Source organism: Nomascus leucogenys, chromosome 4 (assembly GCF_006542625.1).
Source record: "Nomascus leucogenys isolate Asia chromosome 4, Asia_NLE_v1, whole genome shotgun sequence".
In the NCBI taxonomy this organism is placed as follows: domain Eukaryota; kingdom Metazoa; phylum Chordata; class Mammalia; order Primates; family Hylobatidae; genus Nomascus; species Nomascus leucogenys.
The window spans coordinates 141,605,815-141,894,172 of NC_044384.1; the positions used below are offsets into that span (position 1 = coordinate 141,605,815).

General features: G+C 38.3%; 1 protein-coding gene across 4 annotated transcripts; it reads right to left on the bottom strand.

The window, feature by feature from the left end:
- Positions 1–16,640: 16,640 nt before the first annotated feature.
- On the bottom strand, positions 16,641–237,887 carry TNKS (tankyrase). Of its 4 annotated transcripts, none has more exons than XM_030812401.1 (28): positions 236,611–237,887; positions 214,436–214,660; positions 179,434–179,529; positions 118,906–118,942; positions 118,099–118,174; positions 94,198–94,292; positions 92,702–92,768; positions 91,956–92,142; positions 90,387–90,508; positions 88,835–88,926; positions 88,661–88,739; positions 78,184–78,355; positions 71,964–72,043; positions 67,651–67,796; positions 65,218–65,383; positions 63,572–63,791; positions 63,170–63,279; positions 54,068–54,256; positions 50,433–50,670; positions 49,653–49,735; positions 40,657–40,777; positions 39,075–39,172; positions 37,487–37,561; positions 36,488–36,593; positions 35,860–36,046; positions 32,037–32,193; positions 26,475–26,529; positions 16,641–22,366 (listed from the first exon to the last, which is right to left on the bottom strand). In XM_030812401.1, exons 1-27 carry the CDS (start codon positions 237,281–237,283, stop codon positions 26,509–26,511), a joined length of 3,918 nt encoding a protein of 1,305 aa, XP_030668261.1. In that variant the 5' UTR covers positions 237,284–237,887; the 3' UTR covers positions 16,641–22,366; positions 26,475–26,508. The 4 variants fall into 4 exon arrangements, with proteins under 4 accessions (XP_030668261.1, XP_030668260.1, XP_030668259.1 ...); XM_030812400.1 differs by having other exon boundaries at positions 16,641–26,369; XM_030812399.1 differs by having other exon boundaries at positions 16,641–26,529.
- Positions 237,888–288,358: the final 50,471 nt, after the last annotated feature.

Consider the following 288,358-nt stretch of genomic DNA (forward strand, 5'->3'; position numbering starts at 1 on the left):
CAGGGCCCTGGTGGGGTAGGCACTGGAGGGAATCTACTGGTTTGCAGGTTGCAAAGACCATGGGACAAGCGCAGTATCTGTGCTGGAGTTCCTCAGGCTCAGTCCCTCACGGCTTCTCTTGGGTAGGGGAGAAAATTCCCCGACCCCTTGCACTTCCCAGGTGAGTCAGCATCCCAGGCTGCTTCAACTTGCCCTCCATAGACTGCACCCACTGTCCAAGTGGTCCCAGTAAGATGAACCAGGTACCTCAGTTGGAAATGCAGAAATCACGCACCTTCTGCGTCAGTCTCGCTGGGATCTGCAGACCTGAGCTGTTCCTATTTGACCATCTTGCCAGCAATTCTCATCAAAAATATCTTTTTAAGTATAAAATAAGAAGAGTTTTTTTCTCTGTCAAACTCTCCCTGGTATATCTTTCTAGAAAACACCATTTATGTGTGCCAGTTTATTTACATGTACTGTTTTTTGTATTTGCATAAAATATTATACACACTATTCTGTACCACCTTAGAGCTTTTTGTTAATTTGTGGGGTTTTTTGCTTTGTTTTTAACTCAAAAGAGAAAAAAAATGTAGCAAGAGAAGAACATGAACAATTAAGGCAGGAAAAGGGCAGAGTTCATGAATTCAAATGCTGTTCATAGGATTCCACCAAACTTTTATTTTAACACAAATTTTTTATCAAAACATCCCTTGAGCAATTAAAAGTGTCAGCACCTACAGCTGGGACAGAGGATGGTGTGGACAAAGCTCACCAGCAGCTTCAAATTTCTCACAAACACGTTAGATATGAACATAATGTCAGCAGGCTCAAGCGTCTCACCCATCACACGGGATGAGAAAAGAAAAACCACCCACGAACTGTGTTTAAATGGCCTCTTGCCAGCATTCCCACTCTTCTTGTGACTAAAGGAGAGAAGAAACACCATTGAAATACTATTTGACAGGGTGTGGTGCCTCACACCTGTAATCCCAGCACTTTGGGAGGCCAAGGCAGGAGGACTGCTTGACCCCAGGGGTTGGAGACCAGCCTGGGCAACATGGCAAAACTCCGTCTCTACAAAAAATACAAGAATCAACCAGGCATGGTGGCTCGCATCTGTGGTCCTAGCTACTTAGGAGGCTGAAGTGGGAGAATTGTTTGACCCCAGGACGCTGAGGTTGCAGTGAGCCAAGATCATGCCACTGCATTCCAGCCTGGGTGACACAGGTAGCCCCTGTCTTGAAAGAAGAAAGAGAAAAGGAAAAGAGGAAGGAGAGGAGAGGAGAGGGGAGAGGAGAGGAGATGGGAGGGGAGAGGAGGGGAGGGGCGTCTGTATTGCTAGTGTTTACAGAAGAACGTTGTCGAGCATGCTCTGACCTTCTGCCTCTTTGGACAGCCGTGCGGGGAGAAGCGCAGATTCAACATGGCCTTCGTGGGGTTGTTCATGTCTTCCTAGCTTTTCACAGTAACTTTGTGAACATAAAAGTCCTCTTGCACTGGGAATGGAAGTACTTATAAAAGAAAATCCTCTAGAAAATGTGCAGTCACGGTTGCCAGGCATTTGCCTAAAGCACATCTCGAAGTTCTCTATATTGGGACTGCCGCTGCACGTGAAGGTATTAAATATACTGTATTTGTTTTTCAAGATTCCCCACAACCTTGAATTTCAGGAGAAATTCTGCTCAATCCTTGTCAAAAGTATATAATTCTATGTTTCTTCCTAGTTTTTTTTTTTTTTTTTTTTTTTGGGATAGAGTCTCACTCTGTTGCCCAGGCTGGAGTGCATTGGTGCGATCTTGGCTCACTGCAACCTTTGTCTCCCGGGTTCAAGAGATTCTCCTGCCTCAGCCTCCCAAGTAGCTGGGATTATAGGCAGATGTCACCACACCTGGCTAATTTTTGTATTTTTAGAAGAGGAGGGATTTTCACCATGTTGGCCCAGGCTGGTCTCAAATTTGTGACCTCAGGTGATCTCCCTGCCTTGGCCTCCCAAAGTGCTGGGATTACACGTGTGAGCCACAGTGCCTGTAATCCCAGCCCAGCCATAGTTTTTATTTTTATTTTTCCCTTGAGACAGGGTTTCACTCTGTTGTCCAGGTCAGAGTGCAGTGGTGCAATCTTGGCTCACTGCACCCTCAAACTTCTGGCCTCAAGCAGTGCTTCCACTCAGCCTCCCAAGTAGCCGGGACCACAGACACACGCCACCATGCCCAGTTAATTTTTTTGAGTTTTTGTAGAGATGGAGACTCACTGTGTTGCCCAGGCTGGTCTCAAACTCCTGGACTCATACGATTCTCCCTCCTTGGCTTCCCAAAGTGCTGAAATTACAGGTTTGAGCCACTGCACACAGCCAGTTTTTTTTTTAAATTATTATTTTCCTTTTTGTTTTTTAAAATAGAGATGGGGCAGGGCACAATGGCCCACGCCTGTAATACCACCACTTTGGGAGGCCGAGGTGGGTGGATTGCTTGAGACCAGGAGTTTGAAACCAGCCTGGCCAACATGTTGAAACCCCGTTTCCACTAAAATACAAAAATTAGCCAGGTGTGTTGGTGTCAAATGCCTGTAATCCCAGCTACTCAGGAGGCAGGAGAATTGCTTGAGCCTGGGAGGTGGAAGTCACAGTGAGGCAAGATTGTACCACTGCACTCGAGCCTGGGCAACAGGGCGAGACTCTGTCTCAAAAAAAAAAAAAAAAAAATTACAAATAACATCACAGGGTGTACACCCACTGTGGTGTTAGGAGTAATCTCTCCTGTAAATATTTTCAATAATATCACAGTGTGTACAGCCACTGTGATATTAGGGTTAATATTCTCCTTAGATACTATGAATAATTTAGTAGGGTGTATACCCAGTGTGATATTAGGAGTAATATCTCCCTTAGACATCATCAGGAATAATATCACAGGGTGTACACCCACTTTGATATCAGGAGTAATATCTCCCTCAGATATTAGGAATTATATTACAAGGCGTACACACAGTGTGTACACCCTCTGTGATATTGGGAGCAGTGTCTGTTGGTAGATATTATGAATAATATTACAGGGTATACACACAGGGTGTACACCCACTCTGTTATTAGGAGTAATGTCTTTCTTTAGATTTTATGAATAATATCACAGGGTGTTCACCCACTGTGATATTAGAAGTAATATCTTCCCATAGATACTACAATTAATGTCACAGCCTGTAAACCCACTCTGATACAGAAGTAACGTCTTCTTCTAGATATTAAAAATAGTATCACAGGATGTACACCCACTATGATATTAGGAGCGATGTTTTCCCTTAGATATTACTAATAATATTACTGGGTTTACACCCAATGTGATATTAGTAATAATATCTTCCCTTAAATATTATGAATAATATCACAGGGCATACGCCCACTGTGATATTAGGAGTAATATCTTTCCTTAGATATTACGAATAATATCAACTGTTTACACCCACTATGATATTAAGAGTAATTTCTTTCCTTAGATGTTATGAATAATATCACAGGGTGTACACCCACTGTGATATTAGAAGTAACATCTTCCCTTAGATATTGCAAATAATATCACAGTGTGTATCTAATATCAGAATATCTTACCAAAAATGTATTATATCTTTGATATTACTGCTAATATCACAGTGGTTGTACACCCTGAGTGCACACCATATGGTATTATTAATAATATCTTCAGTATTACTGCTTATATCACAGTGGGTGTACACCCTGTGATATTATGGATAATATCTTTCATGTTACAGCTAATACCTTCGTGGGTGTACACCCTGTGATATTATTGCTAACATCACAGTGGGTGTATATCCTGGGTGTTCCCCCTGTGATATTATTTATAGTATCTTTGATATTACTGCTAATATCACAATGGTTGTATGCCCTAGGGGTACATCCTGTGATATTATTCATAATATGTTTGATATTACTGCTAATATCATAGTGGGTGTACACCCTGTGATATTTTTCTAAGTGTCTCTGATATTACTGCCCTATTTTAAAGTCTATTTAGACAAAAGAAAGCTGCCCCTATCGTAGCTTGAGCCCCTTTCTGCGGATATCTGACCCACAGACCTGACCCAGCAACAGATGAGAGATGTACGCTAACACAGATATTCCGCCTGTCAGTCGGGCTAAGCGGGGCTCTGCTCTGAGTCTGGGGCATGCCGCTGATAAGCCAGCGCAGTTCGCATTTATTTAGTACAGATTAAATGATAAAGGCTTTGAGTCAACACATCTGTGGGTAATTGACCTGGTTGCCGACCCCTGATAGAGAGCAATTATGCACCCGCGGTTCATCAAAGGTTGGTCTTAGGACCACGTGAGTAAACAAGCTATTTAGATAAACTTCCCCACATTTCCTTGTTATTTGCTTTTTTGCTATCAACTAAAGGTAAAGAGGATTAGACTGCCTTCAGCCAAATCTTTTACTGAAGCTATGCAAACCTTCTGGCTTTCCAAGGTTTGTGTCTATATCCTATAACTTCATCTTACAATTTTTCCGGCCACACTGACTGATCCCCTACACCTTTCTTCTGAAAAAAAGTCTTCAGATTGGCTTCTTTAACTTAGTAATAAGCGCTTAAATTTCCTCTATGTCTTTTCATGGCTTGATAGCTCATTTCTTTTTAGCACTGAATAAAATTTCATTGTTTGGATGGACCAGAGTTTGTTTATCCTTTCTGCTGCTATAGGACATCTTGGTGGCTTCCTAGTTTTGACAATTATGTGTGCAGGTTCATGTGGACATAAGTTTTCAACTCATTTGGATAAATACTAAGAAACGAATGACAGTTCCTGTTGTTCCACATTCTTGTCAGCATTTGGTGTTGTCAATGTTTGGGATTTGGGCCACAGGAATAGGTGTGTAGTAGTATCTCATTGTTTTAATTTGCATTTCCCTGATGATTTATGAAGTTGACCATCTTTTTACATTCTTATTTGCCGTTTGTATAGCTCCTTGCCCATTTTTTACTCAAGTTGTTAATTTTCTAATTGTTGAATTTTACAAGTTCTCTGTGTGTTTTGGCTAACAGTGCTTTTTCAGTTATATCTTTTGCAAACCTTTTCTTCCACTCTATGAGTTGGCTTTTCATTCTCTTGACAGTGTCTTTCATAGAGTAGAAGTTTTTAATGAAATGTACGTTTAATGAAATGTAGCTAATCAGTTATTTCTTTGGTGGATCATGTCTTTGGTGTATCTAAAACAGTGATTGACCAACTCAGGGCATCGAGATTTTCTCCTGTGTTGTCTTCTAAGGGTTTCAATTTTGAGTTTTACACTCAAGAGTATCATCCGTGTTGAGTTAATTTTTGTGAAGTGTGTAAAGTCTGCATCTAGGTTCATTTTTTTTAATTTGCATGTTGGATGTCCACTTGTTGAAAAAACTCTTTTCTCCATTGTATTGCATTTGTTCTTTTGTGAAAGATCAGTTGATCATATTCATGTGGATCTGTTTCTGGGCTCTCTATTCTGTCCCATTGATCTATTGCCTGCCTCCCTCCTTTCCTTTCCTTTCCCTTCCCTCCCTTTCCCTTTTCCTTTTCCTTTTCCCTTCCCTTCCCTTCATTTCCCTTCTCTTCCTTTCCCTTCCCTTTCCCTTTCTCTTTCCCCTTCCCTTTCTCTTTCTCTTTCCCTGTCCTTTTCCCTTTCTCTTTCCCCTTCCTTCCTTCCCTCCTTCCCTTCCCTTCCCTTCCCTTCCTTTCCCTTTCTCTTTCTCTTTCCCCTTCCCTTTCCCCTTTCCTTCCCTTCCTTTCCTTTCATTTTTTTAATTTTTTGTTGAGATGGAATCTCACTGTCACCCAACCTGGAGTGCAGTGGTATGATCTTGGCTCACTGCAACCTCTGCCTCCCCAGCTCAGGGAAACCTCCTGCCTCAGCCTCCCTCAGCTGGAACCGTAGGCATGCACCACGATGCCTGGCTGATATTTTGTATTTTTGGCAGAGATGGGGTTTCGCCATGTTGCGCAGGCTGGTCTTGAACTTCTGAGCTCAAGCAATCCTCCCACCTCGGCCTCCCAGAGTGCTGGGATTACAGGTGTGAGCTGCTGTGCTCAGCCATCGATTCACTATCCTTTCACCAATTCCACGCTGTCTTGATTACTGTAACATTATAGTAAGTCTTGAAGTCAGGTAGTGTCAGTCCTCCACTCCTCCAACTGTGTTCTTCTCTGGGTCTTCTGCCTCTCCATATAAACTCTGGAATCCGTTTGTTGAGATCTACAACATAGCTTCCCAAAATACATCAATAGCAGAACCTTTTCCTTGAACAGCCCACCTAGCTCAAAGCTGTCACGCCCCATGCACACATTTAGAGCTTTCAATCAACTGTTTAGTTTGTGAACCCAAAATAACTAAGACAGATCTCAACCTATTTATTGATTTATTCATTTATGTAAGATGGAGTCTCATTCTGTCACCCAGGCTGGAGTGCAGTGGTGTGATCTCGGCTCACTGCGACCCTGCCTCCCTGGTTCAAGTGATTCACCTGCCTCAGGCTCCCGAGTAGCTGGGATTATAGGCATGTGCCACCACACCTGGCTAATTTTTGTATTTTTAGTAGAGGCAGGGTTTCAGTCATGTTGGCCAGGCTGGGCTCGAATTCCTGGCCTCAGGTGATCCTCCCTCCTCGGCCTCCCAAAGTGCTGGGATTACAGCATGAGCCACTGCACCTGGCCAGGTCTCAACCAATTCAGAAGGTTTATTTTACCAAGGTTAAGGACTCTCCTGTGGCACAATCTCAGGAGGCCTGATGACGTGTGCCCCAGGTGGTCAAGGCACAGCTTGCTTTGATGCATTTTAGGGAGACATGAGACAACAATCAATATGTGTAAGTTGGACGTTGGTTATGTCCAGAAAGGTGGGACAACTACAGGTGGGGGAGGGGACTTCCAGGTCATAGGTAGATAAGGGACAACCTTCTGAGTTTCTAATTAACCTTTCACTGAATACACGATTTATATGTGAGACAAGGGTAGAGGAATAGTCCCTTATGCCTTGGTCTGGCTCAGTGAAACAATAGGGCAGAGGAAGCAACCAGATATGCATGAGCCTCAGGGATGACTTTGAGTTCTGTCTGTCCTTTGTCCACAAGGAATGTGCTTATGAGTGAATTGTGAAGGAGGTATGTAGCTTTTTTTTCTTTTTATCTTTGTAGCTTTTTTTTTTTTTTTTTTTTTTTTTTTTTTTTTTTTTTTAGAGATGGAGTCTTGCTCTGTTGTGCAGGCAAGAGTGCAGTGGTATGATCTTGGCTTACTGCAACCTCAGCCTCCCAGGTTCAAGCAATTCTCCTGCTTCAGCCTCTGGAGTAGCCCAGACTACAGGCGGCCGCCACTAGCCTGACTAATTTTTGTGTTTTTAGTAGAAACAGGGTTTCACCATGCTGGCCAGGCTGATCTCAAACTCCCAACCTCAGGTGATCCACACTCCTTAGCCTCCCAAAGTGCTGGGATTACAGGCGTGAGCCACTGTGCTTGCTGTAGCCATCTTATTTAGGAATAAGATGGGAGGCAGGTTTGCCTAGTGTAGTTCCCAGCTTGACTTTTCCCTTGGCTTAGTGATTTACGGGGTCGCAAGATTTGTTTTCCTTTCACAGGTTCCGTACCCTTTCTTCAGTTTTTAAACATTGAGGTACAACTTAAAAGTACACAAATTATAAGCATAGAGCTCAGCCAGGCGGAGTGGCTCATGCCTGTATTCCCAACACTTTGGGAGGCTGAGGCGGGCAGATCAACTGAGGCCAAGAGTTCCAGACCAGCCTGGCCAACATGGTGAAACCCCATCTCTACTAAAAATATAGAAATTAGCTGGATGTGGTGGCACACACCTGTAATCCCAGGTACTTCGGAGGCCGAGGCTGGAGAATCACTTGAACCTGGGAGGTGGAGGTTGCAGTGAGTCAAGATTGCACCACTGCACTCCAGCCTGGGTGACAGAGTGAGATTCAATCTCAAAAAAAAAAACAAGCGTAGAGCTCAGTGAATTATATGTGTTTATACACCTATGTTGTGTGTCTCTCACCCAGAACAAGATGTGGATTTTTTTTGCCCTTTCCTAGGCCATGTTGTCCCCATCTCTATGGATACTCCACTCACTCCTCTTGTTCAGCTTCTTTTTCTTATGTTCTTGAATTTCAGTTGCAAATGTTCACATTGCACCTCTTCTAATTTATTAAGTTTTAAATAGTGACTGTGGCAACTGTCAAAACTGCATTATCAACACTGACGGTGGATTGTGTTCCTGTTCACAATACCCAGTAGCCCTCCATGAGGGAGAATCAGACTTCTTTCTCCTCCCTGTTGAACTTAGACATGGCCATGTGACTTGTCTTACCAATAAAATGTGAACAGAAGTGGTGTGTGTTGGTTCCAGGAAGAACCTTGAAGAGCATGTGTGTGCTTGGTCATACTTTTTCCCTCTCTGCCAGTTACCAGAATATTCCAAGTAGTGGCTGCTTTCCCTGCTTGGATCCTACATATGAGCTGCATCATGTGAACAGAGTACCCAGACACCTGTGATAGACATGTTGTGTGAGATACACACCTTCATTTTTATTTTTTCTTAATTGAATTAACTTCTGGGCTCAAGCAGGCTTCCTGTCGCAGACTCCTGAGTAGATGGGTGTGCACCACCATGCCTGGCTATTTAAAAAAATTTTTTGTAGAGATGGAGTCTTGCTCTGTTGCCCAGGCTGGAGTGCAGTGGCATGATCATAGTCTCACTGCAGTCTCAAACTCCTGACCTCAAGCGATCCTCCTGCCTTGGCCTCCCAAAGGCTGGGATTATAGGCATGAGCCACTACACCCAGCCAAAAAAAATTTTTTTTCTGAGACAGAGTGTCAGTCTGTCACCCAGGCTGGAGTGCAGTGGTAAAAACATGGCTCACTGCAGACGTGACCTCTTGGGCTCAGGTGATCTTTCCACCTCAGCCTCCCGAGTAGCTGGGACCACAGCTGTGCAGCATCACACTCAGCTAGTTTTTAAATTTTATGTAGAGGTGGAATTTTGCCATATTGCCCAGACTGCCTCGGCCTCTCATAGTGCTGGGATTACAGGTGTGAGCCACTGTGCCTGGCCCAGAAAATTTTAATGATGAGAAAGTTCACATAAAATTTACCATCTTGCCATCTGAACCATTTTGTAATTTTGTTTATTTATTTTTTTATTACACCTTAAGTTCTAGGATACATGTGCACAACGTGCGGATTTGTTACATATGTATCCATGTGCCACGTTGGTGTGCTGCACCCATTCACTCATCATTTACATTAGGTGTATCTCCTAATGCTGTCCCTCCCCCCTCACCCCACCCCACAACAGGCCCCAGTGTGTCATGTTCCCCTTCCTGTGTCCATGTGTTCTCATTGTTCAGTTCCCACCTATGAGTGACAACATGCGGTGTTTCCTTTTTTGTCCTTGTGATAGTTTGCTCAGAATGATGGTTTCCAGCTTCATCCATGTCCCTACAAAGGACTTGAACTCATCCTTTTTATGGCTGCATAGTATTCCTTGGTGTATATGTGCCACATTTTCTTAATCCAGTCTATCATTGATGGACATTTGGGTTGCATCTGAACTATTTTTTTAATCATACAGTTCAGTAGCTTTTAAAACATTTAAATTGTGCAACCAATCTCCAAAACCCTTTTCATCTTGCAAAACTAAAACTCTATATTCATTAAATAATAACTCCACATTTCCCCCTTTCCTAGCCCCTGGCAACCACTCTTCTACTTTGTATCTGAATTTGCCCATTCTAGGTATCTCATACAACTGGAATCACATGGTATTTGTCTTGTGACTGGCGTTTTTTCACTTAGCATAATGTCCTCCAGGCTCATCTATGTCACATTATGAATCAGAATGTCATTCCTTTTTAAGGGTGAATAAACATTCCATTGTGTGTACATATATAAGTACGCACACACAAGGTGTGTGTGTGTATGTGTAAGTACGCACACACAGGGTGTGTGTGTGTGTATGTGTAAGTATGCACACACAGGGTGTGTGTGTGTGTGTGTGTGTGTGTGTATATACCACATTTTGTGTATCCTTTTATTCATCAATGGATACTTGGGCTGCGTCTACCTTTCGGCTGTTGTGAATGACACTGCAAGGAACATTGGTGTGAAAGTATCTGTTTAAGCCTCTGCTTTCAATTCTTTGGGCTATATATATATACCCAGAAGCAGAACTGTTAGATCATATCGTAATTCTATGTTTAATTTTTTGAGAAACGTCCATCCTGTTTTCCATAGTGACTGCATTATGCAACTTTTCCACCAACAGCGCGTAAGGATTCTAATTTCTCCATACCTTTGCCTTTAAAAAAAAAAAAAAGATGTCATCTTAATGGGTATGAGGTGCTATCTCATGGTAGTTTTATTTGCATTTCCCTAGTGACTAGTGTTGCTGAGTGTCTTTTAATGTGCTTGTTGACCATTTGTATATCTTCTTTTCTTTCCTTTTTTTTTTTTTTTTGTGGCTGGAGTGCAGTGGTGCGATGTCGGCTCACTACAATCTCCACCTCCTGGGTTCAAGAGATTCTCCTGCCTCAGCCTCCTGAGTAGCTGGGATTATAGGCGCCTGCCACCATGCCCGGCTAATTTTTGTATTTTTAGTAGTGACGTGGTTTCACCATGTTGGCCAGGCTGGTCCTGACCTCCTGACCTCAGGTAACACATTTGCCTTGGCCTCCCAAAGTGTTGGGATTACAGATGTGAGCCACTGTGCCAGCCTACGTGGTAGAGTTAAAAGCTCCAAGAAGAACATATGGAACCCTCCCTGCTTCTGGCCCTGCCCCCCTCTGTCGGCCTCTTCACCTCTCCACTGTCGTCTCACCCAACGCTCAGCCATGGCCAACTGCTTCCAGCTTCTTTAACATGATTTGTTCTCTCTTTCTGTCATTCCTTTGTATATGCCTTTCTTTCACCTGGACGACTCTCTCTTTGCCTGGCTAACTTCTTTTTATTCCCAAAGCTTCAGTCCAATTCTCTTCTTCCTTTGAGAAAATTTTCTTGATTCTATTCTTTTGCCAGCCAAGATCAGATGCCTCCATAATCTGAAGTACGAGATGCTTATTTCATATTTCTTTCATAGTTCAGTTCGATTTAAAGATGAGTACTTGGCTGGGTACTAGGAAGACCATGACAATGACACATGGCTCAGGTTCAAGTGGCTCACTGTGGTGGTAAAGGAAACATACAATTACATGGATGGTGGTGTAGTTTAATGGAGTACCTATTGGGCACAGATTTGACTCAAAGGGCTGAGTGGTCACATGGCACCAGGTAGGCAACGAATGGCTTTTCTTGAAAGATATTTGAGCTGGGACTTGAAGGATTCTCTGAGTGAGAAGAGTTATCTCAATTATTTTGCATTAACTTTGCATCCATTGCCTCCTTCCCCATTACTTGGGAGGTGCTTAATTACCATGAAGTCACACACTCTGGTCCTTGAAACTGTACTATCTGCAAGAGGGCTGATGTGACAGAGGAAGAAGAGGAGTGATTGAGGGGGAAGAAACGTGAACATTGTATATCTCAAGATTCAGGTAGTGTAGTCTCTTGTACCCTATTCTAAGGATGCTAACTCTTTTCTTCTGGGTGTGTGGTTTAATTCAATAAACTAAATGATTTATTACAATAAGTAATAAAAAGTATTTGAGCTTTTTCATTTGGTTTGGACTTTTCTGCTCTAGGAATTCTGGGACAGTCTGCCTGGTAGTGTCTGTGGAGGCTACCATTGAATCAAGGTAACTTCCCACATAACATAGTTCTCTAATCAGAACTGTGCTTTTAGAAGGTTTTGGTAGTGGGGGTGAGCAACTGCTAGTCCAGGCATGATCTCAAGGAATGAGTGAGATATTCGATGGCTGAAATATTTCTACAGGACTTAGTAGCTATTTGTAGAAGGTTAGAAGAAAGAGGAAAGAGTGCGAAGAATTAAAGATGGTCATTTTAAGAATTAGTGTCATTGGGTGGGAATGCTCTTTATAAGTCCAAATGGAAGCAAGAAGTTTGGATTCTGGTGTCTGCCCTGCCTCATTGTAGCTATGGGGCCTTCTACAAATTCTTCATTAAAAAAATAACGCAGCTGGACCAGGTGATCTGTAAAGACCCATTCCGGTTCTCAGAGTCTACGAAAAGCTATTTTGCACTCCTATCCTCATCCTTTAGCTTAGTGGTCCGCTTAGGGTATTTGAAGGTGTTTTAACAAGATCTAGCTACACTCCGTTTATTAAAGGACAGGCTGCCAGTGTGACAGCCTGTTCAAATGCTGCTTGAAAATAGAATCCGTGCTCAGGGCACTATGGCAGGTGGTATTGGGGATCCCATGGTTCCTGCCACGAAAAAAATGAGCCATCTAATCAGAGACAAGTGCAAAGCACATAGATAGCCAAGCACCTATAATCAGGGACAATAAAAGTGTAATTCATCAGAGTAATGGATTTGGAACAGATTTAAATGAATAAAAAGTATTGGATAAACCTTTGCCTTTCTCTCACTCCTGGCTGTGACCATGAGAAATGCTACTAGATGGTGATGATGAAATCAGGCTTAAGTCAACTTGAGTGGCAACCAAGATTTTTGCTCTCCTGCTATGAGAAAACCTCAGACCTCTCTTTTTTCCTTCTTGTCCTTTAAGCCTCCTACTCAAATTTTAGAAAATGTCCAATGGGCCAAGTCTTTCCCATTACCAAAGATGTGCTTACTTTGATCACACTTCGGATAGTTTCCTTCCTGAACTCCTAGATATGCTTATTGAATGGGAGGCCCTCCCCTGAACTCCTCCCCAACCCCCCACGAACATTTGCCTTGAGTCCATGGCAGCCTTCTAGAGTCTAACCCTAATACAGTAATAGTTTTAGGCTTTTCTTTCTGGGGATTTGGATGACTTCTGGGGAACTTTGCTATACTATGCTCATCAACGTCAACACTGATGAAGATGCAGTTGTATATACCTTGCTGTGAAATAATGTGTTCTTGTTACTGCTTCAGTAAGAAGCAACCCCAGAAGATCTGGCAAGAGCTCTGAGCCAGTACAGTAGTTTGGTGACAAAAATGTTAGGGCTGATAGGGGACATCTGGTTCCACTCTGCAGCACTCTGGGCTTCAGTTAGGCAGAAAATTCCTTTTTGTTTTCTTTTCTTTTTTTAGACGGAGTCTCCCTCTGTTGCCCAGGCTGGAGTGCAGTTGTGTGATCTTGGCTCACTGCAAGCTCCGCCTCCCGGGTTCACGCCATTCTCCTGCCTCGGCCTTCTGAGTAGCTGGGACTACAGGCGCACACCACCACGCCTGGCTAATTTTTTGTGCTTTTTTGGTAGAGACGGGGTTTCACCATGTTAGCCAGGATGGTCTCGATCTCCTGAACTTGTGATCCGCCTGCCTCAGCCTCCCAAAGTGCTGGGATTACAGGCATGAGCCACCGCACCTGGCTGGTAGATTCGTTAAGGGGTCTGAGTCAGTCATGGATATGCTTTTTTCCAATCTGCCATTCTAGACAATCAAGTACTTTTTCTTTGGGGGCAGAATGGAAAGCCAGTTTTCAGATTAAAAAAAAAAAAGAACATACTGTGCAAGTTAACTCATTTAATTCTCACAGCAACTCTATGAAATAGTAGTAGTAGTAGTAGTATACTCATTTTTAATGATGAGGAAAGTGAGGCCCAAGAAGAATAAGGAACTTCTCAAGGTCACATGGCTAGTAAGTGGTAAAACCAAGCTATGAACTTAGGCCTTCCGATTGCAGAGTTGGAGGTTTTAATCCTACAGTCTTTCAGCTAACTAGTTATGAAATTGACCCAACAGTCCCATACACAGTTGTTTTTGGATAAACATAGAAATGGACCCTTCTGCTCTTAAAGCTCAAAACTTACATTTGTTTTATCTTAGTTCCTTTCTCAGGAAAGGATCCCTCAGTCCTCTCAAAACGTATCAAAGAACTGAAACTCACCAGATCAGCACATCCAGACAGTGAGATACCCAACCCCTCAATCATCAAGATTGCTTCCTTGCCTCTCCCTAGTTCCTTTTTTCTTATGCATTTCTTCCCTGCTATATACACTGCTAGTTTTAGTTAGGGAGATGGATTTGAGACTGAATTCCCATCTCCTTGGCTGCAGCACCCTATTAAAGCCTCCTTCCTTGGCAATACTCTTCATCTCAGTCATTGGCTTTCTGTGCGGCAAGCGGCAGGACCTAGATCAAAACCCAGGTGTTTTGGTAACAGTCACACTAACAGACTAGACACCTAGAATTCTCATTTTTCTACTTGCATCTTCTCCTCAGACCCCAAAAGCATTCAATTTGTATCACCTTGTACATCTTTTAAGTAGTCCTAAATTAAATAACTATATGGCAGCCAGCACTGTCTGGATGTGCTGATCTGGTGAGTACTCCTACTTGACAGATGAAAGGTAGAGACATGGCCTTCATAGAATTGCCTTGGAGTTATGAAGCAATTCTGCACTGTAGGGCAAGCACTGGTTTCCTGACTTCGGCCTCTACATACTCCCAATGACTCATAACCACGGTTACCTTATACTTTATACTTTGTGTTACATACTACTGATTTGTAGGCAGAGTTATGAAAGTACAGGTGAATAGACTTATTTTACAAATGGGTCCTTGGGCAGGAACAGTATGTCAATAATCATATTAACAAACTTAACATCTTTCATATTGTCTAATGCAAAGTTGTTTTATTAGTACTGTATGGTAGATGGTAGTTGGTAGAAATGAAGATGTACACACCACCTCCCCTTTCCACTCTGTTTTTTGTATATCCAAGTGTTCAGAGCTGATGCCAACCAGAAGACCTGCCAGTTAGGTTCCAACTTAATGGGAATAGATGACCTAACTTTCATTATTTCCAATATACTGTCAGGTGCTCTTCCAGCTTGGAGGCCTATTGTACAGTCTTACAAGATAATGAAGAAAAGTGAACCTAGCCAAATGATAGAGGTTGACAGGTGCTATAAATAGGACACACTCCCTCTAATGTGAGAAACTAGGTCACAGCATCCAAACACTCAACGTTGACAACATAATCCAAAAACACTTCTTCAAAACTGGCTACCCAAGAAGCACCCATCCCTTTGATTAATAAGACCAAGTTTTCCAGCAAGTAATTTCCTTCAGAAAATAAACCCAATCCAGCAAGTGATTTACAGCTGCCCCGTCCCACTTCCCCCAATCTCCTACCCACAGTGGCTGATGCTATAAAAGCAGGCCCTTGGAACACGTCTATGTCATAAACTATCCCAGGGTGTTGAAATTCTAAGTTGCTGTTTTATATTCCACTTGCTTTTAGTGCACAATTCAGATAATTTCTATTTCTATAACCCTTTTTATAAGCCCTTATTCTCAAAGTTGTCCCCTCTATAATTTCCCTTTCTATAACCAAAAGGGAACACCTGAGTCTCATGGCATTTAGAATCTGATTGTCATGTGAGACACTGACATAAAATCATGTGGTAGAGTCAAGTCTGTGTTTTTATTGCTGCTTAAACACTGAAACGCCATCTATGATTGGTGATTGGTACATAGCAACTGGTACTTAATCTTTTTTTTTTTTTGAGATGGAGTCTCACGCTGTTGCCCAGCCTGGAGTGCAGTGGCACGATCTTGGCTCACTGCAAGCTCCGCCTCCCGGGTTCACACCATTCTCCTGCCTCAGCCTCCCAAGTAGCTGGGACTACAGGCACCCACCACCACACCCGGCCAATTTTTGTATTTTTTAGTAGAGATGGGGTTTCACCGTGTTAGTCAGGATGGTCTCTTGTCTCCTGACCTCGTGATCCGCCCGCCTTGGCCTCCCAAAGTGCTGGGATTACAGGCATGAGCCACTGCGCCTGGCCATCTGGTACTTAGTCTTATAGTGGAAGGCATTCTGGGATATAACATAACTAATTTAACCACTTCCAGCTTCACTTCCTCATCTGTAAACAGAATTAAAAGGCCAGATTTGCAAAATTTTGGGGGTTACTAATGAACATGTATCTATACAAAGTACTTGGTTCATGTAGGGGCTCAATGATGGCTACTGTTATTTGCAGGATTACTAGAACACTTCCATTTATTTATGTCTCTTTGTTGCTCTGACAATCCCTCTGGCAAAAAAGTTACTGTACAGATAAAATTCTAGGTTCAAATTTGCTATGTAATGGATCCCTAGGCATGGAGAAAAAAGAGGGGAAGAATGGAAGGATTTTCTTAGTCCTCTGCGCCAGGCACTGCGTTAAGTATTTAATACTTACTGTTGCATGAAGTGGGTGGTCTTCCCCTTCTCCCCCAGGAGTTGGAGAGGGTGAGTCTCTGAGCAATCATGTGCAAGGCCTCTGGGCTGCCTTTGGATCTGGTAGGAGGTCTGACTCTAAAGTGTCAGCCTGTTTGTTTAAGGGATATTTCTGAAAGGAACCCATTTTGCTCTTGCTATTGCAGAAGTTATTGAGTAACTCCCATGTGGGCTGAGAGGTGAGGATAAGTCATTTAAAACCCAGGTCTCACTGGAAGATGGAGAGGGAGGGTTGCTATTTGTATCCTGACAGTTTTTCAGGTCAGTTGTGTTAAGGTTGGTCAGGCAGAAATGAAGAAGCAGGGCAAAATGAAAATACTTAAGAGCTAACTGCTACCCACACAAGTGTACTTTAAAAATGGTTTTATTGAATATTAATCAATTACAAGTACAGTGAGCTAGATGTTAAGCCAAAGCACAATTGCAGGTTAAATATAATCACAAAGATGTCTTAAATAGAAACCCACCAGGCAGGCAGGTTAAGTTCCTTGATGCCCTCCTTTGGAAAGAAGTGGAGGGTGAGGGAAAAAGGACTTCCATTTCAGGTGACAAGACGATGACGACTAGAGGACTTTAACATGCTGTAGGTGATTTCCCATGACCAAATCTGTAGGATTGCCAGATTTGGAAAAACCAAACAATGAGAAAAACCAGCATGCTCAGTTAAATTTGAATTTCAGACAAATAATGAATGCTTTTACTGTAAATATATGCCAAATATTGCATGAAACATTCTTAAGCGAAATTGTTTCTCTGAAATGCAAACTTAACTGGGCATCTTGTACTTGATCTGACAATCCTATAAATAGATAAATGCAAAAAAGAAAGGAGAGGGGGTTGGAACCCCTGCCACTGGTGGGTCACACAGATACTAAAAATAAAAACAACACCAATAATGAACCAAAGAGTCACTCCACTGGTTACTCACACAGACTAACATCACAATGAGAAAACACAATTACTACTCCGAGTGCTGTTGCCGGGCAACACTCTACATTTCCTCAAAGCTGGTTTTGTAAATGTTTTGAGAAACCTTGATAAAAGTACCTTTTTAGTTTGTAGGTATCAAAGACAAATATTACTACTACAAAGATAAGATGAACTTGAAACAATGGGAGCAGAAGCAGGTGTTATACGCACAGGAAGAGTTTCAGTGTTTTGTGTCATGGAGACAGTGTTTACACACTCAAGGTCATCTTCTAGGTCTAGGCTTTTGGCCTCAAAGATCTGTGTTCTTTCCCAACTTTGACTGGGTTTTCTAGCCTTTCATCCTGAACTTTGGGAGGGGTGCACGGGTGTGTGAGGGACACCCCACTACCAGGGTTCAACTGCATTTCTCTGCAAACACTCTGAATCAACACAAGGGCTTTCAGGGCTGCCTGCAGAAATGGGTAGACTGATGAAAAAGAAATCACAGAACAACCTGAATTCTGGAACATGAGAGAAACCTCTTTGAAAGGATGGGTGGTAGGGCAGGTGCGACGACGTGAAGTGTAAAGCAAAAAAGAATGTGAAAGAAGGAAAAGCCGAAATGCAATCTCCAGTGAAAATGTTATTTCAGAGGAGGCAGAACTCTCTGGCAATGTATAAAAGTGGTCATACTACCACCATATTTGGTCATACAAAGTATATAAAATCTTTAGCTTCCTCTAGGTTTTCACTTTAGTATAACCAAAGTTTACATTTTAAAACAATTAACAAACACAGCTTGCATATCACTCATATTCTACAAGGTATCACAGTTGCTGTCGTATCCCCACATACACAATTGAATAGGCTTTGAAATCTTTCCAGCACTTCTCCAAACCAGAAATCTGGTAGCTTAGGAATTTCCGATATGGAGAAATTGAAATGGATTAATTTTAATCAGCTCCATTGCATGTAAGGGAATATTCCTTAGGAAATATACCATCATAAAATAAGATGAACAGGTCTGGAACACATGGAGACATGGCCGACTCACTGACACACCTTTCAAACACTAAGAAATGGGACTATAATATTTTATTTATTAAAATATAAAAGGTTAAAAAGTTTCTGCCATAGTTAAGGCTTTGTAGAGGAGAAAAATTTAATTTATGAATAGCAGAATGCACACTTTGCTGAAGAAGCCTCATGTTTTAGAGTAGTATTTTTCGAGTGCATTTCCTTTCCATATGCTAGATGTGTACAATAGCTCAGACATCACTTTTGCGATTACTTTTTCACTTCTTTGTCACTGATCTGACATTAAACAAATTTAACTTTACTCTTTAAATACATTTCTGACATGAAATCCTATCCTAATGTCAGTTTTGAACACCTGCCAAATTAGTAAGATTTATAGCTTTACGTGAGATAATTAATCCAACAGAAAACACAAGAAGAAGGCTATTTGTCACAGATATCACACAAGTGGGATTCGGATACAACGGGGGAAAGGTGATTGAAAATACACACCACTTCTGTTTGCAAGGCCATAGACAGGAATCCAGATAGTGCACATGTTAAAAAGGCGGGGGTGGGGGCAATGCCCAATAACCCTTCGTGCGATTGGGCGAGACACTGAAACAGAAAAACCTAGACAACTTATTGCATTCTAATGCTGTTCTCCAGCATAAATCAAAATTTTATTTTTTGTAAAATGGATACAATAATAGAATGTTAATCTACATTATTTGCTTGCCATATTCAGGCATTTCTCTGTATATTTCAATGCACTTTGCTATTTTGAGAGCAAAGGGAAATCAGTCTAGCCACTAACATCAAGCTCAAAGGAGTATAAGGATGCTATTTCATGAAAACATCCTAATGTTGATTCTACTTATGCTGCTTGAAAAGCTAGAAATTCCAAACTCCAAGAAGGAAAAGGAAAACAAGAATCCTGGTTGCACTGCTGTTATTTTGCATAGAATCAAAACTCTGGGTTACATGCTGTCATTTGTTAACAAAGCGGCAGAGTGTTCGGAGCAAAGCGCCTGAGGCCTAATACCCATTCCTGGTTGTGATACAAAAACTAAGAGGTATCTGGTCTCCTTTTTTAAGACCCAAGATGAGGAGAAAATGAAGGGAGTCAAAGGTCATTGTTGGAGCTAATTTTAATTCTAGACTAGTAATTTAGGAAAGAGGGAAGGAGGTCAAATACAGGGAAGGAGGTCAAATACAAGGAGAAAATTTCGGGACCAGGGCACTTAATTTATGCCTGAGTTAAGCATCCAGTAGACCAACAGCAGGTAAACTGGAACCATCAGGTCTGGAGAAGCCCTTTAGTTTTGGAACTCGCGTAAAGCTGGTGGAGACGTTCAGATTCTTTCTTCCATGTGGTTAGGGAAACAGAGGGGCCATTTCGGGGTAGGCCATATTGGATGAGCCTAACTTGCTAGTATTTCTATATAGTACATACACAAAAAATGAAAGACATCAGCCTAATTTAATGCCATGCTTTTATATTGGAAAGGGTTCTTCATACGGCTACAGATGAAAATCCGAAATGTAATAAACTTTCGCTAACTTTTGAGTGTACTCACGTGACCTTTGGTTTTCAAGTTCTGAAAAAAATGTATTTGGCTCCTGTGATATATCCATTAACCCACTGTCTTAAGCAGATGCGTAATATATGCACACTCTTTCAAGAACTACTATATACTTGAATCATTATAAGACAAGAAGCACCGCAAATGTCTTCCTTACACAGTACCTTCACTTGGCACACAGAACATGAGACATATAACACTGGCAGTTTAAATATTGAACCACAGTTTAACTTCTCAAGTGTAAGGACCAAGATGAAAACTGGCGCATCCATTAATCTAGTTAGTACGATGGAAACAACATACAACCACAGTTAGGTAGTGGTTTATCTTTTTAATGAAGCTATAAAGCTTTCCATATCTATATCATATTAACTCTTTTACTTAACTAAAAATCACAGCTGTGTTTACCATTTTAAACTACGTCTGGGGTAAGGTAAGTAATACACACTTGACAGCTACTGAAAACTGCACAGACGGCAATTTCTTCAACCCTTTGTTACAGCAAAAGAGATGGAAAGAAGGGGAAAAAAAGCCCTCTTAATGAATATGAACTCATCAAAGCTTCACATGGAAATCTAGTGCTATTAAACAAGTAGCCAAGACACAAACACCCAGCTTGGGTCACTGAAACTTCAAAAGAAGCAACAACTGAGGCTAATTCTTGATTTAATTTTGAGGACCCATGCAAAATTCAGCTACAAACATTCAAACTAGTCTGGATGCCTAGTTCCAGCACTGGGTTGAAGCCAAAATCAAAGCAAAATGTGTCTATTTTAAGAGTCTATTTCTAGAAGTTTTGCATGTAACCATTTTATTTTGCTTCAGGAGATTAAAGGAGGTCACAGCTTAATCACCTTGCATTAAACCCATCGTTTTCAGGGCTTTGAATTGCAATGGCAAGTTTGTGTCACACTGTCTTTCCTATTCCTCCTCGTGTTTTTATTTCTTTCGCTTCAAAGCAGAGTAGATGCACAGTATATCAAGTAAATAAGTTAGTGCACTCAATTCATATTCAGTTAAGGTGAAAAGGGCAAGTGTAAGAACTATAAGGGATAATTTTTTTATAAATGTCAATGGCACTTGGTAAATGTTGATGAAAATAAACAGTAATTTCACAAAGAAAATTGTACGGTATTTCTTTCTCACCTTCATTTAAAAAAATAACGGAAAGGGCTTTGGTTTCAATTTTTGTTCTCCTTGTCTAAATACACTACGAAGTTTGAAGAAACGGTTCAAAAATTTAATGCAAGGGTCTTTATGAACTATTTGAAGCATGCCACTCAAAATAAACCCCAAATCTGGAGTGAACAAAAAAGTCCTTGCATTTGTGTGTATCTATCCACTATTCGGGTCTGAATCCCAGCTTTCTCAACTACAGAAACAATAAAGTGGTATTTTTGTGACCCTAATGAAGTACAGTAATTTCACTGACTTTTGAAATAAGGCAGCTAATTTGGAGGAGGGTAACAATCCCAACAGTACAGATTAAGGGAAGGGAAGCATTTATTTTTTGGAGGCATCCCCTGGATCCATTGGGGCTGCAATGATACAGAACCATACGCTCCTCACCCTCCTTAATGCAGCTCTTCCTTCACAGCCTCCCCAGTTTTTTCACCTTGGAACTCAAGCCTGTGTCAACCTGCATCTCCAGTACTGTCCCGAAGACTTCTGTGGCAGGCTTGTGTTGGAAAGAGCAAGTGGCCTTCGCCGGCTTGGACTTCTCTGAATTTAGGAGTTCCTAAGTCAGGTTGGTGTTTGTGCCCTTCCCTTCCTTGTAAGGTAGGCCGATTCATAAAAGGATACTAAAACTTGATGTTTTTTCCTTTTCATCTCAATTTATGGTAATGAGAAGTGCAGCTACAGAGCAAAAAAATTTTAAAAAGTGGAAACTGAATCTTGCTCAGCCAGAAGCTTGGGTTGCACTGCGAATGATTTTGTCAGCGTGACTTTGTGCAAAATATCCTCAAGAAGGCTCTGGCTCATTTTCAAAGTAACCAAAAAAAACACAAAAACCAAAAAACAAACAAACAATAGCCAATGATGCACGTCTGGCAAATCAAAAACAAGCTTGTCGCCTGTCATATGTGTATATTTGTTATATACACGTGTCATGCATAACAAAACAAATGTAGTGTGTGAATCGTGAACATTTGAAAAAGCATTGGTTTTCTTATTTTCCATTTCCAATTCTAGATCGAAGCAATCTTGTTTTAGAAATGGATAATTGCAGTGAAAATGAGCCTGAGATATGTTAAAAGGCCGCCCCTGTAAACATTTCCTCAAAGGGAACAGTAGCAGTTGAGTATGTATCAGTTACTCATACTATTCATCACTATAGCAATGCTTTATAAAAGACAAACAGCTTATTTCTAGGCTGTCAGGGACTTGTAGAATATTGATGTTGTTGTTAGAAACAATCCTCTGTAATCCAGTCCCAGGGTGAAATCTGATCTGGCCTTCACCAGCAGGCATTCACTAGGTCTTCTGCTCTGCGGCTGTTGCGGTCTGGGAAGGGGCTTCTGGCTTCATGATCTGGTAAGTGATGAGATACTCTGGGTATGCCTGGGAAGGACAAGAAGAAAAACAAATCACCCTTCTAGTAGGCACAATATTAAAGCCTTACTGAATGTGGAAGCCTCAAAGGCTGTTAATCGTGACCAATATTCTATATAGACTCAGTTTAATAGGCGCCCGAACAATCTGAGGTTCACTTACTTAACTGTAAATAAATGTCTATAAACCCTACAATCTAGAAAACTGAATGTTATTTCTACTTTGAATACTGTAAATTAAACTCCATTCATCCCTATTAGAGAGCCATGTGTCATAAGCAGGGAAACTAAGGCCCGAGATAGCACTAATATCTTTCTTTTTCACCTCACAGAGCATTAGTGCTGTCACACAGCGTGTGTTCAATAAAAGTTTGCTAAATGAAAGAAAAATTTTGTTGAATCCAGTCCAAATTGATCATAGAAGATGATGTAACCCACTGAGCTAGAAGGAGTAAGGGTGAGATGCACTGAGTCACCAATAACCCAGAAACAACAGTTGGGGAACAATTTTTAAAAACTGACTACTCAAAGGCATCATTTACAGGGAAAAGAAGGGTTCCGATTTAGACTGGCCTCCTTCATATTCTCTTTCTCTTTTTTCTTGCAATCAGTAAAACACAAGGCTGTGTCTGGAATGGGAAGAGTACTTCTTGGTGGGAGCAGGAAAAAGAAGGCTCATCAGAGGAAGCTGCTGAAAACCTCAACCAGAAATTGCAACGAAGGCAGCAATTTGGAAGGAGAGGTAGGACGCCCCTTAGTGAGTAGACTACATAGGAATTCTTCAGCCGTAACTATAACGTGACAATGAAACTAGACTCAGTAGTTCAGAGTGGTCTGTGACTAAAAGAAGACTCTTGGGTGAGCAAAGTGTTTTGGGGACCAAAAATAGTTTGTTCAACGCTGACCAACAAATTACTTGCATATAGATACAGGATAAGATAATAAAAGGAAAGAACGATAAGTAAAAACTGAATAGTAATATTAGGATTTTTGTGAGAACTAAATGCAAAAGTCTTAGAATAGGTCTGGCATAGTAAGGATCTATTATTGTTATTATGTTTATTAGTATTACTCATTAGAGAGTACTCCCTCCTAAAAGGTCTCAGCAAGGACTTTAAAAATAACAAAAAAACTTAAATATGTTAAGTTCTGTCTATATATATATATATATATATGGAACCATTCATAATATTCTTTTCCATAATTCCAGTCGGCTCTGATTTTAGTTAAAAACAACAACAGTTTCTATTTTAGTACATTTAGTGGGAAGAAACGAAGATTGAAAATCTCTCCTGACTTTCCAATCTGAAGTCTCAGTAGCAAGTCTGTACTTTTATTTTTGGGAGAATATTACAGTTTCTCACAAAAGAAACTATCTGTAGTTTTATCTTAAGACGTACACTTAATTTTTGAAGTGGTTTACTAAAACAATCTAGGTCAAATGCCTATTGCTAATTCTAGAGTTGGGTATAAAAAATCTAGCAAAGCTCAAATACTGGTAAAAACTGAAAATACTAATTAATCGACCAGGTGGTTTAATGGTCAAGAAAACTATTTATCACCAGCATCCATGTATTGAGCATCTACCACATAAGAACACTCTGGTGTGAGCTGTGGACCCTGCTGTGAAGGAGCTTACCATGCAGACAGACAAAAACAGGATAAATGTAAAAAGAACACGGCTGGCATATGCTGAGTGTCAAAAATGAGTGGACGCCCACTCCTACTTCCTTTTGTCCGAGTGAAGTTTAATATCTATAATACTTTCTATGACATTTTACTTGCGTTAAAGCTGTTGAAGCAAAGGAGTCAATAGTGCCAGTGTCTGCATTTAGATAGCTCATGATTTAAGGGGATCCCTGACACACGTCCATCTTAGGCGCATTCTATGATTCTAATGGCATGGGTTACTTAAAGGTCCTTATCTAAATGCTCCCGGTTCCTAATGATTAGGCTACTGAATTGTTTCTCTGTACCCTTTAAGATACTAATTAATCAATCACAGTCTAGAGGGATTAAAGGTAAGGGAATTACTAAACTGCAGAAGCAGAAGGGCCTAAGGGACCAAAAACCATCATTTTCAGTCAGGTCACTTTAAATCCATGCTGGTTATACCAGCATAGGATGTACATTATGTATTTATTTACTTATTTTTTAAATACACAACCACTTCTGCTAACTCATTTTCTGAATTTTCTTCTTAGTCCAAATCCCTAACACTAAAATTTGAATTCAAATGCTCTCAGTTTATGTCTCATAGAGGTGAGGAAGGGACCGTCATGCTCTCTTGAATGATTCTGTATGTTTGGAAATCATTCTGTTCTATAGTCTTTTCTTCTCCAGGTTAAGTAATTCTGCATTGTTCACATCAGTTCAGTAAAGTAGCTGAAATCTCTGGAGCAACCAATGAGCAGAGAAAACCTCTCCTTCATGTCTAATGCGAAGTTTAAAGTACAACATATACAAATACCACTGACATCTTAGGTCCAATCATATGTTATAATCAGAGCCATTTTTCTTTCCAAGTACAGTTCAGTTAATCTTCAATATATCTTTTCAATCTTCAAGAAAGAAACAATCCCACCAATAACAAATACTACTACTCATATCCATCCTCAATCAGAAACACATAAAACATGTGTGTTTTTGAAAGTTAAACATTAATAGTGAAAGATGATTTAGAGTATGACTAAGGAGAATGAAATAAAAGTTAGCAAAGGAAAACTTCCCTATAAAATCAGCAAAAACTGCTCATGAGAAAGTACTCAATTAGCAGACACTAGAGTTAACATGATCCACTGTACAAGTATACCTGAATATGGAAGAGAAATTATCCTCCCCTGAAATAAGATAAATGCTGAGTGCATTTCTTTATTCAGGCATTTTTTTCTTTCAAATAAGTTTTGTATTAATCACTCTCCAACATTATTTCATGAGAGACTCTGACTAAATTATCAAGTCAAATTTTACCTGGGAGATGGTTAATTAGTAAATTTCAGAAAAGTAAACTTTTACTTATCTTCTAAGTATTCCTTATTATTTCTTTGTACCCAATTATGAAATAAATATTTACCACTATAGATAACTTATATTTAAAATATATGGTAAAGAGAACTGAAACCACTCATTATCACCATATTCTTATGTTGTGGGTGAATAAATCACTCATTAATACTTGGTGATAACCATATTCTTATGTTGTGGGTGAATCTATGTTTGGTATATATTATGTAAATGTTAAAAAATACCAGACATACGAATATATTAAAATTTATTTAACAATTCTACTTTTGCTGAAATTTTGTTTAAATTTTGTTTAAATTTTTTATTATGATAATCAAGACAGTGATGACTATCCATATATTCATATATATAGTGTGTGTGTGTGACTATCACTGATTATTCCAATACAAATTTCTAGAAGTATAATTACTGAATAAAAGTAAAAAAAAAAGCTTCTTTTCTGGAAGTTTAAGGTTTATGATTTAAACAGAAAAACATGACAAATTTATTCCTTCCTTTTTAAAAACTTTTTATTTGGAAACAGCTGCCAACTTAGAAGTAAGTTGCAAAAATTAAAATGGTACCAAAAAAAGCTACATAACCTTACCCAGATCTACCTTTGGGCAGGTTTTATTTATCTTATTTGCTTTATCATTTGCCCCTTCCCCATCTCTGTATACTTGATATACCCACACCCACATATACACACTCCTGCATACACACACACACACACACACACACGCATTTTCTCCAAAATGTTTACAAGTTATATACATCATCATGGTCCTTCATCCCTAAATATGCCAGCATATATTTTCTAAGCATAGAGACATTGCCTTACGTAAGTACAGAATCAACCTTATAATTTTACATTTATATAATCCTTTTATTTAATGTCCATATTCCAATTCTGTCAGTTGATCTAATGATGTACTTTCTCTTGCAATACTGGATGCAGTTTGGGCGCAGAAGGCTAACTTAGTTTTCATGTCTCTTGGGCCTCATGTAATCTGGAAAGTTAGCACAGCCTGTCTTTTATAATATTAACTTTTTTGAAGAATACAATCTTTCAACATTAAAAAAAGTAAAACATTCCTCATTTTGATTAGACTTACATGATGCATTTTTGGCTGGAATGCCGCAGAGATGTCATGCCTTTAGAGTATCCACCTAGAGAGACAATATGAGCCTATCTATCTGTCCCTCACTGGTGATGTGGATTTTCATGATCTGGTCAAGGCACTGTCCCCTTTCTCCAATATCTAATTACTACTTCCCCCAGCCCCCTTTGAAAGTAAGTCTGTAATAAGAAAACCATGCAAATATTCTTCTCCTCAGTGAAACAATGCCCATATTTAGCATCCATTAATAATTCCTGCCTGGTCTAATAATGGGTACATGATGAATCCCATGTCATCCCTCCCTCCCTCCACCCCTCTTTCCCTGTTTCTCCCTCCCCCTCCTCCCTCCCTCCCTCCACCCCTCCTTCCCTCCCTCCACCCCTCCTTCCCTCCCTCCACCCCTCCTTCCTGTTTCTCCTCCTGCCTCTTTCTCCCTCCCTCCTCTTTCTCTCACCCCTTCTTCCCCATCCATCCCTCCCTACCTCCGTCTCCTCTCCCTCCCTCCCCTGTCCCTCTATCCCTTCTTTCCTCCTCCCTTTCTCCCTCTCACTCCCTTCCTCTCTCTCCCTCCCTCCCTCTCTCTCCCCTTCTCTCCCTCTCTCTCCCTTCTCTCCCTCTGCCTCCCTATACCTCTCTCTCCCTCACTCCATCCTCCTCACTCCCTCTTCCTCCCTCTCTCACTCTCCCCCTCTCACTCTCCCCCCTCCGTCCTCTCTCTCTCCTGTCCTTCCCTCTCTTCCTCTTCCCCTCTGCCTCCCTCTCTCACTGTCCTCCTCTGCCTCCCTCTCTCCCTCCCTCTCTCACTGTCCCCCTCTGCCTCCCTCTCTCCCTCCCTCTCTCACTGTCCCCCTCTCTCCCTCTCCCCGACTCCCTCTCACTCTCTCCGTTTCCCTCCTCCTCTCCCTCCCTTTGCCTCCCTTTCACTGTCTCCCTCTCCCTCCCTCTCCCCCCCACTCTCTCCCCCCGACTCTCTACCCCCCTCCCTCTGCCTCCCTACACCTCTGTTTCCCTCACTCCATCCTCCTCACTCATTCCCTTGTCCCTCCCTCCCTCTCTCTCGCTCTCCCTCCCTCCCACCCTCTCCATTCTCTCCCTCTCTCCGTCTCCCTTCCTCCATCTCTCCCTACATTCCTCCCTCCCCCCTGCCCTTCCATCCTCACTCTCCCTCCCTTCCTTCGGCTCTCTCTCCTCCTCTCCCTTCCTTCCTCCCCCGCTTCCTCTCTCCCTTGCTTCCTTCCTCTCACTCTTTCCCTCTGCCTCCCTCTCTCACTCCCTCTCACTCTCTCCCTCTGCCTCCTACACCTCTCTTTCCCTCACTCCATCCTCCTCACTCATTGCCTTGTCCCTCCCTCCCTCTCTCTTCCTCTGCCTCCCTCCCACCCTCTCCTTCTCTCTCCCTCCCTCTCTCTTTACCTCTGTCCGTCTCCCTTCCTTCCTCCCTCTCTCCCTCCTGCCCTGCCATCCTCACTCTCCCCCTCCTGCCCTGCCATCCTCACTCCTCCCTCCATCCTCACTCTCCCTCCCTTCCATCCTCACTCTCCCTGCCTTCCATCCTCACTCTCCCTCCCTTCGGCTCTCTCTCTCCGTCTCTCCCTTCCTTCCTCTCTTTCTCCCTTCCTTCCTCCCTCCCTCCCTTCCTCCCTCTCTCACTCTCTACCTCTGCCTCCCTCTCTCAGTCTCTCCCTCTGCCTCCCTCTCTCACTCTCTCCCCTGCCTCCCTCTCTCACTCTCTCCCTCTGCCTCCCTCTCTCAGTCTCTCCCTCTGCCTCCCTCTCTCACTCTCTCCCCCTGCCTCCCTCTCTCACTCTCTCCCTATGCCTCCCTACACCTCTTTCCCTCACTCCATCCTCCTCACTCATTCCCTTGTCCCTCCCTCCCTCTCCATTCTCTCTCTCCCTCTGTCCGTCTCCCTTCCTTCCTCCATCTCTCCCTCCTGCCCTTCTCTCTCTCTCCCTCCCTTCCTTCAGCTCTCTCTCTCCTTCTCTCCTTTCCTCTTTCTCCCTTCCTTCCTCCCTCCCTCCCTTCCTCTCTCCCTTGCTTCCTCCCTCTCTCATTCTCTCCCTCTGCCTCTCTCTCACTCTCTCCCTCTGCCTCTTTCTCTCTCTCCCTCCCTACACCTCTTTCCCTCATCCCTCCCTCCCTTTCTCCCATCCTCTCCATTCTCTCTCCCTCCCTCCATCTCACTTCCTTCCTCCATCTCTCCCTCCCTTCCGTCAGCTCTCTCCCTCCCTTCCTTCCTCTTTCTCCCTTCCTCCCTCCCTTCCTTCCTCTCTCTCGCTTCCTCCCTCTCTCCCTCGCTTCCTCCCTCCCTTCTTTCTCTCTCTCCCCTTTCGTTCCTTCCTCTCTCTCTCTCCCTCCTTTCCTTCCTTCTTCTCTTTCCCTTCCTTCCTTTCTCTCCCACTCTCATCCTTCCTTCCTCTCTCTAGCTCTCCTTCATTTCCTGTCTCCCTCACTCTCTTCCTCTATCTCTCTCCCTTCTTCTCTCAATCCCTTCCTCCTCCTCTTTCTCCCTCCATTCCTCCTTCCCTCCCTCTTTTCTGTCTTCCTCTCTCCCTCCCTTTCTTCCTCTCTCCCTGCCTTATCTCTCTCTCCCCATCTCTCCCTCCCTCATTCTCCCTTCCTCCCCCGCCATTCCCTCCCTTCTTCTCCCTTCCTCCCTGCCTTCCTCTCTCTCCCTCCCCCCTTCCTTCCTGTCTCCCTCCCTTCCTCCCCACCTTCCTTTCTCTCTCCTTCCTCCATTCCTCCTCTTTCTCCCTCCATTCCTCCCTCTTCCTCTCACTCTCTCCTTTTCTTCGTCTCTCCCTCCCTTCTTCTCTCTTCCTCCCTCCCTTCTTCTCTCTCCCTCCCTTCATTCTCCCTTCTCCTTCTCCCTTCCTTCCTCTTTCTCTCCTTCCCTTCCTTCCTCCCCCTCTCCCTCCTTTCCTGCCCCCTCTACTTCCCTTCTCGTTTCTCTCTCTTCCTACCTTTTCTCTCTCCCTCCCCCTTCTTTCCTCTCTCCCACTCTCTCCCTCCCTTCCTCCCTCTCTCCCTTCCTCTCACTTTCTCCCTTCCTTGTTCTCTCCTTCCTTCTTCTCCTTCCTTCCTGTCTCCCTCCCTTCCTTCCTCTCGCTCTTTCTCCCTTCCTTCCTGTCTCCCTCCCTCCCCTCTTTCCCTTCCTCCCTTCCTCTCATTCCCTCCCTCCTTAGCTTCCTCTCTCTCCCTCCCTTCCTTCTTTTCTGTCTCTCCTGCTCTCCCTTCTTTCTTTCATATCTCTTTTGCTCCCTCCCTTCCTTCCTCTCTCTCTCCTCCCTCCCTTCCTGCCTCTCTCCCTCCCTTTCCATCTCTCTCCCCCTCTTCCTCTCTTCCATCATCTTCTCTTTCCTCCCTCCCTCTGATTCCTTCCCTCCCTCCCTTCTTCTATCTCTCCCTCCCTTCCTCCCTCTCTCCCTTTCCTTCCTCTCTCACTCCTTCCCTCCTCTCTCTCCTTCCCTTCTATCTTTCCCTCCCTTCCTTCGTCTGTCTCCCTCCCTTCCTCTCTCTCTCCCTCCCTTCCTTCATCTCTCTCCCTCCCTTCCTCCCTCTCTGCCTCCCTCCCTATCTTCCTGTCTCCCTCCCTCCCTTCCTCCCATTCTCCCTCACTACCTTCCTGTCTCCCTCCCTCCCTTCCTCCCATTCTCCCTCACTTCCTCTCTCCCTCCCTCCCTTCCTTCTTCTCTCCCTCACTCTCTCTTCCTTTCTTCCTCCCTCCCATCCTTCCTCTCTCTAGCCCTCGCTCCCTCCCTCTCCTTCCCTTCCTCCCTTTCTCCCTCTATTCCTCCTTCTGTTCCTCCTTTCCTTCCTCTCTCCCTCCCTTTCCCTCTCAATCCCTTTCTCCCTTTCTCCCTCCATTCCTCCCTCTTTCTCTGTCCCTCCTTCCCTCCCTTTTCTCTCCCTTCCTTCCTTCTGCTCTTCCTCACTCTCTCCCTTCCCCTCTCTAGCTCTCTCCTTCCCTTCCTTCCTCTCTCCCTCCCTTCCTCCCCCATCCCTCCCTCTCTCTCCCCCCTTCTCCCTACCCCCCTTCTCCTCTCTCTTCCTACCTTCCTTTTTTCTCTCTCCCTACCTTCCTTTTTTTCTCTCTCTACCTTACTTTTTTTCTCTCTCCTTCCTCCAATCCTTCGTCTCTTGCCCTCCCTTCCTCTCTCTCCTTCCCTCCGTTCCTTCCTCTCTTGCTTTCTCCCTTCCTTCCTCTCTCCCTCCCTCCCTTCCTGCCTCTCCCACTCCATTCATCCCTCTCTTTCCCTCCCTCTTTCCTTCCTCTCTTCCTCCCTTCCTTCTTTCCTCTCTCCCTTTCTCCCTTCCTCTCTCGCTTTCTCCCTTGCTTCCTCGCTCACTCTTTCTCCCTCCCTTCCTTCCTCTCTCTCCCCTTCTTTCCTTCCCTCTCTTTCCCTCCCTCCCTCCTTCCTCTCTCTCCTTCCTCTTGCTCCCTCCCTTCTTCTCTCCCTCCCTTCCTCTTTTTCTCCCTTGCTCTCTTCCTCCCTTCCTTCCTCTCTCCTCCCTCCTTTCTCCCTCCCTCCCTTTCTCTCTCCCTCCCTTCTTTCCTCACTCTCTCCCTCCCTTCCTTCTTCTCTCTCTCTTCCTCCCTCTCTCTCTTCCTCCCTCACTTCCTTCCTTCCTCTCTCTTCTCTCCCTCCTTTCCTTCCTGTCTCTCTCTCTCTCCCTCCCTCCCTTCCTTGGTTTCTCTCTCTCATATACACACACATGCTTATATTAATACTTACCCATAAATTTACATGGTTCTACACACACACACACGTTAGAAACCATGAGATCATAGTAATACTTCCAATTTTAGTCCACCCTTAGAGTCTTTCTTACCTTCTCCATTCCATATTTGTATGTCCCTTCTTCTACCATGAGAACTTTGGCTCCTCAAATCAATACATCAACATATCCACTCATGTGCTCAATCCTATAACATACCTAAGAGTTTCACTGTTTTGCCCACAGTATCACCATCAACAGATTTACTAAAAGGAGTTCAGGATTTCTTTGTCAGTCTTCCCCCAACAGCATTCCCTACCCTGCCCATGACTGAAGGCATAGTGTAAAATACTGTTTTCATAGGTTATATGTATTTAGTTATTTCCTTCTTTATTTGTCTCTTTTAGTGTAGTTATGGTGTTCATTTGAAAATCAGTTACATTCAGACAAATTGTTTTTGTTTTTGGACAAATCCTGTGGCATGTACATCCGTGAAGACCCACTAACAGCAGCTGCCCTGGCATGCTGTGCATGAAGTGGCACAAGGCATTAGTTCAGAGCCGCAGGCCTCAAAATGGCATGAGGGCCCAAGCCTTTGTTTCTCAGATGCCCTCTTGTCCACAGTGTGTTATGTGGCTGACAGCTACTAATGGATTTTATGTAAAAAGTTGATGTCCAAGAATTATTTTGATACCTTTATTTTGTATCTGAAGTAATTAATACTAGCACACTGTGTGGTGGATATTTCATTGAAAAGTTTCCTCAAGTCTTACACGGTCTCTGTGCTCTGTTGACATGTTTGTGAACTTGGGTGTGCTTGTTTGGTGAGTAACATACCTGCTCTCCTCTGTAGATGACATATTCAGCATACGCTAGCCCATTGACGCTCGGTCTGCCAATGACTGAGTGGTGCCCCGGAGGCGCGTGGGCCATTTTCATGGTGCTAAACTGCAGAAAGGATTTCCCAAGGGTCACTCTACAGAAGAGCATTTGTCTAAGGAAAAAGAAAAAAAACAATATTTTGAAGGAAGCTTTAAATCTTACAATAATATAACTGCTAGGTCTATTAATTTTTTAAAAATTTAACATAAGGCAAGCTAATTTAAATGTCATTTTCAGATTTATGACTAGGAATGGGATGGAATTTGATATAATGATTTACTATAAACAGTTACCAGACTCAATAGTTACACTTAAAGTTTAAAGCAGTTTTAGTATGGCTTAGGAATCGGCCATAGAAAATGCCTGCTAGGGAGATCAAGACCATCCTGGCTAACACGGTAAAAACCCCATCTCTATTAAAAATACAAAAAATTAGCCGGGCGTGGTGGCAGGCGCCTGTAGTCCCAGCTACTCGGGAGGCTGAGGCAGGAGAATGGCGTGATCCCGAGAGGCAGAGCTTGCAGTGAGCCGAGATTGCGCCACTGCACTTCAGCCTGGGTGACAGAGGGAGACTCCGTCTCAAAAAAACAAATAAAAAAGAAAATGCCCGTCAGTAAGTTTTGCCTGGTGGAAAAAGGGAAAAAACCAGAGAAAAAGTGAGCTCTTGCATGGATGGGTAGGTAGAAAGTGAAGAAAATAAGCTGATGGAAACAACACCTAAATTAAGATTGGGTTTATTCATTATGGGGGAAAAAAGTAGAAACTAGGATGAGGTAAACAGTAATAATAAAAGTGGATCATGAACAAAAGTACTTAGCTTAAATGTATGGCTGAAAATCGTAATAGTCTGGGTGAAACATGAATTAGAGCAGATGTTAAGTATTATAGAGTAAGAAAGATAGACTGGGAAGAAAGTCTATTATATACACTGGGGTGAGCAAGCTATAGCCCACGGCTCAATCCAGCCTGCAATCTGGTTTTGTAAATACAATTTTATTGGTACACAGCCATGCATTCATTTATGTATAGTCTGTGGTTGCTTTTGCACTACAAGGGCAGAATTGAGTTACTGTGACAGGGATTGTATGACCTGCAAAACCTGAAATAATTATTATATATCCCTTAAAGAAAATGTCTGCTAATCTCTAATATAAGCAATAAACATTTTTACAAATTAGTACAACTGATCACACTGTTAAATGTAAACAGTTATAATTCAATCAAATCGTTTTTAGTAATGGAGTATAATCTTTGTGTTATAAGTAACCAGAGATTTTATTTCGAGTCAACTAAAATTTGCGCTGGATCCAGGACAACTGGGTCTTATCTGGACTGGCTTTTTGAGTTGGATGCTACTGATGATCCTCTGGGATGCTGGCTTGGTCTACCATATTCTCCTGCAGGTCCCAGAGAAAAGGGCTTTGCTCTCCATCAGAAGGAGTCTTTTCGAGCTCCATCTCTACATTTGTGGCAGTGCTATGTTGTCGTTAGATTCTCCTAGTCTCTTACGTCACACAAAGGTGAACTTGACAGGCCCTGGTCTTCTGCTTCCTGCCCCAGGGTTCCCCTGTTGCTGCTGAGGCAGGAGATGCTCAGCCATTGGTGAGCTGCAGCTGCAGATGGGCAAATAGACAGCTGGCTCAAGTCCGCTCACTGGCTTGCCTGGTGCATTATGGTGCATTCTGCAGATGCAGCAGCCTAAATGGTAGGAGTACCAATTAGCCCTGGGGGCGAATTTTGACAAATGCAAGACAGGAGCCAGCAGACAAATTCGTCTCTTTCTCTCACTGATATACTACTGTTGTGAGATGCCGTAGTTCATACGGCCTCTCCGGAGATGCCTCATGGTCTGAGCAATCAACTGCACTCACTATGAGACTGTGGCCAGCTCATTAACGCACCTCACTGCGATCGCTCTGCTGTCCTCTCCACCTCAATTCCTTTTGGGCCCTCATTCCTGCTTCCCTGGGGCTGCACTGGCCAATCAAATACTAGTCACATGCTTTGGCTTGAGGCTCTGTTTTCTAGAAATCCTGGCTAAGACTTAAACTTGTGTGTCTAATTTTAATAAGCGATTGTTAATTTTCATTGAGGTTCACTTTTATTGCTTATTTAGGTTCATTTTTGTCTCCAGAGTAATTAGGTTTGAAGCAAAAAAACAAAAAAAACCAAAAAAATTTTACATGCTATATATTCTTGAAAATTTCTCTGCTTTTTTTTTTTTTTTTTTTTTTTTTTTTTTTAAGATGGAGTCTCTCTCTGTTACCCAGGCTGGGGTGCAGTGGCGCAATCTCCGCTCACTGCAACCTCCGCCTCCTGGGTCCTCGCCATTCTCCTGCCTCAGCCTCCCGAGTAGCTTGGACTACAAGCGCCCGCCACCACGCCCGGCTAATTTTTTGTATTTTTAGTAGGGACGGGGTTTCACCATGTTGGCCAGGATGGTCTCGATCTCCTGACCACATGATCTGCCCGCCTCGGCCTCCCAAAGTGCTGGGATTATAGGCATAAGCCACCAGGCCCAGCCGAAAATTTCTCTGTATTCCTAATCGCAGAGGTCTTAATGGAAGGAAGTTTCATTCTGGATATATGACATCCAACTCAGAATGGCTGATGGCAATAATTTTGTTCAAAACACAACGGAGAGATAAGTTTTAAGGTCAATAATCACAATTTCAAGGTTATTGGGGCTTCTTTCCCTCAGAGATCCTTGTTCTGAAATTATTTGGGTCTTTTTAAGGTCTTAACCAAATTACAAAATATGTTATTAACCTGGCTTGATAAAAAGAATGCATTTGGTAAGTTTACGGAGAAATGTAATAAATCCCAATCTTTGTACAGTGTAATTCTTTTGTATTTTTTCATTGCCAAGGAAAGGGTCAGTACTTTTTTCGCCACTGACATCGGAGAGAGTATACCATTGTTCTCTCCAATTTTTGAGTTTTAAAAGTCTATTAACAAGGCCAATATTCACTTGTTTGCTATTAATTCCAAAGTTGATATTTTAAGTTGCCAAGGCTAATTATATAACCTGCCTTAAAACAACAACATCACCAGCAACATCAGAAGTAAATTAAAGAGTCTATGTTTTTTATAGAAGTGTGTCTTCATTCAAATGTGACTGGAGCTAGCAGTTCTTTGTTCTATAGAAATCATCCTTAGCCTTGCCATATTCTGATTACAAAGCAAGAAAAGTGAAGCCCAGGGAGAAAGCCAAGATGCAGGGAGTTTTAATATAACCCGTGACTGGAGGACAGGTACCTGGTTTTTACCCCTGGTTATCTGCTCTGTTGTTATTGCTCCTGTCAGAAGAGGCTGATTAGCTGTTCCCACCCATTCCCAGAACCAACGGGATTTACTGGGATGCAAGACTGAGGATAACCTGTGACTTCTGCAGAGCCTGATAAACCAATCTGGGGCTGGGCATGGTGCCTCATGCCTCTAATCCCAGCATTTCGGGAGGCCAAGGCGGGTGGATCATGAGGTCAGGAGTTCGAGACCAGCCTGGCCAACATGGCAAAACCCCATCTCTACTAAAAATACAAAAATTAGCTGGGCCTGGTGGCGGGTGCCTGTAATCCCGGCTAATGAGGAGGCTGAGGCAGAAGAATTGCTTGAACCTGGGAGGTGGAGGTTGCAATGAGCCAGGATCGTGCCACTGCACTCCAGCCTGGGAGACAAGAGCAAGACTTCATCTCAAAAAAAAAAAAAAAAAAAAAAAAAACCAATTTGGTTCATGACCTAGGGGTGGGAAACGTTACACTAATGGCAAGACGCTTACCTGTGACATATGTAGCATGACCTGTCCTTGTGTGTAGGGCAGCCTGTTCCTCCTCCAATTCCATAAACATATTGGTTGCTTTTTGAGGAGTTTTCAGCAAAATAAATCCCGGCCCCAAACATTCCTCCTATGTATGCATGTCGCTCATCAAACCCTTTATGAATAATGGCATTAATGAAAGGAGAACCTAGAAATAAGAAGACAGAAAGATTTGTTTTTGAACACTTTTCTAGAAGGTCAATTACCTGCACACTATTTGCACCGGGCAGGTTAATATTAAGAAATGAATGGTGTATAAATGAAAAGTATTTTCTAAGAAGGCCTATTATACATAATAATGTACTAGTACAAAATTACAACAAAAATAATTCACTAGATGGCTCAATTTGCAATTTAAGTTCTAAAATAATTTTAGATAAAGTATTTTCATTGTATATGCACTGGAAAGTCTGTACTAATGTGTGATACATTAGAAAGCTGGTACGAATAAGTAATTATTTGAACAAAATAATCAAAACAAGCCATTTTTAACACACCCATATTATAGTCAATTTCACATGGGTTTTTCACTTTACTGACTCCTGCAAAGGCCCAGGGAGCCGTCCACCGTCCCCGCCATGCTGCTCACCATGAAACAACATGCGCTCATTGTGATGGTTGTGATTCTCCTCAGACACTTCCTTCTGTCGGTGGCAGAACCGTTCCCTCAACTTCTTGTTGACAACTTTTTGAATCTTGAAGGATGAAGAAGAAAGAAACATTATCAGTGAAATGGGCATTTATGATTTAAAATGAAAAGTATGTTTTCCTTTTAGGAACATTCAATTTTTATTTTGCTTAAGACATAATTTAAAAGTGATAAAGCCACTATGTCAGTGTAATTCAGAAAATACTCTAGCTGTTAGTGACATAATTTTTAGTTACAGCTTTTGTTATTCTATACCAGACCTGGCTGTTACCTCTAAATCACCTCAGGATTAAAAAAAAAATAGGTAGAAAGGTTATGTTTAGGCATCTCCCCAGACTTAATAAATTTTAGGAGATGGGGATCTGTAAATCTGTATTTTTTTTTTTAAAGTTCCCTGGGTTATTCTGATGTGTACCAGTGTAACTTTTACAGGTCTGTTAACTCAAAATGAAATCTCTACAGATTTTATTCATCTTTATGATACCCCTTTGTAAAAAGCTTGAGTCATCTGTTCCATATTATAAATTAAGATACTGAGATTAAGAAATATATATATTCTGGGGTAATTACTGGTTCAATTAGATTGAAGATCCAGGACTTTGATGCAACTTTCGAATGATAAAAAACATTATTGTCAGCTATGGCCTGTATTTGTGGATGAGCAGGGAGACCAATATCCATGTGAGTATCACTAGTACAAGCTGATTTAGCCTCCTGTTTGTAGCTTTGGCGCTTTCAGAATGTCTCTATTTTTAGTGACGTATTGTCTTGGGGAGTTAGAGATATTGTAGTGAGAAGAGTGCTGTGTGACTTCAGATAAGTGATGAATTATCTTTCACAGTTTGAAAATATGACTAAATAAACTCTTTTCATTGGCTAGATTTAATTTTTAGGCAAGTCTTGCAATCCAGTTTTCACCATGAAACTTTAAAAACTTACTCGAATGACATTGTATCTGTTGAAGATGCCGCCAGCATTACCACCATCTCTATGTTCTCGAATTGTACTTTGCATCTATAGAACAAAATAACTAATTTTATAAAAACATCCCAGTGTGTAATTCTGACATTTCTTCCATTGTTTTCAATATTTCAATTTTATTATTTCATTAATGAGTCTAAAATTCAGTATTAATAAATAAATAGGAGTTCACTATAAATTGATGAGCAAGTTTAGTGGATAAGTATTTTTGGTGAGAAAATGATTTCAAGCATAAATATTAAATTTATGCACTTTCTATTTACTTTTAAATAAAGGTTCTGAGAGAGTTTTCTGTAAACACAATGGGGAAACATAAAAAAAAACACATTAAGTCATCTATTATTACTATCTTATCTTATTGAGAAGAAGAACTAATATTCTGATTAAGTCAAACAAAAACTCCTTACATTCAATTAATGCCCGTTGGACAAATGCTAAAAATAAATAATTTTTAAAAAATAAGTATTTGTTCTGTAGGTGAAATATTCCATATTATCTCAATAGTCTTCAGGTTGGGATCTCTAAGTATATTTACACAGACCAGGGGACGCTGACTATAATGTACTACTAAAGGGGAATAACTGTCTTCTGACTACTCTCTAAATTAAAAATAATTATGGAAAAGAAAAATGTTTTAAAGATCTAAGTTTCTCGGAGAATTAACTCAATAGAATGAATTCTTTACTGCTCCACTTGTGAAGAGTCATTACATTTTTGACATGATTATCAAAATGTACTAACTGCTAGGAGAAGAATTAGGTAGTAAGACACTGGACCCCATGATGCCTCCCTGATGTGCTAAGTATGAGCTGAAATACAGCCCTGGGGTCATGGTCCTGAGTTCCCTATGAAACTTCCTAGCCTGGGAATGAAAATCAAATGAGCACTAATTAAAAAAAAAACAAGAATTAGGCATACCTTTTTCTGCCTAGGTATTTGCATAACACAATTGGGTAGCTTACTTATAACAGTGGCATTAGGCTGTTTGTTTATGCATAAGCCGTCAGTGGAGCAGGAGTCTCACTGGCATCTGATCACCAGGAGGGTCACACAAACAGCCTTCATAGGGGCTCAGAAGAACTGTGACTAGAGAAATGTTATGCAGAATAATGAGGCAGACCCAGAAGCATATGTGGCGATTAGGCATATTATTTTATAGTCACATTTATATCTGCATAAAAACAAGGATGAGAACATATTTGCTCTCTATGAGGCAAGAATTTTCATTCTATGTCATTCTTAGGTGGCACTGTAACAATATAATAGTTCTAATAATAGGCTCCTTATTTTGCATGAATTTTAAGAAAATCTCCAGAATCAAAAGACAGATGGACCCCATGCATTAGAAAACCTAGGCTTATGATGTGAAAACCATGTGGCGCCATAATATTTTAATTTTGGCAATATTCTACCACAGTGGCTAAGAGAGACTGCTTAAAAGGCATGTGACCGCAAGGCAATAATGTAAGACGAGGCTACTTCCAGAAAAACAGGTTTATCCACAGCCTTCAAGAAAAGCAAATGAAAGATTTCTGATGTATATTACCTCTTCTTCCACTGACTGATATTCTTTATCTTCTGGAGCAAGATCCAGCAAAATCGTTCCCTGATTAACACAGTGAAAAGTCAAATAAGGATTGGTGCCTGTCAGAGAGAAAAATTAACATATAAAACAAAAGTCTGCACTACTCAGGCTCTATTTTATTAAAAAAAAATTCATAATAAGTAATTGACATTTTGGAACAAACCTAAACTATTTGCAATTTGAACCTGATAAATTCGGTTATTTTAAACAAATAATATACTCAAAGACAAGAGAAAAAAATGAAGATGTTTAGGGATCAATTTTATCTGTCCTTTTTTTTTTTTTTTTTTTGTGATGGAGCCTCGCTCTGTCACCCAGGCTGGAGTGCAGTGGCGTGATCTTGGCTCACTGCAAGCTCCGCCTCCCGGGTTCATGCCATTCTCCTGCCTCAGCCTCCCTAGTAGCTGGGACTACAGGCGACCACCACCACAACCGGCTAATTTTTTGTATTTTGTTTAGTAGAGACAGAGTTTCACCGTGTTAGCCAGGATGGTCTCAATTTCCTGACCTCATGATCTGCCTGCTTCATCCTCCCAAAGTGCTGGGATTACAGGTGTAAGCCACCGTGCCTGGCCCAATTTTATCTGTTGTTATAGAGCTTCTTGTATACACTGCAGGGTTCAACAAATATTTGTTGAATTAAACTCTATCATGAACATACATGAAGCTATGTCTGACACAAAAGAAAAACATGCACTGACATCACAATATAGTCAGATCTAAAATATAAAAATTATCTTCTAAAAACTCTTGTAAGATGGCTTGAAATAGCCACTTATAATTGCTTTAAAATACATTATCTTTGTTAGTTTCATGGATGAACTAAAATACAGATAAATAAGCAAGACTCAAGCACAAAATCTTCCAGTTTGAATTTCACATCAGTCTTATAATTTGATTAGCTCTGTAGATTCTCCTTCCTTGCTTTCCTATAGTGAAAGTGCTGCTAACAAATGAAGAAATGGGTAAAAACAGAGGGGAAAGAGGCTTGTAACGGCAAAGTACAATGGAAAAAGACAAAACTGACAGTCATGTGGCGGGGAGGAAAGTTCAAGTTAGGAAAGGTTAGATTGTGAAAAGCCATGTTAGGAATGTTTGATTCTATCCTAAAAGAAACAGGATTCTATTACAGGAGTTTAAGCAATGGAGTGATATGATAATATAATCATTTTGAAAAGATTGTGTTCACATTGCAGAGAAGGTACTGGAAGGAAGCAAATGTAAAGGCTGGAGATAAACCAGGTGGTTGGGATAGTCCAGGAGAGAGAATGGTGGCTTGGATCAAGTGACAGTCACGGGAAAGGACAGAAGTACAGAGATTCCAGAGAAATTGAGGATACAAAGCATTGGCACAGAGGGAAGACTGACTCAGATTTTTCCAGCTAGAGGGAGCATGAGGCCAATAACTGAGACGGGGAAGGGACAGGAGGTCCAGTAGTTCAGTGTATGGTTCTGGGATCAAACTGCCTGAGTTCAACTGTCAGCCACAACACTTACCTTGTACCATTGATTTCTGAAATTTGTTTTTTTCTGAATAGCTTACCTTGTTGTCCACCTAAAAGTCTTTCTACTCCTTTGATTAATTTGTGGCGGTGCCCATATGCATTGATGCCTATTTCTTTCAACTCCTCATGACCCATATCAGCCAACACATCTAGTGTAATCTGAAAAATGAAACAAAATCAGCTGTGATATCTTTAACAGTTCTTAAGAGGACAAAAGCTTTTCCAATTGTCTACAATGCTATGAGTGCCATTCAGATTAAGAAAATTCTTTTGTTCCCTTTATAAACGTGAGCTTACAATTTTTTTAAAGTTGTTTTGATAGTCTCATCAGCTTTTCTGCTTACTTGAAGTACTCCTTGATTTGCTTTTTGTCCATGAGAATTAAAAAGGGAGAAACAATACTATAGAAATACAAAATGATCATCACTATATTTCCTTTAGATTATTTTGTTCTATCATCTACTGCTTGCCTCAAGATAGAGGAGGAATCAGTAGCTTGAAAATGGGAAAACACCAGATCCCAATATCCAGCAGGGAGTAGAAATGAACAGTGGGGGAAAGGGAGAGGCGTTCAGCACAAGCAAACAGCGCGGGAAAAGGAGAAAGCAATTTTTAGACGAAGATAAGGAAGAACTTCTCAGTGCTAAGAAATACTCAAGCCTGGGACAGCCTGCCTTAAAAAGCAGTGAGATTGACATCTCAAGTATTTATCCTGTTTTAAAGAGAGGCTACATTTTAAAATTCCAATTTGGATAAGAAAAGAGTAGATGCTTTTTAAGCTCTCTCATAAATTCTCAGACTTAATCCCTTCTCCTTAAAATACATTCTGTTTTATACAACATAGTGTTTTTTAATTTTTGTTTAGTTTTTAACTTTTGGTTATTCATCCTCGTAAAATGGAGATGATTAGTTGGCTCAAAATAACCTAATTCCTTTATGGACTAAAGTAGCTGGGACTCTACTACCACCCAGTGGCTATGTTCTGAACACATAGGATGAACTTCAAGAAATGTGGCTGAACATGCAATTTCTTGAAGGCTAAACATGCAATTTTCCAGCTGTGACGAAGCTGGCCTTGTGACAATCCAAATACTAGTCTACAGGATTAGTCTTTGATTTTCCCCTTCCTTGGAAAACCAAGAAATCCTTTTATAGACACTCACTTTCCAACTCAAACAAGATCGTTTTTTTCCACTTTTAACTTGCAAGTAACATTTAAAAACCTGACAAATTAGGCCTGGACTTCTGCTGATTTTTTTGTCAGAATAAAATATGAGTTTGATCTTTCTAGTGAAATGAGCATATATAACTCGTTCTTTGGAAATAATTTTCTATATTGCTTCTAAGTGGCCATTTAAGCAATAATTGCTTCATCGCACAAAGCGGGCAATTCACTTCCAGTCACCCAAAAGAAAGGTTTCAGCAGAGCTGTAAAAACAAAGCAAAACAAAGCAAAACAAAACAAAAACCCAGTTCTGAAATACACATCTCTGAGATGGAATAGTTCACAAAATAATAGGAGCCTTTACATTCTTAGCTACATGATTTTAATATAATCTGGAAACTATGTTATTGATGTCCCATTTTTTTCTTCTAAATATTCAAAACTAACTTCAGTTTAAAACCAAGGGTCTCATATCTATGTTGTAACTTCAACTCAGAGAACCCTCAGACTTTTCTTTTCTTTTTGTTTTTTTTGTGTTTTTTTTGAGACAGAGTCTCACTCTGTTGCCCAGGCTGGAGTGCAGTGGCGCGATCTCAGCGGCTCACTGCAACCTCCGCCTCCTGGGTTCACGCCATTCTCTTGCCTCAGCCTCCTGAGTCGCTGGGACTACAGGCGCTCACCACCACGCCCGGCTAATTTTTTTGTATTTTTAGTAGAGACGGGGTTTCACCATGTTAGCCAGGATGGTCTCGATCTCCTGACCTCGTGATCCGCCCACCTTGGCCTCCCAAAGTGCTGGGATTACAGATGTGAGCCACCGCGCCCAGCCCTCCTCAGAATTTTGTGGATTGATACATATAGCACACATCTGGAGGAAGCAGACACCAGGCCAGCAAAACACAATATTCTCTACAATGTTCTAGAGGAGTAATGCAGAATATTTACTATATTTATTCATTTTATAGCTCTAATCATAAAATGAATACAAAAAAACCAAACCAAACCAACAAAACAACCTGAAGAGACTGATAGCAAGTCACCTAGTTTAGAAGGCGAGGCTGAGAGGAGCTCTCACCCCTAATGTGGAAAGTGGTCTCCTACCTCCTGGCATTTGTGTCTTCACTGTAATCCCTTCCCCGTGTGAGACAGACTTATGAACTCACTTCTAACAAATATAATACAGCAGAAGTGATGGGAAATTACTTTTTACGTTAGGTAATAAAGAGACTGTGGCTTCCATCTTGGGCGCTCACTCTTTGGACTGCTCACCCTAGAAGAACTGGCTGCCACGCTATGGCAGACAGACTCAATGATTCCCACCTCCTTACATCACATCCTGTATGCTCCCCTCCCCTGGAGCGCAGGCTTGCCTAGTGACTTGCTTCTAATCAAGCAAATACAGCAATGGTGATGAGAAGTGACTAGCAGATCTTCTTTGTCTTGCTGGCTTTGATAGAGCAAGAAACCATGTTATAGAGGCTCACACGGCAAGGAACTGAGGGCTTCAGTCCAACAGACTGCAAGGGACTGAATCCTGCCAATAAGCATGTGAGAGTGTGGAAGGGGATCCTTCTCCAGTAGAGTCTTTAGATGAGATACTGGCCCTGGCTAATGCTCTGTAGCCTTGTGAGAGATCATGAAGCAAAGGACACGACTAAGCTGTGCATAGACTCCTGACTCACAAAATGTGTGCTGTTTCGAGCTGCTGAGTTTGCGGTAATTTATCGAGCAGCAACAGGTAAGTAACACTCCATAAGGTCACTCTGTGGAGAGGCTCACAGGTGAGGAATCAAGGCCAGTCAACCAACACTGTGAGCGAGCTTGAAGCGGGTCCCCGCCTTTGCCAGGTGAGTCCCCAGGTGAGACTGCAGACCTGTCAGACAGTTTACTGCAGCTTCAGGACAGACCTTGAGCCAGAGGCACCCAACTAAGCCATGCTTAGATTCTTGACATACAGAAACTGTGGAATAATACATGTTTGTTATTTTAAGCCATTAAGTTTTGGGTAATTTGTTACACAGCAGTAGACAAGTGAGCTATCTATGCTATCTTGGCATTTATCCAATTAGATACTTACAGTCACACAAAAGGAATGCATATGAAAATAAGTAACTAAAGAAAAAAAAGAAAATGTTTATTAGGCTATCCTGAAGGATAGAAGAGATGAAAAGCTATTAACCTGTGGAATCTAAAAAAAACAAAAAGGGAATGGGACAACTTTCTATACTTGCAACTGAATATAAATATACATTATTCTTGCAATTCCATCCAACCATTCATCATCCAACCACCATCCACACAATATTTGTTGTGTACTCGCTATATAACAAGCACAGTTCCAAGCACTTTATTTACATTACCTAATTTAATCCTTACGATGGCGGATAATGAAGTACATTATTAATGTATTTATGAGGTCACTGGTACTTAGAGAAGTCATAAAAATAGTACACAGAAGAGCTGAGATGTATAGCTGTATCTGTCTTTTCCCTGTTTATATTCTTTAAAAGGATGACTAGAAGGTGAAAATGATTAAACGTTAACTTTAGTTGCACTGAGTTACATGGTGTCCAATTTGTCCACATATTTACCAGGCAGTGGCCACTGAAAAACCTTAAATGAAAAGCTAAGAAATTTAGATTTATGTTAGCTCATTCACACATAAAATGTTTAATGAGTACCTTTTTTATGCTATATATTTCTTTAAAAAGTAACTGAATATTTCATTTAATTCTAAAACAACCCCTTACAGTTGCAAAGTTACATAGTTGGTCCAAATAACCGATAGTAAAAGAGTGGGGCCATGAAACAGAGTGCTAACCAAAGTTCATGCTATTTACTTGAGGTAACAAAGAACCATAAAATGGATCAATGTCTTGGAGAATCCCTAAGAGAACTCTTGTGAAGGTGACCTGCTTGGTCAGGGCTGCAAGGAGGCCTGGGAAGCAAGGAGCAGGAAAGAGATGAGGAAAGGTTCTCAGAAGAAGGTCATAATTCAGCTAAGCAGCAGGAGCTAATCAGGCAGGGGAAGGAGGGAAGTGTGCTTAAGACAGAGGGAATAGCATGTGCAAAGGGAAAATCAGTTAAAAGAATACAGAGTATTTGAGGGACCTTAAGTACTGTAGTTCAAAATGGTTACAGGAGAATATGTATCAAGGATTAAAAGGAGCAGAGCAGAGCAGCAGGCACAGAGAGGATCTTAAAGGGCCTTATCTATCAAACTAACAGGCTTAGAAGTATACCAAAGGCTGGCCAGGTGTGGTGGCTCATGCCTGTAATCCCAGCACTTTGGGAGGCCGAGAAGGGCAGATCATGGGGTCAGCAGTTTGAGACCAGCGTGACCAACATGGTGAAACCCCATCTCTACTAAAAATACAAAAATTAGCCAGGCATGGTGGCCCATGCCTGTAATCCCAGCTACTCAGGAGGCTGAGGCAGGAAAATCGCATGAACCTGGGAGGTGGAGGTTGCAGTGAGCCAAGATCACACCACTGCACTCCAGCCTGGGCAACAGAGCTAGACTCCACCTTAAAAAAAAAAAAAAAAAAAAAAAAGTATACCAAAGGCCCTGGGAAGTCTTTTCAGCAGAGTAATGTGATCAAAGTTGTATTTTAGGAGGATGAGACTGTTGGCATTATGTAGGGCAGATTTGGAAGGGAAGGCAACTGGGAACAAGATGAAGATAAAATGACATGGAAGGGATGAATCTGAAAGCAACTGGAGAACTGTATTTATAGGGCCTGGTAAATAGAAATGGTTAAAATAAAAGGAATGAAAGTAAGATTATTCCAAAATTCTGCAGCTGGGTAACTATGAGACTTGTATCAACAAAAGAAATAGAAATATCTGGATGGAAAGCAGGTTAGTTGGATTTTAGACATGTTGCTTCAAGATTCAGGAATTTTATATATACCCCTATCAGCTGTTAGACATTTTTTTCTGAAAATCATATTTAAATTAACTTGCTCCTTTTTTAAAACCTTGACTTAGTTATTATACCAAGGAAATCACAAGCTTGTTGGGCTAGTTATGTCTATCTAGTATAAATTAAAATAAAATTATAATATTAAGAATAAAGATTATCCACGTGTCAGTTAAAGTCATCTTGCACATAAAGCAAAGGTCATTGCAAAAAGAGCTACCTCTAGCTTCTGAGAGTATTTTACTTTGGGTGGGGAGAGAAAACTAGTTTTAATGAAAAAGACCTTTCTCTTGCTTGGGCTTAAAAGGTTGTACGGTATAGCAGTAGTAATAAGAACTAACTTTATAATCAAGTTCACAATGAATTACTGGAGGCCATGCTTTTGTCTTCAAGAACTTGAATTCAAAATTTATCTGGTCTCTTTCCATGAAAATACACAGGTTAACCATAAAAATGTCCACAGGCAGTCTTCCAAGTGATAGCATTTATGTTCTAGGAATTGCAGTGTAAATAAAATCTGTCTTTCCCACAGAAAAAGTGTTCCTACCGACGTTGTTAGGTAGAAAGCTATGTTATTAAAGGAAGAGCCAAAGTCACATGGGTACTATATTTCATTAACTAGAAAGGATACTATATTATTTAACATAGAACTTGGCAAAGTATCTATGGGAAACAGGACAATTTAGAGACTTCCGAGAGAGTAACTGTGAAGATAGAAGGTGAGGCTATGATGTGTAGAAGGTTTTTTTCTGGGACCAGAAATAAAATAACTACATTCCACACCGCACTGGCATCCATGAGTAGGAACACAGGCAATGAGACATACAAGCAGGTCAAAGCACATCAGAAAACAATGGCTCCCCTGGCAGAAGCCAAACAGATATGAATTAAATGAGTTCAATGCATGCGCTCTCACTCCTCCCCGACTATACAAATATGTTGACCATCATCACGTATTACTGATATAGAATGTTGATGGGAGAAAATGCTAAGGGTTAAAGTTATGGAAAAGGTTATCAAATTTATTTCTAATGGAAGGCTAGATAAATAACATTTGCAATTAAAATAAAAATAAATTTGATTGCCTGATGATTGGGCCAGACACAGTTCAATACAAAGAAAGGTAGTATCACTTGTCTGGAGGGAAAGAACTGTGCTTGGTAACATACATTAAATGCAATTGTCTATGTATTGATCAAGAAAAGGCTATAGAAATTATTCTGGCTAAAAGAAAATCAATGGACTCATTTACTCAGAATGAAACTGCAGTAAAAAAAGAACAACGAAACTGATGAAACCAGGACAAGCTGTCAGAAGGAGTGACTCGGAGACTAAACTATTAAACTATTCAAATCAATAAAACGTGATAAATAAGCCACAGGAAGTCAGTTACTGACAATGAGAATACACAATATAAAGTAAAAAGGAAATAACACAAAAAATTATAATGCAAACCGACTAAAAGAAGAAAAAACATTCTTCAGAAAACTTTTATCAGTAAATTGGAATTATTTGTTTGAGTTAAGGTCTTTGGTTTATTTAGCAAAGATGTGTTTGAAATTTTACAATTATTGTGGAAATGATTTGGGAAGAACAGCTATAGCTGTAATATGGAAACAGCAGAGTATAATGGTTTTAAAACAGCTTTCACACCTTCAGTTAGGGAATAAGGATAAAGCATTCTTACTGTTTAGGATATTCTCCTAAGAAAGCTCCAAACCAGAGGATGAATAAATGTTTGGAAAAGAAAATGATTTTATAGACAGCAGTCCATCAAGTCCTAACCATCAGACCAAAGGCACCTGTGATGCATCATTGTATTAAAAGCTGACACAGCAGCACAGTATTACTGAGCATTTTAACTCTCTGAACATTTGTAAGCATTAGGTTTTACAGGTAAAGGAAGTGATAGGATAAATGTCTTTCAGCCCAATTTTACACAGCTAGTAAGAGGGTAAAAATAATTAGAATTAAGGTCTTCTTTTAGTCCAGTGCTATCCCTACTCAGCTTTTCTTATCATTAAGAGCATTAAAGATGAACTATAATGAAAAAATGTAGCTTAAAAAAAAAAGAGAGAAAGCAGAAGAAAAATCTTAACAGCATAACTGATAAAAAAAGAAAAAAGACGCGGTTTTTAAGTTAACTCCAAAGTGACTATAAGCCTAGAAGGGAACCATAATGGGCCAAAGGTGCCAGTGAAATACTGGAAAATTATGTCATATAAAGAATAATTGAAAAAAACAGATTTATTCTGAAATAGGGGAAGATGTGTAGAGGTGGGTGATTGAAAGGGTGACACCTCTGATAAGTTGACTAGGTCTTAAAAAGATACATAGGGCCATATTATGTTGTAGTGGGCTGAATGGTAGCCCTCAAAATGATAAGTCTATGTTCTAATCCCCAGAACCTGTGAGTGTCATCTTCTTTGGAAGAAAAGTGTCTGCAGATGAAATTATGTTAAGGGTCTAGAGATGAGGAGATCACCCAGGATTATACTGGTGGCCTCAAATTCAATGCAAATGTCCTTAGAAGAGATACAGAGGACAGGAAGGCAATGTGAAGATGGAAGCAGAGACTGGAGTAGCATGGCCACATGCCAAGGAAGCTGCCAACCATCAGAAGGAAGAAGAGGCATGGAATAGATTCTCCCCTACAGCCTCTGTAGGGAGTATAGTCCTCTGAAACTGAATACATATGTAGACTGGAGATTAGATCTCTGTGCAAAACAGGGTAAGTGTAAGCGTAAGCCCAAAACAAACGAATTATACCTACAGGCAGATTTTGGCACACTTTAAGTTACAAGCATTCTATTACACCTGTCCCAAATTGTAACAAGATATCTTCCTTGGCTGGAGGACTAACATGGCTGTTATTATACAAGGGTGATCCCTACACCTGGGAGAATAATTTAATTTTCTCTAAACACCTTTCCCATTCTTAAATTTCATGTAAATCAATAGTCCATTTAAATTCAGGACTTACCATCATTCAATATTTAAACCTGATCATAATAATGAAAGCATACAATATTACAACTCCTTATCCTGTATGAAAACAGTAAAACGAACAGAAGAATCCTAATTCATAAATGCCCTAATGATGACTCCATCCTCAGACCTTCACAGACATTTAAGATGGATCCCAAAATAGGGTGGGTCTATTGGAATGCATGGCCAACTTTTGGTTTAAGATTATTTAAGACTCTAAGCGGACAACAGAAACTTCATAAAGGGGCAATTTTTTAAAAGTGTACTTGTCTAAGTACTACTGTGCTTTCCAAATTAACGGGCAACTGCTTCAGGAGCCCAGTCAGATGAATAATGAAATGAGATGACAAACACTGACATTTTTCGGAAACAAACAACCAAGGACAATTATGAAAACATTCTTTTGAGGTAGTTGCATGGTCTAAGTTTTGACATGTAACAAAATGCATAGTGCTAGACTGCTTATAAAGACTCATTTGTTAGACAATTTTGGGGAGAAGTATAAAATACTGGGCTCCTCTGGCTTCTTATAGAAATGTGTTGTGGGTTTAAGAACAGCTCGTAAGAAGCAAAAGAGGAAGAGGTGGGTGGCAATTAATAATTCTTTCTTTTTTTTTTTTCGAGATAGGGTTTTGCTTTGTCGCCAAAGCTAGAATGCAGTGGCACAATCACAGCTCACTGCAGTTTCAAACTCCTGGGCTCATGTGATCTTCCTGCTTCTACCTCCTAGCAGCTAGGACTACAGGCGCCCAGTAAGTCACCATGCTCAGCTAACTTAAAAACTTTTTTTTTTTTTTTGTAGAGATGGGGGTCTCGCTTTGTTGCCTGGGCTGGTCTCAAACTCCTGGGCTCAAGCAATCCTGCCTAAGCATTGCAAAGTGTTGGGATTAAGGTGTGAGCCACTGCATCCAGCCTAATCTTAGTATTTAAATGACTCAAATATATACAAGAATATTTACCTGTTCTGTTTCAAAGATATCCCGAAGGTGTTCAAGGCCAAGGCTTTTTAGAAATTGGCTGATATTCATGTCAAGACCAGCAACTAAAACAGAAACATATTAAAGATTCTCAGAAAGAATTCTCTAAATATAAAGAAAATTTCAGTATCCATTTAGACATGACTCTGACAACCTTGGCTGTCAGATGATTTTACATGGCATAAAATAATACAGAATACATAGATTTAATTCAGACACTTTATTTCTGAAGTTGACTGAGAACTAAAAGCAGAGTGTTTTATCTTTATCAAATTAGTATTTGTATTCTAATATTATGGCTAGAATATAGAATTATAACTTATTGTAATTTATAAAAATATATACAATATAATACTAATTTTAACATTATAGTATAATTTTTATACTACAGAATGCTACTTATATAGAAAAATCTAAAGCTTTCAATGAATTAAAAAATCTAAATGTATCAGCTATCATTTTAGTTTTCATTCCTGAAATGACCTCTCAGTTGTGTTCTGACACAATTTCAGTATAAGTGGTTCAATAAGATGCTATGGTTGTAAACAGATGCTCTAGAATATACAGAAATAAGAACAATGACAATGCCAAGAAACGTGGCAGCCTTCTATGAAGAAATATTTCTTATAAGATGTTATGTGTATGAAAATTTACAGACAGGACGTCTCTAATTGAGGCATTCAATAATTATCAATAGAAAAAAGTAATTCTGCTCCACTAACAAAAGGTATAAATAAATAAGCATTCACAAGGTCTACTCACCTTCTCCTTCCTTCCTTTCTGTTCCCGCGGCGCCATCCCCTGCATTGGAGGCTCCTCCTACGGCCAACTCTGCTAAAGGGCCAGTGAGGTTGTCTATGCTGCTGGCAGCAGAGAGGCAGGAGGGGGTGGATGCTGGTGAGATCAGAGAGGCACTCACTACAGTAGCCTGAGGTTTAAAACAGGTAGGTAAGGCCTCTGGGGGCATGGCATCTATCAGCAAAGCTCTGATATCGTCAGCCTAAAAAAATGATTAAAAACAAGAACCATGAAAATAATATATATTAAAATGGTAAGTTTTTCACTAACAACCAAATGCTTTGTGGATTTTTTCCTTAATGAATGCCTCATTATCACCTACTGGTTTTTGATCATTCCTTCTCCTATCCACAGCTCCAAAGAGTTTCAATAGTTTCAGTAGACAGAATTGGAGAAACTATGTAATTTTTAAAAATGTTTCTTCTTTCATTAAAAAAAGCACTTTCAGTGTTAACTGTCACCCTTCTTTAGAAAAAATTTCCATATTTACTATATTTTGTTTATGTTTTAACAGCCATAATCTGGTTATTTACTTCACACTTAATAATTTCATGTACAATTAACATCTGGTGAAATTTCAAAGGGATGACACTTTAATTTAGTTCATTTATTCACAAACTTTTCAGTTTTTAAGTATCAGATGTAACTGCTTTTCAAGCATGCAGGAGATAGTCTCCAAAGACAGCCACCCGTCGATTCCTTCCACCTGTCATGTATGCCTCCCCTTGAATTTCTACCCCCCCTCCCCAAATGTGGTCTGTGGTTGCCCTGTGAGTTGTCTTGACCAATAGAATGCAGAAGAAGTGACGTTCTGAGACTTTTGAGCCAGGCTTGAAGTGGATTGGCAGTGTCTACTTTCACTCTCTTAGAAGCCATCTGCCATGTTGTACAGAAGTTTGGGCTGCACTACTGAGTGATGAGATCCTATGCAGGGAGAGCCCTGCAGGATGAAAGGCCATCTTCGAAGCTCCAGCCTCTGCTGAGTTCCCAGGGGCAGGTAACTACAAAACCAGCAGAACTGCCCCGGCTGAGCCCAGTCAACTCCCAGACGAGTGAGAAATAATAAATCGTCATGTTAAACCCTCAGTGGGTTTGGGGGTGGCTTAGTGGGCAGCAGTAGATAAATGAAATGCACACCAGTACCTGGAAGTGGGGTGCTGGTGGACATGGGCTTTGGTTGGAGGCGTGAAGGGTGGCCTGGTTATTGCTGAGGGAGGCTGTGAATGGAAGATAGGCAAGTGCTACTGAAGGCGAGAGAAAGGGGACTGATGCTGTGTAGCACAAAGTCTGGCAACACTGGCACATGAGGTCTTATGGAAGGTAGAATGTAAACCTAAATAAATTTGTAAATTTGGCTAAGGAAATTTCCAGAACAAATTCTGCCTCATCAACTGGACTGGTGTGTTTATCTGCCCATGATAATGTACAGGAAGAGAGAAAGGAACTGTTCAGTTCTCTTTAAGGAAATGTATTCACTTAACATTTACTAGATTAGAAAATAAAATTATTCACCATTCCCAGCCTCTCCATCAGCAAAAGTTTCTTCAAGTAAGGCACGACCTCAGGGCAAAGGTCAAATCCAGGGTGCTGACAGGAAAACATGGCCTCAGAATAAAAACCAACTAGAGGTATAGATATATTACCTCAAAATCTTTAAAAAAACTCTAAGGTGGTACCTTGTGAATTCCCTTGGCTAGATGAAAGAACTTCAAAGGATCTTATGGGCATTGTCCCACTGCACCTTGACTTGGATTCCATGTTAGAGAGGGACCTGTCTTGAAAAGATTTGTGGGCGGGGCTTTTGGCTGATGGAGTGGTGTGTAATTTGTTGGGAAATCCAAAAGTTTATAAAGGAAGAGTTGTACTAGTTTGGACTAAAAGGGACAGGTAGATTAAAATGATAAAAGGCTCAGGGTCCCCAAAATTTCTAGGAGCAGGGAACAGGTTGAGAAAGCCATTTGGCTATAAATATAATCCATTTCTTATGAAAAGAGAAGGATAATTCAGAGGGCATGGCCAAGAGCTAAAGAGGCTGGGTACAGTGGCTCACACCTGTAATCTCAGAACTTTGGGAGGCTGAGGAAGGAGGCTGAGGGAGGAGCCCAGACGTTCAAGACTAACCTGGGCAACATAGCAAGACCCTGTCTCTACAAAAAGTAAAAAAAAAAAAAAAAAAAAAAAAAATAGCCAGGCATAGTGGCATGTGCCTGTAGTCCCAGCTACTTAGGAGATTGAGGTGGGAGGATGGCTTGAATCTGGGAGGTTGGGGTTGTGGTGAGCCATGATCATGCCACTGCACTCCAGCCTGGGTGACACAGCCAGACTGTGTCTCAAGAAGGGGGGAAAAAAAAGAAAGGAAAAAAAAAGACAGCCACAGTTAACCACTCCCTGGGAGCAGAACTGGGCCCCAATCAGGGATCATTCCCTAACTCCTGAGTAGATGGCCCTGATAACATGTGCCTGGCTGAATTTTAGAATTGCTAAGGACCCAGTGATGACTATCTGCCCCCTGTTGGTGGGGGGAGCACATGGCAAGTGAGTGTAATTTGAATGTGGGAAAAATAGATTTAATTTGTATTTACAGGGTAGACTGTGGCTGATTAAAGATGGCCAAGAAATTTTTGCTTCTCCTTTCAAAGGAAGTGGAATCTATTTTCCTATTCCTTGAACCTGAGCTGACTTCATGACTTGCTTTGCACAACAGAATGTGGCGGAAGTGACAGCATGTCAATTCCAGGATTAGCCTTAAAGAACAATGGCAGCCTCTGCTTTCTCCCTCTTGAGATAAAATTATTCTGTGAAGAAATTCTAACAAGACCACTTAATGATGAGATGCCACATGGGACTAGAGAGGCCCCAGCCTTCTAGTTGTATTTGTCAAGGCTCCAGGTATATGAGTGAAGCTGTCTTTATGTTTCTGTCCCAGCCACCAGCTATATGCAGTTGCACAAGTGACCCCAGGTAAGACCAGAAGAATCTCCTAGCCAACATACAGAATCATAAGAAATAATAAGTTATTATTATTTTAAGCCACTGAGTGTTTTGAAACAGATTGTTATTCAGCAGTCAATAAATGAAACAGAACATAACTTGAAAAAACATTTCTGGCTTAAAAATGAGAAATTATTGTGAGTACAAAGTAACTCCCTGGTTTTCAGAAAGTTTACGGAAGATGATGCAGTGCTTAACTTTGCAGTTAAATAATACTGCCCAGAGTTAATTTTTCTTTGACTATCTCATAGACTTAGGTAAATTATCATGAACATTAGTTGCTCTACAATAATATGCCAAATATAGAAGGTACAAGATATTTTACTAAATGTAATTCTTTGAGGGTACACTCTAAAAATGTGTTTCTTATGATTCATGTTTTCCCGGCAGGCTAAGAAGGGCAAAAAAATTAACTTACTGTTTAGTTTGTCTTAAGAGTTTTAAAAGTGTATTTTCATAGAAAAAGTGTGAACTTCAAAAATTTTCAGAAGAAGATCTCCGTTCTAAGTGAAATAAACACGACTAAAAGTAAGTTGGTGAACCTGAGAATCTAATGTCATCTCTGAAAGTTTAAGGAACAATACTAAGTATCTGAAATGAGGACTTACTGTTGCCAGATCCAGAGGTGTCTGGCCTTCCTGGTTCTTCATGGTGGGGTCTGCACCATGCGCTAGGAGGAGGGCACACAGCTGCGTCCTTCCCTTCTGGGCTGCTTCATGGAGAGGAGTAAATGCCCACTTATCTGTTGCATTTACACATGTGTTGTATTTAATCAATAAAGCCGCTATGTCAACATGCTGAAGAAAAAGAAAAGGATACAAAGAGTTAAGAATGAGATCATCTGGTAAAGCACCATTGTGTATTCTTGTTTTTATTTAACAATTCACTCCTCTGTATCTCCATTTTCATCCTTAACTCCTTAACAGAAGTTTCTTCTAAAAAAAAAAAGTATTTTAGTCTTCTACCTACACTTTGGACTCCATCTTTTCTTGCCTCCTTCAAAATCTCAATTACACAATTATACTATTACTCTGTAACTGTTCATGGGCTTTTTTTCAAAAAATGCATCCTTCTAATATATTCAGCTGTATTTTAAAAACAAATACTATGTAAGGTGTTTCGTTTTGTAAAGTGAAACTAGTACCTAATTCAAATCTTCTATTAATGGTCTAATCTATCTGCCAAACTTTTCAAATACGCATTCTTTTCACATTGATTCTCTTATCTTCCCATTTCTTTTCTAACCTACTGCAATCAGATTTACTGAAGTACTCATCTCAAAGATTCTCAATGTTTTCTCTTCAGCCTTTGAAAAAGCAACATAACATTTTATGAAAATTGGTCTGTTATGTCTATATGATTGAGGGGTGGAGGAAATGTTAGCAGCAGACATGCTAATAACCTGGGCGTGAGGTCATGAGACCCTGAATCGTTGACAGTTACAGAAAAACGGAAAAGAAGGGCTAAATCTGAGAAATTTTGAAAGAAAAAAATATTGGGTTTAGAAAGCCAAATTCACAACAGAAGACAGATAGAAAAGTCAAAGATGACTACATTTTTTTGGGGGGGTGGGAAGGAAGGGGGAATCTAGAAGTTTAGAAAATAAGGTAGAACTATTAACAGAAATTGAGTTGTAAAAGTTTAAGTGGGGGCTGGGTGCGGTGGCTCACGCCTGTAATCCCAGCACTTTGGGAGGGTGAGGTGGGCAGATCACCTGAGGTCAGGAGTTCAAGACCAGCCTGGCCAACATAGTGAAACCCCGTCCCAACTAAAAATACAAAAATTAGCTGGGCATGGTGGTGCATGCCTGTAATCCCAGTTACTCGGGAGGCTGAGGCAAGAGAATCACTTGAACCCAAAAGGCGGAGGTTGCAGTGAGCTGAGATTGCACCACTGCACTCCAGCCTGGGTACCAGAGCAAGGCTCCATCTCAAAAAAAAAAAAAAAAGTTTAAGTAGGTATGAAACTCTCAGATAAGGCTCATTGAGGTAGGCACCTCTTGAGGTAAAACATCAAAGTAAAGACATTCTGTAGACGGTTTATCAGAAAAAGCTGGAGCACAGTCAAGGGGGCTTCATTCACTTACTCACTCTCCTACCACTCACCCACCAACCAGTATTTGCTCAATACCTATGGAGGGGCGAGGACTGGGGCTGGGGGCTCCAGGGATATTATGAAATGGAATAGTGGATTAATAGTTGCAGCTACTTGATAAATGAGCTCATTAAGGAAAGGAATAAAGATAATTACAAGGTGGATAAAACCTTGAAAACAACAATATTTTGGAAAAGGAGAGTGGAAGAAAAATCCTCAGAGGAGACAAAAGGAAAAATGGAAGCTGGAGAAGAACTATAAAGGAGCAGGACTATAAAAGCCAATGTAGGAGCAACTTCCATGGAGACCAGGTTCACTCAAGTAAGAGCTCCATATAGCAAAAGGCTTCAGCTTCTTCCCAAAAATCCTTATAAAATAAGCTAACACAATCAATTACACAATAGGCACTCCTGATTCAACAAATAGGCTTTTTAAGAATATTAAAAATAACTTGTGTGTTTTTATAAATACATTTAGGAAGTTAGGCTGGTTACCACTTAAGTATTTCTGAGATCCATTTCAACTCCAATATACCCTAATTTGGTGCAACTGGCACATTTTTGTCCCTTACAGACACATTTCTGGGCATAACTTGGTCAGTTTGGATAATTAACTCAAAAGCACATTATCTGTTGAGAATAAATTTCTAACTCATGCTGCTGCTCACCTACCATACATTGAGGTTTTTAAGGAAGACAGTTATGAGCATGGGAAAAGACAGGGAAGGCCAAGAAAGAAAGATCCCAAGGTGTGACTTAATGCATGTCACTTTCTATCTTCCTTAAGATATCGTCTTCCCTGCACTCTTGAAGACACTCACTTCAAAAAGAACAAGCACTTTTTCTGAGGTAGTATTTAACTTTATGTAATATAAATATCTGTATTTCTTAATTTTAGAAACAGTAGTTTCTGAAAACAAAGTGAAGAACATTTATCTAAAAAGAAAAGCACAGATCAGCCAACTACTAAGGAAAGCTTCCACATTTGCTCTAATAATACAAAGCAAAAAACCCCCCCAAAACAAAAAATAGGCCAGGTGTGGTGGTTCATGCCTGTAATCCCACCACTTTGGGAGGCTGAGGCCAGCAGATCATTTGAGGTCAGGAGTTTGAGACCAGCCTGGCCAACATAGTGAAACCCCATCTCTGCTAAATATACAAAAATTAGCTGGGTGTGGCACCACACACCTGTAATCCCAGCTACTTGCGAGGCTGAGGCAGGAGAATCGCTTGAATCCGGGAGACGGAGATTGCAGTGAGTCAAGATTGCACCACTGCATTCCAGCCTAGGTGAAGAGTAAGATTCCATCTCAGAACAAAACAAAAAACCCCCTAAACAAAAAATAAAATAATAAGCAGCATAATCAGATTGTCCTCTCAGAACAGGATATGTTTTGTGATTCTTCTGGGATTATAGTATCACTACAAAATTAATTCTATAGCTTAATTATTTTTAAATTTTCTAACACAAAAGATGAAAACAGAGGTACCACTTGTGGTATTATCAAAATCACCTAAAACAAAACCAAACCTAGTAATTTATCTCCCTTATTCAGAGGCTGTATGTTGAAAAAAGACAGCAAATTTTGTCCAAAAGCATGGAATAATTTCAAGCTTCTCCCCAGTGAGGTTACAAGCTATTTAAACTGTGTTTCTGATGATTACTTTTATTGAACTCCCATGTTTATAGGCAGAATAATATACTTTGGCAGACTAATTTACGCAGGCTTCCAAAATTACAAAAAGTCCAAGGAAAATTATGTGTTTGTGTATGTGTGTATAAAATGAATTGTATATCTGGTATGAATTATTAAGCTTTCTTTATATTGAAGTTATAGTTTATGCTTGGACAAACCAATTACATGCTTGTGAAATTTTCTGACAAATGTCTGAAAGAACAATGAACAGGAAGGAGTATATTACTACCCAAGTAGACTAAAAATACAGTTCTTAAGCTGTTTAATTCTTTTAAATAGCTATACCACTGAGGCAAAAATAGTAACTGGAATTTAAGGCTGACAAATTCAATAAATAGCAGTTCAGTTCTATTCACCACAGTATATAAAAGTGAAGTATTGAACTAGAAGGTCCAGAAAAGAAACTGATCTCTGTTGGAATGTTTCCAGGAGAAACAGACAATTTAACCTGGTTTCAGAATCCAGCTGCAATACAAAATGCTTTAAATTAAATGACAAATACAACCTAAAAAGACTGGGAAGCTTTTAATGTTAAAAAGGTAGGAAGTAGGGGAAAGAGAAATGTGCTTGGCTTCAGTTAAAGCCATTTAATTGTACAGAGGCTTTATTACAATTACGTCATGAAATTCCCCAAATATTATCCATTTTAGAGAAAGCATTGGAAAATAAAAACAGTTGAGAGAAAATGAATCAGTCAATTGATTTACTCTTATAAGATATAAATTTACATGCTTTGTGGTAATAAGTATCAATGCCATTTACTGACTAGCAGAAAAATTAACTGTCTTGTATAAACATGCATTCAAATATAACACAAGGCATTATTATATAAAGAACACCAACACAGTAAGGCATACTACCACTAATATCAGCTCTCATGTAACTTGTAATTTTTATTGATGCTTCTTAAATAAATATGTATTTTTTTCTCTATTTGGAAAAACTGAGGTTCTTTTTATACAAAAAAGGCTTAAAGACACACAGAGAGCAGACTGAGCTCTCTAGGGGAAAAAAGGTAAATATGTATGAAGGAATAATGATCAATAAATAACTACATAAGTAAATAACGATGTAATTTCACAGCTACCTCAGATTATTATTTCATCCTCAGGCTAGTCAATTAATCTGTGTTTATTTAATACAGCACTGAGCCAGTCAAATATATAGATTATTCCTAAGGCTGTGAGATGTAGGAGTGACATGCAGCCCTTATTCTGACTGGCTCAGTAAAGGAGCTGTGGGAAGCGAGGAATTTACTAATTTTTAATATCTATATATCTATAGATACAGCTATAGATAGGTATTTTTTGGTAGAAATGGGATCTCACTATGTTGCCTAGGCTGGTCTTGAACTCTTGGGCTTGAAAGATCCTCCCGCCTCAGCCTCCCAAAGTACTGGGGTTATAGGCATGAGCCATTGCACCCGGCCATGAAGCAAGTTATTTTATAATAACAGTATTACCTTGTATTTTTATAATGCCTTACATTAGTTAATGCAATTTCCACATGCACGGTCTCATTTAATCATTACAACAACCTGGAAAGGAGGTCTTGGAACCCAACTTTTACTACTGAGAAAACTGAAGATGAGAAAAAGTTAGACACTTGCTGAAGACTACTGGGTTATAAAACAGAAGAGGAAAGACTAGATTCCAGATATTCAGACCCTAAGTTCAGGTTTTTCCATTAAACCACAGATGCCTGCAGAGTTTGCTAGACTAAAACACAAGAGCCATTTTCCTTCCAAGCTGAAAATGGGAAAGAGAATAATATTAGGAAGAAGAAATGATTTAAGTAGAGATCACCGGGTAACACTATACCTACAATTGCTCTGTAAATTGCTTAATTTTCAGAATAGAAGTTGTATTCCAGATGATATGCCACAGAAAATCTACTCCACAAAATGATGATATGTGGCCAGGCTAGTTCAAGCATCATCAAATTCATGGGATGAATACAACATAATCAGTGTTTTGCCATCCTAAATAGAAATGTAGACTGGAGTCCCATGATTTCATTAAAATATCCAGCCAAGGCAGGACAGAATGAATAAAAAGGAACTTTTGAAAGATATACAGATGTATCAATCTACAAATAATAGAAGCATAGTTGTATCTACTCTTAAGGGGAGACAAAGTAGCTTTTTAAACTTTTTATATTGTGTTACTATTAGTACTCCTTAAATATATATGTATCAGTACTCCTTATATATATATAAGGATACACATGTATATCCTTAAATATATATACTTATATATTTAAGGAGTACTAATAAATATTTCTTAATTTAATTCATTATATTTTAAATATTTATTTATAAATATTTATTAAATTTTATTTATAACATTTATTTATAAATAATTATGTAGAGATAGGGTCTCACTATGTTGCCCAGGCTGGTCTCAAAATCCTGGCCTTAAACCATATTGCTGTCTCAGCCTCCCAATGTGCTAACATTACAGAAGTGAGCCACCATGCCTAGCCTTACTTTAAGTCTATTAATTGAGATTAAGAGAAATACTACTTAATATGGTTACTGATTGGTTACTAATAATAGATTATAGGTTTTACAAATGGCATTAAATAAAATTATTTTGCAGAGCAGAGATTGTGAATGGGGAAAATGCCAACTGAGAGTCACTGTATATCATGCGAGATTGCTGAAGGAAGTGGGTTGTCCATGTTAACAAACAAAAAAAAGGTATTATCACACTCATGTATCTGATCAAAAAAAAAAAAGATAATTCAAAAAAAGGTCTAGAAATCACCAAAGTGAAAGTTTGTCAAAAAAAAAAGTAACAGTCATCAACACACGGATGCCTGATTTTTAAATTTATGAGTTTAATACCTGAAAAAATTTTCTGAGTGACTCAATCCACCCTCACAATGAGGTAAAAATACCTGCTATAAACACATTATGTAGCCCATTTGCATTCTTCCATACAAGAATGAGATGAACCAGGTTGATCAAAACCTCTATCAAATGCCCTTTACAAGGCCTGGAGAATTTTTTGATCATTTTCACCTCAGTAAGTTACCTTCATTTACAAAGAGCTAAGCAGTAGGGATTTAACAAACATAAAAAGAGGATAACATAAAAAGAGATAGTGAAAAAAAGTGTTCATTATTTTTTCTCACTTGGAGTTAGAAAAGGAGAAGGGGAGTTATGGGTGATGGTGAATAAAGTTTATGAAAATGAAAGAGTGGACTTCCGGTTGGGAGACCGATTGCATTACATCTCTCTTCAGCTGACAGCAAGTCAGCCTCAAGGGAACGTGAAGTTAGACAATGTCGACCAGCACTCTACATTACGCTTGAGCCACAAGACAACCACTGTACATTTTACTATCTTCACGGTGGTCATCAAGTGACACACATGTACAGTAAGTAACATCTTAACTGATAGGGATCAAAAGGTAAAATACTTAGTTTATAAATTAACTTTTCTTTATCCTCTGTGACAGCTATAAAGACTGTGCAAGGTGAAGACTAATGGAGTAGAACACATCTTAACGCTATCCCATGAGAACAATGAGGATCAAAAGGTAAAATACTTTATAAATTAATTTTTCTTTTCCTTATCCTCCGTGACTGCTATAAAGACTGTGAAAGGTGAAGGCTAATGGAGTAGAACTTCCCTACATCCACAATGTATGAGATCTACTGCAGTCTACACAGTTGACAGTGTAACATAAGCTTTACTAGACCAGTTCATTATAATAATTCTACGGCCACCATCTGTCCTTACTCATAGTACGTTTACAGAGACGATAAAAGATCTAATTTCAGTTCTACTGATCCCATTGGCTTTACAAACTCTTAACTGAAGCTTAGCAAAAGGATTAGTAGAATACCATATGAAGAGAACAATTATGCTAAGAAGTGCTGAAAATTAGTCTCCAAATGATATACATGTATAAGTTATAACTTAATGATCAAGAATTACATGTAGGCCGGGCGTGGTGGCTCACGCATGTAATCCCAGCACTTTGGGAGGCTGAGGTGGGCGGATCATGAGGTCAGGAGATAGAGATCATTCCTGGCTTACACAGTGAAACCCCATCTCTACTAAAAATACAAAAAATTAGCGGGCATGGTGGCGGGCGCCTGTAGTCCCAGCTACTCGGGAGGCTGAGGCAGGAGAATGGCGTGAACCCGGGAGGCGGAGCTTGCAGTGAGCCAAGATAGCGCCACTGCAGTCCGGCCTGTTCTCAAAAAAAAAAAAAAACAAAAAAAAAAAACAAGAATTACATGTAAATGTATATGTAGTATGTTAGCAGCAAATATTTAGCATGCTAAGTCTTTGGTAGAAGTATTTGTTGTTCAGAGAAATTGAGAAACTTAGGTGAAGGAAAGTTAAAATTTCTACAAATTTTAATAAAAGACTACTCATCTTTAGAAAGGTAACTTTAAATACTGTAGTTTCAAGAGGATTTCAGTACTAATACTCATTAAATGATACTTTCAATTAATTTATATCATACTTGGAAGCATAATTTTCTTTCAAAAAACGGGATTGTTGCTTTCCTTCAAAGTATCCTCCCTCACTCAGATTTGTCCTCTCTGAAATACAGGTCTTTGTAGAATGGGCCTGAGAGATGACAGTCTCATTACGAAGGGCCAGGGAGAAGGCAGTAGGAGGAAGAATATGGTAGTCAAGGTGGTTGGCTTGGTTGGGTTTTTATTTATAGTTCGTCAGGCTTTTGTAATCAGTAGTGACTCCAACTGTGAGAACACCTGGTGCGTATGAACTGGCATCTGTGGGTTTTTACAGTCAGGAAGGGATTAAGTGGATGAACTCTCAAGCACATGAGTATTCATCCTATTTCTGCCGTGAGCCATCAGGCTTGAGTGGGCCTTACTTAGTTACTTCCAGTCAGTCAGTTCTGACATACGGCATCAAGGCACTGCAATCCATTTCTCTTCCTCTTACAACCGATGACAGTGTTTGAAAGGGTAACTCTGGACTTTCGCCTGGAGGTTTTAGCTAGTAATTCCTACTCTATGAAACCATATATATCAACTGCTCAACCATTTAGTTTTTTTTTTTTTTTTAGATGAGGTCTCACTATGTTGACCAGGGTGGCCTTGAACTCCTGGGCTCAAGCGATCTTCCCACCTCAGCCTCCTGAATGGCTGGGATGACAGGCGCGTGCCACTGTGCCTGGCTACTCGAATATTTTTAAGGTGCTGATGATAAATGTAAGCCACCATAATTTCCATGCCTGTATAACAACTGCACAGCTTTTATAGTTTTAAAAATCTACTTGAGGTAGAATTAAGAAATTGATATCTATATTATTTTATATTATATATATTTATTATATTATATTATTGATAAATATAAACGGAGCACCCATTACATGCCTATTATTGTGCTTGATAATGTGCTGAGGCCAAAAAGTAATAAAAAGCATGACTGTTGGCCAAAAGGTAGTTAAGCTTAGCAGGGAAGATATGCCAAAACTCTGAACAAAAGATTAAATTATGCTAAATCATGCTATTAGTTAGATAACTACTTACTTAATGCATAGTATGCATTTAATAAAGTCGTAAATGTCAGGGAAGTTTTCTAGATTTTATTTTATTTACTTATTTATTTATTTTGAGACAGAGTCTTGCTCTGTTCCCCAGGCTGGAATGCAGTGGCGCGATCTCGACTCACTGCAAGCTCCGCCTCCCGAGTTCACGCCATTCTCCTGCCTCAACCTCCCGAGTAGCTGGGACTACAGGCGCCCGCCACCATGCCCAGCTAATTTTTTGTATTTTTAGTAGAGACGGGGTTTCAGCGTGTTAGCCAGGATTGTCTCGATCTCCCCACCTCGTGATCTACCTGCCTCAGCCTCCCAAAGTGCTGGGATTACAGGTGTGAGCCACTGTGCCCGGTCAGTTTTCTAGATTTTAATGTTAGTATGCTTACCCCATAAGATGCCGCATTATGAAGAGGAATTAAACCACCCTTGTCCTGGGCATTAACATCAGCTCCATGCTCTAGAAGATACTCAGCTACTTCCAGGTTATTGTAGCCTGCTATTTAGAGTAAAAAAAATACAGAAAACATGTCAGCTTAAAAGAAAAAAAATACATACATATGTAATAAGGACCAGCAAATGTTAAGGTTTTAATACTTTTTGCTTCAAAAGCTAATACTATTATCACATAATGGAGGGACTTCACAATAAGAAATTATACAAAACTATGTCAGTCAAGAGCATTTTACTAAGTAGTCCCATTTATGTTCAGCATGGCTTTCGTCTTTTAGTAAACTGTATTAGGTGTCCGAGAAAGGAAAAGGAGGCTTGGAGGCACTGGGGGTGCTTACCTGCCAGGTGCAGAGGGGTTGAGTTTCTGCCCTGGGTGTCTCTGCAGTTGATATTCTCTGGGGTACAGAGCTTCTGCACTCTTGCCAGGCAGCCCTTCTTGGCAGCATCCAACAAGGCAGCATCCCCTCTCAGTAAGTCCTGAATATCTGTGTCTCCTTCCTTTACCAAATCCAAAGGTGTATTTCCATCTCTGTTCTTTTTAGTTGGATCTGCTCCATGCTACAAAGAAGAAAAATCAAATGGGGTTTGTATTTTCTGTAGTAAGTAGGTAGGTAGGTAGGTGCTTAATTTACTCTACCTTTGTTCCTCTGGGGAAGATATCTACTCTATACGCATTTTGAAAAAGACTTTGCAAAATTCCTACTTAGCAATATAATGGATCAGCTTTCTAACTATTAACACTACACAGTCAAAGCTTCAGGATCAATGGTGATGATAAAGTAGAGAGTGTTAAGTATCTTTGAGACAACTTGTATAATACACTTTTTCTCAGACTCCAAGTTGTCTTTGGAAACCTATTTTACTTTGAAGAATAGCATGGATGTTAATTTTGACCAGATTCAATTACATAAAGATACTCAGTAGGTATGAAAAAGAAGAGAGTAGAGTAAGACACACTGGTAAAAAAGGACTTAATTCTAAAGGCCATCAGTAAGAATAAAGTTTGGTAATATTTTTAATATTTTTATCCTAAGTCTTAACATCTATCATGAAATTAGATATAAATGTATTAAAAATTATAGATTTTAAAAGTTTAATTACCAATACCTATTAAATAAAGTAAATAGAAGTCAATAATTTTTATTATGGTTCGGCCACAGACTGTCATGGGCTCACTGCGGAAATTAGTTGTAAGTCAAGTTGGACAATGGATTCACAATGATTTGGAAGTTATTTCTTACCAACCGGTGATGATAAAAATGAGTATCAGATATTGTGTTTTTCTCAAGATTCATAAGAATGTATTTGATATCATAAAAATGAAGGGAGAAGAATTTTATTTAAACACATCAATTTTTTTTTCTGCGGTTAAAAAAAAGCAAAAGAAAATATCATAAATACACATCTGGTCGTTTTTAAAAAATATAGTCTAACTTAAAGTGAGCATAAATTATAGTTAGTTTCATATAACTACTAGTTTTCACTCTTTTACATGTATCTCAAATCTATATGAACAACTTTAGAAATTATCTTATATTTTAATAAAAATCTGATATTACAGTAAGTTCTTAAAAGATACAATGTTTAATGTTTACTAATGAAGAAGGAGTTAGTTAACAATAATGAAATAGCCAACTAGGAAAAAAAAGCCAACTTGATTGAAAAGCTTGCTTCTTCTGTACAGTTTTTTCTGATATTCATACTATAAGTACTAGATAAGCAATGCAAACTACTTCAGCTCTTTCTAAAACCTACTTTGATGAATTTTTATGACATGGACTTAAACCATTTCAGATATTCATTTTAGGCACTACGCAAAGCTATGTATCATAGCACATAAACAGTCTTCTGGGAAATAGAAAATGAGAGCAGTTTCTACAGCAGTATTGTTCTTAATAGAATAACATACCCCAACTTACTTTCAAGTAATAACCAAAATATAAATAAAATTAGTTTATATTTCATAATTTTTTAAACTACATACTTTTAAAAGGAGCTTGCAGATTTCATACTTTCCTTTAGCTGCTGCTTCATGGAGAGGGGTAAATTTCCATAAATCCGCCACATTGACAGAAGCCCCATGCCTTACTAAAAGCTCAGCCACCTCATAGTGTCCATATGAACAGGCATTATGAAGGGGCACCAAGCCACTAAACAAAAGAAAATTATTTTAAAGTCATAAAACAAACCTTTGAGTTAAAATGATTCTTATAATAAAAATCCTACCATTCTTCTATGGTACTGACTATACTGAACACTGCTCAAAAAGAAATACACCCACCTCTATTCTTTAAGATATAGTTATCCGTTTCTAAATAAGGAGTAATAATTTCAAAAATGTTCTTTCAATGTAAAGACTTTTTCCTAAGTTTCTTGGGGATGGATATATACTCACAGCAATCCTTATCTTTATGAGTTTTGCTAATAAAAATTGTATGCTTACTTATGAAGAATATAATGCAATTAACTTATTTAGGCAAGTGCTACCTTGGTAAAAAGTTGTGTAAATCATAGTGGTGATTTATTCATAGTAGTTTAATCATAGTGGTGATTCAGTGGTGATTTCCATGCACAGCTTTAAATACTGAGGTGCCAAATAATGAAAACTCACAATCCAGGTAATTCAGAGCAGTATTCAGTAAGAAAAATGACGATGTCAACTATAAGTTCTACTCAGATAAGAAATGGGCAAACTATTCTGAGAGGAGTCTAAGCTCTGAGTAGTAAGCAGCTGACATTCTAAAAGGACAAAAAGATGCTCCCACAAAAGAGTGCACCAAAAGAATAAAATGTTGAACTTAACACATGGCAGAAGCAAAGTATTAAGTGCATTTTTTTTTTTTTTTTTTAGTTTTGGGATGAAATATGCTAAGTGTTAAAATGAGCAATAGAAGCAAACGCTGATTGCTCTCCAATGCACTATAACACTTTGAAAGCACTAGTGATATTGTTAGTGAATATTAATGTCTGATGGGTCCCTTTTAAAAGATAAATAAATACATAATGGTTCGATGAGGCCTAAATCGTGCAGTTTAATTCTACTGTGCGCTTCTATGTAATTACACAGAAAGCTACTGGCTTATTTTGAGATGATGTGAAATTAACTCAGAACACGGGAATTCATATCAGTTAAAATACCTTTCTCACATTTCTAAGTAGCTGTCTTAAACTTTGCCTAGACAAATTAAAATAATTCAGCAAACTAATATAAAATATAGAGTATCTGAATTAGTAAAAATAAAACTATGCTTCTAGGAATACTGATGTCTTTGGGATGGATGACTTCTTTTTAGAAGAGATTGTACATTTTTAATAGCAAAAAAGAAGAATAAACAATAACTTACAGACTATATAAAAACATTCATATAGGGCTGGGCGTAGTGGCTCACGCCTTTAATCCCAGCACTTTGGGAGGCCGAGGCGGGTGGATCACGAGGTCAGGAGATCGAGACCATCCTGGCTAACACAGTGAAACCCCGTCTCTACTAAAAATACAAAAGATTAGCTGGGCGTAGTGGCGGGCCCTTGTAGTCCCAGCTACTCGGGAGGCTGAGGCAGGAGAATGGCGTGAACCCGGGAGGCAGAGCTTGCAGTGAGCCGAGATTGTGCCACTGCACTCCAGCCTGGGTGACAGAGCGAGACTCCGTCTCAAAAACAAAACAAAATAAAATTCATAAAATGTAATAAAATACTATATACAAGCATTAAAAGAATGAGACTATTAAGTACTGATATGGGAAGACTATTCAAGATATACTACTGGGTGGAAAAAAGTAAACTGCAAAGCAGACCGTATAGGATGGCACCACCATTTGTATTAAAAATCACCACTACCACCACCATCACAGCACATACACAAGTCTATGCATTTACAGTATCTGGAGGAATATAGTCAACATTTTAATGCTGTATCTCTAAGCAGGAGGTGGGCTGACAGGAAATTTTCACTTTCTATACTGTACATTTCTATGTGTTTTTTTTTTTTTTTTTTGAGACAGAATTTTGCTCTTGTTGCCCAGGCTGGAGTGCAATGGTGTGATCTCAGCTCACTGCAACCTCCACCTCCCGGGTTCAAGCGATTTTCCTGCCTCAGCCTCCCGAGTAGCTGGGATTACAGGCATGTGCCACCATACCTGGCTAATTTTGTATTTTTAATAGAGACAGAGTTTCACCATGTTGGTCAGGCTGGTCTCAAACTCCTCATCTCAAATGATCCGCCCACCTTGGCCTCCCAAAGTGCTGGGATTACAGGCGTGAGCCACCGCGCCCGGCACATTTCTATGTTTTAATTTACATTTTAAACAAAAAATAAGGACTACTTTTTTAATACAGAAAAAATCTAAGACTTCAAAAATATTTAAAATTTTTTTTCAGCATGAAGAGAATGACTCGCAAACAGCTAACTTCTAACACGTACCCCTTGTCTTTGGCGTGGACGTCGGCACCATGGTGTAGCAGGTACTCTACAACAGACACGCGGTTGTAGCCTGCCGCGAAGTGTAAGGGCGTGGAATGCCGGCCCTCTAAGTCTCTACAATTCACATTTTGAGGGCTGCAAAGTTGCTTTCGTGGTGCACACACAGAGACAAACACAAAACGAACATTACTATTTATTCACAGGTTTTGCCCCAGAATAGTTCAACATCTTGGATAAAATAAATTAGAATTTTCTAATGAATATTTATTTCCAAAGATTAGACAATACAAATGTTTAGAAATCAGCACTATGCTTTACAGTGACTACAGATATTTTTTATTATGTACACAGCAAATTAATATTTTTCAACATTTCCTGACCAAAATTGGAATCAAACAGAAAAACCCAAAATAAAGCAAGCATTTCCAATGCAAATAGTGCCTTGCTGTTTTATCTTTGTCTTTCCTCCCTGAGATATGCTCTACTGTTTGTCATAGCGTATCTGCTTGTCCTAACACCAACCTCAGTTGACTACGTAACTAGAGAGCTCTTGCTGTCTCTAATGTGAGTCAAGCAAGCAAAAAGGCTCTGGAAAATTATTTTTCTGTCTGGGCCACTCCCTGGGTCTTTTGATTGACTATAGCCAAGCTATGTAGTCAACAGTGCTTTACTTGACTTTTGGGGCAATGTTTGCTTACCTTTACAAGTTAAACTGGTTTTTTAATCATACCCTAGTTTTTGGGCTTTACTTCCATCTCCTACAGAGATGTCCTCCAAATCTCTTCTCTGTCTCCTTATTTCTCTCTGATTGCTTCAATTTCAGCACAATCTACATTGTAAGCTCAGTTTGTTTACAAAGCAGCAGGACGCCATGGAAGGAATGAAAGACTGTATCACTGGTGGTAATAGGTGAGTAATGATAATATCTGAATAATAATTTACACTTTATAAAGAATATCAGCCGGGCATGATGGCTCACGCCTGCAATCCCAGCACTTTGGGAGGCCAAGGCGGGCAGATCAGGAGGTCAAGAGATCGAGACAATCCCGGCCAACACAGTGAAACCTCGTCTCTACTAAAAATACAAAAATTAGCTGGGCACGGTGGCGCATGCCTGCAGTCCCAGCTACTCGGGAGGCTGAGGCAGAAGAATCACTGGAACCCGGGAGGCAGAGGTTGCAGTGAGCCGAAATTGCGCTACTGCACTTCAGCCTGGTGACAGAGTGAGACCCCATCTCAAAAAAAAAAAAAAAAAAAAAAAAAAAAAAAAGAATATCATATTCTTTCAGTGAGGAAACTATTTTCTGTCTATGAAGCTGATAGGTAACAAACCAGGGATGGAGGTTAATTTATAAATTAACTTTACAGATAAATAAATCAGGGATGAAGGTTAAGTGACTTATCCTTTTCAAACAGTTGGTAAGGGGTAGAATAAAGACTCAAACCCTGCTTTACTGATTTTTAACCTCTTGGTCTTTGTGCTACATCATGTATCATTGCTTACCTTCCTAATTATCCACCTTGAGGGAAGTGATCAGAAGAAAGGCAATGAAAATTAGAAAAAGCAAATAAAGCAAAGCAGACAATAGCATGCTCTAGGCTATAAAGGATGATTGCAGGGTCTCGGGATTTTCAGGCATTCACTAATTTTGCTGCCACTTCTGCCACAGTGATAAGCTGTTATTACATAAAAATTAAGAACCTGAAAGATTTCCACTGATAGAGGAAGTAGGAGTGCTACGGGTTGAATGTTTGTGTCCTTCTGGAATTCATGTTGAAACTTAATCTCCAATGCAGTAGTGTTAAGGAGGTGACCGGGTCATGCAGACTCTTTCCTCCTGAATGTGGGCTTAAGGCCTTTCTCAAAGAGGCTTCCCACAGGATTTGGCCGTTTTGCTCTTCTGCCTTCCGCCAAGTGAGAATACAGCATTTGTCCCCTCCAGAAGAGGCAGCAACAAGACACCACCTTGAAGGCAGAGAGACGGGGTCCCCACCAGACACTAAGCCTACCAGTACCTGGATCTTGGACTTCCTAGCCTCCAGAACTGAGAGAAATAAATTTCTATTGCTTAGAAATTGCCCAGTGAATGGCATTTTTTTATAGCAGCACAAATAGACTAAGACAAAAAGCTTTCACACAGGTAGGATAAAAACAAGCGCTTTTAAGATGGTGTAATTTTCACATGACAGGAAGGAGTCTGGGCAGTAAGGGCAAGTTCACAGTCTCATCAACTCTATACGGAAATGCACCAGACTCTAAAATCTGAAAAGCCGTTGTAATCTGACCAGGTCAAATATCTTTTCATGACAAATGAGTCTGTGGCTATATTAATATATAAATAGCATAAGTGATAATCAAATTAAATAAAAAATGAATAAATACATAAATCAAAAAGAAAAGATGCAAAAATTGATAGCAAACACCCTCTAAGGAGTCTGACATGATTGAAGCTTCTTCCTAATGCTGCTTTCCCCCACTGGTTCTTACCTTCTAAATTAACTCTATTATAATTCTAGCAGAGAATACTGACAAAATAGGAATACGTAGGGAATGAAACACAACTAATTTTGTGAGGCTACAGAAATAGAAGCCCATCCTGCTTATTAAATATTTGATTTTTAAGATTTAGGAATTCTTTATTTTGTTTCAGTTTTCTTTCGAATACCAAAACAATTTTACATCCTTCCTACCTACTTTTCATAACTTCAAATGCTTTATTCAGCAAGCAGCCTCTTCTTCTAAAACCTCAATTCTACTACTTTCTAAAGTCTCTTGGGGAAGAAATTTACCAGGCCTAATTCTCACTCAATTTGTGCTGCTTTGTTTTCTTTTGCTACTTCCATTCCACAAATTAAAATAAATTTGGCCTTCACTGTGAATGGATTGTTTAAGAAACCTAAAAGCTGTAGTATACATCTGCTTATCATATACAAAACACATGAAATTTAAAACTGTATGCTTTAAAAATAAAGTATGTATTAAGTATAATAAGCACATATAGCAATTCTAGCACTGAGATGATCATGCTCTGAAAGGAAGCCTAATCATTTTATATTTAAGAATTTTCTTTTATTAGAATACATTTCAAGTGATGAAGTATTTTTAAGAAAAAGTATACAGTTTTAGATTTAAGACAACATAAAAATTTCTCCCTAGTGGCTATCACAACTAAAATTTACTATATTTCTTTAAATAACTTAGATGCTATCGTAAGTTGGAAGCGATCCTGGAAGTGCCCACATATTAAAACAAAAATAAAATTTCTAGGCAACAGAGCTTAAAATATGTTTACCGTCACTTTCAACCAGTATATGTTATCAAGAATGCTAAAATTAGTTTGCTAAAAATCGCAAAAACAAAGTTTGCTTAAGAAGAGGTGACAAAGTTGACAGTACATCGTAAAAAGTACTATGTCAATAGCAAATTTGCTATTAACTTTTCTATAAAAATAAATAAAGGCAAAGTTGGGTGCAGTGTTGCATGCCTGTAGTCTCAGCTACTTGGATGGTAGGCAGGGTAAGGCAAGAGGATTGCTTGAGCCCCAGGAGTTTGAGGCCTGCCTGGGCAATACAGTGAGACTTTGTCTCTTAAAAAACAACAAAAAACAAACCCCAAAAGACCAATCTCCAAACAAAAAACCTTTGCTAACTTCATCCCTAAGTGAATGATTATAGATGGGAAATGTGTGTTTTAAAAAGCACACTCAGTATTAGAATATGACTATATTTGAAAAAAAATAAAACTACAACCATTGTTTCTATACTACAGACTGATAAAATTTTCGAAGCAAGTGGAGCTACACAGGGAAAAAAATCTATCTTATGCATGTGAATAATTCCACTGTGGAGGGATCACAGGAATGCCTTCCTAGAATAAATGTGTGAATCTCTGACAAAAGATCAAGAAATACTATTTCAAATGTCATCCTGCTAATGTCTGGGCTCGAGCTAGTTTATGTATTTTGTGAATGCAGCCAAAAATAATAACACTTTAATTAATTTAAGTGAAATTAAAAGAGCTTTCGTGTAACCTGAAGAAAAATTACTAAAGACCATGTATATGTGTGTGTGTATGTATATATCCATCTATCTATCTATCTATATATATATACACACACACATAGATATAAGTGGTTTCACAAATACAAGGCACATACTGGGAATTCCTTAATAGTAGTACAAATTTTTCCTGCCCATGACTCTGTTCATCCTTTTTACTGTTTGTATTTGAGTAGATATACTTAGAAGCTTAAAAATGAATTGGTTAGCAAAGTTCAACAGTGCTATTCCAGATATTAAGGGCACTGACTTACCTTCACAGTTTCCAAGTCTCCAGCTTTAGATGCCTCTAAGAGTCGATAGTCAACATCAGAAGTACGTATAGGTGTACTCTCTGCATAAAAGGAAGGAAAGAACTCATATATATATCCAAACTCATGTATTCCAACTGCATTCATTTTGGAAACAAAAATGGTACTTGAGGGATTGCAAAGTAGTTCAGGAAGAAAAATTATTTAGTTTGGTTTTACTAAGTGTTGTAGCAAAACTCTGCCATAGATTTGTTATATAAACCTAGGGATGCCACACAACTTTCAGTACTTAATGTTTAATTTTTCTATGTATGTACATATGTATGTATTTATTTTTTGAGATAGTTCCTCTGTCACCAAGGCTGCAGTGCAGTAGCGTGATCACAGTTCACTGTAGCCTCAACCTTCCAGGATTAACCAATCCTCCCCGCCTCAGCCCCTGAGTAGCTGAGACCACAGGTTACACCACCACGCCCAGCTAATTTTTGTATTTTTTGTAGAGATGAGGTTTCACCATGTTGCCCAGGCTGGTCACAAACTCCTGGGCTCAAGTGATCCTCCTGCTTCAGCCTCCCAAAGTGCTGGGATTACAGATGTGAGCCACTGCACCCAGCCTTGATTTTTCTTTTGGTCTCAATGTACTACTTTTGAAATCAGAATCATCTTGGGAAGTATAATCAGTGAACAGAAAAGGGCTTCTAAATACAGACATTTGTTTCATTCACATTTATTGAATGGCTTTAGGAAAATGCAACTTTCAGTGTTTGTATAATTGGAAGTATGATAGCAATGCTAAACAGAATATAACTAAATTGGGCTGTTAGGTCTAGAGGCTAACAAATGAGTTATTATTTTGATTAATCCAATGTAAATAAACTGAAAATTCATTTCACATTGACCCAAATAAAATGTTTTTAAAGAAAACAATTTATAATATGTCAACCAAAAGTATGTTTATGTACATGAAGTGTGGCTTTTAGAATGAGCACACATATGTAACACAAAAGGATGGATCTCCAGGAGGCCTACATTTTAGACTGGGCTCTATAATCTACAAATTTGGACAACTTATGTAACAGTTTAGTTTTTGCCCTTAAAAAGTGAGTGCTGAAAATCCTTCAGATCTAAGATTGCATTATCTTATGAGCAGAGACATCTTTTTTGAGCCCAATGTCCAAGTGGGAAGATCAAGTGATGCTATGAAGAGGTTGCAGATTTCAGGAGACAGTGGCTTTTACAGAATAAGTTATGACAATTCTTCAGTAAAAGATAAACTACTTATTTGATCATAATAGCAGGTAAAATGCTGAGATTAAGGGAGGAAAAAAGAAAGTGTTTCATATAACAAAGTAAATCTTTGAATTATTCTTCTTAAGAGTTATATTACATTTTAGTTTGTAGAACTGTTGAGGAAAGGAACCAGATCTCGCTCATCTTTATATTCCTTTTCACACAGAGAACATTCCAAAAGCATTTGCTGGATTGATTTCCACTATGTATTGGGGTCAATGTGTCTGTCAAATCTTAGCTCTTTTTTTGGCTGCTCTTATTCTGTTCTTTCATTGTCTCATTAGTCTCCATTATAAGTGTGCACATACACTACTGCATTTATAGGTAAGATGCTGTGTGTATATTATGTCTCTATGACAGTGATTCTGGATTTGACAAAATTCACTGACACATCCTTTCAATATCTACAGGTAATATTTTTAGTTTTTCATTTCGACAAAATAAAGAGACAATTGTTTATGTATATAGAGTTATAACTGAGCATTTTTCGATGACAGCACTTTAAGGATACATTTAATATGGCAAAATTTTTGAAATCTAACAACTATTTGAAATTGGAACACATATCTTGATGCAGACTGTCTACTAAAGTGTATAATTTTCCAATCAAGCAATAAGTCTTAAGCAAATATAAGAATGCTTCTGGAACTATGAGAAAAGAATTATTAGTCCTGGTTAAAGAGGAGAAAGTAAAGATGTTTAAAATATTGGTTAATTACTATATAGATTGTAGAGACCTGCACCTATTACATATCTTGAATAAGGCCTAGGATAGACTTGTTTTTAGAAATAATGCGAAAAATGTATTAGCTGAAATGACTTACATACAGCCCAGGAACTTTGTATACAGTGATGCACAATTAAAAGAAATATAAAAAATGAAATTAAAAAAGGAACATGAGTGAAAGAGTAGCTGGTATGCAAAGTACTATATTAGTAAAATTCTTTGTAAGTATGCTAGGTTTGTATAACATGAAATTTATTTATTTATGTGTTTAGTTCTTTCTTTTTTTAGAGATGGGGTCTCACTATGTTGCCCTGGCTGGTCTTGAAATCCTGGGCTCAAGCGATCCTCTTGTCTTAGCCTCCTGAGTAGTTGGGACCACAGGCATGCACCACCATACCTGGCTAATTTTTAAAATTTTTTTTGTAGAACAGGGTTTCACCATGTTGCCCAAGCTGGTCTTGAACTCCTGAGCTCGAGCAATCCTCCCACCTTTGCCTCCCAAAGTGCAGGGATTATAGGCGTGAGCAACCACGCTCAGTCTGTAGAACATGAAATTATAGTCACCTAGAATCAAAGATTAAAGATGGGCTTCATATTTTGTCTCCAATCTTATTCTGGCTCATTAGAGTTTTTAAAAAGTTGAAAACACTAGGAGGCAGCCTATTTTTAAAAACACCTTTTATAGACTGGTAGTTTGATCAGTATTAGACTATTGGACTGGCAACAGGTCTTAGTGGCTTCTTTCAATGTGCCACTGTAAATGGAGTTTCAGTGTTTAATTTAGCTACCATAAGCCTAATCTTCACCTGTGTAGATGAAAGTAATGCTTATCCCACACTGGGTTGGTTATACAATCACAAGAATTCAGGTCAAGATAAAACTTAAAAGAAATGACCAAAAGAACTGTTTGTGGTGCTAGAAATAGTGTTATCTGTGCTATTATGGTAGCCATTAGCCAAGTGTGACTACTGAATACCTGAAATGTGGCTAGTATAACTAATGGAAAGATTTTCCATTTTATTTAATTTTAATTAGTTTAAATGTAGCCAGATGTAGCTAGTGGCTACCATATTGGAAAGAGCAAGTCTAGAGAAAGAAATCAAATCTTTTGAAATGTTTTAAAGTGCTAATTCATAAAAAGCTGCTTATCTTGTTTTCTTTACATTGATGTTAGTTTTCACATAAATATTGCCAGCAGTTTATAATGAAAACTTTATTAATGTAAACTTCTGGCAACTACAGACTTGGGAGTTGAAATTGCAGGTTTCTAAAGTAGATCCCAAACCCAGTATTAACAAGTGTATTTAAATGAATCTTTTAAAATGTTATCCAGAACAAAACAAATTACTATACATCCTATTTGACTGACATTAATATATTCTTTCAGAAGTCATTATAGATATAACCTGATACTGGATTAATAAATGATAACTAAAAAGTTCAGCTAATGCATGGTCCATAGTCTACGGAGACATACAAATTCCTGGTAAAAATAGTAGTTTAAAAACTTATATCCTATTTCAAATAAGAAACAATTCCCATTACAAAAAAAAAAAAAAAAAACTTTCAGAGGGCAAAATTTTCCTATATATATTTTTATTTGTATTAGCTTTCCAGATCAATAAAGAATTAAACTAAAAAGTTCTGCATGTTCTAAATTAAGCATTTAATTACCTATATAATGTCTTAATTCAAAAATCAATTTAAAAGCAGATTTATCAAAATAATCGAAGAAAAATATTTCATTTGTATTCAATATTTAGTTTTATCTTTTGCCAGAACTCATATATTCTAACTGCATTCAGTTAGAAGACATTTTAAAAGTATTATATGGATGTGATATGCTTGATTTATTCAATACTTTCTTCTCCATTTTGTTAATTATCTCTAAAAACTATGCACATAATTTGAGGCAAAGCTATGTGTTTGCCTGATTTATGGTTAAAACGTACAGAAACTAACTTAAAATTTGGTACTAAAAGATTCTCAGTAAAATGAGAAAATTTAGAAATTTTAACAAAAATCACAACTGTTAGAAATTATTAGAATTTACTGACAGGGAAGAAATATTTCCTAGGCAAGGAGTAATATCTCCTTTAAGCAAATGTTCTATCACTCTATAGAAACAGGAAGTCAAAGTCTTTTTTTTTTTTTTTTTTAGTTCAAGCTTGAAATTTATATAGGAAATTTAATTTGTTCAGCTGGATCTTACTTATTTATAATAGGAAATTTAATTTGTTCAGCTGGATCTTACTTAATTTGGTAGTGAAGACACGCTAGATAGATTTCCTTCTAAATCTTCCCGTCTAAAGATCACCGTTAAGGCTGAAGTAGAATTATCACTATCTACGAATGACCTAGCATGAGGAAAATAAATCCACATCAATAGTTTTCACAATGTTACACCATTAGTTTTATTATGCTATTTAGCTCTGATCTACCTATAACAACATACACATATCATAATCTCTACAAGCCCTGGAAGGGTCCCTGTTGCATCATATAGCAGTGATTCTCGACTGGGCTGTATTTCTTGGGGTCCCTTTAGAAATCTGTGGGGTCATGTTTTGTCTTCTAATATAGTTGTGTCCAATCTACATAAGAATTATAAATTATTTTATTGTAACTTATTGGTATTTTCCCTTTATATTATAGTTAGAGAATTTTCTTTCTTTTTTTTTTTTTTTTTTGAGATGGAGTCTCGCTCTGTCGCCCAGGCTGGATGGAGTGCAGTAGCGCGATCCTGGCTCACTGCAACCTCCGCCTCCCAGGTTCCAACGATTCTCCTGCCTCAGGCTCTCGAGTAGCTGGAATTACAGGCACGCACCACCACACCCGGCTAATTTTTTAACATTTAGTAGAGATGTGGGTTTCACCACGTTGGCCAAGCTGGTCTCGAACTCCTGACCTCGTGATCCGCCCACCTCGGCCTCCCAAAGTGCTGGGATTACAGGCGTCAGCCACCACGCCCGACCTAGTTAGGGCATTTTATATAGATTTTTGGGAAGGTACCTATACAGTTAGGTCACATTATCTATGAATTTCACTTCTGAAATGTCATAAGGAGATGTCATAAGACATTCTTTATAAAAAGCGGGCACTGTACCTGATAGAGTTAAGAACTACGAGACTGTAGGTAGAAAAAAGTAACCAGGACTTCTGACTCCTAGTCTATAGCCTTCTACATTTTACTCTTCTGGTTTGTCATTTCATTCCATAGCAGCTATAATCCACAGACAAAACTAAAAGGTTAGGAAGGAGGTTAATTATACTCAACTTTTGATTCTAGTTCATTCTGTCAGTAGGTAGACTGCGTTACTTCCTCTAGTTTTGGGACTTAGGAAGCTAGTATCTATTTTCTTATCAGTTTATGTTTAAAATATCTAACATTATACCAGGCAGATGATGAAACATTCAGCAATATTTTATAATTATATATATATATATATTCGTATTATTTATTTATTTATTTTTGAGACAGAGTCTCATTCTGTCTCCAGCCTGGAGTGCAGTGGTGTGATCTCGGCTCACTGCAACCTCCGCCTCCCGTGTTCAAGCGATTCTCCTGCCTCAGCCTCCCAAGTAGCTGGGGCTACAGGCATGTGCCACCATGCCCAGCTAATTTTTGTATTTTCAATAGAGACAGGGTTTCACCATATTGGCCAGGATGGTCTCGATCTCCTAACCTCGTGATCTGCCTGCCTCGGCCTCCCAAAGTGCTGGGATTACAGGTGTGAGCCACCGCGCCTGGCCTATAATTATATTTAAGCCAGAAAAAGACAAGATAATTTTATAATAATGCAATGAAGTTAAGAATTTTAAAAGTATGTCAGAACATTACACAGGTAAGAACAATTAATTAAATGTCATTACCATATGAATGATTTATAATTTTCTCTATTTGATAGATTTTATAGCTACCATATTCCACACTGTTTATATGAGTTTTAAGTTACCTTTGATCAGAACACTCATGAGTCACGTTTTCAATTTAAACCTAAAAAAATTAACAGCTGTATTTGCTTCCTTCCCATGACAGCTACCTTACCCTACCAAAAAAGGGAGATGGGGAAGGCCGCAGGTTAAAATGCAAGAAAAGGCATGAGAAAAACTTCGGGCAAAGTAAACACTGCAAAGTTTGTCTGTGTATTTCAACAGGAATGGAAGAGAAAACATAAAATGCCCTGTCGGTCTATTTTAACTCACCACTCAGAATCTGCTGCACTGCTTCATTGCCCATCTGTGCTGCCGTGAAGCCTTGTAAGGAGATGATGGAGGGGTCAGAGCCGTAACTCAGCAGGAGGCGGCAGGTCTGCAGGTGGCCTGCCAGGGCGGCTCTATGCAAAGCAGTCTGACCAAGGGTGTCCAGTGCATTCATCTGAAAAATCATTGGGTGGGCACACGGAATTGAGCATCTAGTTTAGTTTTATTTTATACCTTAGAAAATATATTCTCATGAAAAAAATCAACTTTCAAAGCTTTTAAAAAGTCTCATAGATATTCATTATTAACTTTTGCTCACTGATTCTGAAGAACTATCTTCTTTTTAGTTACCCTTCTCTGATCACCTTACTGAAAATTACAACATACCCTCTCTTCCTGGAATGACCATTTTCCTGACCATTTCCCATTTCCGCTACTCCCTTCGACTACTAGACTGGTCTCTGGAGGCAGCAACTCTGCTCTAGTATTTACTGCTTGCCACAATGAAGATGCTCACCAAATTCTTCTGAATGAATGGATTTTTACCAAACTCTTCCCCATAATATAAAGACAACAGAATACGTAAGCAAAGACTGTCAAAGTAGTTGATTATATTTCTTTTCTAATTTAGGTAATATAGCTAATTATAATATCTTAATTGAATTACAAGCACATTTAACCAAAAAAAAAGATTTGAGGAATCAAACATTCCTTTTTGAAGCTTTGAAGAGTTATACACAGGAAGAAGAATCATTTAGCTAGTTGCGAGACTGCTTAAGACAATGTGAAACACTGGGATCATGTTCTTAATCTGGTCAAACCTGACTCATCTTCCAGCAGATCCCAATCAGCAACCTCTACTCCAGTCAGACCAAAGTCCACGCTCATTGTGCTTGCTGCTCTTTTCAGAGAAACCCTTCTTTGTGCCTTTCTGGCTTCTGAGATGCAGTGTAAGTCTCCTCATCTCCAAGAAGTCTTCCTTGATTTCTTGAAGACTTTGATTACCCCTTTTCTGAACATCTATGTCAATTTAGCACCTAACTGTCTTTAAAATATAATACTGGGGTAGTTTTTGTTTATTGAGTTAAACTAAGGTTATTGAGAATATGAGTGCATGTTACAGATAGACTTTCTGGGTCCTCTAGAAAGCTCCTGCTAAAGGTATACAGTAAATTCTCAATTATATGCTGGTTGATTATTGTGTACACCCACCAAATACAAGATTAAGAAAAGAAAGGATATAAGACAACTGGTCTCCCTGTCGCCAGTCTTTTATCATTACCAGTAAGGCTGTTGTACTTACTCAGGAAAGGGTTCATACAAATTCTTGATGGTCTTTCACAAAACTGCCATAAAATACTAACATATTTAACTCTGTCACATTTGCCAGAAGAAAAATGACTGCTGATACATAGCAACAAAAAAGCACAGCCATTAGCACTTATCAATGGAAAACACAAGCTGCCAAACTAACGTGAGTTTTGATTTTTTTGTTACTTCTTCAGCACAAAAGAAAAATCTAAAATTGTGAACATTCTAATCATTAACACTTTTCTGGAAACTGGGTAAGAAACATACTAACTTATTCTATTATAGTAATGGGAACTCCCAATCCAGCTTGCTGAAGCATGGGAACATGATTTGGTGTCACTAAAAAATACTTCACATTCAGCACTAAAGTGATTATTTTCATTAGGTTACAGAAACTGTCTCAAATAAAGAGACTGCTACATTTAATGTTACACCTCAATTGTGGTAATTAAATGCTTAAGACTGGCTTGACCTATTCATTCAGGAGTCAGAATACTAGATGTCTGGCAGTTTTAGAGGCAAAACATATTCCCACTTTGTCTTGTATCCTTAGTGTATTTATTTTTATTTCCATTTGAGTAGCAAAAATGACTTTCCAGAAGATGAATCCCTGAGTAAAACTAAATAAAATCACAATGACATTTGGCCCGAAATGTTTAGGGCATGAAATTATAATTCAAAAAATACCAAAACAGCTCTGGAAACCAGCAAGCAGACCACAAGGAAATGGCTGAGGGAAATCCTTCAATATTCTACTCAGTGTGAACAGCCTAGTCTCAAACAGCTAATCCTGAGGCCACTTCTCCTAAACTTAAAGCTATCATTGTCTACATCACTCATTTGGTAATTAATCACAAACTGTTCTGTGACATCTGTACTTACACCTTTAACTGTGAATATGTGTTTGCCTCAACCTAAAAGCTGATTTCAAGTAAGCTGAGAGTTGAAAACAGTCTGTATTCTTTAGCTAGAGTGACACTGCATTTTTTTCTCAAACCGTAACACATTGAAAGTGAAAGTCAACAATTAAAAAAATTAACAGGCATTAATATATCTATGATAGAAGAACAAATGACAGGTTCTCCAAGTATTATGAGAATAAAGTCTAAACTCTCCAATTCAGAAGACAAAGATCTTGCTTTTCATTGTTTCCATTTTCTTTACCTTTTGGACTAACTAATCATAACTTCTGACTATTTAATAAACAAACCCCTTTACTTCTCTGATTTTCAGTCCTTACTGAAAATGTATTGTTTGTATTTTGCCTACATATATCCATATATTTAATTCCTGAGCATTCTTAGCTGAAATTCTATTTTCTTCAGGAAATTTCTCCAATCTCGTCCCCAGGCTGCCACCACCAATAGAAATAACTGTTTATTCCTCTGAATATAAATCGATCTATACTTCTCTTACTATATATACTACTTTCCGGTTCATATAGTAGTCAAGTAGACTGTGTTAGGTAATTATTAGATTTTAAGTTCCTTAAGAGAAGGATCTTGATCAAATTCAAACTTTATACATCCTCCTAGCAGTAAATACCATGCCTTGTATAGATACTTGAAAATGGTTGGTAAGTGAATGACTCACGAGAGAAACAAATTAATAAATTCTGGTGATAAAAAATACTACTTTTGACATACTGTTCTGTATATTGAACAGGCATTAGGAACTACTAAAACGTTCTCTATCTAACCAAAATGCATTCCTCTTTTGCTGGAAATTCAGGAAGAAGGGTAAATGCCAGTGTTTATAGAATTGCTTAATATTGAAGATGAATTTGCTTTATCTGTAATCAAAATATAATTTAAATTGATTCTAATGTTTTTACGGCTGTTTTACAAGTATTCATCATTATCCTTGGTGGTATGCATAGCTGAAGCACTTCCTATGAGGAACGAAAGAGACAAATGAACACAATTTTAATTGTTAAATAGAATACTGACATAGTAATCAATATTTTACTTGAAATGTTTTTGAATCCTTTAATGTGTCGTGAACTCACTACAGAGTATGGAACTAGATTTCTATTTGCTAGCTGAACTTGAGTGTACTATCTGTAAACATTCGTGTGGAAATTTAAAAGAAACACATTCCCTGAAAAGATTTATATATATTATAAATATATATATTATATATAAGTCTATTATAAATATATATAATATATATAAATCTATTATATATTATATAAATATATATAATATATATAAATCTATTATATATATATTTTTATATTTATATATATTTTTATATAATAGATTTATATATATTATATATATTTACATAATATATAATATATATAAATTATATATATTATATATATAATAATAATACCATAGATTATCTTTGCTTGTTTCAAGGGGTACTAATCTTGCTCACGTGCCTGAAGAAATAACAAACTGAGCAAAACTGATTAGAATTGAGGGTGCCAATCCAATGAATGCTCGTACTCAACAAGTGAGTCTTATTCATAACTCTCCCTTTTTCATCCCCGAGACGGGACAGACCCCATCAGCTGCAGGTGGTATACTTCTAAGCCAAGGACACATAAAGTATGGGTTGTAAAAGACCTCATTTAGGCCACAGAGAAATAATACAGAAAAATCCAGTCTGCAGAAAGAAGAATGAAACAGATGAACAAACACTGGCAGAGAAAAGAAACCATGCAACCTCAGAGAAAGAGAGAGAGAGAGACAGTGAGCGATAGAGACACAGAAGAGAGTAAAGAGGGAAGCAGGGAGCGAGAGGCATAGAGAATGGCAGCCAAAGTACCTGACGGTTTCTAAATTCCTTGTTCTGGTCTTTTGTGAATCTCAGCTGCAATTCTTACACATTATTTCTGGGAGATAACCATATGGGTTTCTCACAGAAGTTATAAACACATTTGTATTAATATACATTTATATTAGTATAAAATAGACTTCCATTTCTGTTTCATCTAGATTGAGTTGGTTTGTTACTGAGAACTAAAGTGTCTCTGGGACACTTGCCCCTTTGGACTTTATTTTGGTATGATCAAACCTCAGATATTATTTGCACTGTAGAAGATACTTTAGAGCTATAGTATCTTTAAAAGTACTTTAACATCTTTGCGCTAACAATCTACTTATCAATCTACCTCTAGAAAAGCATTAATAAAACTCTTACAATGGGCTGACACATTTCCCCAAGTGAGCCAAGACTCGTGATCGCTTCTAAATGTGAGAAATAAGCCTATTAAATGTCAATTATTATGTCACAATATCTTCTTAAACACAATGTAAATAAATCTGTCAAATTAAGACATATCAACATGAACTGTCAAAAAAATTCCTTCATGTTTCACGTATGTAACAGATGCACATAATGACAAAATAGCTATGCTTTATATATGAAAAAATGCATTTATGAATTAAACTTCTTGAATACCATATGCAGTTGGGGCATAAGTTTTCTTAATAATGAGAGCAGACAATTCATTAGTGATAGAATGCAGAATGCCAGGGCAGACTAACCATAATTAAGAAAAAATTGCTGCGTGAAGGATAAAATCTTCATGTCTTTCTTATTTAGACTTTATAGTACTCCCAAAGAGCAGGGGATAATAAATTATTCATTTTTTTTAAGGTACAAAAGTTTACTCCAAGTAAATGAGGATTTTTCAAATGAATTTGGTAATGCTGAAATGTTCTTATAACTCTCCTTACTAGCAATTTGTTTTCTAATCTTTTGCTGAATATTGCCCCCTTTCCCCTCTAGAGCCACAGCCATCCTCCAGCTTGCTCTGGGTCCTGAGAAAATCACTTGTATGAGCCACATCAACAGACTCTTGGTCTTCACTGTTTTGTTGAATTTGGTCACGGGCACTGGGAGGAGATGGGGGATACTGGGAGGAGACAGAGGACAGCAGGACAATGAAGAGTATGATTAGATACATCCTTTGATCAAAGGCTACAGGTGGTGCCAGGTGGCCTTTTCCATATAGCTACCATCTTCCAGCGCCAAGAACCTCTCCTTTCCCTTGTCCCTTCAGACCAGAGATGATCATACCTCCCCCTGTGCTGCTAGTACAACCTCATTCCTTCCTGCTTTCCTTGAAACTTGCCCACGTTTCTATACAATTCCTTTGTTAAACTTTCATTAAATTACCCACTTTAAGTGTGCCATTTATTGCCAAGACCCTAACTGATATACATCTCTGCTTCTATCTCCTTAGAATTTCTCCTTCAAAAGCTACCAAAGCCCTCATATAAAAACAGTCTAAGTAAAAGTCCCAGTCTGCCTTGATTTCGCTCAGTGGCACTGGTCACCTGCTCCTTCTTCATACTCCCTCTGTACTCTGTAGACACTGTGATAGAACTTCCAGCTTTCTCTTCCCACCACTGCTCTATAAACATGGGCAATCCTCAAAGGATCTTTCCTTAACTCTCTTCTTTCCATGCTTTCTCTACCAGGGACCCTACTCACTCCCAAAATGTAGTATCACTATGTCAGTTCTCAGTAGATCTTTCTAATCTTAAACTCTTTGATACTCTGATGCTGTCTTTCCAACTGCTGGTTTTATTAAATGTCTTTCTGTAATATCAACTTCAAGTAGAAAATCATTATCAAGGCAGAGGAAACCAGTGTTTCTCTGTAGCTTTCTTACTTCCATTAATTGCACCACCATTTTCTAAGTCCACTCTAACACCCAATTCATTTCCAGGTAATATAATTACTCCTTCATAAGTGGCTTCTATCTTTCTCTTCCTTCTTCATTACTAATGCTGCTAAATTGATTCAGGACTGAGGTCAAGTTTGGTAACTGCATTAATTTTCAAACTGGTATTTCCCACAGTATCTAGTACAGTCTTGATTATTTTGCATGCCAAAATTTATTGAGTTAGTGGATCAAACCCAACTATAAAGGAATTAGATATGTGTCTTATAAAATTTAGATAATTAAAGGGAAATACATAGTACATACATGTTTGAAAAGACAAATATGGAAAAAAATGCTCATATTCACAAATAACCAAAACATTATCTGTGTGTTAAGCACTACACTACATATTTATATACATATGCTCATTTGATTAAAAAAAAAATCCTGTAGGGAAGTTGCTTCTCATATCACTGATTAGTCAATTGAGACTCAGGGAAATTTAGTCCAAGGTCACAAAACCAGAAAGTGGAGGATTCTAAACTCAAAAGCATGCCTGTCTAGGTTATATATGGCATACATTTAGTTTAACATTAACAGCAAACCTCAAGTTGGGCAAAAGAATGTTTTGACTTATAAAAATATCACTAAGTTCTGTCAAAGTAAGACAAATTACTTAATGATAATTAGGTCTTCATCCCAAATTCTTCTGCCTTTGCCTGAGAAACTGACTCATCAAGGGTAGGGGAAGGCAGCAGGGTGCTAGAAGCAGTGGAAGAGGGCTGAATCCGAATTAAACACTGGTGCTTCTTGTTCAGAAGGTGTGTTCAGAATCAAAAGGAAACCATGAGTTGCCTGAAAATCATACAGAAACCATGAGTTCCTCAGAAAGAAATACTATGCAAGCAAAAATGGGAGCCCAACAATAGCTAAGTGAGTTTCTTACAGGGAGTTTTTTACAAACACATTAATCACCAGATATACCAACCATGAGGAACAGCACCCTGCCTTGCGATGGGGGGAAAAGTAAATAGGAGTTGCTATAGCATTTGATATCTGCTGATAGCAATTGATAGCTATGCATTCATAACTCTGATTAAATATAACTTTCCTCTTTTTTCAGTGCCCACTGGCAAGCGTTATTAATGTAGCTTAACTATAGTGGAAAGACTAGGGTGAACACACAAATCTAGAAGTTCTTCTACGTCATTGACAGGGCTGTTCACAATTATTCATGCCCTACTGATGAACTAAGATGTTACTGATGAAAATGTATTGTGTACATGAAGGGCAAATAAAGAGTGAGAACCACAGACCTAGAGAAAGGCTGACTAGAACAAGTCATAATGTTATTTTTCATTGAAACTTTATAAACTAAAATGCCTGATGGGAGACAATAAATAAATACTCTTTTCCCAAAATGAAGGGCATTATTCCTAATTTTTCAAGAGCATTATAAATGTCGTTAGATATTTGCAAAAACAGGTCAATGATAAATGTACAAAGCTTGTAAGTGTAGCAGAAATTTCACTTAGCTTAGTTTTTTCTGCTTGAAAGAACACCAAGATGCTCCTTATATAATAATGCAGTAGTTGTACCTACAAAATAGGTAATACATCTGTAGAACTCTGTTCCCTTTTATTCCACTTTGTCTTCATTTCATAAATTAAAAACATAAAATGCAATTTTAAAGCAGTGATATCCAAATTTTTAAATCACACACCCTCCAGGTAGAAAAGTTTTGAGAACACTTAATATATGTATATGAATTTCTTTGTAAATTATAACCAAGAAGTGCTATACTATTATAAAACTTATACAAAGAGAATTTATGAAGGATGAGAAAGGGATGAAATAATTAAAAATTTAAAAAGATTTCATGATTATTATTTTTTGAGATAGAGTATTGCTCTGTCACCCAGGCTACAGTGTAGTGGCATGATCACAGCTCACTGCAGCCTCGACCTCTTGGGCTCAAGTGATTTTCCCACCTCAGCCTCCCAAGTAGCTGGGACTACAGGAATGCACCACCACATTTGGCTAGTTTTTTTTTATCATTTGTAGAGATGGGGTCAGCCTATGTTGCCCAGCTGATCTCAAAATCCTTGGCTCAAGCGATCCTCCCGCCTCAGCCTCCCAAAATCCTGGGATTAAGGCATAGGCTATGGTGCCTGTCCAAAACAGATTTTAATTACTTACACTAGAAAATATCCATTGACTGTAGTTTAAACATTTAAAAAAACTGATAAAAATTGTGATATTAGGAATTTGACGGTTTAATTTGAGGTTCATTTTATTTTTCTTTTCTTTAGAGACAGAGTCTTGCTCTGTTGCCCAGGCTGCAGTACAGTGGTATGATCATACCTCACTGCAGCCTCAAACTCCCGGGATCAAGTGATCCTCCCGCCTCAGCCTCCCAAGTGGCTAGGACTATAGGTGCACACCACCACGACCGGCTAATTTTTAAATTTGTTGTAGAGATAGTAGTCTTGCTATGTTGCCCAGGCTGGTATCGAACTCCTGGCCTCAAGCAATCCTCCTGCCTTTGCCTCCTAAAGCTCTGGGATTACAGGAGTGATTACGGGCCACTATACGTGGCTCTAAGCTCATTTTTGATAATTAGTTTGAATGTCCGTATTAGTTGAAAAGATTTCATACAGACATATGGAGCCAATGAAATAAATGCATTGTTAACTATGCCTACTCAATCACAATGCCTATTTTTAATGTAATTTACTAATTATGCTAAGGTTTTCATTGAAATTCTGTAGTAAAATTCCATCTTTACTGATGTTCTTGAAAGTTATTAGGAAGTGTTGCGTTACAATGTTTTGAATAGATTTAAAATCTACCCTAAAACCAAATTAAGGAAGACTTTTGAACAGGTTAGAAAATTCTGTTTTTGTGTTTTTAAATTATGTAGATATGATGGCTGGGTGATTCATTTATATCATTTTTCAGCAAAATCACAGAAAAGTGAACAATTTCTAAAAATCTATTTTCAAAACGTTCTCTTCATTTTTTAAAGTTTCTTTTTAAAAAGCAGTTACTTTATCATTCACCTAAAGTGTGTAACTTTTACCTTTAAGGATCTGATTATGTTTCTTTTTTAAAGGGCATCTACATGTAAGTCATGGTCATTTGTCCTCAGAGAACTATTAGCAAATTCTGAACCCTTTTATTTTCATTAAAAAGAGCACAACTATGACAACACCTTAAAATATGACTTCACAAATTAACCAGACCACCTTTTTATGCTACAAAAGCATGTCAGGGTCACTCCTCCGATCAAGTATCATATTTATAAAAGTTCTACCATTTAGGATAATATCCATAAATTCAACTCACTTGGACATATGTAAAGTCCACTATGCCAAAACATGCTGAAAGGGAACAAATGAGTGAGTGTGCCACTGTCAATCCCTCGATACTAACAACTCCCACTCTTATCTCAGGAAACCTTGACATCACGAGTCAGACTGGCTGACACATGGACCTAGTGAGAGTGCTGCCATCATCTTTGTATTCAATATTGGTAAATCTGAATTTCCTTAAATAAAAGTATTATAAATTGAAATGCTAGGATTTTTCCAGTAGGGCATCTTGTATGCTCCATAGGGAGTCTGTACCCTACTTTGGAGACTACTGCTTTGAAATATACATTCTTGAGAATGAAAAAATCTACAATTTCAAGTTACCTCTAAAAAACAACTAGTTTGCTTCTTTCCTCTCTCAAGTGCTTGACAAAGTTTCAGACTACACCATTCAGAAAATGCCAATAAAAATTAATATGTCATATTTCCTTCGTGTAGAGAGGTTGAGAAAATTATTACAAATTTGAAGGCATACAATTTTTTTTTTTTTTTTTTTTGAGACGCAGTCTCACTCTGTCGCCCAGGCTGGAGTGCAGTGGCGCAGTCTCGGCTCACTGCAAGCTTTGCCTCCCAGGTTCATGCCATTCTCCTGCCTTAGCCTCCCGGGTAGCTGGGACTACAGGCACCCGCCACCACGCCCGGCTAATTTTTTGTATTTTTAGTAGAGACGGGGTTTCTCTGTGTTAGCCAGGATGGTCTCCATCTCCCGACCTCTTGATCCACCTGCCTCGGCCTCCCAAAGTGCTGGGATTACAAGCGTGAGCCACTGTGCCCAGCCACAAATGTATTTTAGAATGAGTAGAGCTATTCTGATGCTATCATTTACATAATTTATTTTCTGATAAACTATTATTCAAATGCAGACTATCAAAATATATCAATAGAGTATTAACTGAAAATAATGTAAAGTTGAAATCTATTTCAAATGACTGTAGCTACATTTTGTTGCTTTATAGAAGGGTGACATTAAAGGATCAAGAAACACGGGTAATTATTTTTATTAGAAACAAGATCTAAATCAGCTTTATAGGAGAATCTATGAATTTAAGTACAAACTAATAGTCCTTTATAAAATTAGTTTCTTCAGAAAAATCGGAGAGAGAGAAGCAGTGTTAAGAGCAGCTGGCTGCTCAGTGCTGAGTCTGGCACTCTGCTCAGGTGCACGCCTCACCTTGGCGCCATGCTTATGCAGAACTTCCATGACATCATTATGGGCTCTTTCTGCTGCAACATGCAGGGGAGTCATGAAACTACAGAAAAGAGGAAAGAAAGAAAAGGTAATTGTCTCTCTTTTATTGCATTTCCTCTTTAGGAACTGAACAACTCTTTCTGCAATTATACTTACTCTTTATTTTTTTCATTAACATTTGCTCCTTTTCTAAGTAACAATTCTGTCACTTGTTTACGTTTGGGATGCAGAGAGGCCACAGCACAGTGCTATAAAGTAAGCAAAACCAAGTTAATAAAATACACTTCTATATGTACAGTAGCTCTTGGAATTGAACAGTATCTGCTGACCTTTATTTAAAACATTGTTATCTCAGAGTATCAGAACATATGTATATGTTTTATATCACAGAGATGATCCACATTCTTTCTACGTATAGTGGAAATACAAAACATAAGCGTTTAAACCAAGGTGAAATTACGCTCTTAAACATTAAGAGAGATCTTATTTCTTTTGGCTTAGCCAATCAATAAATATTCACTATATATTCCATGGAAAGCATCATAATACATATGCCTCTGCAAAGCTACAGAAATCTATAACTAAGTTACTCAATCTTTCATTAAGCTATCAGCCACACAAGTCAGTATTTCTAAGGTCTTCTACAGAGGTACTCCCAGCACTACAGGAGAAGTTTATATGCCCAAGGATAAGAAAGAAAATGATATAACTGAAGCAGTTTAGAGAAAAATATTCTCAGAAATTTTATGTTTTAACATAATATTTATACAACTTTTTTATTCTGCTTCATTTTAATATTTGTATTAAAATTTAAAAATAAAAAACTACTTACAACTAAATAAAATGAATACTCCAAAAAAGTGGGTCAGGTTTATTCTGTGGCTCTGAATATCTCCTAGCATAACACTGTAGCTTGAATCTATCTCAACCCTAGTTTGAGAGACATGTATTTAAGTGTATACACAGTTAGCCTATTTCAGTTTAGTCAATCCTTTAATGTTGTTTTATGCAGATACTGACAAAGGTTAGATCTTTTGTGTCAAATATATGTAAGAACATTAATTAGGTATACTTAAGGTCTGTGATGCAGGCATCACATATGCTTAAATTCTGAATTTAGGAGCAATCACTAACCACTCTCTAGGTGAGCCTTAATGTGTCAATGACAAAGAAAATAAATAAATCTTTCTGAAAGTGCATTTGAAGAAAAAACATGGATAGTTTCAAGAATAATTTATATAGTATCAAACAAAAAATCCATGATCTTGCCATTTTTCTACCACGAATATAATCAGTTCTTTGAATACAATTGCTCAAAAAGATAATGCAAGTATCTGAAAATATACTTTAATCTTCTACAGAAGGAAATCTAGTATTTATCTAGCAAACACAAGAAAAAAAATTCTACTGAAAAATCACATCTTGTATTTTATGAAAGCACTGGCCACAAAAGTGGATTTGTTATAATGAGGTGGGGAAGACAAAGGTAAAATAATTTCCAAATCGAGGTTGAGCAAATGTCAATTCTCTCACCCATGAAAAGAATCATCCCCCAAACTAAGTTTAAAAATCAATGCAACCAAAATTAAAATGCAAATTCCTGGCATTTCAGATACTGAAGTTATTTAAGGTTTCTAAAATGAAAATCATATTTTGTGCTTACATTATTACTATAGACCCAGGGAATAGATTAACAATAAAATCTTACCAGTGCTGTTTCATGAGACTGTGGTTGTTTGAAATTAATGATTTCCAGAGCAAGTGTTTTTTTAACTTTAGCTAAGTCTGCTTCTCTGGCTGCTTGTAGTAAAGAATGACCTTTAAATTCATCTGTCAATGAAACAATAGTTGACATAAAAAAAGATTTAAAATGTATAAAAAATCTTCAGCATGATTATAAATAAGTAGGAATATTATTATTTTATGAATTTCTCTATTTTAGCAACAGCAGCAATGTGACAATATGATAAAAATGCAAAAGATGAGGATGTAGATTAATGAAAAATTGTGAAGTTTGTATGCTCTGAGATAAGACTGTTTCACACTCTCAAAGTCATAAAGATACACCTATAAAGATACTTACTGCAGCAAAATTTTGAAACAGGAAACCTAAATGTCCACCAAAAGGAAACCAGTTAAATAATGTGTGTGCACATACGCTGTAACACTTTCTAGCTCTTAAACAAGAGATAGGTCTACATACACTGACATGAAAGTATATAGTGGTACATGAAAATTCAAAAAAGAAAGGACAGGCTGATGCATTTTTTTTTGTATTGTCACTACTCTTGCTACTACTATTGCCACCATAAGTACACCGTAAGTAATGGTGTAGAAAACATTTGCAGAAATATTTACCAAAATATTAATGGTGATTAAGTCTTGACACAGAAAAGGAAAGGACTAAAATATGGGAGAAATGCAGAGCTTGAGCATTTTTCAAAGAACAATTAATAGCTTATTATTTTCATAACCAGGTGAGAGACTTTTTGAAAAGCTGTATCTAAATTAATTGCATGAATGAGAATCCAATATTCTTATATCTTAAACTATGGTAAAACAAAAAGTTTATTTAAAAAACATATGCATGTATATATTGGTAATATATTCAGAAGATGACCTCAACCAAATTATTTTTAAAATCTCACTTAAATATGGGAAAGTGATTATACGATTATACTTGGGTCATAACACACATGACAAATAAAAATATGATTGTGCAACCTTGCAGGGCTTGGGAAATAGTGAGGGTTCAATAATGCTAGATACCTACTCCTATCAATGGCACAAGAATGTAACCTCATAAGAGGGTTCAGTAATGCTAGATACCTGTCACTATCAATAGCACAAGAAAGTAAGCCCCATAAGAGGGTTCAATAATGCTAGATACCTATTACTATCAATAGCACAAGAATGTAAGCCCCAGAAACTCAGAGCTTTTTAATGCTTTGTACACTGCTATATTTCTAGTGCCTGCCACATTGTAAGTATCCAAGAAATGGATGCTGATTGACTCATCCTCATTAGCCTTCAAAAAACCAAAAAAGGAGCTTCAACATATGAATTAAAACTAGGCTCGAATAAATACAATATATACAAAAAGTATATGTATATAATATTCCCATGGAATTCATGAAGAAAAGTATACAGTTAGAAATGAGGATTATGAATTAGTGTGTTTGTAAGAATGGAAGGTTATTATTTAAGGCAGATAAAACTCAACAGAAATTAAATATTCCAATTTATGCAATAATGATTTCGGGATATAAATACGTACAAGTCAATCTTTCCCTAAGCTCCGGAGTTGGAGCCATATCCACAGCACTTTTGCCATGGCAGTTGACTAACGTAGGATCAGCGCCATGGCTAAGTAACAAAGAGCAGACTTCTACACGGTTCTTGGAAGCAGCCTCGTGCAGTGGAGTAAACTGCCAGAGATCCATGGCATTAACACAAGCTCCGTGCTGAATTGAGAAAAAAACATTTTAGGTCAGTAATCATTTTGCTGGATCAAATAAAACTCAAAAGATATTTATTTCTTTGTAAATTTCAGTTATAACTTTTTCAAATAAGTGTTTTAATTTCTTTAATATCACCTTTCAAAAACAGCTGAAATTAAATTCAATGTTTTAAACATTTTAAGGCAATGGTAATAGGTTTAAAAACGTATTTTATTCTCTTAAAATCTAAAAAAACAAGACTAGGCAACATGGCAAAACCTCGTCTCTACAAAAATCATAAAAATTAGCTGTGCGTGGTGGCACACCCCTGTAATCCCAGCTACTGGGGAGGCTGAGGTGGGAGGATCACTTGAACTTGGGAGGTTGAGGCTGCAGTGAGCTGTGAATGTGCCACTGCACTCCAGCCTGGGTGACAGGGCAAGACCCTGTTTCAGAACAAACAAACAAACAAAAAACCCCAAAAAACTAAACAAACTTTCATGAGGCCGAAAGTATGGAAAGTCATGACAAGTTAAAGAAAAAAAAAAAGTAAATGATGCTCAATATTCTGAATTTCTCTTACCTTTAGTAGCAGTTCTGTGACTTCATAATGTCCATATGAACATGCATTATGAAGAGGCACAAGTCCACTAAATGAAAAAACGCAAATTAGAATACTTAAATTTCAAACAACTTATTTATCCATGAAGTACTAAGAAATAAAATCCAATAAATCCCAATACAATTATATTTTAAAATATTTAAAAGTATTTAATAAAATAATAAAAGAATTCAAAGCATAGCTTATGTTCACACCTTTTGTATTTATCTTGTTTTTTGTATATAATCCTTGAAGATAAAGAAAAAAATACCAAACAGAAGAACATTTTGGCAAAAGGAAGATCATATGCTAATTGACAAATGCATGCATTATATATTAAGTATTTATAAGAAATAAATGTTAACTGGTAGTGAACTGAAATATTCTACCATTTTAATTCACTTTTATGGTAATTTCTAGCAAAATAATCAAATATCCAAACTACTATAACTTGCATATCAAAGTATTCTAAATAAGCCAAAAAACCCCTTTTTTTGTGGTGTACGTCTCTTGATGACTCACCTATTGTACACCCATCTGTTTTCAGACATGCACAAGGAAACAGAGATGTACAAGAGCATCAGGCATTTATGCCCCTATACTACTGGGACACCATTCACATATGGCACAAAACCTGGTGCAGGCAAGAGAACAGCACCAGAGAAAGCAGATTGGAAATGGACGAATTCTTCTGATAAGTGTCTCAAGTATTGAGTTCATTTTTATGTTTCTTGACTTGGGGAGGGGCAAAGTGAAAAACTCTCCTCCGGGGCATCTCTTCTTTATGCTGTCAATCACAAGACTGTAACGTAATCTACCTTACCTGGGTAGTAGGGTTAATTATCTTTTAGATCTTAAAGTGGGGCAATGAGAAATGTTAGTCCACCACATAGGATAGCAAACCCAATGTTCATATATCCCTGGACACTTTACAGGAAACTGATACAAAGTTTTCAAAAATTCACCTATTGGTAAAATAAATGACATAACTGCTTTTTTGGTTACCACCCATATCCCCTCACATCAACCTTCTAGGTTTTCTCAGTTTATATGTCCAAGATTTCATTAGAAAAAAAATTTGGTATTGTATATTTATGATTTTGGCTTATCAGTAAAGGATGATCCTTTACTATCTGTTGAATCTGATAGCTATGCTACTGGATTTTCATAATTTTCAATTTGTTTTATTTTTCTAAAATGCAATTTAAGAGTTGAAAAACAGTAACTGCAACTGAGACACAATTTCAACTTCAAGTAACAGAACTGTGATAAAATTAAATTGATTTGGGAAATTATTATGAGAAGTATCCTTAATTAAGTAGGCACATGAAAATAAAACCTAAAATCAGAGTTGTGAACATTCTTAAAACGTTATATAAGCCGTAACAAATGGGACATATGACTTTGTCTAGTGTTTTAAAAGTTTAGAGTATCAGACAAAAACAAAGCACTGAAAGGAAGTAAACTGATAGACCTACCCTTTGTCTTTTGCATGAACATCAGCACCATGCTGAAGAAGAAGCTGAACTATTCGAACTCTGTTGTAGCCTGCTGCTAGATGTAAAGGAGTTGACTAGAAAAGAAAAACACATCCCCTTTTCAGGTAAAAACAAACAAACAAACAAAATCCTTGCTTTGCCATTTCAGATTTAAACACAATGAAAGTTGACGCAAAAATACTGCGCTGAAATGTCAAAAATTCACATTTCATAACTTAATGAGAGATAATTTACTGCCCTCAGGAGTCAATACTAACGTTAGTGCCATCCACCTATTTCCCTTACTTGTTTTTTTAAGGGCATCAGTAACCAAACCTTACCCTACCTATTCTACATGATTTCCTATTTCTTTCCAACATGAAACATTCTCACTGTTCTGAGAAGACACACCAGGGCTCATGTTTCCTATAACTGGAAGCATTCTTCCTTATCCTACTCAAATCCTGTCCTCCTTTCAAGTTCTAACCTTTAAATCCCAATTCTACCATAAAACTTTATCTAAAGATCTAGCTCTGAAAATTTCTTTAATAGGAAAGATTGAAAAACATCTCTAAACAATTTGAACAAACTTTAATGGAAACAAAAAGGACAATGGGCCTTATTCATTCTGTACAGCTGCTAGTAATGGTCAAAACTAATTTGCTACACTGGGTGCAATGACATATACCAAGGTAGCATTTAATTCTTCCATTTTATGTACCACATACACAGTATAAATACAAGAGAGGAATACAGTTTCTTCCCTGCCAATTTCTGCCACATTGTAATTTGAGTCAAGTTATTAGAAGGTTCTCTGCTAAAATTTAGTATGGTAATTAATCAAACTTCTCCTCACCTTTTAAGAGTCAGAAATAACTTCATTTTAATTAAAAACTTCCCTGCAACCATAGCAATTTTCCACCTTTGCTAATTTAAAGTTTAAATACCATAACGGGTTTTTCACACAGGCTTTAATATACTTTAATGCATTCCCTTTCATTTTTCCTGTCTTCTATTTGGGGTCTTGGGATTTAATAAGATTTTTAATTTATTTTCTTCACCTATTCCAGATGTGAAGATACAAAAGAATTACTAAACATTGTACTATCTATTACTGCTTTTGAGATATTTCATACATTTTACATATTCTGTCAGTCTCTAAGTTTAGAAAATACATTGAGCAATGCCAGCTATCAATGAGGAGACCATTCAGATTAGAAGAGTCCTGAACAGGAAGTCAGGAAACCTGATTACATTCCTGGATCTTATGCAACCCAGTGGATGTCATGCTACTCATGTGTCTCAGCTTCTTCATGTATAAAATGGAGATAAAATCACTCATCCTCGCTATCTGAAAAACCTGTGAAAATACAGTACAATTTAACTTACCTGTGGTTAATTTTAGTCTGAAAATATTACATGTGGAATTCCAGAAACAAACAATTCATAAGTTTTAGGCTGAGCACTATTCTAAGTAGCCTGATGAAATCTGCCCACTTTGTCCCACCTTGGATGGGAATCATCCCTTCCTCCAGCACATCCATACTGAAGATGCTACATATTAGTCACTTAGTAGCCATCTCAGTTATGGGATCAAAAAACCATATATAGGGTTTGGTACTATCCGAGGCTTCAGGCATCTACTGGGCTCTTGAAATGTATCTCCCGAGGATAAGGGAAAACTACCGTAAAGTTTTCTCCCATATAGAAACACATTTTTGTTTCTTTTTTGTTTGTTTGTTTTTTAGATGGAATCTCGCTCTGTTGCCCAGGCTGGAGTGCAGTGGCTCGATCTCGGCTCACTGCAACCTCCGCCTCCCGGGTTCAAGTGATTCTCCTGTCTCAGCCTCCCGAGTATTTGGGATTACAGGCACGCACCACCATACCCAGCTAATTTTTGAATTTTTAGTTGAGCTGGGGTTTCACCATGTTGGCCAGACTGGTCTGGAACTCCTGACCTCAAGTGATCCACCCACCTCCAACTCCCAAAGTGATGGGATTACAGGCGTGAGCCACTGTGCTTTTTTAAAACGTAAAATGCCATGTAAAAATAGGCAATTAAAATTTTTTATCATCAAACATGTCCAGCTAAGTTTCTGCTTTGAGATCCATGTCAAATGTTACTGCAAATGATACGGTCAGGGAGTATCAACTTACTTTCAGGACTCTTATTTCACTCTCATTTTAGAAAAATACTTCTGCTGGATAATGAAGTTTAGTTAGCTTTTTTCCTTCCTTTAATATTTTAAGGATGTTATACCACTGTCCTCTGTCTTGCTTTGTTTCAAGACTAGAAATCTGTTATCCTTATCTTTGTTCCTTTGTACAGGTGTTTTTCCCCTTCTGGACACACTAATATTTCTCTACATTAATATTTCACTGACTTAAAGCAATTTGATGATGATGTGCCTTGATATAGTTTTCGTGTGTGTGTGTGTGTTTGTGTGTGGTGTGTGCGCACACACATGCATGCCCAGAATTGGAGCTTGCAGTGCTTCTTAGACCTAATATAGTTTTCACTAAATTTGGAAAATTTTTTGCTATGATTTCATCAAATATTTTTTCTGCTCCCTCTCCTATTACTCTCACTAGGGTCCCACTAGGGACTTCAATTACACAAATATTAGGTTAATTTCAAAGCTTGCTTCCAGGCTTTGGTAGGCAGGGCCAGAGCAGCCTTTAGTGTAGGACAGATTTTCCCCTACTACTGAGGCATTGTCCTTTGATGACATCCAGTGAATTATGAGGGCTTTTCACTCTGGCTGGTGGCAACAGAAACTATTACAGACTCTGTGTGAGTTCCTAGGCTTGTTATCTCTAATCTTTCTGTGTGGTTCTTTTACTAGCCTCAAGCGGTTTCCTCACCCATGTGTTACTCAGTACTTATCTGAACACTGTAAGGGAACCCTGTGTGGATCTCCCTTTCCTGGCCACTGCCTTGCTAACTCCTTCCACCTTAGTCTCCCCAAACTCCCAATTTCATCTCCTCAACTCAGGGAGACTATCAGGTTCCTCCTGGTTTTCCCCTCCTTGTGTTAAGGCCTGGAAATTCTTTGGAGGTGGTAAGCTGGAGTTGTTACGCTCTCTCAGGGATAATTACCATGTACTGCCTGATGCTCAATGTCTAAAAACAACTGTTTCATACATTTTGTCTATTTTTCTTAGAGTTTCAGGAAGCAAGGTAAATCTAGTCCCTCTTACTCTATCTTGGATTACTTCCGTGACTGAATTGCACTTTACATTGCAGTTTGAAAACTTCCTCCACAGACAAGGACTGCTTTGGAGGACTGGTCAGGAAGTCAGCAAGCTGGTATAGCATATAGCTAATATTTAATATTACATAAAAAGGGTCACATCTTTCTTGCTTATGAACAAAAAGATGCTCCATTTTTGTATTATCTTTTACACAACTTTCTTTGTATAAAGCTCATTAACTTTTATTTCTTATTCCTGAAAATGAACAAAAGTTCTCAAAAGAATGAATACATATGAAAACCTATAATTTAAAAGGGCAGGCTGGGGGCGGTGGCTCATGCCTGTAATCCCAGCACTTTGAGAGGCCGAGGCGGGTGGATCACGAGGTCAGGAGATTGAGACCATCCTGGCTAACTCGATGAAACCCTGTGTGTCTCTACTAAAAATACAAAAAATTAGCCGGGTGTGGTGGTGGGCGCCTGTAGTCCCAGCTACTTGGGAGGCTGAGGCAAGAGAATGGCATGAACCCAGGAGGTGGAGCTTGCAGTGAGCACAGGTCGGGCCACTGCACTCCAGCCTGGGTGACAGAGCGAGACTCCGTCTCAGAAAAAAAAAAAAAAAAAAAAAAGGGCAAAACATAAGAAAAATTTAACTAGTTTTCAGATTTAAAAAAATCATTTAATTGTAAGATTTACAATGCTTTGAAAACAGTAATATATTTAGTTTTTAAACTACTGAAATCTATATAACTCAAATAAATTAGCAGGCTCTGTAATTAAGGTAGAAAGTGACAGGAAGTCTGTGAAAAAATGGAGATGAAGGGTGAGTTTTCAAAAACTATTAGGAAGCAGAATTGATAGCCTCTGAGAAATCACTGATCTAGCTAGTGAGAGACAGAGTAGTTTCTAGTTTGGAAATGCCAATGACAGAGAACAACAGAAAAAAAAACGAAGGGAGTGGAGGAAAGGAGAGGCCAGAGGGAAATAAGGTGAGGTCTGGGTTAGCTGAATTTTAAGTGCCTAGATGATACCCCAGTGGTAATGTCGGAGAGAGAGACTTACACGTATGGCACTAGAATTCAGAAGAGGTTAAGGCTAAAACAAAAATCTGGTCATCACTAGCATTCACCTAAAATACGTGAATTTCTACCACGTATCTGACAACACGTTAAGTGCTAGGGATAGCAATGAAAACAAGAAAAGCGAAATCAGTATTTTGCGCTTATGGATCTTCTCCTTCCTCAAAATCACACCAAGAGTGATTATCTAAAGGAAATGCATATAAATGAATTCTTTATTCAGAAGGACAAAAGATGAGGAAACAGAAGTCTGCATTTTGAGAAGTCAAGTCACTAGAGAAAGCAGGCAATACAATATAAATGCTGTGGATGTGGACAAATCCCATGGGAGGGGAGTTTAGGACACCCGGGAAGGCTGGAGGATGCTGGTCTAAACCACTCTAGAGGCAAGCAGAGGGAAACGGGGTCAGGAAAGATTCTCAGAAGAAATGCTTTCCGAGCTGAGACTTTGGATAAACAGAATCACTGAGGCAAAAGAATAAGAAACTTTATTCCAGGTTGTGTGAAGAATCCATGTTAATATCAGTGGACAAGGTATATTTCAGAAACTTAAGACAAATTCGGTGGCTAAGTGTAGTGTATGAGATTGGGGAGAGCCTAAGAATAATGGGAAATCACTGAAAGACTTGAAGCAGAAAATTACTTAAGATTAGAGTCTTGGAAAGATCACTTTAGTTACTACGTGGAGAATAAAATTGAAGAGAGAGAGCAAACTCTATGGCAGGAAGGCCTGAATAGAAGGGTAAAGGACTAATCCAAGAGAGAAATAATGACGCTGTCAGCAAAGTGGCAGCAGCATCTACGTAGGAGTAGCTGAGCTATGAGGGTGGTGAATTCACAGGAAGAGTGAGTGCAGAATGAGCAGGGTGAGACTTTCCAAGTCATCATTCCCCTGTGAATGCTAATCCTGCAACTTATATAGCATCACTAGAAGGCACATAAAAATAAATAAAATGCATGCAATAAATTTGAGAAAATGGCAGACTGCAAAGAGAAAAAGAAGAGACAAATTGAGAAAAAAAAGGATGATTTGCACAAACTCATGCCACTAAAAGCCCTGAGGTTTTTCAAACTTTGGGAAAAAAGAAATTTACAACTGCTATTTACCAAATGCTGTCTCCTGATCCAAAGCAAAAACACGACATACCCTAGGACTAAACCTAGTTAATGGTTACCACATAGTGCCAAATTTATATCTCAGCTGCCAAATGGCAAAGCAGTGGTAAAAGTAATTTTCTAATTGCTAGGATAATTAACAGAGTATCATTTGTTTTAGATAAATAAGGCAGCCCCATTTCTAAAATACACATGTTGCTAGACAATTCGATGATGGTTGTAAACTAGTAAACATAAGAATCAAACATTTAGGACATCCACATACACAGCACAGCAATCACTGCCAGTTTGTACACCTCTGATTTATTCTAAAAACAGATGTTTCTGTTAGGAACATTTTAAAAGACAAACATGTAAAGTGGTAAATTATGGAACAGATGCAAATACAAAAACTAAATATTATTCTGCTGTAAGATAAATATTATCACTGATATTTTAATATCATAAAATGTTAACAGAAAAAAAGGTCTTAAGGAAGTCCTATAAATCAAAGATCTCTTCTTGGATTCAGGCTATAAGAAAAAACAAACTTGAATTTGTCTATCTTTGCCTTTTATCCTATAGATTTGCAGTGCAGTATAAAGCATTTAAGGTAGTTTTAACTTTTCCTATACAACCATGCATGTAAGGGATAGCTAAAATAGTGACAATAAGCCTTTTGCAAAGCAGTGGCTTCAACATAAGCCCAGGAAGCATGATATGAGAAAATGAATAAAGGCTTTTTAATCTTCGTTTTGCATTCCAGCTTTGGAAATTTTACTAGGTATTTCCGTTAATTTATTAATGTGTCTGGGTCTTGGCTTCCAATATCTGTGAAGTGGGAATTGTAATCCCTATCACACAGGAATATTTTATAGATTAAAGATAACTGTACAAAGCACATAATATTTATCACACTGGAAAAACTCAGCAAATGATAGTTATTATTTATCATCATCTTATTAAGTAGCTTATATACTTAAGCTTTTTTTTTTTTTTTCATTTTAAAATTTAACTTTTAGATACAGGGGGCCATGTGCAGGTTTGTTACATGGGTATACTGCAGTCAGGTAGTGAGCATGGTACCCAATAGGTAGTTTGTTCTTGAACCTGTGCCACCCCCCTCTAGTAGTCCACAATGTCTACTGTCCCCATGTTTATGTCCACGTGTGCTCCATGTTTAGATCCCACTTATAAGTGAGAACATGTGTTATGTAGTTTTCTGTTCCTACATTAATTCGTTTAGGTTAATGGCCTCTGGCTCCATTCATATTGCTGCAAAGGGCATGATTTCATTCTTTTTCAGGGCTGTGTGGTATTCCATGGTGTATATGTACCACATTTTCTTTACCCAATCCACCACTGATGGGCACCTAAGTTGACTTCATGTCTTTGCTATTGTGAATGGCACGCCAATGAACATACAACTTCATGTATCTTTTTGGTAAGATAATCTATTTTCCTTTGCGTATATATCTAGAAATGGGATTGCTGGGCCTAATGGTAGCTCTGTTTTAAGTTGAGAAATTTCCAAACTGCATTCCACAGTGTATAAGCATTGCTTTTTCTCTGCAAATTTGTCAGTATATGTTGTCTTTTGACTTTTTAATAAACAGCCATTCTGAGTGGTGTGAGATGGTATCTCATTGTGGTTTTGATTTGCTTTTCTCTGACGATTAGTAATAATAAGCATTTTTTCATGTTTGTTGGCTGCTTGTATGTCTTATTTCGAAAAATGTCTGTTCATGTCCTTTGCCTACTTTTTGATGGGGTTGGTTTTTGCTTTGAATTAAGTTCCTTATAGATTCTGGATATTAGACCTTCGTCAGATGCATAGTTTATGAATATTTTCTCCCATTCTGTAGACTGTCTATTTACTCTGCTGGTAGTTTCTTTTGCTGTGCAGAAGCTCTTTAATTAGGTCCCACTTGTCAATTTTTATTTGTATTACACATGCTTTTGGAGACTTAGCCAAAAATTCTCTGCTAAGGCTGATGCTGAGGATGGTATTTCCTAGGTTTTTCTCTAGAATTTTTATAGTATTAGGTTTTATAATTAAATTCTTAAATCCATATTGAGTTAACTTTTGTGTATGATGAAAGGTAAGGGTCCCGTTTCATTCTTCTGCATATGGCTAGCCAGCTATCCCAGCACTATTTATTGCATAGGGAATCCTTTCCCCATTAATTGTTTTCGTTGGACTTGTCGAAGATCAGATGATTGTTAAGTATGTGGCTTTATTTCTGAGCTTTCTATTCCATTCCATTGGTCTGTGTCTGTTTTTTTGTACCAGTGCCATTCTGTTTTCTTTATTGTAGCCTGACAGTATAGTTTGAATTTGGGTAGTGTGATGCCTCTGGCTTTGTTTTTTGCTTAGGATTGCTTTGGCTATTTGGGCTCTTCTTTGGTTCCAAATGATTTTTAGAATAGTTTTTTCTAATTCTTTGAAGAATGATGTTGATTGTTTGATAGGAATAGCACTGAACCTGTAAACTGCTTTGGTCAGTATGGCCACTTTAATGATACTGATTCTTCCAATCCATGAGCGTGGAATGTTTTTCCATTTTTTGTATCATCTCTGATTTCTTTCAGCAGAGTTTTACAGTTTTCCTTGTAGAGATCTTTCATCTCTCTGGGATCACTATATCCCTAGCTATTTCATTTTATTTGTGGCTACCGTAAATGGGATTGAGCTCTTGATTTGACTCTCAGCCTGGATGCTATTGGTGTATAGAAATGCTACTGATTTTTGTACATGGATTTTGTATACTGAAACCTTGCTAAAATCATTCATCAGTTCTAGCAGCCTTTTGGAGTCTTTAGGGTTTTTTATACTTAGAATAAAATCATAGTGTAAGTGAAGAGAGGTAGTTTGACTTGTTTTTTTTTTTCCTATCCAGATGCCTTTTATTTCCTTTTCTTGCCTGACTGCTCTGGCTAGAACTTCCTCATGTTATTTCTCAGTGGTCATTTATCAGTCCTTATCTTACCTGACCTTATTAGCATTATTTGGTATCATTGATCACTTCTTCCTCCTTAAAATGTTTTCCTCCTTGGCATCTAGTACACCACACTCCTCGTTTTCCTCCTCCCTAGCTGGTTGCCCCTTCTCAGTCCTTGCTGCTTGCTTTGCATACTGTTGACATTGGAGTACTCCAAAAGTCTGTCCTTAAACCTCTTTTCTACATTGTCTAACTCATTCCTTTGGTGAGCTCATGCAGTCTTGTAGCTTTAAATAGCATCCATGAACTGACAACTCCCCAATTATATCTCCAGCCTAGTCCCCTTTGCTAACTTCCATACTCTGGAGATTACTGGTTACTATATGGAGTAAATGACATATAGTCATGTGCTATAATCCAATTGCCTATGTGACAGCACTACATGATATACGTAAGACTTCTCACGCTTTTTTCATGTCTAAAATGGAGCTCCCTCTAGTGCTTCCCTTGAAACATATGCTGCAGAATTTCCTGTTCATGACAACTCCATCCTTTTAGTTATTCAGGCCAGAAACTTTGGGAGTCTTTCTTCATTCCCATCTTTTTCCCACACATTATACTCACCCCATCAGACTATTTCTCTTGGCTATGCCTCCAAAATATATCCAGAATACAATCACTTCTCACCACATCTACTGTCACCAACTTGATGACAGTATCCTCTCTCAGCTGGCTGGTGGCATCAGCTTTCTACTAGGTCTCCTTGCTTCCAGTATAATCCCCTCAGAGTAACACAACATGACAACAGAGTAATCCTGTTAAAACCTAAGTTAGGTATATAAATCTTGTGCTCAGAATCTTCCAGTGGGTCTTCATCTCACTCTAAGAAGAAACTGAAGTCTTTATAATGCTCTAGAAGGCCGTAAGCAATCTCCCTGACTACGTCCCACCCAGCAACTTTCCAACTTCACCTTTTCCTCTTCCCTTTCGTCACTCCACTCCACTTCATGCAACTCAAATGCCACAATTATCAGTTAGCTAGAACCACTGAGAATTAAAGTAACTTCTGAAAAAATTAAGTTAGTAACAAAATATGAATATTTAATTTCACACATAACTTCTTAATAAATCCAAACAATGATGAAAGGTAAAATCTTCCTAAGGATTAATATTAGAATTAAAAGTTCTTATGGATTCATAATGTAGCTATCTGCTTTGGAAGACCTATATATACTGTTATGTGCCTAGAATACAAAAATTTAATGACTACATCTTTTGTTTCCCCCACTGAGCAATAAAATCATGACAACTATCAGTATGTCTAGATGTATTATTACATATTTAATCCAAATGGAATTTTAGCATTTACATTTTAATATAAAATATATGTTGTTATCTCACAAATGACTGCTGGGTACAGAAGAAAAGGTTTCCTTGCTCTGAGAATGCTGGGGAAGCTTTTCAAGTTATAACTACCATCTAGACAGAATAGCCTAGCATCTAGCTCACCTTTCATCTAAAAGCATAAAATATAAATATTAATTTTTAATTTCTTAGGACTATTATTATTATTGAACAAGATTTTTAAATGAGATTCCAAAATACCAATATTCCAAATAATTACCTCTTTTCTTCTCGTTCTGTCTTTGGACGATACATTTTTTTTTTTTTTGAGACAGAGTCTCACTCTGTTGCCCAGGCTGGAGCGCCGTGGGGTGATCTCGGCTCGCTGCAGCCTCCACCTCCTAAGTTCAAGCAATTCTCCTGCCTCAGCCTCCCAAGCGGCTGGGACTAAGGCGCCTACCACCACACCTGGCTAATTTTTGTATTTTTAGTAGAGGCAGAGTTTCACCATGTTGGCCAGCCTGGTCGTGAACTCCTGACCTCAAGTGATCCACCTGCCTTGGCCTCCCAAAGTGCTGGGATAACAGGCGTGAGCCACCACGCTGGGCCTGGACAATACTTTTTGAAAGAAAAAAGACTGGTCCTGAAAACACTTGCCACAATCTTTTACTCTTACACTTGTTCCAAAATAAGTTATTTACTTATGTATCTGTCTCCTAATTCACTGTGAGTTCACTGAGAAAAGAGAACATACCTTAATTTTATGTTTTAAAGGCTTAACAAAGCACCTTACATATAGTAGGGTATTTAAAAAAAAAGAATGAGAGTTATTGTCAGCTTTTGATTTACATTGCTAAAGGTCAAGAGAGGACAAGGATAATCCAACATGGTGAATTTAAATTTGTATGACAGATTTACACTGACACTTCAATACAAGCACGTGTGATGTTCCATGCATTTCCTAAGAAAGAATAAAATCACAACTGTGAAGTTGTAAGTCCTCAGAGAGCGTTCTAAACTGTGACGCATAGTGTATTTTGTTTTTCTGTAAGACGAAGATCCTGTTTGGCCTAGACCAACTCCTTTGGGACTTTGTAGATTACCATGACCGACTTGTCCTGATTTGCCCAGTACTTTCCTGATCCTAGGAAACCCACTGATCTCAGCAAACTAAGAAGGTTAGTCACCCTACCTTAGCCAGGCAATGTATATCACTTTCTTTGTTTCTGGATCTGTCCTGAATGAGAAAATTGTGTGTGCGTGTGCATATGCTATCAGGTGACCTACTGTACTCTGCTTTTAGTAGTAAGATTGCTCAATGAACCATCAGTTTTGTAAGCAGTTTTGTTAAGTACTACCTCTCTGAACTCATGTGTTCTACATATCATCATTATAATTTTTTTTAACTTCCTGCATCTTCCTGTGTCCAGGTCTGGCTTCACAAATAAAGTATTGTATATGTATTTTCTCAGTTTAACCAGTTTCAATATCAGTTACTTTACATTTATTCACCATCCTCTCCCCAATAGTTCCTTTTTAAATTATAAAATTACTACATTCCCTCTAAAAATTCAAACAGTAGAGAAAATACTATAATATAAACGTTTCTATTTTTTCCCTCCAGCCAAACAAGCGCCCTTCCCAAATGTAATCACTATTTACAGTTGCACAATGATCATTTCAGATATTTTTCCATGTATATGAACATGTATTTGTTTTTCCTCTGAGTTCTTTTTGTTGCTGTTTTTTCCCACACAAATACGATTGTTATTATATTCTTCTATGATTAGCTTCTTTCCTCTTAATATTAGTACGCATCTGTCTGTCTTATTCTTTGTAAGAGCTATACAGTATTTCCATTGTGTGGCTGTACCATAATTATTTAGTAATGTTGTACTTTTGCTTTGTCTTATCAAAACATATTTCATTTAAGTCTATCATTTAGTTAAGATCAATCAGTTTCCCTTCTAAAAATAAAATATTACATTAGCCATTAAAATGAAATTCTTAGGAAAATACAATAAACACATAATTAGCTTTATTAAATTTCTATCAGGCACAGAGACATGATTAATCTGCTAAGAAACTAAGAAGCAAAGAGCTTAGTAGCTCTTTGAGAGAGTGATATTTAGATGAGAACCCTAAACAAATTAACAGCTAGAGAATCGATATAGGCATGAATCCATGGAAATAAATATATTTCATTGCTGATGCTGTCTTTCAAAGGGATTTTTAATACCATCATAATGAAGATCAGGCAGTCTCATTGAAGTTACTTAACTTTTGGAATACTAGAATGATAATTTAAAAGAGAAACCTTGTGGAAAATAAATATTGATTAACAAGGTGAGATGAAAGGAAAAAAGCTATTTTATTCACTTCTTTATCAAAAAGTATGACTCCTCTAATTTGTCTCTTCTGCAGATGACAAGACTAGATTCTCTAAGAGTCGTATGTTTTCTCTCCCATTATGAGTCTTTCTCTCTGGTCAGCGGTTCTTTCAAGCACGGTTCTTAGAGCTAAACGTTATCTAACCACAGATATAGCCTCATCACAGTGGACCATGGCATGATACTACTCCTAAAACCTAAGGCTGTTTAACATATTAATAGGTCTTTAATTCACAGTTTTTGTAATGGCGGAGATGGGTGACAACAGTGCTGACTTCCTCACAAAGTTGTCTTCCGGTTAAAATGACACAGAACCTTTACAGCAACAGGGATGCAGCTGGAGGCGATTATCCTAAGTGAACTAATGCAGGAACAACAAACCAAACACCACAGGTTCTCACTTATAAGAGGGAGCTAAACAGTGAATACACATGGACACAACGATGGGCAAACAGGCACCGGGGACTGCTTGAGAGAGGAGCTGGCCAGATGGCGACCCGTTGGGTATTATGCTCACTACCTTGGTGATGGGATCATTTGTAAACCAAGCCTCAGTAACACACAATTTACCCAAGTAACAAACCTGTAAATGTACCCACTCCTGAACCTAAAATAAAAGTAGGGGGGACAACAAGAATCAGAGGAAGGGACAGGAGGAACAAAATAGAAAAGAAAGACATGTAGGATGCAACCAAATTTTTTATATCTGAGATGCTGTAAAATGAACAACAATAATTCATTAGTTGGAGTGTGGCTCTCTATAAATCAACTAAATTATTTTGATTTTGATAAAAGATCTTCAATCTGTACTGAGTCTAAGCCAGTGTCCAGTGCAAGACGTAGAAAACAGAAAACATAAGCAATGACTAAATAAAATAAAATGACATAGAAGACACAAAAAATTTTAAATACAAATATTTTATTAAAAATAACAGCTAAAATTTGGGCATGTTCTATGTACTAAGCACTTTTCTAAGTGCATTATATGTATTAACTTGTTTATACAGCAACTATCTTAGCTAGAAACACTGTTACTTCCATACAACAAATGAGGGAACTAAGGTACAGGGGGATTAACATGGCAAGTTAAAAGCAGAGAGTCAGGAGTCAAATCCAGGCAGTCTGACTTAGAAACTCTCATTCTGCATTTCTAATTTTCCTTTGTGTGGGGGCTCAGGTCCTAGATAGGATGTTCAGAAATGGACTAATATAGCTGAGGGGCAAGAATTACTCTTGGCAGGCAGGGATCTCCTTGGTTCTGACAACTTTAGCATTCTGATCTATAGGTCAGCAGACATTAAATTCTATCAATAATGACAGTGTGACTGTTCCATTGGATGAGCGCCCCAGAAATGTGGAACTCCTTCATAACAGAAGCTGCCTAAAAATAGTTTAATATAGCGGGACAAAAAAGAGTAACAATATTGAAATTGGAGAGAATAATTGATTCTGCCTCCTTCCCAGCACAGGATTTTTCTAGATATCTCTAACAGACAGTCGCTTGGTCTCTTCTTGAACTAAACTCCCCTGAAGTTACTTCAACTGCTTATTAGAGAAGAATTTTCTGACTACCTTCTTGGTTACACTCTGGTTGGTCAATATCCCTTCTTAAAATGTGACACCCTAAATTGAGCACTAAATCTAAATATGGTCTGATCTAAACAAGCGAGCTCTCTCTCTCTTAAGCAGAACCTGTCAGAGCTATCATAGTGAAGGTTCTAACACTGCATTGAGAGGTTGAACTAGTTGCTATTAAGTTCCCATCCAAATAAGATTCTATGAATCCTAGATAGATTATATGAACAGAGATAAAATAACAATTGATATTTCATAGCCTCAGAAAGGATGTTCTTCCAAAGTAAGGGATGTACTCATCTTTAGGAAGGCATTTTAAAAGCTACAGAATTTATGAAATATAAAACAAGGTTTCTGTAATTCAAGTTGCCACAAATAGTAAACATTATTTATTTACTTACTTACATTTATTCCCAGGTTCAAATGATTCTCCTACCTCAGCCTCCAGCGTAGCTAGGATTATAGGTGCCTGCCATCACACCCAGCTAATTTTTACATTTTTAGTAGAAACGGGGTTTCACCATGTTGGCCAGGCTGGTCTCAAACTCCTGAACGCAAATGATCCACCCGCCTCGGACTCCCAAAGTGCTGGGATTACAGGCGTGAGCCACCACGCTTGGCCAAAACTTTATTTTTAAAGTGAGAATATAAAGGACTATCTTTATTTTAAATGTATGTATTAAGAAGAGAAAGAGAAGGGAAGGGAGAAGAGCAGATAAGATTGAACAAGAAATCCACAGGGTAATCTTTGTGAGAATAAAGCTCTGAATGCCTAAACTTAATTCAATTTTAACGTAACATTATCATTGTGGAATCTTCAAGGGGATTTTTCAGCAGCCAGCAATTTGTGTTTCTCTTTTCCGGCCTCAGAATCAGCAGAAGAATGAAAACGTATGGTGAAAATGAGTTTCTGGCATGCCCTCACAAGGTTTGTGTGAACAAAAATGCTTAATACTGTCAAGGTGCAACATTAGGTTTTCATCATCTAATGAGAAATAGCTGGTAGATTTTATGAAAAGAAAAAAATCCAAGGTTTCCTGGACTGATAGTAACTTGATGTTTTCTACTTCATAAAAGGAGAAAAATTTTCACTCTACCCAAACTGCACATAAATTCCTTTTTGTAACTAATATTTTCAATCTTAGGTTTTCATATCTAAGCATCAAAGATTCTAAGTAATGGACAACAGATAGAGGTCTTCTTGAAAGAAGAAACCACTTGCACTGATCAGCATTTAATAATTACATAGGAGGGAATCGGTCCACCTTAGATCATTAGATAGTCATTTTACCTGCAAACTGGGAAAGTGACAAATTCATTCAGCTGATTTTAATGTGGCTAAGAGCTCTAGGATTCTGCAGATATGCTGTCACCTCAAAGCTCCTTAAGTGATAAAGTCTTTGTTGTTTCTGCATTTGTATAATGAATGTGGCAGCCAAAAACAGCCAGGAGCAGAGACCTCTAGTTCTGTTCCCTGCCCACAGCCTTCTCTCCCAATTCTAATGGGTATAGAACACTGTCTGAAAGTAGATTATTTTATGGAGCATTTTCGTAATATTCAAGAGTACGGTATTATCATGTTACTATTAACAAATTAATGCATTCTTATTTATAAAATCAAAATATAAAACATTTTATATTTAGAATTGGTCTATTTCCAAATTTACTAGTTTAGTTATCCAAATATGCATTTCAAGTGATTATGCATAGTATTTACAGTGCTTTCTTAAAGCTTTACTCTTGATGGCCTTCTTAGTAGAGAAAAACATTTCTTTAGTCACTGAAAACATTCTTTTAAAAGGCAGAGTAATATGAAGATTTTTGATACTTCTAGAAATTTGTTTTCATAATACAATCCTAATTTAACTGAATGAGATGAGCGAATGGATTAATATGCATATGTGTGAGACAGAGAAGCAAACTTGAGTGATAATCTCTTTAATAAAAGGAAAAAAGGCAGTGATAAAGAAAAAATAACCAGGTTTATTGACTGAATGCTTAGTATTCCCCTAAAATTTATGTTGAAGCCCCAAACCCCAATATGATAGCATTTGGAGACGGGGTCTTTGTGAGGTAATATGGTTTGGATGAGGTCATAAGGGTAGGAACTTCATGATGAGATTAGTGCCCTTCTAAATAGAGACATGAAAAAACTTGCTGGGCAGGGAGCAGTGGCTCACGCCTGTAATCCCAGTAATTTGGGAGGTCGAGATGGGTGGATCACCTGAGGTCAGGACTTCCAGACCAGCTTGACCAACATAGTGAAACCCCATCTCTATTAAAAATACAAAAAATTAGCCGGGTGTGGTGGCGGGCACCTGTAATCTCAGCTACTCGTGAGGCTGAGGCAGGAGAATTGCTTGAACCCGGGAGGCGGAGCTTGCAGTGAGCCGAGATTCCATCACTGCACTCCAAACCTGGGCGACGGTGCAAGACTCTGTCTCAAAAGAAAAAAGGAAAGAAAAGAAAAAAAACTTGCTCACCAGAAACTGACCATCTGACCATGCTGGAACCTAAACCTTGGACTTCCCAGCCTCTAGAACTGTGAGAAATAAATTCCTGTTGTTTAAGCTACCCTGTCAATGGTATGGCAATCCTAGCTGACTAAGACACTAGAAATGGTATACAATGAATTAAGACATAGTTTACATTGGTTTTATATTGTGGCCAAACAATTGTTTTAATAATGCCAATTCAAAGTTACAGATAATTTCAGAATTCTTAAATCCATAATTAACTCATCACTTTCTTTTTGTCGTTTCTCATCAGGCTGGAAGAATTTCCTGAAATCAGACTTCTGTTTGCACCTAAACAAGCCTTTTTTTATACAATATAGTCTTTTACTTAAATAACTTTTTGTAGAATACTCTACTGTCAAATGATATTAACTGAACAGTCTGTTCAATCCAAAGGGTACTCAAATCATAATCATTACAGAGATATTTTAAAATATCTTTATCATGTAATATTTAATCCAGCACCCATTCAATTGGAGAACTGGGACATCAGCAATACCACAGAAGCTATCTTGTGTGTTTCTTCCTGCTCTTTTTCCTTTGCCACTCTGTGACATGGGTTTTTCTCCAGCTACTGCTGTAGTTGTAATCCACTCTACTAACGTAAAGTTCAATTTACTTGTAAAGGCAGAAAGAACACTTTAAACTTCGATTCTAACAATTGTAAAAACAGATGCTAAAGTGTCATATTTGTAATTTGGCTTCTAAATTTTTAATAATGACTCACACTCACGGCCAAAGGATTTAGTACCAACTCCCTTCCGGTACCTTGAGCAGTCTAAAGTGGAAAACAGCAGGAAACTTGCGCTTCTGGATATGAAGGCAGAACAATTCAAAGCTAGGAGAGTGGCTAAATAGAGGTAAATGGACAACTAAGTTTTATCATTTTGCTGCTTTTTAGCACTGTGGTCGGTCCCCTTCTACTAAAAATTCATTTCTCCAACAGAGAAAACAGCGCAGTGGCACTGGTACTAATTACGCTTACCAGTAGAAATGTCATGCTTGACAAAATAGAGATTGTTTTAGTAGAAGTAACTCCCTAATGAAAAATAAAAAAGACATTTTCAAGTCCTTATTGGTACAAAATGAATATACATAAGCATAAAGATTTTATACAATATATCCCAACATAAGTAGGCAAGAAAGCTTGCTCTAAGGGATTTCGGCACTACAGTAAGGTATGCATTGCTCAGCAAGACGTACTCCGAAGAAGTGATTTGATTAGCTATATAATTAAACCTAAAGTATTTGAAGAGTTCCCCAATGCAGACTTACTGCATTTTGACCTTCTTGTAATCCCAAGTAGCATCTGAACTAGGATCCATAAAAGTTGGAAATTTAAAACTGGTATGACCTTTTATCTACCATGATTTGGCAAGAATGGAGGATGATAAAGGTCACTATAGGCCATATAGTCTCATATAGTCATAGAGAGCTAGATATGTACCCCCAGGTAATGCTAACACTCTCTTTCTTAAAGGGGAAAGGGGCTCTACAGAAACTTTATTGCAGATACCATGAGTGTTCTATCCAGTGTGAGGATACCATCTCTTATGAAATTCAATTCTGCATTACGGGTAATTGCTACTAACTCTGCTGAAAAATAAGTAACAAAATATATTATAATCTTGAAATGTTAGAGTCGAAAGGTACTTCAGAGCTCACATGGCCCAAATTCTTCATTTTTTTAGGCTAAAAAAATTGAGAACTCAGAGATATGATAAAACTTGCCATGAACACATGGCTAATAACAGCTGAAACTTAAAATCTGGTGTTCTAGCTTCAAGTTCCTGCTTTTTCCCACAATACCATGACCCCAGAAGATGCACATAAAATGATGTTTTTGCATTCCGAGGCGGAAAATACTTAAATTGTAAGATATAAATTCAAAAGAACTGAACATATCTAAAGACGTAAATATATTTGGAAAGATATTTTAAAATCCTCACTTATTCTTCCAAGTAACTATGAAAGAATCATTTTCAGTAATAAAGCTGAAAAAAAGATGGAATCTTTCTTGCCCAATAGATAATAAGCATTGAGTTATATTTTCTTGTAGTCAGGTACTTCAGTTATCTATTACTACGTAACAAACCACCCCAACAGCGGTAAATTACCTGGGTAGGTGTTCAGCTCTATGTGGTATGAGCTACGGTGCTAGGATGGCTGATGTCACCCTAAGGATGGATCGGGAACTCAGATGGGGTTAAACTGTCTGGGACGTGTGGATAGTTAGAATCATTAGGAAACTTCCATAAGAACTCAGGTGGGTCTGTTGGCTAGGGGCCTCAGTTCTTCATGTGGACCTCGTCACATGGCTGCTTGGGCTGCCTCATGACATGGCAGCTGGGTTCCAAGAAGAAGAATTACAAAAAAAGAAACTAGCAGCTGCCAGGCCAACTCAGGGGCTTGTCCTGAAAAGGACAGAGGATCACTTGTGCCTTATTTTATTCAAAGAAGTCCCAGGCTAAGCCCAGAGTCAATGTGGCAGGGGGCTAGACAAGGGCATGAACAACAAAAGGGATGGTTTACTGAGGCATCTCCAAATAACAACCTACCACATAAAGATTGTTAAAATCCTGGCCAAATACAGTATTTGGAAAAAAGTTATACTGAGAGATGGGGGTAATGAGCAAAAATAATGAGAAACTCTACAACCCTAAAATTTAAATGTAGATACAAAGAATTACACTCATCCTACATCTTTCTTGTTCTTCACTGGATGGGGTTTATGGAATTCCATATATGGCATTATTTTCAGCCAGATATTAATTTTTAATCAACATGTGTTTAAAAATGGGCATATATCACAAAAATGTATTTCTGAATTTATAAGCTGCTAATTTAAACAAATCTATTAAATGTGACACTGGGTGAAGAGAGAGGAAGGTCAAGCTCCAAATGAATTAATTCAATTATATGCTTCATAGATTACCAGGCAACCTATAGGTTATTTTATCCAAAGCCAGCTGGGACAGAGCTTGGATAATAAGGACATTTAAGGGGAGAGAAAGGGAATGTTGGAGTACTTAAAAGTATGTAAGTGTCCATTCTAGATACATTTGAAAGTTTCAAAAAAAATTATCAAAAGAGTAGGAATCTAATTTTCTAAAGGTTACTGTGTGCTACAAACTGTACTAGGTACACTGACCATATTATTTCACTTAATCCTCTCAAATGCCTCGTGGAATGGGTATGGTTATTTCCATTTGAGAGTGAGTAAACTAAAAACTCTAGAGCCGTAGACACACACTTGGAAAGCAGAATAGAACCCAATCCCTCTGACCTTACAGTCTATTTGCCGTATCACAGTTTTTCTAGGTGTCTTCAAGGTACAGCACTAAATTCACTAAATTCTACTTTATTTCTGATTGATTCCCTTTTGAAAGTAGTTTTCAAACACTTTACTTTTCTCTGTTTCCAGTCATCTTCATTATTAACTATTTGGAAGCAAATATTTACAGAAAGTTGACATTTAAAGAACTCTTTAAGGTTTTTGAATTAAAATCATGTTCCTCCAATTACCTGTTCATCTAAATTTGTGGTTTCTTACACAAGGGTGTACTAAATACTAAAGCCTTAAAAATAAAAGGGCCAGGAAAAAACATTCTCACCTTAAATCAGCACTTTTAACTGTATCACAGCAAAAGGAATATTGTATCATTTTAATGCATTAGCTTCAATGTCTTCCATAATATCTTAATCATTCTACCAATGTCTGAGCTCCTTGTTAACCAGTACCATCCACCATATGGTTATCTCCCATGACACTAAGCACAGTGACCTACACATGGTAGGTATTAAGTGTTGGTGGAATGAATGAATAAAAGGAGCAGAGGGAAACCTGAAATACTCAAAATTACATTGGAGATGTAATTTTAAAAGCACCTATCAAATATTAGTTACTTTCAATTATTTGGTGACATATAATAATAGCAATAGTAGACAGAGTAGATATATTCAAAGATACATATTATTTCTATTTGGGAATATGTGCAATAGTCCCTAACCCCTACCTATTGCCTGTTAAGATAAGGAATGGGTAAATTTAGGACACTTATTTTGTAAGGGGATAAAGACAGTTAGAAAAGGAGAATAACACAGAGAGGAACAACAAAGAACTCTCAAAAGAGTTGGCTGTTAGACTAATTTTATTCAAATATTTATTTTCATTTATTATAAAAGGTATCCTTACGAAAACTAACACTGGAAAACAAGAGAATATTACCACCTTAAATTTAGACATCAAACAAGGCCAGAACATGTGGATAATAGCTAATAAAACATCTGATACTGATATAAAACACTGTAAAGGGAGATTAAAGGTCAAAAAATCCAAGTTTGAAAATATAGGAATAAGGAATTCTAGAAAGGGAACAATGTATTTTAAGGTTCTGGTTCACCTATTGGCAATAATGAATTGTGGACTGTTATGACTAATCATACTGGGCAGAAGGCAGAAGAGGACTAAATAGTATCTATGTTCCTATGTTTCTAAAAGTGGTCATCATTATAACACGTATATAATTGTATAAAAGTATCATTTTAGAGCAAAACAAAAGGTAGCATTTTAGAACAAAAAAAAATTCTGCCTTTTTTTAGGGAAAAAAAAGCCAATAAAATTTCTAGTGTAGCCAAGAGCCAATTTTGATTTATGTGTAAAATAAAAGCATAGTAACAATATAAACTGTATAAAACCTTATTGATGTTTTATAATTTTCAGAATTCTAAAGGTCAGGAAAACAATTGTCTTTAGGAAATAAAATATTAACTTCTCACATATTACCTAATTAGATAATCATCAAGTCACAGTACAAAATTAAGAGTACTTAAAATTTATACTCTCATTGTATAATCCCACATATTACGTTAAAAAAAACCCTAAAGTCTCAAACCCCCACATATCTCTAGGCAAATTCCCCACCTACTAACCACTGTAGAAGAGACATTTCTTTTCCAAAAACATTTCAAAATTAACATTTTCATGGGCTTTTTAAATTTACAAACCAGGAACTGTAGTAAAAACTAAGAAAAGGGCTCAGTTAAGCAATAATACAGTAATTTAGGAAACTTCCAAAAAAGGATTTGGTTCTACGCTGTGTTCCAAAATGAAATTCAGGAAATAAACTTTATATGCCTGACTTACTATATATGAAAAAGTACCTTTATCCTCTCATTAATACACAACCTGACTTTCTAATTCTAAATAAACACATGCAAATGTTCTAAAAAAGGACTACATATCTACTAAGACAGATACTTGTAATTTTAGCAGCTAGATTTGCCTACCTGTTTTCTTGATAACAACAGGAAGAAAATAAAACAAACTGGCATAACTAAGGGATCTTGTCCCAATCTCCATTAGCACCCAGAACATTTAACACCTTGTGGCTTTATTGCAACTGGTACATTTAACAAGAATTACTCTGTGCCGTAAATAATATCTAAATAGGAATTATTCAATTCAAACCACACAGATGAGCAATTGTTAATTATTTCTTATATGCATAGCACTAAAACCTAATAAATGCTTAAGTTTAATTTTCTTTTTCTATCTAATTTAATTTGAAAAAAACCTGATAATCTAAAAAAGTATGAGTACATTTTGGAACATTATTGCATTACTTATATTTTAGGAATCTTTTGGTAGAATAATAATGCTTGAGGTATGTTCTTAAAAATGTTCTAAACATTATAAAATATACAGTTCTCCCTCATGTTAACAGTACCCCAAATAAATAAAGAGAATAATATTAGTAATAATAACAAAAAACATAAAATATTGCATTCACATACTTCTGATTTAATTTTCTAAATGGCAAAGGGTAGATGTTTTTCTCACTCAGAGGATAAAATTATGTTTATCAAGGAACAACAGAGTTGTATTCTTAGCTTCTGCTATATGCAAAGTGCCAGCCTTGGTCGTGGTGCAAAATACAAGGAGAGCTAATAGAGGAGTAAAAGAAAAAGATATGTATGAACTTTAAGGAACTCTAAATGCCACAGAGTAATATAGAAAAGGAGCCAAAAGAATTTGGGTGAGGAATACATTGGTTCTAGTTAAAGGAAGTATATCTCCTTTAAGGAAAAAGAAAAATACATGAGTTCTGTACATTTGTGTAGGAGATAAAGCAGGGAGAAGAAATAATTTGTTAAATATCAAGGATCATGTTCCTTAATTATTATGATTTATTGCACTAGGAATGTGGCTGTCAAAGTAGAAGGGTAAGGAAGGGAGAACGAGGCCATGACAGAAATCGACTCCTGCTGTAGTAATCTCACATAACTTCTGTAGTATTAAAACGGTTATAGAAAACTGATGTAGGCCGGGTGAAACAAGCTCTGTCTAAAAAATAGCTGCCATTTAACCACAGATAAGAAGGCCCTTTTCTACACAGTGATACAAATCACTTTATCTACTTGGAGGATCCAAATAAAATCTGGAGTTTAAAGTGCACACAAGAGTGTTAAATTCCCCAAAGCAACTTCAAAACTGAAGGAAAAATGAACAGTTACCATTTAAAAACACTTCCCAAGAGTAAGTAATGGTGCTGAGTAAATCCTTACTAGCTTATAGCTTGATATGGGTAATTTAACCTTCTATGAAAGTAGAAGCCTCTCCCCAAATTACCCAGAGAAACAAAATACTCACTGGGCCATGTAACGATATATGAGCTATCTACAAAAACAAATGAACGTAAATTATATTCTGAGGGACTCAATTCCTTGCCACTGTTTTTGGATTTCATTAAAATAGAGAAAAAGTAGGGAAGCTTGCAAAAATCTGATCTGCAAAATTATCACTCACAGAAAAGTAATTTTTTAAAAGCAAAATAGTTTATTATTTCTGAGGAGCACCATCCATCCTGGTATTGCCATAACATTTTCACTGTAAATAATTTCAAAAGAATTCATTCTTTAAATATTAGACACACAATTTTCCTCAATTTTTGTAATGTGTCTTTAAAAATGTTTTAGGTTTTTAGTTAACATTAAAAAATTAACTCTCATTTAAAAAAAACCAACTTTATGGTATAGACTGCGTTGGTTTTCAATGTCTATTAGGTAAATCACTACAAAACTTTGCAATTACCAAAGGCCATAAAGGATTACATTTCAATCTATCTTCAGCAAGAATACAAAGTAGATAATGAAGCTGCCAGCTGTGTATTTTATATATTACCTTACATTTATGGCAACTGCATATTAATATAAAATATTCCTCTCTGTTTTAATCTATGTTCTTTCAATATTCCACAACTAAAACTTAGCCAGTACAAATAATAATAAAAGAGCAGAGCTGTTACATAGATGTAAAAAAATCATTAACAGCAATTTCTCAGCTTTAATGGAAAAAGTGTTGGTATGTAGCAAACAAATCTTCTTCTGCCAAATAAGAAATCAAAAACACAAATGTCTTAACAAAGATGGGTAAATAGGACACACATATTTCCAATTTCCATTATCATACCCAGAAAAGAGCATTTGCTGTAATTCTAATCACCGACAAAACTGCAGTTTCATGTAACAAATAACTTGCAGTGTCTGACATTTAAGAGAAAAGGCTTACTTAAGATCCATGCTTCACCAGTTCTGTGAATGTGTCACAACTGCCAATAACAGATATAGCAGCATTTCATTTACAGTGAAAAGATGCCAGTTAAAATAAACCCATGTAGGTATACGTGCTTATATATATATATATGCCACATTCACAAAATTTTGAAGCACTACAATTAAAGAGGATTGTATTTAAAATAACTTACCTTTCGCCCATCACTTGCATGGCAATTCACATTTAGAGGAGTCAGTAAAGCCATTAGTTTTTCTTCATTACCACTCCTATAAAAAGGTACTAAGTCAATTCCTCTAAAATTACAAAGCTTCTTATGAATATTTATGCACAATTTTTTCACACGAGAGTAAACTATGGGTTTCCTTTGATTTCTTTTACATGGATCACAATAAATCTCTTTTGCAATATTCAATTAATATATTTCTAATTAATTCCTGTTAATTACCCTATAGTGGTATCTTAAATAATGTAGCTTTCTACATTTTTGTTTTATTTATCTACATAAAGTCATCTTCTTAATTACAAACAAACTTTATTCTGATAAATGGACTAAAACGTTGGAGTTAAAAAATACATACAAAATGCTGTAAAGAGCTAATCAATTAAATTATAAATGACCAAGAACAAAAAAAAAAATAGATGAGGATTTTAACATTTACTTTTGCTCTTCATTCAAGCTTTCCTAGAAAAATCTTCAGAAGAAAATGAAGATATAGGTATTTAAATACTCCAAGAATATCATTGGAAAAGCTGGGCAACTAGGGTTTGCAGGTACCTTAAGAAATGTTCCAAATAAAATTAACCTTATAATCATCACCATATGAAAAGATTTTATTACATACAATAATGATATAAAGTATATAAAGATTTAGTATCTGCATAATTGCATAAAATCCAAGCATGACAATAACGTTATATTTTTTATAGTCCTCCACCTGCCCTCCTCCTTCTCTTCCTCAATGCATTATACACACTTAAAATGAATGGAATCACTTACCTAGCAGCTTCTAGGAGTTCGTCTTTCTTGTATTCACCTAGATGATTGCAAAATATCATGCTGTTAGCATTTGGCAGAAGACAGATTAAGAAATGCAGTAGGCAGCAAATAGAGAATTAAATAGAGAAGAACAGAAAAAGAGAGTCCACACCCCGCTGGGTGATGGAGCCGTGACGTTAGCCAGCTTGTGAAGGCAGCATCACCAGTGCCTTGGAGACGGGCAGCAAATTGACGCAGCTTCTTGTCCAATCCTCAGATGAAATAGCTTTCTTCAGACAACCAATGAATGCTAAATCTCGTGTCCAGAAACACATTCCCTCTGATAACAGCATGCCAGCTGAAGACAATGTCCCCTCCCCCCTTTTCTATTCAGGCTGTCACAGTATACTTGTGAAGCATAATACATTCTGAGACAAAAGCAAAATAATGTGGCTCTTTAAAGGTACAGATTACTAGTCTTCTAAAAAACTGAAGTTTTACTGGTAATGACATGGAAAGTTAAAAAAAACATTAATTACTATTGTTGAGCTTTATAGCAGTAGAAAATGCAAATATCAGAACCGCAAAGGCTTTGACTCGATAGGGAAGGTCTGTAGACTAGAAATACGTGAACTACGTACCAAATGCCATGAACCTCTTGGAGGCAGCGCTCCAAAACCAAAACAGTGAATACACTCTTAAATGGCAATAATATTCTAACATGCTGTAATCTTAATACTTCATATAAATTTAATACCAATTTTAACATATAATAAATCTTAAAAATTTTTTTAAAAGGAGGTTGGGCTCTTTGAGAATGAGCGGATATGTAACTACTGCCACATGGGTAATTTTTCCCCACTCTATTTTATCACAATGGATTTTTAAAATATATCAAATGATGAAAACAGAAATTAAAAACCATCCATAATAAATTTCTTAGGGTATTCAAGATCTAACAAACAAATTTCTTTTGCAAGCTCAATTGAAGGACAAGGAATGTTAATAATACAGTGTTTGTTCCTTCAGTAAATAAAAAGAACAGCCAGGACTATGATTCAGCTATAATACACTGACTTAGTTTGCTACATCACTGAAGAAATAATTATACAAAGCATCTTAGCAAATAGTTATATGAAAACAAATACTAAGTGCTCATATAATAAAACGTTAGACTAAATGAAAATGTTATTCTATTATGAAATAATATTAAGTAACTTTTAAAAAATCTTATGTGTAAATATGGACTTCGCATTTTGTTTTGCTAAAGAATGCAGAATATTGATGCAAATATTACAAAGACACCTCAAGGCTACCAAATACATACTTAAATGCTACAACTCATTATTAGCAAATATTCTTTAGCTTTAATTTTGTCTTGCCTCCTGGATTAAGATTAGGTTAAAATCTGAAAACCATAACCAGGTATTTCCAAAGTAAAAAGTTGTTAAATACCTATTTTCTCTTAAAAGAACTCTGTATACCAATAAAGTTATAAGTTTAAGAATATAAGCTAGAATATATGATTTCATGGTCATAGAGTTGGTCTTTCTAATTTCCCATAAATTATATTTCAGAGTTTTTAGCCAACTGACAGACTAAAGGTCATTTCATTATATCCTCCATCTGTTTAAGTTCCTGCCTTCCCAAAGCCCAAGACCTACCTTTGTTCAACGTTTTAGGTAGCAATATGGAAGTTAGAGAGTCAACTTTAAAAGCTCCTTGTGAGGAAAATGGCATAACCCATGCCCCCAAATGTCTACAGAACCAGGATCAAAGTATATCAAATTACGCAATGTATCTATAAAATTTATTTATTTCATCAAGTCACATTTGTTCAATAGGCCTGTATGCCAGATTTTAAAGCGAAAGACACTATCACCTCTGACCTCAAGGAATATTATTCTATTAAAGGAGACAGACAAATAAATAAATGATTACAGTAGAGTATAAAGAAATCGTATGAAATGCTAGAGAGCTAACCAGCCAGTCTAAATAGGATTAATGACTGGAAGGGTAGTTGGCGGTCAAGGAAGCCTTCCTGGAAGAGGGGAAACTTGAGCAGTTTTGAAGGAAGGACAAGTAATCCTCCGGTGAAGCAGGGTCAGGAAGAAGGAAGCTACCACAGTGAAAGAAAGGAGAAGGGGAATGGTTGTAAGTAGCTCTGTGTATCTGAAGCAAAGGACACTCACAGGGGAATGGGTATGGACAAGACAGAGAAGAAATGGAAACATCATGAATGTCTCTCTAAGCTAAGAAGTTTGAACTTTACTTTGAAAAGTAATGAGAAAATACTGCAATATTTTAACAAGGGGAGTGCAAACTATACTTAAAAAGCTGCAAGTTTTGTATTACATAAAATACTTCCATACTGTACTTCAGTAAACTTTTGTTGGAGAGCAAGGTGGGCAAAAAAAAAAAAAAGAAAAAGAAAAAAAAGTAAAATCTGACAGTCTACATTTTAAAGTATAAATTCCCTGACAGACAGTAAAAACACATTAAAACTGTGAACTTAAAAGTAGCTACTACTGAAATTTAAGTCATAGCGAAACATGACTCCAATAATAGTGGTAATAAAACTGCAAAGTATTTGGGAACCTCAAAGTTCAAATCAGTCTCTCCCTACATGAACTTCTCATCAAGCACAGTTTATTGAAGTTTTCACCAAAAGGCACATTTTTGCAAAAATGTTATTCCTTCCCGGATAAGCTGATAATAAACCAAAGCTTTCAAAAGGAAATATGTAACTGCATCCAACAGAGTCAGACAGAGGTATTACAAATGACTTTCTACTCTTCCTGCTAGAGATCCTAGTACTTTAATCAGCTTTTCTGCAATACATTCTAGCATCCACTATCTGGTGCCCAAGGACCACAATCCATAAACAACTGAAACGATTTTTCAAATGCTAGCTCGAAGGAACAGCTAACATAATGAATTTAGAGGCCCTCACACTCTGATAACAAATCTGAGCTACTTACTTGACAGCCGAAGCACCAGTTCTGTTTCATCTTAGCTGAGAATCTGAAAATATTCTGACTGAGACTACGGTGCTCTATGGAGCATTTATATTCTTTAATAACATCCAGATAAAGACTAGTAATAGATCAGCCAGAAAGGAAACTAGGCAATTATAGTCAAGATAATAGCAGCCAGGAAAGAAGAAAATAGATGGCTTAAAACATTTTCTATTAGAATAAAAGTAAATGGAATTTTTAAAAGTAAGCCAAAAAGTTTACTTTCCAAAGTCTAAATTGTTTTTACTGGTAAAATAGTAATGATATGAAAGAAGCAAAGATACACACACACAGATACACACAGACATACACATACACACACACAGAGACAGAGAGAAATATGAGGCTTATGTGTTAAAGAGCTATGTTATTAAAACGAAGCTGAAAAATAAAACTCTTTTTATTTCTCTGCAGTAGTCAGAAATAGCTTCTCTTTCACTTAGTGTAAAGGCAAAATTACTTTCTGAGTAAAAATGAAGAAAACTTAAATCAATAAGGAGAAGTCATGATTACTGACTTATCTCAATTTTAACATTTTAAGTGCTTTTGCCCCTTCAGAAACTGACAGGATGAAGGTAGACTTCGTTTTGTAAAAATAAGTCATTTGGTTTTGTTGAGATGGAATAGCATGGAAAGACTATGAACATGGAACCACAAATTCTTAAAGCAATGAGAGGCTAAAAAAGAATTCTGGGCCAGGCACGGTGGCTCACACCTGTAATCCCAACACACTGGGAGGCCAAGGAGGGTGGATCACCTGAGGTCAGGAGTTCAAGACCAGCCTGGCCAACATGGTGAAACTCCATCTCTACAAAAATACAAAAAATTAGCCGGTCATGGTGGTGAACGCTATAATTCCAGCTACTCAGGAGGCTGAGGCAGGAGAATCTCTTGAACCCGGGAGGCAGAGGATGCAGTGAGCTGAGATCGTACCAGCCTGGGCAACAAGAGAGAAACTTTATCTCAAAAAAAAAAAAAATTCTGACTTTTCTCTTTCAACCATTATGCATGGTATCCAAACCTATCAGTAAAACTTTGCATTACATAAAAGCAGAGGAATGTCATTTGAAAGTCACCCTTTCTCCGTGTCACCTCACCCCCAATTTCAGAAGCACTCTCCTAAGGGATCATCTGAAACTGGTGTGAAGGCAGTTAAACAGATTGTCTTAGGTTTCACTAAGTATTATCCATTATCTGTCAGGCCCTGCACTAGGCTATAAAATGTGAGCACAAACTAACAAATCTGAGCTCTGGAAAAAGCCATGTAAGCAAAAGGAGAGAGTAACAAATAGTAATAACAATCAAACAACTTAAAAAACAATGACAATTATTAGCTTTAAATAGGTTAATCACATCAATATAACAAGCCAAAAATTTCCATCAAAACTACTTTAAAGCATTTAAATTTACAGATGAGCTTGCAAGCAAAGGCTACTGGGACAAGGGAATTTCAGGAATAAAGAAAATCCACTGAGGTCTATTCCAATGATCAATCCATTTTGCATTTCCCATAGCATATCTTAATTTCTGAACTTATCAGGCATCTCAAGGGAAGAAGTATGTAAAGACTTCAATCAAGAATCTCAATTATCAGGTTAATGTGGGGACTCTTACATTCCACAGTGCTAAGTAGTACCATGAATTGATAACACTGATATAGATGTTTTCTCATCAAGGTACCAGCAAATTAAGAGATGAATTGATTCTTGTAGCTAAACTGACAACCTATATGAAGAATAAAATATTAATTTAGGTGATATATTCCATCATGTTTTCACTAGTAGATTTGAAAATTAAAAACCAGCTATGTGGCTGTAGAAGGAATTGAGCTAAAGCACCAGGAAGTAATCTAATCTCAAGAATTAGAGTTAGGTCTTCCTCTAAAAGCAATATTCAGACAGACTGATATTCTGGTATATTTAAACATGGGCCCCAGACACACCTGTATTATTTTGCTCCAGGATCTTTCAAAAATATATTCAGAACAACTGGGGGTAAATTACAAAGTTATCACAGCTCTCAATGCCTTCTTCGTACTTTTTAATCCTATCAAATGTTTCTGCTCATTATGATACTGGCTTCAAAGTCCATACCACCAATTAAGTCTAGAATCACGGCCAATCTAAACACTGAACATCCATTCTAAACACAGTTGTTTGTCGTCCTTAAATTCTAAGTTTGAACAGAGTATTTTCCTGGTAGAGATCCTTTCCTTGTCTCCTGGAACCTTGACCTTTTAAACTAGCTAACATCAACTCTGCTTAGTACCAACATAATCTCTACATTGTCCAATATTTTAGCCACTCCCCTCATCACTTACATTTAAATTATATAAAAATAAAAATTCTGTTCATCAGTCACACCAGCCATATTTCAGGTATTCGGTAGGCACAGGTAACTAGCTAGTACCTCTATACTGAACATTCGCCAGAGAGCTGAAACTTTTATTGGACCACGAAACTTTGCAGTGTTTTTAATGAGAATATAAGAAGTTACCTTTTACCCTAAAAACCATTTTCCATATTCTTTACTCTTAAAATTATCACTACCAAAACATAAGCTTTTTTTTTCTTACTGAACACCAAACAACTACTTCATTACCATGAAACGTGAAAAAAAAAATGCTGGACTGAATAACAGATCTAGAATGAGTTCTAGCTCTGCCACTGGTTTACTTGTGTGACCCTGGGTAAACCACTTCATGCTTCAGAGAGCCTTCATTTTATTGTCATCTGGAAAATGAACAGGTTAAACGATTTCTAAAGTTTCAATTCTTAAACTTCCATCCTGTATTTGATTCTTAGTATTGGTAAGAAGTTTTTCTAAGACGGTTTTAATGTTGCTTTAAACAGACTTAAAACAAAACAAAGTTATTTGAGAAAAAACACTCTACTAAATTGTTACAAAAAGTAGTACCCGAAAATTGTAGAGTAAGCAGTTAAACAATTTTACCCAACCTGTACTATCTACTTGGTTAACAATTCTAAACTTTTGGTAATGTTTTAACTAGAAGGTAAATAGAAACCAGCTCTTTCAAAAAAAAGTTACTTTTTCAATAATTCTAATCTTTATAGACTTGTTACAACATTTTTTTAAAAGAAAAAAAGCTCACCAAAGTATGGAACTAGAGATGAACTAAGAAGTTATTATCTGAGAAGCTTTCCAATTCTTTAGGAAAATGGAAATGAACCCCCCGACCCCTGCATAGCAACTGTGAAAAAAAATTCCAGGCCGGGTGCGGTGGTTCACACCTGTAATCCCAGCACTTTGGAGGCCGAGAAGGGTGGATCACGAGGTCAGGAGTTCAATACCAGCCTGGCCAAGATGGTGAAACCTCGCCTCTACTAAAAATAACAACAAAATTAGCTGGGCGTGGTGGTGGTGGTGGCACGCGCCTGTAATCCCGTCTATTCGGGAAGCTGAGACAGAGAATTTCTTAAACCTGGGAGGCAGAGGTTGCCGTGAGTTAAGATCGCACCACTGCACTCCAGCCTGGGCAACAGAGCAAGACTCCTGCTCAAAAAAAAAAAAAAAAAAAAAATCCAAAAGGTAAAAGGCCCCAAATACAACTCTATTATCCTATATTAAAATTTTTATGTCATAATTTTATGTCATAAAATTTATATATTATTTTCACGTCTTAAAAATTGTAATATATTAAATGTCAACACAAAAACCTCAACCAATGTCCTAAAACATTTCAAAAACACAATATAACACTCATATAATAAAAGCTTTGTAAAAGCTTTACGCGGGAGGCAGTAATATGACCTCTCTTAGTCCGAGTAACATCTAAGATGCACATCCCATTTCCTGACACTTAGCAGGGTTTCCAATCATTTGTACTTGTTTCTGATGTGGTATCAATTGTAGCCATCAATATGTGTGTCTATAAATACACACCGGCCAAAAAAAAGATGGTATTATCAAATACATACATTCTTTAAATTGGATATTAAAAGGCAAAAGAGGTGTTCCTCTAGAAGCTGTTAACCAGTGAGACTTTCTGCAAAGTGTGCCGGTACTTTAAAAGAAAACAACCTTTGTGACCACAATACACATGAAAGAACTTTTTGATATATTAAAAATAAAACAAAAAAGGAGGAAAGGAAGATGGAAGGAGAGAGGGAACTCTCTAAGCATGGCAGGTTATGATGCTATGTGTTCAGTCTGGGAGCTCAGGACAACCACTATTACTTAAAGCCATCAACTTTCTGTGTTAGTGGCAGCTAGGGGCTGGGGGAAGTGGGATATTAGTTTGTTTGTCGTATGTGTGTGTGTGTGCATGTGGTTTTTTTTTTTTACCATCACAGTGTCTGCTGCATAAAAAGTGATTTAAATCAGGAAAAGTAAATTCCCTATTTGATCCAAAACAACTTGGCAATGGTTTTTACATTTTGTTCTGTATCAGTAGTCCTTTTTCTATAGCCATCAATTCACACTCCCTTGTTTGCAAATCTGAAACCCAAAAAGCTCTAAAAACTCAGATGGCAGCAAAACTTGACCCATTTAGTGTACACAGCTACACAGTACAGCTGTCATACATTTCATTACAAAAATATCACTGTTACAGAGTACAGCCCCAGTCTCCACGGGGGGTGTTTTGTAATATATGGTAGATGTACAGTAGCCCCCATTATTCACAGGGGATACATTCCAAGGTCCCCCGTTATGTAAGCGAATGCCTAAAACTGCGGACAGTACCTACCCTATATATGTTTTTTCCAATAATACATACGCATTATAAAGTTTAATTTATAAACTATGCACAGTAAGAGATTAAGAATAATCTCTAATAAAACAAAACAATTGGAATATGCAAATATCACTACTCTTGTGCTTCTGGGTCACTATGAGGTAAAATAAGGATTACTTGCATAAAAGCACTGCAATAGCAGGATGCTGATCTGATCACTGAGATGGCTACTAAGCGCCTAACAGGCAGAGAGGGTAGACAGCATGGATCCATGGGCAAAGGGAGGGTTCATGCCCTTGGCAGAATAGAGCAGGTCTGTGTGAGATTTCATCACCATAGTCAGAGGAGCACGCCATTTAAAACTTATAAATTGTTTATTTCAGGAATTTTCCACTTAATATTTTGAGGGGCAGTTGACCACAGGTCACTGAAACCTTGAAAAGTGAAACTGCGGATAAGAGGTGACTACTATTAAACTGTTTCTTTTCTTATTCATTTTTTAAAGTATAATGTACATATAGTTAAATTCACCTTTTCAGACGGTTCTGTGCGTTTTGAAAAACTTATACAGCTGTATGACCACTACACTTCAAGACAGGAAACATTTCTATCACACCAAAAAGTCAGGCCCCTCTGAAATCAATTGCCTATTCCAATCCCCCTCCATGGTAACCATGGATATGATTTCTGTCCCTATAGTTTTATTTTACAGAATGTCATTAAATGGAATCAGAGAATATATAAACTTTTGATTCTGGCATATTTTACTTAGTATAAATGCTTTTAAGGTTCGTCCATGTTGTTGGACATATCAGTACTTTAATCCTTCTTATTGCTAACTTATGTTCCATTATATGGATGTATCCTATTTGTTTATCCAATCACCAGCTGCCAGACATGTGGGTTGTTTCCAAATGTCTTTGGGTGATTATGAATAAAGCTACTGGAAACATTTACAGAGAGCATTTTTGTATGGACAAATAACTTCATTTTTCTTGGGTAAATATCTAGCAGTGGGGTTGCTGGGTTATATCATAAGCATCTGTTTAACTTTGTTAAGAAATAGCCAAACCATGTCTTTTTTGCAAAAAAATCTGAAAAATTCTCATGTCACCTACAGAAAAGAATAAGAAAAAAAGAGAAAAAGTTAACTACTGAGAACTATGACGGCACTGCCACAATTTTACCACTGCAGATACCAACCTTGCATCATATAGGGGCAATTCATCTGGCCTGAACTAATTTGCACATCTTTTAATTCTTTGCTTCTCACTTGTTATCTGTATTAAAAACAAAACAAAAAAACAGTATTTTCCATCTTAGGTTCAGGGTAATAGGCATTCCATATATATTTAGAAATGATGGTAAACATTTATTATGGACAAATTCTACAATAAAATTCTGGATAACACATAAACTAAAACCTAACCCTGGAAAAATTATTACCATCAGTGTCTTACATCATAGCAAGGCTACGTGTGCATGAAGTCTGATGTTTATCACAAGTTAATCTAAGCAGCTTTCTAAAAAGTAAGAGGAACAAGTTAGTTCTGAGTTCTCATCCACCAAAACTAACACCACCAGCTGAAAATTATATATATCTAAAATCTACCCTCTAAGAAGTGGTAACTAGGCAGACAAGTTTATACCAGCACACCCAAAAGAGGAGGAATGACTCAAATTTCATTAATATAACATTGTTTTAGGTAGAAATGTTGACACTCTATTTTAATAGGTATTTAAAATAAGAAGGAACTACAAAATAAAGCTGACATTAGGGATGGGATTAAATATATTCAGATGAGAAAATTAATATAAACAGCTGATATGTGGCTTAGTGCCCTCTATATACATGCAAATGTTTCCTAATAAGATAATTTTAAGATGATCTAAAATTGAACATCTCCACCTTCCATTTCTCCTGCTACTTCGAATAAAAATGTTCTCCTGACTTATATTTAGACAGACTTGAAACAACTTTCTAATGCAAAATACCACAAACTAACTTTTGAAAAAACCACTAACATGGCTTCTTCATTTCCTCAACTTATAAAGTGTCCTCCACATTTTTCTGAAATCATAATAAACATTTTCATACATCTCCTTTTCAACTGAGCAAAATGTGGAAAGGAGATCAAGGTAAAATGAAGCAAGTTAAAACCAGAAGCAATCATGATATCACAATAGCCCATAGTATTAACTTTATAATAAGAGACGGTTAATTATATTTAGTAAGTGAATGTTCAACTACACTGAGTCTCTTTTTTTGAAGCTAATATTACGCGCAGCAGAAAAGCACACTGGTTTTCTAGACATTATATCTCAATAACACTTTTCATAGTCTTTTAGATATAATATTTAGCAAAATTGCTTTCCTTGGAGAATATTTTCTTTAAAATGTCTGAAACTCTTCCTGACCAAACTGCGAACCCTCAATGTCTGTCTTGAAACTGGCTATATAAGAAGTAAAGACTGTTAAATTTCAGCCACTAGATTACTAAATGAACTATATTATTTAATAATGTTATTCCAAATTAATGAGCATTTCTCTATATGTGAAGTCTGAATCCATGGTAATACATCCATTAAGTGCAGGCTGAATCAATTGTGACTTCTGCTATAACTATGTTCAGAAAAATTACTGGACAAAGTATTAATCTAGATATAAATGTAAATATTTTATACCTTTTAAAATATAAAAATATTTTATCATTTACAGATATGTAACATAATATCCCTAGTTACACATTAATCTAAAACATTAAATTACAGATTCTGCTACATCATAATCCATATAATGCCTTGTCCCTACTTTCTTTTTTCCATTCTTATTGCTACACTTTATTTATGTACTTTTTCTTTCACCCACCTCCTATAACAGTCCCGTTGCTAATCCCTAAATTAGTCCTTAATCTCTAGTCTCTAGCCCTTAATTCAGTTACATTAATTCCTGCTTTAGTTTATTCTCCTATTCAATAATAATAATAATAATCAAAATAGTATAAATGTATGAGTCCCCATACCTGTCTTACAAAATGGTGTTCAAGCCTACAGTTGAATATTCAAAATCCTTTAAAAACATAGACTAAATTTATTAAATTTATTATTCAATGTTCCCAATTGCACCTCACCTTCTCAACACACACTGTCAACACTCCATCACTCACTTTTACCCGAATACACCTTGCATTTTCCTGAAAGTCTTTACTCATGTTGACAATGATCTAAGCTCCAATCATCTGCACTTGTTAAAATATTGCCAAAAACATATGGCCAAAGTTACATATAACTTCCTTCATGAAATCACTCCACACCAGTTTCAGTTAAAAACACTGTCAAAGGGCACAGATTCCAGTCCTAGCTTTGACACTACAGTTTTCAAATTTTAGGCAAGTTATTTGCTTATTCTGAGTCTTAATCCTAAGGATATCAAAATAGTTTATCCTGTCAAGCCTGTTCTAAGATTATATTTATAACCATTATGTGTATGTCAGAAGTTCTTAACCTCTGGTAATTTCATGGAATTCAAAAATTCTGTAAATACTTGACAACTATAGGCAAAACTTGAGTGTATGTTCAAATGTGCAATGTATTTTCTCCCTAAGGAGTGGATCTAAAGGTGCTTTTATTAGCTCCTTAAAGTGGTCCATGACCCAAAAAAGGTTAGGAACCATCATTTCTCTGATCTAAATCTTTTATTTACACAGACACAAACTGATACAAACAGCCCTTACATACCAATGGTAAATCTCCGAAAGCTTTAAGAATATACTGCTTAGCACTGTTATTTCTTAAAAATGATTCTGAATGATTTTTCCTCAACACACCTGACAGATAATGTTCACATGGGTGATATACTTTCATCAGCAACAGCTGGGCACTGCAGTCTACTAAATGAACAAGATGCTTGTGGGCTTGGTGCCACTGCTAGCATGCTAGCTCTAAATTCCATCACTTTCTCCTACAATTCAGGATTTATGGTATCTGTATCAATGCTGTATTCTGCTTGGCATATTGTAAACAGTGCCTGTATATTTGTTAAATGAAAAAATAAATGATGTAATTCAAAGAGAACTAGTAAATGAATGAGACTTAAAAAAAAAACCCAGAAGGGCTTAAATGAGAAAGAATATTAATCAGACTTCACTAAAGTCAACGAAATCTAACCTAATAAGAGACTTAGTGATGCTTTTGGGAAAATATAAGAAAAAAATAACTGAGGTGTGTGCTGCTGAAGAAGTAAATCACAATTGGTGCTTCTTGAGGAAAACATAATTGCACTCACTAGATCTTTCTGAGACGTTTTGTAAATCAATGACAGACTATGAAGAATAAAATGCAATCATACACAATAATCACAACAAAGACAAGACAGTTCTGACATCATTCAAAAAGCAGTCACATGCCTCCACATCAGCCTGCAGTTCCTCAGGATGATATGGCTATAAGATGCAGAGGTCAGGCAATCCCTGAATAGGCGACTCCCAAAACTTCAGCCCTCAGTAGGCTTACACATCCAGGGGACAAGCACCCCGGTAAGAGGAAGGGCTGTGGGAAAGTAATTTTCTTTTCACAGACAATGGCCTGGTTCCTATAAATCACAATACACTTTGTTCATATATCCTGAGAGTACTGAGATTGCAGCTACTACATATACAACAGTTTCTTAAATGAAGAGATCATATTCGTATACTGGTTTAAACAAAAAAGAGTTCTTTTTGAAATAATTATTTCAATATAAATACTTCACATAAAAATAATACAAACATTAAGAAGAATCTCTGAAGAAAAAGTGTTTTTGAGTATTTTGGCATTTCTATCTGTTGAATGACCTATGTTCCTCCCATAAATTTATCAACTACCCTCATATAAAAGTTATCACTTTGCCTTACTAGAATACTGCTACCATAAAAATTAGAACACTCAAGAACTAAATCATTCCAGATAGCCAAGTTTTCAACATAACTGCTAATTTAGCATTTTAATTTCTCTTTTCTTGATAGAATTTCTTTATGAAATATATTACATACCTCTATACACTGAAAAATAGATCATTCCAAACATAATTTAACTCTTCTTGACAATTCAGGGCCAATTATTATGAACCTCCACCAGACTTCGGAATACTATAGCAATGCTCTCAGGATTACTGAGACATGCAGGGACATTTGTACTTACTCAAAACGGTTCAAGATTGCTATGTATTTATTTATTTTTTTTTTAGATAGAGTCTCACTCTGTCGCCCAGGCTGGAGCACAGTGCCACCATCTTGGCTCACTGCAAACTCTGCCTCCTGGGTTTCAAGCAATTCTTGTGCCTCATCATCTCGAGTAGCTGGGACTACAGGCGTGAGCCACCACAGCCGGCTAATTTTTGTATTTTCAGTACAGACGGGGTTTCACCATGTTGGCCAGGTTGGTCTCGAACCCCTGGCCTCAAGTGATCTGCCAGCCTTGGCCTCCCAAAGTGCTGGGATTACAGGCGTGAGGTACCACACCCAGCCATATTTTACTTTTTAATACATAATCTGTCTCTTTTCCTTTGCATAAATTAATCTCTTTATATATTTCCTTTTAGTTTACAATGTTTGAAAAGTGCTATCCAGTAGAAATAAAGGCTTCATATGTAATTTTAAACTTCTAGTAGCAATGTTTAAAAAAGACATGAGTTTTAATAGTACATTTTATTTACCCTACTATATCCACAATATTACCATTTCAGTGTGTGGCAATGTGTTCAGCAGCCAGCTGTGACGAGTGGCTTTGTGCTGGACAGTGCACACCTACAACCATCATAAGCTGGAAGCTTACAAAAGCAAAACGGTTGTAATCAGTCAGCAGCAAAAGCTGTTACTAAAGTAGGAACAAATTTGCACTGAGTAACATGAGGACTCTCCTAGGTACAAGGAACTTCAGTTTCAGAGCATGACTTTGCACATTTATTTGGAGGACAGAGAGCAAAAAACAGAAGGGGCGGAAGAAGAGAGAAGAGTAGTAAAAAGAGAGGTAGGAATGACATTAGGTAGAGGAAAAGGATCCAATAAAAATATTCTTGAGGTGGATAGACTCTGTGGGGGCTTAGAGACTCATAAGGCAAACGTGAGGCCTTTCTTAGTAGTTACTCTAGGGCTTGTAAAGGCGCATGCAGTAATAAAGGGAATTCATGGGTATTGAGAGTTGAAGAATCCTTGCACCATGCTTCAGTCTCCAGAGAAAGAGACCAGTAGTGGTTAATAGTGACTCCTCAAAAGGCAGCACAAGCTTATTATGAAGCTACCTCATTCAAATGTATATGCCAAGAGATGACTGAGAGTATGCTTAAGACAACAGGTCAAACACACTACTAATCACTTTTATGGAATCTTGTAGAGATGCACAAATTTACCATAAGAAATATAGACCATTTCTAGTGACTCTGAAGTCCTGGACAAGGGACTAAAGGCATTGGTGAATTCAGCATTTCTTCCTGCTAACTTAAAAGAAATGAAAACACGAACAAAAAACAGAAAAAGTAAATCTGGTTTTCAGAATGATGATGACTCCCTGGCAACTGCTGAAGAGCATCACATGATTGACAAGAACATTTAATCAGGATAAAGGCAATGTCCTGCTATTAGAGCCCTTCTCCCCTCAAAAACAGTCAACTGTTCAAATATGTAAGTGAAGAAAGACTAAAAACTGACTTTAGACTAGCCCCAATAAAAATATTTTGAAGCTAGTTTGACAGGAAGCTCAAGGAAACCAATGTGACAAATTTCAAAACAGCAAATGGAAACACGTCAACAGAATTTTAAAAAGGAGGGGAGGATAACTTAGTCTAGAGTACAAAAGGTTGAGGTGATAGTAGGTGGTGATTATAGGAAAGGTCTTGATTAGTATTGTCAGTATTTCAGAGAGGGCTCTCAAAAGGAAAAACAGCCTTATACAATGTAGTTCCAAAAAGAAGTTACTATATTTGGCTTAATACATAAAAGTATTTCTAACCATTTAAGTTACCCAACAATGGACTAATGGCAGAGAGCACACAGGGATATGGTATAGAAATGCCATGTAGGAATATAGTATGGAATCCTTATGGGGTAAAAGGTTAGATTAGCTAACCTCTAAATTTAAGGTCTCTTCTAGAGTCATGAATTATGTGTGACTTTTATTAACAGTTGTGTACTTGTTAATTATATAAAATTGAACTTAAATTACACATGCATGCATTTTTTATTGTCTGATCTTCATTAGAACCATCTTCAGTTCTCTAAATGCAGTTTATAATTTTATGTACATTACATGTATATGTACTGTGAGTGATTTATGGTAAGAAATATGTATTTGGTCTTCCTTTCCTGGCACATGGCCCCTAAATCTCTTGGAATTTCAGATGAGTGTCTCAGATAAGTGATAAGTACATTTTTATATGTTAATGCGCCACAGTTTGAATGTTTGTGCTCTCCAAACGTATGTTGAAATTTGATGCCCAAGTTGGAGGTGGGACCTAATAAGAGGTGTCTGAGTCATGGAGGTGGATCCCTCATGAATAATTTAATTTGGGTTGGAAGGTGCACGGGGAGGAAAAGTGTGAGTGAGTTCTCACTCTATTAGTTCCTTCAATAGTTGGTTGTGAAAAAGAGCCTGGCACCTCCCTCTCCATCACTTTGCTTCCTCTCTTGCCATGTGGTCTTTGCACATGCTGACTCCCCCTCACCTTCTGCCAGCAGTGGAAGCAATGTGAAGCCCTCACCAGACATAGATGCTGGCACCATGCTTCTTGTACAGCCTGCAAAACTGTGAGCCAAATAAGCCTCTTTTCTTTATAAATTACCCAGCCTCAAGGTATTCCTTACAGCAACACATTAAATGGACTAAGATATAATGAGATGACTGATGGCTGGGGGCTCCTGGATAGTCTCCAGATAGAGGCTGGTACCAGAGGAAACAATCATGTGACTGGATGGGTGGAACTTTCAGCCCCATCCCTGACCTCCACGGAGGGAATGATTTAATCAATTGGCCACAATGAAGCCTCCAGAAAAACCCCAAGGGACAGGCTTGAAACTGTTTCTGGGTTACTGAACGTGTGGAGGTGCTAGGAAGGTGGAGCACTGGGAGAGAGTATGGAAGCTCCTTGCCCCTGCCCACTGACCTTGCCCTATGTACCTCTTCATCCGGCCATTCATCTGCAGCCTTTGTAATTCCTTTATAATAAACTGGTAAACATATTTTCCTGAGTTTTGTGGGCACCACTAGCAAATAACTAAACTTGATGAACAGGTCATGGGAACCCCCAGTTGACAGCCAGCAGATAAGAAGTATAGATGACAACCTAATACTAGCGAGTGGCCTCTAAAGTGGGGTGCAGTCTTCTGGGACTGAGCCTTTAACTATCTGGATCTGACTTTAATTCCAAGCAGACAGTGTTAGAACTGAATCGAATTATAGGACACCTAACTGGTGTTGGAGGAGTGCTCATGGTAGGAAAAACTTGCAAATTCTGGTGACCAGAAATGAAATAAGCAGTAAAAGAAAAAACAGGTTTCTTTTCCTTTACACATACATATACACAAACGTCTTTGTATTCAACAGGCACTTTCCTTGAATAAACTCACTTAATCCTCAAATAATGCTCTGAGGTAACTGGGGAACAAAAGGTCACACACTTCATGTATTAGTTTCCTATTGTTATTGTAACACAATACCAGAAACTAAGTGAATTAAAACACACATTTATTCCCACACAGTTCTGGAGGTCATAAGTCTAAAATGGATGAGCAGGGTTGTGTTCCTTTGGAGGCACTAGGGGAAAACACATTTCCGTGTCTTTTTCAGCTTCCAAAGCCTGCTCACATTCCTTGGCTTGTGGCCATGCATCACTATGACTTCTGATTCTGTCATCAGATCGTCTCTGATTCTGAGCCTCCTTTAAAGAATCCTTGTGACTATATTGGGCCTACCCAGAAAACCCAAGATAATCTCTCCATCTCAAGATTAACTTAATCACATCCACAGTCTGTTTATCCCATAAGGTAACATAGTTACAGGTTCTCGGGATTAGTATGTTGACATCTATGGGGGCCAGTATTCTGCCTACCACAACTAGTAAATGGCAGGTTGAGGATTTTTAACAACAGCAAATGATGCCTCTCAAATACTGCTCTTTCATTAAATGAAAAGTAGGTACTTCAAAATTATAATTATTATACTTTAAGTTTTAGGGTACATGTGGACGTGTAGGTTTGTTACATATGTATACATGTTCCATGTTGGTGTGCTGCACCCATTAACTCATCATTTAGCATTAGGTATATCTCCTAATGCTTTCCCTCCCCCCTCCCCCCACTCCACAACAGGCCCCGGTGTGTGATGTTCCCCTTCCAGTGTCCATGTGTTCTCATTGTTCACTTCCCACCTATGAGTGAGAACATACGATGTTTGGTTTTTTTGTCCTTGTGAGAGTTTGCTGAGAATGATGGTTTCCAGCTTCATCCATCTCCCTACAAAGGACATGAACTCATCATTTTTTATGGCTGCATTGTATTCCATGGTGTATATGTGCCACATTTTCGTAATCCAGTCTATCATTGATGGACATTTGGGTTGGTTCCAAGTCTTTGCTATTGTGAATAGTGCTGCAATAAACATACGTGTGCACGTGTCTTTATAGCAGCATGATTTATAATCGTTTGGGTATATGCCCAGTAATGGGATGGCTGGGTCAAATGGTATTTCTAGTTCTAGATCGCTGAGGAATCGCCACACTGACTTCCACAATGGTTGAACTAGTTTATAGTCCCACCAACAGTGTAGAAGTGTTCCTATTTCTCCACATCCTCTCCAGCACCTGTTGTTTCCTGACTTCTTAATGATCACCATTCTAACTGGTATGAGATGGTATCTCATTGTGGTTTTGATTTGCATTTCTCTGATGGCCAGTGATGATGAGCATTTTTTCATGTGTTTTTGGCTGCATAAATGTCTTCTTTTGAGAAGTGTCTGTTCATATCCTTTGCCCACTTATGGTGGGGTTGTTTTTTTCTTGTAAATTTGCTTGAGCTCTTTGTAGATTCTGGATATTAGCCCTTTGTCAGATGAGTAGGTTGTAAAAAATTTTCTCCCATTCTATAGGTTGCCTGTTCACTCTGATGGTAGTTTCTTTTGCTGTGCAGAAGCTCTTTAGTTTAATTAGATCCCACTTGTCAATTTTGGCTTTTGTTGCCATTGTTTTTGGTGTTTTAGACATGAAGTCCTGGCCCATGCCTATGTCCTGAATGGTATTGCCTAGGTTTTCTTCTAGGGTTTTTATGGTTTTAGGTCTAACATGTAAGTCTTGAATCCATCTTGAATTAATTTTTGTATAAGGTGTAAGGAAGGGATCCAGTTTCAGCTTTCTACATATGGCTAGCCAGTTTTCCCAGCACCATTTATTAATTAGGGAATCCTTTCCCCATTGCTTTTGTCAGGTTTCTCAAAGATCAGACAGTTGTAGATATGTGGCATTATTTTCGAGTGCTCTATTCTGTTCCATTGGTCTCTATCTCTGTTTTGGTACCAGTACCATGCTGTTTTGGTTACTGTAGCCTTGTAGTATAGTTTGAAGTCAGGTAGCGTGATGCCTCCAGCTTTGTTCCTTTGGCTTAGGATTCATTTGGCAATGCGGGCTCTTTTTTGGTTCCATATGAACTTTAAAGTAGTTTTTTCCAATTCTGTGCAGAAAGTCACTGGTAGCTTGATGTGGATGGCACTGAATCTACAAATTACCTTTGGCAGTATGGCCATTTTCACGATATTGATTCTTCCTACCCATGAGCATGGAATGTTCTTCCATTTGCTTGTATCCTCTTTTATTTCCTTGAGCAGTGGTTTGTAGTTCTCCTTGAAGAGGTCCTTCACATCCCTTGTAAGTTGGATTCCTAGGTATTTTATTCTCTTTGAAGCAATTGTGAATGAGTGTTCACTCATGATTTGGCTCTCGCTTTGTCTGTTATTGGTGTATAAGAATGCTTGTGATGTTTGCACATTGATTTTGTATCCTGAGACTTTGCTGCAGTTGCTTATCGGCTTAAGGAGATTTTGGGCTGAGACGATGGGGTTTTCTAGATAAACAACCATGTCATCTGCGAACAGGGACAATTTGACTTCCTCTTTTCCTAATTGAATATCCTTTATTTCCTTCTCCTGCCTGATTGCCCTGGCCAGAACTTCCAACACTATGTTGAATAGGAGTGGTGAGAGAGGGCATCCCTGTCTTGTGCCCGTTTTCAAAGGGAATGCTTCCAGTTTTTGTCCCTTCAGTATGATATTGGCTGTGGGTTTGTCATAGATAGCTCTTATTATTTTGAGATACATCCCATCAATACCTAATTTATTGAGAGTTTTTAGCATGAAGGGTTGTTGAATTTTGTCAAAGGCCTTTTCTGCATCTATGGAGATAATCATGTGGTTTTTGTCTTTGGTTCTGTTTATATGCTGGATTACATTTATTGATTTGCGTATGTTGAACCAGCCTTGCATCCCAGGGATGAAGCCCACTTGATCATGGTGGATAAGCTTTTTGATGTGCTGCTGGATTCGGTTTGCCAGTATTTTATTGAGGATTTTTGCATCAATGTTCATCAAGGATATTGGTCTAAAATTCTCTTTTTCTGTTGTGTCTGTGCCAGGCTTTGTTACCAGGATGATGCTGGCCTCATAAAATGAGTTAGGGAGGATTCCCTCTTTTTCTATTGATTGGAATAGTTTCAGAAGGAATGGTACCAGCTCCTTCTTGTACCTCTGGTAGAATTCAGCTGTGAATCCGTCTGGTCCTGGACTTGTTTTGGTTGGTAAGCTATTAATTATTGCCTCAATTTCAGAGCCTGTTATTGGTCTATTCAGAGATTCAACTTCTTCCTGGTTTAGTCTTGGGAGGGTGTATGTGACGAGGAATTTATCCATTTCTTCTAGATTTTGTAGTTTGTTTGCGTAGAGGTGCTTATAGTAATATCTGATGGTAGTTTGTACTTTTGTGGGATCAGTGGTGATATCCTCTTTGTCATTTTTTATTGCATCTATTTGATTCTTCTCTCTTTTCTTCTTTATTAGTCTTGCTAGCAGTCTATCAATTTTGTTGATCTTTTCAAAACACCAGGTCCTGGATTCATTGATTTTTTGAAGGGCTTTTTGTGTCTCTATTTCCTTCAGTTCTGCTCTGATCTTAGTTATTTCTTGCCTTCTGCTAGCTTTTGAATGTGTTTGCTCTTGCTTCTCTAGTTCTTTTAATTGTGATGTTAGGGTGTCAATTTTAGATCTTTCCTGCTTTCTCTTGTGGGCATTTAGTGCTATAAATTTCCCTCTACACACTGCTTTGAATGTGTCCCAGAGATTCTGGTATGTTGTGTCTTTGTTCTCGTTGGTTTCAAAGAACATCTTTACTTCTGCCTTCATTTCGTTATGTACCCAGTAGTCATTCAGGAGCAGGTTGTTCAGTTTCCATGTAGTTGAGTAGTTTTGAGTGAGTTTCTTAATCCTGAGTTCTAGTTTGACTGCACTGTGGTCTGAGAGACAGTTTGTTATATTTTTACATTTGCTGAGGAGTGCTTTACTTCCAACTATGTGGTCAATTTTGGAATAGGTGTGGTGAGGTGCTGAAAAGAATGTATATTCTGTTGATTTGGGGTGAAGAGGTCTGTAGATGTCTATTAGGTCCGCTTGGTGCAGAGCTGAGTTCAATTCCTGGATATCTTTGTTAACTTTCTGTATCGTTGATCTGTCTAATGTTGACAGTGGGGTGTTAAAGTCTCCCATTATTATTGTGTGGGAGTCTATGTCTCTTTGTAGGTCACTAAGGACTTGCTTTATGAATCTGGGTGCTCCTGTACTGGGGGCATACATATTTAAGATAATTAGCTCTTCTTGTTGAATTGATCCCTTTACCATTATGTAATGGCCTTCTTTGCCTCTTTTGATCTTTGTTGGTTTAAAGTCTGTTTTATCGGAGACTAGGATTGCAACTCCTGCCTTTTTGTTTTCCATTTGCTTGGTAGATCTTCCTCCATCCCTTTATTTTGAGTCTATGTGTGTCTCTGCACGTGAGATGAGTTTCCTGAATACAGCACACTGATGGGTCTTGACTCTTTATCCAATTTGCCAGTCTGTGTCTTTTAATTGGAGCATTTAGCCCATTTACATTTAAGGTTAGTAGTGTTATGTGTGAATTTGATCCTGTCATTATGATATTAGCTGGTTATTTTGCTATTATTTAGCAGTTTCCTCCTAGCCTTGATGGTCTTTACAATTTGGCATGTTTTTCAGTGGCTGGTACTGGTTGTTCCTTTCCATGTTTAGTGCTTCCTTCAGCAGCTCTTTTAGGGCAGGCCTGGTGGTGACAAAATCTCTCAGCATTTGCTTGTTTGTAAAGTATTTTATTTCTCCTTCACTTATGAAGCTTAGTTTGGCTGGATATGAAATTCTGGGTTGAAAATTCTTTTCTTTAAGAATGTTGAATATTGGCCCCCACTCTCTCCTGGCTTGTAGAGTTTCTGCCGAGAGATCAGCTGTTAGTCTGATGGGCTTCCCTTTGGGGGTAACCCGACCTTTCTCTCTGGCTGCCCTTAACATTTTTTCCTACATTTCAACTTTGGTGAATCTGACAATTATGTGTCTTCGAGTTGCTCTCGCAAGGAGTATCTTTGTGGCGTTCTATGTATTTCCTGAATTTGAATGTTAGCCTGCCTTGCTAGATTGGGGAAGTTCTCCTGGATAATATCCTGCAGAGTGTTTTCCAACTTGGTTCCATTCTCCCTGTCACTTTCAGGTACACCAATCAGACGTAGATTTCCTCTTTCCACATAGTCCCATATTTCTTGGAGGCTTTGTTCATTTCTTTTTATTCTTGTTTCTCTAAACTTCTCGTTTCATTTCATTCATTTCATCTTCCATCGCTGATACCCTTTCTTCCAGTTGAGTGCGTCGGCTACTGAGGCTTGTGCATTCGTCACGTAGTTCTCGTGCCGTGGTTTTCAGCTCCATCAGGTCCTTTAAGGACTTCTCTGCATTGGTTATTCTAGTTAGCCATTCGTCTAATTTTTTTTCAAGGTTTTTAACTTCTTTGCCATTGGTTCAAACTTCCTCTTTTAGCTTGGAGTAGTTTGATCTTCTGAAGCCTTCTTCTCTCAACTCGTCAAGGTCATTCTCCAACCAGCTTTGTTCTGTTGCTGGTGGGGAGCCGCGTTCATTTGGAGGAGGAGAGGTGCTTTGATTTTTAGAGTTTCCAGTTTTTCTGCTCCGTTTTTTCCCCATCTTTGTGGTTTTATCTACCTTTGGTCTTTGATGATGGTTACGTACAGATGGGTTTTTGGTGTGGATGTCTTTTCTGTTTGTTAGTTTTCCTTCTAACAGTCAGGACCCTCAGCTGCAGGTCTGTTGGAGGTCCACTCCAGACCCTGTTTGCCTGGGTATCAGCAGTGGTGGCTGCAGAACAGCGGATATTGGTGAACCGCAAATGCTGCTGCGTGATCATTCCTCTGATGTTTTGTCTCAGAGGAGTACCTGGCCGTGTGAGGTGTCAGTACGCCCCTACTGGTGGGTGCCTCCCAGTTAGGCTACTCGGGGGTCAGGGACTCACTTGAGGAGGCAGTCTGCCCGTTCGCAGATCGCAAACTGCGTGCTGGGAGAACCACTACTCTCTTCAAAGCTGTCAGACAGGGACATTTAAGTCTGCAGAGGTTATTGTTGCCTTTTGTTTGTCTGTGCCCTGCCCCCAGAGGTGGAACCTACAGAGGTAGGCAGGCCTCCTTGACCTGTGGTGGGCTCCGCCCAGTTCGAGCTTCCAGGCTGCCTTGTTTACCTACTCAGGCCTTGGCAATGGCAGGCGCCCCTCCCACAGCCTCGCTGCTGCCTTGCAGTTTGATCTCAGACTGCTGTGCTAGCAATGAGCGAGGCTCCGTGGGCGTAGGACCCTCCGAGCCAGATGTGGGATATCATCTCCTGGTGTGCCGTTTGTTAAGCCCGTTGGAAAAGCGCATATTAGGGTGGGAGTGACCCGATTTTCCAGGTGCCGTCTGTCACCCCTTTCTTTGACTAGGAAAGGGAATTCCCTGACGCCTTGCACTTCCCGGGTGAGGCGAGGCCTCGCCCTGCTTTGGCTCATGCATGGTGCTTTGCACCCACTGTACTGCACCCACTGTCCAGCACTCCCCAGTGAGATGAACCTGGTACCTCAGTTGGAAATGCAGAAATCACTCGTCTTCTGCGTTGCTCACGCTGGGAGCTGTAGACTGGAGCTGTTCCTATTTGGCCATCTTGGCTCCACCCCCAAGTAGATACTTTTTAAAGTATTCCCTACAAGTTGCTAGGAACACAGGAATCTAAGAACACAGAAATTCAATTCTAAGATACATGAAACCTATCATCTAGAGGTACAGCCTGCAAAGCAACAAAAAGAATTTTACCTGACATAGACTTTCTTTTGAAAAATAAGCTGTTTGAAAAATATATGATGAACATCTAAAGTAAAACAGCTACTCTACTTTTTGGTTAAGTTTGCAATGAAGTGAAAAACATTCTTTAACCAATAAAAACATGTTTGTGTACTCTGAAACTTAAACATTAACGCTGAAATTCTGAATATCCTCATTTATATCTCCTTTCATTTGCAAAGGTATTAAAATTTAATTTTTTTGTAAAAGCATGTTTTTTTAACACAAGAAATACTCAATTTTTAGTTAGCAGTACTAGGTTAAGAATAAACTATAGAAAAATATAAATCTAAATAGAAAATCACAGTAGGCATGTTATTTTTATCTGCCAAATGCCTGTTATAATCTTCCAGTAATCTCTCAAGTACGATTTGGGGAATTGCTCTCCTCTATTCAGATCTTGTGATTCCAGTGCAGTTCCCAATCACAGCACCTTGCTCTACTTCTGGCTAATCATCACACTCTGTATCTGCAGAACAGTGACTGATGAAGGTATAGATATTTGGCTGAAACAGCTTAGAGTTCTTCCTTGAAATTTTTTACTGCACAACTGGGAAAGAGCTCTGGAGCTAAAGGGCTGTGGTCCCAGAGCTGCTAATGGCCATATTCCTCAAACCATGAAGAGCCTAAGGAAACAAAAACCATGCAGATGCAGACAGGAAATGGAGACACAGAGGCTGAAGTCATCTGGCAGCAGGGAAAGGAATAGACGGAGCACAGAAGGGAAGGAGAAAGAATAGGAGAGAAAGAGCAGAAAGGGAAAGGAACAGGAGTGAGGGGAGCCAGCAGAAAGAAAGGGCAGAGAATGAAGCAGAAAGAAGGTGGGTAGTTGTTACGGGATGGATGTGGTTTGTCTCCACCAAAATTTATGCTGAAATTTAGTTGGCAATATAATGATGTTGAGAAGTGGGGCCTTTAAGAGGTGATGATGTTGTGAGAGTGATTAGTGCCTTTCTCATTGGAGTAGAAGTGAATTCTCCCTCATGGGACTAGATTTGCTACCACGAGAGTGAGTTGTTATAAAGTGTGGTTGCCTCTCATGCTTGGCATCTTTGCTTGTACCCACTTCCCCTTCTTCTTCTCTGCTGGGTTAAGACCCAGCAGGAGGCCCTCAGCAGAAGCTGATCAAATGCAGCTGCCCAATCTTGGACCTCCAGGCCTCCAGAACTGTGGGCTAAATAAACCTCTCTCCCTTATAAATTACCCAGTCTTGACTATTCACTTATAGCAATAGAAGGCAGAATAAGACAATGTTTTACAGAAACAGGGACAGTCAGATGCATGATACAGTTTGAGTCCCCAGATCCAGCAGACCCTGAAGTCAAACCTATCTTTGCTTGATGTGGTTAGTTTGTTAAGCAACAAATGCTGTCAGCATAAACAATAGTAATTTGATTCATGCATGTTTAAAATGTGCTTTGTGCCCTTCCTTTTCATTTCTTCCTCCTTCATTGCTTCATTATAGCAGTCTTTAATCTTTTTTCCCATCCCCTAACTTTATGACTTTCATCCTAAACATGGGCAGGTGAACATATCCATGGAAACTGCATGAAACCCTCCAGCAACGTCTTTGGAGGTGTGGCCTGTGCCTGGCTAGGGAATCACTGGTGAGTCCTAACAAGGAGGATAACCTCTAGGGCTAGACATTTTAAATGAATCCTGGCTCTGCCATTATCTAACCATGTAAGTTTGACCAAATCATGTAACCTTCCTCTGACTTTCATGTTTCTCATTTTTAAAAAGAGAAGATAATATGTATCTTCTGTGGTCGCTCTGAGGGTCAGGGATAATGGAAATAAAACACTCAGTGCTTGACTCACAGAAAAACTCTAACACAAGATGATAGTGATGATGATGATAATAACGTGATTCAAATTTTAAAGTATTTGATTTACTAACAATTGTTTCTTATTTCTCTCTGTGAATCACCAGGAAGACAGGACCTCCTTTTCATTAATGACAGTGAAAAAAATTTTGATGAAAAGAACTAATATTTAAATAAGCTGAGAAAACAGATTTCTCCACACTCCACTAACTTTATAAGAAAATATATTTTATTTAAACAAAAAGGAGAGGTATTTTTTATCTTACTATCCTAAATATTTTCCTGCATCCCTAGAAAGTTATAATCCCAATGTGAGAAGCTACAGAAACTGGTTTACCACATTAATAAAACAGTGGGTAAAAAAAGACGAGGCCTTAAATAACTTCCAAGAAAAAGTGAAATATATTCAAACGAAGATAATTAGAAAAATCATGCAGATCAACTTTCCTTTCTCCTCTATACCAAAAAAGATAGAACCTTACTGAGATTGATAAAACCTTACCAGGAGTAAATATCCACTTCCTCATTACAGAGAAGAACCTCACTCCAAAAGAAAGAATACTGGTAATGAGTTCCTGTCATACAAATATCTGATAGTTCTTAATATTCTAGCTGGTGACCTATTGACTTCTAACAGCTTCAAGTATATCCATATGTCAGTAATTATAAAAAGCTATAATGAAAGTAAAGATTTGTTTCTATATTTAATACATGTCATTTTTCATTAATTTTAAACTTCATATTTACTTTAAATTATGCATACAGTGACTGCATGAAATGCATATTAATTGTGGCATATTTTTATGCCATAGAAGTGTACCAACCCTGCACTGTAATAATCCTTATGAAACTCGACTGAAGGATAATATGTATATTAGTATTTTGAAGTATAAAGTTTGGGACGAATTAAAAAATTAACCTAGGATCAGCAGTATCTTAAATATTGAGGAAGCACAAATTTGCCTGGCTGATAATGACTGTTTCCAACAGGATATGGAACAAGGCCACATAAAAGAATGTTCTTATGCAAGCCCATACCACAGCTAGAAAAGTGGCCAACAATCTTTACTTCCTAGTGACTTGCTTTCTGACTAATGACATCACCAGCCTGGCTTCATTCCTCCTGCCTCCTGAAAAGGTATTTCTGAACTACTGAATTGCACTATTTCTTCAGAGTATCCAATCTAGAACTGATCCCAGCTTCCCAAATCCCTTTTAGAAATATTTAGTACAAGCCTAGATCCTACAAGAAGCCCCTTCTAACTCCTCCTCTAAATTCTCTCAAAGCTCTTCTGGGTGCGTCCTCCCTTGAGGCAACAAGCAAAATAAATTTAACTTTGTTAATTACAGGTATGTTTCTGGTGGTCTTTGACTGATGGCATTCAACAAAAGACATATGCATATGATAATCACTTTCCTATATTTTCTATCCTTAAAGCAAAAGTTCTTATGCTGGTTGAATACATGAACATAAACTTTAGCTGCTATTTTTATAAATATTACACAATTAAAGATTAAAAAAATAACTGAAGTGAGCTCCGCTTCATTTATTTTTATTTAAAATTTTGTACTACTCCAAATAAAAGACTATTAGTTGGAAAAGAATAGAGGACCCAGAAAGAAACCCAAATACTCACAGCCAACTGATCTTCAACAAAGCAAATAAAAACATAAGGTGAAGAAAGGACACCCTAGTTAACAAATGGTGTTGGGATAATTGGCAAGCCACATGTAAAGAATGAAACTGGATCCTCATCTCTCACTTTATATAAAATTCAATTCGAAATGGATCAAAAACTTAAACCAAAGACCTGAAACCACAGAAACTCTAGAAAATAACATCAGAAAAACTCTTCTAGACATCAGCTTAGGCAAAGATTCACAACCATCAACCCAAAAGCAAATGCAACTAAAACAAAAATAAATAAATGAGACCTAACTAAACTAAAAATCTTCTGCACAGCAAAAGAAATAATCAGCAGAGTAAAGAGACAAACCACAGAGCAGGAGAAGATCTTTGCAAACTATGCGTCTGACAAAGATGACTAAATAACATCTAGAATCCACAAGGAACTCAAACAAAGCAAGAGAAAAAACCAACCCTATCAAAAAGTGGGCAAAGGACATCAATAGACAATTCTCAAAAGAAGATATACAAATGGTCAACAAACATGAAAAAATGCTCAACGTTACCATCAGGGAAATGCAAATTAAAACCACAACGAGATACCACCTTACTTCTGCAAGTATGGCCATAATTAAGAAATTAAAAAATAACACATGTTGGTGTGGATATGGTGAAAAGGGAACAATTTTACACTGCTGGTGGGAATGCAAACTAGTAAAACCACTATGGAAAACAGTGTGGAGATTTCTTAAAGAAGTGAAAACACAACTACCATTTGATCCAGCAATCCCACTACTGGGTATCTACCCAGAGGAAAATAAGTCATTATACGAAAAAGATGTTTGCACCCATGTTTACAGCAGCACAATTTGCAACTGCAAAAATATGGAACCAGCCCAAATGCCCATCAGTCGACAAGTAGATAAAGAAACTGTGGTATAGGCTGGGCGCAGCAGCTCACGCCTGTAATCCCAGCACGTTGGGAGGACGAGGCGGGTGGATCACCTGAGGTCAGGAATTCGAAACCAGCCTGGGCAACATGCTGAAACCCCATCTCTACCAAAAATACAAAATTAGCCAGGCATGGTGGCACATGCCTGTAATCCCAGCTACTTGGCAGGCTGAGGAAGGAGAACTGCTTGAACCCAGGAGGTGGAGGCTGCAACGGTGAGCCGAGATCATGCCACTGCACTCCAGCCTGGATAACAGAGTGAGGCTCCATCTCAAAAAAAAAAAAAAAAAGAAAAGAAAAGAAAAGAAAGAAAGAACTGTGGTATATATATACACCATGGAATACTAGTACTCAGCCATAAAAAGGAATGAAATAATAGCCTTTGCAGCAACTTGGATGGAACTGGAGACCATTATTCTAAGTGAAGTAACTCAGCAATGGAAAACTAAATATCATATATTCTCACTAATAAGCTATAAGGATGCAAAGGCATAAGAATGACATAATGAACTTTGGGGACTTGGGGGGAAAGGTGAGAGGGGGATGAGGGCTAAAAGACTACACACTGGGTACACTGTACACTGTTCTGGTAACAGGTGCACCAAAATCTCAGAAATTACCACTAAAGAACTTTTCCGTGTAACCAAACACCACCTGTCCCCCAAAAACTATTGAAATAAAAATTAAAAACTTAAAGACCATTAGTTATTATTCATTTCTTCTTCAGTATAACTTACGTTATATTCTACTAGTGAAGTGTATTAAATAGCTTGTATATGATCTTTAAAAACATGAAAACTTCTTGCCTCATCTTATTCACCATGTATAATTTCTCCAGTATTCTCTGGAGAAACAACAAAATAAATTATTTGCTTAGCACAAACGGCTACATATTTGACTGATTGATTGATTGATTGACTGCTGTCAAAACTTTTTCTTCTTCCCAAGGTAGTTCAAGTAGCTCTCTGCTCAAAACTATCTGCCTTGCTTTCAGGGATAAGAAACATGTTTTTAAAATCTAACAAGTGTAGCACACCAAACTTTGTAATGAAAAGTACGTTTATATGTATATGATTATAATAATTTCTTCACTGAATTAGTAGCATAACAATTTCCTTCAGCAATTTCAAACAGCCACACCAAAACTGTGTTTACTAATCCTGTTTATGACACTACTTTAGGATTATGTCATAATCCTGTTATGACACTACTTTCTAAGTCTGTATCCTAAACCTATCCCACTGTTTTTTTTTTTTTCTCCCAGGAATTTCCTATACAATCCTGTAATAACTTTCATTCTCAGTTCTAAGCCTAGATATAACAGACCCCTCTGTCATTGCAATGGTGTTTTCCCCTAGATGAGACTTTCTTTTTAAGGTATGTGACTCTAAGAATGGGAAAGTGAGGGGAACAGTTACAGTCATTTGCCACATAATGACGTTTTGGTCAATGAGAGACCACATATACAACAGTAGCCCCATAACATTAATAACACGGAGCTGAAAAATTTCTATCACCTAGTAATGTCACAGTGGAAGCATTACTCACGTTTATATTGATGCTGGTGTAAATAAACCTGCACAGCCAGTTGTATAAAAGTATTGCACATACAATTACATGAAATACATAATACTTGAAAATGATAACAAATGAATATGTTAGTGGTTTATTGTCCATGAAGACCTTTCAGTGGGACGGCATGTGGAGGGGAAAGCCAGTGATAATGATGATCCTAACCCTCCACAGGCCTAGACTAACATGTGTTTTCATGTCTTAATGTTTCACAAAAAAAGTTTAAAAAGTCTTAAAATCAGAAAAAAGTTTATAGAATAAGCACATGTGAAGAATATTTTTGTACAGCTGTACAATGTGTTTTATGCTAAGTGTTATCATAAGAGTCAAAAAGTTAAAAAAAATGAAACATTTACAAAGTGAAAAAAGTTACAAGAAGCTAAGGTTAATTCATTGTTGAAGAAAGAAAAATTTTAAAAATAAATCTAATGTAGCCTAAACATACAGTGTTTATGAAGTCTATAGCAGTGTACAATAATGCTCTAGGCCTTCTCATTCTCTCACCACTCACTCACGGACTCACCCAGTGGGTCAACTTCCAGTCCTGCAAGCTCTTTATGGTAAGTGACCTAGAGGAGACATACCGTTTTTTATATTTTATACCATATTTTTACTGTACCTTTTCTATGTTTAGATAAACAAATGCTTACCACTGTGTTATAACTGCCTACAGTATTCAGTTCAGTAACATGCTGTACAGGTTTGTACTCTAGGAGCAACAGGCCATACCATATAGCTTATGTGTGTAGTAGGCTATACCATCTAGGTTTGTGTAAGTATATTCTATGATGTTCACACAATGACAACTACCTAATGGCACATTTCATAGAACTTATGTCGTTGATTAAGTGATGCATGACTATATTCTGCTTTATTCAATAAAATGCAGAGCATTCCCGGAAATATAATGAATATAAGATATGGCCCCTGAGTTCAACGGGCACAAGTCACACGAGAAGACAGACCCACAAATGATTTTCTTAATATAATGTCTGAAGTGTTATGGAGCACACAGGAAAAAGCAATTGGTTCTCTGCAGAAATTACCAAAGCTATGAACTCCGCAGTTACTGACTCTGGGTTGTTCTCTAGCATCTTAAAAGGCTTGGTATTTTCTAACATTTGTGTATTTTTCCATTTAGAGTATTTTACTTTTCCATATTTTTGCTCAACAGTGGCAAAAGCATATGGCCTAGAGTAAAACCAAATGATCTTATTCAATTTCACTCTCTAGTTACTGCTGGGTCATATAAGAGATTGGTGCAAAATAAATGCAATGAACAAACTAAGCAAAAAGGGGAAAAATCCAACTCTTCTATCCCTGGTACTCATCAATAACAGTATCATTTGACCAAATGGATACCAAATAGAGGCACTGAATGATCAGAATCACTACGCAAAAAGTGAACAAAGCTAAGTATTGTCTAGACTAAGGGTAGAAGTGTGCTTGCGTATGCGTGTCTGTTTCCATGTGTATTTGCAGGTTGTTGCTTTTTAAAGTTATACCTTTAACAAAGCTGGAGATTTTTTCTGGAGACAGTAATAGATAGCAAGGGCTCTTTTCTTTAATTTTCCTAAGATATTGGCTAGAAAATGGAGTTTTGCAAATCTGATCTACGTTTTAGTTTAGCCATCTTTGCTTTGCTACCTCTCTGCCATCATCTACTAAGGGATATAAAATTTCACGCATTTTTCTCTTTTTTAAAAGACAGTTATAAAAGAGTTTTAAAGTTGCATAATAGTGCTCTTCAAATACTTGATGAACTGCCAGAGTACAAAAGGATTAGGTTTACTCACAGGACCCCAAAGGATAAAATTAGGACTAATGGGGAAACAGACCTAACAAAGCACCAAAACGTAGAAGCTAGACTAAACTGACCTGGAAAAGAACAAACTTATGTACATGAATGAGAGAATTATTTGATAATGCTACTGAAATATCCACGCACTTGATGATTATTTGGACTAAATGGCCTTCAAGGTCCCATTTAACCTTGAGATTCCATGAGTTTCTGATAATAAACCTTAATACATGTCATTTAATATTGATTCCACTTAAAAGGGAACATGTTATGAGGTTAGGGAAGTCACCAATCACACAATGTGACTTCACAAAAATTAGAAACTTCTGTATAAAAACGAGAAAATCTCAAAAATTTAGAAGCCAAAAAAATGAGAATGAAATCAGACATGAAACAGATTTCTATTTGCAATACTACAAACTAGAAAATGAAGAATAATAACTACAGATCACTGAAGGTCGAATTTAAAAAGGTGAATAAAAAAGTAATATTTAATATATTGCAGGTAAGGCATTATTTGTTTGGAGGCCAAAGAAAGACATGTAAGAACTAAGGGAAAAAAATAACATTCATACATTCTATCTGAAAAAAACAAGAAAATCTTTTAAAAATATTATAAAAAAATAAAATCTCAAGAGCAAGAGAAGACCAAGAATGCAAGCAATGTAAGTAAGCAAGCAAGCAATAAATTTTTGCAATATACAAATAAGCCTAAATGGATAATGATAATGCAGAAGGAAATTATGTGTTAAGCAGGAATTTCTAAAATGAAGAGACATAATATACTACTAGTCTAGAACTAAAATCCTAAACTATGAGAAATTGAAGAACTGAGAAGGGTTGAGGGTAGGGCATTGGAGAAATAGCAAGTGAATGTCATGGGAACACAGTTATTTTATTTTGCCAAATCAGAGAAACAATGTGAATTTAAATATGGCTGTTAAAGAAAAGATAACTATGAGTCAAAGCTGTATTTTCAAAAACAGAACTTTCAGGGAGGGAAAAGACAAGAAAGAAACTTGTTTAAATCATCAAAGTAAGTTTCAAAAAATACTAAAGAAGAACTTAAAATAAGACGACAGGAGTAAGGTCAAACACAGAGGATCCTTGACTTATGATGGGGCTACGTCCTAATAATCTCACTGTAAACTGAAAATATTTTAAGTTGAAAATACATTTAGACCATGATGCCTGAGTTTCCCCTCTACGTAGATTAAGTATGTGCTTCATAGTCCCCCAGCACTAATATACCTGGAATCTAAGGTCCCTGCAAATCGTTTAAAATCCTCGCCCCACTCTCTCCACCCAGGTAAATTTAGACGTCAGAGTGAGAGTATGGGGGTCGTGTCACTTTCTGTTAAAATTGTTCTGAGGTTGGTCGTGTCCGTAGGTCTTTATCCCTTCAGACTATACAGACAACTCCTTTCCTGCCTTTTCCTTGCATAAAACTGTTTACTAACATCTCTGTCCAGCATGGTCTTTGAAGCCCAGTGTGAATGGGCTTCTCTTCATAGGTAGCCTCAGTCCTGGAGAGACCATGTCCTCTCCCTGATCTTGGGATTCTACAAAACCCACCCCGCACCCAACCCATCCCCCACCCTTGTCCTCCTTAGACCAGATTCTTGTGCTTATCTGTCCTCCCCTTTGCATTCATCACTTCTCCTGACCTTAAGTTGGGGTAGGTGACTTAGGCCTGTCTTGCGACATCCAACTTTCTGCAACCACAGAACCAGTCCCATCTAGTTTAACTTTGTGTAATAAGATGGTGAAGAAAAAACATACATTTAATACACCAAACCCATCATAGCTTAGCCTAGTCTACCTTCACATGCTCAGAAGACTTACATTAGCCTACAGTGGGGCAAAATCGTCTCACACAAAGCCTATTTTATAATAAACTGCTGAATATCTTATGTAATTTATTGAATACTGTACTAAAAATGAAAATGAAAAACAGAATGGTTGTATGGGCACCTGAAGAATGGTTTCCACTGAATGTGTATCACTTTTGCACCATCATAAAATAAAAAAACCCAAGGTCAAACCAACATAAGTCAAGGACTGTCTGTATATAATTTCATATTTAATTGCTAAAGGAACAATGCACAAAGCAAATTAGCTCCTTAAGGTGCTGTTGTGGGTTGAATGGTGGTACCCCAAAAGAAATGCCACCCAATTTGTTTAAATTATGCCAGCCACTAGAAACTAAAACAGGTTCCAAACAACATGGGAGACAAGCCTTCAGTAAAAAGTGCAAGAAATGGAAGCACTTGATAAGAAAAAGTTCTACTGGGAAACGTTAAAATTTCTCTTTCAGATATTTGACCAATCAAGTACTGAAAATATAGGTTCAAGCAAGCAGCAGCATGCGAATATCAAATGAATATAACTAAACTATATTGATAACAGAGTCTTCTCAAATGATATATTGTTAAGAGCCAATTGCCACTTTACCCAATAGAATTAAAAAATCTAAGCAGAAGGATTAAAAAATGTTCATTTATTTATGGCATCACCTCAGCCACTACCAGAATTTTTAAAATCACCCAAATTTTTAAAAAAATTTTAACTGTAGTATGCATAACGTGAAATTTATCATCTTAACCACTTTTAAGTACACAGTGGCATTAAGCATATTCCCATTGTTGTGCTACCATCACCAAGATCCATTCACAGCACACTTCAGCTTACAAGGCTGAAACTGTACCTATTAAACACTAATGCCCCATTCTCCCCTCTCTTCAGGCCCTGGCAACCACTAGTTTACTTTCTGTCTCTGAGTTTGGCTATTCTAAGTAACTCACATAAGTGGAATCCACATTATCTGTCCTTTTGTGACTGTCTTATTTCATTTAGCATAATGTGTTCAAGGTTCTTCCATGCTATAGCATGTGTCAGATTCCCTTCCTCTGTTTAAGGCTGATTAACACTCCATTGTATTCCATACCACTTTTATTTGTCGGTTTATCTCTTGATGGACACTGGGTTGCTTTTACCTACTGGTTACTGCAAATAATGCTGCTATCAACATGAGTGTACAAATATCACTTCAAGTCCATGCTGCCAGTTCTTTTGAGCATATACCCAGAAGCAAAATTGCTGGGTCATATGGGAATTCTATTTTTAATTTTTTTGGGAGTCTCCATACTGTTTTCCATAGTGCTTACACCATTTTACAATCCCACCAACAGTGCTCAAGGGGCCCACTTTCCCCTCATCCTTGCCAATACTTATTTTCTACTGTGGTTGTTGTTGTTGTTGTTGTTTTTAACTGTAGCTGCTATGGACTGAATGTGTCCCTCGAAGTTTCTATGTTGGAAACTTAATCCCCAATGCAATAGTTTTGACAGGTGGGACCTTTAAGAGGTGATTAGGTCCTGAGGGCTCCACTCTCATGAATGGATTAATGCTATTATCGCAGAAGCCATTTAGTTATCATGATAGTAAGCTTCTTATAAAAGCAAATTCAGTCCCTTCTTGCTCTCCTGCTCTTCTGCCTTCCACCATGGGATGACACAGCAAACAGGCCCTAACTAGACATAGGTCCCTCAACCTTGGACTTCTCAGCTTCTAGAACTGAAAAAAATAAACTTCTTTTCTTTATAAATCACCCAGTCTGTGTTATCCTATTAATAGCAGCACAAAATGGACTAAGGCAATAGCCATCCTAATGGGTTCAAGGTGGCATTGCCAAAGTTCTTATGTATTTCTTTCCAAGATTATGTCTAATGAGTAAATTTTTAATAAAAATGGACTTCTCAAGCTTTTATAAAAGAGTGAAAAACACGGGCAACCCCATCTGAGTAATTTCTCATATTAAACTATATTCAATAAAGTAGATTAGGGTTTTCCTTCCACTGACTTAAAAAAGTATATAAAAATTAGGTAAAATATTAATCTCTCCTTACTATTATGGGGGTAGAGTATAATCAGTTACTTTATAACAATAGTACATAAAGAAATACGGTACTTACATACTTTTAGTCAAGCCGTTATTATGATATTAGTTCTCCAATAGAGGTAAAATAATTAATTTTCTACATTTTGAGTTTACATGAACTTTTATGAGATTCTAAAGTATATACATTTATTAAAAGAGGTGTCATGTTTTTACTAAATGTACAATTACTCATTATAAGAGAATTAAAATATCTACAGCAAAGATCTGATGAGAATTTAGGGCTAAAAAAAGAAAAATGATGTTCCATATTCTAAACCGCAGTATATTAAACTAAAATCTTATTTCAAGAACACTGAAAGATTTACTGTAAAACATTATTAAAAAGTCTAATAAATTATGTAACTAAATGGTTCATGATTGATCATGTTTACGAAGGATGACATCATTCTGCTTTATCTTGCATCATTTCAAGTTATTTGCCCTTAACCCACATAGTATTTAGACAGAAATAAAATTTAAATATGTGGAAATCCTAGTGTGACAAAAGTAGAAAACTGTTTCAAATAAATTGACATTTCTAATTTGTGACTACATAAAAACAGTCATATATTTAAGAGAATACTATAATATTATAATTAAGGAAAACTAGCACCGTTCAAATACTAAAAACTATTCTCTCTTTACATAATTTCTCATTCTGTGCTAGCAAAAGAAACGACACATTCATTTTGAGTAAGTGTGGTTTAATTGATAGAATCAGCCATCTGTATAATGGCTTCTGCAAATAATTACCTAGGAATGGTAGCGAAGACTACCTAAGTGGTTTGCAGTTGGTACAAAATTTCACCAGGAGATTTTCAGATTCTTTACAGGCTAATGTTTTCTCATCTTGATAAACTTAAAAGACTTAAGCCAAACACTTCTACATCAAGCCTGTAAAGAAGTAACTGTTGTAGTTCAGAAGTGCAAAAAATTGAAATCCAAGGAGTGCAATGATTTGCCTTGGAATATAAGGCTTTGTGAGGTTACTTTCTGCAAAGCAAAACTAAGAAACACTTCATTCTTTCAGAAGTAATTCATTCTTTGCTTTGTGTGAAATCTACAGTTTCATATCTTACAGAAAACGACTTGTGCAGATAGATATATTGTAGGGCAGAAGACGAAACTAATAGTAATTCCAGAAATTCTTTTACAAAAGGCACAAAATATATCATTGTAACTGGCCATCAGGTGGTTCTGTGTAAATCATTATTAAGTTGCAAAGTAAAAGTCTCTGTGTGTCTCTATTCCTCTAACACACACACATAAAAAAAATACATTCTCAGAAAAATGTTTTTCTGAAAAATAATGTTAGAAATACTCAATGGCACTAGATTTTTTTGTGAATAAATTCCAAAAACACGAGTTCTGTCAATGTATTAGGCAATGGTAACTAGAATTCCATATCCTATACAAAATTAAGAAATTCTCAAGTATTTTTATGACTCTTACTAAAATATACTGAGTCCAGTGTATGAAGCAGAGATATTTATAAATAAATCAGACTCATTTTTATTATCACATGGAATTATCTCAATTACCCAATTTGAAATTTCCATCAGGGCCTTTTTTATCCTCATATACTGAACAACTATCAAAGTGCCTGATAGTCAAGTGGTAAAAAAAAAAAAAAAATTCTGAATTAAACATATGTATATATAAAAAGTTAATAACATATTCACCTCCTAAATGCTGGGGATGAAATTTGCACCTTAAGAAATATCTTTAAGGAAACTGTCAATGTTCTCCAGCCAAAGGCCATACTTGTACCTGAACAGGAACACAGTTGTAACTGAACAAATTGGGTGCATTACTCAATGCAGTGAGGGAGAACACACACCATGGGAGAACAGTGGAACATCTTATTAAAATGGTGTTAGAAATAATCTATTAAAGCATTTGGGCTTTGGTTGGGAGAATTAAGGAGACGGGCTAAGGAGGTAGATGTTTGTTCTGGATTGGATGCTATTAGAAAATGGGGGGCAATTCTACGACTGGGTAAAAAAGTAGCTGTCATTCACATTAGCCAGGTGAGAAGGATGTTGGGTATGTTGTGAATTACACAGTTACCTTGTTTAGGTCTGTGCTTAGACAAAATTGTGAAGTGATTTTGTTTCATATCACTTAATCATGGTCTCAGGTGACCTGATCTGATTATATTCCCTGAAATTGCTCAGATCCAACAGGAAAACAACATAGCCTAGCTATGTCAGGCTAGCTCCTATATTAGGTGCTATTTTCTTTCTCAAAAGGAATTTAATTGATAAAAATGATGAACCTATTGTGAATAGGTTAAGACTTGGAACCAACCCAAATGCCCAACAACGATAGACAGGATTAAGACAATGTGGCACATATACACCATGGAATACTATGCAGCCATAAAAACGGATGAGTTCATGTCCTTTTTAGGGGCATGGATGAAACTGGAAACCATCATTCTCAGCAAACTATCGCAAGGACAAAAAACCAAACACCGCATGTTCTCACTCATAGGTGGGAATTGAACAATGAGAACACATGGACACAGGAAGGGGAACATGACACTCCGGGGACTGTTGTAGGGTGGGGGGAGGGGCGAGGGATAGCATTTGGAGATATACCTAATGCTAAATGACGAGTTAACGGGTGCAGCACACCAACATGGCACATGTATACATATGTAACAAACCTGTACATTGTGCACATGTACCCTAAAACTTAAAGTATAATAATAATAATTTAAAAAATGATGAACTTGCCTTCAGAGTACTCTTGCTATGTCAAATTTAATTCTTGATCATTACCATCCACATAACTTAAGACAGGTTCTTGAATATAATGGATCCAGTCAGTTAGTTATTTACTTCTCTATTCAGTAGACACATTATAGTCTGACTAAAAATGCTCAGGGTAAACAATTACCCATTAAGTAACTAAAACAGTATAGCTTTATACCATGGTTTGAATGTATCCCCCAAAGTTCATATGTTAAAAATCCCCAATGCAACAGTATTGACAGGGAGGAACTTTAAGAGGTGATTAGGTCATGAGGGCTCTGCTCTCATGAATGGATTAATGCTGTGTTTCTGTCTTGCCCTCTGCCGTGGAATGACACAGCAAGAAGGTCCTGGCTAGATGCTGGCTCCTTGATATTGAACTTTCCAGCCTCCAAATTTGTGAGAAATTGTGAGAAATAAAAAAATGTTTTCTTTGTAAATCACCCAGTCTATGGTATACCGTTACAACAACACAAAATACATTTCCTTATTTAAGGAAACCCTAACTTTGGTATAATCAAGATATGAGACTATCAAAATTGCCAGAAAGACCTTTTGATATATTCCCTGTATAGGCACTTTTTAGCTAAAGAGTTCACACATAGTGGAAAAGATTTATAGCAGCCCACGATGCTTTTCTGCAATTATCCTTTGTTGAGCAAGTAAAAGCACAATTCCCACTGTTCTTGAACCATCCTCATTAGTCTTTTGGAACATAAGCTTCACACAATTTACTGGAAGATATATGTAGAAATACATGTGTTTTAAAGGAAAGTGAATGAAAGAGTCTAATACAGCTGCAAATACTCAAAGAAGCCCTTTTGCTTCCCCCACACTTTTCAACTAACCCCTTCACCCTAATACACTTACAGCACAAACCAGAATCCCCTAAGACAACAAGAACTCATCACAGTTTCTGAGGAATAGCCTCAGTAGTTAAAATTAAGTTTATTTAATTAAGTCAGGGATAAATACAAGTTATTGAACTACAATAAATACCTAAAACATAATAAATATATTTTATAGTCTCTTACATAATGAAAAGATACAAGATTGAAAACTACTCAGGAAAAACCAAAAGCCAAAACAAAAAAAAGGCTTAGATAAACAAGATTATAGAGTGAAAAAATTATGTATATAATACATTTTGAAGTGACCATATTTATTTTTTCATTTCAATAAAAAATAAATGTTTCATTTTTTAGCCCACAGAGAAATGAGTGGTCAAAATCAAAAGAAAGCTCTTCTTACATCCTGGCAATAAACTGTTCATAAGCTACTCTCCTTATGTTTAAACAACTGACAGTTTGTAAATGTGCGTTCCTTCAAAGCTTAATTGGTTTTCATTCCAATTAAAGATAGGCCTACTTTAAAAAATAAACTAGTTTTCCTGAATTCCTAAGCTTCAAGAATTTATAAGGTAGCACTGTTATTTGCCCTGAATAACATAGAAAATATTCAGATTCAATTACCTATGGGCAGAGTATGATGATAAAAGTCTAAATACTTTTCAAGTCAAGGTTCACAGGAAGAAAGTTAATTTAATAACAGAAGTAGGTTAGACAATAATTTGTTTTGAGGGAAAACTGTTGATACAATTTTCAAGACACCTCCATCCTCACTTCCATCTCTTTTTAATTAAGTTTATAGAAAGTTCTTGGATTCATTCACTCTTTTATGTTCTTTTGCCCTGTGATTTGGGCACCAATTTGAACAACAGCTGTACACTCAGTTCTCCTGTAGAGCTATGTATTCATCCTCATCCTATTTTTTCCCATTGTAAATAAGATACCAGTCTCCTTTTGGACCTTATGGCTTTTCACACATTTGAAATAATTTTCTACCCCATATTTTTCAAAAATTTCTTAAGGGAAACTATCTTTATTTCCACTCTTTGGTTAAATTATGTTTTAAAATATCATTTCAACTTTTTCCTAATCATTTTTGTCTGAAAAGTGTTACATAAATATCTAAAGCAAAAAAAAATTTAGAATAATTTCTCCTATTCTCTTTTCTTTCAGAAACAAAATATATAAACTGTCATTCAACATTATCTCCTTGGATCTAGAAAAAAAGTAGGTAAAATGTATGTATACACATGTAGGTATACATGGATGCAGCTGCATGGGCACAGCTGTTTTCTTCTCCAGAAAACGGAAGATTTTTAGTTTCAAAACTGGCCATAATTCAAAGTAGCATTCACAACATTTCACCAGAACATTTGGCCCAAGGTATACTTTAACTAACAAGAAAGTAAGTAACATTGACATGGAAGCCATGATTAAGGCAAACACGGGGAAATATAAGAATTCAGGCTGGAGGCAGCCCCTTATATCTGTAATCCCAATGCTTTAGGAGGTTGCGGTGATAGGATCTCTTAAAGCCAGGAGTTTGAGACTAGCTTAAGCAACATGGCAAGACCCTAGCTCTACAACGAATAAAAAAATTAGCTAGTTATAGTGGCGCATGCCCATAGTCTTACTTACTTGGGCTTGGGACGCTGAGGTGGGAGGATACCTTGGGCCCAGGAGACTGAGGCTGCGGTGAGCTATGATCATGCCGCTACACTTCAGCCTGGGCAACAAAGTGAGATCCCATCTCTAGAAAATGTATAAGTAAATAATAATAAGAGTTCAAATATTCAGAAGGGCACACATTAAAGTATAACCTTAAGAAAAAGGAGTAAATAAAATCACAAACTTTTGGTGATGGTAGTACGTATAAAGTGGTTTAAACATTGCTTGCATTCTTAATTGAGTTTCTTTCCCTTCTTTATTCCTGGCTAGATTTCTCTCCTATAAATCATCGTTAATATTTCTACTTCATATGTTTTTGTTTTTCTTTTACAAAGAGTATAAGCAAATGAGCATTTTACTTTCCCTTATTAGGTTTTTAAAATAAGAAGACTTATTTTGTAAACAAGTTCACAAAATTTGTTGCTCTCCTGGAGAAAAGGATACTGTCCCACGGCTGTCTGTTATTGCCACTGGCATTCTAATAACTTCTTCAAAACAAGAGTCATTTTTATGTCCCATCATAAGCAATTTATCATTCACTCTCAGCGCATTGAAGGGTACTATTACCCTTCAATGGGTATAATAAAAAACAACAACATATGGAAAGATTGTAACATCAATAGAGAAAAAAGATTATTTTTTATTCACCTGGGGCCCATTTTCAAATACTGGAGCCAAATATATATAACTAGAATTATAAAGAGCAAATGTTTCCCCATAAAGAAAGAACCTGAAGGAAGGAACGGAAACCAAAACTGGTACACAGAACCAGTCTGTATCGTTAGAAAGAAAAACAACATGATACCAACAGGAAATAACAAAGTTCTGATAATCCACAAATCAATGGACAGTCTACACTTGAAAAACATTCCTTATCTAGGACTGATTTCCTGTCTAATTAACTTCCCAAATATTACTTATTTTAAGAGAAATTCCCATGTCTAAAATGATAACTTATAGTCATTTGAGATAATTATGCAGTTTCCACTTTCATTCAAAAAGATTTGAGCATATTCTTCACTGTATTCTTCTGCATGTCCACTCAAGCTGTCAATTCAGATGATTTCCAACATCCACATCAATAAAGGTCTAGCAATTTTAAAACTGTCAAGAGGCTAATGATCAAACATACAATATTAAGGTACTCTAAATTACTGACATTCTAAGTAGGCCTGATGTTTTCCCTAAGTAGAGAAAGTAGTGATTACTTACATATTGCAGTCATATATACAAGGCTAAGAATGCTAATTTGGCTAATAAGCTTTCTGGGAACTAGTTAGTACTCATCTGGTGTCCAACTAAGGTAATGTATCCTCAAAGAATGAAGTGAATGCACTCTTGACCAATTAGGAACACTGAATCTATTGTCGTCTTATGGAAAAGGCAAGACAAAATGATACAGGTATCATTTGCTTCAAAACAACCTCAACGGATGCAATGTGCAAGAGTTTTCTTCAGAACAAGATAGATAGCAAGGAGAGTTAACAATTGTAACAATGCCCATAAAATGCTATGATCTAAAATGAGGCCTGGGAACTTTTAACTTTATTCATAGAAAAAAAGACATTTAATTTTGAAACAATAATCAATACAAAAGACTATCAACGCAGTTAGAAGTAAAATGTAAAGAAAAAGAAAAAAAAGTCTTGAGCTCTTTTTAAACATGAATAATTCAAAACAGAGGCTAAGGTCAAAAACTAGAAAAGCTAGTATAGATGGCATGACCACATAACTTATTAACATCAATCAAACTGTTTCCCTTTTTCTTTCTTATGCCCAGCATGATCACTTTGAATAACATTTTACTTGAAATAACTTCAAACAGAAAATTTGCAAAATTAGTACAAGGGGCTCCTGCATATCCTCCATCTTACCTACTTTTAATAATCCGCCCATATGCTTTATATCCTCTCTCGCTTATGTTTATGCACATAGGTATATGTAACAATCAATTTTTTAACCATTTGAGAAGGTTGCAATACATCGATACATCATTTCTCCTTGCGTTTAGTACTTCAGTGCCTATTTTTAAAAAACAATAATTTTTTCATGTAACCACAGTACAGTAATTAAATTCAAGTAACACTGGTACAATACTTTTCACCTAATATACAGTATGTCCTCCAATTTTCTCAGTCATTCCTATTATAGCCTTTATAGCATTTTTCTCCTGTAGTCCAGGATCATATATTTTGCATTTAGTTGTCATGTCTCTTTAGTTTCCTTTAATTTGGAGTAATTCCTCAGCCTTTGTCTTTCAAGACACTGACATTTTTTAAAAATACAGGCTAATTATTTCGTAGAATGAACCTAAATTGGAATTTGTTTAATGTTTTCTCATGAGATTTAGTCATGCCTCCCTAGCCAGAATACAACATAAGAAATGTTGTGACCTTCTCAGGTATTACACCTGCCAGCACACGGCTTTTTTCATTCTCATTAGTGATGTTAATTTTGATATCCAAAAAAAGTATTGTCAGATTTTGCCAATGTATAGTTTTTCCCAAGTAATTATCAATCTATGAGCAATCATGCTGAGAATCATGTAATTATACAGCTGCTCATCAAACTTTGCCCCTGAGATATGGCATCCACTAATGATTCTTGTCCTAACCAGTCTTTACTATCATGGGTGCAAATGGTGATTTTCCAATTCCAACAGTCCCTCCACATTGATTAGTAGGCATTCTACAGTAAGAAAGTGTCCCTCCCCATTCGTTCATGTATTACCACTGAAGAATTCCTATTTCATACAATGGGCTATACAATCCATCACTATTATGATATACTTTGATAGTCAAACTATCCCAGATACGTTCATTGGGAGCCCCTTCAGGATGGTTCCTATGTTCTTTTCATGTGTCTCCATCATTTCTTTAAGTAGTTCATTACTATTTTTTTTTTTTTCCCCAAGACAGAGTCTCGCTCTGTCGTCCAGGCTGGAGTGCAGTGGCGCGGTCTTGGCTCACTGCAAGCTCTGCCTCCCGGGTTTATGCCATTCTCTGGCCTCAGCCTCCCGAGTGGCCGGGCCTACAGGCACCCACCACCGCGCCCGGCTAATAATTTTTTGTACTTTTATTAGAGACGGGGTTTCACCGTGGTCTCGATCTCCTGACCTCGTGATCCACCCGCCTTGGCCTCCCAAAGTGCTGGGATTACAGGTGTGAGCCACCGCGCCCGGCCGAGCAGTTCATTACTTTCTAGCACACAAGATGTTCCAGGCTCATTTTATACCTTCCCTGACCTAGCTTTGAAATCAGTCATTTTTTTTCAAAGTCTTCGTGTCTTTTAATAAACGGCATGTAGAAACCAAGCTCCTGGAAGCAGGTGTGTTCCACCGCTATTGGGGTCTCACTGCTTCTAGGTCTTTTCTGTAGCAGAACTAGAGATTTGTTTCCTGCAATGATTCTGATGCCTACAACTTAAATCCAAATCCACAAGTTTCTCCTTTGTCTTCCCCCTTCCACATTTGTGTATTCTTCTTCTACAGTAAGAGCCCTTGCTCCCAACACATTTACTTATTTGCCTAATCCTACAACATACATAAAATAGTTGCAGAATTACTACACCACACACTGCAAAAAACAAAGAACAACAAACTTAATAAGAAGTCAAAGTTGGTTTGAAATTACCTTTTCTTTCCTCCTACACTAAGAATATGAAGTCAAAGAATTACATTCAAAAGTTACTTAGATTAGTTCTTTACTTTCTTCAGTGTGGTTGTTTGAAATATAGGTGGCTCATTTGTTTCTGTTTACATTCAAATTTTAGGTGTTTTTCCCCCATCTTCAATTTAATTTTATTTTTTAATATGTAGCACATTAACTTGCCTCGAGAAATTAAAATTATACCAAAATGTCATGGTCTAGTTAATGTCTTATCTACCCTCTGTTCTCACTTTCTTATAGGTAATCAATTTCAATGTTTTCTGGTTTATCCTTCTTGTGCTTATTTTTGGAAAAAAAAAATATATATGCAGTCAAATGAGGTTTTTTTCCTTAATTCCTATAGTGTATTAGTAATCTATTTCTGCCTAGCAAATTACAACTGGAAATGACAACTTAAAAGAATGAATGTTATTTCACGTAGTTTCTGAGGGTCAGGAATCTGGGAATGGTTAGCTGGATGATTCTGACTCAGCATTTCCAACAAGGTTGCTGCCAAGCTATACATGGAGACTATCATATCTCATCTCAAGGCTTAAATGCGGCTGGAAAATCTGCTTCCAAGAATCTTCATGTGGTTATTGACAAGCCTCAGTTTCTCATGGGCTGCTGGCCAGAGACTTCAGTACCTCCCAAAATGGGCTTGTCTATAAGGCAGTTTACAATATGGCAGTTTGCTGCTTCTGGAGCAAGTGATCCAAGTGAATGAGAAAAACAGCCCAACATAAAAGCCAGAGTTTTTATGACCATCATGAAAATGGCTTATCATCAGCTCTGCCATATGCTAGCGGTCACACAGAAAAATTCTGCTACAATGTGGGAGGGGACTATACAAACACGTGAATACTAGGAGACAGGTTGGGCACCTTTTTGGAGGCTGGTTATCACATATTGTTTCTGACAAAAAGGATGGCATATTGTAAACACTCTTTTGTACTTTGTTTCACCAAACAATGTATCTTACAAAGTAATCCATCAGTAGTTCTAGACAACTTCGCTATTATACAGATGTAAAATACTCTATTGTGTATTTGTACAGATTATTCAACCAGTCTTCTATATTTGGGCACTTAGGCAGGCTCCAATATTTTGCAATTACAAATAATGAATAACCTATTGCTTATATATTTTTATTGTTGAAAATCGTAACCTTAGAAAATCCAGTTCTGGATAACCTATGAATTAAACTCCTTTGAGAAGGTTAGTAGTACATGTTTGGAGGGAAGATTAAAAAATCTTAATTTAACTTTTAAAACACTTTCACCATGCATTTCTTCAGTGCCTAATATAAGTAGTAAAGTACCATTTTCCATAATTCCAAAACCTGTATTCAACTATCTCTGTAAAGAACAACATAGAGGGCCGGGTGCAGTGACTCATGCCTGTAATTCCAGCACTTTGGGAGGCCGAGGCGGCGGATCACGAGGTCAGGGGATCGAGACCATCCTGGCTAACATGGTGAAACCCCGTCTCTATTAAAAATACAAAAAATTAGCCGAGTGTGGTGGTGGGTGGGCGCCTGTAGTCCCAGCTATTGGGGAGTCTGAGGTGGGAGAATGGTATGAACCCAGGAGGCGGAGCTTGCAGTGAGTTGAGATCACACCACTGCACTCCAGCCTGGGCAACAGAGTGAGACTCCATCTCAAAAAAGGAAAGAACAACATAGAGTAGTATCATCATTAAACCAAAAGTAAAAGAAGTAAAAGAAACCACGCGAATGTTTCAGTAGATATTGAAATGCATCTACTGCATAGAAAAGAGGTGACAGCTAAGTAGAGGGGAAATGCTATACCAATTTCTAAGTGTCTCTGATAGGGTTCAAGTAGCTCAAAAGCAGCTGAAAGAAAGAGTTACCTAGTATTGATGGGAAAGGTCAAAAGCAAAGAAATTTTTCATGAAACGGTAAGAAGATGAATTGTCCAATAAATAGTAGTATTGTATTAATGCTTAATTGCTGAGAAGAAAAAATATATAAAGAGAAGGAAAAGAATATGAAACACCCTGAAATATGTTAATAATTGGTGAATCTATGCAAAGAGTATATAGGTATTCATCTTAGTATATTTTAAAACTTCCTGTAAGTTGGAAATTTTTCAAAATAAAAATAATAAAAATTTGGAGAAACAGTCGTAGGGAAGCTTGACATTAGCAATGACATATGACTCATAAAACTCAAATAGCTCAACTGACTTAGTGGCTTAAAGTACAACTTTGAGGCAAAAACTGCAGTTGAATTTGAATTAAACAGAAGTAAAAACTTCTTTGTATTTTAATACATGAAGTCTGGCATCTTTCTACTTATCAAAGGTCTAATTATAAGTTTCAGCTTTTAATATCATTAAGCTTTCAGGGAATACAAACAACAATAACAAATAAAACTGCCATTAATACTCTGCTGAAAGCTTTGTCAAAGGTTTTAATGAAGAATTTGATTTTAATGAAGAATTTGATTACTTTTGAAGATAGAAGCCAATGTTAATCTCCTCTTTCCTCATACGGCTGTAAATAAGTAAACCATTGAAGCATGTATCACTGCCATCTCAGCTGCCATTTCTTAGCTATATCTGCATTCTGTTGCTGGATTCATGTTGAAATTCTTAAAAACTTGACACTTTTTCTTGAAAAAAAAAATCAACCAACCATGTCATATTTTGTTGTAGCGCTATTTTGGAAAAGCCTTATGACTGAAGAACTAAGATGGAAAGTCAAAAAAAGAGTTGGAAAAATTAAACACAAATAGGCTCACAAATATAAAACTTAAAATTGTGTAGACTAGAATGAAAGAGATTATCTCCCTATATTCTAAAGCAGAAGACAAATTTGATTGTGATAACTAAGTCTACCAAATAGAGATAAGAGTGTTTATCAAAATGATAGAATGCCAAATTAGTTTAGTTTTTAGTAAATTTTCTTCTGCTACACTAGATAACTTATTTTATAGAATAATTACCAATGGCTTCTTTTTCATGAGTACATTTTATGACTTATAAGCATTATGTGAAAATATACTCACAAAAATCATATCTCAATAGAGCAGGAGTGTTGTAAGACTTAGATAGTTCTTAATCTGTTGTCTTGCCTAAACACCCTAAAATGGCTCATGATTGACATGGCTGGGGACGTGAGAAGATCACATCCCTTTTGATATCCTTCAAAAGCACAGGAGGATTCTAGCTATGTAAAGACTTGGGGTATTATAATAATAATGTTATAAAAACTACTTTATGAACTAGTTAACAGTTAAATGAGATTTTGAAGTCAGTACATTTGTAGATATGAGGCTTCTAATGCTTAGCCAAGAATATCTAGTTTAAAAAAGCAGCCTTGTGAGAGAATTGAGACTTGTTTTGTTTAAAAATAAGCAAATTAATAAAGGTCTTCTATAAATGAATGAAGATTTTAGAAAAGCTCATGATAACGTATGTACTGCTTCGTCAAGGAGAAAATATAGTAAAAAGGAGGCTTTACATCAGATATAGTAAAGAATTTCTGGATAAAATTATTTAATTTTGTTAAAGATCTGAGGATGTTTCTGGTGCATAAGGCAATCAATAAATGCCAATTGAGCAGAAAAGTTTTAGAATCTCTTTCTTGATATGTTATTTCATTCATTTAGGATGATTCTGCCTAGACTAAAGAAACCTAATGATAATTCTGAATGCAGTCTGCAAACAACTGATTCTCTGTAATTTTTCTTCAATAACAAAGGCTATTATTGGAGTACTAGTATGGGCCAGACACTGCATACTCTATTATAGGAAATTTTATATAGCATGAATTTATAAATAAGAGGTGTTTTCCCCCCATTAATATGATGGGGATTTGCTGGGGTTTTTTTTGTAACTATCTAATTATTTGAAGAGTAAGTCTGTTAGTTTAGTTAAGAGCAGCTGAAAGTAGAACTTGCAGATTCTAAGACCCACAGACCAACACAGATTTAACAAACGAACCAACCACCAGATAAGACAACTTACCAAAGGTGCCTTTTCAAATATTCTTATTGTCAATTCCAGCTTGCCTCCCTAATATTTCTTGTACATTTTATACTGCTGGTATGCTGTTTTCATTTTACCATGTTGTGCTGCTATAATAAAACAGTGCTAGTCTATGAAGCACCCACTGGCGGAATGATCATTCATTTAACAAATATTTACTGAGTGCTGGAACCATAACAATGAACAAAGGAGAAAAAAATCGATTTCTTATGAAGCCAGTACTGAAAGTTAGGGGTGGGAATCAACCCATGAATAAACAAAACAGTAAGTAAATGAAATCACTGCAGACAGTGAGAAACACGGGATATACAGGGTGACTGATAGCTGGACTAGATACTAGCCTATATGAGAGGCCAGGAAGAGCTTATTAGCGGTGGTGATTTCTGGGCTGAGATCTAAATATCAAGAGAAAGTAGTTGGCCGGACACGGTGGCTCATGCCTGTAATCCCAGCACTTTGGGAGGCCAAGGCGGGCGGATCACAAGGTCAGGAGATCAAGACCATCCTGGCTAACACGGTGAAACCCCATCTCTACTAAAAATACAAAAAATTAGCCGGGCGTGGTGGTGGGTGCCTGTAGTCCCAGCTACTCAGGAGGCTGAGGCAGAAGAATGGCACGAACCTAGGAGGCAGAAATTGTGGTGAGCCGAGATCGCACCACTGCACTCCAGCTTGGGTGACAGAGCAAGATTTCATCTCAAAAAACAAACAAAACCAAAAAGAGAAAGTAGTTAAGCAAAAATTTGAGGAAAAGAACATTTCAAACAAAGCAACTAGCAGTCTGGGAAGAGAAGAAAGGTAGAAAAAGAACCCAAGAGAGAAACCAACTTGAGTAACAGCAAGGAGGCAACTATGGCTGGAATACAGGAGCAACAGGAAAAGTACTAACCATTGCAGTCAGACAGGTAGATAGGGGCCAGATTAAAAGTCTGAATGTTTTTCCAAGTGAAAAGATTTTTAAGGGGGTGAATGAAATAAACTAGTTAACATTTTAAAAAGTTTCTGACTGCTATGTAGAGAACAGACTTAAGGAAGCCTGACGTACAGCAGTCGGGGGCTAACAGCTATTTAGTCTACAGCTAGGCTGCAAATGTCATTGCTAGGCAAGATTAGGAGTCTGCATCAGAATGTACTGCTTTTTCAACAAGGAAGTCTTGCTATTAAAAAAAGAAGTCAAGTAAACTAAAGGTGTGCTTAGTGATACCATTGACTTATATTCTAGCGCCAGCCCCTTATCTCATTGCAGGCCAGAAACAAACAGGTCATTGAAACCAGCCTACAGACCACACTTTGGTGAGACCTAGTATAAATCAGAATGTTTGCTGGCAGTCACAACAACTAAGAAAAATGGATTTGGAATAGATTTTGGAGGTAAAACCAAAAAACTGGATGATGAACTGAACACAAGGTAAGAGAAGAAGAGAAGAATAAAGTCCAACTTGTAGGTTTTTGGCTGGAGCAACTGGGTAGCTTGTGGTAATATTTCCCGAGAGGGAAAGAATGGGGTTCAAGTTTGGTGGGCATGGCAATAGGGTTGGATAGGGAGATAAGAAATCTGTGTTGGCCAGGTTAAGGTTGAGACATCCAGACAACTCATTTGGAAATGTCAAGTAGATAGTAGGATATATACTTCTGAAGAGGGCAGAGCAACACTAGTACTATAAACTGGAAGGTAGGAGGTTTGAACGAGAGGGGTCTTTAGCACATAGATGCCATTTAAAATGGACTCGATGAAATCACCCCAAAGTTAGATGGGTAGGAGTAAAAATCCTAGGACTTAACCTGGGTTTTTCTAATAGCTGGATGTGGAGCAGAAGAGAAAGAATCATCATGAGAAGGATCTATCGATGAAACGAGAGAAAAAAAAAGCAGGAGGAATTTGTACCTTGCAAGTTATTAGAAGACCATTTAAAAAAGGAAGTTGTAATAAATTTTGTTGAATGCTGCTGAGAGGCTCCACGAGAAAGTGGCCAATGGATATGCAAGACAGAGTTTGTTGAAAAACTCAGGGAGAAAAAACAAACAATAACAACAGCAAAAAGGCATTTTAGTACAGTCGTTAAGGATGAAAACAGTACCAGGTGAGTTTAGTTCAGACTAAAAAGTAAGAAAGTAGTGAGCAACCATGGGCAGTTCCTTATACTCTAAAGGGAAGCAGAAAAACAGGTAACTAAAGAGTGGTGTAAGAATTGACACAAAAGAATGTTTTTTTATTTTATTGTTGTAAAAGATGTGAGCTACCAAAATTCAATACATATAAGCAGATGGATATAAACCAATAAGCAGAGCATAGCTGCAGGAAATAAATTCCTGAGAAGGTGAGATGGAATGAAATCCAGAGCAAAAAGTAGACGAGAGGTGGCCTTAGAAAGAAGCAGGATGTTTCTCCATTGAAGAAAGAAGGAAAGCAGAATACACGAGTGCAGCTGCAGCTAAGTTGGTGGAACTGGTGATAGCAATAAGTTCTTTTTGATGGAATCTATTTTTTCAATGAAATATGAAAAAAGTAATAAGCTGAGAGGAAGAAATTGAAGGAGTGCTAAAAATTTGTAAAAAGAAATGGCTGAGGCAAGGATAAAAACCCACTTGCGATTTATGGTTATGACTATAAAGTGAAATCTGACAATTACACATGTATTTTTCTTTTTTCCAGCTACATTCATTTCTTGATTATGGCAACAAAATAGGCCAAACAGTGAGTGCAAAAACACAAACAAACAGTTTTTCCTCTGCTCTGGCACCACCACAATCAACACAGAAGATTTCTGTGGCTGAATGTGTGGGGAGTTTTCCCCAAACACCAAGCGAGCAAGCAAGCATGCAAGCAAGCAAGCAATTTTGCCACAGGCACCAGCAGGATGGCCTCCAAATTAGTCCTGACACTACCTGGAGACAGCATTAGATCCCGCAAGGTGAGGGCTCATTTCCACAAAGACTATCCGCCATTTCTGATGCCAATTACACATCCCAAGTTGTTTTACCTGTGCTTCTGACTGACCAGCTATAAATTGGGGTTCCTATGACGTCCTCTTTGGGTTTATTTGCTAGAGTGGCTCACAGAAATCAGAAAAACACTCACTTACTTACATTTACTGGTTTATTATAAAGCATTTATAAAGAGTACAGATAAAGAGATGCATACGGCAAGGGACGGGAAGGGGGAGAGGACCTTCCATGCCATCCCTGGAGCGCCGGCTGCCAGGAACCTCCACATGTTCAGTTCTCTGGAAGCTCTCCAAACTCTGTGAGTCTTCATGGAGGCTTCATTACATAGGCACAACTGATTAAACTACTGGCCACTGGTGATCAGCTTAACCGTCAGTCAGCCTCTCTCCCTTCCTCAGTGGTTGGGCTGAAAGTCCAACCCTCTAATTATGCCCTGGTCTATCCAATGACCAGCCTCCATCCTGAAGCTACCTGGAGACTGCTAGGCATCAGTAAACTCATTAGCATACAAGAAGACATGACCTCGAAGATTCTAAATATTTTTAGGAATTGTATGCCAGGAAGCTGGTTGAACACCAAATACACATTTTATAGTATAGCCATTGCGATTAATAAATACTATAGTATTCCCAAGCAAGTACACTGACAGGTGAGGCAGCAATAATTAAAAACTCCCTCATGGGTGTCAGAAGCGACCAGATAGGGAACCTAGACTTCTACCCACAACTGACTGTAAGGTGGCAGTGTCCTTCCCCAACCCCCACAATTCTCCTGCCAGAGTTTGTCAAATTAAGCCAGCTAAAACAAATTTACATAAGATCCAGGGTCTTGCAGTATAATACTCAACATGCCCAGGTTTCAATGGAAAATCACTTGTCGTACCAAGAACTATGAAGATTTCAGACTGAATAAAAAGACAACCAATAGATACTGTACTAGTTTCCTATTGCTACCGCAATAAATTATCATAAAGTTAGTAGCTTAAAACAACACACATTTATTATCTTACAGTTCTAGAGGTAAGGAATTTGCCACAAATCTCACAGGGCCTAAGTATATCAATTCAAAAACAAACTGTCAGCATGGATGAGAAAACATGACAATATGTCTCTAAAAGGAATTCAGTTCAAATATAATGGTATTGGCAGGTTGAAAGTAAAAGAATTGAAAAATCTGTGTCACACAAATCTCAAATTTAAAAAGGCAAGAGTGGCTATGTTAACATCATATAAAGTGGAATTTAAAGCAAAGAAAATTATGAAAGAGTTTTTATAAAATGAAGAAAGGGTCAATCACATTTACAACAATCCTAAATGTGTATGCAACAAAGCTACAAACAACAAAGCTACAAAATATATGAAACTTCACTACTCAACAACTGATAAAACAATCAGGCAGAAAATCAACAAGGATATAGAACTCAATGATACCATCAACCAACAGAATCTATTAATAACAGGCATTTATAGAACACTCCATCCAAAAACATCAGAAAATACATTCTCTTCACATGCCCATGGAACATTTACAAAAATAGTCCATGTCCTGAGCCATGAACTTTGTCCTACCTTTGTCCAAATAAAGATTTAAAAATCAAAAAAATTGAAATCATACAGAGTATTGTTCAAGCACAATGGAATCAAACCAGAAAGTAACATGAGAAAGGTAGCAGAAAAATCTCCAAACAGAATCTAAACAACCATACTCTCAATAGTCTGGGGGTTAAAGAGGAAATCTCAAGAGAAATTTAAAAACATACAAAATTTAACTGAATGAACATGAAAATGGAACAAATCAAAATGTGTGAATCGCAGCAAAAGCAGTACTTAAAAGAAAAGTTATAACATTAAATACATACATTAGGAAAAAGGGGAAAAAAGGTCAATTTTCTAAGCTCCTACCTCAAAAACCCAGAAAGAGAGCAAAATGAGCCCAAAATAAGCAGAAAAAAGGAAATAATAAAAAACAAAAATCAACAATATTGAAAGCAGAAAAAGAATTTTAAAAAACAATGAAATAAAGAATTGGTTATTTGAAAAGATCAATAAAATTGACAAAGAAAAGGAGAAAACACAAATTACCAATATGAGGAATGAAACGGGATTATTACTACAGAACCTGCAGGCACCAAACATCTGATAAAAAGAAACTAAAAACACCCCTACGCACAAATTTGACAACTTAGATGAAACTGACCAATTCCTTGAAAGACATAAATAACTAAGACTCACACAAGAAGAAATAAATAACCCAATTAGTTTTAGACCTACTTAAAATTGAATCAAATAATAATAATAATAAAATTATTAGGCCCAAATGGTTTCACTAGTGAATTCTACCAAACATTTAAGGAGAAATACAGTTGGCCCTATGTATCTGTGGGTTCTGCATTTATGGATTCAAGTAACTACAGATTTAAATAGTAATAATAATAATACAAATAAAAATATAGTATTAACAAAACTACATATAGAGCACTGACTTTGTATTAGTTATTATAACTAAAGATGATTTAAAGTATATGGGAGGATGTGCCTCCATAGTTTATACTATGTAACTTTTTATAAGGGATTTGAATATCTGCATCGTCAGGGGGTCCTGGAACCAGTACCCCTGAGGACATCTAGGGCCGAATGTATTACTAACACATTACAGTCTCTTCCAGAAAATAAAAGGAAAACTAACTCATTCTATAAGGCCAGGTTTATCCTAATAAAAAAAAAGTAAATAAAGATATTATAAGTAGAGAAAAGTACAAAACAGTATCTAAGTATTTCTATGATAGAAATGTCCCATATCTTGACTGCATCAATGTCAATATCCTGGCTGTGATGTTATACTACAGTTCTACAAGGTGTTACCAATAGGGGGAACTAGGAAAAGGGTACAAGGGACTTCTTTTTATTATTTCTTAAAATTGCATGGGAACTTACAATTATGTCAAAATAAAAGTTTAATAAAAATCTTAAAGAACAGAGCTAGTAACCATTACAATAGCAAAGCATTAATGAATTCTAATGTCATATGTGCTACTTTAAGAAAGCAAATATTAACAGTAATTTATTATATTTTAAAGAACCATTTAAAATACCAATTTGGTTGTAGTTAAAGTTCTAATCCAAATTGCAATACAAATGCTACAGAGTTGCTATAATTTACTAGGGAAAATGACAGCTGCTCTCAGGGTATACATTAACAAGTTATCATGCTTCACAAATATGTCACTTTTGATGAGTTAAAAGATCATGCTGATTTTAATGATGTAAGCCTGGTGGCTTTAATTACACAAAAAGATTCATTGGAAGGACTTGAAGTACTAGAGTGCTGAGATTATCCAAAACAGAAAGTTAGTTTCTGTGGTTTTATTTTTTTTTCTTTTTCCTTTTTTCTTGAGACGATGTCTCTTGCTCTGTCACCCAGAGTGGAGTACAGTGGCATGATCTCAGTTTACTGCAACTTCCGCCTCCCGGGTTCAAGCAACTCTCCAGCCTCATCCTCTGGAGTGGCTGGGATTACAGGCGCCCGCCATCACGCCCAGCTAAATTTTGTATTTTTGGTAGAGACGGGGTTTCACCATGTTGGCCAGGCTGGTCTTGAACTCCTGGCCTGAAGTGATCTGCCTGCCTTGGCCTCCCAAAGTGCTCAGATTACAGGCATGAGCCACAGCACCCAGCCCAGAAAGTTAGCTTCTATTCCCTCCCACTCCATGAATAACATACCTCATTTTATTGCACTTTGCAGATACACATTTTTTACAAATTGAAGGTTTGTGGCAACCTTGCATCCAGCAAGTCTATTGGCACCATTTTTCTAACAGCATGTGCTCACTTCGTTAGCATTTCTTAGCAATAAAGTATTTTTAATTAAGGTAGTACTTTTTTTAGACACAATGCTACTGCACACTATATAGTATGAATGCAACTTTCAAATGCACTAGGAAACCAAAAAAAAAAAAGAGTGTTTCACTTTACGGCAATATTTGCTTCTTTACAGTGGTCTGAAACCAAATCTGCACTATCTCTGAGTTATGCCTCTACACAGGTTACTATCTATAACTAACTTAAGGTCTATTTACATTATTTGATCTGCCTCTTACCTATGAGTAGCTCAAACACTTTAAATACTACATCTTTCCTTACAGAGTCTATTTGTTTTAAGTTTCAAATGAATGTTCATCAACCCTAGGGACTAGAGAGCAAAGACTGAAGAAGATCATTTATGATATTCCCCATGATCTGCAGTTTCCCTTTCCGTGGTTTCAGTTACCCCCAGTCAACCACAGTCTGAAAATAGGTGAATACAGTACAATTAGATATTGTGAGACAGAGAGAGAGAGACCACATTGACATAGCTCTCATTATAGTTTATCATTATAACTGTTCTATTTTATTATTGGTATTGTTGTTAATCTCTTACTGTGCCTAATTTATGAATTAACTATCTGTGGTTGCAGGTATCCACTGGGGGTCTTGGAACGTATCCCCACAGATAACGGAAGGTTACTATGCAAAGTTCAAAAAATCAATTTATTACCAAATTAATCCATTTTATTATTATAATATGATGATGAATCTTACTGGCAATATCAGGTAACTTGTCTTTCAAAAGGAATAATCTTTAATCTAAAAAAAGAACATTATATTAACAGGCTAGATTTAAGCCCTGGAGATTATATTTAAGGACCGCTCTAATTTTATTTTTGTTTTAAGGACATGCCATGTCCTTCCAAATGAACAAACAGGTAAAAAGTCTGATTCTGCACATATAAGAGCACTCATCGATCCTGGGGCCAAACTGCTTGAATTCAAATTCCTGTAATTTCCTTTGATGGTTCTGTGAACTCAGAAGTAACTTAACCTCTCCATCTGTAAAAATGACTACAATAACAATATCTACTTCATAGCTTCATTGTGAGGATTCAACACCCTTGAAACAGCACCTGGATCAAAGGAGGATTCAGGAGGTGTCAGCTATTATTACTGTCACTGTATTTTACGTAACGCTAACTTGTTTCCTTGGTGCAAGAATCTAAACATTCAATATGAACTATGAAACAAATACCTGCTGCTAATAAAAAAAAAAAAAGAAAGAAACTAGTTTAGCTGTTTCTTCACGGTGCAAACAACACTTGAAAATTGAAATTAATCTCTTATGTCAGATATAATCTTTTTTAAAAGGTATGAGTTTTACATTCTTCTCCTAAATTGTCTTCATATTTTAAAAATTTCAAGTCTTTCAACCACTTTTAATAGCAAACTTTAAATTTTCCTACTCATGTCCAAAATTATGTAAGATTAAACTATTCATATAATTTTCTTAGTGAAGAAATTAATATTTTAACATATATTTAAAATGAGTATTCACATTGTTTTGTTTCAGCAGTAATGCCTTTTAACTTCCTTTGCTGTAATACTAAAGGCAATCTTTTAAAATCAGAAATTCACCTTAATATAAAAATAATTTCCCCTAATAAAATTCAGATAGATAAATATACAACTTTTCTTAATAAGTAAGGTAAGGTTTATTTCTGCTTGTAGTTTATTTTCTAGGATGCAGTCTGTATAATTAGACTTTCTAATAACTGATAAGTAATTCTTTAAGTTCAGATTAATAGCATGAGAAAAATAATCATATAGTCTGACAGTAAAACATGTATTACACATGGTATGCAATATGCCAGGCTATAATATAGCTAATGTGCAAAACAGCAAACTAACAGAACAACGGCCAAAAGAAAAAAACAAAAATAAGCCTGTAATCCCATCACTTAGGGAGGCTGAGGTGGGTGGATCACCTGAGGTCACGAGTTCAAGACCAGCCTGACCAACATGGTGAAACCCCATCTCTACTAAAAATACAAAATTAGCTGAGTGTGGTGGCACATGCGTATAATCCCAGCTACTTGGGAGACTGAGAGGCAGGAGAATCGCTCGAACGGAGGAGGTGGAGGTTGCGGTGAGCCGAGATTGCACCATTGTACTCCGGGCTGGGCAACAAGAGTGAAACTCCGTGTCAAAAAAAAAAAAAAAAGGCAAAAATAAGGCCTCAGTTTGACATGTGGATGTCTGATGTAACAGCTGCAGGCAGCTTCATCTTTCCAGAATTGGAATGTTCTCAATCATAAGAGCCATCTGAGAAATCTGTTGATAAAAACTCAGTAAACCTCATCCATCTTACCAGTTAAAACATTTTTAAAATGCAGTTATGTTTTAAGAAATGTATATGACTATATGCAATTCAAAACTATTTTTAGGAAGCTAAAAATTTATTAAAACTATTGGCATAAAATGTCAAATAATTAATGGTTAATGAGTATTTATATGACCTGGAAAATACGCTGCCCCCAATTATCAGTAATCGGACCTTAGACATATTTATTTGCTTGATCATTTTATGTATTCTTTTGAGTCCTGGGGATAAAGAAGTAAACGAGACAGACAAAAGTCCAAACCCTTGTGACACTTTCATTCTTCTGGGACAAACAACAACAACACAGTGCAATACCACATACCAATAAATCCATGAAGGAAATCAAGTAGGCTTATGGCACCAGGGACAAGAAGCCTTCTTTGAGGAGTAGACGTTTGAACTACAGATTTAACTGATGAACTGGGGAAGTGTTGCAGTTTCAGTAAATAGCTTATGTTAGCCCAGACACAGAATAAGGTGTCATCTGTTTGAGGGGCAGCAAGCAGCCAGCTGTAGCTGAAGCAAAAAGACCAAGAGAGAATACAATAGAAGAAAAGATGAGAGAAATGCAAGGCAGGAGCCAGATCAGGACAGGCCACTGTTAAAGAATCTGAATTGTATTCAGAGGCTATGGGAATATACTAAAGAATTTTCTGATTATAGACCTGATTTATGCTTTAGTAAGACCATTCTAGCTGCAGTGAGGAGAACTGAGCGAAGTTTAAGTAGTGACAGAGAGATCCATGATGAGGCTACTGCTGTCGTGAAACAGAGGATGAAGGTGTGGCCCAGGGCTAAAGCAGTGAGGATGGTGAGAAATGGTCAGATTGGGGATTTGAAAGTACGGTAGACCTGAATTCCTGATAGGGTGGATACAAAGTGTGAGGCAAAGAAAGCAGTCCCGGCAGGGCGCGGTGGCTCACACCTGTAATCCCAGCACTTTGGAAGGCCTAGGTGGGCAGATCATGAGGTCACGAGATCGAGACCATCCTGGCCAACGTGGTGAAACTCCGTCTATACTAAAAATATGAAAATTAGCTGGGTGTGGTGGCGCCTGCCTATAGTCCCAGCTACTTAGGAGGCTGAGGCAGGAGAATCGCTTGAACCCGGGAGGCGGAAGTTGCAGTAAGCCAAGATAGCGCCACTGCACTCCAACCTGGTGACAGAGCGAGACTCCAACTAAAAAAAAAAAAAAAAAAAAAAAAAAAAAAAAAAAGGAAAGAGTTCCAAATTTTGGCTTCAGCAAAATCTAGTAGTCAAAGCTAGGTGGTCAGGGTACAGATCATTTAAGTCCTCACTGGTTATGCTAAAGATGTTGGTCTTATCTGAAGGGCAGCAGGAGGCAGTCAGTAGAAAAAAAAAAAAAAAAGCAAAGGATTTTGGATACATTTTGCTGACTTACTAAGCCGGTCTCAGCAAGAACACACCAGACACCTCAATATTGCTGGTGGCCTGAGCCACAGCTGATTCCTTATAGAGAGAATGGAGGCTACCCATCAATCACAGATTTGGATTTCCACAGAAGTGCAATGAATCCAGGTTAAAGCTAATTTATTCTTGAGACACCTGAATGCAAATATATCCTCCTTCCCCATCCCCTTAACCCTATATGCTCTAGGAAAATACTAGGATCAACCGTCTTAGCAATGCTGTGACCATCTAAACTCACTCACTTTACATCCCCATCATCCACTGGAAAGAATTACTTATTAGAGAAACTATATGGGCAGAAAAACATTTTGGAACACATTTCACCTAAGTGTTAGTTCACTGCATTATATAACATGAATGTAGAAATAGAACTGATTTATATTTCAACAAAATTAATGATATTACTAGACTTTTCCTTTTAAATCGCATCTGAAAAGCTGTAGATCATTTCCAAAAAAGTAGACATTCTTGAAAAGGACAATTACAAAATCAGTATTATGACCAAGAATTTCGTATCTTCCTATCTAAGCAAAGTACAGTGTTAGATGGCTTTCAAGTCAATTTTAGTAGATGTGATATCTGTCCTCCAGGAATCCTGTGTCTCCACAAGTGATTGTTCCAAAACTCTTTCCCAAACTAACAACATCCAATATAATCTCCCCTGAAATTCATTACAAATTAGGAGATAGTTTCTTGTTAATAACTTACATTAAACTTTGCCTTTTAAAAAAGTGAAAGTACATCTAAAAGCGTTGTTGCATTAAATGTGTATAACAAATGGACAAAGCAGGTGTGGAGAGTTGGAAAGAAGGGAAGGTCAGAGGGAGGACATTTAGATATAGAGAGAGTCTTGCTCAGCATTTATAACCTACCCCTGTTACTATGCACTGTATTTCTCCTTTGGTCAGAGACCACTCTAAAGCTGCTACTGTTGCCCAGGGCTTTGTTAAGAGACTGAAAGGCTGTAGAATCTGAGCAGGCCCGAGGCTATTTATTTTAATTTCACTACTTAAAATTATATATTTATACTTAAATTTCTTATCTACACTAATTTAGGTAGGTTTATTACTGTAGTGTATGTTACTGTTATTCAGCAACTAAATACACTAATCTTTGATTGAGAAAAATCATATTAATCTGAGCAATAATTATATTAATTTTAGCACAGTAAAAAGTTGTTTTTCTATGCAGAGTAATTAAGCAAAATTCCATAGATTTTCAAAGCTTTCTGTACATAAACGTTTTCCCTTCACCTCAGTATTTTTGCTAAATTTTCACACCATGGACTCTAAACTTAAACAAGAACAAAAGATTTATTTTCTTCGACCAAGGGCAAATTTAAAAGGTAGTTAAAAGTCATTTACTTTCACATAACCTAAAACAATCCTGTTAGCACTGCAGTGACAGAGGCTCATTACAAAGGTCAGTTAAGTAAAAGAGGGCAAAGGCAGCAGGACTCAGATGATAAGAATAAAAACAAAAATAGATCCAATGCAGCATTTTGAGAATGAAGATCAATGAAAACACTTAGAGCACTGTTTTCTATATTCTTATGAGAGACCTTTTCCATTCTAGCATTTCCTCTTTGCTGGTTCTTGGCATTTGCTTTAATAAAACTAATATTTAAGCCACAAATTTGCATTATCTGAAGTAAAAAGATAATAAATGCCTCAGTTAAAAATAACTTATCTGTCATGGTAAAAGTGAAAACATATGATTAAAGTATAAACGGGGTGGCAAGGGAGAGGCAGCGGCATATTTTATTTAACTATCGATCCAAGAAATAAGGCAGCAGGCAGCAGGTTGTCTTTCCAATCAAAACTACTTTTATAGTAATATAAACGCCCTTGCTTGCTCAACAGTAAAGGTCTTAAACAACTGAGAGGATGAGACAGAAAAATTATGATATAAACCATAAAAGTGACTAAAATATGAGTAAAAGATGTTATGATTTAATGCTATCATTCTAAGTAGACAGACAATCTTACTGCTTATGCTTATGACAGCATAGCAATTAATGAAACAGATATCAAATCAATAATAAAGTAGTAGATAATGGCAGATATATTTGCTTAGCTTCATCAGTGAAAAGAAAAATTCAGCATAACAAGATTTTATAAAATCAAGTAAGCAGTTACACAGATATAATCATTCGGTAGCTCTCTGTGTTCTTACCTGTAAGGACAGCTTTTGCTGAAGGATCTGCCAGGTCCAGGGCTGATTTCCCATCAGTGTTCCGAATGTTTGGATCAGCTCCGTGCTGCAGCAGCACTGTGCAGGGAAAGCAGAAACAATATCTTACCTCGGGGATACAGAGATTATTTACTGGTAAGTGTCGTCTCGGCATGGTGTAGGCATAAACATACATTGCACAATTTTTTTCTCTTTCAAGAAAAAAAAAAAGAAAAAAAGGACTGCAGCAAAGAAGCCTCTCTAGAGTAAAATGAAGTTGGCAACTTATGGTACAGTATTATCACATGACTTAACATCATAAACATGAAACTAGAAAAATCTTGCAATGTAGAGTTTTGGTTTGCCTCCTTCAAGTAGCAGTATGGGAAGCTATGTGCTCGCTGGCTCACACTGTGAAATATGCTAACTGTGAACCTGCCCTCTCTTTACTACCACTGTGGCTGCTTGTTGCTGTTGCTGCTTTACTGCTGAATTTCCAAACGCTTCCTCTCCTCAGAATAGTTATAATACTGTGCAAGCCTTTTAGTGGCTCACCACTTGCACATGCAACTCACCATAACATACTGGCTTGCTACCAAGAAGTTTAACAGACATAGTAATGCGTGTAACCCCGGTCCCCTGGAGTGGAGCTGCAAAAAGGAACTGCCTCCTATACTCATTCTTTCCATCAGAAATGTTTAGAAACAGAAACTCAATCACTATAATATATTCTAAGGCATGAATGTAATGCCTGCCATATTGGGTAAAAGTAGCTACTGGGAATTCTTAAATATGGAGGTTCCTACAAAAGAGAAAATCACTGTTTAAGTAAAATCCAGATATATTAATCCAAAACATTTATCAGCCACATCTGGTACATGGTGTGTATAAGCAGGTAGGATGCAGAGGGCAGGAGAGGAGGAGACTGTTGCTGTAATACTACCCAAACAATGATTAAATACATGAATGCATTAAAAAGTTGTTCCATTAAGTAAAATTCAGTTGTAAGTTATGAGGCACTACCGTTGATGAGTCCCAAATTTTCATTCATTCATGACAGTTCCACGCTAAAGCACATACATTCTTTAGCAATATTTGGAAGGTAATGCTCACACATTACCAAGCAGTAAGTCCTTCTGTTTACAAAGCTCTTCCTTTTCCTTTAATGCATTAGCCATAAAATCAATGGCTTTGTTATAATGGACAAACAACAGCCTTATCCAGAACTAGGACACAGCTGCCAGGAAGGTAAGCCTGTGCATCTCATACATTACATTTTGGGGAGTTTCAGACCTGGGACAATAAAAACTAGCTATGGCTTGAGAAGATGCAGTGAGATTTTACAAAGCCTTTCTGTATTGTATCCTATGTGAATGCAAACAATGAACATAATTGTTTTCCAGATGTTTATAAACTGATTCAAGAGTCAGTAGAATAAAACAGTGAGTGCCACAATATCAAAGTGTAGTTACTCTTTCATCGTAATGGGTACAGCTATAGTAACAACATGTTTTTTAATTCCAGGAAGAAATTCTAATGTGAAGATTTGGCTTATAAAAGGTCTTTATCATAAAGCAGACTCAAGTATCAAATGCAAGCTGATAACTATCTCTAACTTTATTTAGTTGCTGAGTGATCACATGCAAAGGGGAAGAAAACAGAAGAAGTAATAGCTACCATGAAAAGCAGAGTTTAACTGCATACTTCAGTAACTTCAGAATCTGCTTTAAACAAGAAGTAAAGAAATATTTTTATCTGAGTTTGACAATTATATGACGGGAGCTTTCATTTTGTAGTTTTTAATGAGTGCTGTAAGCAAAACAGTGAAAGTCTGACTGTTTCTCCAAAGTCACCTAAAACCTCAATCCTCCTTGTTTTAACCAGTATTTTAACTATTATATCTTGCCTATTTTGTAATAGAAATCTGCCATTACGGTTTAGTTGTAGTTTTGTTGTACTTTAGGTGACATTAAAAGAAGTAAACATTTACCTGAAATAGATATTTTCTAAACATGTTCGGGCCATGCCTATCTCTTTAATTAGACCTGAACACAGACACATCTACAGCAAAGTAATGTAGCAACAGGAAAGAAGTAGCTGAATTTTCTAAACCAGATGCTGATAACAAAATTCACATGAGAAAATATTTAACCATATTTAATTCATCACATATGAATTAAAAATTAAAAACTCAGTAAAGTTAAAACTTTTAGGAGAAGTAAGGTATCTAACCTCTCATTAGATCAGCAGGGGTCTAAACTTATCCAGCTTTCACACAAGGTTACAAGATTGCCAGGAGGACTGAATTAGAACATAAAGTGGCATGCAAAGGTGCTGGGCAGGGAGCATGACAATCCCCATCAGCTCACCATAATATTTAAAGCACATGTTAAAATGTGTACTCTCAACTCTACCAGTGACGACTAATTCCATGCTTTGCTCTAGGGCAGGCGTCAGCTAACTTTTTCTGTAATAGGCTGATAGTAAATATTTTAGTCTTTATGGACTATTTGGTCTCTGTCTCAACTGTAGCTGAGAATAACACAAGTTTGAACTGCATGAGTCCACATATATGCAGATTTTTTTCAGTAAAAGTTACACTGAGTGTGCCTGTCTCTGCCACCCCTAAGACAACAAGAACAACCACACCTCATCCTCCTCCTCAGCCCACTCAATGTGAAGATGATGAGGATGAAGATCTTTATGGAGATCCACTTCCACTTAATGACTAGTAAAAACATTTTATCTTCCTTGTGATTTTCTTAAAAATGTTTTCTTTTCTCTAGCTTGCTTTACTGTAAGAATACAATATACAATACATATAACATACAAAATATGTGTTAATTGACTGTTTATGTTATCGATAAGGCTTCTGGTCAATAGTAGGCTATTAATTTTGTGGGAGAAAGTTACATTCAAATTTTAAAATGCATGTTGTTCAACGGCCCTAACCCCTGCATTGTTCAAGGGTCCTCATCCCTCCCTCGACTCTACCATTATAGTGCGAAAGCAGCCACAGATAATATTTAAATGAAAGAGCATGGCTGCATTCCAATAAAATCTTACTTACAGACTTTGAAACTTAAATTTTATAGAATTTATAAAATATTCTTCTTTTGATTTTTTAAAAAACCATTAAAAAATATATAAACAATTTGTAGCTTGCAAGCCACACAAAAACAAGAGACAGGCTGGGTTTGGCCTACGGACCATTTTGCTGACCCCTGACCTTGGGCAGTACTATATAAACGTGGTCTGTGCTACATAAAGCATATTATACAAAGTTGCATTCCCAGGTCTATGCTATACAAAGCATATAATACAAAATTCCATTCCTAGAACTGTTTATAATCCATCTACATTGAGATAAGAACCGAAACTGAAGGTATTTAGAACTATGTCTGTTGTTTCAAAATTACCTTCTCCAGTACTTCTTTTTATTTATATTTTACAAAATTATTGGTCTGTCATGCACTGGGGAAAAAAGAAAACCCCGTTCTCTACCATACACAATTTGAGAAGCACTGAGCCAGGGCACACAAGAAATTCTCTGGGCCTCACTTCTCACGACTTTTAAAATAAAGGGACTAAACTTGATAAGGTGATCTCTACATATTTTAGGAGCGGTCTCAAATCTCTGATAATGCTTTTAAAGTTATAGCCAAAGACTTGAAGCATTAAGATCTAAAATATTCAAAAAATAAAAATAAAAAACAGCTGCTTCAAATAGAATCTCTTCTTCTCCCACCCTCTGAGTCAAAATGAAAAAAATAATAACAGAAAGGTTTTCATTTATCTTAACTCTTTAAAAAGAACAAACAAAACTAAAAGTTGACACCAGGAGCACTGAAGGTTGTCAAATAGATTCTTAAATGTCCCAAACTATAATATTTCCCAAGCAATTTCTCAAATAGAATTTCATCCTGAAGTGCCTTCAAATCTGATCCTTCCGCTGTTCTCTATGGGAATTTATGTGGGACTATTTTCTAATACCAGAAGAATGGCACATACATGAGGCAAAGGTAACAACAGTTTTCAAGAATGCCACACTGTACTCAAAGTGGTGTCACCTAAGACACAATTCTGGATGCTTCAAAATTTGTTTTCAACATTCTGAGCCATCAAAGAGAATAATAAAATGTGACTATTAACACAAAATAAAATTAGAAATTCATCTTGTAAAATCAATATGCATTGATAGTACACTAAAACAGATTTTTCTTAAAAACTAGCACATTGCTTGATGATACAGTGTCATAGTATTTTTAAAAAGTAGCACAAATACCTGAAGCAAAGTTCCCAAAATACACCAACAATGTACAAAGTAAGGTTTGAAAGAAAAAGAAGGAAACTAAAATCTGAGTAACATTCAGTACATAAATTCAAGGGTACTATGGCCATTCACAAAGCCCCCTATACTATCTTTAACCACTGGGACATTATCAAACCTCAAATTCCAGAGAGTAGGTGGTTTCTAACTGTTTTACTAATGCATCTCAGCTCTATTTATCTCCTTTCGAGGTAAGAGGGGCAAAGAAAATGTAAGCAGCTGGCATAACAAGACAGTTAAAACTAAGGTAGGGTCACAAAATTCAAACACCATTTTCAAATGAGCTATGGCAAGAAGGACACATGATTTTCCCATTTCTGGTACAGGCATTCAGCCACGGTGAGCCAAATTCAGCATGTATTACTTTAGCTATGTTGTTTCATTTCATCCTTTAAAACCATTAAAGTTAAGCATTTGCATAATTATTGCAAATAAAAACAAAATATTTCTACATTTATACAAAGACTCATTCTGCTAAATTCCTAGAAATTACAAAGTGCAACTATAATAAATTGTGTTTAACTGCAGGCATTATTAACTGATTTTAAAAGACAGAAGACATAGAAACAATGTGAATTTTCCAAGCTAAAAATGTAGCAAGCTTTTTAGAGTAAATTATCAAAAGATGTTTTAGGAAGTTTTTACTTTAAAATTATAAGCATCTAACTCTTTAAGAGTAAAGAGATACACATTTATTAGACTGAGTTTCAAAAATAGGATTACATAAAGAACCAAGTTCCTTGAATTTTTTAAGGAAAGAAAATTTTTAATTTTACAGAAAAATATCAAAGGACTAAATTTTAACTATAGTACAGCCTTGAATTTATAAGACTCTTTACACATGAGCTTTAAGAGACAAACTATTTTTTATAAACTGAAACATGATAGATCCTTGTGTTTATGCACAATTTCTTCTACACAAACATGTATATTAAAATGGTATGATATTATATAATGGCATAAGTTATGCCATTATATTATACAGTATACATTATATCATATATAGTATGCTACAGTATATACTATACAGTAATACAGTATATATTTATATATTATAGATTTTTTAAAAACTCTTTTATGTTTTCATCCAAAATACACGTTACTTATTACAGCATAAAAGTAGTCAAGCTAATGTATTTTATTTTTCAAATTATCTGAAGTTGATTTACCACTAACAGTAACTATGAAAATTCAAGGCCAGGCGCGTAATCCCAGCACTTTGGGAGGCTGAGGTGAGCAGATCACGAGGTCAGGAGACCAAGACCACCCTGACTAACAACGTGAAACCCCATCTCTACTAAAAATACAAAAAATTAGCCAGGCGTAGTGGCGGGCACCTGTACTCCCAGCTACTCATGAAGCTGAGGCAGGAGAATGGCGTGAACCCGGGAGGTGGACCTTGCAGTGAGCCGAGATCGTGCCACTGCACTCCAGCCTGGGTGACAGAGCGCGACTCCATTTTAAAAAGAAAAGAAAAAAACAAAAAAGCAAATTCAAGTAACCAGTGCTATCCCTATATAGGATGGCTTACTGAATTTAAATTAGAATTTAAATGGCACAATTTTCTGTTTTCAGTAATGGCAGAGTAGCTTATTTAAATCTACCCTTAGGCTGTAAACAACGAACAGAACTAGATTCAAAACAAAAACAAAAACGCAACTTCTAAAATCATCTATGAGCTAACAAGACAGTTAAAGAATTGCCAGCTGAAGGCTGAAGAGCAAAAGAAATCTAGAGGGTAAACATGTATGGAAGCTGTGATTGTTCTGAAGGCAATTATTGATGAAGAAAAATAAAATGTCATTTCAATGTCTCATGGAATAAGGGGAAGAGCAATAAAAGCCCAGAGCCCCCCCAAAATAAGGACTATTACGAGATTGTTCCCCACACAACAAGGGTGATACCTCAGGATGAGGATAAAGTAGATGTGAACTGGTCCTATTACAGAATTATAGCTCTGGTTGGAAACTTTGGCTGTCTACGATATCTAAAACCTTGAATTTGATTTAAGGTGGCCCCACATTGGCAGTAGCTCCTATAAATAAAGAGTTGGTAAAATGTCCAGTGCATAACCAAGATAATGAGGCACATAAATAATCTAAAATACAAAACCTACCACTGCTAATAGACAACTCAAGAACAGACCCACAAAAACTTCAGGTATCAGAGGTATAAGACATGTATTACAAAAAGAACCATGCTTATTGTGTTTAATAAAAGACAAGCTGAAAGATCTAAAAAAGATGAAACTATAAAAAATGGCAAATTTATAAAAGAATTAAACAGAACTTTTAGAAATAAAAATATAACAATAAAAATTTTAAATGAAACTTCAGTTTCCAGCCACAATGGAATAACTGGTATCAGACTAGCTTTCCCTCTCTGACATAACCAATTATGAAACTGGAGAAAATAGATGAAGTAACTAATTGCAGGCAGTAGCCAGCTGCAGTTGTAAACTGTGATCCCTGAAAGAAGAGTAACTCACAAGATGGGTACCATAATCACCCAACTCTCTGCCTAACACAATTTGTCAACTACATAAACACAACAAGAGTCAAAGTAGAACATGGTGGTTACACTGAACTGAGAAGACAGAAATCCAAACTCAGGGCAGAAGAATTGGCTGGAGTTGGCAGAATGGGAAACTAGAGAAGAGGGATCTATGCAGAGAGCAGGCCCCAGATGTCTGTGAAGGAGTCCCCAGGGATCACATGGCTGGGCTGGGCTGTACCTGTGCAGGACAAAACCCCTGAGACTGATTTGGCAATAGCTGCTAGGGACTGAGGGCACAGCAAAGTGAGTAGAGGTCGCAAGGTGCTAGAGAAAGAGCAGTGCTGAAAGAAATTGGAATTCTGGCCTTGAGAAAGTAAAGAGAACCTAAAATCGCATTAACACACCTGACCCACCTTAGCGCCAGCGTTAGTTATGAATAAGCACCACGACCTAGAACAGAGAGCTGGGGATCTACAAAGTCAAAACTATTTTTATAATAACATTAAGATATTATTCCCTTGTTTCATTATATTAACATTTGCACTGATCGTGCAACAGAGGATAACACTACTGATAACACAAGCCGAGATGGTGTCTCATGCCTATAGTCCGAGCACATTGGGAGGCTCAGGTGGAAGAATTCCTTGAGCCTAGGAGTTTAAGACCAGCCTGGGCAACAGAGGGAGACCTGGTCTTTTCAAAAAGTAAAAAACTGAGGCAGGCATGATGGCACACACCTGTGGTCCCAGCTATTCGTGGGGCTCAAGTGGGAGGATGGCTTGAGCCTCAGGAGGTGAAGGCTGCAGTGAGCCATGATCGCACCAATGCACTCCAACTTGCATGACAATGTGAAACCCTGTCTTAAAACTAAAATAACACAAATCAAGGCAGTGCCATCAACCTCTATTAGTGATTATTACATTCTTCACTATAAAACACATATGCAGTAAAAAAAGGAGGGTTTCACATTAGAATGCCCCAACGAAGCAGTAAAATTACTGTATTTTATTAAATATTGGCCAATAGATTTCTTTAAAATATTCTCTGTGAAGAATTAGAAAGTACTTATAAAGGACTCCCAAAGTCATAGACTTTTCTGCTGACATGGATATAAAATAACAAATGTAATTATTTTATATAGTATAATACAACATGTTAACAAGTTAGGCCTCACTTAGGAAACGAGTATTTTTGATATGACAAATGGAAATCATTACAAAATCATACATAGGTACACAGGCAAAGCTGCTTTCCAAGTGTAAGACGACCAATGGATTGTGATGTTACAGAGTGCAAAACGTTTTCTGACATGGTTTCAGATTCCACACTGCAGCTAACCACTAAGAAACTACCATTTGTCCAGTTTGCATGTGGAATCAAAGAAGAATATCCACAATTACTGGAAAGGTTACTGATATACTCTTCCCTTTTCTAACTATAAATGTAGATCTTCTTCAGATATTTTGACCCCAAAAAGCCTATCAGAAAACACTGCAAACACAAGCAGATAAGAGAATCCTGCTGTCTCCCATTAAGTCAAATATTAGCAACATTTGCATAAATGTAAAATGATTCCACTCTTAGGACTATTTTTTGTTTTGGAAAACAATTTTTCAAAAAATGTTATTCATGCAACCTGCAGTAAAAGTTTGTTATTTGCTGTATGAAATAATTTTTTAAACTTCTTTGTTTTAATGTCTAATACAATATGCATGACCCCTATACAAGCTCTGTGGAACGCTCAATAATTTTTAAGAATGCAAAAAGAGACTAAACATTTGAGAACTTGTGCCCTAGAATAAGCCCTAGTCTAGACACATAATACTAATAAAGCCCGAAACAGAGGCAAAACAAGGTCTGCAGAAGGGACAATCTTAAAGAAACATGGGAAACACCTTGGGCTTTCCACAGATCTGCATTAACAAAGCTTAAAAACAAACCTCCCCAAGTTAAGGGTGATTTTAAACCAGCAATAAGGTGATCTGCTAAAAAAAGAATAAAAATTCTTCAGAGGAAGATAATAAATATCACAGAGTGACCAGCATGTCCACTATTGAATAAAAAATTATTAAACATATAGAGAGAAAGGAAAATGTGATCTGGTCAAGAAAAAAAAAATCACAAAAATCAACCCAGGATAGCCCAGATGTGTTAGGGTTAGTTAGCAGAGACCTCAAAGCATCAATTATAAAAAAGTTCACTCAAAGACTTAAAGAAAATAAATTCCAAGAATTAAAGGAAAGTATGGTCTTAAGAAGTGGAACACAGACACACTCTGATAATCAAGTGGGAAATTGTGGAACTAAAAAGTTGAAGGACTCATCACACTACCTAATTTCAAGATTTATCATAAAGCTCTAGTAATCAAGACAGTGCAGTACTAGAATAAGAATAGATATAGATATAATAGGACTTGTGCAATTATTGGAGTTGCAAGTTAAACTAGCTACTTTGTGTTATGAAGCATAACTTCTAATTGAAAAACTATGTTATTCAGATTTGGGTACGTAGACCAACGGAACAGAAGACAGCTCATAAATAAACCAACATATAGGGAGTCAACTGACTTTTCAACAAAGGAAGCACAGTAATTCAATGGTGGAAAAACAGCCTATTCAACAAATCATGCTGAAACAACAGATTCTCTATATAGAAAAGAAAAAAAAAAACCAAAATAACTCTTACCTCACACCACACAAACACATTAACTCAAAGTGGACTACAGACTTAACATAAAAGCTAAAACAATAAAATCTGTTAAAGAAAACATGAAAGAAAAATCTTCATGACCTCGAGATGTAAAGATTTCTTAGGAGAAAAAGAAACTAAGCCTTAAAAGAAAATACCAATAAACTGTGTTTTATCAAAATTAAGAACTTCTGTTCTTTAAAAGTCACCATTAAGAACATGAAAAGGCAAAACACAATCTAGAAGAAAATATTTGCAACACATATATAAGATAAAGAACTCTTCTGGATTAGAGAAAGAACTTCTACAAATCAATCATTAAAAGGCAAACAATACAACTTGAAAAATGAGCAAGAGACTAGGGCATTTCACAAAAGAAGATATGTAAATTACTAATAAGTCCATGAAAAGATGCTCAACATTATTAGTCAACAGAAAAATACAAACTAAAAAGACTGGCAATACCAAGTGTTAATGAGGAGATTCTAAACTGGAACTCTAATACATTACTTGTGGGCATTACAAATGAATGGTTTAACCATTTTGGAAATCAGTTTAGCAGTTCCTTATATAGCTAAATATACACTACCGTATGTCCTAGCATACATACTTAGTCTTAAGTATTTACTCAAAAGGAAACAAATACACCAAAAACCCATGTGTCCACACAAAAGACTTGCATGTGAATGATCATATGTTTATTTGTAATAGTCAAACACTGAAAAAAATCTGAAGCAAACCGTAGCACAGTCATACAACAGAATACTACCTAGCAATAAGAAGAAACAAACTTTCGTTTCATATAACAGGGATGAAATCTCCAAAACTTCAAAACATGATGAGTGAAAGAAGCCAGACACACAAGAACATATTTGTAGAACAGAAAATTAATCTACAATGTCAGAAGATAGATCATTGTTGACTGGGGATGGCTGACAAGAAGAAAAATTGACTGCAGATGGGCACCAGACAACTTTTTGGAGTAAACAAAACTGTTCTATTATCTTGATTAGAGTGGTAGTTATATGGGTATACACATTTGTCAAACCTCATTAAAATGTATACTCAAAATGTATTCATTTTATTTCATTACTTCAAACTTGATAAAATTGATTTTTATGTTATATAAAACTAATATTTTAAAAGCTTTATAGAGGGTCCGACTGCAATTAGAAACAGCTAAAGAGAAAGTTACTGAACTGGAAAATATGACAACCAGTATTTCCAAGACTGAAGTACTGAAGTATACAGAGGAAAAAGAGAGTAGGATGGATAAAAGATGGAAACTAAAAGGCCTAACATGCTGCAATTAGTCTTAGAAGAAAAGAAAAAAATAAAAAATATATATACATACACACACATATATGTATCTATTTACAGAGCTAATGCCACAGATTTTCCTAGAACTAACAGAAGACCCCAATCTACAGGTTCAAGATGCACCAACAGGATAAATTCATTAATCATTTAGAAAAAGTTTTTCACATATAAATTAGGAACAACTATAAGAAGGTAGCTAACTCAAGAGAAAGCATGCAAGTTAAGAAATTAATAGTATATAAACTATACTGAAGAAAGATAATTTTAGTGAGCCTGGCTTAATATACATGTTATATACGTTATGCAGATACTTAATTACAATTCTATTTCCATTGAATTCTATTTAATTCTACTTCCAACTTGCAAAAAGCAATTATTTTGCAGATGTAAAAACCCCATATTCCTATTCTTGGAATAAATTTAAGTTTGGTGATATCAATTAAATTATGTTATACTGTTTAAAATATTTTAAATAAATGGCAAGAGTGAAGTAGATACACTCAAAGGTTTCGTACACACAGTAGTATATGTACAAACGGTAATAAAACAGGGATGAAATCTCCAAAACTTCAAAACATGCTGACCTCAATGTACAGTGAACATACTATATGTACATTGAGGTAATGTGCCTATAATGCATATATACTATCCTGCAAGTAAGGCATAATCTATGTCTGATTAGCCAAATCAGAGAAATAAAAACAAATCAAAACTCTTTGATATAAATTTAATACTTATTTTCATTTGCAAAATTTCACATTTTTAAAATATTTTACTTCCCTTTTCTTTTTAGAATCCTCTTCAATTATTAACACCTTGGTTTTTTTAACAGAAGAGTTTCTACCTCTGAATAAACTACTCATTGAAGTTATTTGAATTCTAGCATTCATAGGAAATAATCACTGAATGTGTATACCAGATTAAATTTGGGACACAAAAAGAGTGATGAGTTCTGTTTTCTCTTAATATCCTTGTGCTATTAAGTTACTCTTAAACATAAGATAAACATTTCTTTGATGCACAATGGTGTCTTCAGCTCTGAATGAGAGGTGACATTCACTTAATGAAGTAGGGTTCTTCTTTCAAATTAATTAATATCCTCTGGACGAACCTATGAGAACCTCATTATATCATGTAGAGCCTACTGTGCCTAACTCATAAAGCTCTTCTAAAATAGAGATTTAAGAACAGGTATTCTAGTATAATGAACAGGGAACTGAATTGGGTGTCAGGAGAAAAGTTTAGAAGTAATGGTTGTGTGGTCTTAGCCTCTTCTCTTTAGCAATAAAATGGTTAGTAATTTCCCAGTGTTCTAGAGTTATGCTGCCCAACATGGTAGCTAGTAGCCACATGTGAGTACTGCATCCTTGAAATGGGACTAGAGAAACTGATGATCTGAATTTTTAGATGCATTTTAAAAATCATAGTTAAGACCAGGCGTGGTGGCTCATGCCTGTAATCCCAGCACCTTGGGAGGGCAAGGCAGGCGGATCACTTAATCCCAGCTACTTGGGAGGCTGAGGCAGGAGAATGGCTTGAAACTGGGAGACGGAGGTTGCAGTGAGCCAAGATCGCGCCACTGTACTCCAGCCTGGGCGATAAAGCGATACTCCGTCTCAAAAAAAAAAGTTATAGTTAAATTTAGAAATTGATAGTTGATTCAGATATTGGTAAATGTTTAACATATTTAGGACACCTCAGGTATGTAAATCTAGTTTTTCAACTACAAATTTTATGAAACCCAAATACAGATCAAGTATTGATCATGAAAACGTTGTTTGAATTGAGATATGCTTTAAGTATAAAATATACATCAGATATCAGAGACTTAGTTGGAAATAATGTTAAAAAATCTAATGTTTTAGACACACTACATGTTGAAATAATACTTGAGATACATTGAGTTAAATGAAACATTATTAAGTTCATATCACGTGTCTCATCACTTCCCATTTGGGAGGAGGCGTGGGGCTTTCTGCCTCTCTCTCTTCTACTGGCTCTTCCAAAACAGGGTATTCCACAACTCTCAATGCAGTCATTTGGCCCTTTTCCTTTCAGTGTCATCCGGAGATACGTAGACCATGGGGAGCTGGTACTATTAGCTTCCCCTTGTTTTCACTGTCTACGTAAGTAATCAACTAGCTAAACCTACAAGTGGCTTGTTGCATCTTTACCAGCCTAAGTAGTCAGGCTCGGGCTTTTGCCATGGCTTGTCTGTTGAATGCACTTAATGGGGGGGAGCTGTCCTGTGTGTTATGTTTAACAGCACCCCTTAACTCTAACCACTGGATACCAGTAACACTCCCCAACTGTGATAACCAAACATGTCCGTCCACAGATACAGCTAAATATGCCCTCTAAGGGGTAAAACTGTCCCTGCTTGAGAACATCTACTCTTTAGGTTCCTATGGACCCATCCCCACCTCCTCATACACATGCAAGGCGGAACACATGAAGGTCTATGCTTCTTCCGGACCTCTGAACACTTTCATATACTGGGTTACTGCATTACATTTCATTTGAAGAAAGATTTATGTGGTTTCTAAACATAAGAAATAAGTAAAGCAGTAAAGTAAAACTGTAAATAAGTAGAAAAGATAATAGTAGTAGGAAATAGTAAAGATGATCTCTAAGTATCCTTCTAAATTTAAGGTGCTGTGGTCTGCAAATATATCTTTGAGTACTGACTTTATCAAATAGAGCTTTTTTATTAGAAAGGACAACAAACTACTTCAGCTACCTTAATAACAGGAAAATTTATTAAAGAATAGAGGTATTCCATTGAACGCAAAGGCAAAAATGTGTCTCAAAATTTAGGTGTTGCTGTCTTTCCCTGTCTCCCAGACATTCCCCTTAGATACAAACACATACGCCTGTATTATCTCAATCTTAGTTCCAAATTATCATGAAAGAAAATTTGGTCCAGCTTGACTCAGCAACTGGTTCTGGACTTAAAAAGTTTGGCCAAGGAACTAGAAGAGGCAGTACAAACAACGGTGATGGGGAAAGAGGCATTGGTTCTGAGCAAACACTACTTGTGCAGATATCTCAATGAGTAGCTAATGCAATAATACATGTTAAATTCAAAGTTTTAACACATGTTAAATTTAAAGTTAATGTTTTAAAAATATGTAAATAGATTTACATGTACAAACGGGTTCATAAAAGTGATAAAAAAAACTACTTCAGCTACCTTAACAACAGGAAAATTTAGTGTTATATCTGAGAGTGAAATAAACAGGATTTGCACTTTCTATTTTATACATTTCTACACCATTTTTCTATTATATATATGTATTATTTTTATAATGAGATATTGATCCTCAGACAAAAATGATCTTTATGCATGCTGTTTAATGTTTGCAAAACAATGCTTTTTAAAACCTCTTGCTTACATAAATTACGTTGTAACTAATAAAGAAAAATTGGATCATTCTTCCTATCAAATGACTAACATTAAATATGGTAACAGCAATGGATAAGACAAATGTGAAATAAATCTATTAATTTAGATTCTGTAATAATGCTGAGTGTAGAAACAAATTGAGTAAAATAGTGAAGTGATTATCTATTTCATAAAATTCTAGGGTTTCAGTCATACTTTCATATATGAAAATCTTAGTGTTTCATATAAAAGTGACCCAAAATTCAGAATTCTGTCAACATCTGGGACTAGCATACTTGGAACAAATTAATTTCACCCCAGTGAACTACGTACCTCATTACAAGTACTTTTTTTCCACGTACCTCAGTGGGAAAAAATAAAAACTGCATTTCTTTTTTTAAAAAAAGTTCAGCCAGCTGCAGTGGCTCATGCCTCTGAAATCCTACCATTTTGGGAGACCGAGACCAACAGATCGCTTGAGCGCAGGAGTTCAAGACCAGCCTGGGCAACATGGCGAGATCTGTTTCTACAAAAAATACAAAAATTAGCTGAGCATGGTGGTGTGCACCTGTACTCCCAGCTACTCAGGAGACTGAAATGGGAGGATCACCTGAGTCAAGGAGGTCGAGGCTGCAGCGAGCCATGATCACACCACTGGACTCCAGCCTGACTGACAGAGTGAGACCCCATCTCAAAAAACCCCACAGTTTTTAATAAAAATGTTTAAAAGTTCAAAAAAATAAAGTTCTCTACGAGGTCCGCCATGGCAATATGCCATAGTTAGAGCTAAGAACACAGCTGTACTTCAGAGGCAGGATTCTGGGGCCAAACTGCACAGGTTAGAATACCAGTTCTGCTGCCATCACTTCTGGGACCCTAGCAACTCCTTTACCTCTCTGAGCTTCCATTTCCTTGCCTGTAAATCAGGAGATAATATTAGAGTACCTATCTCATCGGGCTGTTAGGGCAAAACAAGCCTATGCACATAATTTTTAGAGATATTAAAAAATATTTAATTACCCACTCGAAAATTCATCCATGTGAATAAAATTACTGAGTTTTACATGAGTTTTAATGAGTTAAATGCATCTCCTTCAATCTTTGTGGACAAACTTTGGCATAAAATTTTATAATAATAAAAGATTCTTTCAATTCAGTTTTGCTCCTATTGTCAAGTTTTCTTATAAATATAGAAAATCAAGACTTTTTTTTTAAAAAAAGGCACATCACATCTGCAGTAACTTAGGTATAGATTATTCTGTATGTAGACATAACAGATTTTTATATTCCAGATGAATTTTATCCTTTTTGCAATGAACAAAGTTAAGCCAGGACACAATACATTTGTAAAATCAGAATTATCCACTCACATAACAATTTACTACAAGATAAGGCAGACACTGGAATAAATATAAGATTGAGTGTAACAAAGCATCTGTCTTTCTACCTGGAAACTCAATAGAGAATAATGACTAAAAGTTCTGTCCCAGGAATTAGATAAACCTCAGTTTTAGAATACTGCTCAATCCTTAGTAACTGTCTGACCTTGGGCAAGTTACTTCACCACTGCCAATCTTAATTTCCTCTTTCATAAAACACTACCTAACACAGTGAATTGCTGTTACAATTAAATGTGACAATATATATAAACCCAGCTTGGCTCTTTACACATAATGAGAACTCAATAAACACTCTCTCCTATCCCACACAGAATCTTTTCATCTGTCTTTCAAAAATAGATACACAGTGCTAATAGAAGATCTGCTGGATTGAAATAAAGGTAAACTGATAATAGCCCTAGGAACAATGAATTCATTTGTGCCACACCAAATTGCTATATTATGCTTCTTTTTATTTAGGGGTAGATTACTTTTTCTAAACTTGACTAGATTCAACTAAATGAAATGTCCATAAGGAATAAAGCAAGTATCTCTATAATCTGAGCAGGGAAATTTATAGTAGGATCATAAAGCTTGCACAACTCTAAGGGACAATTACCACATGTAAAAGGTGCTTCCCAATCTGTTTATGAGAGAGAAGAAGGGACAAACACGAGAAACACTTCACCTGTCTTTGGGAACCGTTCCCTAAATTGCTAACTCTACCTCCTCTCTCTCAAGGCCTCACGGACTTACTAGCATTCCAGATGAATTTCTTATATGTGCAAAACATTAAGACCAATTCATTCATACACACACACACACACACACACACACACACACACACATACATTTGAGACAAGGTCTTGCTCTGTGGCCCAGGCTGGAGTGCAGTGGTGTGGTGCAATCTCAGCTCACTGCAACCTCCACATCACTGGCTCAGTTGATCCTCCCACCTCAGCCTCCCAAGTAGCTAGGACTGCAGGCATGTACCACCATGCCCAGCTAATTTTTCTGTTTTTAGTAAAGATGGAGTTTCTCCATGTTGCCCAGCCTGGCAATTAATATTTTTATCACTAGTTACAAGGTTTAAAGTTACATATTTAAAAACTTCCTCCCTCCCAAGGAAAACAGGACTAAACCTGTGCCATAATAGTAATAATCTGATTCTGATTTGAACTTTAGTCTCCTAAGGAAGTATATCATTACTGGCCAGGCGAGGTGGCTCACATCTGTAATGCCAGCACTTTGGGAGGCTGACGCGTGTGGATCATGAGGTCAGGAGATCAAGACCATCCTGGCTAACATGGTGAAACCCCGTCTCTACTAAAAAAATATAAAAAATTAACCGGGCGTGCTGGCAGGCGCTTGTACTCCCAGCTACTCAGGAGGCTGAGGCAGGAGAAGGGCGTGAACCCTGGAGGAGAAAGTATATCATATCATTACTATTATTTTCCTGTGCCTCTGACAACTGATTCAACAGACCGAAATGCCAATATTTTGCTGTACTTTCAATCTAAAGGACATAAAGAATATAACTTAAAGAATTTTCATTCATTAGGAAAGTTATTTAGCTAAAAGCAAATAATTGAAAAAATAGACTGAGTTTTGTGTTTCCATGGGATTTGACACATTATCCTATTATCAATTGTTCTGAATGATAGTATTGAATCACATATTTCACTTCCCACCTCAACTTTTCCCCCACATTGAAGAAAAGACCACCTTTTTCTTTTTTTTTTTTTTTTTTTTTGAGACGGAGTCTCGCTCTGTCACCCAGGCTAGAGTGCAGTGGCGCGATCTCGGCTCACTGCAAGCTCCGCCTCCCGGGTTCACGCCATTCTCCTGCCTCAGCCTCTCCGAGTAGCTGGGACTACAGGCGCCCGCCAGCACGCCTGGCTAATTTTTTGTATTTTCAGTAGAGACGGGGTTTCACCGTGGTCTCGATCTCCTGACCTCGTGATCCGCCCACCTCGGCCTCCCAAAGTGCTGGGATTACAAGCGTGAGCCACCGCGCCCGGACTTTTTCTTTTAACATAATTCATCATCTGTCTTTTTCCTTGTCTCATTCCTAGTGGGTTACAATTTTCAGAAACAGCAACTGTGATGTCCCTTGGCTTGAAAGAGAGCTGTTTACCCATGAGTAATCTGCTTTAAAAAAATTAACCAATTATTTCATACACTTCATATCTGGTTACAGCAAACCACAATATCCCTGCTATTGAAATATTTGTGGTGAAAATGTTTAAGTTACATTAATGATTCTCCATAATCCTATATGCAATATCTCCACTGACTAGGTTAAAAGAATGTAAATTACAATGAGGAAAAAAGAGCTTCATGTCTTATCAAATCACAATTCAAGTTTACAAAATTACAAAGGATACTAAACAAAGAATGTAACACAAATTCACACTGATGGTAACAAAGAGCAGCTTATGGCAATGTCAGCCCTTCACTTAGCTTTGACTGAGTGTCCGCTTTGTGTCAGAATACAAAAATAGTCTTGTGTGGCAACCTTACTGTTGCATACAAGAAGAAAGCAAGTGGAAAGGGTATTTACTGAGACTCTACTTGCTTTCTCTATATTCTTTCATTTAACTTTCCATAAAAATTTTATGCAGTAGAGCCGATGTCCATTTTATAATTAAGAAACTGAAGCTCAAAGCAAATGTGTAAAATCAGTCTCTATGTGATAAACTGCAATTCATACTTAACTGTAATGCCAAGTGCTTATTTGCTATCTTACAATTCCATATAAATGCAAGCTAAGATTACCACAGAACAATACTCAAGCTTTCTTCCCCTGAAGTAAATTCTAAAAGGCATATCTACATATTTGTCCTTAATACCTTGTCTACCACTCTATATTCAATGTCCTCTTCCTAATAATCCCATCACAATTCCCCTGTGGGAACACTTGAAAAATACCTATGACAGTGAGAGTTCCATTTCAGGGGACCCACTAGAACATTTCCTGGCCTTGTTCCCTCAACCCTCAGAACTCAAGTTTATTCTTTCAAAGACCAGCACTCAAAACTGTGTCACAAACAGGCAAAACAAAAGATGTGCCCTGTATCTCTAACCATGATTATGCGTATCATGGTAAATTTAGAAATTTTCAGGCTTGACACAAAAGTCTGAAAGAGTTATTCAGATTTCAGATGTATTGATCTAAAATAAATGTATCTTTGGATACACAGCGGGATTGCTTAGTAAGTCTTATTTATATGGTCATATCAGGGAGTAGAATATGAAATAACTCACAGTAAGATTAACATTCTTAATCTTGGATTCTGTTTACATATGAAAAATGTAATACCCACCATATTTTTAAAAAGATAATTAGCAGATTTAAATAACACGAGAGTATATTTTTTTAAAGTAAAGTACAAATGTAAAGCCTATAAATACAATTATTATACTTAACAGTTTTCTAGCTTGGTCAGTTGAGAATGAGGAGTAAGAAGGACTCCCTAAGTCTTTATCTCAAATATGGACCTACCTCCATATTTCAGTATTAAAACCATACAAAGGGAAGCCATAGTTCTAATAATATAAGAGTTTCAGACAACATGATAAACATGCAAAGCAAAATCTGCCTGGTTACCCATTTGTCTCAAATACCATTTTCATACAACCCCAAACTTAAGCCATGTATCTCACTGAAAACTACAGTATGTATGTACGTATGTATGTATGTATGAATGTATGCATGTATTTTGAGACAGGGTCCCCTCTGGCACCCAGACTGGAGTGCCATGAAGCGATTATGGCTCACTGCAACCTGTATCTCCCCACTCTAGTGATCCTTCTGCCTCAGCCTTCCAAGTAGCTAGGATCACAGGTGTGTGCCACCACCCCCAGCTAATTTTTTGATTTTTTGTAGAGACAGGGTCTCACTTTATTGCCCCGGCTGGTCTCAAACTCTGAACGCAAGCAATCCTCCCACTTTGGCCTCCCAAAGAGCTAAGATTAGAGGTATGAGTCACTGCACCTAACCTAACCCACAGATTGTTTTGAACAACTGAAGTGAGTCTAAAAGTAAATGCAAATGTGTAATTCTTTTATTAGACAGACCTGGGCATTAAGTAAAGCCTTGCATCATTGTAAAAAAGTATAAGAAAATTTTTTGTTCTAGTTTTTTGCTTTTTCCTCCTAATTTAAGCATCTTCAATGTATTTCTTAAGGCCTTGGAAGAGTGAAAGCTTCCATACTGGTGCTTTTCCTGGAATTCTAATAAAACACAATTAATAAGTACATAACATATATATATATATATATATATATATATATATATATATATATATATATAAAATGTGTATATCTACCACTATTGCACAGAATAACTGTTAAAACAGTCCCAATTTTATCAGGTAAATGCACGCTACTCTAACCTTCCTGAAAGCAGCTGGAACATAAGCAGGAAAGTCATCAACGTAAGAGTACTCAGTGTCGGGGGAGATTATTTCCAAAGGCACAATCACTCTCATTCTGGGCCTCTCTTCTCTGTTTTAAGGATACAAGTACGGAATTTTGTCATCTTTGTGTTTTATGAAAATGCTACACTGAGACTTGTTTAAAACATCCCAGTTCAAGGGTGCCTGTAATCCTAGCTACTCAGGAGGCTGAGCCAGGAGAATTGCTTGAACCTGGGAGGCAGATGTTGCAGTGAGCCGAGATCACACATTGCAATCCAGCCTGGACAACAGAGCAAGACTCCGTCTCAAAAAAAAAAAAATACCAATTCAGTTTTTACATGGACAACTAATGGTAAAAATGCAGAAGGGAAGTATTGTGGCAGGAAAAGGAAAGACATTAATGAAACAAAACTAAGTGAATCAGATTTTCAAGGCTTCACCGAATTTTCAACTAATTTTTGCAAACAGGAAGGTGTGAGAAATGACTTTTCTTAACCTAGCTCATTTATAGATGATATATAAATAGACAATGTGACAAACTAAATCAAAAGGTCCAATGAAGTTCTCCAGTAGCTAAAACTTCTTTGGTCCTTATTAAGAAGCTGTGGCTTTCCAGGAATTTATCCTAAAGCAATTGAGGTTTATACATATATGTAATGAAAAGGATATTCTTTATACTACCGTTTATAAAATGGTACAAAAATAGACTAAATGGCCTACAACAGGTGACTGATATTTAAAAATGATGATTTCTACATAAATAATTCTTAGAAGCCTTTAAAATGAGATTATATAAAAATACTCACTGACAATAAAATATGTTACCACATAAAGTAGAAAAATAAACAAAAAACGTGATGGAATGATCTCATTTTATCTAAAGTGGATTGCGTACACAAGTTCACTGGGTCTAACACCGCTGTGTAACAGAACTTTCTGTGATAACAAAAATTTCTGTCTACTCTCCAGTATGATAACCAGTAGCCAGATACAGTCACCAGGCATTTAAAACATGGCTAGTGCAACTGAGAAACTAAATTTTTAATTTTTAAAATTGTAATCAATTTTAATTTAATGGCTATCACACTGGACCATGTAAGTCTAAACAGACAGAAAACAAGGTATGACAGTTATCATCAGTGTATTTTCTCATTTTTCTTTAATGGGCAACTATCAATTCTAATAATACTGTTAAGAAAAAACCCAGAAAGTTGTTAACCTTCAAAACACTATATTTAAAATAACGGGATAGCCGGGCGCAGTGGCTCATGCCTGTAATCCTAGCACTTTGGGAGGCCGAGGTGGGTGGATCACCTGAGGTCAGGAGTTCGAGACCAGCCTGGCCAAAATGGTGAAATCCCATCTCTACCAAAAACACAAAACATAGCCATGTGTGGTGGCGGGTGCCTACAGTCCCAGCTATTCGGGAGGCTGAGGCAGCAGAATCGCTTGAACCCGGGAGGCAAAGGTTCCAGTAAGCTGAGATCACGCCATTACACTCCAGCCTGGGTGACAGAGTGAGACTCCGTCTCAAAAAATAATAATAATAATAATAAATAAATAAATAAATATCAGCGGATAAGAATGTACCAAAGGCAGTTCAACACTCATTCCACATTTCTTTCCCCCATCCCCAAACCCGTGCCATTCCAAGTTCCAGGATGTTAACTTCATCAAAGGACAAGCAACCATGGAAGTGGTCAGAAATTTTTTTAAACTAAAACAGAGTTTGTAAAATGAAAGGAAACGCATCTTTTTAAATAGCAAACATACGAAAGGAAGTTACAAGGAAATTAGCAGAGAGATACTACTTTACGAGTAAGTTAAACTTGGTTTAAATTTTTGTAGACAGGTTAGTTTTTTGGTTTGCGGAGAAGGGGGTTTGCTGAAGATTATTTTCCACCTTAAGTTTGCTAAATATGATATGGTTTTAAAAGCTAAGCTAAAAATAATTTAAAAGAATTAATTTGCAGACTTACAGAATGAAATTAACCTTTTATGTGTATGATGTATTCTTAAATGAAGCCCACTACGTGAAGAGAACCTTCATTTCTCAATCAAGAAAACATTTCCATTATAACAACTTCCTATCAGCTCTACAGACTGTGGCAAAGTAACAACTTTCTCCTTCTTCACTGGTAAAGTGGTAGGTAATCTGAATCATCTGCCTCACACATAGGACACAAATATTAGTGACACTGCTTGGCTAAGTCCTTTGAGAATCCTCAAGGGAAAACCCTTTACAATATTACGTATCAACTATCCACAGCAATTTTTGATAAATTTACCACCATCACCTTATTTTTTCTTATCCCTCCCTACCTCAACTCCTCAGCTCCCGAGAGGAGAAATTCATGGGTTTAATTTGTAAGTTAACAAGAAAAAATGTTTTACTATCCTTTGTAGAAAACTCATTATAACCAACAGTTAATGAGTGATCAGAATCAACACTCAATTGCCCGTCCTAATGAAGAATAAGCAGTTACTTGACAAATGGCAGATAATCTAAATATAATTTGCATATGACTATAAAATGTGTTTTATATTTGTATATGAATATTGAAGTGTCTGACATACTGCAAGTCCACATTACTTTAAAATAAAGGAATCTCAACATATCACCTAATCAAGAAGTAGAAAATTACTCAGCTTCCTTATCCATGTAACACAGACTAATATAAAAAAAAGTCAGCCAGAATCAAGCCTTCTTCCTGTGAACTACTTTGTCACTTCACACACGTTTCTTGAGTATATAATTAGACACCAGTGATAGACAATAAGAATACGTACGAAAGTGAACAAGGTTATTGTTAGTTCCTACCACAGAGAACGTGGTACATGCTTAAGTTCACACCTCACCTGATTCAGTTTAAGAAACTGGCACCTCATCCTGTGGTTGTGTTACAAAGTAAACATACTCAGTGGACAGAGAACTACTCTACTTCTAGATGCCAAGAACAACTGGAAGTTTACAATATACCAGAACTATAAAGACCAGTCTTTGAGTTTTTAATCTGTTTGTATTTCCTGTCTCCTAATACTAGGAATGTGAAAAGTATGAGAATTCTACTAAAGCTGATAAGATGAAGACATAGCTAAAAGAACATCTGTTAGTCTTTTGATCCTTGAAAAGCAGATAATGTTCACAATGCTACCAGAATACATTAAAGGAAAACACAAACCAAAAAAAAAATTTAAGTATTGGGAATTAATAAGTCTTCGTTTGTGGAAAGATTTCAGGCAACAAGCTATTAAAAACAGCCTATTTCCCTAAATTTTGGAAACATACTTGTCAATAGTAGGGGCAAACAATGTCATCTCAGAAATAACTGTGCATATTTTAGATAATTATTTTCTAATTAGTTAAAAGTCCATCTGGCTTTTATTATTAAATCTTAAAATAAAATGGAATAGCTGATTCTTTCATTTTAATCTTTAAAAATATATGCTAAGCAAGTTGTTAGAAAGCACTTGAAGCAGCAGCCCTCAGACCAGAAACTGCTTTCCTGAATTTCCACAGTGTAATTAAAACGATAATGTTATTTATCAATATACTGCTTTTAACCTAAGAATAACCGTCAAGCAGAAATCTTATTATTCCAATGCTGATGAAACACCAAATACTTTGCTATTTTGACTGATAAATTAGACTTCACCAAACTTAAAAACCTTTGCCTGTATAAAAATACCATTAAGAAAAAGAAAGGCAAAGCAAAGATTGGGAAATAGCATTCACAATACACACATCCAACAAAGACCCACTGTAACAGCACAAAAAGAATTCTCACAAATCAGTAACAGCAAAAAATAAAAATAAAACCACAGATGGTCAAAAGATACAGACACTTCACAAAAAATATACATGAATGACCACTGTACATAAAAATATTCTCAACACGCTCAGCCATCAGGGCAATGCAGCTTCTTTTACAGTCCAGTGTGCACTTAGCATTCCACCCAGCAATCCCACTCTCAGGGATCCATCCAAGAGAAGTGAAAAAACATGTCCACACCGAGACATACATCCAGCATTATAACAGCTACAAACTGCAAACAAGCGAAACAACCAGCGACTGTGCTACATCCATACAATGACACACCATACAACAACAAAAAGGAACTACCAATATGCACACATAATATAAACTGACAAACATTTAGCCAAATGGACCTAGGGAAAAAATAAAAGACAACTCTATTAACTAGAATCATACATGAAAGGGAGTAAATTGCTACTAAGCTTACAGAAATAAAAGATTATAAAGGAATATTATGAACAACTAAATGAGAAAACTGGATAGCCACCTGCAAAGGCATGAGGTTGGACCCTTCATCTCACATCATATCCAAACATCAATTCCAAATGCATCAGACCTAAATACATTTCAGTTACAACTCCTAGATTACAACAGAGCTACATCATGATCTAGGGTTCGACAATGGATTCTCAGATAGGATACCAAAGCACAGGCAACGAAAGCAGAAACAGACTTTTTAACATTAACCATTAATCAAATCACCAAAATGTAAAACTTCTGTGCTTCAGAGGACACTACCAAGAAAGTGAAAAGACAACACACAGAATGGGAGAAAGTATTTGCAAATCACTTTTCTAGTAAGAAACTTTTATCTATTATAACTCAGTAATGAAAAGACAGCCAATTTAATAAGGGACAAAGATATGAATAGACATTTCCCCAAAGAATATATACGAATGGCAAACACGCACATGAAAAGATGCTCAACATCATTACTGATGGCAAATGCAATTAAAACCACAATGAGGTTCTGGCACAGAGTAGGCATTTTACTCGGAGCAAGCACAGAGGTTTATTATGCCAGGGATGCGGTGCAAAGTAAGGCAGAGAAGGTTCCTGTGTTTATATTCAGGCACAAAGTTGAGAAGAGTACACAGATGGCAAACAAACAAGTAAATGTACGATTAAATAAGGATATAATTCCAGGTAATAAGTGCTACGGTGTAAAATAAAACATGATAATAGAGTAATCAAACAAACAAGGCAGGGCAAGAAATTATGACAGCCTTGTCAGGGCACAACTCAGATGAATTAACATTATCAGTGAAAAATCTGGGGAAAGAGTATCCAAGGCAGAACAAGTTTGGTACATTACAGAGACAAAAAGGCCATTGTAGCTGGAAGGTGGAGAGAAAGGGAGATAATTACAGGGACACGAGGATGAAGTCCATGATGTAGGCGGGAGCCAGACCAAGGAGGGCCCTGATGATGAGTCCGGGTGTTATTTAAGTATACCTGGAATTATGTGGAGCATTTTTAAACAAGCATATAGTGTGATCTAATCATGGCCAGCTTCACGAACACACAAGCTGTGCAGTTGCACAGGGCCCCAATGCTCTGCCGTCACCATCTTAAATTCTTAATAATCTTATCGCTTAACTTGTATTTTGTAGGGAACATTCAATGGGACAATGAATGGAGCATGCACATGAACAGAGGAGACGTGTTGGGTGGCAGTATATGCATACATAATTAATTTAGAAGAGTTTGTGGACAGCTATAAACATATTATCAGAAGACTGCTTTCAGAAAGAGTATTAAGGTCTCCGCTGAAGGCATGAGATGGTTCAAAGAATATTAACAGTAATCAATTTTCAAAGGGATCCAAAATCAAAATCAAGCTCATTTTTCCTTTCTTCTCTTCCTCACCCACGTGCCTCCCAGACCTGCTATATCAATTTACTCTCAGTTGTAGATTCCTATGTATAGCGGTGAGGCCCGAGGGGCCAACTCCATACTAGGAAAGGTCTCTGAGACCAAAGCTGACTGATTAAGGGTCAACATCTAACTCAAAGTGGGGCATCAGATTGTTTGTATCTCAGGTTTAGCAACAAGAGTGGACTTGAAGCCAAGACACAGCAATTTTAAGGGAGGATTCTAATGAGAAGGTTGACATACCTCTGCTGCTAAAGTTCTTGGAGCTGGTTTGGTTCTTCACTTCAAAATTCTTGGTTTTCCTGAATGGTGTGTTTCTGCCTCCAACTTTACATGCAGTATTTACTATAACTTCAAATATTTATCTGATCCTTTACAGGAGACCTCTAGTTTATAAACAATACCTTTCATTAGCTAACTCCACTGCTAGGTTCTAGACCCTCCTAGTCTAGCTGATCCTGCTGCTACCCTTGGCTCAGAATGTATGTCCTGCTTCTAGTATCCTACTTTCTGATTAAATTTATTCAACTGAAAGTAGATTAGTGTTTCATTAATACAAGTTTCAAGGCTTCTCATTGAGCAAAATCTCTAGTTACAGAATTTTTCTCATGTCAATAGGTTCAGTGGGAGCAGGGAAATAATACTGTTTTCAGTCACAAATACTAATAAGGACAAATTCCCATACCAATCGAGTTTGTCACATATTCAATTATCTATGACAATAGTATCCATGATGTGCTCAATGTTGTCATCTTTCCCCACTCTGATTAACCCATTAACCTATCCCTCTCAACGTGGATAAGCTTCTTCCTAGTCTAATTTGAAATAAGGCTATGGGGTTTCAAAATCACTTTTCCTTTGTTTTCTTGGTCACTAAAAAAACCATAGGCCAAACAGCTCATTAGAGATCAAATAGTCTCAAAGCACTTCATACAGTAAACCTTCATAAATGGCCACTTGTTTCAGAAACAGATTCACCAGAAGCATAGACCTTACAATCTCCCCGAAGTCATAGGAATTAAAAGGTACAAAAAAAAGAAATCTTGGGGCCCTAGTCTTCAGTTCAAACTAAAATGTTTAATCATACCTCATACTGCAGACAATAAAATTCCCATTTTTAGATAAAAGAAACAATTTGCGGCTGGGCGCAGTGGCTCACGCCTATAATCCCAGCACTTTGGAAGGCCGAGGTGGGCGGATCACGAGGTCAGGAGATAGAGACCATCCTGGCTAACATGGTGAAATCCCGTCTCTACTAAAAATACAAAAAAATTACCTGGGCATGGCAGCGGGCACCTGTAGTGCCAGCTACTCGGGAGGCTGAGGCAAGAGAATGGCATGAACCTGCGAGGCAGGGCTTGCAGTGAGCCAAGATCCCGCCATTGTACTCCAGCCTGGGCAACGAAGCAAGACTTTGTCTCAAAAAAAAAAAAAAAGAAACAATTTGGTTGTCAAGTTACATGTTTTTCAAACATTTTTTATGTGGCACCTGATGACAAAGATTACAAAGAAAATGTTCAGTTTAAACAAATGTATAAGAACAAGGACTCTCCGCACCTAATCTGACACAAAATTTATTTTTTTTAAGTTTCTTAATAAGATAATTTACCCCAAATCTCAAAATACTTCAAAAACAATCATTTAAGCACAAATATGAGTCCACTACATTATCTGCTTTTTTATAATTATTTTAAGAATACTTACAAGCATTATTCTTGTCTATCTGCCAACATAAAAAACTGCTACTTATCCTAAGTGATGAAATCTTTAAGCATTCCCAAGAAAGCAGTTTAAATTGTATTGAAAACATTCTACTACTCTTTTCAGCAGATGCTCAACCTAAATAAATTTTGCAAAACTGTTGTAAGATGTTTTTATAACGTATGTTTGCTATTACTGCCCTAACAAATTATCACGAATCCAGTGGTTTAAAACAATAACAACAACAAACTTACTATCCTACAGTTCTGGAGATCCTAAATCTGACATAAGTCTCATTGGGCTAAAATCAAGGTGTCAGCCGGGCGCAGGGGCTCACGCCTGTAATCCCAGCACTTTGGGAGGCCGAGGTGGGTGGATCACGAGGTCAGATCGAGACCATCCTGGCTAACATGGTGAAACCCCGTTTCTACTAAAAATACAAAAACGAAATTAGCCGGGCGTGGTGGCAGCACCTGTAGTCCCAGCTACTCAGGAGGCTAAGGCAGGAGAATGGCATGAACCCAGGAGGCTGAGCTTGCAGTGAGCCGAGATTACGCCACTGCACTCCAGCCTCGGTGACAGAGTGAGACTCCGTTTCAAAAAAAAATCAAGGTGTCAGCAAGGCTGAATTCGTTACTGGTGACTTTCATGAAAACCCACTTCCTTGCCTTTTCCATCTTCTTGGGGCTACTACCCCCATTCCTTAGCTCACGGAACCATTTCTCTATTTTCAAAGTCAGCAATGGTGGCTTGAATACATCTGAAATTATATCATCTGACTTTCTCTCTGCCTTCCTCTTCTACTTCTAAGGAATCTGGTGATTACGTTGGGTCCACCAAGACAATCCATCATAATCTTCCCATCTCAAATTAACTGATTAGCAACCATAATTCCATCTGTAACCTTAATTTCTGTTTGCAATGTAAAGTTAACATTCCCAGGTTCCAGGAATTAAGATACGAACATCTTTCCACCATTATTTGCCTACCATACATAGCATGTCACTTCTTATAAAAAGTTTTTAAAGTATAACATTATATTTATATGGTTCTTTCTAATGGGAGATCCAACAGTACTCTCCAGGTACGCTGACTCCTATTTCATTGTTCTTTGCAGCAGGCCACAGTGGCCCTCAATTACTCTTAAGATGAGCAAAGTCTTCAGTCTTCCCTATTGCTGATAACTCCATATCTTATCAGCCCAAAACTTAACAAGCCAATCGGATTATTTACCACCTAACTTCACACACACACAAACACACACACATGTTTTAGATATAAATTACATAGACTATATTATAATTTAAATATAAATTCTATAATACTGGCTGTTTTAGCATTTCTTCTGAACAAAGATCTTATCTAGGTTGATATATTACATTTGATTGAATGAATCTGAGTTTTACCTAGTTGAATAATCACAAGCTAAAGTATGTCCATTACTTTTCTAAGGCAAAGGATGGGGAAGAAGGGATAAAGCATAATTTTATTTTTGCTCTCTCTCAGCAGAATCATAAAATATAATTTTATAACAAGGAGTCCCTAAAGCATAAATAATGGAAAAAAAACTAGCAGAAATCCTACTACATATTACATAATTAATTGAAGTTCTGAATTGGGATGAGAAAAATGGGAATTACAGCAAATTGTTTTTATTAGTTCATTTAGATAACCAACTTTAATTTTGGTATTAAATGATACTATCTTTATATAGTCAGCTTAATTTCCCCTAAGAAGCCAATTTGCTTAGAGACTTTTTAGAAAAATACCATCAGATCTCTATTTTTTCTTGCATTTCCAGTAAATATAAAAGTATCTGGAACAACGTAATGTAATACAAGAAGAAAATTATTTCCAATCATGTTATTTCACAATAATAAAAGCACTTGCCAACTACTGAGCATATACTTTCTAATTATTATATATATAATATACAGATATTGTACAAGGGTGCTTCAGGTATATTATCTCATTTAATCCTCTTAACAACTGTATGACATACAGCTATTACCCTCATTCCCATTTTAATGCCGAAAGAAGTAAATAACTCACTCAAGGACCAGGTCTCTTTGACTCCAACCACTAATACATAATGCCATTCAGCCAGAAAATAGAGGTTTTTTTTTAAGTCCTAATTGTTAGATTTTAAATAGCAGTTTGAATTTTGGGCTCCCAAGAAAGATATTCAGTGAGGATCCCCTCAGTCTCTGCATATGAGACAAATTAAACCAAGAATTGTTTGAAAGTATAGAGAAAGAAAGTTGCAGGAGCTTTGTTTCTCTAATACAATGTCACTTGCTCGATTCAGCCTCTCTTATTCCCAAAAGGCTGCAGAACCAGGAAATTACAACTTAATCCTTTTCTTCCAGCAGTCTTTAAAAGGTATTCCATTGTCTTCAAGCTGTCAATGTTGTAAATGAAAAGTCCTTTGCCTAATTATTTTCCCTCTGTAGGCAACTTATTCCTTCTTTCTGGAAAAGTGCAATACACATCTTATTCAGTTTATCTTTTCTCATCAATCTCATATGGAGCTCCTTGAGCCTTTTCAATCTGAAGATAGGTTTTTCTTGCTTATCATTTGTTTAATTATTACTGATCTCTTCCATCAGACTTTTTTTTCTTTTTTTCCCTGCCTCTGAAACTCCTATCACGTGTAAGGTTTAAAATGATGTTGACATTCCTAGATTTATTTACCTTTTCCTTCATGATTTCAAGGTTTTAACATTTTTCTCTGTACATCTCACACGTAAGCTTTCAGGCTACTAACATGGTCTTTAATTCATCTGCTAAATTGTTTCCTCTGAAAAAAAAATTAGGTGGTGGATTTTTTTTTTTTTTTTTTGGTTTTGAGTTTTGGCCCCAGGAAATTTCTTCCCCACTTTATACTTTAATTTCTCTGGGAGATATTATTTTTTTTATTCAGGTATTGACCTGACTCCTTTAGCAGTCCTGGATATGTACTCTGATTGCTGTCTTAATCATCCCTTCTGCCTGAGATGGGCTGTTATTTTTCACTTGGTTTGCCGGGCTTCATGTCTAGATGTTGAGATGAAGTGAGAATCCCACATGCGTTATAACACCATACACCTCTGTTATCTTTAGAATGATTTGCTGTGGATGCCAGCAAGCTCTCTTCCCTAATGAGAGGCACCTGGAAGAGGCCTCCAAAGGGAACATACTCTGCCTCCTTCACTCTTGAGAGTTGTAGGGAATATGGAGACATGCCGGTGTGGTATACATGTAAACTGTGTGAGGGCAGTGAGACTTAACTAAAGATTCAAGAGATTTATCAGTTTGGAAGCCCCATTCTGCAACTTCCATTTAGCAACCTTCTCAAGATCTCTGTTATCAATTATACTAATTTGCAAGTAACAGAAACCATTGTCTATCTTAGACCGAAATGACAGGAGAATAGAGGACCACCCTTAGAAACACATAAGAAGCTGTAGAGCTAAGAGTAGGAAGCACAACGGTCTTTTAGTAGGAAACATTAAGACCAGGCCACTGCCCACACTGAAGCAAAAATCTGCTGCTATAAATGATTCCTTACTATAGCTAAGATTTTGTATTCAAAATTCTACATCTACAGAATGAAGTGCATGACTGGACAAACCAAGACTATCCCTGACTGCCAAGAAGTAGAAGGAAGGAAGATCTGACACTACAAGTTTCTGCATTCCTCTCAGCAAGGAGTGACCACAGTTTAAAATCTCCAAAATCAGAAAAATTGGACACTAGTAAAAATGAAAAAAATCACAAATGTCCATTCCAACTCCCAGATCTTTTTTTTTTTTTTTTTTTTTTTTTTTTAAAGATGGAGTCTTTCTCTGTCGCCCAGGCTGGAGTGCGGTGATGCAATCTCAGCTCACTGCAAGCTCCACCTCCCGGGTTCAAGTCATTCTCCTGCCTCAGCCTCCCCAGTAGCTGGGAGTACAGGCGACTGCCACCACGCCTGGCTAATTTTTTGTATTTTTAGTAGAGACAGTGTTTCACTGTGTTAGCCAGGTTGGTCTCAATCTCCTGACCTCGTGATCCACCCATCTTGGCCTCCCAAAGTGCTGGGATTACAGGCGTGAGCCACCGCACCCGATGACTCCCAGATCTTATATCAGACTCCATGAAACGTATGCTTATAATTTGCTTTTAATATGAAATTCTCGAGCACTAACAGTCTCGAAAAACCATACAGGCTGGGTACGGTGCTCACGCCTGTAATCCCAGGACTTTGGGAGGCTGAGACAGGCAGATCACAAGGTCAAGAGACCGAGAGCAACCTGGCCAACATGGTCAAACTCTGTCTCTAATAAAAATACAAAAATTAGCTGGGCGCGGTGGCATGTGCCTATAGTCCCAGCTGTTTGGGAGGCTGAGGCAGAAGAATCACTGGAACCCAGGAGGCAGAGTTTGCAGTGAGCAGAGATCACGCTACTGCACTCCAGCCTGGTGACAGGGCAAGACTCCGTCTCAAAAAAGTAAAAAAAAAAATCATATAGCATATATTCAGAAAAGCTATTTAGTGGTTTTGGAGACTATATTTGAGGGGTAGAGAGAAGCAAAGATAAATGAGTAAGTTCTAAACGCAGAAAATGCGTTGAATTCTGAAGTAAATTCAGTTCAACACTACAGTATAAAAACTGTCATCAACATTCCCAAGACCTCAGTCTTAAGTAGTTTGTTTAATTATACAAGCATTTCAAGTTGATTTTTAAAATAATCTGTTTGAATTTTCTTCTTTTTGATGGTAAATAGCATCTATTAAAGAAACACGTGGGTTCAAGATTTCTAAATGGACTTTGTTTTTTTTTTTTTTTTTGAGACAGAGTCTTGCTCTGTCACCCAGGCTGGAGTGCAGTGGCGCGATCTCAGCTCACTTCAAGCTCCGCCTCCTGGGTTCATGCCATTCTCCTGCCTCAGCCTCCTGAGTAGCTGGGACAACAGGTGCCTGCCACCACAGCCAGCTAATTTTTTTGTATTTTTAGTAGAGACGGGGTTTCACCGTGTTAGCCAGGATGGTCTCGATCTCCTGACCTCGTGCTCTGCTCATCTCAGCCTCCCAAAGTGCTGGGATTACAGACGTGAGCCACCGCGCCTGGCCCTAAATGGACATTTTTAAGAAATGTCAATAAAGGACAGAGGAAATGGGAATTCCGTACCACACAGTAGCATAATTCAGGCTGAGATTTTAGCACCAACAATAATAATAGTAATTAATAATGGCAATTAATATTCACTGAATGTGCACTGTACCTGGTACTCTTCTAAATATTTTATATGTACTAGCTTATCCTCTCAGGAACACTGTGAGGAACAGTATTCCCATTTTACATGTAAGAAAAGACAGAGGCCAAGAAAGTGGCCCATGGCCTCACACAGCTGGAAACTGGTGGGGTCAGGGCATAAGCCCGGAGCACGTGCTCTACAGCAACCTGCCCTGATGTCCCCTGTAAGCTGGCGGTAATGTGGCTTGGCTGGGCTCTAGCTTTTTAAAAATATCAAATGTATTTGCTATTCTACCCCACATATAGAGATATGATTAATCTTTATAAAAATCAGGCCAGTATGTCATCATCTAGGCAAAAACCTTTTAAAAATCAATTTTGTATACTAATCTCTCAAAAACTACTAGACTCCAGCAAAAGGAAAAAAACAACAACAACAAAAAACAAAAAACAAGGCTTCCAATTTTTTTTATCCAGCTATCCCAAAGTAGAACTCTGCCTTACAGAGAAAAACCTCAGAATTCCTTAACCATATTCAAATCCAGAAAGTAAGCTATATAAGCTATTACAGGTTTCAGTGAACCTCAGAATAAACCTCCTAAGAGGTTTCTGAAAGCTAATTAAGTATACAGTGGTTTACAACCAATTTTGACTCCCATAATAACTATGATACATACTTTAATAGCAACTACATCCTCATTTATATTTTGAGTATAGTTTCAAAGGTGCCCTTCCCCTTCCCTCAACTTTTATAAGGCACAAGAACTTAAACAGAATGAAGACAATATGTGCCAAAGCCTACTGTGAATTGAGGAAGTAAAGTGCTGCAGGGATCCACTCATTAAACATTCAAGCCCTATATCTGGTTCTTTATTTCAATAGAACCTAGATCAAAAGAGCATTTACATTATGGACTTTTGAAAGACGGATTAAGAGGAGGAGGAGAGAAATACTAATTTCAATAAGATATTCAAAGGACTGATAAAATGAAAACTTCAGAGGTAGAGGCAGGAAAACAGAAGACTGAAGCCTGGAAAGGATAATAGTTTAAGAAAGTGAGAACAGTATAAAATTCTGACTAATAACTGAGAAAAATCCAGGGGCTGTGACAACAAGGTGAAGCAAGAAGCAGTGACAGCAGAGAAGCTGAACGTCTAGAAGACTACATAGGAAATACAATCCAAGCTCAATAATAGTTATCATTTACAAAAGCAAGTAACATAAGAGGCTTTGTAGTCAGAGAGAGGATGTTATAAGTTGAAGCTTCTCAAGGTAGTTTTATGTAATGACTTGGTCCAGGATGTGGCTATGTTAGTGAGAGACTTAGAAGGAAATCGGAGAGTCAATTGAAACTGGAAGATGTCAAAAAACTGAAAGGACAGGATATCCAAAGGTCATGTTAGTGGATGCTCAAGCAGCAAAAGTGACAGAGAATGTGATTTTTTAAAATAGTTTTAGGTCAGGCATTGCAATAATTTGAGGAATATTGAAAAATATATTAGAAGCTGCAATAGATGGCTATGAGGAGGAATAATCTTAATCATTATTAAGCACTACCACTATATCTTTTAAAATGACATGTATATTTTAGTTGCATCATTAAAAAACTGATTACGGTGAAGTGGATGACATCTGGGAAGACAATTAAGTAAATCAACCTGCCATGGCTAAACAAATATCCACCATCTCAAGCATCAAGAAACAGATGACACACTCAAGAGAAATTATACCTGCCCTCAAAAAGCTTTTTAGATTTCAAAATAAAAAATTGTATACAGCAAAGCAAAATGCGAATATATATACGGGAGAACAAAATGTTGATTGAATACAGCTTCATTTCATCTAGATACCTAAAATGATTGAAAAGTCCAATTTGTTTGAAATTGCTTTTTCTCTAGACTATGGCACATGTTGAAAAAACTATTAAGTTCTGAACTACTATATTCAAAACAATCAAAAGCCTATATAAGCGGGGGACTACTGTACTAGATGAGTTTCCTTGAATCAACCTCAAGTGTTCAAATGTCATCCAACTCAGTAGAATTTGCACTTTATAATGGCTCTCGTTGATGGTAGGATAGAAAATGTCCAGTCCTTAAAAGAGATGGTAAATTAACTAAATTTGACAATAGTAATCCATTAAAATTGAGTTCCACATCAGTAGGCATTTGACTGCATTTCGAAAGTTAATGTTGTGAATCTTCCCCGAAGTAACTTTAGATTACCATCTCTCTACCTTTTGATGGAAAAGAACTACTTCTAGAAAAAGTAATAAACCCTTCCTCACCTATTGTGAGGAAACACTATTTGTACCACAAAAAAAGTAAGAATAAACCTTTATTTAAAATTTAGATATCATTAAATGATACTTACCAATGCACACATCGATTTTCCCTTTAATAGCAGCTTCATGCAGAGGTGTATAGTTCCAGTTATCTCTGGCATTTGGATCAGCTCCTTGGCACAATAACAGACTCACAACCTCAGCATGGCCAAAAGAACAGGCATTATGAAGCGGGATGAGACCTCCATCATCACGAGCGTGGACATTAGCACCCATCTGTAGTAAGTGTTCTACAACATCCTTCCTTCCAAAACCTAAAAAGAAACGAAAAAATGTCTTGTGTATATATTTGATTTTGTAAAAAAAACCATTAGAATATCTGCATCAACAAGTATGAACAACTGAAGTACTGCACTCTATAGTAAATGGTGTAAAACAAAAGAAACATTAGCTTCATTCAAACTGACTCATTTCACAGAATTTACAACTAAGGAAGCTCTTCCTTTAGTCTTTGGGCTGTTCATTCAAAAAAACATTTTCTAAACACTTAATATGTGCTGTGCAACAGTGCTAGAAACACAAAATAAATAAACATGACAAGACTTGTCCAGGAACTCACTTTCCCCTCATGCTTCACAACACAAAACTGTATAAAGAAACTACATCTCTTCATAGAAACAAAGGTTATTTAAATATTGCTGATAGGCCGGGTGCAGTGGCTCACACCCTCACAGCACTGTGTGAGGCCAAGGTGGGCGGATCACCTGAGGTCAGGAGTTCAAGACCAGCCTGGGCAACATAGTGATACCCCGTCTCTAATAAAAACACAAAAATTAGCCAGGCGTGGTGGCAGGCGCCTGTAATCCCAGCTACTTGGGAGGCTGAGGCACGAGAATCGCTTGAACCTGGGAAGCAGAGGTGGCAGTGAGCCGACACCATGCCACTGCACTCCAGCCTGGGCAAGAGTGCAAGACTCTTCAATAAAATAAAATAAAATAAAAATAAATAAATAAATACTGCTGAGAACCGAATCTAAGACAAATCACAACACACAGCATTGTATCAGGGAAATCGGGGATGAATGTATGGGTATGAGAAATACGTGGTGAATGCTTGGTAAAAGGGAATTTTGAAAAGGAAGAACTAAAGGTGATGCCAACATATCTATTCTTGGGGCTAGTGGCCAAACTACATGAAACGGGTGGTGAACTGGAACAAGCCAAGCTGGGATTCACTGAGTTTGAGGAAACAATATGGCAGATGAGTGGGAATACAAGCACTTGGGAATATAAAACCAGAATTTTATAAGAAGTATCAGTTTTCAGACAGAAATGGGGGTTTAGGTGGAGTCAGAAAGACTCTCAAGCAGTCTAAGGATGAGGCAAACACTTAGAAAGATAAGAAATACTAAGAAAGTACAACATCATGGAAGTCAAGGAACAACAACATTATGCAAAGTCCAGTACCATGAGGATTTAATGAGATCAATGGAGAAGAGAAAAATGGCCATTGGTAATTTCAAACTAATTTTAGTACAGTGGAAAATTACAAACTAAATTGCAATGGGTTATAAAAGGAAAGCGCAAATATTCGCATTTTTATATTCACAAGCTAGAATCTTAATGATTCTTCCCTACTTTAAAATGTATTAGGTCTTATTAACTAGGTATCACTACCTCTACTATTACTGTGTAATACTGTTAGAAAATGGCATGTTAAATAAAAATAAAAGACAGTAAAAGAGTCACATCTTCCTCCATTTTGGGCATATGTTAAACAAATAAAAACCATGTGGAAAAGAGTAACGGGAAAAAAGAAATTTATCTTGAGATATGTCTTCCATGCTATCTATAGAAATTCATTCATTCCAGAAAAGCAGGCTCTAAGAAAAAGTCTCCAAAGTAAAGCATACATTTCCACAGATATGTATCATAAAGTCAGAATGAGGTTTCCATAGAAAATATCCTTAAAAATTAAGCTGATAATTTTAAGTGAAAAGATCAATTTTGTATTACTAACTAGATCAGTAAAAGCATAGGGCACATGCTCAAGTAAATTTTCAGCATCTTATCAGCATCTTACCATCTTGGTTTTGTTTTTTAAATACCTGCAGAACTTTATGGATGTTAAGTTTTCTTTAATTCTCTAACTTCAACTTCCTTCCCCCTACCATCACTGCCCTACTCTTCCACTGGGCCATAAGTGCAGTACTGACCCAGGAAGGTTGAATTATTCTCCTTCTCTACAGATCTGAATAAAGCCTGAGTGCAAACTTCCATTTCCCTAATCAGCACCAGCCCGAGAACAGCCATGGGAGCTAAGTCCTGCAAAGCCACAGGGGTGGAGCTGCCCAAGGCCTTGGAAGCCCACCCCTTGCATTGGTGTGGCCTGGATGTGAGACATGGAGTCAAGGGAGATTATTTTGGAACTTTAAGATTGAACAACTGCCCTGCTGGGTTTCGGAAGTCCATGGAGCCTGCAGGCCCTTTGTTTTGGTTGATTTCTCCCTTTTGGAATGTGAGTAGTCAGTGCCTGTATGCCCATTGTATCTTGGAACTAACTAACTGGCTTTGATTTTACAGGCAGAAGGGACTTGCTTTGCTTTGAACTGTGGACTTTTGAGTTAATGCTGGAATGAGTTGAGACTACTGGGGACTGTTGGGAAGGCATGATTGTATTTTGAAATGTGAGAAGGACATGATATTTGGGAGGCGCCAGGGACCGAAAAATTTGGTTTGGATTTGTGGCCGCACCCAAATCTCATGTCAAATTATGATCCCCAGTGTTAGAAGAGGGGCCTGGTGGTAGGTGACTGGATCATGGAGGCAGATTTCCCTCTTGCTGTTCTCGTAATAGTGAGTTCTCACAAGATCTGGTTGTTTAAAAGTGTGTAGCACCTCCTCCTGCTCTCCTCTTCCTCCTTCCCTGGCCATATAAGACATGCCTGCTTCCCCTTCACCTCCCGCCACGACTGTGATTTTCCTGGGGCCTCCCCAGCCATGCTTCCTGTACAGCCTACAAAACTGTGAGTCAATTAAACCTCTTTTCTTTATAAATTACCCAGGCTCAGGTAGTTCTTTATAGCAATGCAAGAATGGACTAACACAGCCATTATAAAAACATTTTTACCATTACTAAAAAAAAAAGTCAAAATAAATTTCCTTCTACATTTGTCCTATTCATTTAAGATAAATGCCTCAAAGTAGTAGTACTAGATCAAAGGGTATACATTTAAAATTTCGCATGTTGCCAAATTGCCCTCTATCAATTTTCATTTTCAACCAAAATCCTTGTGTCCATTCCGTGCACATTTATAAGCTTTACAAACAAAGAGGTAAAAAAAAAAAAATGCATTGTTATTTACTTTTTTCAGTTCAGATGTTTGCTTTTTTACTGTTGAAAACTAAAAGTATGAATACAGTTGAAGTCTCTCCCTCAATCCTAGTCCCCTCTTTGCTTCCCCAGAGGTACTATTACATAAATTCAATGTTTGTTATATCATGCATATTATATCCTTTTCAATGCGTGTTTTTAAACACTTGTTTCTATATTTATATTTTATACATTTCATGTTATAATTTATATATATTTCATATTCTATGTGATTAGAATATACTTCATATATTCACATCACTATTGTCAACATCATATGTTTCAATCTATATTAGTGGAAGGTTGATAACCATAATCCATCCTTCTGGCTGAAATGGTTTGGCTCTGTGTCCCCACCCAAGTCTCATGTTGAATTGGAATCCCCATGTGTTGAAGGAGGGGCCTGGTGGGAAGTGATTGGGTCATGGGGGTGGTTTCTAATAGTTCAGCACCATCCCCCTAGTGCAGTCACATGAGTGAATTCTCATGACATCTGGAGGTTTAAAAGTGGGTGGCAACCAGGAGGTGGAGCTTACAGTGAGCCGAGATCGCCCCACTGCACTCCAGCCTGGGCAACAGAGCGAGACTCCTCAAAAAAAAAAAAGGGGGGGTGTGGCACCTCCCCCTTTCTGCTGTCTCTCTCCTGCCCTGCCATGGTTGCTTCCCCTTTGCCTTCTGCCATGATTGTAAATATCCTGAGGCCTCCTCCCATCCATGTTTCCTGTACAGCCTGCAGAATTATGAGTCAATTAAAGCTCTTTTATTCATAAATTACCCAGTCTTAGGTAGTTCTTTATAGCAGTATGAGAATGGACTAATACACTGGCCAACAGAAAGATTCAATTTTGCTCAGACTCAGTTTTGCTCGGGAACTGGGCAGGAAATCATACAATAAGAGAAAGTCATCCCTTCCCCAGTCCAGGGAAGGAATCCTAATTAAGCCAATCAGGTAATTTGATTCTGCTCACCAGTGACTGGCAATGAGTACAGATGGGAAAATCTAGAAGCTTCTGGAAATATTTTTCTCTCTTCTACACCTTCTACAGAATATTTGGTTTGGATTTGTGGCCCCACCCAAATCTCATGTCAAATTATGATCCCCAGTGTTAGAAGAGGGGCCTGGTGGTAGGTGACTGGATCATGGAGGCAGATTTCCCTCTTGCTGTTCTCGTAATAGTGAGTTCTCACAAGATCTGGTTGTTTAAAAGTGTGTAGCACCTCCTCCTGCTCTCCTCTTCCTCCTTCCCTGGCCATATAAGACATGCCTGCCTTCACCTCCCGCCACGACTGTGAATTGCCTAGGGCCTCCCCAGTCATGCTTCCTGTACAGCCTCCAAAACTGTGAGTCAATTAAACCTCTTTTCTTCATAAATTACCCAGATCTAGTACTACTACTTCCACAGAAGGTGTGGGAGGAAAAGTGCCCTTTCTCCTCTCCCCCTTCCTCCGAACAGTTAGAAAATTCAAGAGAATTATTTTTTTAAATGTTTGCATAGAACCCTTACTACGTTCACAGAACTGAAACCAACTCTTGAATTTCCTACCTCTACAATTCTTATCAAACAGGAAAATAAATGTCCTTAGGCTTTAAGTCAGTTGAAGTTTTAAAATACTCATAGTTAAACCCATGCAAATTGATGTAAGTATCTGTTCCTATGTTTACTAAGCATTCACATTTCAACTCTCATCAGTTCATTGTCTTGGCCATTTTCTTTTGGGCTATTTGTCTTTTTCTTATGATTCTGCAGGCGTTCTTTACATATTCTGAACATTAATCTTTTCCTACATGGATTGTGCTTTATATATAAAATTTAAGGAAACCTTTCCTATTTCTATACTGTTCCTACATTTTCTTCTAGCTTATAATCCTTTCACATTTAGATATTTAATTAACTTGTAACTATGGTGTGAGTTAAAATTTTTATTTTTCCTTATCTTTTCTTTTTGGTTAGTCAGTTTGTCTATTTGTTGGTATAACTTTAAAATAAGTCTAGATATCTAGTAGGGTAGAGTTGACCCACCTTGTCCCTTGTAAAAAATTATTGGCCAGGCGCAGTGGCTCACACCTGTAATCCCAGCACTTTGGGAGGCCGAGGCAGGCAGATCACGAGGTCAGGAGATCGAGACCATCATGGCTAACACGGTGAAACCCCGTCTCTACTAAAAATACAAAAAATTAGCCAGGCGTGGTGGCGGGCGCCTGTAGTCCCAGCTACTCAGGAGGCTGAGGCAGGAGAATGGCCTGAACCCAGGAGGCGGAGCCTGCAGTGCGCCGAGATTGCGCCACTACACTCCAGCCTGGGCAACAGAGCGAAACTCTGTCTCAAAAGAAAAGAAAAAGAAAATGGAGAGATTCACTTGTCTCACACGATTTTGTCAAGACAAAGGCAATCCAGGCACACACAGCAGTTTATCAACGGTATTAGGAGCTCCTTAGAATCTTTCCACTCTGACATTCTTAGCATCTCCACTTGCTTCTTACCTCACAGTCACAAGAGTGCTGGATCTCTAAGCCTCATATCTAGGTTCTCAGACAAGAAGGGAGAGTGAGTAAAGGGTGCAGGGGGGTGAGGGGGAGCTTTCTCTTTTGACTTTTTTATTATTAAGGAAGAAATGGCATCTCCAGATACTTTTATACATAGTTCATTGGCCAAATATGTGTCATCTGTCCACCTACCAAAAAAACAAAAAAGGCTAAAAAACCAAGTCTTTCATAGCCGGACACACTACTGCCTTGAACGAAATCTAAGATCTGTTAGTGAAGAATTCGAAGAAAATAAATTTGGGGTACATAACCAACAGTATTTGTCACAACCTTGTAAGTCAAGGGTAAGAAGATTGGATTTCATTGTAAGTATGTGGGAAACCATTTATTAGGGAAATTACTTGATTCTACTTAAAAGGATCACCTGTCAGCTATGTGAAAAACAGACAAGCAAAGAGCAAAATCAGAGGGACTAGGCAAGAAAAATTCTGCAGTAGTCTGGGCAAGAACTGATAGTGGGCTGGAAAAAAACGGTGAAAGTATAGCTGGGTCAAAGAAGAGAAAAACGGATAATAGGTTTTAAAGCAAAGATGACTGGCTCTCAGGTTTCTAGCTTAAGAAACTCTATTTTCAGAGGCGCCAGTTGAGGAAGGGTCAGGCAAAGCAGGCAGCAACAAGAAGTGTACCCCGATGAAATGCTTTTCTGCAACGACTATATCAAGTAATATAATGTGTAAATTTCAGCACATTCTTTCCCCAAACAGTTCATGAGAAACAATGACATTATATTACATGTTCAAAGCAGTTTAAAAATATACTATGTGGTGTGCTGGCAGTAAAGAAACCCAAATTCCTAACACATAGCCTAACCCCAATATACTTAACAATTTTCCTTATTCTAATAGCAAAGAGCTGATTAAGGCCTTTCAAAAATATTTCAATATCAAATTTAAGGTCGCTGGTATCTATTCCCCATTCACTTATGTTCAGCATTGTAAACCCGCCTAAAATTAAAGCTTCCACGAAACAACAATGGCCAATATTAAATCATATAACTGGCAGCTATGACTTCTGAAATGTGATAAAAGAGAAAAATCTAAGGTATTTGGAGTATTTTAAACTGATGTTTTTATCTATGGCAGCAAAATCACATCTTAAAGTCATTTTCCCCCAACTGGACTGTCAGCAAAACTACAACCACTGTACATCATTTGAACTATTAATCTTTTAACCTACACTTATATACCAAATGAGAACATTTATATTACATCTCCCATGCTTTTTAAGCGTGAAAAGATCCCATTACACCCAAAAGATAAAGTAACTGTAAACTAAGTTTGGGGTTACCTAGGAAAATAACTCATGGAACTCTCTCATATATATCTATGTGTTAAATTTAATTTAGCCTCAAGTTGCCTCCTTACATATTTTAGGTTAGGCCTAAAGGTTTCTTCATACGTACATATAACTGGACATGTAAACTCAATGTAACCTACCTACTCTTGCACCAATCACAAAGATTCAGCTAAAGGCAGCCAAATGTTCAAACTGTGTTCAAGTAAGGCAAACAATAAGCTGTAACCAATCAAGCTCTTTCTATACCTTGCTTTTGTCTTCTGCACATCACTTCCTTTTTCTATCCGTAATTGTTATCTGACCATGTGGCAGCCCTGGAATTACTCTGAACCTATTCTGGCTCTGGAGGCTGCATGATTCACGAATCATTCTTTGCTCAATTAAACTGTTAAATTTAATTTCACTAAGGTTTTTCTTTTAATATGTGACATAAAGGAAATCAGAGAAGCTGAGTTGGGAAAGATAAAAAGGCACTTGGTGACAAATGTGACTTGTTCATCTTTATCTTTAGAAACATTAGGAAAAGCTGGCTGGGTGCGGTGGCACAAGCCTGTAATCCCAGAACTTTGGGAGGCCGAGGCGGGCGGATCAAGAGGTCAGGAGATCGAGACCATCCTGGCTAACACGATGAAACCCCATCTCTACTAAAAATACAAAAAATTAGCCGGGCGAGGTGGCGGGCGCGCCTGTAGTCCCAGCTACATGGGAGGCTGAGGCAAGAGAATGGCATGAACCCCAGGGGGCGGAGCCTGCAATGAGCCGAGATCGCGCCACTGCACTCCAGCCTGGCAACAGCGAGACTACTTCTCAAAAAAAAAAAAAAAAAGAAAAAGAAACATTAGTAAAAACTAGAATCTAAAATATGAAAATGGCTTGCGATATATATATATATATATATAAAATATAAACATTACTTTCCCGATTTTAGGTATTATCAATCCACTTTCATCCAAAATAAAAAGCAAAACAAAAATTCTTAACAATGAAAATACTGCTTTCAATGAAACAAAATTCAGCTATGACACATTTATGCAATAGCTATGAGTTTAAAAAAAAGGGTTTTTCCCGGCCAACAGATTTGCCATTCACTAGTTTGACACTAGTGGTTCCAGACACTTTTGAGTATCTCTAAAGGTCCACTAAACACTACTTCACAATTTCACTATTAAAAATCTGAATGACACCTGTATCTTTGCTGATGTGCAGGAGGCAGCCTCAAAAATATAGAGGGGTATATAGCACAGCAGCCCCATCTCAACATGACTTTCTAATTCTACTTGCTTTCTCGTACAGGTCTATCTTCTAAAGTTCTTTAAAGTTTTCTGTTTTACTATATTTCATGGAGAAAATGTATTTGCTATAGTGATAGCCCCAAAACTAGGAATTAGGGAAAGACTTGTGACATGAAACAGAAGAGAATGAGAGAAAACATAAGAGACAGAGAGGATGGGAAGAAAGGAAATATTGTAGAAATAATGACAAGACTTCTAATAATTAAAGGAAAAAGTAAAAGTTCAGTTTAATATATTCATGGAGTGCCAAACAGCATGGACACTTTATAGCGAAGTCTAACAACAACAAAGGCTATAGTCTTCCAGAAAGAAAACAAATCAGCTAAAAGCAAAAACAAAGAATCAGTTGACCTTCTGAAGTCAACCTTAACTATGAGAAAAGACACTTTCATACTTAATTTCATATATAGCTAACTTTATTTCCATGTAAAAGTGAAATTAATCTCAGATATGCAAAATCTCTAAGGTGAACATAGAAAGATCCTGCTTGAAAATACTCATGACAAAAAATGAATTCAGTAGTATGTATGTGAGCATGTGTGTATGTATCATGAATTAACTCAGTACAAATCTATCCTCTCTCAAGACTTAACACTAATAATCACTCTAACAAATAATTACAATATAGGGTTACAAAGAAAACTTAACTAAGTCTGGGATAGAGACCTTCCCTAATAAAGTGGTATTTTGAGCTCAGATCTAAGGAATAAGCAACTTACCAGACAAAAGGATAGGGATAAATGTTCCAAAGAGAGTAAGGTACAGTAAATCAAGAGGTGAGAAACTCTTTACATTCAAGTACCTAAAAAACTTCAGAATGGTTCAAACAGAGAGAAAGAAATAGAGACTAAAAGTGGCAACAACATGGAATCGCCCGGCATGGTGGCTCACGTCTGTGATCCCAGCACTTTGGGAGGCCAAGGCCCAGGACTTTTGGATCACAAGGTCAGGAGATCCAGACCATCCTGGCTAACACGGTGAAACCCTGTCTCTACTACAAATATAAAAAAATAGCCAGGCGTGGTGGTGGGCGCCTGTAGTCCCACCTATTCGGGAGGCTGAGGCAGGAGAATGGCGTGAACCTGGGAGGTGTAATAGAACACACATAAAAACCACCCAAATACTCAACAGTAGAATGGGTAAGTAGTGGTATATTCCCACAATAGAATTATACAAACAATGAAAATGAACAAACTACAACTATATAAGATAGGTGAATCTCCCACAAAATAGTACTGACTATATGGTATCATTTATCACAAGTTCAAAATGGACAAAATCTATGAGTGTTAGAGGGGTAATGACTCAAAAGACATAGGACAGGAGCTTATGGATTGCAGACAATGTTCTGATTCTTGAGCAGAGCGCTAGTTACCCAGGTGTATTCACTTTGTAAGAATTCAACTCCCGGTACACTTATGATCTGTGCGTGCTATGCAGCTATGTCCACACTAAGAAACTATGGTAACAGCCGATGTCGTCCAGGGTGTGATGACAGGAATTACTAGAATCTTTTAAGAAACCAAATGGAATTTGTTCCCAATGATAAAATCTGACCTTTCAAGGAAATACTAGAATTCTGTAACACTTGAAACTGTTGCTGTAAGTTTAACAGTTTCCCAATTCTAAAATACTTTTCTGATGAGATTAGTGGTAATATTAACAATTATGCTTATTATTTTTATTACAAAGTAAAATGTGTCAACATTTGGAATATCTGCATAGCTTCAAAAACAAATATTTTCTAAATGATCAAAACAAGTACAGGTATACCCATTTCTGGATTCTAACAATGGATTCTAACATAGCAGAGGTAAAAAAAAATTCACTGATTTGGCTGCAGATTCTACATTGCAACTAACCCTTAGGAAACTACTACTTATCAAGTGTGGGTGTAGAATCAAAGAGAAAAAAGGTAAAATTATCTGACAATGCTATTAAAATATTTCTTCCTTTTCCAACAACATTTTCTGTTTCAAGCAAGATTTTCTTCATATACTTTAACCCAAACAATATACCACAATTGGCAGGTAGAAGCAGGTAAGAATTAGCTATCTCCTACTAACTCAGACATTAAAGTGACTTGCAAAGTGTAAAATAATGCCTCTTCCCATCATTTGCTTTAGAAAATAGCTTCTTTTCATTAAGAATGTTGTTTACACATATTTACATATAATGGAGTTTATCATTTTATTTTTAAAATTTCTAATATTACATTCGTTTTAAATTTTTAATATGGTTAAGTCTCCATAGACATAACCCACATAAACAAAAATTATTTCAATTATTTTTAAGAGTGTAAAAGAGCACTGAGACCAAAAAGTTTGAGAAACACTACATTTTTACTATCAGCTTTCCTAAGGGCAGGAAATATTCCATTCTCATAATCTTGCTCATATTTCTCGAGCTGTTACCGAACTACTCAAAAACCTTACAGCTCAAGCCAGATCCCTGAGAAACAAACCAAGGGGGAAAAATACACTATGGAATTGCCCCAGTGACTGTTAATTAAACAAGTTGCACGCAGCTTGCTTAAATTTCCATAAACACTTAATTAATGCTGAGTTTCATAGTGACAGAGAAGGTCTACAGTCACTCTCAAAAAATGTGAATCAACAGATAAGATGAAAAGAGTGTCCTCAACATAACTGCTGAGATTCAGTCTATTAAATATACTATTTTCCATATTTTGTGTTAGTAATATTAAGAAACGCTCCAGGACAATAGACAGACTAAAATGTCCACTATGATACCCCCATTTTTTTTCACTTAAATGTGGTAAAATATACATAATATAAAATTTGCCATCATAACCATCTTTAAATGTAGAGTTCAGTGGCATTACATACTTTCAAACTGTTGTGACACCAGTATGTTTCATTTACTGTTCAAAAAATTAACTTCTTCTTCCATGAGTCAAAACATACAGCAAAATTCATCTACAATATTTCCTAACAACTCTAAATAGTCTTTTAAAGAAAGTCATTGCTGGCCGGGTGCGGTGGCTCACGCCTGTAATCCCAGCACTTTGGGAGGCCGGGTCGGGCAGATCACAAGGTCAGGAGAATGAGACCATCCTGGCTAACACGGTGAAACCCCGTCTCTACTAAAACTACAAAAAAAAAAAATTAGCCGGGCGTGGTGGCGGGCGCCTATAGCCCCAGCTACTCGGGAGGCTAAGGCAGGAGAATGGCGTGAACCCAGGAGGCGGAGCTTGCAGTGAGCCGAGATCACTCCACTGCACTCCAGCCTGAGCACTCTATCTCAAAAAAAAAAAAAAAAGAAAGTAGTTGCTAAAATATCCTTCCTTCTTCCATTTAGTTATGAGGTTCTTCAAAGATTACTTCCAATCACACTTTTTATGTTTATAAAAATAATAAATTGAACAAAAGACCGGATAGTCCCAACATTCTAGTAATTGCAAATGTTCCAATACCATACTTACAAAAAAGTTTTACTTTAAATGCCTAAGATAAGGACTGGAAGAAATAGGTCAAAATCACTAGTAGCTGCCTTGAGGTAGGAAGATGATGCACTACTTTTTACTGTACTTTCCAACATTTGTAAAGTTACTTTTATTATCAGAAAACCAACTTGAGAAAGCAATAAGAACCGTCAAATTACAAAATGACACAAAATATAGATTTTATTTACCATTGCTACCAACTTTCCATTTGAGTAGCACAGACCAAATGATTTTAGGACAACCAGATTGGGTTTAAATCTGGCACCATTACTTAAAAGCTAGCTATGTGACCTTGGACTCTGATGACAAAAGACTGGGCTAATATACGAGGATTATTATTTATGTACTTAAGAATGTCAGAAGATCAGAAATCAGAAGTGTTAACTTAAAAAGTTTACTTGTTCAAATACTTATAGAACACTAAAACAAGCAATTCATTGAATTAAATAATGAAATTCTCTTATTATATACCCCATATTTATCTGCTTTCATAAATTGACATACGATAACAGTTATATTTTTCTGTTGTTAAGTTTGTGTATTTTGGGGCTGGGGAGAAGGAGGAGGCAGACAACTTTTGATAGCTTGTTCAAAGTTTCAAAAATTTATCCAAAAAGTTTTCTTTTTCCAAATAAGAATATTTTCCCGCAAAGAAGAAAAACATAAGTTGGCACCTCAAGACATTAGAAAAAAATAGCTAAGATGTATTAACTAAGTGTAATTCTATGTCATTTCCTTTGAAAATACCAAATTTCCACAGTCAACATGAGAATAACCCAAGCATTTGGAAGAGGAGACCTGCACATCTTATTAACAGGACTGATGAGAATGTCAAAATGGTTTCTATGGTTGATGAATATTATCAGAATGAGGGCATCAGAACTTTTCAATGTCTACTTATTATCTATATAATATATATGTCAACATATAATTTGACATATATAATAAGTTATATATATGTAGACACAAAAAAGCGTGTAGACACACACTTAAACAAGGCATCAGGGGGTTTAGTTTATTTTTATTTTTATTTTATTTATTTTTTTTGAGACGGAGTCTCGCTCTGTCGCCCAGGCTGGAGTGCAGTGGCGTGTCTGCCTCCCGGGTTCACGCCATTCTCCTGCCTCAGCCTCCCGAGTAGCTGGGACGACAGGCGCCTGCTACCATGCTGGGCTAATTTTTTTTGTATGTATTTTTAGTAGAGACGGGGTTTCACCGTGCTAGCCAGGATGGCCTCGATCTCCTGACCTTGTGATCCACCCTCCTTGGCCTCCCAAACTGCTGGGATTACAGGCGTGAGCCACTGCGCCTGGCTGGTTTAGTTTATTTTTGAACTAATGACACAGAGACTATAGCTTTAAGGTTTTTTGAGTCAATCAGTAAATTCAAAACAAATTTTGTTCAGTTTGGACTTGTAGTTCATGGAAATCATCTACTAACTACCAAATGCTTCTTCACTTTAAAAGAAAATCTACCACAGAAGAAAAAATATACAAGTCCAAACATCTGCCACCTACCAGCAGTTTCATTTGTTATACTGAAAACGCAAAAGGGATGGAGAAAAAATTTTACATCACGTTATTTTCCCTTTTCCAAAACCAAAATAAATAAATAAATAAATAACTTGTCTGAATTGCATGGGGAGCTGACACACTCAAAAAAACAGCTTAAAAAAAAAAAGCTTAAGCTCACGCTGCTTTAATTCTATAAACACATACGTGAAGAAACTGGCAAGACAAGTTTCAAGAAAACAACTCAGTAACTCGCTCTGGGGAAAGCAAACTTAGACATCTGATGAAGCCTTAAAAGAAAAACAACAGGTACACAAAAACAAAACACCTAAAACTTTCTTCAATTACTCGAAATCAAAGTGATTTTTTTTTTAATGAGCCCCGGAGTTATCCTGAGCTCCTAGACTTTAGTAGAAATCCCTAGGAAACTCACCCTACTCATTTTTTCTCAAAGATATAATGCTTCTTATTCACCAAGAAACTGAAAGCCCATTTCTGAATGTTTCTTTCTCGTGTACGTTTCATTGGCTTTATTAAGCCCTGTAAGGGGAGGCTTCACCTAGCCCTCAGACTCCAACCCATCTTATCTTAACTAATCCTACTCAATTCTTACTATAAATATCTATTAATGATGCATGGTATTAGGTGCCTCAAGAGCAGGGCTGCACCAAAACTTAGCTATCAGAAGAATAAACATAAGCCAAAGTAGCTTCAAGGACAATGACATGGGGAAAAATAAAAATGTAAGAAGCAACTGCCTCTTCAAGTTTATCTACTGCAGTATTTTATAGTAAGCTACCCAAAGACTCTTTGTCTATGACACAAAAGGAGGCTGTTAAATACATTAAAGACTAAACTACCATAGTGTTTTCCCCCTCATGTCATCACACAGCTCGTGTTTATCCCTTTCCAAAACCAAACCTAACATTACAATAAAATTTATTTTCTCAGAATTATTCACATTCCTTGATTACTTTTCTTCTGGATTCTAAGCTTGAGATATTTTTTAACATATTTATGCTCACAACTCGACCTCTGATATGCCTCCTATCCTCGCAATGTATTTCTCTGCTCTCTTAACTGTCAAAGAATCACTTCACGTCAGGAAAGAACACCTGGCCTGTGACCTATTCAATTCATTGGTGGGGTAGGGAGTGCTTTACAGGTGACTGGACTACACTTACCAAAAAGACTAAATAGATTATCAGGAAGAGACTTTATCTATAAAATGCCCTTAGCACGACGCCTCCGGTTAAGGTTCCTGAGAAAATGTCTCATAGGTTATATAAACAGAGGTATAAAATAATGATGTTTCATAATTTAAATGCTACTACTGTAAAAGATGATGCTGCAGATCTTACTGAGAGACTTGATCTATTCTAGGCCAGAGCTGCATGTCCAGCATAAGACAAAGGGACAAGGGGGATTACCTTAACTATCTCAGACCTTTATTTTTATCCTTGAAATTATTTAGTAATTAATTTCTGTAAAAATGAGCAATGAAAGAAACTGAGGTCAAATACATATAAAATTCTTACAAGAAGAATTTAGAGGATAACATCCCCGCAGACAATTAATATCTAACAGAAAAAAATGCCCACAAAACAGACTAAATTATAATCAATTATTTTAACACTAGCTAAAAGAGAGTACGAGAATGATACAAGATACGAAAGTATAGCATATGCCTGAGTTAGAAATAAAAGGAGAGAGTTCAGAAAATAATTCAAAATAAAAGAAAAAATAATTTCAAGAAGAAAAAACGAAACCAGAAAGAACGCAAAATGGAAAAAAAATGCCACAGATAATGCCTTATAACAGAGGTCAGCAAACTACAACCCACACACCAAAATCTGGCCCATCACCTGTTCTCATAAATAAAATTTTACTGAAACACAATCACACTCATTCATTTACATATAGTCTGTGGATACTTTCACAGTATAAAAGCAAAACTGAGCAGCTATGAGAGGGACCATATACCTACAAAGCCTAAAATATTTACTATCTGGCCATTTACAGAAAGTTTCCAACTACTGCCTTAAGAAAAATAGAAGATGAAAGGAGAAAAAAAGCTAATAAAAAAATGAGGATATATATTTTTTAATAGGACTCAAAAGAAAGTGACAGTTATCAGGGGTTGGGGGGCAGATAGTTATAGTTTAATTGGTGCAAGAGCTTATTTAAGATGACAAAAAGTGATCTGGAAATGGACAATGGTGATGGCTGCATAACATGGCGAATGAACTTAATGCCATGAAATTGTACACTTAAAATGGTTAAAATGGTAAATTTTACATATATCTTATTAAAGAAACGGAGCAAGTGACAAATTTAGAAGAGGCAAAGTTTCAATATACATAAAAAGAAAAGAACGAATAATAAAAAGTATAATTTGAGAAACTTTTCTGAAATAAAAGATCTGAAACTATGTAAAGAAAACCCATACCACATACCCGAGAAAATCTATCTAGAGAAACGAACACTACGACATACTGTAGTAGAATATCTGGTCTCTAATGGAAGAGAAAAAAAAAATCCTTTGCCCATCTAGAAAAAAAAAAAAAGGCTAAGGGAAGGAAACTCCCATTCTCATCAGACCTTCAACATTAACAGCTCTTAGCAGGTCCCTGAGAACCAGAAGTCTAGGTATGGAAGAAATGATGGCCAGATGCAACACACAAGAGGTAAGTAAAAACCCTATAGTTCTGAGTTTGAATTGGAAGTATCAATATCAGTTAATGAGGTAGATTAAAAGACACAGATTGTCAGAATGTCTTAAAAAGCAACACTCAGATATATACTGTCTACAATAGACACACTTTAAATATAAAGACAGATTAATTGAAACTAAATGAATAGAAAAATACCACACACAGCATAAGAATACTGAAGTGGATATAGTCACATCTGATAAAATGTAGCTAAAATCATAAAGATTTTCATAGGATACATATGAAAACTTCTTTGACTTGGGGCCAGATAAAAGTTCTTATCCAGGTGATAAGTCAGAGAAAGCAATAACAATAAAATAAATACATAAATTAAAACTTCTGGTCAAATTACTCTCATTAAGAAAATTAATCAGTAATTCATAGCCTAGGAGGAAGTATTAGCACATTTATCCCACCAAGCACTAGTATGCAGAATATATAAATTACTCTTAAACTTAATAATAAAAGATAACCCAATAAAACTGAAGTGTGCCCAGTAGAAAAAAAAAAAAAAAAGGATAAAACTTCATAAAAGATATATAAGGCCAGGCGTGGTGGCTCACACCTGTAATCCCAGCACTTTGGGAGACTGAGGTGGATGGAATACCAAAGGTCAGGAGTTTGTGACCAGCCTGGTCAACATGGTGAAACCCCGTCTCTACTAAAAATACAAAAATTAGCTGGGCGTGGTGGCGGGCGCCTGTAATCACAGCTACTCGGGAGGCTGAGGCAGGAGAATCGCTTGAACCCAGGAGGCAGAGGTTGCAGTGAGCCAAGATCGGACCATTATACGCCAGCCTGGGCAACAAGAGCAAAATCAAACAGCGACCATCAAAAACTGTTGATGGGAATGTAAAATGGTACATATACTTTGGGAAAAGGTGTTGGCAGTTTCTTATAAAACTGGACATTTACCTACCCTAAGACCCAGAGATTCTAATACTAGGTATTTCCCCAGGAGAAAGAAAATCCGTGTCCACAAAAAGGATTTTATAAGAATGTTCATTGCAGCTTTATTCATAATAGCCAAAACAGGAATCAGCTTAAGGGTCTATCAATTGAAAGGATATACAAACTGCAGCATATTCATATAATGAAATCTACTCAGCAGTAAAAAGGAACTACTGATACATGTTACAAAATCAAAAACATTATGCTGAGCAAAATAAGTCTTACAGAAAGTAAATATTGTATGACTGCATTTATATGAAATTCTAAAACAGGCAACTCTTATTCTATAGTGGAAAAAACATCAGAACGGTGGTTGCCTGAGGGAAAAGCAATAGTGACAGGATTGAGATAAGGGGTATGAGGGAACTTTCTGAAGTTTCTATAAGGAAAGTCATAATTTGAGTTACACAGGTATCTGCATTTGTCAAAACTCAATGAATGTACACATAAGATTTGCACAGATTTCACACTAAAAGATAAATCTTTAAAAAAATACTGAACTTAGATAATGATATGCATATTAGCATATTTGGAGAAGGTGCACAGATGCCTACCATTTACACTGACATACTTTAATAAAAAGAAGATGGACGGATAAAAGAACGTATATGTAGGAATACACATGTAATAGAAATTGTACAGTATTATAATTTATGTAAGCATTTCTCTATTGTTGAACAGTTGGCTTGTTACCAATTTTTTGCTATTAGCAATAAATTTACATATCATCTCATAAATAACTAATATGTTCTTTAAATCATTTGCTTCCAAAGATTAGTATCATTGAGGTAAAAGAAACAGACACTTTGCACATCTTTCTAACTAAAAGTTCCCTGTAAACTTTTTTTTTAAAGAGGAATCTTCAGAAAACTGTAAGGTTTTAAGAAAACACTAAGTAAAACGTAATCCAGTTTATAATCAACAATTTTAACTCTGGGAAGATATTTATGAAACTAGATCCCTTTCTTCTATTACTAAATTAGACCCTTCTTAAATCCTGAGACAGGGCATTTGCTTACAAGTCATATCAAGCATCTCGCCAGACAACGAAAAATGTAAGATAATTCCCACTGCAAGACTGAAGCATTCTGACTCATTTTATTACCCACTGATAGGCAACAATTTAGAGTACATGGTGACTTCTATTATTAACAGGAATGACATTTGTACAAAGGTGAGAAAGGAAAAAAAAAAAAAAAAAGACAAGTATGGCCATGCTGAAAAATCCAGAGAAGAGTCGGGAATGAGTTGAAAAATCTCTGTATTGTTAAATATGTATTGTAGTAGATACAATTAAAAAAAAAAAAAAAAAAAAAAAAAACAAAGAAAACTGGTTTTTATTTTAAAATACCTCACATTACCTACCATAATCCAAGTCATATATGTTAACTAACACGAAGCCCATTTCAAGATTTCTTCAATTTCATGTAAATACTATAAAATCTCAGAATTTAATGTTTTACTAAGGCCTGAAAAAAAAAAAAAAGACCTCATTTAAACTTTCCTATAAAAAGAGACCTCTTCAGAATATATGGGTCCTTTAACAAAAATATGTCACTACTAGAAACCAAACTAAGGAGGTATCACTCTAAATTGGTACTATTTATAAAACTCTTTTGACTGCTATACTTTAAACAATAGAAAATCAGGGTCAAGGACCACATCTGTAGAAGAAAAAGTCTCATATAAATTCTAGTCAACAATAAAAGAATGGCTCATCTGTACAAAGCCATCTTATGAAGGCATCAAAAATAGTATTCTGAGAACCTGTATCAACAATGGAAAGAAGATTTTGTCTTAACTGCAGATAGGATGATTCCATTATTAACACAGTCTCAACCATATTCTAAACAAATTATCACAATCCAAGATGGGATACAAAGGATTCCTAATTTTACTGATGGAAAGAATATGATTATTCTTAAGGTAATATAAATAAAGTGATAAGGATTTAAATATGGTTTCATACCACATCTGAGATCTTTAAAAATGATTTCCAAATACCACCTGTTCTCACTTAAGTAAGTGGGAGCTAAACCTTGAATACACACGGACACAAACAAGGGAAGAATCCACACTGGGGGTTACTTGAGGGTGGAGGGTAGAGGGTAGCAGGGAGGCTGAAAATCAAAAAACCACCTATCTGGTACTATGCTCATTGCCTAGGTGATGAAACAATCTGTACACTAAAGCCCCCAAGACTCGAAATTTACCCACGTAACAAACCTGCACATGTAATCCCTGAACCTAAAAGTTGGAAAGAAAAAAATTGTTTCATTTCATTCTATAGAACTGTAGTCATTTTTAAATAGAAATAAAAGCATTAGTTAACACCATCCCTTCCAACCTTTGCTTGGCTAGCTTGGGCTCACCCTTTTAATTCCTGCTTTAAAAAAATCTACCTAGAAAGACTTCCTTAACTGCTCTAAAACAAGGATAAGAGCTCCGATTACATACTGGGACAGACAGTATAATGTACATTTCCTATCACTCTAGATTAGACACTAGATACTTTATAGGATTTTGTTGTTGTTGTTGTTTTTGCTTCCCCACTACACTACAAGCTCCATAAGGGTTAAGGGCTGCTTACGATTACACAATTGTGTCAGTACTTCACACCCGATCATCTAAGTACACTAAAATATTTCTGGAACAAATAAACTGTAATTTTTAAATTTTTTCATCCAAGGGATTTTACCAATTTCTCCTCTTTAAAACAGCTATTCCATGACAATTCAGTTACTATCATAATAACCAGTCAACTGATAATTTTTTTCATTTCTCAGCCTATACAAGATAAAGAAGACTAAAGTTTAATAAAACTTTAATGTTATGAATTCAATCATGGAAGTGTGGCAAACTGACTACAGGATATTATCTTTTCATATCATCGAGAATTTTATTACTGTGTTTCCCACAACTGAGCTAAAAACTTTCTAAAAAAGCCAATTCAAGGTTAGGTTCTCATAACCACAACATAATTACGGTACTGTTTTATTGTTTATCTTCTAGCTTATCTGGATATACATAAAACTCTGAAACGGAATAACAAGTAACTATTGCGGCAAACAGAAGACACGTGATTTGAGAAACAAGCACTATTTTGTGTGACTTATCCTAAATACATTAATACACATAAATATAACTATCATTTATTGGTGATGACTCATAAAGTGCGATGGTGAGAAATGACATGATTTGTGAAACAATTTGTTAAAATAGGCAAACTTGCAATAAAGTATGCAAAAGTAGACACCTCTGTTGATTTATAAAATCAGACTTAGGCCTTTCATTTAGCCTAACGAAAAAGAAACGCTATTTCATCTAAAACAAGCAAGACCCTTGAGCAAACAAATAGACAAAAGTCTGTTTTTAATTCAATTCACTGCATTCCTAATAAGTAGTGTCTGTATAACAAGAATGAATCCAGTGACCTAATAATGATTTCCTTTAAGTGTTTCTCGTACCACTGGTCATGACCCATTAATGGATCACAAGCAGCATTTGCTAAAAATGAAACAGAGTAAGATATAAAATATCAGAGGACAATACGTGTATTAAGGGAAAGTATTGTTTCCAGAAACTATTGATTCAGTTGCATACGTGACAATGTAAAATGTATTTCTAAGTATGGACTACAATAAAAAACATGTGAAAGCTACTCTCGTGCATATAAGCCCCTCCCCATTACTACTTCTCTCAAAAACCGGGAACTCTACACTTCAATTACTCACAAAAATGAAAAGTGACCTTAATCCAAGGTTCTGACAGTTTAAGTTTGATTTCACAAGCTCTAAAATCAAACTGCCTGAATTCAAACTCAATTTCTACTATTTCCTGACTGAATTTGGACTTATTTAAGCGATCGATACATGCTTCATTTTTGTCATCTGTAAAATGGTTAATCATATCTCCCAAGTGTGGTAAAAATAAATACTACAGTGGGTTAACACATGTTTTACTATTAACAGAACAAACTGAAGAAGTGAGATACATATATATATATATATGTATTAGAAATATAGGAGAAACTTAACAGAAGTTATCTTTGGTGTGTTATCTTTGATGATTGTGTATGATGCCTTTCATTTTGTATTTTTCTGTCCTATTTGAATTGTATAACGTACAATATATGTATTTCCAATATAATGTTTCTAGTGTATAAAACATTATTACCTATATTTTTAAAATATCAACAATAGGTATCCACGCAGTGTGAGATTATGGTCCTTTGTTTTTATTTTACAGTTCTCTTTATTTTATAAACATATTATTAGGTGTCTCTGAGAGAAAATCATCAACTATTTGAAAAAAAAAAAAAAAAAAAAAAAGGCAAGTGTGGGGTCCAGAGCTTAAGAAATTCACACTTTTTGAGGGAGAACTTTGTGCCAGATACTTCTCACCAAATGTGCGCACAACATCATTTTGTGATTTTTGCCCATGAGAAAACTGAGGCAACTGACACAAGGTAAACGGTCTGCTAGACAACAAATAATAGTGGCCACAACATCAAAGCCTGTATTTCTTCCATCATCATATAATGCATCCAAATATTCTTCTCCAGTTGTTTCACACTGGCATATTTTGGTCTCCCCGTCTAGACCGCAAACTCCTTTAAAAGAAGGGAAACTTTCAAAAACTTCATTTATGTCTTTCATTGGGTTACTAAGGCTACAATAGATCCTCAAACATGTGTTGGGTTGTATTAAACCTCTTTTGGTCTGGACTGTCCTCAAGGGACATACCTTTGTAAAAACAAAATAAACTAGCACACAAATGACAAAACTACTCTAAAGCTGTCCAAATCTAACTTTATTCCTGCACACCAAAAACTAAAGTGTAAATCTATCCATATGCAGACTACCAACTACAGTGAACTTTGTAATGAGTACGGTGCAACCACTGAAGAATTCCCTGGATTCACTTATCCCCCCCCCCACCACGCCCCCATCACCCAGGCACCACCAAAAGAAAGGAACCTCTAGTCTTCTGGTGAGGTGTTGAAGAACCATAACCACGCCCCCACTTTGTCCCATCACAATAACCTGTTTTCTTGTCCTAACCGGACCCTGCACCCAAACCCAAAACCCTTAATAAACAATTCAAAAGTCTCTGACCTGCAGCGAAGTGCAGGGGAGAAGACTTCCGGCCTGCCATGTCCTTTGCATTCACGTTTGCCGCGTCCACCAGCCTCTTTACCCGGGACACGTCCCCATTGCGACAGGCCTCCAGCAGTTCCCGTAGGGCCCCGCTCACTGCTGGGACCCCTGTCCCAGGTCCTGCTGCCCCAGGCCCCAGTGGTGCTGTGCTGCTAACTCCAGCCGCCTCGGGGCTCTCCGCCAAGCTCGATCCAGGGGAGGATGGAGAGGAAGATGAGGAAGAAGTCGGGGAAGAAGAGGACGACGGTGAATTGTTACTGCCACTGCCGGCTGGGTTGGGAGCGACCCCAACGGCAGATGAAGTAGAAACCGCTGTGACCACGGGAGCGGCGGCGACGGTACAGATTGTGCTGGTGGTACTGCAGCAGCTGGTACCGTCAACCGGGTCCGGGGATCGGGGCCTGTCGGGCGGATCCCGACTGCCATCCCCCTCCGGCAGCGCTAGGCCGTGCCGCGGGGAGGCGAAGGGGGCCAGGCCGCTGGCCGTGGGAGAGGCTGGGGTGGTCCCCGGGGCCAAGCCAGGGCTGAGTGGGGGAGGAGGTGGCGGCGGCGGCGCTGAAGCCCCTGGGGCGGGCTGGAGCTGTTGTTGATGATGGTGGTGATGATGCTGAGAGCGACGCGACGCCGCCATCTTCGGACACCCCTAGCACTGTCACTGCGGCAACGGCCCCCACCGCCCGCCCTCACTTCCGAACGTCGGACCAATCAGCATCCAGCGCACAGGAAATGATTCTAGGCGGGGTAGGAGGGGCCAAAGGGAAGGAGGGAAGTATGGGGAGCTCAGAGAACGGCCAAAGGAACAGGGCGGGGCTTTGTCACTGAGAGGCGGGCTTTGTGACGTGGTGGCGGGCCGGCTAGAGAGATTTGAATGCTGGAACCAGCTTCTGCCTAGATGGGAAACATTTCCTGTATTTTTCACTTTCAGTCGGCTTGCCTTGCCCTGCTCTGCTCTGTTTCCTTCAGTCTCCCTTTGCTTGCTCCAGAGCCAGGTGTTGAGATGCAGCTCGGAGCAAGCAGAGAATGTGTCCATTATCATCTATTGAGTCTCCTTGTCTGAAAAATGGAACTTATAGTACCAACCTCACAGAATTATTAGCGGGATTAAAAGAGCTAACATAGACAAAGCGCTCTGCCAGTAAAACACAACTATAATTAGCCCGTTGGAAATTTTTAAAATTATAATATCTCTTTTCCAGGTGTCCCCTTGAGCTCTTGTCCGTTCCCTATAATTTTTCCCACCCTATGTGCTTTAATTCCTCGTTTCTAAATGCTGGTTCAAATTGCTAGGATTGGCATTCCAGCTCTGCCATTTGTTGTGTATATATGAACTAGCTATTTCATCACTCTGTGCCTGTTTTTCTCTGTAAAATTGAAATAACAATAGTGCAATAAGTGAATTATTAAAATTATGATTTTTTTTCCTATTCTGCTATCTCTGAAATTTTATTTTTCACCCTAAGTTTAACTAATTATGAATATATTCCTTTCTTTTGAATTCTGGTTTAGCTTAGCCTCTCCCACATCCCAAACAGATAAAAACCTGATTGTTAGGCTGGTCACGGTGGCTCATGCCTGTAATCCTAGCACTTTGGGAGGCCGAGGCCGGCGGATCACTTGAGCCCAGGAGTTCAAGACCAGCCTGGCCACCACGACGAAACTCCATCTCTACAAAAAATACACAATTAGCTGTGCAAAGTGGCACAGGCCTGTAGTCCCAGCTACTTAGGAGTCTGTGTTGGGAGGATCTCTTGAGCCCGGGAGGCAGAGGTTCCAGTGAGCCGAGGTCACACCACTGCACTCCAGCCTAGGTGACAGAGGGCGGAGACCCTGTCACAAAAACGACAACAAAACCAAACAAAACCTGATTGCTGTCCATTACTCACCATCAGATGCTATTTTTCAGCAACTGCTTTTTCTGTCTTTCCCCTACCTATGTATACTTTTGTTTTTCTGCTATCAAAAGATGTATCCATGAATGAGATAATCCCATTGAGGACTCCATTTCACACCTACTGTTCAATAGTAAAGCAGGCATTGTAGAACTATACACAAACAGCATTATTCCAATAGAGTGGACACATGGAAATTCTATGACCTAAGAGAAACAAGATTTAGATAAGTCAGGCAGAATATTAAACCAGGTGATAAATTGTTTCATGTGTTCATTGTTAAGTATGTGATGTTAATATTCCCACTTAAGTAAATAGATGAGTTTATTTGGGATTAGTAACTAAATACAATAAGGTAAGGAACATAATTAGTATTACAAGTGGCATTTATTTTCATCTAATCTGGGGTTATAGATTATAATTCTTAACATTATCCAGCTGTCTGATGAAATTCTGCCATTGTTCACAGTAGACACCTGACAAAAGGTGTAGCTGGATAGGAAAACACATCAGTGCAACTAAAATCAGTCCACAATATTCTTCTTCATGCTTCTGTTTTTTAATCTTAACTTCTTCACGTAGAGCAGAGAAGAATTGAGGAGTGGGGGTGGACCAACATGATACGTTAGATGTCCATAACATACCATGTGTCCCCTAAATAATGGCCTCCTGGAATGGGAGGCATAAGAAATATCTCATCTGGTCCCCAATGCCCAGTTACTCATAGAAAGTAGTGATGTTCAGACTTATTCAAAATGCATCTGTTGTGTCTATCAGTACAACAACAAAAAATAATAACAATAAAATAAGGAAGTCTCTGCTGGATAGAGATTTTTAAAAACTAAATTGCCAGCCAGGCATGGTGGCTCATGCCTGTAATCCCAACACTTTGGGAGGCCGAGGCGGGTGGATCACAAGGTCAGCAGTTCGAGACCAGCCTGGCCAACATGATGAAAACCCATCTCTACTAAAAATACAAAAATTAACCGGGCATGGTGGTGCGCGCCTGTAATCCCAGCTACGGGGGAGGCCAAGGCAGGAGAATGGCTTCAGCCCAGGAGGCAGAGGTTGCAGTGAGCCAAGATCGTGCCACTGCACTCCAGCCTAGGTGGCAGAGCAACACTCTGTCTCAAAAAAAAAAAAAAAAAAAAAAACCTAAATTGCCTGAAACTACTGGAAAACCATGTCTGGAAATGCATTCAATCAACTAGAAATTGCTTTCTTCCCCTCCAGCAAAAAGTAGGAAAAGTACTTAACATTAAGTATTTATGAAGTTTGGGTTTATACAGACGAATGTTGAGCTCCAAACATGAAAGGACGCATGCCATTACCTAATCTTCTGTGGCTAAACACAATTCCATGAGGAATGCACTATATCACAGTGGAAAGAGCAAAGCTTGAGATCAAACACACCTGGGCTTGAAAGTCGCATCTCTGATGATTACTAGTTGGCTAATCTTGATAGGTATGCTTCAGCTGTCTCAGCCTAAGATTTTGACTTTAGTTTAGCACTGTCATGAGGATTAAAAGCCTAGGTGTTTTATAAGCACTCTTTGAATGTTAGATCCGTTCTCTTACGTAGCATGCATAAAGTGTTAACATGAACTCGGCCGGGCGCGGCGGCTCACGCTTGTAATCCCAGCACTTTGGGAGGCCGAGGCGGGCGGATCACGAGGTCAGGAGATCGAGACCACAGTGAAACCCCGTCTCTACTAAAAATACAAAAAATTAGCCGGGCGTGGTGGCGGGCGCCTGTAGTCCCAGCTACTCGGAGAGGCTGAGGCAGGAGAATGGCGTGAACCCGGGAGGCGGAGCTTGCAGTGAGCCGAGATGGCACCACTGCACTCCAGCCTGGGCGACAGAGCAAGACTCCGTCTCAAAAAAAAAAAAAAAAAAAAAAAAAAAACCATGAACTCACAGCCACTATTGATAGCTTTCCCCTCACAATTTCCTTTGTGACAAAGATAGGGGCTGGGAATACATATCCATCATTTTGCACAAAATGGGAATTTAAAGCAAAGAAACATTAGGTTTAATTCTTTCCTTATCTGATAATTCAGGATTCTTTATAAACCCTATCTCTAAACTATTGTTGATCACAGTTATGTAGTATCTTATTTTCATAAGTATTTTCACAAAAATAATATCCTGGCTGGGTACAGGGGCTCACACTTATAATCCCAGCATTTCGGGAAGCTGAGGCAGGAGATTGCTTGATCCCAGAAAATCAAGATCAAAGATCAGCCTGGGCAACAAAGTGAGACCCTGTCTACACACACACACACACACACACACACACACACACACACACACACTATACCCAAGTACTACAAAAATGGGAGCACATAGCACTCTCTTAGGTTATACTGTTGACACAAAAGAAAAGTCATCCACTCAAAGGACACCGATCTTTTGGGCTGTGTTCTGACGTTTGCTTTCTTATCCTATGGGGGTCGCATGGACACTCTGAAAATTACACAATCATGAACTTTCACAAGTTCCACATTTCAACTAGAATTGGTGTGTCATTCCATCCATATACTTGCGATTGATCTCCCACCATATTTAGTATTCTGGTAGAGGTTCTACTAAGTCTAGTTATTCTTCAATCCCCTCTGCAATGCCTCCTCCACAAATCCATGAGCACAAGCCAGAGCCGTGGTTTGGCTGAGGCAGTGTGATTTCCTCATTTTGGTCTTACCGAAACATAATAAGTTATTTTTGTGTCAGAAATGTCTATGGTGCCAAGGGCCCAGATTTCTCTATAAAAGTGTTGCGTTCTCTTAGTTGAAGTTCCATCCAGAAACCCAGGTGAATATTTTTTTTACAAAATCACAGATGTGCAACAATGCCAACAGCTGCAATCATACTAACAACATTTTATCAGGAAAAGGTTTACAAAAAAAGAAAAGGCAAAACAACTTATTACAAGACAGCAAAATTACAGTAATTTAAGGATATCCTATATATCAGTTTCTTAGCAACTCTCCCATTAACGTTTTAGTAGCTTTATAAGATAGCTCTTACATACCAGGGTCTTCTGGCTGCTGCTCCAAAGACATCTGTAGCCCGTAGGTACTGAGATAATTTGGATTTTCTTCTGGCTATGGTAGGTACACTCATGGGTAGTCAGTTTAATGTGAAGTGTTAGCTCCAGGCACAGAGTTAGTTCCGGGCAAAGAGGTGGTTAAGGGTGTGGATTCCACATACAGACTGCTTGGATATGAGTCGTAGCTTTGTCACTAACTAGCTTCATATGATTAAAGGAGATTACATCATACATTTTAACAGGAATAAATAAAAATCTATTTGCTGTGTTTTAAAAAAAGAAGATAAACAAGTTTTCCCACGAAAAATGTTCCTTTCCTTGTAAGCTTTTTTTCCAAAAGTAATTAAAATCCTACATGTATACCCCTTTATGGATTTCTATATGACTATATCACTCAAAAGAGATAAACACCTGCCCTCCCCCAAAGTCATAACCATGTTTAGAAAAGCCTCAGAAAGTCCTGAAATGCATTGATATGGAAAGGTATAACTAGCCAACAATGCATATATAATGATGTAATGGCTTATGCAGATGGATATAGCTAACCAGAATAGAGCTGATGAAACTGCAAACCAAGAGACTGCAAGGCACCCAGAGGGCTCACTCTCCCTAGTCAGAACATGGGGACACCCACCAAGCCATGATGAATGTGGATTCCTGCCACTGCTTGAGGGGTCGTGACTACCACATACTGACCGTGAGGTGACCCCAACCAATGGCAAAGACTGGGGCAAAGACCTCTGCCAGCAGAGACCATCAGAACTACCGGCTGAGAATGAGTGGCAGCCAAGGCAGTGAGAAGCATTAATCAATCCCCAAACACGTGGTATGTGCCTTCCACCCACTATCTCCTTTTACTTGCTTGCTGTTGTTACTTGGCTTATTGAAAGAAGAAAATGAGTGAAAGCTGTTTAAGTGGTGTATGTGTGTAATTTCTCTTGGTATTACCTATTCCTCCATATCCGGAACCTAGGTCTTTTGATGCTGAGTTGCTCAGAATAAAACATTGTACAATCCAGGATAAGTCATTTAACCTCTGGTATGGTTTGGCTGTGTCCCCACTCAAATCTCACCTTGAATTATAGTTCCCCAGTCCCCACATGTCATGGGAGGGACCTGGTGGAAGGTAATTTAGTCATGGGGATGTTTACCCTCATGCTGTTCTCATGATAATGAGTGTGTTCTCATGAGATCTGATGCTTTTATGAGGGGCTTTTCCCCATTTTCCTCTGCATTTCTCCTTGCTGCCACCATGTGAAGAAGGACATGTTTGCTTCCCCTTCTGCCATCATTGTAAGTTTCCTGAGGCCTCCCCAGCCCTGTGGAACAGTGAGTCAATTAAACCTCTTTCCTTTACACATTACCCAGTCTCTGGTATGTCCTTACAGCAGTGCGAGAACAAACTAATGCAACCTCTTTGTAAACTCAGCTACAAATAGAGACACGAAGTAGAGACATTAATAGTTGTTCTGAGAAATAAGTAAGTTAATATATGCCAAGTGCATTAAACAGTTTCTGGCATGTGATAAATGGAATGTAAGTGTCAGCTTTCATTGTTATCAAGAACAGGGATGGGATATACTTCGTATAAAGGTTGCCTAAGAGACACTAGTCTTGTCTGCCCAACAACAAGCAGGTCTCCTTTTACTCAATACTGTTGTTGTTTGGCTTCCCATGCATGCTGCTGCTTTTGCTTTACAGTGTCTTAAAGGAAGCTCTAATAAGCTTGGAAATGAAAAGAGCCTCTTATATTAAGGGAAATGCGAATAGTGCCTTTTGGCTGTGGTCAGGATTTAGGAGAGGTAGAAACTCCACAAAGGAAGGCACCTCACCGTGAGGTAGGCAGGTTTCTCTCAAACATGTCCTGCCCCACAGTGCTGAGAAACCATCTCTGTTGTATGGAAAACCACCACAGCTGCCAAGACCACCTCAAAAGAAACCAGCACAGCCATAATTCCTGAAGTCCGTGTGGTCCAGGATGTTTGCAGAAGGAATACCCCATAGAACATTAATTTGCAACCTTGAATCACCACACATGTGAGAGGGCCAACAACATGAGAGAAAAAACAGAAAACCTAAAAATATCAAAGACTACAGATAATACAGCAATCCACAATTTATATCCACATTTAAGGTGGGCAGAATAACGGCACCTCAAAGATACTCAAGTCCTAATCTCTGGAAGCTGCAGATATGTTACTTTATGTGGCAAAGTGGAATTAACATTGAAGATGAAATTTAAGGTTGCTAATCAACTGACTTTAGAACAGGTAGACTTTCCTGGATTATGTGGGTGGGCCTAATGTAATCATCAGCGTCCTTAGGTACAAAAGGGAGACAGAATAGGAGGTTGAGAGGAATACCATGAGAAGACTCAACTAGCCAGTGCTGGCTTTGAAGGTGATGGAAGAAGCCACAAGCCAAGGAATGTGAGCAGTCTCTGAAAGTTGCAAAAAAAAAGGAAACATATTCTTCCCTAGAGCTTCCAGAAAATAACTCAATCCTGCCAACACCTACATTTTAGCCCAGTGGTACCCATGCCAGATTTATGACTGCAGAACTGTAAAATATATTCCTGTTAAGCTACTATGTTTGTGAAAACTTGTTACAGCAGCAAAAGAAAACTAATACATGGCTTCTTTGGAAATCAGGTGATATGAAGCCACCGGCCTATTTTTATGCAGGACAATAGAATGAAGCAGCATAGTTTCTGCCACTTGGTATTACCAGAGAGCAATTATTCTCCATCATTCCTTTTGTTCATGTACATCTTTCTGGCTTTACTCAGTTAAGAGGCTGGGTATATTAGTTCCCTATAGCTGCTATAACAAATGACCACAGACTTAGTGCCTTGAAACAGTACAATACAAATGTATTCTACAGTTCTGGGGCAGAAGTTTGGAATCAGTTTCACTGGGCTAAAGTCAAGACATCGACAATGTTGGCATCTTATGAGGACTTTGGGGAGAATTTTCTTCTGGGAGCTTTGAGGGGAGAATCTGTTTCCTTGACTTTTTCAACTTCTAGTGGCTGCCTGTAGTCTTTGGCTTGTGACCTTTTCCTACGTCCTAAAAGCACATCACTCAACTCTGCTTCCATCCCATCATCTTCTGTTTGACCCTGACTACTCCTACTGCACTCTTAAAAGGAGCATTGTGGTCAGGCGCGGTGGGCTCATGCCTGTAATCCCAGCACTGTGACAGGCCAAGGTGAGAGCATCACTTGAGCCCAGGAGTTTGAGACCAGCCTGGGCAACATGGCGAAACCCCATGTCCTGACAAATACAAAAATTAGCCAGGCATGGTGGTGCACCCCTGCAGTTCCAGCTAGTTGGGAGGCTGAGGTGGGAGGATCACCCGAGCCTGGGGAGGTAGATGCTGCAGTAAGCCAAGCTCACACAGCTGCACTCCAGCCTGCGTGACAGAGCGAGACCCTGTCTCCAAAAATGACGGTGACATTGGACCCACCCAGATAATCCAGGATAATGTCCCATCTCAAAATCCTTAATCACATCTACAAAGTCCCTTTTGCCATATAAGGTAGCGTTTGTGGGTTTTAGGGGTGAGGATGTGGACATATTCAAGTGCCCACTATTCAGACTACTACAATGAGACGCCATGGCATGCCTTATATGAAGAGGAGAGATATGCCTGTCCTAGGGGGCAAATTTGGGTTGGTTTAGCACATGGAAAGAGAAAGCAGATGATAAAGCACCATATCCAGTCAGAGAGCTGTAGTAGGGTCAATGCTGTCCCTGTGGATAATTTAATCCACTAGGACTCTGACCACCTTTTTCTTCCACAAGACATCACACTGGTCTATTACATTGATGATAACATTATGCCAATTAGATCTGGTGAGCAAGAGTCATTGGTAAAACATTTACATAATAATAGAGGGTGAGAAGTGAATCCAACAAAAATGTGGAGACTTCTACCCCAGTGAAGTTTCTAGGGGTTCAGGGGTGTGGGGCATATCAAGATATCTCTTGTAACATGAAGGAAAACTTGAATATGTCCCTTTCTTCAACTCAAAAAAAGTCAAACCCTCTTAGTGAAACTCTGAGGATTTGGGGGGCAACATATTCCTCAATAGAATGTGTGACTGCAGCCTATTTACTGAGTAACCCCCAAAAGCTGCTAGTTTTGAGTCCAGAGCAAGAGAAGGCTCTGCAACAGAGGCAGGCTGTCATGCAAGGTGCTCTGCCACATGGGCTGAGTGATCCAGCAGATATAATGGTGCTTGAGGTGTCAATGGCAGAGCAGGATGCTGTTTGGGTGAATCACAGTGCAGCTGCTTGGGATTTTGGAGCAAAGCCCTGCCATCCTCTGTGGATAACTACTCTCCTTTTGAGAAATCTGCTTGCTATTAGGCTTTCAATACTAGAGACTGAACACCTACCCATGATCACCAAGTTACCGTGAGACCTGCACTGCCCATCATAAGCTGAGTATTGTCTGACCCACCAAGCCATGAAGTTGTACGTCCACAGCAATACTCCATCATCAAATGGAAGTGACAGTTATGACATCAGGCTCAACAGGCCCTGAGGGCACAAGTAAGTTATATGAGGAAATGGCCCAGTGCCCATAGCTCTCACTTTTCCTACATTATTTTCTCTCTCCCAGCCCAAATTTTTGGCATCGTGGGGTGCTCCCTAAAATCAGTTGAGGAGGAGAACATTTGAGTCCCATTTATAGATGTTTCTTCAGGATATGCAGGCACTATCTGAAAATGGACAGTTGCAGCACTGCAGCCCTTCTCTACGACAGTCCTGAAGGCCATTGGTGAAGGGATATCCACCCAGAAGGCTGAACTTCCGACAGTAAATCTGGTTGTTCATTTTGCTTGGAAGGAGAAATGGGCAAATGTGTAGTTACATACCAATTTATGAGCATGGCCAAAGGTTTGGCTGAATAGTTAGAGTCTTAGAAGGAACTAATTGAAAAATTAATGACAATGAAGCCTGGTATATTCTTTTTGTTTTGTTTTATTTATTTTGTTTTGTTTTGTTTTGTTTTGTTTTGTTCTGAGATGGAGTCTCCCACTGTCGCCTAGGTTGGAGTGCAGTTGTGCAATCTCAGCTCACTGCCACCTCCGCATCCCAAGTTAAAGTGATTCTCCCACCTCAGCCTGTGGAGTAGCTGGGACTACAGGCATGCTCCACCATGCCTGGCTAAAATTTGTATTTGTGATAGAGGGGAGGTTTCACTATGTTTGTCAGGCTGGTCTCAAACTCCTGACCTCGAACAATCTGCCTGCCTCAGCCTCCCAAAGTACTGTGATTACAGGTTGGAACCACCATGCCCTGCCAGAACTCTGGCATATAGACAGTGATATGGTAAGGCTTCATGTCCCCACCTAAATCTCATCTTGAATTATAATCCCCATAATCCCCACATGTCAAGGGAGAGATTAAATGGAGGTAATTGAGTCGTGGGGATGGTTTCCCCCATGCTGTTCTCATTATAGTGAGTTCTCATGAGAGCTGCTGGTTTTATAAGGAGCTCTTCCCCTCTTCACTTGGCACTTCTCCTTCCTGCCACCATGTGAAGAAGGTGCCTTGCTTCCTCTTCACCTTCTGCCATGATGGTAAATTTCCTAAAGTCGTCCAGCCATGCTGAACTGTGAGTCAATTAAACCTCTTTCCTGTATAAATTACCCAGTCTCCAGCAGTTCTTTACAGCAGTATGAAAACAAACTAATACAGTAGGCTTCTCTGGATAGGCAAAAAAACCTGAAGACATTCGTGCACCATGTGAATGCTCACCAAAAGATGGGCTCAGCAGAGGAGAATTTTAATAACCAAGTGGACAGGATGACCCATTCTGTGAATGCCAGCCAGCCTTTTCCCCTAGCTACTCCTGTTACTACCTCATGGACTGATGCACAAAATGGCCATAATGGCACAGATGAAGGTTATATATGGACTTCCACTCACCAAACCGACCTGACTATAATCACTGCTGAGTGCCCAATCTGCCAGCATCAGACATCAAAACTAAGTCCCCGATATGGCACCACTTTCTGGGGTGATCAGCCAGTTACCTGGAAGCAGGCTGATTATATTGAACCATTTGCATCATGTAATAGATGGTGTTTTATTCTTATTGCACTAGACACTTATTCTGGATATGTGTTTGCCTTTTCTGTATACAGTGCTTCTGCCAAAACTGCCATCTGTAGACTTATAGACTGCCTTAGCTACTGTCATGGTATAAGCATTGTAAGAAGCATTGCTTCTGATTCAGTAACTCATTTCACAGCAAATTATGTATGAAAATGGGCCAACTGCCATAGAATTCACTGATCTTACCATGTCCCCATTATCCTGAAACAGGTGTCTTGATAGAACAGTGGAATGGCCTTTTGAAGAGATTCAGATCACAGAGTCTCTGAGTCAGTGGTAATACTTTGCAGGGCAGAGGCAAGGTTCTCCAAGAGGATGTATATACTCTAATTCAGCATTTAGCATATGGTGTTTTTTCTCCCATAGCCAGGATTCACAGGTTCGGGAATCAAAGGGTAGAAGTGGGAATGGCACCACTCACTATTAACCCTATTGATTCACTAACAAAATTTTTACCTCCTGTCCCTGTGATCTTAGATTCTGCTAGTTTAAGAAGTTGTAGTTCCAAAGTAAGGAATGCTTCCACCAGGAGGCACATTAATTATTCAACTGAGCTGGGAGTTAAGACTGCCACCCAGCCACTTTGGCTCCTCATGCATCTGAATTAACAGGTCAAGAAGGGAGTTACTACACTGGCAGGGATCATTGATCCTAATTACCAAGAGGAATTTGGGCTGCTACTACAAAATGGAGGTAAGGAAGAGAAAAATCTGGAATACAGGAGATCCCTTGGGGATTCTTTTAGTATTATTCTGCCTTGTGATTAAAGGCAATGAAAAAAAAAAAACTACAACAGCCCAATTCAGGCCTTTCAGAAGCGAAAATTTGGTCACCACACCAAGCAAAGAACTATGATCAGCTGAGGTGTCTGCTGTGGCCAATGGAAATAGGGAATGGGGAATGAAAAGAAGTAGTTGTAAATACCAGCTCCAACTCTTGACCAGTTGCAGAAAGTAGGACTGTAAATGTTATGAGTACTTCTTCCTACTTTGTTAGGAATACATAAATTAAATATATATATATATATATATATATATATATATATATATATATATATACTTCTTTGCTTTCTTCCCTCTCTTATCACCTTATAAGCTAACATAAGATGTATTCATAATAATGAACCTTATGTCATAGTATTTAAGTTGCAGGATGTCAAGGAGAAGAATGAACTGAATGATCCAGGGATGTTGCATTCTCTTCTGCAGAAAAGGTTGCACATTTGTGGTTGTACAGAGTGTAATTGTATCATGTTGGGCAGAAGTATAACTTTCTTATTGTCTTTATTTGGAGATTAAATATGGTTTAAGGAGATGTGTATGGGTGCCACACTGATGGGGGTGGACTGTGGTGCTTAGTTTTATGTGTCAACTTGGCTAGGCTATAGCACTCAATTATCCAATCAAACAATAATTTAGTGTTGCTGTGAAGGTATTTTGTAGCTATTTTAAACATCTACAGCAGCTAACTTTAAGTAAAGGCAATTTTTGCCAATAATGTGGGTGGACCTCATCCAATCAGTAGAAGAGGCTTAAGAGTAAAACTGAGGTTTCCCTCAAGAAAAAGAAATGTTGACTGAAAACTGCATTCGTCCCAGCTACTTGGGAGGCTGAGGCAGAAGAGTCACTTGAACCCGGGAGGTGGAGTTTGCAGCGAGCCGAGATTGTGCCATTGCACTCCAGTCTGGGTGACTGAGTGAGATTCTGTCTCAAAAAAAATAAAAATAAAAATAAAAGAACGTAAATCTAACTTATTGTCCTTCCTCTTTCACCACGTGGTGACAAGGGATCGTAGAAAGAACAGGCTTTGCTGTCGTGTTTTTGTTTGCATCTCGATTCTTCTAACCATGGACTGTGTAACTTTGGCAGATTATCTGAGGCTCCGTTTACCCAGCTGCCAATGTGTACAATAATTGCTAGGTTTATGTTAAAGAATCAATAAATTAACGGATATAAAATGCAAAGCACAGAGATTGGTACATAATAAGCCTTCAATTAATGTTAGCTTCTTTTTTATGCCTCCACTAATAAAAAAAAATACACATTACTGCCGGGCACGGTGGCTCACACCTGTAACAATCCCAGCACATTGGGAGGCCGAGGCGGGCGGATCTAGAAGTCAGGAGATCGAGACCATCCTGGCGAACATGGTGAAACCCCGTCTCTACTAAAAATACAAAAAATTAGCCGGGCATGGGGGCGGGCGCCTGTAGTCCCAGCTACTCGGGAGGCTGAGGCAGGGGAATAGCATGCACCTGAGAGGCGGAGCGCGCAGTGAGCCGAGATTGTGCCACTGCACTCCAGCCTGAGCAACAAAGTGAGACTCTGTCTCAAAAAAAAAAAAATTACACATTACAAAATGACAACTATACTGTTAGTACAACTATCTAGAAGATTCTGGTTGATTGCCTGTGTAGTGATCCCCTGTATTCATGCCCTTGGTCTTAAAAAGAAATAAAGGAAGAAACAATGATTGTAAAAAGGAAATTCAGCCATGCAGAAAAACCATATTAAATCTAAAAGCCCAAACCTCGATAAAACCTAAAAGGGAGAATTGATATAGCAGAAGAGACAATGAACTGTGCTGCTATAGACTGAATTGTGTCTCCTAAAATTCCTGTGTTGAAGCCCTACCCCTCAATGTGATGGTATTTGGAGATGGGGACTTTGGGAGGTAATTAGGTATAGATCAGGTCACAAGGGTGGGGCCCTCATTACGGGATTAGGGCCTGTCTTAGCCATTTGCATTGCTATAAAGGAATACCCGGAGCTGGGGTATTTATGAAGAAAAGAGGTTTATTTGGCTCATGATTCTGCAGGCTATACAAGAAGCATGGCACCAGCATCTGCTTCTGGTCAGGGCTTCAGGCTGCTTCCACTTATGGTGGAAGGTGAAGGGGAGCTCGTATGTCAGAGACTATGTGGCCAGACTGGAAGCAAGAGAGAGGGAGAAGGTGCTGGGCTTTTTTTTAACAACCAGCTTTTAGGCTGGGCGCGGTGGCTCGCTCTTGTAATCCCAGCACTTTGGGAGGCCAAGGCAGGCGGATCACCTGAGATCAGGAGTTCGAGACCAGTCTGGCCAAAATGTTGAAACCCCATCTCTATTAAAAATACAAAAATTAGCTGGTCATGGTGGCAGGCGCCTGTAATCCCAGCTACTTGGGAGGCTGAGGCAGGAGAATGGCTTGAACCCAGGAGGCGGAGTTTGCAGTGAGCTGAGATCACGCCACTGCACTCCAGCCTGGGTAACAAGAGTGAAACTCATTCTCAAAACAAAAACAAAAACCCAGTTTCTGGGGAGACTAACAGAGTGAGAACTCACTCATTACCACTAGCACAGCACAAAACCATTCATGAGAAATCTGCCCCCATGATCCACACCCCTCCTATTGGGCCCCACCTCCAATAATGAGGCTCAAATTTTAACATGAGGTTAGGACGGGACAAATATCTACACTATAGCAGTGACCTTATAGGATGAGACACCAGAGAGTTTTCCTCTCTCGTTGCCACGTGAGCACCCAGCAGAAAGGTATCCTTCTGGAAGCCAGGAAGATCACCCTCATCAGAACGTAACAATACTGGCATCCTTAGACTCCGAGCCTTCAGAATTGTGAAAAAAATAAATTTGTTGGTTAAGCCACCCAGTCTGGCATTTTGTGATGGTACCTCAAGCAGATCAATCCATGTGCTAAGGGTAAATTGAAATGGGATTTTCAGTCGCATTTACATTATTTATAGAGACGAGAATAGTGCAAGAGAAAATGATGTCCCTAAAGGTCAGTAAGAGGAATTCCAATTGTAAGCCATAGGATTGGTAATAGAAACAAAAGGTAAAAGATATATTGAAGTCATATTCTGGAAAATTAAAGAAATTGTCTTTGGTCCAAAAGATTATTTCAGACTGGACCTATTCCTTAATCCATGAAATATGTCTCCAACTACCTACTCAACATCTCTACTTCAGTGTCCAGAAGCATCTTACATTTAACATACCTATAACCAAATTATTCTTTCTTTCTCTCAAAATCTGCTTTCACCCTAGTCTCCTCCATCTTAGTAAATGGAGCCATTCCTTCATCCATTTGTTAAGTCCAGGACCCTAAGTGTCTCCCTTAATGTCTCTGTTTTATTTATTAACATCTTCCATTCCACCACATCCACAGCTAAGCCACCAGAAAGTCCTAGAAACTCAATCCTGTAAACACAGCATGAATCTTAGCCTGTTTTACCATTTCTTCCACCACTGATCTAGTTCAAGTCACCAATATCATGCATGTGGACTAGTGCAATAATTTTCAACCTCATCTCTGTGCTTTCACTCTGTTATCCCCTCCTCCATCCCAGTTTATTACAATGTTTGGTAATAATTGAACAATTAACACATTTTAAATTATGAAATACAGCATACACAGAGAAATTGCACAAAACACCAGTCTACATTTTAACAGATTATTATTAAACACCTAAGCATCATCTAAATAAAGAAAGCATTCTCAGCACCCCAGAATCCCTGCTGTGGCTTCTTTTTCTTCTTCTTCTTCTATGGTAACCACTACCCTGACTTTTATATGATAATTATTTCCATTTCTTTATATCTTTGTCACCTGAGCATACCTGTGTAAGCATTTTAGCTTATTTTGTATTTCTTGATGAACTTCAAAATCTTATTTTTTTATAGCAATTCAAAAGATAAGCTTAATTTTTAAGTCTTTCTTTTTAGTATATTATATAAAAGAGTGGGTGCTATGGACTGAATGTCTCTCCTCAAAATTTATATGTGGAAATCCTAGGCCAACAGGTAGACTGCTTAAGCCCATCAGTTCAAGACCAACCTAGGCAGCACAGTGAAACCCCTTCCCTACAAAAAATAGAAAAATTAGCTGGGGCCGGATGCGGTGGCTCACGCCTGTAATCCTAGCACATTGGGAGGCCAAGGCGGGCGGATCACGAGGTCAGGAGATCAAGACTATCCTGGCTAACATGGTGAAACCCCGTTTCTACTAAAAATACAAAAAGATTAGCTGGGCATGGTGGTGGGCGCCTGTAGCCCCAGCTACTCGGAGAGGCTGAAGCAGGAGAATGGCGTGAACCTGGGAGGCAGAGCTTACAGTGAGCCGAGATCGCGCCACTGCTCTCCAGCCTGGTTGACAGAGCGAGATTCTGTCTCAAAAAAAAAAAAAAAAAAGGAAAAAGAAAAATTAGCCAGGGGCAGAGGTGCGTGCCTGTCGTCCCAGCTACTCAGGAAGCTGATGTGGGAGGATTGCTTGAGCCCGGGAGGCAGGGGTTAGAGTAGGCTGAGATCACACCACTGCACTCCAGTCTGGGTGACAGAGTGAGACACTATCTAAAAAAAAAAAAAAAAAAAAAAAAAAAAAAAAAAATTCTAATCCCAGTGTGATGATATTTAAAGATGGGGTCTTTGGTGGAGGGTAATTAGGTCAAAAGAATGGAGCCCTTATGTTGAAATTAATGTCCTTATAAGAAGAAAAATGAGAGCTCTCCCTCCTTTCTTCCTTCTCTCTCTCTCCTCCACCTCACAGCCCTTGCTAGTGTGAGTATATAACAAGAAAGCCAGGATGCAGATTCTTACCAGACACTGAATCCGCCAGTGCCTTGATCTTGGACCTCCCAGCTTCCAGACTGTGAAAAAAGTAAATGTTTGTTATTGCAGCCACCCAGTCTATATTTTTGCTGTAGCAGCTCAAACTGACTTAGACAGTGGGAGAGGGAAGGAGGGTGGAAAGTGGTACAAATGAGCATTAAACTTGCATTTGAAGAGTCCATCTTGTTAGAATTTAATAGTCTCTTTTTGGTGTCTTGTTTCTATTCAGGTAAATGCTAAGAACAACAGGATGTTAACATGTGACTTTCAGTCTTGGTTTTGACTGAGTAAGCAAGACAATAGAAAACAAGTGTGCCACACAAATCAAATTACTGTACCACCCATCCACAATTTGCAAAGGAGGGACTATAAAAATTAGCCGGGCCTGGTGGCTCACATCTGTAGTTCCAGCTACTTGGAAGACTGAGGTTGGAGGATCACTTAAGCCCAGGAGGCCAAGGCTGCAGTGAGCTATGATAGCACCACTGCACTCTAGGTAACACAACGAGACCCTGTCTCTAAAAAAAAAAAAAAATAAAGAAGAAAAGGCTATTAACTAGCCCACCACCCACTTCACAGACATCAAATAATTTAAGATGTAGAGTCAAGAAGAGATTTCTTTGGAGAGCATTATCAGTGGGCTGGGAATACTGACCCTCATGAGAGTGGGGAATAGTGGTCCCCACTTCTCTCTTCAAATAGGCCATTCGGAGGGCTTTACGTGTGAACCCTGGAGTTTGCTGCAAACAAGTGGACTGATTTCTGACATGCACCTGAGACATTTAGGGTGAGAGGGTTTGATTGTTCACTTCAGGTAGCAGAACAGAAAAATACACACTGGGCTGCACTGAGATGGGGTGTTGGGCGTGGGTTAAGGTTGTGCAAATAGTTTTCATGAGGCAGAAGCTGCCCTGAGGGATGAAGAGAGTTAATTTGGAGCTATTTTGCAATCTGCTCAAAAGCATTGCCTCAGAGGGTGGACCAACAGATTACTAGAGACTGTGGGAGACCATGCAAGCAGACAGTCAGAAGAAAATCACAGGGAATGGAGTTCAGTATAGTAAGTTGGGTCACTGAAGAGCCCACAAGATACCCCCAAAATGAAGTCATTTTCGATCATCCATCCTACCTAGAGTTTTTAAATGTCTATTGTTCTCAGAGAGTACCAAAAGGTAATATTTTTCTTTCCATCACAACTCCTCCCTTCCTTGCATTAATTTTGGGGACATCAGAATCTATGACTATGGTAATAGTCTAGGTTCTCTAGAGTTAACAGATCCAATAGGAGATACATACATACATACATACATACATACATACATGGACAGATGGATAGATACATGGATGGATGGATGGATGGATGGATGGATGAATAGATGGATGGATGAATAGATGAATGGGTAGATGGATTGATACATAGATGGATGAATGGATAGATGGATATATATGTGGATGGATAGATAGATATAGATAGACAGATAGATACATAGATACATTCATCCATCCATACATAGATGGATAGATGAAGAGATACAGTGATGGATGGATGGATAGATAGATAGATAGATAGATAGATAGATAGATAGATACATGAATGGGTGGATAGATAGATGGACAGATAGATACATAGATAGATACATACATACATAGATACACACATAGATGGATGGATAGATGGATGGATAGATATAGGCAGATAGATAGATAGATAGATGATAGATAGATAGATAGCGATTTATTATAGGAATTGGCTCACATGGTTATGGAGACCAATAAGCTCCTAGATCTGCCATCTGCATGCTGGAGAACAAGGAAAGCTGGTGGTGTAATTCAGTCCAAGTCCAAAGGCCTGAGAAGTAGGGAGGGGTGGGGGGATGTGGAGAGGGTTGGCAATGGTGTTCCCAGTCTGAGACTGAAAGTCTGAGAACCAGAAGTGCCAGTGGCTTCAGGCAGAAGATGGATGTCCCAACACAAGCAGAGACAGTGAATTTGCCCTTCCTCTATCTTTTTCTTCTATTTCAGCCCTCAACTGATTTCATGATGCCTGCCTTTACTCCTGAGGGTAATCTTTACTGAGTCCATGGATTTAAATGCTAATCTCTTATGGAAACACTCTCACAGACACATCCAGAAATAATCTTGTATCAGCTATCTGGGCCTCCCTTAGTCCAGTCAAGCTGACATAAAATAATTAACCCTCACACTCACCAGGCTAGGTGAGGAAGAGGAGGAATTCAGGGCAGGAATTAATGACCATATGTTCCTTCTTCTACTACCAGATTCTAAAGTAGGCTCAAGCTGGTGAGGGGGCAATTTTAACTTTCAAACAAGTTCCATTTCTCTATGATTTTATTATCCTGTTCATGTATACTACAGAACAGACTATTCTTTAAAAATTATACTCCAAAATAACATTGTTTATTTATTTTTTAGAAACATGGTATCACCATGGAGAGCAGTGGCATAATCATTGCTCACTGCACAGCCTTGAACTCTTAGGCTCAAGTGATCCTCCTGCCTCAGCCTCCCAAGTCGCTCAGGTACACACCACCATTTTTTTTCTTTTTTTTCTTTTCTTTCTTTCTTTTCTTTTTTCTTTTTTTTTTAAAGATATAAGGGCTTACTGTATTTCCAAGGCTGGTCTCAAACCCCTGACCTCAAGTGATCCTTCTGCTTTGTCTTCCTAAAGCGCTGGGATTACAGGTGTGAGCTACTGCACCCGACCTGTTTATCTTTTTAATAAATAAGAAAAGGTCCTCAAATATTATTTCTATTATATATTTGAATCCCTACAATTGGGGAAGGGGTATTTAATCTTGTCATCCTTTTATTCCTGAGATGGTAGGAGCTGGATCTTTTACACAATGGATTTCTCTATTACCACAACCTCCACCACCTTGCTTATACTCCAGACTCTTTCACTTTTTCTAGGTAAGCGTGGTACTGAATAATGTTCCAGTATATGTCCCTACTCATTATTTCCAGAGGCTGACTTCTCCCATCCCACGTTTCCCAATGCACCTCCCTAAAACTCAAACTTTACATGCCATATATGCAAACATAACTTTGAGTAGGAATAATTACAGGCATCACAAAGGAGTGGTTACCTATTGCTGCATAAAGACAGGAAAGAATTGGTTCCATCTCCACTTTCCTGCTGTGCTCTCCATCCCTCAGAGTTGCTGCATCTGGCTCAGTGCTCAGGAAGAAAATATGTACATGTGAGGCTGGGCCCGGTGGCTTACACCTGTAATCCCAGCACTTTGGGAGGCCGAGGCAGGCAGATCACGAGGTCAGAAGATCAAGACCACCCCGGCTAACATGGTAAAACCTCATCTCTACTAAAAATACAAAAAATTAGCTGGGCGTGGGTGGTGGGCACCTGTAGTCCCAGCTACTTGGGAGGCTGAGGCAGGAGAATGGCGTGAACACAGGAGGCAGAGTTTGCAGTGAGCTGAGATCACACCGCTGCACTCCAGCCTGGAAAGAGAGTGAGACTCCATCTCAAAAAAAAAAAAAAAAAAGAAGAAGAAAAGAAAATATGTACATGTGCAACCTAATTTTGTATGAGATCAGCACGGCTCTGTCTTCTGGTATACCGGAACTTATCATTCTGGCCTAAACTACTGCATTATGAAAAATGAGTTCTCTCTCTAGCGGCAGAATTTGATCCCTTTCTTCAAAGTGTTTTGCCAAAATATATGCTAAGTTAAAGTACATGTGATCACAATTGTAGAGAGCTGCTATAATGGAACTTTTTTCCTCTGGAAAGAGATGCTATCCTTTCAAAAATTCAGAGTTCAATAAGGGACCATAAAGATAATTTTTTTTTTTTTTGAGACGGAGTCATGATCTGTTGCCCAGGCTGGAGTACAGTGGCATGATCTCAGCTCACTGCAATCTCTGTCCCCTGGGTTCAAGCAATTATCCTGCCTCAGCTTCCCAAATAGCTGGGATTACAGGCACCCATCAATTTTGTATTTTTAGTAGAGGTGGCGTTTCACCATGTTGGCCAGGCTGGTCTCGAACTCCTGACCTCACGATCCACCTGCCTCAGCCTTCCAAGGTGCTGGGATTACAGGCATGAGCCACTGCGCCTGGCCAAAGATAATTTTTTACACTCCTTGCACCTGTAGGTACTATTCTATATATATCTCTGTATGTAAGACCTCAAGATCACTTAGTCTCCTCATTTGGGTGCTGGGGCTTGTAATCAGTCTATGGTAGAGGTCATATAACACTGAATCCAACATAAGCACAGCTTGATGTCCAGCTAAAAAGTAGAAGAGGGGCTACCTGTCAGTTGGTGGCTGACTTCTTGACTGATTTGTGGCCAGGCCACACAGGTTATTACATATTTTGAATATAACCCCTTGCTATGGGCCCTCACATGTCGAGGTTTGCAAATACACACCAAGTCTACTATATTGGAGGCTTCGTGGAATCACATCTTCAGCAACAGTTGTTCTGCTATTTTGTACAACATTGAAAACATCAGAGACATCTCATAAAAACTAATCAGCCAGTAAGATGCAGTGTATATTCATGAAGTACTGTCATTGATTACCCAGACCTCATTCTAAATGGTGAGTGGTATTAACGGCATTGCAAGTACTGGTGGAGTTGCTGTCTGCTTGCCCAAGCCCGTGTGCTACTGGAAGCAGACAGAATGCAGCACAGCTCGTTGCATTCTGTAAGCACAGTGCTCAAAATCATACCATAAACTCCCTTGAGAGAGCTCCAAACCAACCCAAGGACACTGAAGACGAAGATCTAATGAATACGCCTGATAGGTATCTATATATAGGGTCATCTCAGTTCCTAACTTGAACTGAATATTTCAACATCAGCTGGCAGCTAGAGAGTGCCATTTGGATTTGTACCTCAAGTGTACTTAGTTCATGAAGGGATCTGTTCCATTATCATAGAGTGTTGTATTAGATTCCCTTTCACTGTTTGTGTGTTTTTTTTTTTTTTTAGAAAAAAACAGGGAAAGAAAATGCATAAAAGGTTGACTAATGTGGGTAATTATCTTTACAATTCTTGCCAATGCAGTACTCTCAAATCCTTTTTATCGTCTTTCTTTTGGCCCTCTGAGAAACAAATCTTGGGAAACTTTAACTCATTGAAAATCTATAGACTTCAGCCAACAATTTCTAAAGAGCAAGAACATCATTAAGGCTTTTTTCAAGCACAAAAAGAGGTGCTTAACTTTAATTACACCAAGATTGTATAGATTTGGGGGGCTTAATATTGTAAGCCTTGGTTAGCAGTGGAGAGCTTATAATCATCACTATTCAGACTTCAAGAGTTAGAGGAGACCTGAAGAAAACACCTACCAAGAGGGACCATTATTAGAGGAAGGGGGAGCTCTAGAGTGACAGAGACACAGATTAAGATAGGAGCCTAGTGGTTCTTGATAGATTTTGAGAATAGTCAGGTGCTTATTGTTCATGTGAATTCAAAGCAGGTATAAATAATCAGAAAGTAAGAGTTTACTAAAAGAACACCTTTCAGAGGTACACTGCGGTAATGTAATATAATAAAAACGATATTGGTTGGGCGCGGTGGCTCATGCCTGTAATCCCAGCACTTTGGAAGGCCGAGGTGGGCAGATCACGAGGTCAGCAGATCGAGACCATCCTGGCTAAAATGGTGAAACCTTGTCTCTACTAAAAATACAAAAAAAAATCAGCCAGGCGTGGTGGCGGGCTCCTGTAGTCCCAGCTACTCAGGAGGCTGAGGCGGGAGAATGGCGTGAATCCGGGAGGTGGAGCTTGCAGTGAGCCGAGACCGCGCCACTGCACTCCAGCCTGGGTGACAGAGCGAGACTCCGTCTAAAACAAAAAGAATCATATTAACAGCATCGATTTATCAAGAACATACTACAATGCTTCTCAAAGTGCCCTGCACAAAGGTAGCTTATGATTTCCCCATAAATCTCCTTTACAGCCCACTGTCTTCAGTTTGTCCAACTTGAAAGTCTGGGTTCTTCCTACTTATTTCCTATTTTACTTTCCTAAGGGCATTTGGCTTCTAGATTGCCAGAGCTATTCAGATATTACTGAATCAGCTTCACAGACTCTTTTCCTACTACAATTGTTTATGATTAAGTATCATGGGTGATATGGTTTGCTGTGTCCCTATCCAAATCTCACATTGTAATAATTGTAATAATCCCCATATGTCAAGGGTTGGGACCAGGTGGAGCTAATTGAATCCTGAGGGGGGTTTCCCCCATACTGTTCTCATGGTAGTGAATAAGTCTTATGAGATCTGTTGGTTTTATAAATAATAATTCCCCTGCACATGCTCTCTTACCTGCCACCACGTAAGACGTGACTTTGCTCCTCATTCGCCTTCCACTGTGATTGTGAGGCCTCACCAGCTATGTGGAACTCTCAGTCACTTAAACTCCTTTCCTTGATAAATTAACCAGTCTCAAATATGTCTTTATTAGCAGCGTGCAAACAGACTAATACAATGGGAAACAGATAAATATGTGTTAGCGCCCTGGGAACACACATCTCACTAAAGCTGGACATGGAAGGATGCTAATACTGAACTGAAGGTTTAGGAAACTCCTGTTTCCATGTCATCACAGAGCTTCAGAACTCCTGACCTGCAGTAGTCATTTTATACATGTGATTTTTACAAAAGAATAATTATCTTAAAGAACACTTGCGCTGGGCGTGGTGGCTCATGCCTGTAATCCCAGGACTTTGGGAGGCCGAGGTGGGTGGATCACGAGGTCAGGAGTTTGAGACCAGCCTGGCCAACATGGTGAAACCCCATCTCTACTAAAAATACAAAAATTAGCCGGGTGTGGTGGCACGTGCCTGTAATCCCAGCTACTCAGGAGGCTGAGGCAGGAGAATCACTTGAACCTGGGAGGTGGAGGTTGCAGCGAGCCAAGATCGTGCCATAGCACCCCAGCCTGGACGACAGAGTGAGACTCCATCTCAAAAAAAAAAAAAAAAAAAAAGAAAAAGACACTTACTAGGCTGAGTTAGAAGAGTTATTACAGGCCATGTGAATATGTAATTACCATGATTTATTTGTCAAGTACTGAACAGAGGTGAATTTCCTACATTTTTATTGAAACTGAAAAGTTAATTGGTATGACTATTAAAACCCAGAGAGCATTATATATGAAATATTTATAATTCTAGTACTGATTTCAAAACCTATTAGGCTTGAAATTTTATTCAATAGTTCCCAAACATTTTTCCCTTCAGTTAATGGATCTCTGCACTTATCTTTATCACTAAAAATATTCTAGGTATATTTAAAAAGTTTACAAAAGTTCTTGCTGGACATACAAAATTAAGTTCGTTTTTGTGAAAATCTGCTGAAAAGTCCTTTGAAATTAATTGAAAAGTATAATTTGCCTTATGATTATTACTTAGTCTTTAGGTGACCCTTCATGTTGCCAAAGTACTATATAATCAGTAGCTCCTCTGAGCTACTCTTATGTTATTCACTATAATATGCTTTTGATACAATATGTGATTTACTTATGTTACACCTTTCAATATGTTTCAGTGGATGAAGGGAATAAGATGGGCCCTTGTAATATCATGTGTTGGGGTCCCCAGGACTACCCCCAGGTTTGATGAATCACTAGTGGGGCTTGCAGGACTCCATATCTAGTCATACAACTGTGATTTATTACAGCAAAGGGATACAAACCAAATCAGCAAAGAGAAAAGACACATGGGATGAAGTCTAGGGGAAACCACGTACAAGCTTCCAAGATTCCAAGATCAGTTGATGGCCCGGCTAGAACAAAAGACTGGCCTTCACCAGGCCGGGCGCCGGGCGCAGTGGCTCACACCTGTAATCCCAGCACTTTGGGAGGCCAAGGTGGGTGGATCACGAGGTCAGGAGATTGAGACTGTCTTGGCTAACACAGTGAAACCCTGTCTCTACTAAAAATACAAAAAATTAACCAGGCCTGGTGGCGGGTGCCCGTAGTCCCAGCTACTCAGGAGGCTGAGGCAGGAGAATGGCGTCAACCCGGGAAGGGAGCTTGCAATGAGTCCAGATCGTGCCACTGCACTCCAGCCTGCGCGACAGAGAGAAACTGTGTCTCAAAAAAAAAAAAAAAAAAAGACTGACCTTCCCTGAGCAAGAAGGAATTTGGCCAGCAGACAGCCTATGGACTTGAACTGCAGCATCAGCTCTGCCTGTGTCTCCAGCCTGGTGGCCCACCTGTAGGTTTTAGACTTGCCAGCTCCATAATCACATGAGCCAATTCCTTAAAATACACACACACACACACACACGCGCGCGCGTGCACACACACACACACACCCTAGTGATTGTGCTTCTCTGGAGGACCCCGAAACATAAACCATATTATTTGTACAAACAGTCTAGACACAGTAAATCACTCTAACCAGTTAAGAGTGGGAATGTAACTGCCCAATGGGTTCATTTTGCCCACTGCCCAGATAGAGCTAATTTATCAAGACAGGGGAATTGCAGTAAAGAAAGAGTATTATTATTACTCCAATCAGCCTCCTGGAAAATTCAGAGGATAGGTTTTCTCAAGGATTGTTTGGCAGGCAAGGGGACGGGTGCAGCTGCTGGGTGGGATACAATCATAGGGGTGTGGAAAAGGGTCCTTTTCACACTAAGTCTGCTTCTGGACGGGGCCCACAGGACTGACTGGTGGTTGCAGGAGGGTCATCGGTTGTCAGAAATGCACAAATCTGAAAGCCCATCTCAAAAAGCCAATCTCAGGTTCTACAACTGTGATATTATCTGCAGGAGTAATTGGGGAAGTTGCAAATCTTCTGACCTCTGGAATAATGAGTGACCATTGCTGTGTGTCTACACCTTAGCAGAATTCAGGCTCCTCTCATCCTCCTAACCTGGTGGTCTTCCATTAGCTTTACAAAGATGGTTTCTTTTTGGGGAAGGGCTATAATCATTTAAACGGCAAATTAAATTTCGCCCAAAGTTAGTTTGGCCCAAGCCCAGAAATGACTAAGGGCAGTTTGGATGTTAAAGGCAAGATAAGGGTTGGTTAGATCAAATCTCTTTCACAGTCATACTTTTCTCACTGTTATAATTTTTCAACGGCGGTTTCAGGAACACTCCTGAAATCTACATTCCCAGATGTCCGTCAAGGGCCACCCTTGCAAGCAAGTCTTTCCCAGGACAACAGTATAGGCCTGCTGCATTAACTCCTTTCTCTGTATATTCCTGTCGACGAAGAGCCAAACTCTGGAAAATATTTTAAGAGATTTGATCTGAACCAAATATGAGTGTCCATGGCCCATGACCCAGCCCTTAAGAGATCCTGAGAACCTGTGCCCAAGGTGGTCGGGGCACAGCTTGGTTTTTATGTTTTAAAGAGGTATGAGACATCCATCAAATACATGTAAGAAACACACTGGTTTGTGGTTTGGTCCAGAAAGGCAGGACAACTCAGAGCGGGGATGGGGGGTGGTGGGGCTTTCAGGCTATAGGTGAATCTAAACATTTTATTGTGGACAAATGGTTGACTTCGTCTAAAGACCTGGGATTGATAGAAAGGAGATGTTCAGTTTAAGATAAAGATTGTGGAGACCAAAGTTCTTCTGAGGTCTTATAGCGGCTGCCCTCAGAGACAATACATGACAAATGTTTCCTATTCGGATCTTAGTTATCTCTTTAGGATTGCGAGGGTCTGGAAGAAAAAGATATAGCTATGTTAATACATTCTTGGCCGGGTACTGTGGCTCATGCCTGTAATCCCAACACTTTGGCAGGCCAAGGTGGGTGGATCATGAGGTCAAGAGATCAAGACCATCCTGGCCAACATGGTGAAACCCCGTCTCTACTAAAAATACAAAAATTAGCTGGGCATGGTGCTGCACACCTATAGTCCCAGCTACTGGGGAGGCTGAGGCAGGGGAATTGCTTGAATGCCGGAGGTGGAGGTTGCAGTGAGCCAAGATCGCGCCACTGCACTCCAGTTTGGTGACAGAGCGAGGCTGTCTCAAAATAAAATAAAATAAAATAAAATAAAATAAAAAGTAAATAAATAAGTAAATTCTTTACAGATGCAAATTCTGTCCCCCCCTCCCTACCTCCTCGCAAAGAACAGCTTTGCAGGGACATTTCAAAATATGGCAACAAAACATGTTTTGGGGTAAAATATTTTGATTTTCTTCCTTGTCTCATAATATTATGCCAGAGTCAGGTTGAAAAGTAATTCATGATATATAGGGTTAAAGAAAACCAGCTGGGCGCAGTGGCTCACGCTTGTAATCCCAGCATTTTGGGAGGCCGAGGCAGGTGGATCACGAGGTCAGGAGATCGAGACCATGATGAAACCCCGTCTCTCCTAAAAATACAAAAAATTAGCCGGGCATGGTGGCGGGCGCCTGTAGTCCCAGCTACTCGGGAGGCTGAGGCAGGAGAATGGCGAGAACCCGGGAGGCAGAGCTTGCAGTGAGCCGAGATCGCGCCACTGCACCCCAGCCTGGGCGACAGAGCGAGACTCCATCTCAAAAAAAAAAAAAAAAAAAATGAAAACCTATCTGATGAGAATTTATGATTTGTAGGGCATGACTCCCCAGACCCCTTAAATAGGAATTTGGGCAAGATAAAAAAAATCAGAGTTTAGTCCTCACTCCCATCTCATATACTTTATATAAACCATAGAAAGAGGGAAAGAAAAGGAGGGAAGAGATTTCTTATCTCTTTGCTGGATTCTTGTGCATGTATGCCTTGTTTATAAACCAGAGTGAATTTCTTGTGTCTAGAGGCCTGGAGGAGCATTATTATTACATATACAACTGTTGCCCGTAAATCGAGTTCTTTTCCCACTTTGTATTGCTGGCAGAGAAAGAACTTCCTAGCAGAAAAGGCAATCAGGTTTTACTCACTGGCCAGGGAACAAAGGAGGGATGCTCTGGCTCTGAATGCTCCTTTTCGCTGAACTATAGAAGGCATGGGTTTTTTTTTTTAAGGACTAGGAGCAGGGTGAGAGAGGAATGTTTGCATGTGGCAGGAAGGACTGCAGACATAGAGGCTGGATTCAAACATATGTCTTCACACAACACATATAAACAAAAGAGTGGAGATTTTCTTTTGGGGGAGAGAATTTTAGCATTGAAGGCAACTTGGGGCACCTTTTCCTGTTGCTCTGGTTTGTGGGGTCTTATCTCCCTCTGGTATCTGATCAGGTGTCAGGAAGTTCTGGTGCCATGCCGAGGCATCTAGTTTCTTTAACTATGCCCACAAACAAAGTGACTAAAGAAAAACAGTAAGAAAAATAACTTTTCCAGTGAATTCATTAGGGCTGCCCTGGTAACAAGATAACAAACAAACTAAAGCTATTCCGTATACTGTTTTCCTTGTTACCACTAGTATTTCCAGTCTATCTTTTGCTTTTTTGTGTTTTTGTGTTTTTTTGAGACAGGGTCTGGTTCTGTCAGCCAGACTGGAGCGCAGTAGTGCCATCATAACTCACTGTAGCCTCAAACTTTTGGAATCCAGCGATCCTCCCATCTCAGCCTCCCACGTAGCTGGGATTACAGATGTGTGCCACCACGCCTGGCTAATTGTTTTTATTGTTTGTTGAGAGAAGGTCTTGCCGCGTTGCCCAAGGTGGTCTTCAACTCATGGCCTCAAGTGATCCTCCTGCCTCAGCCTCCCAAAGTGTTAGCATTACAGGCACGAGCCACTGTGCCCAAACTCTAGTCCATCTTAATATCAGACTACATCACTCAAGTAAAGAAGTTAGTGTCAAAAAATGTTGATCCAACTTTGGAGTCCTTAGATCTGTGCTGCCATGCAGTTTCTGTCCTGTGATATTTTATTAGATAGCATAACTTTGAACTTCACCAGAAATTCCATGCATTAATGTCTCCTGAGATATGAAGCATGATAAGAACTGGCACCCAAGTACCTGTCAGGATGAAGATTCTTTGACAGCAGTCCCTCCAAGGCTTGTTCCTCTTCTGCAAGTCATCAGCAAGGAAGATGCTCCTGGGATGGAAAGAGGGAAAGTTTCCAGGAATTGCCAGTGTATGCAGAATCTGTACTTGTTTATTCCACACGTCTAGACAAAGGGGCAGGCTTGGATGGGCACGGGGAAAACACATGAACTTCATTTCTTTTCTCATTATTTTGACAGTATCTAACCTAGCCTCCCTGCATCTTCCCTTCTGCCTTTTCATTTTATTTCACATATCACTGTGAGAATTTTTCCATAAACATGGGTCTAGTCATATTGCCTCACTTCATCCCCACCAACTCTCTGTGGTCTGCTAAACCCATTCTGAAGTCCTTGGCACTGTATTGAAAGAACTTCATAGTGTGGGCTACATTTTTCCTCCCAGCCACATTTCTAGCCACTTCCCAATCAAGGGAAAGTCCTTCATTCCCTTTTTGTCCCAAATATAAGAATCCATCAGATTCTAAAGTTCTGTGGGCTTTATAAATGCATACCCGGATGTAACACATTCTTTTCAAGTAAATTTTTATTGAAATATACACACAGAAAAGCACACAAACCATAGATATATAGCTGAATTTTCGAAATGAACATACCTGGGTAAATCATACCCTGATTAAGAATGAACAATTACCGCCTGTAATCCCAGCATTTTGGGAGGCTGAGGTGGGCGGATCACAAGGTCAGGAGACCGAGACCATCCTGGCTAACACGGTGAAACCCCATCTCTACTAAAAATACAAAAAAAATTAGCCAGGCGTGGTGGTGGGCTCCTGTAGTCCCAGCTACTTGGAAGGCTGAGGCAGGAGAATGGCGCGAACCCGGGAGGCGGAGCTTGCAGTGAGCCGAGATTGCGCCACTGCACTCCAGCCTGGGCGACAAAGCAAGACTCTGTCTCAAAAAAAAAAAAAAAAAAAGAATGAACAATTACCAGCACCCCATAAATATCTTCATACTCCCTTCCACCTATTCCTTGCTCCTCTGACTTCCACCACTAATGATGTGTTTTCCTGTTTTTAAACTTTACATAAATTAAAACAGCTGAATGCAGTGGCCCCTGCCTAAAGTCCCAGCTACTCCTGGAGGCTGAGGCAGGAGGATCACTTCAGCCGAGGAGTTCAAGACCAACCTGGGCCACATAGTGAGACCGTATCTCTAAATGAATGAATGAATAGATGGATGGATGGAATCCGTCAGACAGCATATACTCTTGCATCTGGCCTCTTTTGCTATGTTTGTGATGTTTATCTGTGTTAGTGTGTGTAACAATAGTTGGTTTATTCTTATTGCTATATTGTATTCTTTTTTTACCTGTTTTTTTTTTTTTTTTTTTTTTTTTTTTGAGACGGAGTCTCGCTCCGTCGCCCAGGTTGGAGTGCAGTGGCGCAATCTCGGCTCACTGCAAGCTCCGCCTCCCGGGTTCACGCCATTCTCCTGCCTCAGCCTCTCCGAGTAGCTGGGACTACAGGCGCCCGCCACCACGCCCGGCTAATTTTTTGTATTTTTAGTAGAGACGGGGTTTCACCGTGGTCTCGATCTCCTGACCTCGTGATCCGCCCGCCTCGGCCTCCCAAAGTGCTGGGATTACAAGCGTGAGCCACCGCGCCTGGCCCTTTTTTTATCTGTTTTATTTTGTTGGGCTTTGAATTGTTTCCATGGTTTTGCAGAATGCTGCTATAAACATTCTTCTACGTGTTTTGGTAAATGAACGTATGCATTACTGTTGGATATATACCGAGGAGTAAAACTGCTGGGTCACAGCGTGTGCATCTTTTTCACTTTGGCAGATGCTGCAGAACAGTTTCTAAGTGGTTATGCCCATTACATTCCCAGCAGCGATTAATGACTGTTCCACTTCTGTCACATCCTCACCAACACTTGGCCGGGTGCGGTGGCTCATGCCTGTAATCCTAGCACTTTGGGAGGCTGACGGGGGGCGGATCACCTGACGTTAGGGGTTCAAGACCAGCCTGACCAACATGGCAAAACCCGTCGCTACTGAAAAATACAAAAAAATTAGCTGAGTGTGGTGGAGCACTCCTGTAATCCCACCTATTCGGAAGGCTGAGGCAGGAGAATCACTTGAACCCGGAGGGCAGAGGTTGCAGTGAGCCAACTTTGCACCACTGCACTCCAGCCACCTGCGTGATGAAGAGACTGTCTCAAAACAAAACAAACAATCCTCACCAACACTTGGTAATGTAGGACTATTTCATACTAGCCATTTTGGTGGATGTGGAGTGACAGTTCAATATGGTTTTAATTTCTGTTCCTTGGTGACTATTGATTTAGAGCACCTTTTTAATGCGTTTATTGTTCATTTTGATTTTTTCTTTTGTGACGGGCTTATTCAAGTCCATAGTCAATTTTCCCTCTGGAGGTATGTACATGTCCTATATATAAGACATTTTATATATAAACATACACACACGCGCACATTTATATTTCTTCCATCCTGTATCTTGCCTTTTCTCTCTCAATGTTTTTTGATGGGCACAAGTTCTTAATTTTTTTTTTTTCTTTTTTTGAGATGGAGTTTTGCTCTGTCACCCAGGCTAGAGTACAGCGGTGCAAGCTCGGCTCACTGCAGGCTCCGCCTCCCGGGTTCACGCCATTCTCCTGCCTCAGCCTCCCAAGTAGCTGAGACCACAGGCGCCCGCCACCACGCCCAGCTAATTTTTTGTATTTTTAGTAGAGATGGGGTTTCACTGTGTTAGCCAGGATGGTCTCGATCTCCTGACCTTGTGATTCGCCCGCTTCAGCCTCCCAAAGTGCTGGGATTACAGGCATGAGCCACTGCACCCGGCCTAATTTTAATTAAATTCAGTATGTCTAGTTTTTCTTTTTTTTTTCCATTTTATTGAGACGGAGCCTTGCTCTGTCGCCCAGGCTGGAGTTCAGTGGCACTATCTCAGCTCACTGCAAGCTGCGCCTCCCGGGTTCACGCCATTCTCCTGCCTCAGCCTCCCGAGTAGCTGGGACTACAGGCGCCTGCCACCACACCTGGCTAATTTTTTGTATTTTTAGTAAAGACGGGGTTTCACTGTATTAGCCAGGATGGTCTTGATCTCCTGACCTTGTGATCCGCCCACCTCAGCCTCCCAAAGTGCTGGGATTACAGGCGTGAGCCACCGCGCCTGGCCTAATTTTAATGAAATTCAGTATGTCTAGTTTTTCTGAAGTCTTTTGTGTCCTGTTGAGAAAAGTGCTTGCCCCATGATTAGGAAAATATTCTCCCATCTTAGAAAAATTACTGCTTTACCTTTTACATTTAGTCTGAAGTCCTATAGAACTAACATTTTTACATGATGTGATGTAGAAATCATAATATGTTTTTCCCATATGAATATCTGATTGTCCCAATTAATTTTAAAAATCCATTATTTCCCCCATTCACTGCAGTGTTACTGTTGTCATAAATCAAGTAACTCCATTTGTTGTGGGTCTATTTCTGGATTCTGTATTTTGTACCATCAATCTATTCATCCTTGTGCCAATGCCACAATATCTTAATTATTATAGTTTTATAGCAAGTCTTGACATTGAGTAGTGTAAGTCCTCCAGCTTTGTTCTTCAAGGTTAGCTTGACTATTCCATATTCTTTGCATTTAATACAAACTTTAGAATCAGTTTGTCAAATTTTCACAAAAATAAACTGTCTGAGATTTTGATTGGCATTTCATTTAAACTACACATCTATTTGTAGGAGAATTTACATTTTTATAATGTCAAATTTTTGAAATTGGTACACGTAGTTTATTCTTTTTTTTTTTTTTTTTAGACAGAGTCTCTCTCTGTTGCCCAGGCTGGAGTGCGGTGGTGCATGGTCTCTGCTCACTGCAAGCTCCGCCTCCTGGGTTCACGCCATTCTCCTGCCTCAGCCTCCCGAGTAGCTGGGACCACACGTGCCTGCCACCACACCCGGCTAATTTTTTGAATCTTTAGTAGAGACAGGGTTTCACCGTGTTAGGCAGGATGGTCTCGATCTCCTGACCTCGTGATCCATCCACTTCGGCCTCCCAAAGTGCTGGGATTACAGGCATGAGCCACCACACCCAGCCTATTCTTTTATTTAGACCTTTTTAATTTTCGTAAACATGCTTCATTGTTTTATTGGCCTTGGATAATATATCGTTTAGGATTTTAGCAGCTGTGCTCCTGAGAGATATTGTACTAAAATTTGCTTTTATTGTAATATCATTTCTGGGTTTGGGTCGTAAGGCTATGCTGGCCTCATAAAACAAGCTGGGAAGCATTTCTGCTTTTATATCCTATGAAGAGTTTGTTAAGAGTGTAGTTTCAATGAATTCACTGGTGCGAAGCCATCTAGCTCTGGTAGTGTCTTTCTGAGACAATTTTAAATTACACATTCCATTTATTTAACATATGTATGATTGAAAATTTTTAACTTATTTTACTGCCAGTTTATTAAATTGTATTTTTCTTTTCTTTTCTTTTCTTTTTTTTTTTTGAGATGGAGCCTTGCTCTGCTGTCTAGGCAGGAGTGCAGTGGCATGATCTTCGCTCAGTGCAACCTCCATCTCCTGAGTGCAAGTGATTCTCCTGCCGCAGCATCCAGAGTAGCTGGGATTACAGGTGCCCACTATCATACCCGGCTAATTTTTGTATTTTTAGTAGAGACGGGGTTTCACCATGTTGATCAGGCTGGTCTTGAACTCCTGACCTCAGGTGATCCGCCCCTGCTCGGCCTCCCAAAGTGCTGAGATTACAGGCGTGAGCCACTGTCCCTGACTCTCAATTGTATTTTTCTGTGAATGTGTACATTTCTTCTAAGTTGTCAAATTTGTTAACCTAAAGTTGTTCATAACCTCTTCCTAAGAGCTTTTTAATATCTATCTAATCTACAGTCATGTCTCTTTTCCAATATTTGAAATTTTGGTCTTCTCTGTCTTTTTCTTACCAGTTGTGCTAAAATCACTTCGGAATATCTTTTCAAACAATCTTTGACTTTGTTGATTTTCTTTATTGTATATTTTCTATTTTATTAATCTTTCCTCTTTATATTTTCTTTTCTTCTGTTATTTGAATTTAATTGGTTGTGGTTTTAAAAACTGCTTGACATGGATACCAGTAAGACCTGCACTGAAAATACTCTCTTTATGGTGGTGATAGGTTGTATCATTCCATTCACCTTTTTTTTCCCATTGTTCTTTGTGTGACCAAAAGCAAGTATTTTCAAATGAGGGCCCCTTAACAAACTAGGGATATAGACTGTTAATATGAAAATCTCATTTTTTTAGGGGGCAGCCCCTATAGTGTAAAGCTGTGGCCATAATCGCAATTAAGCATGTAACAATTCAAAACGTTGCCCAAGGGTCTGATTGCTGAGGATCAACTTTTACACTCAGAAGTTATTATATGGTTGGAAGTGACTTAGCACCAAGGATAACTGACCACCGTGGTAGTGGCCTTGGACAATGCCACTGTTGATCTCCTTTTGAGATTAATCTATTAGGAGTACTGTATTAGTTTCCCAGGGCTGCTATAACAAAGTACCATAAACCAGGTGGCTTAGAAAAACAGAAATGTGGCTGGGTGCGGAGGCTCACACCTGTAATCCCAGCACTTTGGGAGGCTGAGGAGGGGGATCACTTGAGGTCAGGAGATTGAGACGAGCCTGGCCAACGTGGCAAAACCCCATCTCTACTAAAAATACAAAAATTAGCTGGGCGTGGTGGCACACAACTGTAATCCCAGCTACTTGGGAGGCTGAGGCAGGAGAATTGCTTGAACCCACGAGGCGGAGGTTGCAGTGAGCTGAGATCGTGTCACTACACTCCAGCCTTGGCCACAGAGCCATACTCTGTCCCCCTCTTCCACCCCCCTCCAAAAAAAAAGAAAAACAAAAATGTACCGTGTCACATTTCTGGAGGCTAGAAGTCCAAAGTTAAGGCAGCAGCAGAGCCATACTCTCCCCTAATCCTATAAGGGAATGTTCCTTCCTTCCCTTTTTGTAACTTCTGATAGTTGGCTGTCAATATGCGGAGTCCCCTGGCTAGAACTTACATCACCTGAAACTTCTGTCTTCATACATCCATGTTTCTTCTTTGCATGTCCATCTCGGTGTTCAAATTTCCTCCTTTTTTTTTTTTTTTTTTTTTGTTGACACAGAGTCTTGCTTGGTCGTCCAGGCTGGAGTGCAGTGGTGTGATCTTGGCTCACTACAGCCTCTGCCTCCTGAGATCAAGTGATTCTCTTGCCTCAGCCTCCACAGTAGCTGGATTACAGATGCATGACACCACGCTCAGCTATTTTCTTTTTGTTTTTGTATTTTTAGTAGAGACAGGGTTTCACTATGTTGGCCAGGCTGGTCTTGAACTCCTGGCCTCCAGTGATTAACCTGCCTCTGCCTCCCAAAGTGCTGGAATGACAGGCAGGACCCACTACACCTGGCCAAATTTCCTCTTTTTATAAGGACATTAGCATATTGGATTAGAGCCTACCGTAAGGATCTCATTTTAACTTGATTACATCAGCAAATACCCTGTTTCCAAATCAGGTCACATTCTGAGGTACTGGGGGTGAGGATTCCAACACATCTTTTTGGGAAGATACAATTCAACTTCTTCTTTCTTTTTGTTTTTGAGACCGAGTCTTGCTCTGTCACCCAGTCTGGAGTGCAGTGTGTGATCTCAGCTCACTGCAACCTCCGCCTCCCGGGTTCATGCCGTTCCCCTGCCTCAGCCTCTTGAGTAGCTGGGACCACAGGTGCCCACCACCACACCCGGCTAATTTTTTTTTTGTATTTTTAGTAGAGACAGGGTTCCACCATGTTAGCCAGGGTGGTCTCGATCTCCTGACCTCGTGCTTAGCCTGCCTCAGCCTCCCAAACTGCTGGGATTACAGGTGTGAGCCACCGTGCAATTTCAATGCCTGTTAAGAAGGCTCCACCGGACCAGGCATGTCGATTCATGCCTGTAATCTCAGCACTTTGGGAGGCCAAGGCAGGCAGATCATTTGAGGTCAGGAGTTTGAGACCAGCCTGGCCAACATGGTGAAACCCCATCTCTACTAAAAATACAAAAATTAGCTGGCTGCGGTGGCACATGCCTGTAGTCGCAGATACTTGGGAGGCTGAGACAGGAGAATCACTTGAACTCAGGAGATGGAGGTTGCAGTGATCCTAGATTGCATCACTGCACTCCAGCGTGGGTGACAGAGCAAGACCCCATCTCAAAAAAAGGAAGGGAAGGGAAGGGAACAGGAGAGGAGGGGAGGGGAGGGGAGGCAAAGGTTTTAGAAAATGGTCAGACGCTAATGCATGTGCTTCTAGAATACACTGAGGCTTCTCTCTGGTATTCTCTATGTTTTATAAATTTAGTGCCTACTCTGCCTCTGTAATGCTCTCCGTTGTCTGCAATGTTTCTTTCTAAATCGCGCTTTAGCATTCTCACCCTCTAGGCAGCATCCATAGATTTTTAAGACCAGAAAGCAGAGGGGCAAATGAACTACTAAGTATAGCCACACTCCTGGGTCAATTAAATCCAAATTGACATCCCTAGTGCATCTGTAATGCAGTAATGATGATGGTCTACCTCATAGGGATGTTGTGAGGAATAACAAATTAATGACTGAAAAGCACTCTGAAAATAGAAAAGCCTCAATAAAAGCTCGTAATTATTAAAGGTAATCATTTGCAAGTGACCTAGAAATTACTGTTAAGTTATAGCACACATCTTGTAATCCATTATTTTCTTGTAATTTTGGACTTCCAGCTCCAAGCTCTGTGGAGAGACACTTTATGCTGCTACACTGCAGCTCCCAAGAGCATTCTCAAGAGAAATGTGAAAGCAACACTATCCTGTCTCTCGCCTGTAAAATTTTCTTTTTCTTCCCTATAGTTGAGATTGGAGATAATTCTTTTATTTATTTATTTTTGACACAGGGTCTTGCTCTGTCGCCCAGGCTGGAGTGCAGTGGCTCAATCATAGCTCACTGCAGCCTCGAACTGCTCAGTGCAAGCAACCCTTCCGCCTCAGCCTTCCAAGTGGCTGGGCCCTCACGCGCACACTACCATACCCAGCTAATTTTTTTATTTTTAATTTTTTTGTAGAGGTAGGGGTCTTGCCATGTTGCCCAGTTCCTGATATTCATTCATCCAACTGTTATTTACTGAGCATGCCAGGCACAGGCCTGGGTTCTGGTGACACAAAGATGAAAAAGAAAAGTAGATATGGTACCTATTCTCTCGGAGTTAATAGTCTAATCAGAGTCAGGCACGGTGGCTCTTGCCTGTAATACCAAGCACTTTGGGAAGCTAAGTCAGGTGGATTACCAGAGGTCGGGAGTTCGTGACCAGCCTGGCCAACATGGTGAAATCTTGTCTCTACTAAAAATACAAAAATTAGCCGGACATGGTGGTGGGCGCCTGTAATCCCAGCTACTCGGGAGGCTGAGGCAGACGAATGGCTTGAACCCGGGAGGCAGAGGTTGCAGTGAGCAGAGATCATGCCACAGCACTCCAGCCTGGGCAACAGAGGGAGACTCTGTCTCAAAAAAAAAAAAAAAAGCAAAAAGAAACTAATCAGACATAAAGATAAAATAATCAGGCGATTGTAAAAATAATGTGCTAAATATGCTGAGATGGGAAATGCAGAAGAAACGAGGAAGGGATAAACAACCCCACCCTGGGATCAGGAATGTGTGCCAGGGACTGGGTTGATTGGGAGCTGAGGTGAAACACCACGCCTCGCCCTTCAAGGGCATTCTCCCATCCATCACACTGTCCTAAAGAACTGTGCTTAGAGAAAAATACTCCCCCATCTTACTTTGCCAGGCGATGGCTCGCCTAAGGTGCTTTTTGCTTTCTCTCTTCAAAAAACTGAAAGGGGCCGGGCGCAGTGGCTCATGCCTGTAATCGCAGCATGTTGGGAGGCCGAGGTGGGCGGATCACCTGAGGTCCGGAGTTAGAGACCAGACTAACTAACATGGAGAAACCCCAACTCTACTAAACATACTAAATTAGCCAGGCATGGTAGCCTATGATCCCAGCTACTCGGGAAGGCCGAGGCAGGAGAATTGCTTGAACCTGGGAGGCAGAGGTTGCGGTGAGCGGAGATCACGCCATTGCACTCCAGCCTGGGCAACAAGAGCGAAACTCTATCTCAAAAACAAAAACAAAAAATTTTCTCCCATTCTGTAGGTTGCCTCTTCACTCTGATGGTAGTTTCTTTTGCTGTGCAGAAGCTCTTTAGTTTAATTAGATCCCATTTGTCAATTTTGGCTTTTGTTGCCATTGCTTTTGGTGTTTTAGACATGAAGTCCTTTCCCATGCCTATGTCCTGAATGGTATTGCCTAGGTTTTCTTGTAGGATTTTAATGGTTTTAGGTCTAACATTTAAGTCTTTAATCCATCTTGAATTAATTTTTGTATAAGGTTTAAGGAAGGGATCCAATTTCAGCTTTCTACATATGGCTAGCCAGTTTTCCCAGCACCATTTATTAAATAGGGAATCCTTTCCCCATTTCTGGTTTTTGTCAGGTTTGTCAAAGATCAGATAGTTGTAGATATGCGGCATCATTTCTGAGGGCTCTGTTCTGTTCCATTGATCTATGTCTCTGTTGTGGTACCAGTTTGCAACCCACTCATCTGACAAAGGGCTGATATCCAGAATCTACAATGAACTCAAACAAATTTACCAGAAAAAAACAAACAACCCCATCAAAAAGTGGGCAAAGCACATGAACAGACACTTCTCAAAAGAAGACATTTATGCAGCCAAAAAACACATGAAAAAATGCTCATCATCACTGACCATCACAGAAATGGAAATCAAAACCACAGTGAGATACCATCTCACACCAGTTAGAATGGCGATCAATAAAAGGTCAGGAAACAACAAGTGCTGGAGAGGATGTGGAGAAACAGGAACACTTTTACACTGTTGGTGGGACTGTAAACTAGTTCAACCATTGTGGAAGTCAGTGTGGGGATTCCTCAGGGATCTAGAACTAGAAATACCATTTGACCCAGCCATCCCATTACTGGGTATATACCCAAAGGACTATAAATCATGCTGCTATAAAGACACATGCACACGTATGTTTCTTGCGGCACTATTCACAATAGCAAAGAGTTGTAACCAACCCAAATGTCCAACAACGATAGACTGGATTAAGAAAATGTGGCACATATACACCATGGAATACTATGCAGCCATAAAAAAGGATGAGTTCATGTCCTTTGTAGGGACATGGATGAAATTGGAAAACATCATTCTCAGTAAACTATCGCAAGGACAAAAAACCAAACACCGCATGTTCTCATTCATAGGTAGGAATTGAACAATGAGAACTCATGGACACAGGAAGGGGAACATCACACTCCGGGGACTGTTGTGGGGTTGGGGGAGCGGGGAGGGACTGCATTAGGAGATATACCTAATGGTAAATGACGAGTTAATGGGTGCAGCTAAACAACATGGCACATGGATACATATGTAACAAACCTGCACATTGTGCACATGTACCCTAAAACCTAAAGTATAATAATAATAAAAAAAAAAACAAAAACAAAAACAAAAAAAACTGAAAGGGAGAGGTATGTCTTTCACCAGACCAAAAAGAACTTGCCGTATCTGCTCAGCTATGCAGGGGTTAGGATTAATAAACTGGTAACCAGCCACTAGGAAGATGTGCAGTAAGCTGTTGGGTTTCTGGTTTTGCCAGACCTTGGCATTCTCTATGAAAAGTACAGAAGCCCTCCTGCAGGTGCCACTCGATTTTATGATGAATAATGACCCTAATTAGGGGACTATCCTAGCCAGAATTTTGGATTATTCATCCTGCTGACCTCAGTGCCTCTGCACACCAGGACCCCGGTCCCTCTATCTTCCTATGTCTGGGTGATTAAGGTCCTAATTACTTCTCCAGTTCCACGGAGGCAGGATGTATTCCTTGTTCCTCCTGTGCTTCCAAGAACTGGATTTTTCATCTTGCATCTCAGCCTTTCTTCATGACTGAAGAGTCCATCAATCCAGATCTGCTGGTGAATGGGTCCCTAGTCATAAGCCCTTTTCTGACAACTTCCATTCCACAGCTGGGCGCTTGGCTGTGGCTTTTTCTGTCTCTTCCTGACACATAATTCTGGATTCTAGACATGTTTCAGATGTTTAAATCTGGCCCATTTTCGGCTGGGTGCAGTGGCTCATGCCTGTAATCCCAGCACTTTAGGAGGCCAAAGCGAGCAGATCACGATGTCAGGAGATCAAGACCATCCTGGATGACACGGTGAAAACCCATCTCCACTAAAAATACAAAAAATTAGCTGGGTGTGGTGGTGGACGCCTGTAGTCCCAGCTACTTGGGAGGCTAAGGCAGGAGAATGGCGTGAACCTGGGAGGCAGAGCTTGCAGTGAGCCGAGATCGCGCCACTGCACTCCAGCCTGGGCAACAGGGCAAGACTATGTGTCAAAAAAAAAAAAAAAAAAATCTGGCCCATTTTCTCCTTCCTTTCCTTCCTGTCTTCAACAAATATTTATCAAGCCCCTCTGATCTCAGCGCTGCGCTTCACTGTGGCAACACAAAGGTTTAAACTAACAGTCAGACTTTCCTTCACAGCTTTCTCCAGAATCACCAAATATTGGTTGGATCCTTGGAAGGATCCATGCAGCTTCTCAGCCTCCTAGGGTGAAATGCATTTAAAATAACGTCGAATAAGGCCAGGATTTAAAGCTATTGCTTCAAAAAGTGACTGCTTCCTGGCCACTGACCACAGCAGCTGCCCACTGGCTCCAACCAGCTTGGGTCTCTCTGTTCTGCATTTTGACTAATTCAGCTTCCTCTCAGCTTCCCTCATCTCTTCTCTCTGTGCTATGAGCACAGCCTGACTCAGTGAATGGCTATTCTTTCTGTTCAGCACATCCTGTAATTGTTTCTGGACTCTGTAATAGGCTTTGGTTGTAACCATGAATATTTTTCCGGGTTTAGTTTGCACAAGGTCCCAGAGGGAAGTTCTTTATTCTGTAATTTCTTGGATTTGACCTCTTGGGTCCAAGCTTGAAGAGCTTAATCAAATATGCGGATCCCTGCACCCATACATAAATATAGTTCTTACTGCCTGGACCCCAAAGCAGCTTTACCACCTAGACCCATCCGCACGCTCCCACCAGAGCAAGGTTTTAGCAGAGAGGAGAGGACACAGTGCTTACTCCCCTAAGAGTTGCATGAAATCATGCAAAGGATGTGTTCTGAGCTATTGAGCTATCACTGTGAAATCTGGCTCCACTGGTTACCAGGTGAACTTCAAATTCTACTCTGTTAATTGAGCGAGATATAATCCATTTCAGTAATTTGTTGTAAATATTAAAAAATATACTAAGCAGGCTGGGTGCAGTGGCTCATGCCTGTAATCCCAGCATTTTGGGAGGCCAAGGCGGGTGGATCACCTGAGGTCAGGAGCTGGAGACCAGCCTGGCCAACATGGTGAAACCCCGTCTCTACTAAAAATACAAAAATTAGCCAGCTGTGGTGGCGCATGCCTGTAGTCTCAGATACTCAGAATAATGGCACATCATAAGGCTCGGTAAATATCTCTTAATCGCAAGCAAAGAACAGAAGGCTCTGTCTCCTTACATGTGTAATTCAGAAATCAACTTCTAGTGCCTAATTTCTTTTTTCTTTCTTTTTTTTTTTTTTTGGAGATGGAGTCTCACTCAGTTGCCAGGCTGGAGTGCAGTGGCATGGTCTCTACTTACTGCAACTTCCACCTCGTGAGTTCAAGCAATTCTCCTGCCTCAGCCTCCCATGTAGCTCTGACTACAGGCACCCCGCCACCATGCCAGGCTAATTTTTGTATTTTTAGTAGAGATGGAGTTTCACCATGTTGGCCAGGATGGTCTCGATCTCTTGACCTCGTGATCCGCCCACCTCGACCTCCCACAGTGCTGGGATTACAGAAGTGAGCCACTGCGCCTGGCCTCACAGCCTAATTTCTAACAGGATTTGAAGAGAATCAGGGTTTTTATTTTTTATTTTTATTTTTTAAAAATTGACTGCTAAGGGAAGCTTGAAAGGACATACTTTAGTATAATTATGAGGCTAGATTCCAGAGCTGCAAACCTGGCAGTCCTGTGACCTCCCCAAGGACAGATTAATTTAAAGTAGGTGAAGAAGAACAACAATTATTATCTTTTGTAGGACCGAGGAGTGCTTGTTAGGAACAAAATGTACAATCGAATGGTAATAATGGTTCTGCAGTCTGAGCATCTCTGAATAGTTTAGGTATACAAATTGCTTTTGGTTGATGTAACTGTTTCTTGTGATATTTGCTCCTCTGGGGAAGTGTAAAAGAAAAATGAAACTCTTCCTTAGGTCTGCTGTTCAGGGAAAAATGGCATTGCTCTCATAGAATGAGAAATAAGGTAGGAAAGGGGGTTGACCCTATCATAATTATTTATATCTATTTTTCCATTTGTATTAGAGATAGCGTTGCTGTTAATCAAGGTCATTACAATGGCTAGTTTCAAAATATAAATCTTCAGGTGATGTAGCAGAGATATGGTGAGTTCCTTATGAATTGTCACCAAAGGAAGATACAGTCCTAATTGCTCAATTGTTCTAAACAGAGCCAAGATTCTGCACTTTTTTTATGTACCTAGAGGTTAAGTAGTATGATATTTCTTAGAAATGCAGGTAACAAAATACTGTTATCAAAAAACAATAATACTCTGAATTTGTGAAGTATCTTTTTTTTTTTTTTTTTTTTTTTTTTTTTGAGATGGAATCTCACACTGTTGCCCGGGCTGGAGTGCAGTCGTGAGATCTCAGCTCACTGCAAGCTCCGCCTCCTGGATTCAAGTGATTCTCCTGCCTCAGCCTCCTGAATAGCTGAGATTACAAGTGCCTGCCACCACTCCTGGCTAATTTTTTGTATTTTTAGTAGAGACTGGGTTTCACTATCTTGGCCAGGCTGGTCTCAAACTTCTGACCTCGTGATCCTCCCGCCTTGGCCTCCCAAAGTGCTGGGATTACAGGCATGAGCAACTGCGCCCAGCCAATATCTTTCTTTTAAATAGTTTAAGAGGCTTTCATGTATTTTTTTCCCTTAAAAAAACTGGAAGCTAGGCATGGTGGCTCACATCTGTAATCCCAGGACTTTGGGAGGCCAAGGCAGGCAGATCACCTGAGGTCAGGAGTTCAAGACCAGCCTGGCCAACTTGGCAAAACCCTGTATCTACTCAAAAAAAAAAAAATAAAAAATAAGCCGGGCGTGGTTGCAGGCGCCAGTAGTCTCAGCTGCTCGGGAGGCTGAGGCAGGAGAATCGTTTGAACCAGGGAGGCAGAGGTTGCAGTGAGCTGAGATCATGCCACTGCACTCCAGCCTGGGTGACAGAGCGAGACTCTGTCTCAAAAAAAGAAAGAAAGAGAGAGAGAAAGAGAGACAAAGAAAGAAAGAAAGAAAGAGAGAGAGAAAGAGAGACAAAGAAAGAAAGAAAGAGAAAGAAAGAAATAAAAGAAAGAAAGAAAGAAAGAGAAAGAAAGAAAGAAAGAAAAAGAAAGAAAGAAAGAAAGAAAGAAAGAAAGAAAGAAAGAAAGAAAAGAAAGAAAGAAAGAAAGAAAGAAAGAAAGAAAGAAAGAAAGAAAGAAAGAAGGAAAGAAAGAAAGAAAACTGGAAACCGGGGACGGTGGCTCACTCCTGTAATCCCAGCACTTTGGGAGGCTGAGGTAGGAAGATCACTTGAGCCTAAGAGTTCGAGACTAGCCTGGGCAACATAGTAAGACCTTGTCTCTACAAAAAGCACAAAAAAAATATTTAGCCAGGCATGGTGGCACACGCCTGTAGCCCCAACTACTCATGGAGCTGAGGTGGGAGGACCATCTAAGCCTGCGGAGGTTGAGGCTGCAGTGAACCGTGACTGCACTCCTGCACTCCAGCCTGGGCAACAGAGTGAGACCTTGTATCACACATACACAAAAAGTAAACTAGAAATATTTTCCCTATATGCCTCTATGTTAGGATAAAAACTGTGTGGGCTTTATTGATTCCTGAATTATTGAATTATACACTCTAAGATACACATGTCCTGCTCCCTTTAGCAACAGCCCTGTTGAATGATTAACCATGGAACTGGAATCTGAAATAGGTGGGTTTTAGTAAATTCCTGGCCATTGTGTTGCTTCAGGTGGATTTAGCCAACTTCTGTAACCTCTCTACGCTTTCATTTCTCTCTCTAGGAAATGGGGATAAACATACAAAAGCCATTTAATTGCTTGGCTAGCACTGTTACCTGTGCAATGTGGCATCCAGTGACCCAGGAGTACCGCACGAGCCTCCTCTGTGGTTAGGAGGGGAGTTGATGGTGAGAGAATGCAAAAGCTGCTGGTGGATACCCTCAGTGAGAATCGGCTATCCTTCCCTTCCCTACCTGTGCATAGGATGCCCAGCCTTCTCTACCTGCCTCTGGCCTGAGATAGGAGTAGAGATCCACCCTTCTCAGTGGCTTTGGTGGAAACAGCCACTGCAGCAGCCTGCTTGTAAATGCACATGCCCGTTGATTCCTGTGTCCTATGCAGGGGCATACGTGATTCACTGGGATGGTTGTTTTGCTTTAACATCTTTCACACGCCAAAATTTGTGGCCATTTCTGAGACGATTGCAAATTCTGAGCCACAGGCCATCACTCAAGAGATTGTGATGGATCTGTTTTTCCACCAAGTACCTCTTTTCTTCATTCTCTTGTCTCATTCTTTATTCCTTTGAAAGTAAGTCTTCAAAAAAATGCTCATCTCAAAAGGAAATCAATGAGCAGATTTAATAAGTTCACAATTTTACACCCAAAATGTTACTCAACTGTGTGCGTTTTTGAAAGCCAGGGCTTTATATTTGCAGATGGCTGGAAAAAAAATCAGACACACCGAATAAAATCTCCCCTATTTCAGCTGGGTGCGGTGGCTCACGCCTGTAATCCCAGCACTTTGGGAGGCCGAGGCGGGCAGATCACGAGGTCAGGAGATCGAGACCATCCTGGCTAACACAGTGAAACCCCGTCTCTAGTAAAAATACAAAAAAAATTAGCCGGGAGCGGTGGCAGGTGCCTGTAGTCCCAGCTACTCGGGAGGCTGAGGCAGGAGAATGGTGTGAACCCGGGAGGCAGAGCTTGCAGTGAGCGGAGATCATGCCACTGCATTCCAGCCTGGGCGACAGAGTGAGACTCCATCTCAAAAACAAAAAAAACAACAACAACAAAAAAAAACTCCACTACTCCCCTATTTCAACTCCTTTTACCTATTAGAATAACAAAACAGTTGAAAGATCTCAAGATAAAATGAAATTTCCAGGGCTGCCAAGAATGAATACCACCAACTCACACCTGAAATACTGTGAGTTTTCTTCTCTAGGAATATCCGTTTTTCTGTTCACACTCACATTTTAGGCTCTTACTTTTAAGGTATTGTACCACGGCATGACAGGTCTAATCATTACCACTAAACTGCATTCCTAAACCAATTCAGCAAATTGAAGGCACTCAACCAAGGTGGATTTGCAGATGAACGGACTACTTTTATCTCTCTAAGAAACTGAAGTCAGCGTACTTGCCTTTGAGTTTCTGCCAGCCTTTTATTTGAAAAAATCAAACAGAGATCTCCTCAGTTGACAGTGTATACATTAGGGAGGCTTCTAAACATCATCTAAAAAGACAAAGCTGCCAAGAGATAGTAAACGGCATTCAATAAATAGAACCTGTTTGGGTGAATGCCTTCTGGTGTTGTATGTTTTGATGCAGTACTTGGAAGTTCTCCTGATTGGTTAATAATTGATGAGCTATCTGAACATATTGAGGCACAAATACACAACTTTAAGTGGAAAATTTTCTATTGTCCTTATTTACCTGTCATTAGCCTTGAGTCATAGTATCCTAATGATGTCCTTCAAAAGTAATCCCAGAGCCTGGGAAGGTATTAAAAGACGGTTTTACCTGGAGCGCCATGGCTCACACCTGTAATCCCAGCACTTTGGGAGGCTGAGATGGATGGATCACCTGAGGTCGGGACTTCGAGACCAGCCTGACCAATATGGGTGAAACCCTGTCTCTACTAAATATAGAAAAAATTAGCTGGGCGTGGTGACTTGTAATCCCTGCTACCTGGAAGACGGAGGCAGGAGAATCGCTTGAACCTGGGAGGCAGAGGTTGCAGTGAGCCGAGATGGCGCCACCGCACTCCAGCCTGGGCACGACAGAACGAGATTCTGTCTCAAAAAAAAAGAGATAGCTTTAGTATCCTGATGGATTCCACACACTCTTCAAGGAACTCCCTAGGGTTAACAATATCAGATATTTTAAAATTACTTAAAAAAGAGTGAATGGGAATATTTCTAGAAAAACAATTCATTATAAAGTCTCTTATGGGACAAACAAGCAAGAAGATGACTTTGCTTTTGTTTTCTTACCATATATGGGGCTTTTCCTAGTGTTGTTCTGGAATGTTCAGCTCAGCTTTCTCCCTGCTCTGGGATGGGACTGGCCATGGCTGGGGAAACAACAGATCCTCCCTTTGTTCCCCGTAGCAGGGCTTTAGCTACACCTACTGACAAACTTCAGGGGTACCCATTAAACATGCAAGGGGAAGGCCTCATGCAGAGCCACGAGGAGAAAATCAGGACAGGCAGGTTTTAATTAATCAAAAAAGTAATTAGAGTAGGGTTTAAGTCGGCTTATGAGGTACATAGCATAAAGCAACGTAGGAAATACGTAAGAAGAAGAAGAATGGTGGGGAAAGTAGAAGAGAAGTGAAGGGAAGGTTTAAGATAAAACCAGAAGTAAAGTTGATATGAAAACACAGCTACAAAACCCAGGACACCCAAAGAGGGCAGAGTGATCAGTTACACTGAAGACCAGACCAGAACAAGTGGGACACATGGCTATACCCCATCTTCTGACCAGAGAGAAATTCCTCTTCCTTTTTTTTTTTTTTTTTTTTTCTTTGTGAGCCGGAGTCTCGCTCTGTCGCCCAGGCTGGAGTGCAGTGGTGTGATCTTGGCTCACTGCAACCTCCGCCTCCCAGGTTCAAGTGATTCTCCTGCCTCAGCCTCCCAAGTAGCTGGGACTACAGGCATGCACCACCACGCCCAGCTAATTTTTACATTTTCAGTAGAGACGGGGTTTCACCATGTTGGCCAGGATAGTCTTGATCTCTTGACCTCGTGATCCGGCCGCCTCAGCCTCCCAAAGAGCTTGGATTACAGGCATGAGCCACTACGCCCGGCTCCCTCTTCCATTTTTTTATCTGGAACATCTGCAACCGCATATCAACATCTAAGACAGTGATCCAATATTCTGTGGTTATTCCAGATGATTCCTTCAGCTTAGGCAGAAGAGAGATCACATCTCTAGAGTCAGATAGGTATGGTGAAGGCTCCTTTCTGAGACTCATGACAATCTAGCTTCTTATTCTTCTCTCCTGCTTATCTCTTTAACTCCCTACATGGGAAGGAGGACCAGGAAAAGGAAATACATACTTATTTCTTTCTCACTGTAGGTTAAGGGCTGGGCTGGATTTTCATGTGTTATTTCACTTATTACTCATAAACCTATGAGGGAGGTGCTATTTTTCACATTTTATAGACGAGGAATGAGTCCTCAAGAAGTTGATCTATTTTCCCAGCACTGGTATGTGTCAGAGGCTGGGTTTGGACTGGCAACTGACTTAGACGGTAAATCAAATATAGCTATAATTTATGTTTAAATGAATCGATCAGCAAGATCTTTCTAAGTGCCCAGGCCTGGAGATGTTCCATAACTCCCCCAAGCTTCCCTATTTCCTAACTCTCAGCATGGAGAAAAAGGGTATGGAAAAATATCTGTGGATAAAAGCAGAGTAAAAAAGAGCGATTTTTTTTTTTTTTTACATTCCAGTGATGTTTCATTTTTCTATCTTATTTTTTTTCCCATCTTATTTTTTTTCCCTGATCATCGTCTCTTAAGCAATATATATTGGTTAGGATATTAAAAATAAGCAGAAAGCCATTTTATTTTCCCAGCTGTTCTTTATCTAAGCAAGGCATAGCTAGGTAGAGGTAATTTCTATCCATTTTGGGTAAAAGACTGCCCGCCTTGGCATGTTTTTATCCGTAATACCATCAGGCTGTAGATGAATCCAGGACAAACCATCTTCAACGCATTATATGCAAGGGAAACAGATCCAAAGTCATCTTAACTTTGTAATGAATAGCATTTTGTCAGAGTGAATATTTGGCTCGTGGGAGGTTAAAGGAGAAACAGGACTAAAATCCTTTAATAGTCAGAGGCTAGCAGAGTGAAATGAATGTATTGCTTTTAGGAGAGTCCCCAGTGGACCGCACATAATGAAACTTGCTATCTGATGAGGCTGCCTGGGTGACGAGACGGGCTGGCAGCCGGGAGCAGCATACTGAACACAGGGCTGTCAGGAAACCTAAGGTGACCCTCACACCTGCAGCAGAGGCGGCAGGTTTCTCCCCTGCCTGGGTGAACAGATACACAGAATAAATGTACGAAAGTTCCTGGGGGGTGAAGAAGGGTCACAGGCCTATCAGCAGTGCTGCTTGAGACCATCTATTTTCAGATATGAAAACAGACCATGCATATATGACACAGACAGGACATGAATGGGAAAGCAGCAGCCTGGCTGTGCTCCGATGAACTAGAAAATGAATCACACCAGTTTGCTTCCTACAAGGAGTGTTTTTTAACAGACCCAGATGCCCAGGTGAGATATCTGCATGCTAAATAACAAAGTAAATTAATTTGGCACGTCTGACCTCACCCACAAGGCTATTCATTGGATGGAAGAAAATTGACAGAGAGAGAGGAGGACAAACAACTCTTTGGAAGAGGTGTGGAAGAGGCTAATGCTTTTTTGTTTTTTTTTTGCAGAAGAAAATAATTGTTTTGGGAGGGGCTTTTAGTTTTGCCAATGAATAAAAGGGTAAAACATTCCCACAGCTTCTAAGATGCAGAGCAACCCAAGAGAAGCACATATAGGAGACAAATAGAAACAGCTATGTAGAGAGAACACCAATGAATATCAACTGAGGGGGAGACTGTCCTCTCATCCCTAAGAGGCATATCTTGAAGCTTCCATTTCATTATTCACCCTATTTATGTATCGGTAATATTAAATCATTTCATTAGCTTATCTTATGTTCCACTGGATTGGATGCTGCCCAACAATAGAGACAATTACTGGAGGAAGTAGAAATGGTGCAACCACTTTGTAAAACAGTTTGGCATTTTCTCCTAATGTTGAACCTTGATATAATCTAATACCTAGCAATTCCACTCCCAGATATAGATCTAAGATAAATTCTTGCCCATATACTTAGGGTATAGGTAAGAGAACATCCATAATACTAAAACCTGGATATAAATGCCTGTCACTGAGGATGATAAATAAATGGTGAATTCACCTAATTGAATATTATATGGTAGACAAATGAACCACAGCAATTTTGCAATGGTATGGATAAATTTCTTCAGGGTACTATTAAGTGCAAAAAATACACATCAAAATAAAATATCTTTTTTTTTTTTTTTTTGAGACAGGGTCTTACTCTTTTACCCAGATTGGAGTGCAGTGGCACAATCTCAGCTCACTGCAGCCTTGACATGTGGGGCTCAAGTGATCCTCCCACTTAAGCCCCTGAGTAGCTGGGACTATAGGCTTGCACCACTACGCCTGCCTAAACTTCGTATTTTTTTGTAGAGATAGGGTTTCGCCATGTTGCCTAGGCTGGTCTAGAACTCCTGAGCTCAAGCAACCCGCCCACCTCAGCCTCCGAAAGTGTTGGTATTACAGATGTGAGCCACTGCACCCGGCTAAATATACATTTTTATAAAGTTAAAAACAACTAAGAATATATACTTTTAAAGGACTACATACATATGGAAAAAACATCTATATTCCTACATACACTTACATATAAAAGCATGGGAATAATGACCAGAGATGTCAGGATGAGGGAGGAAGATGTCAATGAGCCCACCTGGTTGGATGTAGGCTGTCAAGGTGGTGCCTTTTATTTTAGTTGTAGGTTTGCAGGTGATTAATATAAATGACCAAATAATAAATAAAAAGAAGTGATCCATGCATGGGCCATTGATGAGAGGGTATCCGAGGATTATTACCATGAGTCTAGTTTTGGACACTTGAGATCTAAAGTGGGGGAAAAAAAGAAAAAAAGAATAAATTATGCTGGCTTTAGAACACTTCATTTAATACCTGATGTTTAACAGGATTTCATGGCCATAGTGATAGAATAAACATTTGAATCCTGAAGTGTCAGCTACTTGGGAGGCTGAGACAGGAAAAATTGCTTGATCCTAGCAGTAGAGGCTGCAGTGAGCCGAGATCATGCCATTGTACTCCAGCCTGGGTGACAAGCCAGACTGTCTCAAAAAAAAAAAAAAAAAATTGAATGTAAACAGGCTTCTTGGTAGTAATGTCACTCATAGTTAGTACTCCAGGCAAAGTGGTTCTTACCTGCTGGTCCATGTTCACAGGTCTTGAATCAAGCACTGATATAATTTGGATGAAGAAGCTATCTTTTTCTTCATATTCCAACTTTTTTTTTCAACATTTTGTAATGAATATACCAAATATACAGCAAAGGTGAAAGAATTTTACAACTAACATCCATATACCTACTACATAGATTCTATCATCAACATTTTACCCTACTTATTTTATCACAGATCCATCCATCCTTCTATTCATCCATCAACTGATCTTAGTTTTTTGGTTGCATTTCAAAGTAAATTGCAAATATCAGTACATTTCTCCCTAAGTACTTCAGCATTCATATCTTTAACAAGATTCAACATTTATCTTCATTCCTGACTTAGAGGAGGCCATAAGTAAAAAAAAACAAAAAAAAAACAAAAAAACCCAAAGCATTTCTTGAGTGAGAAAGAAAATTGACTGTCAGGTGGATTTGAAACTGGAAGCAGTAAAAAGAATGTGGTTTTAAAAATGCTATCCAATAAATGAGCTATGGCATCTGAGAAGCAACATGTCCAGCGGGGAGGGAGCTATTCCTTCAGCAGAAGAACACAATCAATCCTGACTGTGGCCCGGGAGAAACCCAAGCCTGAGCTGGGCGGCACAAAGGTAAATGCACCTTTGAAACTGTGGAGAGGCAAAAACAAATCCCCAATTTTGAAAAGCCCGTTTACATGGACTCTACAATGGAAGCACGTGCAGCCAGCCAGGAACGCCGCTGCTCAGCTTTTGTTCTTAGCTGAACCAGAAGTGATCTTCAGCTAGAAGATGTCTGAACACAGAGCCTGAGCTCTCACAAGCTAACAGGACAGACTTTGGCAAGGCATTTTTTTCTTCTTGCTCTGTCACCCAGCCTGGAGTGCAGTGGCACCATCTCAGCTCACTGCCATCTTGGCTCACTGCAAACTCCACCTCCCAGTTTCAAGCGGTTCTCTGGCTTCAGCCTCCCGACTAGCTGGGATTACAGACATTTGCCACCACACCTGGCTAATTTTTGTATTTTTTGTAGAGATGGGGTTTTGTCATGTTGGCCAGGCTGGTCTCGAACTCCTGGCCTCATGTGATCTGCCCACTTCGGCCTCCCAAAGTGCTGGGATTACAGGCATGAGCCACTGTGCCTGACCAAGGCATTTTTTGCCCGAGCATGATAAAATGATTACCTGACAAAGAGGTCAAGATGACTATAGCTGCCACTTCCCAACATCATCTCCCTTCTGCTGGGGACCTCCAGATGGTTAGAGGGTTTTCTGTTCTACTCTCTTTAAATTCAAATTCAGAGGACACTATAGACTCAGTTACTACCATTCCAGGACAGCCCATTTCATAGGTCTCCCCTTCCCACCAAAGAATTACTCCCCTGAATTGTTCCTGCCTAAAAGCAATCCAAGAAAACAAATTCTTGGTGTTATAGGCTGTCATCAGAGAGCTCCAGTTAAAATGCACAGATGTAACTTGGGTGGGAATAAAACATGAATATATTTAGTTTGTAAGATTAACTATAATTTATTTAGAAGAATGCAGTGTTTTCAAGCAGGAGTTGGTAAGCAAATGATTGCTGTCAGGTCAAATCTGGCCCACAG

What these genes read in the sequence shown, in the direction of transcription:
- TNKS (XM_030812398.1), bottom strand. Translation starts at nt 237,283, where the DNA reads ATGGCGGCGTCGCGTCGCTCTCAGCATCATCACCACCATCATCAACAA. An exon ending in AGTCTCATGAAACAGCACTG is followed by an intron (nt 88,927 to 90,386) that starts GTAAGATTTTAT and finishes CTTACTTTATAG; the next exon opens with CACTGTGCTGTGGCCTCTCT. An exon ending in TCATGCTACATATGTCACAG is followed by an intron (nt 32,194 to 35,859) that starts GTAAGCGTCTTG and finishes CTTTTTCCTTAG; the next exon opens with ACAAATGCTCTTCTGTAGAG.